This window comes from Malaya genurostris, chromosome 2 (genome assembly GCF_030247185.1).
Source record: "Malaya genurostris strain Urasoe2022 chromosome 2, Malgen_1.1, whole genome shotgun sequence".
Taxonomy (NCBI): domain Eukaryota; kingdom Metazoa; phylum Arthropoda; class Insecta; order Diptera; family Culicidae; genus Malaya; species Malaya genurostris.
The window spans coordinates 200,980,846-201,220,356 of record NC_080571.1 but is presented as its reverse complement, the minus strand read 5'-3'; the positions used below and the strand labels follow the sequence as shown (position 1 = coordinate 201,220,356).

Sequence of the window (239,511 nt, the reverse complement as noted above, 5' to 3'; positions counted from 1 at the left end):
CGTTCGCTTCGCTCGAGACATCTTTATCAAAATTGTACTGTTTCTTCACATTTGAGGTGAACACAGAATAACTTTGATCATGGAGTGCTGAATGAACGTGATCAGCCCCTTCTATCATCAACCCAACCGAACTAAACGGTGCTTTTCAGGATATCCAAAACTCTCAAAGAATGTTTTTCAAAATTCGCCCAAACTCAAATAAGTTTATAAAGTTTACTTCAGATAGAATTGGAACAAAGACAGTTGCCTGTATTTGAGTTATTTATTATTGAATTCAAGATATTTTTCATACAAATGTAGCGTTTTCTGCATACTTTCAATAAAAAATACGGATAAAATTATTCGTCACGGTTTCGAAAGATTTCTCGAATTTTTCCTGTAACACGGCTCATTAGGCGGCGCACACCTTTTTCGTCCATCGTTTTAGCTATCTTATTCCACCAGGTCGTCATCTGATTGATGTCTTTGACAACCTTTTCCTTGAGTCTCCTCGAAAACGAAAACTTTCGTTTTTTGCCACAGCTGCAAATGCCCTGCCAAATCATAAATTTTCTTGCAAATTTGTCGGCAAAAACAAATTTAAATTTGACTGGAACATCCCCCCGAGCCGTTGCCAAGTAATATTTTTGACCTGGGATTTACCCGAAGTCAGCCTTGACATAGGTTTCATCGTCCATCAGAAGACACCCGTCGAACTTGGTCAGAACCTGGTCATATAGTTTCCGAGCACGAATTTTGACCACATTATTCTGTTTTATGGTCCGATTTGGCTGTTTGCTAGCTCGATACGACTTGATTCCTTCCCGGAGTCGAATTCTCCTCACGGTACAGCACCGAATTTTCTGGCCAAATCACGGTCCGACAGATTAGGACTCCTCTTAATCGTCTTCAAAATCTTACCACGCAGTATCCGGTCGACAGTTCTACTCCGACGATTGGCTTGAGGCCTCCGAATCGTCGTCAATGTTTCTTTATACCGTTTGATAACGCGCCATACGGTATTTCTGGGCAATTTCAGCTGTTTAGCTAACCTAGATACAGATGGATTTTCCAAATAACTGTGCACATTTTTTCCCTTCTTTCGGCTTCCATGTTGATTGTTCACAAAGCACAGTCGTTTTGAGTATGTCAAAAATCATACGTGAAGCTGACAAAATTCCCGACACTTGGCGCCAAAAACTTCCAAATCCACCAGGAGCGCCACAATATGAGCAAAAGTTTTTTCCAATTCTAAATGATGCAAGCTGTCCCGGGCCTAAAAAAGAGAACACGATTTTTTGGTTCAAATTTATTTTATCTATCAACGTCATCACCAACGTAATAACCACTTTTGTAGAACGATTTTTCTTTTACCTCAAAATAAGCCTCAGTTTCAGCGATTACCTCTTCACTCGTGCGAAATTTCATACTGACGAGCATTTTTTTCAAGTCGGCGAGCAGCCAGTAGTCGCTGGGAACCAATTCTGGCGAATATGGTAAAAGTGGGAGCAATTCGAAGTTCAATTCAGGTGGTTTTGCCATTGTTTTGACTGTTGTGACACGATCTTAGATGAAACAACATTTTTTCTTTGCCATATGCGGTCGTTTCTTTGAAAAGCTTCCTTCAAACGCTCCAATAACGCTATATAATACTCACTGAAAATGGTATTTCCTTTCTCAAGTAAGCCGATAAATATTACACCACGCACATCCCAAAATGCAGAGGCCATAACCTTTCTGTGGACGCCGCTTTGTTGCCCGCGAGGAATCACCCAGCGTTGATACCTGACACTCCGAATATACGTCTTACCTCTGAGTTGGCTGCTTGTACAATGAGCGCGATTCTTAAGTGGCTGTTGCCAGGCATCCTCGGGTCGATTCCTATCATCGTTATATCAACCTTGTGAGCAGTGTTGCCACGTTCACTGTGTCGCTCAAGCAACCCTGCATCACACTGCGATATTCCTTTACCGCACATCTCCCTTCTCCCCTAAAAAAAAATATGTACCTATTCTCCCCGGAGTAACTTTTCGTAAGATATTTCCAATCCAGTTTTTTTTTTTTCCCACCTTTATATTCCACTGGGTCACAGGTAACAATGTCAGTTAAATTGCTGAACTAAAGGAACCTAGAATCTAATTATCATACGGATGTGTTGGCATAACTATTCTAAGTGGTAGGTGGCTAACAGTAGTGAAACTCCATGTGCTTTTTTCCCAGTGTGTTGCTGAAAAAAAATCGTAAATGTTTTTTTTTGCAAGCAAGCGAATATTAGGCTGCGTTCCTTCCGTTCCTCGAGCAGCGTTGTCAGGTATACCGATTTATCTGTATCAATACAGGTTCTTAGTGCCTTATAGGGTAATACAAATATTTTCTCTTAAAATACGGATTATTCAATTTCATGCAGATTTTCGGCTTTTGAATTGGGTTGAATCAATGCAAGGCGGTGGTCCAACTTTTGTGCACCTAAACAATCTAGTACCAAATAGTTTCGTAGCCAGCACAGATGTTTTATCATTTTTTTGTAAAAATATTACTTGGCATCTCTGTCATCAAGTCACAACGCAAGGAAACACTACTATAGAGCAATCAGAAGATTTTCCTAATTTATTTTCTTGCATCTCTTTATTTCGAATATATATTTAGTATGCAATTATTAATATATATTTTTTCGAATTATTTATTAGTATGCAATATATAGTGTGGTTCAATATTAAAAGATTCCAATAGGTATGAAAGAATTCAATATTCCATATTAAGCGCAGATTTCTATTGCAGATAGTTGAGAATAAGTTGATATGACTACTGTCCCTCGACCGATCGGATGTAATCATTTAAATAGGCAGGAAATTTCTTTTCGCGACTTGCTCGTGCAGTTTTGTCGGGCTCGGCAAAGGAATCCTGATTTGGTTTTTCTTCCCCGTTTGTGTTATTGGGTTCGCGCCAAGAGACTACCTTTTTAGTTTGTGAAACATGTCTCTTGAGAATTTGGCCCTCATCATCGCTGAGTGTAAGGTTACCGTTGCATTCTTGTATGACAGTATACCTTTTTGGGGTGAAGCGAGGTTCCCCTTTTGTTCGATTCGGTCTTTCGACTACCACGAAATCCCCTGATTTTACAGTACATGAACGTGCGGCTCGCCGGCTGTCCTCTCGAAGTTTTCCCAAGATCTTTGCTTGACGATCTTCAGCTTCAAGCTGTTCATCGGAGAATGTTGCTTTGCCGTAACAGGAGAGTGGAAGACCGCGCCGGATTTTACGGCCTAACATTACCTCTTCCGGAGGTACTTTGGTTACGCTATGCGCTGCAGCGTTGTGTGCATTAATTGCTTCGTTTAGTTCCTCATTGTAGTTCGACTTAGTAGAAAGAGCGCTAGCCATTGCTTTATTTACCAGCTTCATATATGATTCCACAAGTCCATTTTGCTGTGGATATAAAGGAGTAGAGTAGATCGGAGTAATTCCTCGTTTGATGCAATAATTTTTGTAGTCCTCGCCATTAAAAGGCGGGCCATTATCTGACTTTATATACTTCGGATAGCCTTCTCTGTCGAACACCTCATTAAGAATCTTTTGTGTATTCTCGAAACTGGTTGATTTGACTGGCCTCGCGATTAGAAATCGTGATCTGTATTCAACGATCAAAAGAATTGAGATTCCTCCCAACTTTTGATATGGGCCATTAAAATCTACCGCTATCATTTCCCATACGTTTTTCGGTGCAAATATACGTTCCATTGGAGGGGGCTTCTCGGGTCTCCCATTGATTGTACAAATTTTACAAGTTTGGACCCAATTTTTGACATCATTGGATACGCCTGGCCACCAAACGCGTTGTCGAATAATGCTCTTCATCTTCGCAGTGGTCGGGTGTCCTTCGTGAGCTACTTCAAGAGCTTTTCGTCGGAGCGCGTCAGGTATGACTACACAACCGGTTTTGATCAGCATTCCATCTTTAGATGATAGGTCATTTTCAACCGCCTTATATCTGCGAAGATCGTTCGACCATTTTCCCGTTTCCAGAGATTCCATCACTTTCAGGAGAGTTTCGTCTTGCATGGTTTTTTGCTTTATTTCATTCTCAGTCAAAAAATCAATCGTGTTCGCTTCCACATGTGCTATTTCCCACGGACTTGTTTCGTCTTCGAATGCTTGATCATCTCCGCAATACAATCTTGATGGCGTGTCGGCTATGTTGTCCTTGCCTCTCACGTACTCAACTGCATAGTTGTATGGGCTTAGGCGAAGTGCCCAACCGTCAGCGCGCGTTAAAGCACGCTTCGACTCCTCGCGAGTTCTATTCAAAATAAAAGCAACACCTTGAGCATCAGTACGCAAAGTGAAACGCCTTCCTAATAAGAAATACGAGAAGTGTTCAACTGCCCATACAGCACTTAATGCCTCGCGCTGGTTTTGGGCGTATTTTCTCTCAGTGGTCGTCAAGGATTTGGAAGCGAAACTAATTATTCTTGGAACACAATCACGTTTTTCTTGGACTAGTACGGCTCCCAAGGCTACTGGGGAAGCATCGGTGTAGAGAATCGTGTTGTCGTTCTCTGAAAAATAACCGAGAGCCAAAGTGCACTTGACGATTTGTTGCTTAACGAGCTCGAAAGCAGTTCTTTGTTTTGGGCCCCATATCCATGTTTTGCTAGCGGTAGCGGACCATAAAGGGTTTGAGATATCTGCAAAATTTCGCAAGTAGGGACTTACGAATGAGGCCAACCCAAGGAAGCTTCTGAGCTCTGAAAGTGTTGTCGGTTCTCGAAATTTACGTATGGCGTTAATTTTCTCTTCGTCGATATGGAAGCCTTCCGAGTCTAGCACGTGACCAAGGAACTTCAATCTTGTTCTGTCGAATTCACATTTCTGTGTATTTAAAGTCAAATTATTTTCCTTTAGGACCCGTAACACTTTTGCTACAGTTTTCCTTAGTTCTTCCAACGTTTCGGCGTAGATCAAAATGTCATCTATGTAGACGATTACGTTATCTATGTGCTTCAGTATTCGCATCATCTCCCGTTGAAAGATTTCGGGGGCACAGTTGACTCCAAACATGAGCCGTGTGAATCGGTACATACCGTCCTCAGTCAAGAACGTGGTAAAATCTCTCGATTCCTTCGATAGCTCGAGGTGGTAGAATGCGTTGCTCAGATCTAATTTGGTAAAAACTTTTGCGCCATTTAGCTTCACCTTCATTTCATCTATTAGGGGGAGACGATAGTATTCCCTATTTATTGCTCTGTTTGCTGCACGCATATTGACGACCAAACGAAAATCGTTCTTGCCCTTAGAAACAGCGGACATTCCACTAATCCAGTTTGGGGCCGATGTAACTTTTTCTATAATTCCGCGGGTTTCCATTTCTTGTAATTTGCGTTTCGCTCCTTCTCTGTAGGCAGCTGGAACGTTGAAGTATGCATTTTTCACTGGGGGAATGGTTTTGTCAATGCTAAATTTGATTAAAATCCCGGGCATCTTTGGAAATTTTTCACAATTGGTTAATTCTTCGCAATTATGAACCATGCCCCCGACTAGTAACAGTTTCAAATCGCTTGCGGTGGATCGACTAAGCAGTGATTTATTTCCCTGAGTTATTACGTGGAATGTTGCAGTAGTGGAGGGTTTTTTTAGAGTTGGTACCGTTATTTCCGCCTTGAATGATCGTTCTATGGAAATAGGGTTCTTCGAACCGTATGCATACACTCCCTTTCCAGGGTTATCAATCATAAGAAGTTTTGCCTTTCCTGAAGAGAATTCATGCTCAAGACGTCTCCAGTCATCTCCACCAACTATGTTGATGTCGGCGCCTGAGTCAATGAGGAAGCGGATGGTGCTTGAAGATCCCAAACTGCAATCAATCAAGACATCTTCTAAGGAGAGGACATTGACAAACTAAAGGAATAAAAACGCATGATGTATCAAGGCCAATCATTTATTTATTTTAGCAATTTATCAACAAAACTGTACCTGCTTTGAGTCTTGACTTGTTTCATCGATTGGTTGATTAACTTCGTGAATTGCTTGCTTACATTGTACGGCGTTGACACGCTTTTGGCGACATGCTGCTGAAAAATGTCCACGTTTATTGCACGTATTACAATTACGACTGATGGCTGGACATAAGCCATTTCTATGAAACAAGAGATTGCATCGAGAACATCTCGACCGACGACCTTTCCCTGCGTCAATAGAACGACGCTTTACATAAAGCTCATTTGAAGGATCGTTTGCTGTTCGCCGCTTGTGATTGTGGTTTTTATCTTCGACATACGGACGATTTCTGACTTCGAAAACTGCATCTGTTGGATGTAATGCGTCAATGGCTGTCTCTGCTTCATATGCCTCGCTTCGGGTAGCAGCTTGTACAATATAGTTTGTTTGATAACCATATGTGCGAGCCGATTTGACGAGCTCTTTGTTTCTGAGTCCTTTTAACAATTGTGCTCTCACGAAACGGTCTTGATCGTCAACGCTGTAGCCACACAGCCTCACCTTACACATTAGGCGGGCATGGAAGGCCACCGCAGATTCGCCCTTTTCCTGTTGCATACATGAGAATGCTTCATGTTCGGCGGCGGTGTCCGTCATTGATCGAAAGTAATCATTTATGTTCGCTACGAGGGTTTGATAGCAATTAACGTCCGTTAGACTGGGACGCAATTTCGCGGCTCTGACGATTTCTTGCAAGTCTGAACCCATTGATAAGAAAAGTAACTGCGTTCTTATAACGGGATCATTTGCGTTACTCAAGGATGCCGCAATTTCGAAGTTTTCGAAGTAGCGATTCCACTCTTCCCACATTTTATTTGCAGCCACACCATTGGGGAATGGCTTGATGTGATCCCATCGAATGCTTGAAGACGTCCCTTGTAGTTGCGCATTGGTAGGTGTGCACCAGCTTTGTTCATTTTCTCGGTTTGATGCTGGCCGATTGTTCGGTTGTAGGAAGTGTATAGCAGTTGCCAAGTCTGCTAATGTTTTTTCCATACGTTCCATCCGTTCATTCGGTATATTTGCTTCTGATACCTCCACGTTATTCGGACGCTGCTGTTTCTCTTTTGTGACTATTACGGGATCATCCACTGGTAACATCGATTCCTCATCCGAGGTCATACTTTCATCACTGGGATCGTCGAAATTGTTGTCACTTTCGCTTGATGCTGAATTGCTGCGATCGTCTGTTTGGCATGGCTGTTCTAAAATGTAATTTCCTTCCTCCTCTGCAGGAGCCAGAACATACTTGCCCTCGCTTGCCATATTTGCTATTGGATTCGTTGTTCTTTATCTGTGAATTATACACCCATTAGAATTTAGAAACGCTCGATTCAAGGCAAGTGTTTTGTTTTCAATTCGTTTATCTTTGATTGCCTATTTTAGACTCAACAGCGGCTGTCCCAGCTCGCTCATTGAACCCAATCAGTTCTTTTTAATTTTTTTTTTTTATCTATATTTTGCAATCGACCCGAGTTTACTCAAAAATCAGTAATTTTGTGAATGTCCCAATCCACTCAGAGCATGTTGCAGTTGTCCCGAACCGCGATGCTTCGATCATTTCATTAAATGCGGATGTTTCATGCTGCAAGTTAGTCATTTTCAACAATTACCGATCGTCCCAAACCGGTTTCTATCGTCAACATGGTCGTCCCGAACCGTGTTTTCTCGTCAACGGCCGGCCGTCCCGAACCGTATTCTATCGACATTTGCCGGTCGTCCCAAACCGTGTTCAGAATCTTTTTTTTTTTTTTTTTTTTTTTTTGCGCTGGGTGATTCCTTGATAATATCATCGAATGGTACAGAAACAAGTTCAATTTTAGTCGCATATAATTATGCGACTCCTGGCAGGATCGCCATTGTGGACGCCGCTTTGTTGCCCGCGAGGAATCACCCAGCGTTGATACCTGACACTCCGAATATACGTCTTACCTCTGAGTTGGCTGCTTGTACAATGAGCGCGATTCTTAAGTGGCTGTTGCCAGGCATCCTCGGGTCGATTCCTATCATCGTTATATCAACCTTGTGAGCAGTGTTGCCACGTTCACTGTGTCGCTCAAGCAACCCTGCATCACACTGCGATATTCCTTTACCGCACACTTTCCAGCGGAATTATTTATTTATTTATTTATACAATGTTGCACCATTATATCAGGAATAATTATAATGTTGCACCATTATATCAAGAAAAAAATGTTTCTGAGAAAACTTACAAAAATAATAATATCCATACACATTTATTACAACAACTCTGTACCTTTCCTCCGATGATTCCAACTACTATTGCAAACGCGATCCAGCAGAAGTTGCACCTGTGTTTGCTTTAGTATTATCGATCTGAACACCGCACCAAGCCGCTCTACACCGCAGTGAGCTATCAGATTCCTATTATAAAATATTTTCCGCATTCGGCAGCTAAAAGTGGTTGAGCTTGGGCTAAGTTTACGGCCAACCGAGAGTTCCTGTGCGCTTTCTGGTTTAATGACAACACAATCGGCGGCTCTGGTGAAGCGGGGTTCCAACCGTTGCTCACTGGCAGAGAGGGTGTCACGTTCCGTCCGTAGGGTACCTGCACGCGACGTGATCAACACAATAACGTTGGCACTCGTTGCGGTGGATATAATTCGCGAAAGTCTGCTCTGAAAGGAACTCTACATTGGGTGCGAGAGTGTCCGATAAAAGGAGTGCAAAAGTTGAAGGTAGTACACTGAGAGGCGAGCTTTTCGTTCGAGCGATCGTTTCCTGATTCTGCGAAGTTGCTCGCGGCAATTTCGCAAAGTTGATCAGATTGCGTGCAATCTTAAAGCGGTTAGACAAATGCAAAAAAAAGATGTTAGATTTTTCAATGAATATCGAAAAATTCCTCCTTATCTTAATAAATGTTACTTGTATCGCTACCATCTACTTATTCATCTGTCGATTTCACATTCAAGTTTCGTACGATCGCATGACACATTATTATTCCCGCCCTCGGTTAAGGTCAGCGTGACAAATAGATGTTCTACAGTAGATTCCTAATAATTCCTTGTGCGGTGGCGTATCGTCATAGGTATAGGTATAGGTATAGGTATAGAAGCACATTGAATGACATATTTGCTCGTCATTGGAGAGTCAACAGCTAATCACTCTACTCGGGTAAGATGGGCAATCGATGAGCACGAAACATCCACCGCACAGCACAGCACACTTCTATTGCTTTCAGCATCGGGTAGAACTCAATACCTAAGGCGACATTAAACACCTTTGAAGTAAGTACGAATACTTCACATCCTCCTTTGATCGTTTGCAATATGCACATCGAATCAGAGAATCAAAAGCTTCGCCAATAGGTGATTAGGAATCATAAATTTTTCTAACCTATCCATATTGAATTCCACGATGCTCGTTACTATCGTGGTTCTCCCCGATGAAGTTCAAAGCAATGTGCTGGTCGCTTGGAATCGTATTTCATTATTATTGCGAGTTTAATAATGATGGAAGTTGAGCTATTTAGCATTGACTTTTAAATCTATAGTACAAAGGTTTCGATGTGAATTAAACGGTTTCGTGTTCAATTTTTTTGTAGCGTGTAGTTTCTGTTGTTATTTGCTGGCAGGCTGACGAGCGCATTGACTGCTGGACTGGACTGTGGAGAGTACGTGCCGAAGTAAAATATGACGAGTCTCGTCAGCGCAGAGGTCATGATTCGAGATGAAGGTTCCTGGTGCGCTGATTCGATCTGTGCTCTTGGAAGGGGGTTTATGAACGGAACTGGCGATTGCTGACTGATATAATAAGTTTCGTAGTCGATTGTTTTTTTGTTTGCCAAACCAATTAATTATTCGTATACCGTTTTATTTTTTGGCGAGAACAAAGCAAACTGAATGATAGATAATGTCCGTGTAGAATCCTCCATTTCTACAAGCAATTTAAAAGTAATTATATGAAAATAGTAACGTTTCAATTCCATGACTCTCGGTTGAGTGAGTCCTTTTTGTCTTTCTCATATAGAAAGGTTATGAAATCACTTGAAAAACCGACTAGTAAAAATTGACCCGTACGGCCAAAGGTCACATACCATTCGACTCAGTTCGTCGCGCTGAGCAATGTCTGTGTGTGTGTATGTATCAAATAATCTCACTAGGTTTTCTCAGAGATGGCTGAACCGATTTTGACAAACTTAGATTCAAATGAAAGGTCTCACGGTCCCATACGGAATTCCTGAATTTCATCCGGATCCGACTTAGAAGTGTGTTCAATATTGTACACCATCACTTCAACCGGCGAAACAAAACACGTTAAAATTTTTCTAAACTGGTCTCAAAACTACACAAATCGATAGCCATTATCAGTCTCCGTCTCCGGAAGTACCGGAAATAGTAATCATATATTCCAAAATGGATTTCACTCACTTTTCTCAGCTATGGTTTGATCGATTTTCACAATCTCTCACTCTCGGCGAAACAAAAACCGTAAAAAAATTCTAAACTGGATTCAAAACCGTTATTCCCAATCTTAGGGTCAAATGAAAGGTCTTATGGTCCTACCAAAAATTACTGCATATTTTCGGATACAACAAAAATATAAATCGTACGGAGGAAAAATCGTATAAAACCTTCAAAATTTTAATAAAAACTAGTAGAATTTGTAAGTCATGTTGGTGGCCGTACGAACCGACTTCGATTATACCGGTTCTCGGGTTCCGGTGCTGGAAGGACATACAATAGTGAACCCATTTCGTTTTCTAATGGATGGCCTAACCGATCAGTGAACTGTTCCATTCTCTATGTTATACTAGTTAATGCACAAACAATCCCTTGGTTTCTTACAAAAATCGAAGAGACACATTTTGAATAGAATACCACAGTATTATATAATAGAAAAGCATCATTACACCACTATGTGGATTAAAACAGGTTTTTATCAATATTTTTTACTATAGTTCATCACCGAGGCTCGGACGACAGTGTGTCATATACCATTCGATTCAGTGCGTCGAGTGCGCAAAATGTGTGTGTTTATGTGTGTATATGTAACTAAAATGTGCACTCGAGTTTTCAAAAACTTAGATTCCAACAAAAAGGTCTCTCGATTCCATAAGTTCCTATTCAATATTACCCGAATTGAACTTCCGGCTCTGGAGTAACGGGGTAAAAGGAACAAAAAATTAAGGAAAAGTACTCGATTTTCTCAAAGACCGATTTTCCTCAATTTAGATTCTAATTAAAGGCCTTATAGTTTCATAGGTTCCTATTATGTTTATGTTTATATTCATTTATTTATACCCGACTTTAACCAAGGTTCCTATCAAATTTCGTTTTCGGAGTAAAATGTGCAAAATTAATTAAAAAAACCTTTTTTCTAATGATGCCTTTCTCATATTACTTCAAAAACATCATTAGAAACTTCTGTCAAAATTTTTTTTCAAACTTGAATAAAATCAAAATCTTTCTTTGGTATAAACTACCATCAGCATTGCAATTTGTAAACAGTTCTGTTAAGTTCATAAATATTGATATATGGCAACCCTGCACGCTATACAAAATTGAACAAAGCATGCTGTCTAACACACAGCTGTGTACCATACCAATTTCTTCTGTATACAATCAACAAACTGGAATCTCTTTTTCTAGGTAACATAATGCCAGTTTTCGGTATGGTCATCAGAGCCATCCGCGATTTTTCCATAATCTCATCTCGGGTGCTGAGACGCGTTCCACGGAGCGGTTTCTTGAATCGACCGAATAGGAAAAAGTCACAGGGAGCCAAATCAGGCGAATTCAGGTGGTTGTTGAATGGTATTCGATTCGTTTTTTACCAAATGTTCACGAATACCGATGGAATTGTGTGACGGTGCGTTATCGTGGTGCAAGATCTACGTGTTGTTTGCCCACAGATCTGGTCGTCTGAGGCCCAAATCATTAACCAAAATATTTTGAACGGATACAAAAGCAATGTCCAACTTCTCTGCCATTTCTCTAATAGTCAATTTGAGGTCTACGGTCATCCATTCTTTGATTATTTTGATGTTCTCGTCGGTTTTCGATGTCGATGGCCTACCGCTTCTTTCATCATCATTCACTCACAGACTCACGGTCACTTCTGAAACGTTTGTGCCACTGATAAACGACTGTTTTATTCAAAGTATCGTTGCCAAAACACTCTTCCAACATTTGCAATGTCGTCGCACCATTGAAGCCGTTCTTAACGCAAAGCAAAATTTAATGCATACTCGTTGTTGCAAATTCAATTCCATTTTAAAAAATGGTACAAAATCGAAATTCTCACCAACTGCAGTCCACTCGGCTGACGACCGCATTGACTCCGGAGTGTAATGATGGATCTTTAAGATAAATGGATAGGGCCGAGATTTTTTAAGTGTCAAAAACGACTTATTTTTACAGGTTATCTAACACGTATTTAATGCATTCTGGGGGGAGTGGTGTCCGCAGAAATAAACTTTTATGGTCCCAAAGGGGTCCGCGATATGAAAAGGTTGGGAATCACAGTTCTAAACTGCAAATGTATGATGAATGTATTGGAACTCTACAAGCTTTTTGCATTTGGTGGAATGGACTTCATGACTTTTTGTGCTGTTTCCGCAGGCCTGTAGTACAAAGTAACACTACAAGTTGTTGTGGATCTTCCAAGGAGTAGCTATGGATTAGCGGTTTGTTGAACAAAGGAGATGTTTTTTTTTTCAAATAATTTAATTAAAAAACTATGTTTTATTTTTTACACATTCTAGCAAAGCCTTGGTATTACATTCCTTCAGTGGAATTTGACCTTCTGTTTCAACAGACTTTGCAGCCGATTTAGAGTGTACAGAACCATTGCATGACTGGTGCTACGATTCTACTGACACTACGAATCCTTCCAGGTCGGGACTCGAACATACGACAACTGGTTTGTAAGACCATTGCTCTATGCATTGAATCGCCATTCACATTCTACTTTGTGTTAAAAAGTAGGAGTAGAAAGTAGAAAGAAATCACTTTATATTAGAAAACAGGTGCTCTTCCGTTTATTACTTCTGTCCGTGATAATAAGCATGCGGAAACTAACCAAAAAAGCCATGAAGTCTCTTCCCCATAATGAGAAAAGCATGTTGAGTTACAGTGCATTTATTTTATATTTGTGGTTTGAAAGATTCATTATATAAAATCAAGTTTGTTTATATCATTACATTAATTTTTTTTAATAAATAAATGCGTGAAGGTAAAAAAAAATTATCAAGTAATCAATAGTCAATGTCCATATAAAATTCAGAATACGGTTGAAAATCTTGCTCAATGGTAGTGAAAATGGAAGATAAGCGAAACAAGGCACTGTGAATCATACTAATCCGCATTACCTGCTTTATTAAACAAACTGCAGATTTAAGACAGGATTCGGAGGTCCGAATTAATTCAATTTCAGCCATAGAACAACAGTTGAGAGAACTTAATTATACAATAAAAATGAGAGACAGAAGCAGGATAAAATTTGGTAATTTGGTAATGGAATACGGTAATAAGGTAAGAAAAAGGATCAATTGTATATATGGTAATATGCCAAACTCTGCAAAGAGGCAATCCAGGTAAATGATGCAATTAAAATTATATACACTATATTATTACGAACTGTCCCGGAGAGCTTCGTCCTTCCCATAATTCATATATGAATTCGAGTTCGATTTCTTGCAATCATAAATTCACTCGAATTTAAACTGTATTCATGCTGTAAAATTATCAACGAATCTAAGCTATTCGTAATTCACTCCAAATTTATTACAGTAACACATGGATCAATAAGTCCCGAGACTAAAGCAGAGATGGCGCTCGTAGTAAACCAGTAACCACGTCTTTCTAGAGTACTAACCTTTGCTTGAAACGGGTCAAAATTTTAAGTCGATCCGACCAGAAACAGCTGAGTTATCGAGGTTGGAGTAAAGTCGTTTTGTAGTTTGTTTAAAAATGGAAAGAACCGAGTTTCGTGTTTTGATAAAACATTGTTTTTAATGGGTAAAAACACCGTGTAAGCGAAACAATGGATTGAAAAATGTTATCCGGACTCTTGTCCATCAAAAGCAACGATTTGTCGGTTGTTCGCCGAGTTTAAACGTGGTCGTACCGAAACAAATGACGCGGAACGCTCGGGTGGACCTGTGGAAGCCGTTACAACGGAAAATGTGAGTGAAGTGACAAAAATTATAACGAAAGATCGAAAAGTGAAGCTCCGTGAGATTGCTGAGATGACACAGATATCATATGGAAGTATATTTACTATCCTTCATGAAAAATTTAGCATGAAAAAGGTTTTTTCCAAGTGCCGCGATTGCTTTCGATGGAACAAAAACAGCAATGAGTCGAAGATCCAAAAAGCAGTTTATCGAAAAAAAACCTGTTTTAATCCACCTAGTGGTGTAATAATGCCTTTCTCATGTACATATAATATTGTGGTATTCCATTCAAAATTTATCTCTTCGATTTTTGAAACAAACCAAGAGATTGTTTGTGCATTAACTAGTATAACATACAGAATAAAACAATGCTTTGATTGCGTGAGTCATCCACATTTCCACAAACCAAAGTCGGTTCGTACGGCCACCAACTAACATGACACACAAACTCTTCTAGTACGCACTCTAAATTACGATTTAAATGTTTGTTGTATCCGAAAATATTTTAAGTGACGGTGTACAATATTGAACACACTTTACCCTTTACCTCCGGAACCGGAAGTCGGATCCGGATGAAATTCAGGAATTCCATATGGGATCGAAAGACCTTTCATTTGAATCTAAGTTTGTGGAAATCGGTCAAACCATCGCTGAGAAAAGTGAGTGAGATCTATTTTGGTATATATGACCACTATTTCCGGTACTTCCGGAACCGGATACCGGGAACCAAGATATCCGGAATCGGTTTGTTTAATTGTCAACTGATAATGACTTTCGATTTGTGTGGTTTTGAGACCAGTTTAGAAAATTTTTTACGTTTTTTGTTTCGCCGGTTTAAGTGACGGTGTACAATATTGAACACACTTTACCTTATAATTTCGGACCGGAAGTCGGATCCGGATGAAATTCAGGAATTCCGTATGGGACCACGAGACCTTTCATTTGAATCCAAGTTTGTCAAAATCGGTTCAGCCATCTCCGAGAAAACCTAGTGAGATTATTTGACACATACACACACATACATACACACACACACAGACATTGCTCAGCTCGATGAACTGAGTCGAATGGTATATGACACTTTTTTCACTAGTCGTTTTTTCAAGTGATTGCATAACCTTTCTATATGAGAAAGGCAAAAAACGTTGGAACCATTGTATTACCCTAAAAGATGATTATGTTGATGAATAAAAAAAAATTTTGCAAAAAAAATTACTTATTGATCCATGTCTTAAATACTGTTGGAAAGACCTGAACAAAAAATAATAATAATTTACTATACCATTGGATTCGCAGCAAATAACTAATGTTCAAATCATCAAACGGTAGTGAAATCTTATTCCACGTTCTCCAATAATATTTATATAAAATAACGTTGTTTTCAAGTCAATCTTTGAAACGAAAACATTTTTGTTGGATATGTTCGAATTATAATGATGTTCTTTAAATAAAAAACAAGCCTGTTTTGTCAGTTGAGTTAACGGGAAGAATTTGCCATCTTTGTGATCCTGAACGGCATTTTGAAGTAATAAAGACTTATATTGTAATTTTCACTGGCGGTTAACAAAGATTGCGATGCGACAAGATAGCGACAAAATGCCGCAAAGATAGCGAAACTGTCATTCGCATCGATTCAACCTCTTCGAGACCACAAACCAAAAATATATATTTTTTTTAAATTTACTGTTAAATGACAATGTTTTTATTGCCAGAATAATTATACAATGATACTTCGTATTAATCGAAGTCTTTGTATTCAAAATCTCGTGCTTAACTCGAAACATTATTAATATTAACTATGTAAATAACTACTATAATAAATAGTAAATCGTCTACTCTAAAAATTCAGTCGTCTTTGATACATACTTGTTGATGCTTTTAGTTTACAAACTATAATTCTTGTCGCTAGAGTATATCACCTTTTAAATCTGTAATTGCTTTTATCTCTCTATTCGGTCTAAAGCTTGACATAAAAATTCAGTAAACTTCAGTACAGACAGCGAAGGGGTTAAAACAACTACCCAACTCCTTGCAACATTTTCAAGTCTACATACTAGAAATCCTCCAATGCTAGTGTTAAATTTTATAAGTATGACGGGAAATAACAAACAAGAAGCCCAACGCAATTTTAAAAGTCTGTAAATTTGTAAATTGTGTATAAAAGTTTCAAAAACCTGACTCAAAGACTACTCAAAGCTATTCAGCGCTTTCATCACAAAAGTGTGAACCATTGATTAATTTTTGGAGCGGTGCAATTACAAAAGATAAACTTTATTGTGTTATTACTGGATCTCGTTAATATCCTCGGAAAATAAGCTTATATTACCGGTCAGCAAATTAAATCACTCTGATGTTAATATATTAGGTAACACTGACGTATGACACAAAATAATTTTGAGCTTTTTATAAACGAAAGTTATGTCTTGCAATGATTATGTTTGTATTCATTTTAGATTATAGGATCAACTTCTTTTAATTCTAATCAACTTCTTTTAATTCGACTGTATTTCTACCGAACGACTAAATCTGTTAAGTTCGCTGTGTTCGAAAGAAATGTTCAACTATATACATACTCTATAATTATGATACAAGAATGTGATTTAAAACAGATTTGCAATTAAATTTATTATACGTTACCTCTGTCAGTAATCACATACACTTATCTGACCAACTCGGACCTACTCCAGTGGAAGACAATTACGAATTCGCGTATGATTTCCCATCCAGAATGAAAACAGTAATTCAACAGAATTGAACAGAAATCTATTATCAAGGTCACAGTCTCTTCACTAAAAGTGTTCCATGTGCTACAACCGGTTGTTTATTGTCTATTAAATCACTCGTTTTCAATCTTGCAAAAATATCAAATATGACCACTTTTATTGTTGATATTAAAAGAGGGATGCTTTTGTCATTTGTTATATTAAAATATCTATTTCACTATACTGGCCAATGGTTACCATATTTAAATCCCAGCGGGCAAAGCGGGACATGGTTGATATCTTTTCAAGATTATGGTGCCATCAATTAAAATGGAATTACGTTTTGAAACACCTCAAACTTTACCATGGGCCTTCTTCAATTTTCTTGCAGAAGTATTGTTTTCGGTACGTCGTTATAATCGTTCGAAATTTTCTATAGAACATAACTTATTACTCTCTTGAGCCTTTGCGCCGAGCTCTTGCTTCTTCGCAGAGGGAAATAGGCATAGACAGAGGCTCATAACTTCCAGAGTTCTGTTCTGACAGGTTTGAAAAATAAACAGATTATTTTTGAAATATTTAATTATAAGAAAATATGATTTTTCAAAAATATTAGATTGTGTTATTGTTTTGCTTCATATCAGTTGTCAAATAATTTAAGTCATTTATTATAATTTAAACTCTGAGAAATAAAGACTGTTAGAGAAACTTGACGTGTACACTCTTTTTAGCGACTAGTGACTACGTATTTCGGTAACTAATGATGATCACAGACAGTAAACAAAATGCGTATCTGCATAAACACTTTTCCAAAAAGTTGCTTACAAAATGCTTCGAGTTCGAAAACAACAGCACATTCAACCGGCGCAGCACACTGATTTACCGTTTGATGAAAAATAACTCGATTTCTTTGTTCTTTATTGTTGATTGATTTACAATTTTGACTCAATACAGCAGTGCCGAAATAGCAGCAGGTTTCGCCTACCAATTCGGTTGAATGTCATAAAATAGCACCAGCTTCGCACTAAGCAAGGCAGGGGAGGGAAGCAGAATAATTTGAAACTCAAATCACTGCAATCAATGGCAACAAAAGTCCTCATCATCAACTCCTCAAGTCAGCAAGGAATGTGCCCAATACAGCAAGTCAGTCAACAGCGGCTGAAATAGTTTTTTTTTCTTCATGATATTATGGTCGACCAAGCGGGAAAAAAACTACAGTCAAGGTCAATCTTCCTATATGGTGGGCTCTTTGGTACGAACGCTGGCGGTGCATGATGGGCATAGTTTGAAGCTGAATTGAATTGGCGAGGTTCTTAGTCGTGATGAAACGAATTTCAAAAATTGATGTGTTGAAGTGTTAATTTTGCAGGTGGTGTTTATTTTGTTAACTGATTTTTGTGAGATTTTCACCCATGGATTAACTAGTGAGAGTCTTTTAAAGTAGATATATGATCCAGTTTACCTACAATCTGTGAAAATAGTCCGCGCAATTCCAAGGTTGATTATCACTAAAGGTTTCCTCAATCGATATATAATGATTATACTTCCGGCAATCTCCGGAAGTATCACACAGTACCTAAAGTAGTACACGGCTGATGCTTAAAGAACAGTTCACTATATTGTCGGACCACGGGTCCATTAATGCAATAACACAGTTGGTAGTCAATGAGATATAAACAGGTGGTGATAAGCACACTCGAGTAAAAGTGTGAGATCAGATAGAAAACTCAATTTGATATAGGGTAAGGGCTCCCTATTTCATCTCATTTGTAAGGACGTTACCTAAAAATCCTGATTTAGCCACTAAAATCACTACGATTTTTTTATATTTCTTATGTGAATTCATTCACATTCCTCGGAAATTAAAATAATATTTAAAAAAATCAGCTAAAACACTTCTGATATGTTCACTACTGTGCTCCTAATTTCATCTCAAAAGTTTTATATTCATCCTATCATTGGTCCTTTATTCATCCCATAAATTAGCAATGACGACAGCAATTAAAACCTAAATATTTCACACTCTCAGGTTCAAAATGTCAGAATAAACAAAAAAAAAAAGAATTGTTACTATTTAGGCATTAGCCCTTCTAAAAACAAAATGCAGAACCAGAGATTTATCTGTATTGTATAGATTTTGGCGTTCGCATACTGATTTGAATCAGATTACAGATTTTATACAGATTTTCTAAATTCAATACAGATTTGTAAAAGTTCATAAAAAGTGAGAAGTAAAAAATTAGACTTTTCTCTCTGTGTTTGTTTCTGTTGATATTTAATTGCTGTATTTCTTTGAAAGTTTACTAATCAACGGACAAATCACATGTTAAAATGGAAATTTTTTATGCAAATATTTGATGATGAACACTGATAAACATTTATATTATAATTTTAAACCAATTTGAACTGATTCATTTTATTAGTGACACCAGATAGAGCAGATGCATATTTTCTATGAAAATATCTGGCATATCTGTGCACAGTAGATGAAGCACACACACACTTAACAATGTTATGGTGACGTACAGCGGCAAGAAACCAGTGCTACTAGATTTACCACAATGGTTACTTCAGTAGTATTAAACAAGCTCTTTCTGGTAATATTCGAAGCCGAAAGAGTTTTATTGAAATATAAATATCAATAATATAACTAATGTCACGGATACCAAAAAATTCTTATTGATGATAATTTGAAGAAGGAAAACAATTTTTTTGTAACATTATGAGAAAACTTGGCAACTTTGCGAAACCAAATGAGATGAAAACAAAGCGCAATCAAGTGAACTAAGTGAAAAACTTTCATCTCATATTCTTGCAAACTTTTATTGCTTGTCGGGTAATTTTTGAAGTTTTTAACCGTTAATTAAACAAGTGGCAAGTGAACATTACTAATGATAAAGTCATCCAGCATTCAATAGTAGTGTAATTGTGCGAAATAGTGATCATGTTTTGAAACGAATCGATTAGTAAATATTCAGAAACATGACGAACTGTAAATCTTGAAACGAAAATGTGTCATAAATTGAAAAGTGAGTTTGTTTTAAATGAAAAAAGCGATCAGCGAAAAATTTAAAACCATTTCCTCCAATGAGAAAGTATGACAATAGCTTGAATAATCATTTTAAAACACGTTGGTACGTAAGATATTATTCATGGATGAGATGGAAATAGAAGCTCAGATGAAATAAGGAGCCGTTACCCTAGTAACGATCGCACTTATCGATTACTCAATTTGCTTCAACCCTTCGTTCAAGAACTAGCTATAACAATTAGGACCAACCCTAAATGTTTGAAAAAAATGGGTTCATTAGTATTTGAGATATCGTGCTCATCGCAAAATAAAAGCCTTTTTTCGGCAGGGTCTATACAATCTACTATCTTCCACACAGAGATGTCTATCTCCTCTGTGTGACGAAGAGCAAGCAAAATTTCTCCCCTCGCACTGACAACTTCAACGAGAGCTCTTCTCTTTCACATTTATACACCACTGTTGTGTAAAGTGTGCACGCATCATGTGTGCGTTTGTTTATTTCCTTTTACCTCTTCCACTGAATCGCACCAAAGTGCTAGAGCATTAGCTAATAAATTCTCTGAGGTGGATGCAGATACTTTCACAGAGGTGTACACGCCGGTGAGCACTCTGCTGTATGGTTTTCGTAGATGAAGCGTGGACACGCAAAATCAGCAAAATGAAACAATTTATCGTACAATTTTCGGTTTTCCTTGCAAATTTTTCATAGCAAGGCCAGATCTACTCTCTATTAATTGAAGTTCACAGAAGTGTTCGCTCACCATCACGCGCCAGTGGTCACTTGGGTGTATTTAGACAAGAGCGCGTGTGAGCGATTCATGCGAAGAGAATGTGTTTCACTCGCGCCAGCTGCTTTAACCACAAGCACACACTCAATTGCTGTCTATTCGACACTGAGAAGAAGTGCGCTTTCCTCTTTGTGCGGTGCTTCGTTTTTTGCATCTTCGGTGTGGCAAAAATCTGACTCTAGCGTGTATTACTCTGGTGAAATGTCATCTCTGCTTCCACATATTAGGTGGACAACTTTGCTTCCGACGTTTTATTTTCAAAATTTAAAGTTTTATTGCGAAAAAGTGCTTACAGATGTGTTATTCAAAGCATTGTCCGTCGCTAGCGACAACTTTCTCCCATCTTTCCGGAAATTTTCAGATCCCGGCTCGAAAAAAGAAGTCATTTTTTGACGCTATCCATGAAGCAATCCATTTTTCCAACTCTTCGAAGGATTGAAAATGTTGATCTGCCAGGCCGTGTGCCATCGAACGGAATAGGTGGAAGTCAGAAGGGGCGACATCTGGGGAATACGGCGAATGGGGCAAGACTTCCCATTTCAGCGTTTCCAGGTACTTTTTGACCACTTTTGCGACGTGAGGCCGAGAATTGTCGTGTTGGAGGATGACTTTGCCATGTCGCTCTTGATACTGTGGCCGCTTTTCTTTTAGCGCACGACTAAGGCGCATCAGTTGCGTTCGGTAGCGATCTCCTGTGATGGTTTCACCCGGTTTTAAGAGCTCGTAGTAAATTGTTATTCATATTTGAAGGTTTTTTCTCTTCCACCATCATGTTTGTCTTTGACATCGAAATCACCATTTTTAAAACATTGAAACCACCCCCGACACGTTCTTTTACTCAGAGCAGCATCACCGTAAGTTTCTGAAAGCATTCGATGGGCTTCAGTTGCTTTTTTTTCGAATTTTAACAGAAAAGTAAAACTTCCCGCAAATGGCGAGAATTGGGCACTTAAACAGACATTTTCGAGCGTGAATAATACGAAAACAAGAACAACGGTCACTGAAACGGCGATGACAATTCGTTAGGCACTGTACACACTCACTTTAAAGGCATTATCACCTATGTATTTGAACCAGCCTCAGCCGGTACAGCCACCTATCGGAAAACTGCGGAAGCAAAGTTGTACACCTGATATAATGATAAAAAATTTTCACAAACATGACAAATCATGCACTATTCGATGCTTTTCAAATCATGGAAAAAAATCACTTTCAAAAATTTGTTTTACGTTTCGTCTTCGACTCATCAATGCGTAGCAGTTTATGTTGAACTGCTAGCGCGACCTGGCGGCTCAACAGAAACCGTAATGTCTAAACTGATGTCTCGGATGAAACAGATTTCGGCTAGCTAGCCGTACAGATTTTGATAATTTCGAGGAGAAAAAGCTGACTTTTTTACCCCCAAAAATGAGTTCATCAGGTGCGCGAAAATTTTCAAAATACGCGAAAAAGTATATTGACAATAAAAAACGAGCTTAATCTACCTAGCAGTGATATGATACCTTTTTTTATCAATCCGCATATGGTTTTTGCATGAATATTCTTCGGTGTTTCAGTTTTTATGACATTATTCTAATGTCCGTCGATTTAAGTGGTAATTTGAGATTTTAATCAGTCATTATTCCGTAATGTTGAAACTGCAAATCGGATCGAACTTGAATCTAAAAGTGTAACAATCGATTAAACATTCCATGATATGTCGAAGTAGTTTCTACTTTAGAGTTTACGGTAATTTAAGGTACTTCCAGAGCTAGTATTCAGGAACCAGCATAATTCAAACCGATTCGTATGATATGACGAATATGACGAATAAATTGCAATATTTTTGAGTCCAACTTTAAAGCTTTTCGGGATTGTCATCTTTATATCGCTTAGAATTTTAAAAATTCATCCTCCTAATATTCCAGAATCGGAAGTCAGAAATGGATAAAATTGGATTTATTTTAATTTGAATTTTTGTTTTTGAAATTCGATTTGGCTTTTTTTGAGAAAACGATTGAGCTTTGAGAAACGATTCGATACTGGAACCGGAATTTGAAATTCGGTGTAGCCGAAGTCGGACAAATTCACCTGAGTAGCTGTATAGTTTACATTTGTTTCAAAATGTTTGAAAATCAATGTAGACATCTTTGAGGAATCGTAGTGCAAATTAATTTTTTTGGTGCCTTCCGAAACGAAAACTGAATACAACCAAAAATGAAATAATTTATTTAGTTATCGACTATCCAAATCTGCAAACCCGATAAACCTGATTAATTTATGTCAAATAGACATTTTTATACTAATCACCCTGTATCTCCGAAACCTGAAGTTGGATCTGACTGAAAAGCAAGATGTCTTATAGAATCTAATGGCTTTTCATTTGAATCTTAGATAATTCTTAGACTTCATTTGAATCTTAAAACGGTTCAGCCATTTACGAGAAAAAAGAGTTACACAATTTTAATTTCGTTTCACATGTCTTCCTGTAGCTCCGGAACCGGAGGTCGAAACCAAACGTAATTCAGGAACCTTGTTTGAGAGCATACGACTTTTCATATAAATCTGAGATTGTAGAAAACGGTTGAGTCATTTCCGAGAAAATTGAGTGAAATTATTTGCATTCTCGACGAACTGATTCGAATGGTATATGACTGTTATGTTCTTCTTTATTGCTGTAAGTAGTTTAAATCAATATAATTATGGAATTGTTATCAACTCGAAAATGCTGCCATCATCTAGTTTATTCGAACAATTATATTGTCAAAAACGAACCGTGCTAAAATCGGTCCGAGACAAAATATCATGCTGTACACAGTCTTTTGGGTACTTAGAAACAAATGTATGTGACAGTATAAAAAATTGTGTTTTATGTTGCTCCCAAGCATTTCTTCACCAGACAGCGCTCAAAACTTCTACTGCTGGAATAGGGGAAAAAGTCGCTTACACATAAATGTCGATATCTCCGTTAAAAATGGACGGATTTTAACAATCTATGGCTTGTTGGATAGGTATTACCGTGCGGAATCTAAGTCTGAAAATATATTCTGTTTTCAAGGTAAATTGTGACAGATACTGTAAAAAAATTTTGACTTCAAACTCCATATAACTCAAAAAGTAAACATCCGATCTCAAAACCATTTAATAGCGTTCAGGGTGACCTGATGAGCTGAATGAGAAACGTAAATGATTCGTTTTAGAGTTTTCAAATACTTTTTCCACTACTTCCGGAATCGGACTCTGGAAGTCACATTTTACCGTATGAAAGCATGATGAAATCCAAAAGCAACCTATGGGACTAGTGACTATGAGATATTTTAATATTTGACACATACTCACACACAAACATACATACATACACACACATACATTGCTCAGTTCCATTAACTGTGTCGAATGGTATAGGACACTTAGCCCACGGAGCCTATTTTCACTTGTCACTTGATTTCACGTTTCGTTTTAGATTCATCAATGAGTAACAGTTTATGTTACACTGCTACCTCTGGCCTGACGGTTCAACTTGAACCGCTAGGCAGACGTAAAGTTAATGCTATTTACAAAACCAGTTTTAATCCACCTAGTGGTGTGATAATGCCTTTCTCATATCTCAGAATGCAATCCGGAATCTGGGAGCCGGTATAATCAAAACTGGCTCGAGAAAAGTGACTGGGATCCATTTCTGAGTCTATGGCAACAAACTTCGGTCGTTCATCAAAAACCCAAGAACAAGGAAAGCCAAATTAATGTTTGCCCGTCCACTGACAATGACTACCGATTGGAATAGTCTTGAGGCCAGTTTAGAAATTATTTTACATTTAATTTCCGGTGCTTCCGGAAACATAAAACGAGAACCAGCAAAGCCGGAATCAGGTTATTTGATTGTCTGTTGACAATGACTACCGATTGGAATAGTTTCGAAGCAAGTTAAGAAATGTTTTACGTGTTTTGTTTCACCGCTTCAAGTAACGGTATCCAATTTTTGAAACACTTTACCATATAATTCCGGAACCGTAAGTCGGGTCCGGATGAAAATTGGCAGTTTTGTATGAAACCATGATACCTTTCATTTGAATCTAAGTTTATTGAAATCGGTCACGCCATCTTTGAGAAAACTTAGGAAGTAATTTGAAATAAGAATATTTTCACTAATCATCCTGTAACTCCTTGTCAGTTTTTCAAGTGATTGCATAGACTTACTATATGAGAAAGAAAATGGGTATACTTGTATAGAATACAATCGTTATCATAATTTTGTGATAATACTAACAAGTGGGTAAGAATTAAACGGATTATCTATATTACCTTTTCTTGCAATTAGTTTAGTGTAATTCTTTATGCTTCCTTAAACGAAAAGAAGGAAAGATGGTGGTCATAATGTAAGATAGTAAAAACAAATAACATTACCTGACCTCTAAGCAAAAAGTAGCTGTCATTTTCAGATTCTTTCTGACCCTGTGTTCGGGATTGGGAATCGAACTCAGCTGGGCTGCATGAAAGGCATCGACTAATCCATCACGCTACACCAGTTCCCTCGATTCGATTTAATAACTTTTTCATTTCTTTTCGCCATAACATCACGTTGTTTGCTTCGTTTGATAGGCGATGGTGTTTTTTCTTACGTACCAGTACGTACCGATGCATACCGGTTTTTCATCGTAATTTTGTAGTTCTGGCACTCATCGCCATATAATTTCGGAACCGGAAGTTGGAAGAGGATGAATTTGCACAGTATCTTTTGAGAGAATGAGAGCTTTAATTTGAATTATGATTTGTGAAAATCGCCTCAACCGTTGGTGAGAAATTGAAGTAAGTTCCGTTTTTGTAACTTTTCTTCACTATAATTGGTGCTTTTGGAAGCAGAAACCGGGCACAAGTAGTCCCAAAGTACATTTAACTAACTAACTATATCTGCCAACTGCTTAAACTTATCAGTCAAGTATTAAAAAACTATAAGTATCAGCCCCATGGGGTTGTGCGAGCCATTGATGTCGAACAAGGCAACCAAAATTTCTAATGATCGACATTTTCAATCAAACAATTCAATCAATCGTCACACTTTTGAATCCGCAACTGCACGAGAGTCTGCTTAGATTGATCTTTATTAGGAACCAACACCGAACACGTGAACCCAGAAAATTGGCTTTGTTTGTCTTGATTTGCATTTGTTTTGTAGCCGACGAAATTTTATCAATATCCCAAATGTAAGTAAATAAATCATTGTGATTGCGATACGAATTTCGATATTTAGGCTTCTGTTAAGTTTAAGCTAGCCAAGCTTGTGTTCATGTTTTGTATGCACGCAATTATTTTCATAGCTTTAAGTTTCTTTACCATTACTACCATTCTGCGATTTCGGTTGAAGCGATAAACTTTTTCTCATTATTAATCGAGTTCATCTTATATAAATTCTAAATTAATCTTAAACACTCAAAATTTTCCCAGTGGTAGTTGTAAATTTCTCAGGCGAAAACGGCATAGCATATAATTTCATCCGAACTCACATGACACAAGATCAAAGCATATCAATTAAAGCTTCAAATCGTTTTATGGCCTTTTTGACTTGCTGTTTAGCAAGTCTTGTATTTACCCTTAAATATCTATTTTGCATTCCTATATAGAGAACAAAGATGTATTCCACATCAAAAATTTACACCTCGTTTCGCCAACACCCATGAAATTGAAAATTTTTCACTTATCGCGCTGTAAAACCGGAACCAGAAGTCGGATCTGAATCGATTTTTCAGGAACTGGTCAAAACCATTTATTTGCATCTCAGGTTGTGAAAATTGATAGAATTTCCGCGAAAATTAAGTGCGCATTTTCTCATAAATTTGCACATATAACCTTGTAATTCCGAAATCGGAAATCGATTCCGAGTGCCACAAGAAATTTAAAGCGGATAAAACGTCGGACGCGTTGAAACAGTTTCACAGAAAAATGTAAGACTTGATTTGCATCATGACAACATATGTACATATATATATATATATATATATATATATATATATATATATATATATATATATATATATATATATATATATATGTATATATATATATATATATATATATATATATATATATATATATATATATATATATTCATGTACTAATCGTATCTAAACTAAATTATCTAGACTTTATCACAGTAGACTTTAGATATAACCGTTAAAAGTTGAGATATTCGATGAACAAGTAGAGGTGCCATTCCAAGCGTTGCAGTTTTTAGCATTTCTCAAATTAGGAAAAATACAACTCGAACGGTAAACTCAATGAATAATTCTGAAAATCTAACATAATACTCTCAACTCAGATAATTGAAAATTTAATTAGAAACGGGAAAATATTAAAAAAAACTAACATCTTAAACGTACTCTCCTCAACCCTCAATGATTTGTACGCCACGAAATAAACACATCAAACAAAGCCGACAAACCGATCCTTGAATTAAATCGTGACGATTGCATGTTCATTGAATGATTACATCTTACGGTTGCTATGACATTCTTCCTCCCCACCTCATCAATATGGTTTCTAATATCTGCAAAAAGCGATTCTTCCGAATAACAAACAAGCAGCTCGAACTCATTCATCGTGTACCACCAGAATTATTCTGCCACCTTCGAAAAGAATGGCGGAAAAATAAACTCCACCGTTAAAACCCTGTTCTGACCGTTGCGGTAGATGGTAATCTTGATTGTTCCAAAACGAAGAAATCATTATTCAACGAGAATGATGTCAGTTTTGTGTATCCACCTCTCTAGAAAAAATTCTGTTTTTGAAAGGTTATGTCTGTTTGCGTTTGTTGAGCATATCGACTTGGTGCCTTTCGCCTAGAAATAGACCAAACCTGAAAGATCGGGACGAAAAAATAGAACGCGTTTCCCGATGGGTGGGTTTGAAGCCAAACTGTTTTAATGAGACAACCGACCGCAACAAAAATTTTATATTTCTCCAAAAACGATATTCCAGACTTGTTTCAAAACAAAAAAAGCAATCGCTTTTATATGATAATAAGTTCAAATTAGCGATGTTCATCATTAATCGTTTGTCCTCTACTAGTTTTATTCCTAACTTGAAGTAGATGATTATCGTCAGCACTCACAAACTTCCGCACGGAACGACCGAAATTAGCTCTGCGCCTAATTTGTATTACTGTTTTTGAATTAGTTGATTTTAACAACAAAATTCCCAAAATAACTATAAAATTAGTTAAAATTGAGAATTTACTTTGCTGAAAAAACTCTTATTTTTAAAGAATGTGTTTAGTTGGTGAATATCCTGGACACAAACCAGCAATATTTCAATCCAACACGAAATTCTCATTGACAACTAATTTTGTCATTAAAATCAGAAAATTTGTTTCTATTTATCTATCACCATCATTACTGAAGGGCAGCACAAAGAAACCAAAACTGAAATGGGTATTATTAACAAGTTTATTAGTCAAAAACTCATGAGAAGTGTCAAAGCAAAACAATCCATTAAAAAGCTAAAAAGGACAGTCTTATTGAAACTGCTTGAAAATTGTTTTGATGTTTTTCGCATGTGTTCGATATATCTTTATTTAAATTTCTAAACCGATATGTAAAAATGTCGTAAACTGTTAGTGGAAATCGTATTTATTCAGAATTTATGCGCACTTGAAGCGATTGTGCGTAATAATGTTTTTACGCGGAACAGTGAAGTGAATTTCGAATGTTTCACTCTAATTGTGATGAAGTTTTTTTGTATCTTCAAACCTTCCGAGCTGCGCCGTCCGGTGTACTATTTGTATTCGGTTTTTGTTTTCCGAGTGCTCAAAGTTTTCAGTGAGAATGAAGAAAACAGTGATTAAGAAGAAAAAATTCAAAACGATGTTTACGTTTCGTTTATGTCTTTTTCTCCAATACAACATCGTATTTATACCTGCCAATATAGAAAAGACAACCGCGTGTGAAATTTTTTCGGCAGTAGTGTGCCATCTAGTGGCTAGTAGTCATTACGGTGTTACCGTTTCGGTGACAGGGCGCCATATAGCTGCAGATTGCAGAAGCCAATTCAACCATTCATATTGGTTGAAAACAACGTTATATTTCTTTAATTCAACTAAAAAATTAGTTGAATGGAAATGAAATGTGCCTTTGCTAAGAAATGACAGCACGTTTAATTTGTGAATTCAACTAAAAAAAATAGTCATTTCAACAAATATTTTATTATTATTAAGGGAATGAGAATAAAAAATCTAAATCAGCAAAAGTAAGATTTTTTTAGTTGTCTCAAAAAATAACTAACTAAAATCAGCAAATCAACTAAATTTTTCGCGAAAATGCTGATTTCGGTCGTTCCGTGCGGGTAATTGAATCAATGTGTTCCCCACACGTGCTTGTAATTCAAGTTTCAAGCTGCAGCAAGACTTGTTCTGCCTCGCGTGTTCAAATATTTAAATATCCGCACATGCTTATTAATGACTTCAACTGCCAGCTATCGTAGGTAGAGTCATCAATTAGCACCTATTAAAATGCGTCAACTTTACAATTCGCGTCCTATTAGTAGCATAGCAAAAATAAGTATAGTTTAACTTGCCTTAGCAATTGAATTTACAACGGCATTAAATGCTTTGGGCGGATAAGTAACAATACGTAACAAACTTTATAGTAACTTTCTCTAGTCATTTAATGATTTTGGTACTCGTCTTACGTTTCGTCTTTGACTTATCAGTGCATTAACAGTTTATGTTGAACTGTTAATGCAATCTTGCGGATACACCGCTAAGCCGACGTGAAGTGAATGCTTTTTGCAAATAATATGTTTAAGCTGCCCAATCGCTTTTCGTATTTTGTCTAGCGTGGGTGGATTACAGCTTGTCTATCATACAAAATCCTCATTATATCTATACTGACGTCTCTGTCGAATCTATGTCTACTAAGCTTCGTTTCTAAATCAAAGACCAGCAAATAGTGGCTGGGTACTGTGAATATGATGGATGCGGTAGCAACTCGATTTTCAATTCATAGAATTTAGACATTGTTACGAACGACTTGGGACGCAATGCATTTGACCAGACTTAATTACTTTAATGGTGTACATACCGTCTGCGCAACATGACCGAACGAATTGTAGATTTCTAGGATACTCGCTCTTGAGCCGTCATTCTCCAATCTACAAAATCTACACTGACCGTTTGTAGCTTTCGAGCAAGAAGGCTGACTCAGGCTCCAACAGGGTGTTGCCGTGTCGGTTGCCGATTGATTCATCCTGTATTCCTTTTTTCGTTTTTCTTGGTGTTTTTTTATTTTATTTCGGTATGCCGCCTTACCTAATCTCGTGATGGGGCTGCCACAATTGTTTATAGCTAACAAGATATCGCGTTTCATCTTCAACCGCCTGCTCCGGGTCAGACGCTGTTTTGAGCCGCCTCTAACATGGGAAAACAGACGCTCCCTGTCAGGGTACGACCATAGCTTCCACCTGGGTTGATTTCCCGATCTTCACTAATTTTACTCGCACCCCAGCCGGCGCTACGGGGAGGATGGGGTAATAGTTCTATATAAGAGGTGAATGTGTTATATACCATTCGACTCAATTCGACGGGATCGGAAAATGTATGTGTGTGAACTTTTCGAAGATATTTTTACCGCTCAATTTTCTCAGATATTTTTTATATTCAAGTGCTTAGTCGAAATTGTGAATATCCTTCCTTTTGATATCTTCACGATGTCGATTTTCGATTTTTCATAATGATGAAATGACCTTTTGAAACCTTTTTGGGAACAATCATCGGTATTTGCACGACTGCGTATAGTATATCAGTCAAAAACAATAGATTTTCTGATAGCAGAGAGCGAAAAATTATCATCAAACCTTTTCATTGCTTACGCAGTATTTATTTTTTATTAGAAAACACTACTTTATCAAGAAAAAATCTTTTTTCGCCATTGTTTCTAATTTTATAAAAGTAGCATCCAGTTCGTGCTCGCATCGCATCCGACACAGTCGAAAATTTTTTACGGTCGCGACGACAGAAACAAAGACAATACAGGGCAGTGAACAATTGAGTGTACGAAATGGGCAAATACGATTTAACAAAGCCTGAAACTTGGCCTACAAGGCCAAATTCAATTTGTATTGATTTCAAGCGCTGCAAAGTTAGACCAGCAGCAACCGAAATTGAAATCTTGTTTAAGGAACGAATGCATCTAAACGTTAATGATGTAAGTGAGATTCAATCCAACAAGGCGTCTAACTGTGTGTACATTATGTTCAAACGTGAAAAAGATGCAATTGCATTTGCTTCGGTTAATAACGGGGCGCACAGTATTGATCATGACAATGTTAAATATAAAATCCCTGTGTACATGGTGGACAATGCCATAGAAATACGCGTGCATGACCTTCCCCCGCAGACGAGCGATGGGTATGTTCGGGAAAGCATGTCGCAGTACGGTGAAGTTCTTTCCATCGAAAGGGAAGTATGGCGGGTTTTTTTCCCGGGTATCCGGAATTGCGTGCGAGTGGTACGTATGCAACTACGTAAAGCAAATCCATCTTACATCGTTTGTGGTCAAGATGGAATACATCCGTGTAAAACGCTGATTACGTATGAAAATCAATTGGTTACATATCAGTTTTGTGAACAACCTGCACACTACGGCAAACCTTGCACTGAAACTGCGAAAACAAACAAAACAAACAAAAACCAGGGCAACCGCTCAACAACGGAAACTAGTGAATGCAGTGCTCCTGTTTCAAAAACACCTTCACCATCTAGCCAACTATCAACTGCAATCAATGTACAAAGCGCATCTACAGCAACTGCAAATGAACCCAAGACTGCGATCAACAATGAAAACAAGGAAACAGAAACCGCTCACAACTCCAACGATGTAGCAATGGATGATATGAGCAACGGACAAAATGACCTTCAATCTTCACTAGAAGGAAATGGAAGCTCCTCTCCCCCTAGAAGAAGGGTGACAACGAGATACAACAATAAAAAAATTATGTTATGTAACAAAAACATGGGTAAATCGGCCACGTAAAGCTATACGCAAATAGGCCTTAATAAAAATTGTTACAAAAAAAAAAAATAAAAGTAGCATCATCGAATGCACACACTAATGCACCTAATGTCATAAAAATTTAACACAGGGCAGGGAAAATCACCGAAAATCGTCGATGGTCTAAAATCACTGCTGATCTTAAGAATACTGATCGCACTGATCTAATCAGGGAAAATTATTAATTTTGTGTCTTTATTGAACACAATGATGGATAATTTCATCGATTCGAGAAACCCGACGCCACATTGACATAACCTATCTACTATTGAATTCCCAAAACCACTAAAATTGATAATTTTCATCGATTTGAACACTTCGACACACTTGAGAATTCCATTTAGAAGCCACATTGAGATATCCTATTCCCAATGATTCAAAACCCAAAACCATTGAGCATTTTTATCAATTATTCACATAATTAGCCGTTGTGACAAATTTACACACCCTTACTCTTACTCTTTCAGTCGTAGACCACGCGGATCTCTGCTGTTTACATGAGGCGTCTCCATTCAACTCGGTTCATGGCTGCTCGCCGCCAGCCTCGGTAGCTGCAAAGAGTCCGCAGGTCGTCCTCAATTTGATCGATCCATCTTGCCCGCTGCGCGCCTCTTCTTTTTATACCGGTCGGATCATTATCGAGAATCATTTTAACCGGGTTGTTCTCCGACATTCTAACAACATGCCCGGCCCACCGTTACCGCCCGACCTTGGCTATTTGGACGAGGGTTGGTCCTCCAAGCAACTGGTGCAGTTCATGGTTCATTCGCCTTCTCCACGTATCGTCTTCCATCCGCACTCCGCCGAAGATGGTACGCAACACCTTCCGTTCAAAAACACCTAGTGCGCGTTGATCCTCCGCAAGCATTGTCCAGGACTCATGCCCGTAGAGGATAACCGGTCTAGTCAGCGTTTTGTAGATAGTTAACTTCGTATGACGGCGAATTTTGCTCGATCGAAGCGTCCTGCGCAGTCCAAAGAAAGTACTATTTCCTGACAATATGCGTTTCTGAATTTCTCTGCTGGTGTCATTATCGGCAGTCACCAGTGAGCCCAAGTACACGAACTCGTCGACCATTTCGATTTCATCACCACCAATCAGAACTCGTAATGGGTGGCTGACTTTATCTTCTCTCGAGCCCCTGCCTTTCATGAACTTTGTCTTTGACACATTGATGTCTAGTCCGATCCGCTTGGCCTCAGATTTTAGTCCGACGTACGTATCTTCCATCTTCTCAAAGTTGCGTGCTATAAGGTCAATATCATCAGCGAAACTAAGTAGCTGGACGGACTTTCTGAAAATCGTGCCACTCGTGTCTATCCTCGCTCTTCTTATCACACCCTCCAAAGCAATGTTGAATAGCAGACATGAAAGGCCATCACCATCTGCGAGTTTCGAAGGGACTCGAGTTTATCCCCGATACTCGAACAACGCACATCACTCGATCCATCGTAGCCTTGACCAATCGTATCAGTTTGTCCGGGAATCCGTAGTCGTGCATGATTTTCCATAGCTGATCTCGATCGATTGTGTCGTAGGTTGATTTGAAATCGATGAATAAGTGATGTGTGGGCACATTGTATTCGCGGCACTTTTGCAACACCTGGCGGATGGCGAACACTTGGTCCGTGGTAGCGCGTTCGCCCATAAATCCTGCCTGATATTGTCCCACGAATTCGTTTACAATCGGTGAAAGTCGACGGCATAAGATTTGGGAGAGTACTTTGTAGGCGGTGTTCAGCAGAGTTATCGCGCGGTAATTGCAGCAATCCAGCTTATCGCCCTTTTCGTAGATGGGACACGATTCCTTCCATCCATTCCTCCGGTAAAATCTCGTCCTCTCAGATCTTGGTAACGTCCCAGTGCAGTGCTTTTACTAGTGTTTTAGTAGCTCGCTTGGTAGTTGGTCAACGCCAGCGGCCTTATTATTTTTCAACCGTTTTTCCTCCTCCTCGACTTCTTGGAGGTCTGGGACTGGCAGTCTATCGTCCTCCTCACGCGTTTCCAAGTTCGTTACCGCTCCGCCACTTTCGTATTCCGCCACATCGCCATTGAGGTGCTCGTCGAAATACTGCCTCATCTCACAGTCGTTCGAGAGAAGATTCCCGTTGGTGTCCTTGCACATATCGGCCTGTGGCACATGGCCTCTGCGCGAACGGTTCGTAGAACTTCCTTGTGTCATTAGCACGGAACAGCTGTTCCATCGCTTCGCGATCTCGGTCTTCCTGTTGGCGCTTTTTTCTATGGAATACCGAGTTTAGCCTGTTCCGCGCCTGTATGTATCGCTCCTCGTTTGCTCTCGTCCGGTGTTGCAGCTTGTTCGCCCAAGCTGCATTCTTCTCGGCCACTAACTGTTCACATTCGTCGTCGAACCAGTCGTTCCTTATGTTCGGAGCCGCCGTACCTAGCGTTGCTGATGCAGTGCTATCTATGGCAGAACGGATGTCTCTCCAGCCATCTTCAAGAGTAGCTGCACCTAGCTGCTCTTCCGTTGGTAGTGCCACAGCCAACTGCTGCGCGTAATCTTGGGCAACTCAAGCATTTCGGAGCCGCGCGATGTTAAACCGCGACGTTCGGTTTCGACGTTTGGTAGCCACCGTCGAAAGTTTTGAGCGCATGCATACAGCAACCAAGTAGTGGTCCAAATCTATATTCGCATTGCGCTAGGTGCGAGCATTGATGATGTCCGAGAAAAATTTTCCGTCGATCAAAACGTGGTCGATTTGGTTTTCGGTCTGTTGGTCAGGTGATCTCCAGGTAGCTTTGTGGATATCCTTGCGGGGAAAGAAGGTGCTTCTGACTACCATTCCTCGGGAGGCCGCAAAGTTGACACATCGTTGGCCGTTGTTATTAGATGCGGCATGCAGGCTGTTCGGCCCGATTACCGGTCGGTACATTGCCTCCCTTCCTACCTGGGCATTCATGTCACCGATGACCATTTTTATGTCTCTTGGTGGGCAGCCTTCATAGGCTTGTTACAGCTGCACGTATAACGCTTCTTTCTCGTCATCGGGTCTCCCTTAATGTGGGCAGTGCACGTTGATGATGCTGTAATTGAAAAAAAGGCCTTTAATTCTCAACTTACACATCCTAGCGTTAATCGACTGCCATCCAATCACTCGCTGACGCATCTTGCCCAGCACTATAAAGCCACTTCCCAGCTCGTTCGTTGTGCCACAGCTTTGGTAGAAGGTAGCCGCTCGATGTCCGCTTTTCCACACCTTCTGTCCCATCCAACAAAGCTCCCGCAGCGCTACGACGTCGAAGCTGCGAGGATTTAGTTCGTCGTGTATTATCCTGCCACAGCCTGCGAAACCTAGCGACTTGCAGTTCCATGTTCCAAGTTCCCAATCGTAGTCCTTATTTCGTCGCGTGGGTCTATGCCGATTGTTCCGGGTCGTATTATCTCCTGTATTATTTGTAATTAATGTTTTATGGGCGGCTTATTAGGCCTACGCCAACTCTCTGTCTCGCCGGAGGATCATCGTGCTTGCTCTGTTTAACGTCCCAACTAGCACTAGGGTAAGAATTTCTCAAGTGGGCCACCTTTGAACCTCAGCATTTTTAATTGCAGTGAAATGTTGTTATTTTGATAGCGGTTTACGTAAAAACATAAAATGTCAAACAATTTTGATCTACAAATTTTTTTGTTGCTGTTATGAACAATTAAACTTTTCATACAAATTTTTTTTTTAAACTTTATAACTTTCGAACAAATTATTCCATTTTAATAAATCCAACACCATTTTGTTTGCATTAAATTACACTATTAATAAGAATTTTTTGGATTTTTTTGAAAGTTTTTTTCAATGTTAAATCAATGTTTATTTATTAAACATTTAAAAAAGTGGCGTTCTCAAGTAATTTAAAAAATGAAAAAAATTCACATAAATGAAAAGAACACTAATAAACAACTTTGCGCTGAAAAAAAAAATGGCCCGCTATTTATATAATAGTTATTAAATATTTTATGACACCGTGTAGTACCACGAACAGTGCGTAGAAGCTACAAGCGCGCGCAGTATTTGACACGCTACGAGTGGTCATTTCATTATAAGTTTGAATATCATTCACTAACACATGTTTTTTCAGTTATCTGACGAGTTTTTATTTTTCAATTTTTAGATTGTCAAACCTTGAGCTACATGAATTTTCTTTGCAAATTACATGACTAGTTTTATCTGGTTTAACAAAATGATACTGACGCGTGTTCCTTATTGTAACTGCTTTTGAAAACCGTAAAGTCAACGCCTTTTCTTCATTTTTGTGCTCTTCTTTAGAACAAAATTCAAAATCGATTTTCGAAAAAAAATTTTTGGCCCAAACAAATAAATCCTTTGGCGTAATTATTTGGTCATCTACTGGTCGTTGCAAACTTGCACGTCGAGCACTTCTTTTAATTGTACCACCGATTCCATCGCAAGCACTTTTACCATGAGAAGTTGCGAAAAAGTTCCATTCAACTTCAACTTTTGAATGCTGCTCTAAATATTGAAGGTTTAGAAAGTTATATTTGTTCTTATACTGCGAAGCAGCTCCATCAGAAAAAAATAACAGTTTTTTAACATTTTTCTCTCTATGAATATTTCGCAAGTACTTCAACATTTTTGTGTTAAACAGATTGAAAGATGCACCGTTGTGCTTACAATATTCCGAAATAATCACAAAACTGTGATGCTTCATATTTCCATCCTTTTTGTAATAAATTACGTACGGGTGAAGCGTCGCTTGTTCATTCGACCAATGAAACGATTGAATAGCGTCTTGAATAACAAAACTGAAGTTTTCTGAAAAATCTAATATAATAACAAATTCTCCGGTTTGAATAGAATGCTTGGTAGTATCAAGATAATCGGCTTGTGTTCTTGCAATGAAATCGTGTTTCAAAAGCAATGGCAATTCCTTTTCAAGATTTTTTAAAAATTCACTTTTTTTTTAACTGAGAGTTTGTATTTCGCATCTAAAATGTGTAAATTTTGTTGTTGAAAGCATAAATTTGTAATCAATAATAAGAAATAGTTGTATATAAAAATTCACCTGTCCACAGTCGTCCAATTTTTAAACTGAATTTCATTAATTGCATAATCCTCGAATAATCTTTCCAATATGTTAACAATCGGAATAACACCAGGGCATTTTTCGCATTGTAATAAATAACATGCCTCTGTTACTTCGTCGCATACCATTTTTTCCAATACATTACGAGTATTGTAGAAAATTGTAGCTCCAGAGTTTTCTAGACACCTATTTACACCGATAAACTTTAGTTTTGCATTTTGATGTATTTGGCAAACACAAACATTGTGTGTTCCACTTTTTCCAACTGGGATACACCAGTGTGGACGAAGTTTAGTAAACGCAGACAAACTGATTATGTGTTCAGGAAATTTGGCATTAAACTTCTGATGTAATTCTTTAATATTGAACAGCAATAATCGTTTTTGAACTTGTTCACGTTTGCTGTCAATTAAAACCGTGACGAAATCCTTTTTACCCGGCATAACTCGACTGCATTTATCCGATTCATAGAACTGCTTTACTGCATCTATAGTATTTTTGGACAAAGCATGTCCTTTTTTGCTACCGGGGCAAGATCCATAACCAAGTGATTCATGAATTTTTTTAGCTCTTGAAGCCAATCTTCGAGAAACGTTAAATAATTCATACATTTGCCGAACACTCCAGCTTTGTGGCACTGTAGTCAAAATTCTAATTTTATCATTTCTTGAATTTGTCTTAGATAAGGCCAGTTTGATTTCGTTCACCAATTGTGCATCGATTATGTTTTTTTCCTCTGAAAAATGAATATAACTCTGAATATAGTAAGAAACAAATTAACGAAATGACACATTAGGTCAAATAAAGTTCACTGTAATAAGTAAGGGAAATAAAGTTGATTGAAATATCAATATTTATATGAATTTTCTGCGAGACTTTAAAATATGTGACATACCAACTCGTCGTCTTTTGAAATTTTAATTTGATTCGAAAGTAGACCAATCATCTGTTTCTCCATCTTCTGAGCTCGAGCTACTATTCGGTTTTATTATTATTATTATTATATCGTTTATTTACCCCCGGTTTTAACCTAATAATGGTCGTTCACCGGGTATGTATCAGATTGGGGTAGGGGTTTGGGGGTGGCTGGGAGATATAAGGTGGGGCATTTCGGGGAAAGGGGGGGGGGGGGAGTTTTTACATAGAGTCAGTAATAATGGTTACAATTCATGATATCGGTTCATATGTCTTAGATTGTGAGGGGATAGAGATAGAGAAAGAGAGAAGATAGGGATAAGCTTAAGACTACGTTAAAGACTATTTTTCTGTGCTGGACTGGGATTGGTGTTACAGCTTCGGGCCGCGGGTAACATCCCCGAGGGCAGCGCCCCCGGCGGATGGCCGCTTAGGTGCTGGGTCTGTGGCGGATTGCTTTCTGGAGGTCGGGACCAGGCTCCTGGTCTCGGTCCTGTATTCGGGTGATGGTTGCAGGTGGAGGTCCGATGGGAGTGGGGTCCAGTGATAGGTGTTCCGGGAGGCCAGCCTCTCGCGGTGGTGGAGTCGTGCCTCGGATAGTAGTGAAACAGTGCTCTGGTGGTCGGTGGTGGTAGAGGTTGAATCTAGGTGGGGTCCGTGTAGTGGTTGAAAGAGAAGGGGGCCTTGGTCGACATTCCGCCCCCCCCCCCCGCGGATGGCCCATGGAGCAGTGTAGTTTCTCGATTGGGTGTGCGGCAGCGGCCGGGTGGTCCGGGCAGTGGATGCTGAGTCTTCGCCGAGATTCTGAAAGAGAAGGAGGAGGAGGAGGGATGGGGTAGTTGAGGGGGATTTAGTTGGGAGGGGAAGATACTAAATTTGGTTTAGGAGGCGGGCGTCTTTAAGGAAAAGGATTAGGGTAGTTTCGGAGACGGGATCGTTGGAGAGAGCGTTGCGGATAGAGGAGCTAATGTTGTATTGGGATCTAAGGTTTTGGTATTCGGGACAGTAGGTGAGGATGTGCTCTACCGAGAGCCTGACTCCACAGTGTTGGCAGGAGGGAGGGCTGCCACGAGCGATGCAATGGGCATGTGTAAGGCGGGTGTGGCCCACCCTAAGGCGGGACAAGGCTCTCTGTTCCGTCCGATCTGGTCGATCAGTCCATCGGATCACCTCCCCCTTGATTTTGGGGAGGTATCCTCCAGAAGATCTCCAGTGACTTACAAGATGTTTCTGGAGTCTCTCCCGGAAGTAGGTGATCAGATCTGCGGCTGGGACCTCCGATATATATCGTGGTGACTGTCTGCCCGGTTTTATTAATATGTTCAAAACTTCGGCTGGCTGATATTTGTTTTTAGAAATAGATCTTCTGCATGAATCACAAACACATTTTCCGATTAAATTTGAAAATAAGGAACTCCAGTTTTCATTTACAACTTTTATATATTCTTATGAATAGACAAATGATTTTTTTTATTAAGTGGGTTACAACATCGTTTAGGATTAGGCATTTTGTAACAAAAAATGCATCAAATAGTTAAAGCGACAGATAAACAACTATTCCTTATACGATACAAGTTCGGTAACTGCTTTCTACTAAAGACTGACGACCATTGATGCCAGATATTTGCAGTGCAAACCAGGAAACAATCTCTTTCTGATCGCCAGGCAACCAGTTTCCGTAGTTTTCCGTATAAAAATATGACTTTCCATAGATATCCGTAGAAATATTCCGATAGAAAATCTCAGAATCGGTAGATCTGACATCGTTGCTGACAACAAGACTCAGTGAAGAACAAAAGGTTAACCAGATATAACGTGTTCGGGCCGCACGAACACGAACACCCTAAACGAACATTTACGAACGCCTTCCGCGTCACATCAATGTTCCTAGCGCCTGCCTTCAACCTTCTACGCACCGTTCGTCGTACTACACGGTGTCATAAAATATTTAATAAATATTATATAAATAGCGGGCCATTTTTTTTTTCAGCGCAAAGTTGTTTATTAGTGTTCTTTTCATTTATGTGAATTTTTTTCATTTTTTAAATAACTTGAGAACGCCACTTTTTTTAAATGTTTAATAAATAAACATTGATTTAACATTGAAAAAAACTTTCAAAAAAATCCAAAAAATTCTTATTAATAGTGTAATTTAATGCAAACAAAATGGTGTTGGATTTATTAAAATTGAATAATTTGTTCGAAAGTTATAAAGTTTAAAAAAAAATTTGTATGAAAAGTTTAATTGTTCATAACAGCAACAAAAAAATTTGTAGATCAAATTTTTTTGACATTTTATGTTTTTACGTAAACCGCTATCAAAATAACAACATTTCACTGCAATTAAAAATGCTGAGGTTCAAAGGTGGCCCACTTGAGAAATTCTTACCCACTAGGACGATCCCGTTGATGTCGCAGTTCACGCAAATTTACGTGGAAGAACATTCAATATCGTGTCGTAAATTTTATGACCTGAAATTCGTTGGAATAAGAAAAACCCTTCTTAATCCACCTAGTAGTGTGATAATGCCTTTCTCTTCTTTCATAACATTCTCATGAAAATATATTTCATACTTTTATTAAATTATTTCGGGTACTAATTTTGACACCAATTGATTCAGATTGATTCGAGTAGTTCACAAAAGCATGCTTCAGTGCTTATGTCACACAGTCAGCATCATTTTTCCAAACTAGTGCTTGACATTTGGGTTGCCTATTTGTAATCAGTGATGCTAATCTAAAAAAAAAGCCTTCTTAGTCCACTTAGTGGAATTTTCATATATCTTGAAAAATCACATGAGTACATGAAATTTTCGAAATCGAAAAAAAATTTTTGATTCCAAAAGGCTTAGAATTGCATGAAACGTCGAGATTTAGTGTCATCTCGAAAAAAAATAAAAAAAATTTTGATAGAAAAACTATCAAAAATTTTCCCAGAAAGTTGATTTTTTCAAAAAAAAATTTTTTGAGATGACACTAAATTTCGATGTTTTATGCAGTTTTAAGAGTTTTGGCATCAAAAAAAATTTTCGATTTTGGAAATTTCATGTACTCCCCCCTATGGTGCTTTTTCAAGATCGAAAATTGTCAAACCTTTACCACCGGGCAGCACCCCTTAAGCATGTCCGATTTAGGTCAAATTTTGCATGAAGGCTTTTTTCGAGGTGCTTAAACTTTTGAGCACTAGAACTTTACGAAAATAGAGTTGATCCCAAAATTTTGGCACCCTTATATATATAAGAGCGGTAAAAATCAACGTGTTTTGTCGGTTACGTCACTTATACCATCATATATCTGGAACCAAAAGTCACAACCATTTGATCTTCGAACTTGATCAATGGCACGACAGTAGCTTTCAAACGAGCCCAAGTTTGTTAAAATCGGATCAGCCATATCTGAGAAAATTGAGCGCGTTCAAATACAACGCTTTTTGTCGGTTACGTCACTTATACATTCATATCTCCGGAACCAAAAGTTACAGCCATTTGATCTTCGAACTTGATCAATGATCCGATAGTAGCTTTCAAACGAGCCCAAGTTTGTTAAAATCGGTTCAGCCATCTCTGAGAAAATTGAGCGCGTTCAAATACAACGCTTTTTGTCGGTTACGTCACTTATACAATCATATCTCCGGAACCAAAAGTCACAGCCATTTGAACTTCGAACTTAATCAATATCCCGACAGTAGCTTTCAAACGAGCCCAAGTTTGTTCAAATCGGTTCAGCCATCTCTGAGAAAATTGAGCGCGTTCAAATATCTTCGAAAAGTGCACACACATACACACATACACACACACATACACACACACACAGACATTTTCCGATCTCGACGAACTGAGTCGAATGGTATATAACACTATGGGTCTCCGAGGCTCCGTTCGAAAGTCGGTTTTTCCAGCAATTCTAATACCTTTCTATAGAGAAAGGCAAAAAGCCTTCTTAGTCCACTTAGTGAAATTTTCATATATCTTGAAAAATCACCATAGGGGGAGTACATGAAATTTTCGAAATCGAAAAAAAATTTTTGATGCCAAAAGGCTTAGAATTGCATGAAACGTCGAGATTTAGTGTCATCTCGAAAAAAATTTTTTTTGAAAAAATCGACTTTTTGGGACTTAGAAAAAATATAAAAAGTCCCAGAAAGTTGATTTTTTCAAAAAAAAATTTTTTTTGAGATGACACTAAATTTCGATGTTTTATGCAGTTTTAAGAGTTTTGGCATCAAAAAAAATTTTCGATTTTGGATATTTCATGTACTCCCCCCTATGGTGCTTTTTCAAGATCGAAAATTGTCAAACCTTTACCACCGGGCAGCACCCCTTAAGCATGTCCGATCTAGGTCAAATTTTGCATGAAGGCTTTTTTCGAGGTGCTTAAACTTTTGAGCACTAGAACTTAACGAAAATAGAGGTGATCCCAAAATTTTGGCACCCTTATATATATATATATATATATATATATATATATATATATATATATATATATATATATATATATATATATATATATATATATATATATATATATATATATATATATATATATATATATATATAAGAGCGGTAAAAATCAACGTGTTTTGTCGGTTACGTCACTTATACAATTATATATCTGGAACCAAAAGTCACAACCATTTGATCTTCGAACTTGATCAATGGCACGACAGTAGCTTTCAAACGAGCCCAAGTTTGTTAAAATCGGATCAGCCATCTCTGAGAAAATTGAGCGCGTTCAAATACAACGCTTTTTGTCGGTTACGTCACTTATACAATCATATCTCCGGAACCAAAAGTCACAACCATTTGATCTTCGAACTTGATCAATGGCCCGACAGTAGCTTTCAAACGAGCCCAAGTTTGTTCGAATCGGTTCAGCCATCTCTGAGAAAATTGAGCGCGTTCAAATATCTTCGAAAAGTGCACACACATACACACATACACACACACATACACACACACACACACACACACACAGACATTTTCCGATCTCGACGAACTGAGTCGAATGGTATATAACACTATGGGTCTCCGAGGCTCCGTTCGAAAGTCGGTTTTTTCCAGCAATTCTAATACCTTTCTATAGAGAAAGGCAAAAAGCCTTCTTAGTCCACTTAGTGAAATTTTCATATATCTTGAAAAATCACCATAGGGGGAGTACATGAAATTTTCGAAATCGAAAAAAAATTTTTGATGCCAAAAGGCTTAGAATTGCATGAAACGTCGAGATTTAGTGTCATCTCGAAAAAAATTTTTTTTGAAAAAATCGACTTTTTGGGACTTAGAAAAAATATAAAAAGTCCCAGAAAGTTGATTTTTTCAAAAAAAAATTTTTTTTGAGATGACACTAAATTTCGATGTTTTATGCAGTTTTAAGAGTTTTGGCATCAAAAAAAATTTTCGATTTTGGATATTTCATGTACTCCCCCCTATGGTGCTTTTTCAAGATCGAAAATTGTCAAACCTTTACCACCGGGCAGCACCCCTTAAGCATGTCCGATCTAGGTCAAATTTTGCATGAAGGCTTTTTTCGAGGTGCTTAAACTTTTGAGCACTAGAACTTAACGAAAATAGAGGTGATCCCAAAATTTTGGCACCCTTATATATATATATATATATATATATATATATATATATATATATATATATATATATATATATATATATATATATATATATATATATATATAAGAGCGGTAAAAATCATCGTGTTTTGTCGGTTACGTCACTTATACAATTATATATCTGGAACCAAAAGTCACAACCATTTGATCTTCGAACTTGATCAATGGCACGACAGTAGCTTTCAAACGAGCCCAAGTTTGTTAAAATCGGATCAGCCATCTCTGAGAAAATTGAGCGCGTTCAAATACAACGCTTTTTGTCGGTTACGTCACTTATACAATCATATCTCCGGAACCAAAAGTCACAACCATTTGATCTTCGAACTTGATCAATGGCCCGACAGTAGCTTTCAAACGAGCCCAAGTTTGTTCGAATCGGTTCAGCCATCTCTGAGAAAATTGAGCGCGTTCAAATATCTTCGAAAAGTGCACACACATACACACATACACACACACATACACACACACACACACACACACACACACACACACACACTCAGACATTTTCCGATCTCGACGAACTGAGTCGAATGGTACATAACACTATGGGTCTCCGAGGCTCCGTTCGAAAGTCGGTTTTTCCAGCAATTCTAATACCTTTCTATAGAGAAAGGCAAAAACGCAAGCGATCTGTTTTGGTAATGATTGCGATTTGACGATTTTCTTATCTAATCTTCTTTCTCAGCCCTGTTTGGACATATGATATCTAATTTCTCTATTAAACGCTAGAGGAATCTTGAGTTAGTGACACAACTACTGTCTTTCAGATTAGGTGTGCAATTTCTCGTAAATTTTCGCATATGGTATAAACTTCCGAACTCATTATACCGTAAAGGTAAAATTTATCCGTGGAAAAAAAAACTTATCTTTGGTAAATAACATTGGTCAATCATTCTCACTTAACAAGAATAAATCCAATCACTGCTAGCTGTTTAGCGACAATTGTTGATTCTGATTGAAATGAGTCAGTATATGCATCACAAGACTTTACTAGCATCGCTACGGCCCAATGGATGCACGATCAGTAGCTAAACGAATCATTCGAACAAAGCAAATGCGGAACGCATCGTGATGATCGTAATAATCACCGCCAAAAACCGTGATTTTCAATTCTGAACTTCTATTGTATAGGAAGACTTTTAGCTTATTTTGTATTGTGGAAACTGTAATTCATTCAAAGCATCGACACCTCCAAGTGAATCTTTAGTTCAAGTCGGATCAGCAAAGCGTTTGTTGATTGCTGTTCTAACTAAGTGACAAATTATTCCCAGTAGGATGCATGTCAGTTCGCAGCAAGTGTGATAAACTAAGTTCCAAAATACATCGTAAATATTATTGGGACGGCTTAATGTAACACGAGTCACACAATTCTAGTGTTGAGTGATTCTGTATTGTGGAATCAGAAAATGGCATCGACGGCGCCTTCAGTACAATGGGAAGCGTTGAAATGTGTGCAAGATTTATTCGCCTGTTTGCGGCAGCTTGTTTTCAAGGAGTGCGTCCTTGAACTCTACCACGATCGCAAGTCCGCTCGGATCGCTTTAGATAGATGACTGCGCACGCGGGCTTCTTTGCTACAGTTCGTCGGCAACGCCGATTCAGTCGATTCGATAGTCAACCGGCATTGAACCAAGTAAAACGGCTCGACGCCGTCCGATAAAAGCGATGGTGTTTTATTGTTTACTGATGACCATTTCGTCATGATGATCGTGAGTAATAATAGAGGGATTTTTTGCTATCGAAACGTGTCAGGTTGGAAATTGATTTTTGTTAGACACGCCAAATTCCTGGATAATTTGCACTTGACTAGATTGACTTCTTTTGTTAGTAGAGTGTTGAAAATAGCAAGTTGAAATTTTATCCAATTTTATCCAACCGTAACATGATGAGAAAATTTTCTGAGTTCAGTCTTAGAAATAGCAATTTTTTATCCGTGACTGAATCCGTTCCCGCAATTTGCCTCAAGGAGTATCACGCGAAGAAGAATGAAAATTTTTAGTCGGTCATTCGTCAAAAGATCACTGGAAGAGATCGATTGACTAAAGATAAATGTTGTACCGGAAACCACCAACCCATTCAACATCCCCGAGTTACGATTGTCAGGGATATTTTTTACGAATCATGCATATTAACATCCAGCATAAATATGCACTGATGTACGAGTTACAAGTCGATAAATTAAAAAGTTTCCCTTCAAAAGTGCCACGAGAAATTAAATCTGTCACGGAATAAAAAATTCATGTGTTTGCCCTTCGTCGTTCGTTTGCCTTTTACTTCTAATTACTATAAAGTAAATACTGGAACAAACAAAAAATTGTTAGCATACAAAATTCAATCAATACATAAATGGACTTAAAGTCCTGAAATTGTTTTCAGCATCCAAGCATATAGTTGAACATACTAATGTATGACGTAAACATATTAAAATAAATGTCAAACTACCAAGCGATTGTGAAAACAATTCATGGAAACATTATTTGAAAGTCAACAAGTACAATCCCGTTATTGTCACCATCACTAGAAACACTCCAATAAAACGGAAACCACACGAGAAGGAATTAATTGCTTTTCAATGGGAACATGTACCGGAAGTCCTTGTAATGTCATTTTCGCGAACATAAATCAAACATGGATGAGGGAGTGCCACCTCAGAGGTCGATGACAACGTCGCCCATTGTGCTACTGCCCTCTTATAGCTAATTGCTCACTCTCGATCGAACGTCGACTCTCGGTAGGAGGAATCGATGAAGTGTCGCTCTAGTCAACCGAAACTGCTTGTGCCTAGAATGGATGTTGGCATTGGTGCTCAATCCTGACCGACGCGGTAGTTTTTCAGTGAATATTCAGGTAAATGGAGCTCTCAGTAGATTGTTGTGATCACGACGAGTTATTGAACTTGTTCGAGGCTAATGACAATCGTTCGTTCCCGGGTGGGCCGGGCTGATAATTGACCGATTGTCCTCCAGCGGCCATGTTTGCTAGGTGCTTTGAAAGTCATTATTAGTATGCAACTCGCTTGCGTAACTGGACGGTCAAAGTTTGGAAATGGTGACAGGTAAATCATCAAATTCAATTACCAATTTTTTTTTTTTCATAAATACGTTTATTTCTTAAGGCAGTTTACATAAGTTTTTCTTCGCCGTAGCATCACTTTTACATAATATTCTTATCCTAATTTAATTCTAACATAGTCACAACGTTTTGCATTTATTAAAACATATTCTCTTATTACTTAAATATCATCTTAGGTAACTCGTCATTAATTATGAAATCTACTCGGAAATATTATTTGAACCAAACGATTAACTTCTATAAATTATAAAATAAGCTGTTATTTTCAGACATTTTGTTAATAATTTCATAAACTGTTTCGAGTTTGTTTGTATCATTATATAATTTTTATTCTAATTTAGCTATTGGTTGAACTCATGGACGCAGCTGGGATCAGAACTAAGTCTTAAAAGGGGCCTTTATTAAATTGAAACTCCAGTTTTCTTTATGAAATGATAAATAAGTTTCATGTATGAAAGGTCACGACAAGCAAGAATGTCTCGAACTGGGATATTGGATAGTCTACCTTGGGTACGCAAAGAATTTATTAGTTGAGATCTGACATCACGATACTCCACGCATGTCCAAACGACATGATCAATATCTCGATAACCTTCGCCACAAGCACAATGATTAGTCTCGAAGAGCCCAATTCGAAGGAGATGTGCATCTAACGTGTAGTGATTGGACATGAGTCTAGACATCACACGAATGAAATCTCTACTCACATCCAGTCCCCTGAACCATGCCTTTGTCGATATTTTCGGAATAATTGAGTGCATCCACCGACCCAGATCATCTTTATCCCAAGAAGCTTGCCAGCTGGCAAGTGTTCTTTGGCGAGACGAGCTGTAGAATTCGTTGAAAGCAATTGGTCTCTCATAAATTTCACCCTCAATAGCACCACGTTTGGCTAAAATATCGGCTCTTTCATTGCCAGGAATGGAGCAGTGAGCCGGGACCCAGACTATAGTGATTAGATAATTATTGTTCAATATGTCGTTCAGGCACTGTTTTATTTTGCCCAGGAAAAACGGTTCAGTCTTGCCAGTCATGTTTGAGCGAATGGCTTCAATTGCACTCAGACTATCTGTGAAGAGGAAATAATGGTTTGGAATTAATGTGACGATTACACTCAAACTATATTGAACTGCTGCTAGCTCTGCTATATAAACAGATGCAGGTTCTTGAAGCCTAAATGAGGCCGAAACATTATTGTTGAACATACCAAACCCTGTCGCTTCTTCAATTCGCGATCCGTCCGTGTAAAACATTTTCTCAGAGTCAATATGCCTGAACTTACTTGAAAATATTTTTGGGATTTCCGTCGAACGTAGATGATCCGGGATTCCACGCACTTCGCGCTGCATGGATGTATCGAAAAATAAAGTTGAGTCAGGGACATTTAGGAGGCTGACACGGATAGGAATATATCTTGAAGGGTTGATTTCCTGTGACATATGGTTAAAATATACTGTCATGAATTTTGTTTGAGATCGAAGCTCGACTAGTCGTTCGAAATTATTAATTACCATGGGATTCAGCACCTCACATCTTATTAGCAGGCGTGATGAAAGCTCCCAAAATCGATCTTTTAATGGAAGAACTCCCGCCAGAACTTCAAGACTCATTGTATGTGTCGAATGCATGCACCCTAAAGCAATTCGCAAACAACGATACTGAATTCGCTCCAGTTTGATAATATGAGAGTTTGCAGCGGAACGAAAGCAAACGCATCCATATTCCATCACTGAAAGTATCGTTGTCTGATACAATTTTATTAGATCTTCCGGATGAGCACCCCACCAAGATCCTGTTATTGTTCGAAGAAAATTTACTCTTTGTTGGCATTTTGTTATCAGAAACCTAATGTGTCCTCCCCACGTGCATTTGGAATCGAACCACACCCCGAGGTATTTAAAAGTTAAAACCTGTTGGATCATTCTTCCCATCATATGGAGCTGAAGCTGCGCGGGATCATGCTTTCTTGAAAAGACGACTAACTCTGTTTTCTCCGCAGAGAATTCGATACCAAGATGAACAGCCCAATCGGACAAGTTATCTAAGGTATCTTGCAATGGTTTATGCAGATCAATAGCTTTGGGTCCAGTAACTGAAACCACGCCATCATCTGACAATTGTCTTAGTGTACATGGGGTTACTAGACAGCTGTCAATGTCATTTACGTAAAAATTATAGAGGAGCGGACTGAGGCATGAGCCTTGCGGGAGACCCATGTAACTATTTCTGAGTGTTGCCAAATCGCCATGTGAAAAATGCATGTGTTTCTCTGACAAAAGGTTGTGCAAATAATTATTTATAAGCGCTGGGAGTCCATTTTGGTGAAGCTTGTCTGAAAGAACATCAATGGAATCAGAACAAATTGGCTCAAATGGCACGTTCCCCTTGATATTTGGAGATTTGTGCCTTTAATGTCTAAAAATACAGATGCCATTTGTTGCTTTTGAGCGAAGGCAATTTGGATGTCAGACGAAAGTAATGCAAGGCAATCATTCGTCCCTTTATTTCTACGGAAGCCAAACTGAGTATCTGACAACAAACCGTTCGTCTCGACCCAAGTGTCGAGACGTCGTAGAATAATTTTTTCGAACAATTTTCTGATGCAGGACAACATCGCAATGGGTCTATATGAGTTGTGATTGGAAGCTGGTTTCCCCGGTTTTTGAATGGCGATAACTTTCACTTGTCTCCAGTCAGGTGGAACAATATTTTGCTCAAGAAACTTGTTGAACAATTCCAACAAACGTCTTTTTGCGAGGTTGGGCAGATTCTTCACCAAGTTGAATTTAATTCTGTCCAACCCTGGAGCGTTATTGTTACAAGACAAGAGTGCTATAGAAAATTCCATCATTGAAAATGGGTTATTAATAAAACCATTATTTGGAGGAGATTCCCGTATAATGCTCTGCGTAGGAACAGAATCTGGGCAAACTTTCCTAGCAAAGTCAAATATCCATCGGTTCGAGTATTCATCACTCTCATTGCCCACGGTACGATTCCTCATTCGTCTGGCCGTGTTCCAAAGAGTGCTCATTGAGGTATCTCTTGACAAACCTTCGACAAAATGTCTCCAATAGCTACATTTTTTGGCTCGAAGTATGCTCTTGTACTTGGTTTCTAAAACCATAAGTTTTTCAAAATTCTGAGGAGTTCCTCCTCCCCGTTTTAGAAACGTCTTGCAAGCATTTTGTTTTGCGAGTTTAGCCTCTGAGCACTCTTTGTCCCACCAGGGGTTGGGAGGCCTTCTGTTAGTCGTTGGCCCAGGAAAGCGTTTAGTTTGGGATTGTTCTGCTGCATCCAGAATCGAACAAATGAGGAAGTCATATTCTTCAAGTGGAGGGAGCTCTTCCATTGAATTCAAAATACTAGAGATACTACTTTGGTATTTAATCCAGTCGATATTTTTTGTCAAATCATATGGAATACTAGCGCAAGTAGCAATGCAATTGCTACTGCTAATTGAGATGATGATTGGTAAATGATCGCTACCGTGTAAATCAGGCAGTATTTTCCAGGTGCAATCTAGTCGAATTGATGTTGAGCAAAGAGATAGATCTAATGCACTTGGGCGTGCCGGAGGTCTTGGGATCCGTGTCATGCTACCCATATTTAATACCGTCATGCTAAAATTGTCACAAATGTTTTGTATTAAAGATGATCTGCTATCATTGTAAACGGAACCCCACATAATACCGTGCGAATTTAAATCCCCCAGAATCAATCGTGGTGCAGGAAGGGCTTCAACCATTTCATTAAGCTGTTGCTGTCCAACTTGTGCTTTTGGAGGAATATAAACCGAAGCTATGCAAATATCTTTGCATTTAATGTTTATTTGGCAAGCAACAACTTCTATACTAGAAGTTGAAGGGATGTTTAATCTATAAAAGGAATAGCATTTCTTAATTCCCAAAAGCACTCCACCATACGGAGAGTCTCTATCGAGACGTATAATGTTAAAATCATTAAAATTTAAAGCTATGTTTGAAGTAAGCCATGTTTCGCATAAAGCAAATACATCACATTTTTGACTATGCAATAATATTTTAAATGAATCAAGTTTTGGCATGATGCTTCGACAATTCCACTGCAGGACAGTGATTGTATCATTTGCGACGGGTGATAAATTATCCATCAAAAGATACAAAACCTGAGACAATTGGCCATTGAGCTGATAACTGCTTCAAAAAGGTTCTAGCTATTGGAAGGAATGCCATTATGAGGGTCTTTAAGGGTTCAGATATATTGAATGCTGAGAAAATCCATTCAACAATTTCCGAAAACTTCAGTAATCCTGTTGGTGGCTGTGAAATGGAGCCCACTGCATTATTATCTTTTTCTGTACTAGATCCTGGATTGGTTTGTGAATTTGACAAACCAGGAGGCACAGTCTTTGGTTTTGACTTTTTTTGTTTAACACGGGGATCTTTTTTTGAAGATGAAATTTTAGGTGTCTTTTTTGGTAATTTGGAGGAAGACTTCTTTCTCTTAACTGACCCTTGGGTAGTGATAAACGAATTACCTTCACTATTTTCGTCAGAGTCAGAGTCCTCTGGTTCCTCTAGATTTGAAAACCCGTTTTCGGTTTCCAAAGGGGGGACATCAATGACCGTTTTAAGCATTTCTGCATATGTGCGCTTAGACCGTGCTTTTAAAGAAAGCTTAATTTTGTCTTTGTGCACTTTAAATGCAGTGCATACTGAAATATCATCATGAGGACTATTCCCACAATAAATACATTTTTCAATTTCCTTGTTGCAATCATTATCTTTATGAGGCCCTTCACACTTAATACATTTTGGTTTATTACTACAGTAAGTAGCTGTGTGGCCGAATTTTTTGCAGTTCGTACAATTCATTACATTTGGAACAAAAAGCCGAACAGGGAGGCGAATTTTATCGACATAGACATGGGACGGCAACGCAGACCCGGCAAATGTCACTCGAAACGAGTCTGATGGGCGATAAACTTTTTTTTCCTCTTCATGAACTACTGAGTACAGTTGTTTGCACTCCAGTATTTTCACACCCTCAAGCATAGAGTTCTTGAAACGACGTTCAATTACCAATTGGAATCCAATAAAATAGTAAACATCGATGTTAATGTAAACTAAAATCACAAAATTATCTCAATTGAATTTGCTCTAAAAGTTTCTCTAATTATTCTCATTAATGAAAACTTGTTTCAATTACCTTAGTGGTCCAGTGATGCTTTCTGTATTAACATATGTTTTACTAAAAACCTGCTTCAATCCACCTAGGGGTGTAATGATGGCTGTCTCTTTAAATTTTCATGAGAAAGTTTTTGCGGCCATTAAATAGCCAGACCTACAAGTTCAAATAGGTTTAGAATCTGCTTTGAAAATTTCGTACTTATATGTGTCGTAAATTTTTAGACATTTTTACCAACATATAATAAGTTCAGCAGAAAAAATATTTTGTTCAAATGTAGATTATAAAGACAAAGATTCTGTTTGAATTACAGCTGGTTGATGTACTTCTCATGTACTATATGGAATTCAGATTAAATGGGAATCAAAATATGCTTTGCGATTGGATTTTTATTTTTGTTATTGTTATCAATATAATCATTTGGAATCATAGCATGTGCGAATATTATTGTCTGTTTTAATTGACAATATTTATATTCAACCGGCTGTTGAAATTTTTTTCAAACATCGCAAAGCATGATTTTCCAATGCATATATTTTCCATTAAACTTCAATCCATTGAAGTTATCTCATTGTTTCTGCCACACTTCCATAGAGTGCCTATGATTTCACTTAATCACAGCACCGTGTTCAACCAATCCAAACACCGGTCACAAACATTTGAGCTTGCACCGGTGTTCTGGTGACTTTAACACGATTAAAACACGTGCTCGGTGTCGGTCTCGGACTCAGTTTTTTAAAACGGCGTAGGTTTTCGCTTTCTTTATAGCGTGGGAGAAATCGGTCAAAGTAAGCTTTGTGTATCGTTCGCAAAGGCAGTGGTGTTTTCTTGTTCCGTATCAATACGTACCGGTGCGTACCGATTTTGCATCGTCATTTTATATGACGTTCTGAATGTTTTAATACCCATTGCCATTCCAAAACCGAAAGTCGGATTTTTCATTTTTTGCGCTGTAATAGTGGAACCGGATGTCGAATTCGGATTTAATTCGGAAACGGAATTTCAAGACCTTTTATTAGCATCTTAGTGTGTGAAAACCATTTACAAAAATTTCCGAGAAAATTGAGTGCACATTTTCTTATAAATTTGCACATATTACCCTGTGGCTGGTAAACGACTGGACAATGCGCAAGTCAGGCCCCAATGTGGTTATTAGCCTCTTGTCCAGTAACTCCTATCCCTACCTCCTCGCGGTGCCGGCTGGGGTACGAGCAACCATAGGAGATCGGGTAACCAACCCCGGTGGGACCTTGGTCGTATGCTGACAGGGAAGGGGGTCCTCTTTAGAGGATGTCGGAGCGTATGTACTCCATGTTAGGAGCGGCTTCAAACAGCGTCTGTTCTGGTATCCAGCGGCTGAGTATGAAATGCTGCAACCCGTCCAGCTAAATCCAAGGTGGCAACCCCACCAACGGGATCGTCCTACTGCAAGTTGGGTCGTTAAACAGAGCAAGCACGATGATTCTCCGGCGAGACAGGGGGTTGGCGTAGGCCTAATAAGCCGCCCGTAAAACATCTATTACGAATAATACAGGAGAGAATACGACCCGGAACAATCGGCATAGACCCACGCGACGAAATAAGGACTACGATTGGAAACTTGGAACATGGAATTGCAAGTCGCTAGGTTTCGCAGGCTGCGACAGGATAATATACGACGAACTAAATCCTCGCAGCTTCGACGTCGTAGCGCTGCAGGAGTTTTGTTGGATGGGACAGAAGGTGTGGAAAAGCGGTCATCGAATGGCTACCTTCAACCAAAGCTGTGGCACAATGAACGAGCTGGGAAGATGCGTCAGCTGGGCAAGATGCGTCAGCGAGTGATTGGGTGGCAGCCGATCAATGCTAGGATGTGTAAGTTGAGAATTAAACGTGCACTACCCACATGTAGGGAGACCCGATGACGAGAAAGAAGCGTTCTACGTGCAGCTGAAACAAGCATATGACGGCTGCCCACGCAGAGACGTAAAAATGGTCATCGGTGACATGAATGCCCAGGTAGGAAGGGAGGCAATGTACCGACCGGTAATCGGGCCGAACAGTCTGCATGCCGCATCGAATAACAACGGCCAACGGTGTGTCAACTTTGCGGCCTCCCGAGGAATGGTAGTCAGAAGCACCTTCTTTCCCCGCAAGGATATCCACAAAGCTACCTGGAGATCACCTGACCAACAGACCGAAAACCAAATCGACCACGTTTTGATCGACGGAAAATTTTTCTCGGGCATCAACAATGTTCGCACCTACCGCAGTGAGATTCGGACCACTACTTGGTTGCTGTATGCATGCGCTCAAAACTTTCGACGGTGGCTACCAAACGTCGAAACCGAACGTCACCGATGCTGGAGTAGCCCAAGATTACGCGCAGCAGTTGGCAGTGGCACTACCAACGGAAGAGCAGCTAGGTGCAGCTACTCTTGAAGATGGCTGGAGAGACATCCGTTCTGCCATAGGTAGCGCTGCATCAGCAATACTAGGTACGGCGGCTCCGAACGTAAGGAACGACTGGTTCGACGACGAATGTGAACAGTTAGTGGCCGAGAAGAATGCAGTTTGGGCGAGCAAGCTGCAACACCGGAGGAGAGCAAACGAGGAGCGATACAGACAGGCGCGGAACAGATTAAACTCGGTATCCCGTAGAAAAAGCGCCAACAGGAAGACCGAGATCGCGAAGCATTGGAACAGCTGTTCCGTGCTAATGACACACGGAAGTTCTACGAGAAGGTTAACCATTCGCGCAGAGGCCATGTGCCAAGCGAGCTACTAAAACACGGTGGTAATGCACCAGTGAAAGCACTGCACTGGGACGTTACCAAGATCTGGGAGGACGAGATTTTACCGGAGGAATGGATGGAAGGAATCGTGTGTCCCATCTACAAAAAGGGCGATATGCTGGATTGCTGCAATTACCGCGCGATAACTCTGCTGAACACCGCCCTCAAGGTACTCTCCCAAATCTTATGCCGTCGACTTTCACCGATTGCAAACGAATTCGTGGGACAATATCAGGCAGGATTTATGGGCGAACGCGCTACCACGGACCAAGTGTTCGCCATCCGCCAGGTGTTGCAAAAGTGCCGCGAATACAATGTGCCCACACATCACTTATTCATCGATTTCAAAACAGCCTACGACACAATCGATCGAGAACAGCTATGGAAAATCATGCACAACTACGGATTCCCGGACAAACTGATACGTTGTGATGTGTGTTGTTCGAGTATCGGGGATAAACTCGAGTCCCTTCGAAACTCCCAGAGGGCTACGGCAAAGTGATGACCTTTCGTGTCTTCTATTCAACATTGCTTTGGAGGGTGTGATAAGAGGAGCGAGGATAGACACGAGTGGTACGTTTTTCAGAAAGTCCGTCCAGCTACTTGGTTTCGCTGATGATATTGACATTATAGCACGCAACTTTGAGAAGATGGAAGATACGTATATCGGGCTAAAAGCTGAGGCCAAGCGGATCGGACTAGACATCAATGTGTCAAAGACAAAGTTCATGAAAGGCAGGGGCTCGAGAGAAGCTAATGTCAGCCACCCATTAAGAGTTCTGATTAGCGGTGATGAAATCCGAATGGTCGACGAGTTCGTGTATTTTAGCTCACTGGTGACTGCCGATAATGACACCATCAGAGAAATTCAGAGACGCATATTGTCAGGAAATAGTGCTTACTTTGGACTGCGCTGGACGCTTCGATCGAGCAAAATTCGCATCGAACGAAGCTAACTATCTACAAAACGCTGATTAGACCGGTTATCCTCTACGGGCACGAGTCTTGGACAATGCTTGCGGAAAATCAACACGATCTTGGTGTTTTTGAACGGAAGGTGTTGCGAACCATCTTCGGCGGAGTGCGGATGGAAGACGGTACGTGGAGAAGGCGAATGAACCATGAACTGCACCAGTTGCTGGGAGGACCAACCCTCGTCCAAACGGCCAAGGTCGGGCGGTTACGGTGGACCGGACATGTTGTTAGAATGTCGGAGAACAACCCGGTTAAAATGATTCTCGATAATGATCCGACGAACGAAATTCCGGAGCTTTGTATAACTATAACATTTTTTATTTGAATATAAGTTTGTAAAAATCGGTTTAGCCATCTCCGAGAAATGTGAATGACTTTTTTTTCACATTTTTAATACGTTATTTCCACATTTTTGATGCATATCACCCTGTAATTCCGGAACCGGAAGTTGGATACAAATGAAAGTGAGGAACTTTGTATGGAATCATGAGACCTTTAATTTGAATCTAAGTTTGTGAAAATCTGTTTAGCAATCTCGGAGAAAAGTGAGTGACATTTTTGCCTTTCTCATATAGAGAGGTTATGAAATCACTTGAAAAACCGACTAGTAGAAATTTACCCGGAGGGCCAAGTGTCATATACCATTCGACTCAGTTCATCGAGCTGAGCAATGTCTTTGTGTGTGTATGTGTGTGTATGTGTCGAATAATCTCACTAGGTTTTCTCGGAAATGGCTGAACCGATTTTGACAAACTTAGATTCAAATGAAAGGTCTCACGGTCCAATACGGAATTCCTGAATTTCATCCGGATCCGACTTCCAGTTTTGGAGTTATAGGGTAAAGTGTGTTACATATTGTACACCGTCACTTAAACCGGCGAAACAAAAAACGTAAAAAAATTTCTAAACTGGTATCAAAACTACACAAATCGATAGTCATTATCAGTAGGCAACTAAACAAACCGATTCCGGCTATCCTGGTTCCCGGTATCCGGTTCCGGAAGTACCGAAAATAGTGTTCATATATACCAAAAGGATCTCACTCACTTTCCTCAGCGATGGTTTGACCGATTTCCACAAACTTGGATTCAAATGAAAGGTTATTTCCAATCTTAGGGTCAAACGAAAGGTCTTATGGTCCTACCAAAAATTACTGCATATTTTCGGATACAACAAACATTTAAATCGTCATTTAGAGTGTGATGTCAAAATTGTATAAAATCTTCAAAATTTGAATAAAAACTAGTAGAGTTTGTACGTTATGTTAGTTTTTGGCCGTACGAACCGACTTTGATTATACCGTTTCTCGGGTTCCGGTGCCGGAAGTGCATATAATAGTGAACCCACTTCGTTTTCTTAAGGATGACGCGATCAAAGCACTATTTCATTCTGTATGTTATACTAGTTAATGCACAAACAATCTTTTGGTTTCTTTCAAAAAAGAATGACTGAGAAGGGATTTTTACACCACTAGGAGTATTAAAATAGGTTTTTTACATTTTCAAGGCATTATTTCAACATTTTTGCTGCATATCACTCTGTAATTCCGAAACCAGAAGTTGGATCCAAATGAAATAGTGGAACTTTGTATGGAATCATGTGACCTTTAATATGGACCTAAGCTTGTGAAAATCGGTTCTGCCATCTCCGAGAAAAGTGAGTGACATTATTTTCACAATTTTGGTGTATATCATTCAGTACTTCCGGAGTCGGAAGTCGGATCCAAATGAAATTCAGGAACTTTATATGGGACCATGAGACCTTTCATTTGAATCTAAGTTTGTGAAAATCGGTTAAGTCATTGCAGAGGAAAGTGAGTGACAATATTTGTCACACACATACACACACACACACACACACACACACACACACACACACACACACACACACACACACACACACACACACACACACACACACACACACACACACACAAAGACATTTGCTCAGTTCGTCGTTCAAAAGTCGGTTTTTGCAGTGATTGTATAGCCTTTCTATATGATAAAAGCAAAAATTAGTTTCGACCGTAGAGAGACATCTAACGAGTTAAATGCCCTCTGGGTCATGTGGGTACGTGCAATATTTTTGGAATACGAATGACATCCAGTTGAAAAAACGTTTTTTCGAGAAAAAGCCGAACAAAGTTTTTATTCGCGACTAACCGTTCATGGGCGCCCAACCTTCTTCTCGGTCGTGTGTATCCTCGGGACTAATTATGTATCATTTTTAAAATATTATTCTGGAAATTTTGGGTTCATGTTAACATCTGCCTTGGCTAAATCGTCTTCAGTTGTCACGTTACGAGAATCGCTGTGCCCTTATCAACCTATCAACTCTGCAAAAAAAAGACGAGTACTTCTTCAACTCTAATAGAAATCAAAGAAGAAGCATTACTGTTTGAGATTTTGAGCACCCAAATTATTTTTCTGGAACAATTTTATTATCTGTGAAAATTGGCCTAGTCATCTCAGGTAAATCTATGTGCGTTCTGTTTTGGAATTTTCGTCCGCTACCTCGGGAACCGAAAACCAGGAACTGGTTAAGCCAAGTTTGTGAAAAGGCAACTAACAAGACTTTGGAATTGAAACAGTTCTGAATCAAGTGGAGAAGATTATTTTCATTTTTGTGGCATCGTTACTTCTAATGACGATTTGAAATTTCCGACACTCATCACCCTGCATTTCCGGGCCTAGAATTCGAATCTCGATTTAGTCAAATGTCATACGGATAATAACAAGTTTCATTTTTTCCAGAACTAGTACAGTAAACTGGCCCATCCCGAAATGAAATCTTGGGTACGGGCCTGGTTGAGAAGTAACCCTTTATTTAGTTCCTTTTTCAGAATAAAGTTATGTTTTTGAACGAGGATTTATCTAGTGATAGTGAAGTAATCTGTTTTTGCGTTTTTCTAAGATTGTAACAGAAATCTTAGCAGAATATCCAATAAAAAATAAATATACAACACTTTTGTATTCCTTCAACTTAAAACTAGGTGCGATTACACTTTCTAGGACAGCAAAGCAATAAAAAAATTTGGTTTATTCGAAACAGAACGTTTTTTTCTGGCCCGAATAGGCGAATGACCTTAAGTTTTAAACCGCTATAATTAAAGCAAAACAAATACTTTACAGTATAAGGTGTACAACAACTAAGGACAAGACATAAAAAAAATACAATTAAAATTAAAGGTTTTTTAGATCGACTGCTTTATTTAAGATAATAAATACAGATTGCTAACGGCAACTATTTACAATTCTTACAAAAATCGTTTCCTATTTAAAACACATCTACATGAAAATGAACAATAATTGCAGACTTGAACAAAGGCAGAATAGAGCAGCAATTAATTTAAAATACAGTTGTACAAAGAATCGGCTTGAAGCGGCTTGTAAGTATATAACGATGTTAAATTGGTGACATCTAATTCAAATTAATTTTTGATTCTTTAATTAGATGTTTCTATCACTAGCAGCTTTTCGGTTAAGCTTAACGATAATCATACTCACAGATTCTTGCTCAAATGAAATCAGGCAGTTAAATAAATGTTACTATCGCAATATGAAGGATTTTTGATTCGACATAATTAATGGTAACATCACTCACGTTTGCTTACACTTAGACTAATAAAATATGATGCACTGGTTGGTTTCAACCAACTTAACCTATCTACTGAACAGGACAACAAAAATGGTTTATTGGTTTGTTTCTGATGAATATCTCATAGTTTTAGTTCTTCACAAACAGAAAATAAATACGCTCATTGGCCATCAAGGCACTTGGGCTAATACTTCATTACATGAACATAGACTCGAATCAACATCCTAGCGAATGGATTGAACAAAAAAAAACTTATGCGTCTAAGAGGGAGTGACAGTTGCTAATCGCTAGTGATCATTCTAGAACTTAATTTGGCTAAACTATGGGCAAACAATTACGGTTAGAATCGAAGCAACCCAAATGAGCAAAACACGGTGTGGGCGGAGAAAGCCTATCGCGTTTGATGGCGCTGCTTAGCCGAAGTTCTCGAAATGATGAATAAAATATGGCAACTTTCTACCTTTGTTTACTTCGTCGCATGCCGACATGACGCTCTTGGTTAGTGGGCGGGGTCCGCAAGAGAACACTCCAATCTTCGATACCTGCGGGGGGAAAAATAATGTGATTAGTATGTTTCGAGATTCGTGTGCGATATACTAGGTCTACCGGTATCAAATGAGCGTTAAGATACAAATGAGTTGATAAGAAACATTTGGTGTGAACGAGCCTTAATGTTTTTTTTTGGATGGCATGATCAAACATATTCAATATACATCATTGATCGAACAACATCATATTTTTATCGTGGTAAAATAACGAATTTTGTACCAGAAAGTGATTATTTGCGGAAAATATGAGTTTTTTCCATTTGGAGAAAACTGCTGCAGAATCACATCGAACGCTTGTTGAGACCCATGGTGATCATGTCCTTTCAAAAGTAAAATACAAAAAAGGTTTGATCGGTTCAAAGATAATGAATTTGATACGAGAAATGTAGACTGTGGAAGACCATCAAAACAGTTTGAAGGCGCCGAATGGCCAACAATGCTCAATGAAGATGATACTTCCAATCAAAAGCGAATAGCAGCCATGTTAAATGTTGCACAACAAACAATTTCTCTCATTCAGTAATAGCCGTTCAACCGAGAAGGTTGTGTATAGAAGCGTACAGTTTAATAACGCTGGTTAGTTTACACGCGTTAAATACGACAACGGTTGAACTACAGGTAGAGACCTGTTGGCAGCAGCCGTTAAAACGTAAAATCGTGCTGCATAAGAGAGCCCTAGTGCTGGGCCAAGCTGGTGAAGGAAACAACAAAGGGCGTTTCCCAAGCTCTACCCAGGCCACAATATACAGCCACAAGTGCTGAGCAGGAGAGTGCAAAGGCACATTGAAGAAGAAGAGTGCAAAGGCACACAGAAGCAGGAGAGTGCAAAAGCACACCGGTGCGAAGGCACTTCGGTGCAGAAGCATATCGGTGCGGAGCACAAGGAAGAAGGAGACAAGACAACTCGGTCTTTCCATTGCCATACAACACGCAGGTATACACCGGTGACCTGCGCTGGTTGCAGCTGGCGAAGACAAAAGTAAATCGGAAATCGAGTGGTGCTGGATGTCAGGTAGCAGTAGCATCACATCCAACAATCAGCATCCAACAAGAACATCTAGAGCAACGAGGATCTACACGGCAGTGCAACGGAGATAGACAACAATTTCAAGGTAGAAGTTTTTTCTTTTCCTTTTGATTGAGTACTGTTGGTTTCATTTTTTATTTTAAAGTTTGATTAAAAATTTTAATGTGATGGATGAATCCATGGACGTAAATCCTAGCATGAATCCTATACCCCCACGAACGAAAAAATATCAGGAGAGCTCTTCTGGGCCTTGGATAGTCATTTTTAGACGTATATCAAAGCCATTAAACATTTACCAAATTTCTAAAGGTTTGACATCACGATACTCTTCAATCAAAGAGATCATAAAAGTAAATAACGATAAAATTCGTGTTGTGGTAAATAATTTGAAACACGCGAATGATATTGTCTCTTCGGAACATTTCATTAAAGAGTATAAAGTTTACATACCCTCCAAAGATGTCGAAATTGACGGTGTTGTTACCGAAGCGAGTCTTTCGGTAGATGATTTACTCAAGCATGGTGTTGGTCGTTTCAAGAACTCTATGCTTGAGGGTGTGAAAATACTGGAGTGCAAACAACTGTACTCAGTAGTTTATGAAGAGGGAAAAAAAGTTTATCGCCCATCAGACTCGTTTCGAGTGACATTTGCCGGATCTGCGTTGCCGTCCCATGTCTATGTCGATAAAATTCGCCTCCCTGTTCGGCTTTTTGTTCCAAATGTAATGAATTGTACGAGCTGCAAAAAATTCGGACACACAGCTACTTACTGTAGCAATAAACCAAAATGTATTAAGTGTGAAGGACCTCATAAAGATAATGATTGCAACAAGGAAATTGAAAAATGTATTTATTGTGGGGAAAGTCCTCATGAGGATATTTCAGTATGCACTGCATTTAAAGTGCACAAAGACAAAATTAAGCTTTCTTTAAAAGCACGGTCTAAGCGCACATATGCAGAAATGCTTAAAACGGTCATTGATGTCCCCACTTTGGAAACCGAAAACGGGTTTTCAAATCTAGAGGATACAGAGGACTCTGACTCTGACGAAAATAGTGAAGGTAATTCGTTTATCACTACCCAAGGGTCAGTTAAGAGAAAGAAGTCTTCCTCCAAATTACCAAAAAAGACACCTAAAATTTCATCTTCAAAAAAAGATCCCCGTGTTAAACAAAAAAAGTCAAAACCAAAGACTGTGCCTCCTGGTTTGTCAAATTCACAAACCAATCCAGGATCTAGCACAGAAAAAGGTAATAATCCTGTGGGCTCCATTTCACAGCCACCAACAGGATTACTGAAGTTTTCGGAAATTGTTGAATGGATTTTCTCAGCATTCAATATATCTGAACCCCTAAAGACCCTCATAATGGCATTCCTTCCAATAGCTAGAAATTTTTTGAAGCAGTTATCAGCTCAATGGCCAATTGTCTCAGGTTTTGTATCTTTTGATGGATAATTTATCACCCGCCGCAAATGATACAATCACTGTCCTGCAGTGGAATTGTCGAAGCATCATGCCAAAACTTGATTCATTTAAAATTTTATTGCATAGTCAAAAATGTGATGTATTTGCTTTATGCGAAACATGGCTTACTTCAAACATAGCTTTAAATTTAAATGATTTTAACATTATACGTCTCGATAGAGACTCTCCGTATGGTGGAGTGCTTTTAGGAATTAAGAAATGTTATTCCTTTTATAGATTAAACATTCCTTCGACTTCTAGTATAGAAGTTGTTGCTTGTCAAATAAACATTAAAGGAAAGGACATTTGCATTGCTTCGGTATATATTCCTCCAAGAGCTCAAGTTGGACAACGACAGCTTAATGAAATTGTCGAAGCCCTTCCTGCTCCACGTTTGATTTTAGGAGATTTCAATTCGCACGGAATGATGTGGGGTTCCGTTTACAATGATAGCAGATCATCTCTAATATATAATATTTGCGACAATTTTAGCATGACGGTACTAAATATGGGTAGCATGACACGGATCCCAAGACCTCCGGCACGTCCAAGTGCATTAGATTTATCTCTTTGTTCGACTTCAATTCGACTATATTGCACCTGGAAAGTATTTCCTGATTTACATGGTAGCGATCATTTACCAATCATCATCTCAATTAGCAGTAACAAAGGCATTGCTAATTCAGTTAATATTCCATATGATTTGACAAAAAATATTGACTGGATTAAATACCAAAGTAATATTTCAAGTGTCTTAACTTCAATGGAAGAGCTCCCCCCACTTGAAGAATATGACTTCCTCGTTTGTTCGATTCTGGAGGCCGCAGAACAAGCCCAAACCAAACGATTTCTTGGTCCATCGTCTAACAGAAGGCCTCCAAACCCTTGGTGGGACAAAGAGTGTTCAGATGCTAAGCACGCGAAACAAAATGCTTTCAAGACGTTTTTAAAACGAGGAGGAGGAACTCCTCAGAATTTTGAAAATTTCTTGACTTTAGAAACCAAGTACAAGAGCATACTTCGGGCCAAGAAATGTAGCTATTGGAGACATTTTGTCGAAGGTTTGTCAAGAGAAACCTCAATGAGCACTCTTTGGAATACGGCCAGACGAATGAGGAATCGTAACGTGGGCAATGAGAGTGATGAATACTCGAACCGATGGATATTTGACTTTGCTAGGAAAGTTTGCCCAGATTCTGTTCCTACGCAAAGCATTATACGGGAATCTCCTCCAAATAATGGTTTTATTAATAACCCATTTTCAATGATAGAATTTTCTATAGCACTCTTGTCTTGTAACAATAACGCCCCTGGGTTGGACAGAATTAAATTCAACTTGGTGAAGAATCTGCCCGACCTCGCAAAAAGACGTTTGTTGGAATTGTTCAACAAGTTTCTTGAGCAAAATATTGTTCCCCCTGACTGGAGACAAGTGAAAGTTATCGCCATTAAAAAGCCGGGGAAACCAGCTTCCAATCACAACTCATATAGACCCATTGCGATGTTGTCCTGCATCAGAAAATTGTTCGAAAAAATTATTCTACGACGTCTCGACACTTGGGTCGAGACGAACGGTTTGTTGTCAGATACTCAGTTTGGCTTCCGTAGAAATAAAGGGACGAATGATTGCCTTGCATTACTTTCGTCTGACATCCAAATTGCCTTCGCTCAAAAGCAACAAATGGCATCTGTATTTTTAGACATTAAAGGAGCATTTGATTCAGTTTCCATTGATGTTCTTTCAGACAAGCTCCACCAACATGGACTTCCAGCGGTTATAAATAATTATTTGCACAACCTTTTGTCAGAGAAGTGCATGTATTTTTCACATGGCGATTTGGCAACATTCAGAATTAGCTACATGGGTCTCCCGCAAGGCTCATGCCTCAGTCCGCTCCTCTATAATTTTTACGTGAATGACATTGACAGCTGTCTAGTAACCCCATGTACACTAAGGCAATTGGCAGATGATGGCGTGGTTTCAATTACTGGGCCCAAAGCTATTGATCTGCATAAACCATTGCAAGATACCTTAGATAACTTGTCCGTTTGGGCTGTTCATCTTGGTATCGAATTCTCTGCGGAGAAAACAGAGTTAGTCGTCTTCTCAAGAAAGCATGATCCCGCGCAGCTTCAGCTCCATATGATGGGAAGAATGATCCAACAGGTTTTAACTTTTAAATACCTCGGGGTGTGGTTCGATTCCAAATGCACGTGGGGAGGACACATTAGGTATCTGATAACGAAATGCCAACAAAGAGTAAATTTTCTTCGAACAATAACAGGATCTTGGTGGGGTTCTCATCCGCAAGATCTAATAAAATTGTATCAAACAACGATACTTTCAGTGATGGAATATGGATGCGTTTGTTTTCGTTCCGCTGCAAACTCTCATTTTATCAAACTTGAGCGAATTCAGTACCGTTGTTTGCGAATTGCCTTAGGCTGCATGCACTCGACACATACAATGAGTCTTGAAGTTCTGGCGGGAGTTCTTCCATTAAAAGATCGATTTTGGGAGCTTTCATCACGCCTGCTAATAAGATGTGAGGTGCTGAATCCCATGGTAATTAATAATTTCGAACGACTAGTCGAGCTTCGATCTCAAACAAAATTTATGACAGTATATTTTAACCATATGTCACAGGAAATCAACCCTTCAAGATATATTCCTATCCGTGTCAGCATCCTAAGTGCCCCTGACTCAACTTTATTTTTCGATACATCCATGCAGCGTGAAGTGCGTGGAATCCCGGATCATCTACGCTCGACGGAAATCCCAAAAATATTTTTAAGTAAGTTCAGGCATATTGACTCTGAGAAAATGTTTTACACGGACGGATTGCGAATTGAAGAAGCGACAGGGTTTGGTATGTTCAACAATAATGTTTCGGCCTCATTTAGGCTTCAAGAACCTGCATCTGTTTATATAGCAGAGCTAGCAGCAGTTCATTATAGTTTGAGTGTAATCGTCACATTATCTCCAAACCATTATTTCCTCTTCACAGATAGTCTGAGTGCAATTGAAGCCATTCGCTCAATCGCTGCTGGCAAAAATGAACCGTTTTTCTTGGGTAAAATAAAACAGTGTCTGAACGACATATTGAATAATAATTATCTAATCACTATAGTCTGGGTCCCGGCTCATTGCTCCATTCCAGGCAATGAAAGAGCCGATAATTTAGCCAAACGTGGTGCTATTGAGGGTGAAATTTATGAGCGACTGATTGCTTTCAACGAATTCTATAGTTCGTCTCGCCAAAGAACACTAGCCAGCTGGCAAGCATCTTGGGATAGAGAGAATCTGGGTCGGTGGATGCACTCAATTATTCCGAAAATATCGACAAAGGCATGGTTCAGGGGACTGGATGTGAGTAGGGATTTCATTCGTGTGATGTCCAGACTCATGTCCAATCACTACACGTTAGATGCACATCTCCTTCGAATTGGGCTCTCCGAGACTAATCATTTCGCTTGCGGAGAAGGTTATCGGGATATTGATCATGTCGTTTGGACATGCGTGGAGTATCGTGATGTCAGATCTCAACTAATAAATTCTTTGCGTACCCAAGGTAAACTATCCAATATCCCAGTTCGAGACATTCTTGCTTGTCGTGACCTTTCATACATGAAACTTATTTATCATTTCATAAAGAAAATTGGAGTTTCAATTTAATAAAGGCCCCTTTTAAGACTTAGTTCTGATCCCAGCTGCGTCCATGAGTTCAACCAATAGCTAAATTAGAATAAAAATTATGTAATGATACAAACAAACTCGAAACAGTTTATGAAATTATCAACAAAATGTCTGAAAATAACAGCTTATTTTATAATTTATAGAAGTTAATCGTTTGGTTCAAATAATATTTCCGAGTAGATTTCATAATTAATGACGAGTTACCTAAGATGATATTTAAGCTATAAGAGAATATGTTTTAATAAATTCAAAACGTTGTGACTATGTTAGAATTAAATTAGGATAAGAATGTTATGTAAAAGTGATGCTACGGCGAAGAAAAACTTATGTAAACTGCCTTAAGAAATAAACGTATTTATGGAAAAAAAAACAATTTCTGACCGTTAAAACGCTATGGAAAAATCAAAAAAGTGTGGAAAATGGGTGCCACATGAATTGAATGAAAGACAGGTTGAAAACCGAAAAAAAAACCATTTGTGAAATTTAACATCAAAGACACGAAAGAAAATCACGATTTGCATCGAATTGTTACTGGCGGTGAAAATGGATTTACTTTTAGAATCCTAAACGGAATGACCTATTCTTAATCCACCTAGTGATGTGATAATGCCTTTCCTTTGGTTTCTTGCCATTTTTTGAGATAATTTCAGACACTAATTCGGGCTCATTTTTGACACCAACTAATTTAGGTTGATTCGGTTAGTTCACAAAAGCATGCTTCAGAGTTTTTGTCACATATTCGGCAATTTACCTCAGACCAAGCGTTTCAGCAATAACCCATTTACACGATATCAGAGATCACTATCTGAAATAATTATGCATATAGAAACATATTTATTTGCTGATTACGTCACTTGTACGATCAATCTCCGAAATTTGAAATGTCTGCTATATGATATCCGAAATTTACCCTCAACCCAATTTTAGTCCCGAACGAGTCTAAAATTATTAACATCGGTTAATTTATATAGAAGAAAATTGAGCGGTAACGAGTTTTTACGTTTACGTTACTTATGCCATTATACCACCGGAACCGTAAGTGACCAATAGTAGTTTGAACTCGAAAAAACAACACATTTTGTCGGTTACATCACTTATATGGTCATATATCCAGAACTTGAAATCACAGCCATTTGATCTTCGAACTTGATCAATGGCCTAATAGTAGCTTTCAAACGAACCTATGTTTGATGAAGTCGGTTTTGCCATCTTCGAGAAAATTGAGCGCAAAAATAACAACGCGTTTTGTCGATTATGTCACTTATACCATTATCTTCGAATTTGATCAATGACCCAAAGTAGGCATCCTCAAGAAAATTGAGGGTGAATAAAGATCGTTGAAAATACACAGACAATGTCCTATCTCGTCGAACTGAGTCAAATGGAGTATAACAATATGGGTCTCCGAGGCTCCGTTCGAAAGTCAGTTTCCCAGAAATTCTATTACTTTTCTATAGAGAAAGGCAAAATCATGGCCTAATCCGGGACAACCATCAACATTCACTGAAAAACCAGATTGATTCGGCGCTATTCGTGACAGACAACAAATGAACAATTTAAGCCATGAATTGATCGAAAAACGACCAGAATGAGTCAGAAGACACGGCAAAATCATTTACAACACACGACAATGCAACTGCATACAATGTAAAACCAGGATATCATCAAAGTACTTAGATGGGAGCGACTACGTCACCCACCATATTCACCAGACTTGATCCAGCACTTTGATTCCTAGTACAAAGTCTAAAATTTAGTGCCTCATTGGTTCCCTTCAAAAGATGAACATTTGGCTTGGTATCCATGAATTACCAAAAAACAATGGTCAATGCATTGATTTTTTTTATTTGCCCATTCAAAATACTTGTTTCATGTTTACAGAAAACGCTTACCTAATACTGGTATACCTAATAACTGGTACTGATATACAAAAGATGGGTGGGTAATGTAACAGACATAACTGGAGGATGTGGATACGAATAAAACTGGTATAAATTCTTTGCAAATATTTTATTCGTTGCAAAAAACGTTTTTCGGAATTTATCCGATAGTTACAACCTTTGAGATTCAGTAACTGGAACTGAATTCTAGAACTAAGTTCTAAGTGCATCTAGCACAGCATTTTCCTCTTACAGTTATCCACAATCTGTACGGCTAGTAAGCCGAGACTGGTTTCGTCTGAGACGTCATTTTAGACATTGCACTCAGGTGTAATAGCGAAAAGTGTTTTGCAAAAAGTATTAACTTTACGTCTGCCTAGTGGTTTATGTTGAGTCGTCAGGTCGCGCTAGCAGTTCAAAATAAACTGCTACGCACTGATGAGTTAAAGATGAAACGTAAAATAAATCAAAATGTGTATATGCACCTAGCATAAATTTAGGGGTAAAATGTTTTTCCTCTTACAATTGGTCACGAAATCAGTTCTAGAATTCTGGAACTGAACTAAATTTCAGAATTAAGTTCTAGAACTGAGTTCTGAAATTGAATTCCGAACTTGAATAAAGAAGCTGAATGTAGTTCCGAATTCTAGTTCCAGAATCCAAGTGCCGTATTTAGTTCCAGCATGCAGCATGTCTGAATTCTGAGCTTGAATTGTTGAAATTCAGGAATTAAATTCAAATTCAGAAGTCCAAAGGTCAGGTTCGGAGTCCATATCTAATAACTAGCTCCATAATCCAGATCTTAAATTTATATTTTTAATTTTTTAATGAATTCGATGCTTCAAAAATTCAAAGTTTCTGATTCGAATTCCGAACGTAAATCAAGATAATAAATTCAGTTCAAAAATCTAGTCATGAAACCTATTCCAAAATTTAGTTCCATGATCCAGAATCAGAATTCAGTTCAGAGTCTTAGTTTTCAATTTGGAACCTGTAATCGAGAAGCATTATAAGAGCATTGTGGTTATTAATTGAATGACTAAAAATGACCGTCTAAAACAATACGCACAAACGTGTCTCCATCATAATTAGTCAATTAAAAACACTCAAGTTTTAGTGCTTATTTTTACTAGCGAACAAAACATGTTGTAAACCAACCCACTGCGCTCAATCACTGAAAATATTCTGTATTTCTATGTGTAGGTTTTACACGATACGCTTTGTGCGCGACAAAAAAAAATGTGTATAAAAGTGTTGCCAACGTTGAGAGAATAAAAGTTTACCGATTGGACAAGCGCGGGAATTTTAAAATGAAAATTCCGGTTCTTTTTTGATCATAAGGTATGATCGAAATTTCAGTGGAATGTAATAACCACAAAATAACCACTCGAAACTGAAGTTTTCAAAATGTTTTCAAAATGTTTGGCGCCAGTAGTTTTCAAAATGTTTGGCGTAAACGAGCATTAAGGTTAATTTCATTGCTAAACTAAGGCGCGCAAAATTTCAATCACATGAAGTGAACGAATCCTTCATGTGGATGAAATTTTGCGCGCCTTAGTTTAGCAATGAAATTAACCTTAATGCTCGTTTACGCCAAACATTTTGAAAACTTCAGTTTCGAGTGGTTATTTTGTGGTTATTACATTCCACTGAAATTTCGATCATACCTTATGATCAAAAAAGAACCGGAATTTTCATTTTAAAATTCCCGCGCTTGTCCAATCGGTAAACTTTTATTCTCTCAACGTTGGCAACACTTTTATACACATTCTGTCAAATTTTGACGCATATCGTACGATTAGTTTTTGTTTGGCGTCTATACAAAGAAGTTGAAAAATTTTCGTGTGGCGATTTTTATAATGGATGAAAATTTAGAACAACGGCTCGCCTTTGAAGCGCCATTCGGCCGATTGTTGTGCGGTTTCGACGTCATATTCATAGATCCACACCTCATCACCAGTTATGATGCATTCAATGAATGTGGGGTCAATATCTGCGTTGGAAATCATCTCTTTGGCCACATCAACACGACGCTGTTTTTGAATGAAATTCAGCTTTTTTGGCACCAGCCTAGAAGCGACGCGTTTCAAACCCAAAACATCAGTTAAAATGTGTTCGGCTGATCCATAAGAGATGCCCAACAACACAGCAATCTCTCTAATCGGCACAGAACGATTTTGCAATACGATTTGCTTCGCCGATTCAATGTTTTCTTCAGTAACAGATGTTGTTGGGCGGCCAGGAATCTCATCATGATCCAAGATTGTACGACCACCTTTGAAGCGTTTATACCACTCGTATGCCTGTGTTTTTCCTAGACACGATTCACCAAAAGGCTTTTCTAACATTTTCAACGTTTCGGTACACTTAAATCCATTTGCAACACCAAATTTGATGCACGCACGTTGTTCTAAATTTTCATCCATTATAAAAATCGCCACACGAAAATTTTTCAACTTCTTTGTATAGACGCCAAACAACAACTAATCGTACGATATGCGTCAAAATTTGACAGAATGTGTATAAAAGTGTTGCCAACGTTGAGAGAATAAAAGTTTACCGATTGGACAAGCGCGGGAATTTTAAAATGAAAATTCCGGTTCTTTTTTTATCATAATGTAAATTGCTTATCATATTTCCGATGGTATGAAGAATGTTGCTGCATTAAATACAAGAAATATTCACGATATATTTCTGCCCATTCTAGTACATTCTAATTTAAATATATTATTCGTAGAAAGAATTATCGAAATTCTGCGACAATCAACATTTTTGCAGTTAACTCGAGATTTAAATATAAAATAGATAGGAATGATACAAAAAATAATTTGCTTCCCAATCCCAACGCGGTAGAAATTAATTGTTAATTCAAGACCCTGTTCTTCAAACATTGGGTAAGTAAAACAACTACAAAGCCTCACATATCATTGCTCAACCGGAGAATTAAAGTGAGATCGACTGGGGTAGAGGAATGAAGTTTTCCACAGGGAGAATTACGACAAAAAATAAGTTTTGGTGTGTTACATGACTGTGGTTATTACATTTGTTAGTATTTGGTTCCATGATTGTTAGAAAAACTCTTAAGTCCTTTCACCCATTAATAACTAAGCGATATGTAGATCTGCATTCTGGTCCTAAATACTGGATTAGAATATTGAGCTAACGTACAAGGTTTCTGGATCAGAATACGGAATCTGAACCTGGATTCTTGAAAGAGATTCACTATCCGAATATGGATTCTGAACTTGAAGCAGAATTGAGTACTTATATTCGGAACATGGACCTGGATTCTAAACCTGGAGTTAGATTGTGAATCTGAACTCCTGACAGAGCTCTTAACCTAGATTCTGGACCTGGATTCTGCGTCAGAATTCTGTTTTCTGAACTTCTGACAGGGTTTTCCGAAACTAAACTTTGAACCACTTTGTGCACTTGAACTGTGAGCCTGAATTGGATTCTGGACCTGAGTTCTCTAGGATTCCTCAATTCTAAACTTGAACCTAAATTATTGACAGAGCTTCTGAAACTAGACCAGGTTTCTGGATCTGAATGCTGAATCTGGACATGGTTTTTGAACCAGAATTCTGAACCTGATTTCATGGTTTCGAATCTAAATCTGGAGCAGGATTCTGGAGCTGGATTCAGGCTTCCAAACAAGAAGGGGAACGCACCAGAATCGTGAACCTGGAACTTGATCCTGATTTTGGATTCTGAACATGAAGAAAAATAACTCTGGAAATGGATTCTGGGTCAAAATTTTGAAGCATGATTAAGGACCTGATTTCTGGATCTGAATTCTAGACCTGCATTCTGACCTTGGATCCTGATTCTGTATTCTGAAACTGATATAGAATTATTTATTTTGATTCGGAATCTGGACCTGGATTCTCTACATGGATTCTAAGCCAAGATCTGAATTCCAGACCAGGAATTCCGTACTATCATTGGAACTCATAAACTGGACCTGAATTGAGTAACTTGACCTAACCTCTGAACTTGAATTTGTGATCCGAGTTCAGAATCTGAATTTTTAACCTAAAATTGGGACTTCGACTTAGATAATTCCAAATCAAAATTATTGACAAAGATTTTTTAGCTGAACCTAAACTCTGCATCTGGATTCTGGAATTTAATTTTCAACCTGGTAATAGACTTTTGTTCTGGGCCAGAATTCTGACCCCGGATCAGCTCCTGACAGAGTTTTTGAACCTAAAACTAGATCCTGAACCTTGACTCTTCACTTGAATTTCAGAACATGGACCTTATAGACCTGAACTCCTGACAGTGTTTTGGACATAAGTTCTGATCCCAGGCCTAGATTCTGGGTCTGAATTCCTGACAGAAATTTATGATCTGAACCTAAATTCTGAACCGAGAAGCAGGATTCTGAGTTTGAATTCCGAACATGAATCTGAATTCTGGATCTGACCTCAGGATTCTGAACAAGATTTTGGACTCGACTTCTGAGAATTATTCTGACCATCTGGATTCAGTGGACCTGATTATTTAACTGTATTCTGCATGAATTCAATTTGAAATATAGACATGATATGAGTTTCAAATGAAACATTGAAACTATTTACACTCATCATTTTCGCAACTTCGATTAGAATGGAATTGTTTTTCGCAATGAAATATTACCCAAATTTGTAATTACCGTATTTTACTCAGGGCATTTCTCGGAAAGATTTTTCAAGTGTCGAAGCCCACTTTTTGCGAATCATTGCCCACCTGTTAGCAATTTTGAGTTTACTACCTACAGAAAATGAGCTAATGCCCTCTAGTGGGTTATAGGAACCAGTTTGAGAGTCACTGATGTAAACGATGCTGGGGAAGTTTTCTGAAAACGTCAGGCAATTTTTTTGAGAACCTCGCTGTTTATTCATGACAATATTATGAGAGAACAGAATCCCTAAATTGAATCCAAACATAAAAATGTTGATAATGCCACAACGTTCTGATTTAATATCGGATGTTCAATATACTTACATAGGAGTGTTTCTTTTGTACAAACTTCAGAAAACTGGACATGTCAGGACGACCAAAGTGATTGACCGCTTTCAGACCGGTAAACATAGACGTTTTCGACAACCGTTGGAAGTGATTTTCACAAATGTACTAAAAAAGGACGAAAGAAAAACAATCGTTCAAGAAATGCTATCAACACTCAGGAAACAAAGCCCTACTCACCAACATAGTCGTTCGCAGATCGAACTTGTGGAAGAATTGTGTAATGAAGATGTGAATCTCCAACACATTGGTGACATCCTTCTTCTCCACATCCCGCAGAACATCGATGAACCATTCGAAGTGTTTGTGGGATGGACAAATCCACAGGAAGTACACCTTCTTACAGGCTACCCCGGAGTACCGATTGGTGCTGGTTCCGAACACCAGATCGTTCAGAATCGAAGCATACGGGGTAACTCCGATGCCCCCACCTACCATGACAGCGACCTCAAACTTGTACCAGTCTTGATTTCCGCCTCCGAATGGACCTTCGATTCGAATTTTTGGTTGATCATCAGGGTTATAGTTACAGGGATCGAAATAGTTCCGTAATTTCCACGTCCACGGCCCTTGCGCCTTAATATGACAACTGAGAAAATTCTCATGCGGGGCTGACGTCAGCGTGAAACTATGCATTTCTTCGGGTTTAATTTCAGTACAGGACAAACGCACCCATTGACCCGAAAGATATTTGAGATTCGGGGGACGGTAAAACTTGATTTTAATCACGTCAGATGGAAGCAGATCCGTTTCAATAACGTCCAACGCCATGTACTTCGTACGCAATGAGACTATTTTATCCAACGTGTAGATTATTCCGGGGCCGATGAAAAACAGCCAAAACCGGGGTGCACCGGTAAGACGGGCCAGCCCGTGAACTAAACACAGTATATACAGCAAAACGTACAATGAATGGGCATTCCAGAAGAACTTGTAGGCTTTTTTGCGGATCGTGGGATGTGCAAAGGCAAAAATGATTGACATAATCACGAACAAAAGAACACCGGTGACACCTGAAAGCATAGATTTTAATTTATTGAAGAATCAAAGACCGATTTTTTTCGAACATACCTGTAACAGTTTGAAACAGCCAATATGTGATGTCCGGTCGATAATCTGACGTAAAGTGCACTTCCTTCGTTAGACACTTCAGGTTTTCAATAGATTGGGTTGACACATGATAGAAATTCACGATATGACCGATGGTGTGAAGCACCGAGAAAAATAGAGCCGTACAAGCTGCGATCTTGTGAAATTGGATGTGGGAATCTAGCGGAATGTACTGCTGAATCGGGAATTCTTTCAGTTTAGTGATCAGATTTCTGAAATAGGATAACAATAAACACAGCTCGTGCAAAATAAGTTAAACAATTTGTTTACCTAGACATAGTGAGGAGGAGCAGTGAATAACAGAACGACAAGGATGCGGCGGAACCACGAGTGATTGCGATTCCTACTCCCATTATATGCCTTAGATCTGTATGCTCGGCCATGAAGGAATAGTCTACGAAAAAGAGGTTCAAGGTCATTTTTAAAATAAAGATTGCATTGGACCAAAAACTTACGAATGAATCTTTCCACGAACAGCACAATCGTGATCACATAAAAGATGAACAGATAGAAAATATTCTGTCGATTCTCCTCAAGGAAGGTAGTATAACTATCCCATCTTTCCTGCATCCAGTTTCGTCGTGCATCCGATGCTGGCTCAATGTGAAACGATGTCATCCGGGCTACATTCGTTGAGGTATCCAAAAAGTTTTGTTTCGCTCCTTTGCAGTCCAATCCAATAGCCACAAAGTCTCCCTTGTATTCTTTCATCATAAGTTTGAAATCTTGATAAGTGAGATGATTTTTGTGCTCTAAGCCAACATCCTGAAGAATGTTCGAAACTAAATAAGCTATTATTCTTATTACATTTTAAGGAGGCCAACTAACCTGAAACATTCCGTCGATTAGTCCCTTCACCTGATCATCCGTTACACTGGTGGTTCTGGCTATCTCTACAAGCGATCGCATCATTTCACTCAACTCGCCCTTATCGATTACTCCATTCCTATCATTGTCACACATGTCGAAAATTATCCTCAGTTTATCATCCGTTTTACCACGAGAGAAAAGCACAACAGTTTCCAAGAATTCCTGTAAAATGAATTATTGCAACGTAACAACTAATCCAGAAATTCAGACGCAAATGTTCAATTTTATACCTGAAACGATATTCGTCCATCCTGATCCTTATCAACAATGTTGAACATCTTCCGGACGAACATGTCATCCTGTTTCATTCCCAGGGCGGCAGCAAACTCCGACTTTGAAAGGCTGGTTCGCATTACCGTCATAACTTCGCCATCAGTCGAAACATCCGATCGTCTCCGCCGCTCACCGGGCCGCAAGCCAAATGTTAATGCGTACGCTTCCCGGAAGAAGTGCTCCAATCGTTTCTGTCGCCGTTCACGAGTTTCCGCCTTAGCCAGCATTAGATCGCGCTGAACTTCCACAAAAGTCATGTCCTTTTTGTGCAAAAGAAGAAAATCTTCCAACTTCTTTACAAACTTTCTCCGGGCAGAATTCGATTCCAGCTCCATTACGAGATCGTGATCGTTTGGTACTCGAAGCAGTATGTAAGGTTTCTTCTTCTTGTAATTTTCCTGTGATTGTTCCACGGTCACTATGTCCACATTTTTCAAACTGAACGTTCTAAGTTTTTCCCCTTTCCGATCCACCGTATGAATGGCAGCTTCGGGACCAAATTTCACCGTCACCAATCGCTTATGATTGGCATGGAGCCATTCCCGTGCCACCATCTTTTCAACCGATGTCTTTCCGACTCCGTTTGATTTGAGAGCTTCCTGTTTAATCTTCAACTTCCTCCGACGGCTATTTTGCAGCTTGATCACACAGTACCCAGCCCCGGCACAGATAATCGGAACGAATCCAAGAAACACACAAGAATAAATGTAGGCCAATTCCGATCCGGAGAAATAGTCATAACCTTCAAGGTGATTGCACGGTTCCAACAGAGATGCATTCAATTGTTCCGGTTGAGGACAAGGATCTCCTTCGTTCCAGTGAAATACATCCTTCTGGATTTCATCAAATTCAATATCCGTACTGTTAACAATGATGTCCCACATCGTGATTTTGCGAAGTTCTGCAATTTCTTCTTTGGAAAATATGCTAAAACGATAGTTGAAATTATTTGATTTGTTTTCAGAAAGAAATATTTTTCGAATCACATACCCATTATCTTCGTTTTCGAACCAAAACCGATCAGCGTCTCGTATTCTAGTAAACTGATCGATGATGACCGCCGTAAACAGCTCTCCTGGTTTTCCATCCGATTCCAGCATGCCTCCTACATACACATCCACGTTATCCAAACGATTATCATATGTTTTGATAAGCAATCTATAACCAAAATCCAAATAATACAAAAATGAAGTAACACAGATGAAGATTGACATACTCTAACAGTTCAGGATTCTTTTCAAACACATCCGGATTGATATCACGCCAAGTTTTCTTCTTTGGTAGTTTATATGCCACTCTAGCTGTATTGTAATCGGGCAGGCCATTATCTCGTCCACGCATTATATTCAAAGCACCCAGATCTCTCCTGGAGAATTCCATGGGCCCAAAAAGTTGATCTCGGACATCGGAACAAAGCAGGGGATCTTCACGTTCGGAAAGTTGTGATGCCATTCCCATAATAAATTCCTCGGTTGGAGTTTCTTCCAGGGCATCCTGAAAGAACCATTTCATTAATATGCATTTGGATAAAAGAGACAGTACTTACATTGGAATTCCACCAAGTTGAACACAGTCTTAGTGCCGGATAGTCCATGTTGGTTCTACGGAATTCACATTTGCCATTGCGCCGGAATATACCGGGCGGTATCAAAGAATGCCCGAATCGGAACGCAGCAGCCTGGAACATGTGACTAACACCCGGATGAGTGTCGGCTTTATACCCTGAATAGGGTGACAGTTCTGCGTCCATAAACGCTGGCAGGTACTCGTATGTTATCACATTTTGTAAACTAGCTATCACGACTCGCCGAGCTCGTTGGAAGATTTCCTCGTCCGTCCAGTCTCTATGCTGTTTGCGAACGCGTTTGGCAACTACGTTGTGCCAACGCAGGAACAAAATAGCGAACGAGAGAACGGCCGGGTTTTGATTTGTTCGTGGATCACCCAGTACTGAAAAGGAAAATAAGCTGCTTTTAACAGTGTACGCATGAAATTGCAGCATCAAAGGCGTTTTTACTCACGGTACAATCGCTCTGGACTAAGCATTCGCATCACATGCGGTACAGGATTGTTGAACAGCGGCACACGCTGCGTATTCTTTACCGGCATCGCCCCGTCTCTATCCGTCATCAAAAGTCCATCATGAAACGTCCTCATCGCGTTCAACCACGCCTCCGATGTGCTGTAGATGAAGCTACCATCGATCCAAGCGGTCATCTGATTAGTCTGTTCTCGGGGGGCGTTCGGACTCTGGCCCGTGTTTCTGTCGTAGGCAGCTCGATGGAACGGAATGTATCGATCCCCGCGACACTCACGATCGTACATTTCATCGCACTTTTCGATCTCTATCCGATGCATTTCTATTGGACAGCCAGACTCTGACGCCATAACAATCTCATTCGTAACGACCTGACCAAAGAAGGCCAGTAGGGCAGTGCGATTATACTTGGAGGGCAGCCCATCCTTGCCACGCATAAACAATCGACTTAGCTTGCGTGGTGAGGGTCGGTTGGAGCCTGCTAGAACGTACACACCGTCCGAGTAGGCGGGTGGAGCTTTCCTAGTTAGGTGATTATCTGCAAAAAAGAATGAATGAAAGAATGAATGAAAATCGATTAAACTACTTGGGGAATAAGGATAGCTAATGAGTTACTTGAGGCATGAATAAAACAGATTGTGAGTGATGAGAATAAATTGCACATGGTACAGTTTCAGCCTTCATTAGCATTCTGCATGGAAACGTTGGTGCTTCACACGGATGTTAATAACACGCGATTAATTACGCATGTCAACAGACATTTTGCACAAAACCAAACGGAAGCCGTTCATTGTCAGTGTGTACTTGTAAACATAATGCAATCCTGAATGAAAAGAGTATACTAATTGCCCATTTTCCGATCGAATATTCAATGTTATTCATGAAAACACAAAATAAAACCTATGATGTAGGGATAATAAACGTATGCAGCTACCAAACAGCATGCAGCGAAGAGAATGAATCTCGTAAAATATGTGCATATAATTGGGAAAGAGGGTCACTCAGTTCGCCTTAATTGACGTCAAGCGTTCGAACGAAATTTCACCAATTGGCAGGTCACAACAGCACAATGCAGAGTGACTTAATGTGAAGGAGTTCGGTATGGCTTGTGTTGTGAACTGGCCGGCCAGCACTTTTTTGTTCGCAAACCAACACGCGCCTACATTGATTCACAAGCTGCCGGTTCGATTAGCTCCATTTGTGAAATAATAACCCGATGACTTAGCAGAAAATTTGATCTGGGCTATTTTTTACAGATCAGTCGGATCGATTCGATATACGCTGGAGGTGGTCACATCACAATGTACATCCTGTTATGATTAAGTACGGTGGCATTAGGTTGCTTTGAAAAGCTTGAAACATGTTGGTTCTTCTGGAGTTATGAATTTTAGTGCCTACGACTCTTTGAACAGATGAATTTGTATGATTCAGATTTGTTCGAAATCGCATTAAAAGAGCAAGACTTTGGTCCGTGTTAACTCTCATCGCGATAAGGGCGTTCGCAGCGTAATGAGTTATAATGGTTTATTTTTTACACCGGACAAAATGCTCCATGAACATTAAATCTTAGATATAACTGTTTGTTGCGCATCGAATTATTTTGCGATTAAATTACATATGCATGTTTGATCCACGTGATTCCCCACTTCGAATCACATTTTCAATCTAAAGTCATTGGGCATTGAATGACCTGGAGGTACCGGATAGACATTTGTCATAAGTCTTTGATGAAACAACAATACGATTTGATAGCCAGCATACCTAAGGATTGCTATTTTCTGTAATTGCAGTTACATTATAAGCTACGAAAGTCAAGAAATCAAGCGGGGCTTCTTCCTTGCGGGATCGACTGAGGTGGATGTTCTACAAAGTGCAGAAATTGAGCAATTGCTTAATGCTATCCGTCAAGTCAGGCTCAGTAACATTTGGAATTCGTTGTTACCAGCAGTACTCTGAGTTACAGACCCGCAACACGACAAGTCAACGTCTGGTACGTGATATCTCAAGTAACAATTCGAATGACTTAGGCTCTGATTACAATGCACAGTGGTCCGGATCCACAATTTAGGGGGACAAAAACATTTGTGGCTTAGCCTTATATTTTAGACCTATGATGTCTTCGGAACAAATGATCAGTGAAAGATAAGCCATATTTTGAAGCATATGGTATTAGGGTGGTTCTAATTATTAGGGTGATGTAAAAATTATTTTCCGTATGTATTGAGATAGAGGACTGCATCCTTCGGCAAAATTGTAGGGCAACTTATATCAAGCTACTTTGCCGAAAACACTATTGTAGTATCTCTAACGGTTTTAGTGTTACAGCTATTTTGATAGATCAACTTAGGGTGTTCCTAAAAAAATCAGATTTTTTGCTCTAGCTTTCTTAATATTCACTTCTCGATTTTGGTGTCTTTGAATATCTTTTAGAGTTTGTTGAAACCAATTTTTTCATGACTAGCGCATTCAGGTAGCGTTTTCTGAACCGAAAATATGAGCAAAACTAGTTCAAAAACAGATCATTTTTAAACTGCTATATCTAACATTGGAGCAAACGAAAAAAAAATCGGTTTCTTTCATTTGATAGAAAATACTTTCGAGCATGTTTATAGAAAAAATGGCGGAGGAGATATTTTTTAAATTTTTTTAAATTGTGTTCAAACATTGGGTTTTTTCATTGAAAAATGCTCTTTCATGTAAGACATTTATTAGCTATACATATTAGAATAAGGTATTGCTGTCTTCTAGCGTGTTAAAATTAAAAATGTTAATTCAACTGCATAATCGGGAAGATGAAGTACACTCACGTTGGTTGTTACTCTATTCGATAATGCTATTACAGGATCAGACGTTAATAGAAATCGTTTGAATACATTCTCTAGATTCACTAAACGATTGAAGTTCTGCGGATGGAACTGCCTATACTTGCGAATTGATTTATTTCGACTCTCTTGCGCTTCCTCACTGTACATTATTTGCTATCTGTTTGGTTTCCTTGCGATTGATAGTTGAGCAAGAAGGCTGGATAATCTGGAGCAACAATTATCCTTCATCTGTTTCCCTTTGCTACCCAGAATAATAATCTTTCAAAAGGAAAACACGGAACTAATAGCAGGAAGCGGACAAAGTAATTGCAGAAATTGCAGAGCTTTCTCCCACAGTACTGAGGAAAGTATTTGTATTAACGAAGCTAGTGTTCTGCCTGAACGATACGAAAGTGTTAAACGACATAACAGGCATACACTCCCAAACTTGGTACATATGCAAGCGCTCAGGAAAAGCTTTGAATTTTTCAAGAACTGAAACGAATGAGAATAATCAAAACAAATATCAATTTATAACTTCGCCTCTACACGCAATGATTCAATCTATGGAACTTTGGCTAAAAGTGAGTTATTGTTTGCACATTGAGAAACCGACATGGCGCGTGTCCCGACAAAATCAGTATGTCAAGGAGCAAGAGACAAACATACTAACGGCATTAAAAGAGCAGCTAGGGTTACGTATTAGCAAAGACATCGTATTTACAAGATATCCAGCTCGCACATTTCCAGAATAAATCATTGGAAACATCCTTTTTTGCGAGCATGGTGCCTTTAGGTGAGTCCGCATCGAATCTCGTACATAGAAGTAGGGAAGAGAAATGTCAAATTCTTGCGCGCCAAAATAGCAGCACTGCGCACCCACACAATTGACATGATATGTTGAATGTGATGCCGTGTGATGGCGTTCCTATACTGAAGATTGATTTCGCTCCAAGCTGACAGGGTCTAGCATTGGTGAACCATTACCTGGAGGAGGCAACTCGAATGATGGTATCTGGGCCCGTAGATTTTTCAAAGGATTTTTTTTTTTTTTTTTTTTTTTTTTTTTAAATAACTATTTATTGGAATATGAGTTAAAATTAAATTATTAAGATTTAAATTGGGTGTTCAGCCACAAGTGGTGACTTTTCAGCCCTGTTATATATATATGATTTGGTTATTACCATGAAGACATCATTTGCTTCCGCAATTCTGAGATTTTTGTGTAGGGAAAATTCTAAACCTACTTGTATTGTGTAATGGGGAAAAGGAACTTATATACTAACTTACTAACTAATACAGAGAGCGAATCGATTCAATTGAAGATTGCATCGATTTTTGTCGGAATTTGCTTATAATATTATGTGACATTACATCTAATGGTTCTATATTTGTGAGTCTGTGTAACTCATTTGTACTAAACCAGGGAGGACGCTTCAGAATCATTTTCAGAATTTTATTCTGAATCCTTTGAAGCGTTTTTTTCCTGGTGGAACAACAGCTTGACCAAATTGGTACCGCATAAAGCATGGCTGGTCTGAAAATTTGTTTATAAATTAACAATTTGTTTTTTAGACAGAGCTTAGAATTTCTGTTTATAAGAGGATATAAACATTTAATATATTTATTACACTTTGCCTGGATTCCTTCAATGTGATCCTTGAAAGTGAGTTTTTTGTCATACGTTAAACCTAAGTATTTAGCTTGATCAGACCATGTCAATTCCAAGCCATTCAATTTGAGAATGTGATTATTGTTTGGTTTTAGAAAAGAAGCTCTTGGCTTGTGAGGAAAGATAATTAATTGCGTTTTTGCTGCATTTGGTTTAATTTTCCATTTTGACAGATAATCACTGAAAATATTTAAACTTCTTTGTAGGCGACTGCAGATCACTCTTAGATTTCTACCTGTGGCTAACAGACTTGTGTCGTCACAGAATAGCGATTTCTGACAACCAACGGGTAGATTTGGAAGATCAGATGTGAAAATATTATACAAGATTGGAGCTACACTCGAACCCTGCGGAACACCGGCTCGTACGGGTAGCAATTCAGATTTACAATTCTGATAGCTAACCTGAAGAGTACGATCAGTTAAATAATTTTGAATCATTTTGATCAAATAAATAGGAAACTGGAAATCAGACATTTTTGCTATTAAACCTTTGTGCCAAACACTGTCGAATGCTTTTTCTATGTCTAGAAGAGCAACTCCAGTGGATAACCCAGAAGATTTATTTGCTTTTATAAAGTTCGTTACTCTGACAAGTTGATGAGTAGTTGAATGTTCATGACGAAATCCAAACTGTTCTGGTAAAAAAATTGAATTCTCATTTATATGAGACATCATTCTCAACAAGATAATTTTTTCAAAAAGTTTACTGATAGAAGAAAGTAAGCTAATTGGTCGATAACTTGATGTTTCTGCTGGATTTTTATCAGGTTTCAGGATAGGAATTACTTTGGCGTTTTTCCATCTTTTTGGGTAGTAAGCTAATGAGAAACACTTGTTGAAAATTTTAACCAGGAGTCTCAAGGCAACATCGGGAAGATTTTTAATAAGAATATTAAAAATTCCATCATTACCAGGAGCCTTCATGTTTTTAAGTTTCCTAATAATTGATTTAATTTCGTCAAAATTCGTCTCAATAATGTCATCGTGTGATAACACTTGGGTTAAAATATTCTCATATTTCAGTGAGACTTCATTTTCAATAGGACTCACAACGTTCAAATTAAAATTGTGTACACTCTCGAACTGCTGAGCAAGTTTTTGAGCTTTTTCGCCATTTGTAAGAAGTATTTGATTTTGCTTCCTTGAGAGCAGGAATTGGTTTCTGAAGTTTCTTAAGAACCTTAGAAAGTTTCCAGAAAGGTTTAGAATATGGTTTAATTTGTTCAACTTCATTAGCGAATATTTCATTTCGCAAAAGAGTAAATCTATGTTTAATTTCTTTTTGTAAATCCTTCACTATGTTTTTCATAGCAGGATCACGAGAACGTTGATATTGTCGTCGACGAACATTCTTCAACCGAATGAGCAGTTGAAGATTGTCGTCGATGATAGGAGAATTTAATTCAGTTGGAGCTTTGGGAACTGAAAGATTTCTAGCTTCGATAATGTAATGATTCATATTATCAATTGCTGTGTCGATGTCCGCAGAATTTTCTAAAATAGTTTCATGATCTACATGATTTTCAATGTGAGATCTGTAATCCAACCAATTAGCTCTATGATAGTTGAATATAGAACTAATTGGATTAATTATAGCTTCGTTGGAAAGTCTGAATGTTACAGTAAGATGATCTGAGTCAAAGTCAGCATGTGTAATCGGTTCACTACAAATGTGACTTTGATCCGTTAGAACCAGATCAATTGTAGACGGGTTTTTCACGGAAGAGAAACAAGTCGGATTACTGGGATGAAGAACTGTGAAGCAACCAGCTGAGAGTTGATTATGAAGTATTTTACCATTATTGTTATTTTGCCTACAATTCCACTGGACATGCTTAGCATTTAAGTCCCCTATTACGAAAAATTTCGGTCGATATCTTGTGAGTTTTTGCAAATCGCCTTTAAAGAAATTTAATTGTTCGCCGGTGCATTGGAATGGCAAATATGCTCCAGCGATGAAATAAATTCCATGAATGGTTTCAACTTCGATTCCCAAGCTTTCAATAACTTTAGTATTGAAAGAAGGTAAAATTCGATGTTTAATTTGCCGTTGGACAAAAATGGCAACTCCACCACCAATTCCAGTAAACCTGTCAAATCGATGAACCACATAATGTGGATTACTTTTCAATTTTACATTTGGTTTAAGAAAAGTTTCTGTCACAATGGCAATATGAATTTCGTGAACTTTGAGAAAATTATAAAATTCATCTTCACTCGATTTCAAAGATCGAGCATTCCAATTTAAAATATTCAAATAATTATTTAACATCACTGTTAAATTTTAAATTCATTATAATATTATTTGCAAATTTCCATCCGATTTGAAATGCTTCAAAAAGTGATGAATCGAATTCATTTGGATGATCATTTGAAAAAGTTGATCTTGTAGGTAGATCATTTTATTTTCAGTTATATCGCCTAAATCGACTTCATTTAAAGAAGCGAATGGCATTGAAGGAATATTTGTAGGTAGACTGCCATTAGAAGAAGATGATTTGGCCGGTCTACCTATTAATAAATTGTTTTCGTTAGAAGAAGAACTGCAAGGCGGTCCTGTGTTTTGATTATTTACATTAGAAGAAATAGGAGATAGATTTCTACCTAATATACCAGCATAACTGACATTAGAAGAAGATGATGACGAGGTCGATCTACCTGTCAATAAATTGTTTTCGTTAGAAGACGAATTGGCAGGTGCCTTAGAAGAATTTTCAGGTATATTCTGTAAATTTAAGGTCGTTGATTTGACTTGTTGTCTAAGCGAACGAGCGTTTAAAATTTTTTCCCTGACAGGACATTTCAAATAATTGGATTTATGATTTCCATTGCAATTTGAACATGAAAATTTATCAGTGGTTTCATTCATTGGACAAACGTCTTTCGAATGCGATTTACCACAATTCAAACACCGTATATCCATATGACAATTTTTGGTTCCATGACCGAAGCCTTGGCAACGACGACATTGCGTTAAGTTAGCAATACGATTATGCCGTTTATAATGTTCCCAATGAATTTTAATGTGGGAAATGAAACGTACTTTTTCTAAAGTTTTCAAATTGTTTACATCACTTCGATTGAAGTGTATTAGGTAAAGTTCATGGGAAATTCCAGAGCGTGGTTTAGAAGTACCATTCGCTCTTTTTTTCATAAGTATTACTTGGGAAGGGGCAAAACCAAGCAATTCTTTTAGTTCATTTTTAATTTCATCAATACTTTGATCATTTGATAATCCTTTCAAGACAGCCTTGAAGGGTCTGTCTGATTTTATATCATATGAATAAAATTTATGAAGTTTTTCGGACAAATATCGAATAAGACGTTCGTAATCTTCCAATCCATCCACCAAGACTCGACATTCTCCTCTTCGTCCGATTTGAAATGAGACTTTTACTTCCGGGAGAAAAGTAGAAAGCTCAGTACGGAATGCTTTGAAGTCGGAAATCATCACCGTCACTGGTGGCATAGATTGATGTTTCTTCCCAGAACGACAAGCGTCCATTTTGGGAATTTTTGAAGAATTTTCTTCTATGTCGCTACAATCGGATTCAGGAAGAATCTCGTAAATATTGTTAGACGGCATAGGATCAACGGAAGGGAAATCCGTCCGTTGTCTTTTATTTTTACATTCAGATTCTATAAGATCGTGAATGTTATTAGAAAAATGTTGAATAACGGATTGTGATTTATTCCGTATTGAATTATTTTTAGCCTTAGGCTTGTTGCCTTTCCGGTTGGACGCAGGCATTTTTGAAATTAATGAAATTTTAAATTAAATTAACTAGGCTAAATTAGTCTTCGATTAGACTCCTAGCTAGCCTTAAAAAAAGGCTGATTAATTTCTTAGTCACTCTAATATCACTCTTTGTATCACTTAGTCACTCTAATATCACTCTTTGTATCACTTAGTCACTTAGTTAGTGATTCAGGTAGCCTTGAAAAAGACTGAAGCCTTGAATCAATGAAACTCTAGGTAGCCAGAAAAAAATTCCAGGAGCCAAGAGCTATACGCGTGCGGTGCGAACGACTGTTCAACACCGACTGATTTTTCAAAGGATATAACACAGTAGCGCAAATCATCGAGTTAAATGGAAATATACTTGAACGGTTTTTTATAATCTTAACGTTGATAAACAGTAATGTTAAGATTTCGGTACCTGGTTTCCAGGAGTTTACTGAACAAACAAGAATTCGTTTTGTGGAGCTGTATGGATGGTATGCTCTGTCGCCAACCGTGCATAAACTTCTGGTGCATGGGACTGCAATTATAAAACATGCTTTGCTTCCTATTGGTATGTATATTAAGGAAGCGCAAGAGAGTTAGTGAATCTAGAGAATGTATTCAAACGATTTCTATTAACGTCTGATCCTGTAATAGCATTATCGAATAGAGTAACAACCAACGTGAGTGTACTTCATCTTCCCGATTATGCAGTTGAATTAACATTTTTAATTTTAACACGCTAGAAGACAGCAATACCTTATTTTAATATGTATAGCTAATAAATGTCTTACATGAAAGAGCATTTTTCAATGAAAAAACCCAATGTTTGAACACAATCTAAAAAATTTAAAAAAATATCTCCTCCGCCTTTTTTTCTATAAACATGCTCGAAAGTATTTTCTATCAAATGAAAGAAACCGATTTTTTTTTCGTTTGCTCCAATGTTAGATATAGCAGTTTAAAAATGATCTGTTTTTGAACTAGTTTTGCTCATAACTTCGGTTCAGAAAACGCTACCTGAATGCGCTAGTCATGAAAAAATTGGTTTCAACAAACTCTAAAAGATATTCAAAGACACCAAAATCGAGAAGTGAATATTAAGAAAGCTAGAGCAAAAAATCTGATTTTTTTAGGAACACCCTAAGTTGATCTATCAAAATAGCTGTAACACTAAAACCGTTAGAGATACTACAATAGTGTTTTCGGCAAAGTAGCTTGATATAATTACCCTACAATTTTGCCGAAGGATGCAGTCCTCTATCTCAATACATACGGAAAATAATTTTTACATCACCCTAATAATTAGAACCACCCTAATACCATATGCTTCAAAATATGGCTTATCTTTCACTGATCATTTGTTCCGAAGACATCATAGGTCTAAAATATAAGGCTAAACCACAAATGTTTTTGTCCCCCTAAATTGTGGATCCGGACCACTGTGCAATGTATAAGAGTTTTGTAAGCGATTCTGCAATCACTACCAGTTTTATGATAACTACAATAAGTGGCTCTTTCGATAAATAATATAAAAGTTTTTAAAACTTCTATAAAACCCTTTACCCAGACTAACAACTGAATTAAAAATAAATCAACTTGTGCTGGAATAGTACCATGCAAACTACAATAAAATAAGAAGACTTTGTTCATAATTTCAAAATTCGTCATTTATTCTTTCAAACCTATTTAGTCCCCTTGGCAATTTCCGGAATATCCTTCAATGCGCGTAGAAATTCAATTGACTTAAAACGGTTTCTCCGGAGCTTTCGTTTGTGTTTGCAGAATAGCCAAAAGTCACACAGAGCTAAATCAGGTGAATAGGTGCGAAACGATATGGTTGAATTTTTGGCGAAAAAATCACGAAGAATCAATGCAGTATGCGACGGTGCATCATCGTGGTGCAAAAACCAAGAGTTGTCGGTTCAAAGCTTCGGCCTCTTTTTACGAAAAGCTTCGCGCAAATAACGCATAACACTAAAATAGCCGATCGGAAGGAATTCGAAGTGCACCCCACCTCAATAATCAAGGAAAACTGCACGGAACCACCCGCGATCCCATTTCAACCAGAATATTAGTTGATTTTCCAGAATTTAGTTGATTTTCGATTAGCAGAAACGATGGTTGAAACAACAAATTTAACTGTTTAATAAAAATGCTGTCAATTAGTGCGGACACATACCTTTCAATTTCAACAAATATTTTAGTTGAAATAACTGGTGTTGTTATTGAAACAAAATTCTGTTAGTTGAAAAATAAATCGGTTTTATTTGTTTTAGACAATGCAAATAGTTGAATCAACTCGAACAATGTTATTGATTTGCGAAAACTTTAGTCAATTTATATGACCTTGGGTGCATCAACCGTGGGAATTGGAATTTTGCGAAAGCAATTCAAACGCGCCATTCAATCGCAGCGCGTTCTGTGTGTTTGAAACCCTTCGCTCCTGTTACTTTCATAAATTAAATTCATGTCAAAAAGCGTTTTATTACTAATGCATGAACATCATCATCGGTACCAAACAGCTGGAAGTAAATCAATGATCGAATTTGAAGCATAAAATTTTTGCGCATACTTGAAAGATTACGAGATGATCATTCATTAACATTTTCTAATTTGTCACCAAATCTTTTTCATCTTAAACAAGGTTAACTTTATCACAACACCGCTGTTAGATAAACACTTGTTACCATAAATTTCTCAAATCGAATGAACACAATTTCACCAAACGCTTTTATCATCGATGTTGTTTTCATAGACATTTTGAAGCGACGCGAACAGATTTCAACTAAAAAAGTTGTTGATTTTGCATTGCAATTATTGTTTTGCTTTCAACTGTCTCCGGCATATGACAGCATTCAAAACAACATATTTTTCAACTACTTGAATATATGCAAATCAAAAACCATATTGTTTGAATAAAAAAGAAATTAGTTAAATCAACTATCGCAAAAATCAAAAACTGCGATATCGCAATTTTAAGATCGAAGGGTTCTCCGTGTGGAAGAAAAAAAAATTTCGACGAATAAGGTTTACGCGCAAAATATTATTCAAAAATCTTACTACTTTATACCTTTTACATTGCTTTAAAATATTCTCTTTAAAACATGATTGTCTGTTCAATTAATTCATAAATCTAGTTTTATGTGTGCGTGCTCATTGGATAACATTTTCACTCAGAGTAAATTAGATGGTTCTAAAGCTCATTTATAATATTCCATACCGTGCCATTTTCAAATTCTATATCGTAGCATTTATTTGCATTAGCATTAGAAACTGCCGGTGCGTTGCTACTCCGTTATTGATAAGAACCAATTAAGTTTGCAAAATGTTCTTCTGAAACAACGTGCTTGAGAATAGCACGTAGTTTCGCATTGTGAAAACTGCATTGATCCCTGCATCCTGATCAATACCGACGCCGGCCACGTCCAATTTCAGATCTACTTGGGATGGAAGGATTGTTAGTTCCATGCATGTTGCTACTAGAAATCGATAAGTCCTCTGCATTTCCACATGCATCACAGGAAGGGGTTGTTTATTAGTAAATTTACGAATCATATTATCAAGTGTTTATTGCTCTGGGTAGCCGGCTACCGAGAATACGTTGTAATTTTATCGCGTAAAACTCCAAACAGCCGGCTGTCGGGAGATTCGATATCAATACATTCATTCAATAAATTCTATTCTGTTTTTTTAAGAGACAGCCGTAATACTAGCAAGATATGCACTCGGCTATCATCAATTGTCATCGACAACGCCTTACGCGATACGAAGTAATGTCGATATCCCTAACCAGAATAATAAAATACTAAATGGATCTTCCCCGCAGTCTAAACTAACAAAGGTTCCCCGAATAATCGATGGAGTTTAGTCTAGCCCGATTTTTGGTAAGGAGAAATATAATAAGATTGTAAATAAGAAAAATGTGATATAACTCTAAGGAACGATCTCGCCAGTATCCTGCTTCTCCTATTCGCATTGCTATAAACAACGCGAGATGACACACCACTACTGAGAAAATAAAATAAACACTCGCGGATGGGTTTACTGCAGACCAATTTTAAATTATTTAGCTTGAATAACACGATTGACTCGTAAATTTTCACACATTCCATATAAATTTGATAACATAAATCTGTTGACACCGACAATGATATGCATATGGCGCATCGGTCGGTTGAAGTCGTTTAATTTTGGGAGATAAATTCACAGTTTCCCTCGCAGGAATATTTCATATTTTCGTGAACCAGCAATGATCAATAAATAACACTTGTAACACTTTTCACTAGTGAACACACACTTGCAACAACTGCAATATTAATCAAAATAACTGTTTCGATCAATTACTTTACTATAAATTGTTTGATACACATTGATGTTAGACTTTTTTGAGGGCAGCAAACAAAAATTAGTTTTCATAAATCATGGAGACTTTCGCGAAAACGGCATTTATTTCAAGGCGATTAATTATAATTCTTATTTTTATCTGTACATTCATGCGAAAAATAAAAGTGTATGAAGCTTTTACATTCAGAAAAAGCCTCAAACTCGTAATTAAAATCTAAGATATTCTTGCTGATTGCATTTATAACCGACATAATACACACATATTGAAGAAAAATAAATTGAAAATATTACTAAAATGAAAAAAATGACAAAAATTAAATTAAAATTGAAATTAAATTAAATTCCATCCGAATGAATTTAATGTTAATACTAAAGCTGGTTTCCAAATTTTCTTAAATTTGGAATCATTTCAAAAAGGTTGACGGTTCAATACATTGGACACTGGTTTCACAAGCCATTGTCGTATGTTCGAGCCTCGTCCTGGAAGGATTCTTAGTGTCAGTAGGACGTAATATTAGCCATGTAATGATTCTGTACACTAAGAATCGGCTGCGAAGTATGTTGAAAAAGAAAGGCCAAATTCCACAAATGGAATGTAATGCCAAGACTTTGCTTTTTAGCAGTACTCTGAATTACATTGAATTACGTGATATCCCTAGTACCAATTCGAATGTTTAGTGGTTCTGATTATAATTTATAAGAGTTTTGTAAACAATTCTACAATCACTACCAGTTTCACGCAGATTAATGCCTCTTTTGACAAGTAATATATTCTTTTCCATTCTTGCTAAAAACATTTACCCATTTTATATGATGTCACTTTTTCTACCAAAGACAAGGACAACCGTTCAGCAACAGAAACTAGCGAACCCAGTACTTCTGCTTCAAAACGCCTTCAGCATCAATCCAACAAGCAACTGCAATCAATGTCCAACAAAACGTATCTACAGCAACTAGCAAACTAGCAACTAGCGAACAACAGCGATAAGAACAACAACACCACCGATGCGGCAATGGATGACAAGACGAGCCACGAACGAAGTGCCCCTCAATCCTCGTTGGAAGAAAATGGAAGCTAGAAAAAGGTTGACAACAAGATCCATTAAAAAAATTAAATTTTTTAAAAAATCGGCTTGTACGCGTGCAGGCCTGAATAAAAATTTTAAAAGATATTATAAAATATCTTATGTCACTTCGATTTAGCTTCTAACATTTGACATCCATATTTTTCCTATTACAGTACCACTCCGAGACATTGAAAATATCCACAGAAGATGATACCATAAAAGTTGAACTGGGAATTAATCAATACACTTGTTTTATTAGCCAAATATAACTTATAATCAAATTATAAAAAGTTTTTAAACAAATTGAATTTACTACATTTTGTTGCGTTCTGGTAGCAAAATGTAGCCAAATAAAGTTTCATAATCAGCAAAGAAAATAGGGTTTGAAAATATTTTATGTTATGTGTATGCGCAACTGAATTGGGTAAAACTTAACATTTAAAAAAAGTTCTACTCTATTTTGTGACAAAATTAACTTTCTATCAATTCGCAAAGTTGTGTACAATTCAAATAAAAACTCTAGTGTCAGGATGCATTACAATAACAAGTTGTCTAAATGTTTATGCAACTAAAAATATTACAACATAATTACATGGACTATAAAATAAAACAGTTATAGAAAATTGTTATTTTGTGTGTGTATTTATGTATGTGACAAATAATGTCACTCAATTTTCTCAGAGATTACTGAACCGATTTTCACTAACTCAGACTCAAATGAAAGGTCTCACGGTCCCATAGACTGCTATTAAATTTCATCCCGATCCGACTTCCGGTTTCGAAATTACAGGGTGATATCCCCCCAAAAAAAGGAAAAAATCACACGTTTTTCAGTGATGGCTGAACCGATTTGCACAAACTTAGATTTAAATGAAAGTTCTTATAGCTTCATGCAATTTTCCTGAATTTCATTTGGATCCAATTTCCAGTTTCGGGATTACAAGGTAATAAGTGCAAATTTATGAAAACGTGTGAACTCAATTTTCTCGGTAATTTCTTAATCGATTTTCACAAACTAAGAAGCATATAAAAGGTCATAAAATTCTTTAAAAAGTCTCCAAAAAGTTGATTCGGATCAGACTTCCGATTCCTGTATTACAGTGCGATTAGTAAAAGTTTACATTTTCATTAGTATTTTTACACAAGCGATGGTGAAATGAGATTCATATTTTTATAAAATTTACTCCTAAATTCATCTATTTGGCAGATCTTGTTAGTTGGTGAATATATAAAACTTCTTCGGGACTACTAGTCCCCGGTTTCCGCTTCCGAAAGCACCGATAATAGTAAAGAAAAACTCCAAAAACGGAACTCACTCCGAATTCTCAGCACCGGGTCAACCGATTTTCAGGAATCATGATTCAAGTTGAAGCTCTTATTGTTTTAAAAGATACTGTGAATTTTCATCCAGATCCGATTTCCGGTTCCGAAATTATTTGCTGGTACTAAAGGTACTAAAAATGAAAACACCTCCGGCTTTGATCCGTTCGCAGCATGATTAGTTCAATTTCTTAAAGCGTGCATGGTTGCCCCATTTAAATCTATATTTTTCAGATGAAAAAAATAGTAAATTATGTAAATTTGTGAATCTCTTATTCAATTGGTATCTACTTGTTGGTGTTATAACAAAATCATGACAACGATGCTTTTATATAAAAGTACACGTATTACCTTTCTCATATAGAAAGTTTATGCAACCACTTGAAAATTGACTTCGGAAAATTGGGCCTCATGGCTTAGTGTTCTATATCATTCGACACAGGTCATCGAGCTGATCAATGTATGTGTCTGTGTGTGAGTATGTGTCCCATATGTTGCTATTGAATTTCATCATGCTTTCTAGAGTAAAGTGTGCTTAAAATTGCACACCGTCGTTTACAACGATGATGCAAAAAAAGGTTCTAGATTTTACTCAAAACTGATTTAATTTGTAGGCTATATTAGTTAGTTACTAAACGAACCGCCTTCGGCTATACTGGTTCCAAGTTCCCGATTCCAGAAGAACCGGAAATAGTGGTCAAAAACTCTAAAACGAGACTCGCTTAATATTCTCAGAGATGATTTTATCGATTCTCACAAACTTAGGCTCAAATAAAATTTCCTATAGTTTCATAGGTCGCTGTTTAAATTCATCCGGGACCGACTTCCGGTTCCAGATCTATAGGGCGGATTATGTTCAATCATTTAGTGCGACGATGCAAAGAAAGTAAAATCCTTATTAACTTGACATAACTGTTTACAAATTGAAAAGGTTGTGTTGGTTTGTACACAAAGAAAGTTTCTTATTTTATTCAAGATAGAAAAAAAATTTTTGATAGAATCTGAAATTTTTGGAAATATTATATAATATATATAATTATGCTCATAACTATTTCAATTTATAGATTATGTTAATTGCTGGCCAAACGAATCGTTTCCAGCTATACCGGTTATCAGTTCCCTGTTCCGGAAGTACCATGAATAGTGATGTGTTATGATGTGAAATGAATCCACCAGCGGTTCAAGGACTTGCCAGTGAATGCGGGTTGACCTACTATAGCCTCGATATGATTCAACCATTCATCCTCTTACTATGGTTGTTTCCGAGGAGTGACAAAAGGTGCTGGGCAGACCTGTAAGCAGAGATACTTACACGCAGTCCGCAGACAAAAGATGCTCTTCCAACCATAATATCCATGCTTGAACCCGCCTGATGATTTGTTTGAGAAGGGCACGTCAGACTTGTGCCAAATCTTCGACTGGCTATCCACAATCCCTCGTCCAGCCATCAAGTCTTCTGATGCTCTGATACTCCCATGTCCATATTTTCAATAATTTTGTGCCGGGAAATGTGGTAAAAAACGGAACTCTCTATTGATTTTCTCTAACTTAGACTCAAATGAATGGTTTTACGGTCTCATAGACTGTTATTGAGTTTTGTTCGGATCCCGGGTTGGTGGTTCAATGCATAGGACGCTGGGCTTACAAGCCAGTTGTCGTATGTTCGAGCCCCGACCTGGAAAAATTCTTAGTGTAAGTAGGATCCATAGTACTAGCCATGCAATGATTCTGTACGCTTAGAATCGGCTGCGAATTCTGTTGAAACAGAAAGGCCAAGTTCCACAAAAGGAATCTAATGCCAAGACTTTGCTTCGGATCCGACTTCCGATTGCGGAACAACAGGTCATTTAGAGCGACAATGCAAAAAAATCGAAGAATTCCTCCAAACTTGACTGAAAACTATTTATAACTTGTAAAGGTTATGCTAGTCTGTGCCCAATCAAACTTCTTTGTACTTATTCATAGAAAAGTGCTTTGGAGAATCCCTTAATAATATTTATGAAAACATGTGTTGTACACGAAAGACTGCATTACACCACTAGGTGGGTTACAGGTTTCTACCTCAACGATTGTGAAAGTTCTTTGTTATGGTTATTTTATATGGTATAAAGTGGTGTACAATAATATACATTGTAAGAAAATTTATCTTTTTTTCTTTTTTTAATTTACGGAAAGCATCTTCTCAGAAAATATTCCTTCGATGATTCAATTGATTTGTATTTTATAGTGCACATTGCGCACTGGGTCAAAATGAGAAAATTGTGAAAAAATGTTATAAATTCCCAGTTCACAGTAGAAAATCGTAAATAATTAAAAAAAACTTATACTTCTGTTGAATCAAAAGTTAACGGAATTGCAATATAAACAAATTACTGCATAAGTTGTATGACGTCGCAGTAAGTGAATGAAACATAAATATAACTTACTAAATAATTATTCTGCTTCGATGTATTACTACCATCTTGAGTAAACTTTCTTAAGAAATAAAACGAATTTATAAAAAAACAATAACTTGGTTAGAGAAGCATTTTTGATTATTCTTTTATTTACATTATTGTAAGGGAAAAGTTGTAACAAATTATTATTTTTTTTGTTATTTGCAACGAAAGAACACCTAGCTTTTGACTGATGATTTTTCTACAGCGCTTTTGGGGTCACGAACGTGACTAGATGTTAGTAACAATCATTTAAAATTTGTGTTGCATACTGATCGCAAATTATATGCCGTAACGAAAATTATTACTTGGGAAGTGACGTAATGCACAAAACGCTCTTTTCTTCTTACCGCTCAATTTTTCGGAAATATAATGGTTTAAATGGCGTAGCCGATTTTTTTTTTAATGGCTCAATGTACGACAATTTTATAGGATTGTTTGAAAGCTACAAATCGCAGTGTTTCCCAATGCGCTTTTTCTGGGATGCGTTAACCGATGGAGCGGTAGACGAATTTTGGTCTAAAATATCACTATTTTGTCACAAGCTCACAATACTAATGCCAAACATTTATAATCGTATAATTGCTTCAATTAGGCTATTTAAATTATAAGAAAAAGGCATTCTCGCACCACTAGATTTTCATTTGACTTGTCAATTTAGATTACCATATTTCTATATTTGCTGATATGATTCTGTAAATTATTTAACTTGTCTGAAATGGTAAAGAACGTGAATTGACTCTTCACTAATCTGCAATAATGTTATCTCTCATTTGAAGCACACTAATTCCAAGCGAAGACCTTCGATATCTTTCCATTAACAAACAAAAGAATGATTAGGAAATTTACAATGCTTTGGCATCGTAAAACTAACGCAAAACACCGTATCAAATGAACATAAAATAAAAATAAAACTTACAATTTACGTTCAATACTAATTCGTTCAATTGAGCCGTCGGAAAATTAACAAAAATTGCAACTCATAAATTGAATAACACGTTCAAGTTTTTTGCCACATTAAATCGGACAATAACAATTAAACTTCACCACATGAGCCACCGATGATGACAAACTGCAGCGGCGATTGGTTGTTCATTTGCCTTGCTACTGTCCAAATAACAACTCAAAACTGTCCGAAGCACGGCAAGTACCTGCTCGGCATACAACAATTGCGGATAAACTGCAGTCGGCTAAAAGCTCAATTGTTGTGAAATTCGATTTAAAAAAAACGACTTGCGGGGAATCCGAAACGTCCACCACAGGCCGAACAGGGAGAGCGGAGAACAGGCTACAAGAAGATTAATTTGTCCAGGCCAGTTGAACCGGTATAATTTCCAATACAAAGAAAACGCCCCTCGGTAATGACATGGTCGAGAGTCCTCAGAGAACAATAATGCGCCGGACCGGCGGAAAGTAAAAGTGTGTTCATGGCAAATATGATGCTCAACGTAGCGCAACGCCAACCGACCAGCTGAGGTCGGACTTAATAAGATATCAATTAAAAATCTCGATGGTCCCGGGGAGGTCAATATGATTTTCTTGCTCCGGGTATTGAAGAAGCCTAAAGAATTGCAAAGTAATCAGCTAATGGTGCCTTCGTTTGGCAAATTAGTTCATTCGAATAATTGATTGCGAAGTTGGAATGAAGAGATATAAACGATAAACGATCTGGAATAATTTAGAGTATAGGTTTTTTTGTGTGTTCTACTGGAAGCTTTTGACTTATTAGTATACCATTAGCATTTGATGAACATTAATTATCTTCGTTGTCTGTTCAATCAATGTGTATAGTTGCTGGTAAAGTGAAGATCGAACTTCAAGCCTGCTTAGCATTGCTTGAAATTGAAATACTGACGTGTCGAAATCGAAATTAGGATGTCGGTCGATTATTCGAGTAATCGATTGTTTACCGAAATAATAACTCTGTTAATCGATTAAAATTTATACGATTAATTTGAAAAATTATATTCGATTATTGAATAATCGACTAATTCGACAAATCCGACATCCCTAGTCGAAACGTAGAATGAGTTAAGCGACAAACACACAAAAAAACGCTAATCCCTAAATCTCGATAAACATTAGATTTTGTCCTAAGTACAAGTGCCAGTGTCTCTTTCCTAAATTTCTCTTTAGATTGTTTCGGAGTAGTCCTGTATTTTTCTATAATTTCATCAGTGCAGATGAAAAGATGATAATTTTAGTTATTATTCTCTGTAAATAGTTCGGGAGAAGCAGTGCTAAAAGTTCCATAATAATCGAAAGAGAATCTGTCATTCGAACTTAGTACCTAATTTAATGTTAATCGATAAATAATCAGTAATTTTAAGTAATGTTTAGTGGTATACAACAATATGAAATCATTGAGATTTGACGATTCTACAATCAATTTGAGATTTCAAATCGGGTTTTAAGCTGAAACGCCAGTTTGTTAAGTACCTTAACAATAAAAATATTTGATTTCTTCTCGAAAATAATAATATTTATCGTCATTTTATTTCTTGGACTGTTTTATATTATTGTGGGCAAAAATAGTAAGACTTGGCTCATAATTTCAAAATTCTTTATTTATTCTTCCAAATTTATTTCATCTCCCTCAAAGTAATCCCCCCGGCCCCAATACACGTGTGCCAATGTTTTTATTTCGAATCCTTGAAACTTTGACTTTGCTGAATAACCAGAAATCACACGGAGCTAAATCAGGCGAAAACGGTGGTTGAGGAATTTTTGGCGAAAAAATCATGAAGCACGTGACCAACCGTGCCTTCACTTTTCTTAGGTCCAAATAATCTTTAAATATGGTTTTTGAATCCTTCCGATATTCCAACGATCCCAGTAAGGTCTCTGACTGTTAATCGTCGATTCTCGAGCACCAATTCCTTGATTTTATTGACGTGTTCATCATCAGTTGATGTTGATGGCAGTCCTGAATAAAAGTTCACAAAGAAATATCTCATTCAGCAGACCATCTGTTCCTGTAGCTGGTTCCTCAAACAACACAATTGTTTCGCTCTGTTTTGGACCGAATTTTGTTTTTTGCTGCTACAGAAAAATGCGATGGAGTAAAATGTCACGAACATCATTTCTAAGATGGAGAAAAGACGTTATACAGACTTTATTTATACTCATTTATCTACAGCATTTGACTCAACCGCATTGGTTTCCATGGTAGACTTCTTTACTGTATAAAGTCCTACCTCGTTGGCCGCACAGTGTCAGTCGGTGGTTGATGACACTAATTCTGATTTGTTTACTATTACCTCTTGTGTGCCACAAAGTCATCATATTGGTCCTCTTCTGTTCCTGCTTTACATCAAAGACGATCATCTATCTTCGAAAAGTCTGAAGCTACCGTACACGGATTTCGACTTCAATCTGTTTTTAAATATTGATAGTCAAAGTGATGAGATTTTTTTTTCAACAATAACTTGATTTTTTTTGCTTCAAAGTGTTCTATAATAACCTGCAATCGCAAAAACAATCCAATAATTTTGAACTATTCGATTTTAGAAACCAAGTTGAATAGAATGTGTTTTTTTTTTCAGGGACTCATTCAAAGCGCTCTTTCTATCCTATTGAAATAAATACTATGCTATTGGGCCCAGATTGTAACTCCGTGTTCTTGAATATTGCATATTGGGAATTCGTGCGCAATTTCTTACCGATGAGTATTTTTTTAGGTCTGCCAATAGCCAGTAGTCGCTGAGAGCCAAATCTTGGGAATATGCAAGGATGTGGGGGCAATTCGCAGTTCAATTCATGTAACAGTTCGGCTGAAAAGTTCGTATCGTATATAGCGATCTTCCAACTTTTCGATACCATTTTTGTAGTACGATTTGTCCTTTGCCTCAAAATAGGCCTCAGTTTCAGCGATTTCCTCTTCATTGCTTCTAAATTTTTTTACCAGCGAGCATTCTCTTGGGGTCTGAGAACAGGAAAAAGTCACTGGGGGCCAAATCTGGAGAATACGGTGGATGAGGGAGAAATTCGAAGCCCAATTCGTTCAATTTCAGCATAGTTTCATCGACTTGTGACACGGTGCATTGTCTTGATGAAACAAAACTTTCTTCTTCTTCAAATGAGGCCGTTTTTTTTACATTTCGTTCTTCAAACGCTCTAATAACGCTATATAATAGTCACTGTTGATGGTTTTTCCCTTTTCAAGGTAGTCGATAAAAATTATACCATGCGAATCCCAAAATACAGACGCCATAACCTTACCGGCCAATTGTTGAGTCTTTCCACGCTTTGGGTTCGGTTTATCGCGTGCAGTCCACTCAGCTGACTGTCGATTGGACTCCGGAGTGAAGTGATGGAGCCATGTTTCGTCCATTGTTATATATCGACGAAAAAAATCGGTTTTATTTCGATATAACAGCTCAAAACACTGCTTAGAATCATCAATTCGTAGTTGTTTTTGATCTATTGTGAGCTCACGCGGCACCCATTTTGCACAAAGCTTTCTCATATCCAAATATTCGTGAATAATATGTCCAACACGTTCCTTTGATATCTTTAGGGTGTCAGCTATCTCGATCAACTTCACTTTACGGTCATTGAAAATCATTTTGTGGATTTTTTTCACGTTTTCATCGGTAACAGCCTCTTTTGGACGTCCACTGCGTTCATCGTCTTCGTTGCTCATATGACCAGTACGAAATTTTGCAAACCACTTACGAATTGTTGCTTCGCCCGGTGCAGAGTCTGGATAACACTCATCAAGCCATTTTTTGGTATCGGCGGCACTTTTTTTCATCAAAAAGTAGTGTTTCATCAACACACGAAATTCCTTTTTTCCATTTTTTTGCACAATAACAAAAGTAGCTTCACTCAAAATGCAATATCTCACAAACTAATAATCAGACAGCTGTCAAATTTATACACGTATCTTTTGAAGGTTGGTACTTACTGAAAATGGTATGGATTTGATTCTAGTGGCGCCCTCTCATAGAAACGATTCGAACTTTTCAGTCGCTCTGTTAGTTTTGCCATTATTTCAATTGACTTGTGACACGGTGCGTTGTCTTGATGAAACAATTTTTTTCTTTGCCGTATGCGGTCGTTTCTTTTCAATTTCAGCCTTCAAAAGCTCCAATAACGCTATATAATATTCACTGTTATACTATGTTCAAACTATGAGTGAAAACGAGTTTCAACTCTGATTTCACGTTTTAAGCGAAATAGCATGTTTTACTTTTGCGTTATTTCATATTCAAAAACGACACATTAAAACATGATATAATTGTTAGTAAAGTACAACCCTGCTAGCTTTTTCCGTCACTTTTCGACAATGTCATATGACAAGCTTCAACAACAGCAGTTTTCCATCAAAGTAATCATAACCATGTAACCACAACAAAACAAAACTGGTACAACAATTTTTGTTTTTTGTATTAAGAAATTACTTTTTTATTGTTCAAAAATATTTATTTCTCTTCAAAAATATTGGCCAACGTTTTGAAGCAATAAACCTTCGAAACGTTGGCGATAAGCGTGAAATGACAACATCTTCCATATCATAGCTAGCTTCTTATTTTCCGGATGTTGTTAACGTACTTTTTTCTTCTCTACCTGCGGCGTAGGCATTTTTGCAGTTTGTTTCTAAACAAACTCAATAACCAGTAACATGTCATGCGTATAACATAATCCTAGTGTGAACAGTGCGGTTTTAACTTCATATCATTATCAATAAAACATGTTATTTCCCGCAGGTGTGAACATAGTATTAATGGTATATCCTTTCTCAAAATAGTTGATAAATATTACACCACGCACATCCCAAAATACCAAAGCCATAACTTTTATAACCGATTGTTGTGCTTTCAGGCATTTTGGACGAGGTTTACTAGTTGCTGTTGCTCAGATGATGATCGTTTTGATTCCGAAGTGAAGTGATGAATCCATGTTTCATCCATTGTCACATATCGACGCAAAATTCCGGTTTGTTACGTTTAAACATGGGCAAATACTGCTCAGAATCCTCAACACGTTCTCGTTTTCGGTATCAATAGCAAACAGCAACACGTTCTTTTGATATCTTTACAATGTCAGCTAACTCATACAACTGCACTTTTTGATCATTCAAACGATTTTGTGGATTTTTTTTATGTTTCCTGGTGTTATTTGGACGTCCCCTGCGTTCTGCATCATCATCTTTACGACTACGTTTGAAATCAGCAAACCAACGTTTTATAGTTGTTTATGTTGGAGTGGAGTCTCCATAACACTTTTCAAGCCATTGCTTTGCTTGAACGATATTTTTCCCCATAAAGACAGGGTAAAATTAAAACACGAATATTTTTTATCCATTGTTCTAAAAATAATAAAAGTTGCGTCACTTTTAACAAAAAAAACTCTAAAACTAATGAATGGAATATCATGACTATATTCTAACAGCTTTCCTTTTAAAGTTTAGTATTAACTGATCAGAACTAATTGGATCAAGTGGCACGTTCCCCTAGTTATATTGAGATTTGTGCCTTAAAATAAAACTAGCACCATCTATGTGTTAAACCCGAGACTTGTCAAAAAACTATGTGTCAATGTCTAGGAGTCCTATTTGACAACGCATTGAAGCTGTGCAACATAGATTTTTCCTTTTACCTTTCGTCGGCTGTCTTAGAGAACTTAGATCTAATTGGACTTGAGTTACCTAGTGATCGACACAATGTTTCGAAAGTAATGTTTGTTCTCGAATTAGTTCTGTGGAACATCGATTGTTCTAGCCTGCTTTAACAACTTGATATAAACATCAGACGCAGAACTCTCTGCAGTAACCTTTTCCTCGTCTCTCAGTATGTTAGAACGAATTTTACGAAGAAAAAACCGAGATCAAGTATGATCAGTATATTTAATCGTTGTCACACATTATTTAATTTTAATCTGTATCGTACTACGCTCAGGTGTTCATCTATTTTTTTTATTTTTCTTAAAAACATGACCTAGGATTTAAATTAATTATAATCTGTATGTTTTTTAGGAGCAGGGCAAAGCCCACTGGAGTTAGTTGCTGTCAAACTTGCTCTCCAACAGGTATCAAACCTTCTCATCTCAACATCAACAGATTGCAATCATCCAAATGACACATTTATCTTATAATTAATTCAATATTACGAATACTAATTATATTAAAACTATATTAATACTGATTAGACTAAAACTAACTAAAACTAATTAGACAACCTTCTGAGGAATAGTTTCTTAATATCCTAACGTGATAGGAGGTAGTTAAATGTACTGAAACAGCGTTTGAACACGCAACACATGCTGGCAAAGGGACCGTTGAATCCGTAATTAGTTTATTTTGTTTTGTGAATGTTGAGTATATTATGCAAGCTTGTATTTTATTATAATTAATCAATACATCATTTGTAGGTTAATTATCTGTTGGTCTAAAAGGTGAGGAGGTTTTAAGCTAGCTGGAGAAAGAAACTGTGTCTAAGTGTAAACGCCGGTGATTCCCAACTCCAGATAATTTCCCCGCTCCAGATAAATAAATAAATAAATAAAACAAAAAAGTTTGCCCACCTTACAAAATATTCTTGTTTCAATAGAAAATTTCAATCGTAAAACCGTTTATCATCATTGCTGTTCAACATCTGCGATTCCAAAATCAACATCGTTGCGTGATCATCATCTTGGATTGATTCTTGCATGGTCGAGTGCACGCAGACGTAATCCAATGTGACAGATCCCATCATCTACTCTCGCCTCCGAATGCTTACCGGAGGCAGTAATAACGCATTTTGGCTCCTTTGCGTGTCACTATCTTGCTAGTAAAGCAGTGACGATCTGGCATTTCTTAATTTGGACAACTGATTCCGAAAAAAGACTGGTGGCTGCCCGTCGGTTCGAATAAAAATAAATCACTCATATCAGAATAAGACAGTGGCCTTTGCGATCCCTTGCATGGAAAGCTACAATTCATTGTTGAATAGAAGTATCACATTTTCTTGCAATGTTCGAAACTTTTCGACAGAATCGTAAATCGTAACAGCTGATATGCTTACCTACAGCGCCCCAATCTGGATGGGCCAAGTTATTGTACCAGCCATCGTAGCGTTGTTTCTCCACGTGACTCATCAACCGTTCTGAAAATGAGATAGAAAGGAACATAGATTTTAGTTAGGATAAGGTATAATTTATATGCGATACGGAATTCATTTTAACATCATGTCTTTTTTTTTGACAGTAACCTTGTATCCAAGAGCTCCAAAATCAAGGTCAATGTGCTTTCATAAGTGAAAGGTTTTGAGTATGTTAAAGTTGTGGCTTAGCAATTTAGATCAAGTGATAAATAAGGCTTGGCTATATTTGGCTGTCATTAATCATGCAAATTGAGTCTTGATTTGGCATAATAATTAAACCATACACGCCTAGAAAAAATCGTGCAAATTTAAGTCTTCTGAGACCGACGTATTGGAGTATAAAAAAATCAGTACCAACATGGAATATCGTACAATAGGCCCTTGCAAATATTGCAACATGTAATGCTCATTGCAGGACTCCGTAATATTCAAATACACAATAAACGATATAATCTCTAAGATGAAAACCCAGTCTGCGAAATTTTGTACAATATACTTGAATTCAATGTTTAAAACTCGTTTAATTTGCAATTTTTAGTAACTTTCGATATGGCCACAAGTTTGTACCGGCTGGTAAACGACTGGACAATGCGCAATTCAGGCCCCAATGTGGTTCTTAGCCTCTTGTCCAGTAACTCCTATCCCTACCTCCCCGCGGTGCCGGCTGGGGTACGAGTAACCATAGGAAAGATCGGGTAACCAACCCCGGTGGAACCTTAGTCGTATGCTGATAGGGAAGGGGGGCTTGCCTACCCGAGCGTCTGTTCCCCATGTTGGGGCGGCTCGAAACAGCGTCTGTTCTCCATGTTAAGAGTGGCTGATTCTCGTCCTTGTGTCAGTGTGGGACTCTAAACAGTGCTGGCACGATGGCCCTCCGGCGAGACAGGAGGTTGGTGCAGGCCTAACAAGCCGCCCGGAAAACACTTGTTACGAATAATCAGGATATAAATACGACTCGGAATAATCGGCAAAGACCTACGCGACGAAATGAGGACTACGATTGGAAGCTTGGCACATGGAACTGCAAATCGCTTGGCTTCCCAGGATACGACCGAATGCTGCATGATGAGCTTCAAATCCGCGGCTTCGATGTCGTAGCACTGCAGGAACTTTGTTGGACGGGACAGAAGGTGTGGAAAAGTGGGCATCGAGCGGCTACCTTCTACCAGAGCTGTGGCACAACCAACGTTCTAGGAACTGGATTTGTAGTGTTGGGCAAGATGCGCCAGCGCGTGGTTGGGTGGCAGCCAATCATTGATAGAACGTGCGTATTGAAGATCAAGGGCCGTTTCTTCAATTACAGCATCATCAACGTGCACTGCCCACATGAGACGAGACCCGATGACGAGAAGGAAGCGTTTTACGCGCAGCTGGAACGAACCTTCGACAGCTGTCCACGGCGGGATGTAAAACTTGTCATCGGCGACTTGAATGCTCAGGTAGGTCGGGAGGCAATGTACAGACCCGTGATCGGGCCGGAGAGCCTGCACGCGGTAACAAACGACAACGGTCAACGATGCGTAAACTTTGCAGCCTCTCGAGGAATTGTAGTTCGAAGCACCTTCTTCCCCCGCAAAGATATCCACAAAGCCACCTGGAGATCACCTGATCAACATACGGAAAATCAAATCGACGACGTTCTCATCGACGGCGATTCTTCTCCGACGTCATCAATGTCCGCACCTACCGCAGTGCCAATATTGATTCTGACTACTACCTTGTCGCGGTTTGTATGCGATCAAAACTTTCGACGGTGCACAATACTCGTCGCACAGGAACGCCGGGGCTCAATCTCGAACAGCTACGTAGCATTCGTACTGCAGAGGAATACGCGCAACAACTGGAACTAGTGCTACTAACGGAAGACCAGCTTGGCGCGGCGACTCTGGAAGACGGCTGGAGGAATATAAGGTCCGCCGTGAGTAGCACAGCTGCAACCGTTCTAGGTACGAGGTTATCAAATCGAGGAAATGACTGGTTTGACGGCGAATGTCAGCAGTTGGTCGAAGATAAGAATGCAGCAAGAGCGAGGATACTGCAACACCGCACTAAAGCGAACGAGGAACGATACAGACAGGCGCGGAACAGACAGAACACGGTTTTCCGGAAGAAAAAGCGCCACCAGGAAGACCAAGATCGCGAAGCGATGGAACAGCTGTACCGCGCAAATGACACACGGAAGTTCTATAAGAAGGTGAACCGCTCACGTAGAGGCTACACGCCACAGGCCGGAATATGCAGAGATACCAGTGGTAACCTTCTCATGAACGAACGTGAGGTGATCGACAGGTGGGATCAGTACTATGACGAGCATCTGAATGGCGAAGCACAAGATACAGAGAACGGTACAGGAATCAATCTGGGTGCACGCTCAGCCGACGACAGATTCCCAGCCCCTGATCTGTCGGAGATAAGTGAGGAGATCGGCAAGCTGAGGAACAACAAAGCCGCGGGCAATGACCAGTTACCAGGTGAGCTGCTCAAACATGGAGGAAAGGCACTGGCTAGAGCGCTGCACTGGATGCTTTCTAGGATTTGGGAGGAGGAGATTCTACCGCAGGAATGGATGGATGGAGTGGTATGTCCCATCTACAAAAAGGGCGATAAGCTCGACTGTTGCAATTACCGCGCAATCACATTGCTAAACGCCGCCTACAAGGTACTCTCCCAAATCCTTTGCCGTCGTCTATCACCAATAGCTAAGGAATTCGTAGGGCCGTACCAAGCGGGATTTACTGGAGCCCGCGCCACTACGGATCACATTTTCGCGATAAGACAAGTACTCCAGAAGTGTCGTGAATACAACGTACCCACGCATCACCTATTCATTGACTTCAAAGCGGCATACGACACAATCGATCGAGAACAGCTATGGCAGATCATGCACGAATACGGTTTCCCGGATAAACTGACGCGATTGGTCAAAGCAACGATGGATAGAGTGATGTGCTACGTCCGAGTATCTGGGACGCTCTCGATTCCTTCGAATCTCGGAGAGGGCTACGTCAAGGTGATGGACTTTCCTGTAACTTGTTCAATATTGCCCTGGAAGGTGTGATTCGAAGAGCGAGGATTGACACGAGTGGCACGATCTTCCGAAAGTCCGTACAACTTTTTGGCTTCGCTGACGATATTGATATTGTGACACGTAACCTTGAGAAGATGATGGAAACCTACATCGGACTGAAAGCTGAAGCTAGGCGTATTGGACTGGCCATAAATGCGTCAAAAACAAAATACATGAGAGGAATAAATATATTGATAGACGGTGACGATATCGAGGTGGTTGACGAGTTCGTGTATTTGAGCTCACTGCCGATAATGACACCAGCAGAGAAATACAGAGACGTATTTTAGGAGGGAATCGTGCGTACTTTGGACTCAGAAAAACCATCCGATCGAGAAAAGTACGCAACCGCACGAAATTGACCATCTACAAAACGCTCATTAGACCGGTTGTTCTCTATGGCCACGAGACCTGGACTATATTGGCAGAGGACCAACGCGCCTCAATGTTTTCGAAAGAAAGGTACTGAAGACCATCTATGGCGGAGTGCAGATGGAAGACGGAACGTGGAGACGGCGTATGAATCACGAATTGCAACAGGTGCTAGGAGAACCACCTATCGTACGGACAGCTAAAATCGGACGTCTACGATGGGCTGGGCATGTCATAAGGATGTCGGACGACAGCCCAGTGAAAATGGTTCTTGAATCTAATCCGACTAGTACAAGAAGAAGAGGAGTGCAGCGAGCAAGCTGGATAGATCAAGTGGAGGGTGATCTCAGAAGCATCCGTGCCTTGAGTGGCTAGCGACGAGCAGCCATGGACCGAGTTATGTGGAGACGTATGCTTGATACAGCAAAGGACACCCCAGGCCTATAGCTGTTAGGTAAGGTAAGTAACATGTTTGTACAGAAATGATTCATTGTTACAGTTTATGTTCCATGCATTCTTGTATATTGGACTCGCATCACCTGTAAAATTCATAATTCTTGGCAGTGTACATTGCATTGATGGAAACAAATCGCGATGGTTGTACTACTACTGAATAATAGATGTTATAAAACCATGCTTTAAAAATATCACCTTTAGATGGTACTGGAGATGATGTGATGTGGCTTATTGTAGCACAACATTTGAACTGGTATATTAATAAAATAAAAAGGAGCTTCATAATTCTCAAATTCATAATTCAAAATTCAAAGAGTAAGTAAGCGTAATAGTAAGTATCTAATACATATTTACGTTTTCACTTTCGAAGTCAACATAGAAATTCATAGAAGTTCATTTTCTTAAAAATTTATTATTTTTCGTCTTCGATTTATCAGTATATTAACAGTTCATGTTAATCAGCTAGCGCCATCTAACTGTTCATCATAAATCGCTACGACAGACGTAAATTTAATGTTATTTACATATACACTTTTTGCACCGAGGTGACATGACAGAAACTTTGTGGCTGAAAATTGGTAAAGAAGAAATTTGCGGTAAATACATTCCAGAGATCTCCAACATGTAAATATTATTCAGCCAGCAAAATTATTCTTTCGAGTTACCCTACGGGAAACACATTCTCTTTCCTTTCGTTTATCCTGTAAAGACGTTTAAGATTTTATATATCTCTGTGCATGTTGTGTACCTTCATGAAATTAAAAACTCATTATTTGTAAACCTTTGGTAACGTTTTGGGGATTCTCTTACGAAAATTAAGCGTGAACAATATTTTTTACTGCCATTATTTCGGAGTGTATGTCAATACTTAGTTAAACTTTTAAAAGATCAAATTTGATTCATCCGTATTAATTAATTTCCGCAGGTAAACTATAAAAATCATTTTACCCTATCAGTGAATGGAGAACAAATGATACTATTTGTCACCGAAAACAGCACCGCAAAACTGTTCACGGTATGAATTACATTATTTCTGATGCTAGTATTTAAAAAAAAAGAGAATGGATCAATTCCATATGAAAGGTCAATTAAGTTTTGTATTCTTTTCGAAAAATTTAAAAACTGACTACAAGCAGTAAATAATTATCTACTCTTGCTGAAAAAAATTGCTTCCAAGTTAATAAGATTCGAAAAACATTTGAAAACAACCGGAAGTTCAGGATTTGCATTAATCGTTAATTTAAATCTGCTAAATCGTGAAAACGGTAGCATTTAGCAAAATTTTGTTTAACATCATTACGATCGAAAATGTTGCGTTCTTTTACAAAATTGTGTCGGAAAATATTGAAAAAAATATTTGAACTATTTTCAAAAATTTAGTCATATATAAAAGACTATAATTTTTTTATTCATTATTTCTTTATCTTAAGCTAAAGTGCAATAAACTTCATAAATTGACAGCTATACCTTTTTTGAGAAAATGGATTTCTAGGTTTTGTTTTTTTTTCCACAGTGCATTCTTTCTCCATATTGCACCAATAGTTACTTAAAACCTAAACCTAAAGTTACCTAACAGCAACCTCAGTCATCAAACACCTCGATATTGTTGCAGTCAATCAATATTCGACATGTGAGAAGTTTTGTTTCTTCCTTAGAGCCTCTTCTTCTCACGTATTTTATCAGTATGTTTCCATCATCACCTCACGTGTCACGATATCAAAGTCGTCAAGGAAACTAAACAGCAGTAGAGACTGTCGGAATTAGAACCTTTTAAATCAATATTAAACTAGAGACATGAGAGTCAATTACCTTGCATTTATTCGTGAAAAAGTTACCACTAGACAATGAATCATAGAATTATAATTCCGGATTATGATTATGAAATTTTATTAGTGGGTTTACCCACGTGTGGGTCGTTTGCCGCACCTTTTGGGTAGGAGCCTTCACTGAAAAAATAATTTCCTTCGTTTTATTACCAGGTTTGAGACCTCTGGTGGTATTTTTATTTTAGACAAAGAAGGACTTTGAGGTGGTTACCTTTAATATCGAAGTATGAATTGCATGCTTCGAGAGTCTTTAAACTGCTTTTTCAATAACATCAGGAAGCGAGTCAGTTGTTTGTTTCTTATAAGGGCCGATAATAAAATTTTAGAGATAGGAAATGGTATTGATCAAACTGCTAGTTTAAAACAATACACACCAAATAATAAATCCACATTTTGAAGATTCGCATTAGTTATCTTTGGTACATCAGATTTGACAAAGCATTATTCATAGTCGTAATGTTGCAACTAAATGGAGAACTAGTACATTTTAAAATCATTTATTTTTATCATTTTATTCACTGTGACCTATTTCTAGTATTTTAATATGCAGATACTACTTTTCAAAAAATAATTTTACACATGTATATTCAAGAATTAGAATCAATTGCACTATCGTCAAGTAGGCCGTATGAAGGCGAATAATATTCTACTTCCACTGCGTGACAGTAATTGACAGCTAATAATACTGGTCGCACTTGTGGGTAGTGAAAAAGTGAACGTGTGTCAATAAATGTCAGAAGCAATTGGCATGTCATTAAATTATCCACTGAAAAGCTTCTGTGCCAAACGCTCGATGTTTTCATCCGTGCTAAAGAACCGGCAAAAATTGGCTGCTCCCAGTTTCATGTCTATTTGTTAGCATATCTAGGATCAAGTAACTTTTGTACAAAACCGTGCTCCGACGTTCTCGAAGGTGAGGAAGGACCCGTATGATTGTAATATTCGTGAAGGTTTCAAAAGTGAATGCCAGGTGCATGCCCTACTCTTTGCACTGCAGATGACAAAGCAACCAATTGACAAGGTCACCCTTTTTAAAATTATAGCAAAATTGCTTGCTCTTTGCCCAGATGCTCCGTTGCGGTTGACAATCAGGAGTCTCACGCTCCATATATTACAAATGTTGGTGGTAAGTAAGTAGGGATGCTGATATTAGAACTATTCACTTTTTTCGTAATTATGAAGTTATACCGAATCGATTTACTCATAATGTTAAAACAATTGATCATTGATCGTGCAGAAAAATCAGCCACTGTTGAACATCCCTATTATGCAATTCAATTGAATTTCAAACAGACGAATGTTTGACCTCAAGTGGTAAATCAATTTAGCGCAAATTTTCCAATCTGAATAAAATGCTTGACCCCCGTTTGGATCGACACTACTGTAGAAGTACTTTATTTTGCTAACAGGTAAATGGGCACGCGTGAGTGCGAATCAACTTAGCCCACAGCCGATTGTGCGCGCAAGTAGAACAAGCATTCAAATCATGACCGTTGGTAGGGTCCTTTCGGAGTTGGGCTTCAAGTCTGGCGGTCTGGCGTTGCCTCAGGGATGATGGTAGTCAGAGCAACTGACTCGTGAGACTGAACAAGATCACGACCGCAGTAGACGGCTATCTGGATCCGAGATTTTTGTAAATTTCAATATATTCAATTCTTAATGTTGGCAGTTAGTGGGCTATAAAATAAGGAATAATAATAAAAAATTGAAATATGTAGTTCACGTGAAACCTGCTCATTGATCGCAATAGATTTTAGTTTAATGGAATGCGTAGACATATTGAGAAATCAGTAAGCGTTCAGCATATTTTGTCGCGGCGGTGTTATTTCAGCGTAGCGTGCTCACGAACAAGATTTCGTTCACATATGATTTGACCTTTTACATGCAACACAGTAGGCGAGCAGAACGTGAGCAATCGAGTATGCCCTCTTTAGTGTGATCTCTAATTAATGGTAAAAAAATTTTTCCAATGCGTTCATTTGACTTGGCTTCTATTAATGATATGTTCAACGAGTAATTGGAGGATATGTTTTTATAGAATGGCGCAAATTTGTGAACATTATATCCAGCATCATTAGTATATACAGGCAGCCCGTGAAACACACTGACTGATTGGTTTCGACTACGTTGTGATACGAATAGTTTTTTGTTCTAGTACTTTAAATTGATCGATCGTTTAGATGAGTTGGAAATCTCATCCAAAAATCTCAAAATGAAAGTCGTATATTCGAACTAATGATTTCGCCACTTTTAGATGTTTCCATCGATTCCGGGAATTCTAAAAAGACTTGCAAATATTCATAAAGACGTTTCCAACCTCAAAGTATACATTACGGATTTTTATCAAATTGATTAGTACATTGTTCAGAGATTGGAATCGTCGCCCTAAGCGCGTGCTCCGGACGCAAGATTTTGTGTCTCCTATCAGGGTTTTCGAAAAGAGACATTTTAGTATATTTCCTAGTGAATTGAAGTGAATTTCGGACATTTGAAAGTTTATAATGTGATTTTTATTAGTACTGTAGATCACACATATAAATCACCCGATTATGTGTTTCGGTCGTGTTTCGAGTTTTTCGTACAGAATGGAAGTTTCTGATTCGTTTAGACCATATACCGTTTTGATTCCTTCGAGATTTAGAATCTGGACAAAAACCATATGAAATACTGTCCGGAATATATTTTTGTCACTTTTATTTTTGTTATATTGATGGTATGGAAAATGTTTTGCAAAAATTGTTTTACTAAAAAATCGTATTTTTTCAGTCACAATTTATAATAAAAAATCTTCTTATTTTTCAATTCAAAAATGTTCGTTTATTCATTTGGTTTGTCAAATCCGAACTGCCGTGCCTTCCGTTTAACTCCTTCCATTAAATGTTGTACAGTGGTCTCATCGACCTTATTCGCTGCTGAACGCCAGTTAAATTTAAGCTGCTGCTAGTTTTCCGTGGATAAGTTTTTTTTTTAGAATCCGTTTGACAAAGGCCCAATACCGTTCGATAGAGCGGAGTTCTGGACTGTTGGGAGGGTTTTGGTTTTTGGGTACCACAACCACGTTATTCGCATCGTACACTCGATTGCCTTTTTCCCATTAGTGGCAGCTCTCAAAGTCCGGCCAGAAAAGCACAGGTCTATTATTATTATTCATTGAAATTGTAATTGTAAACCTTTACAATATGGGTATTTTTGGAAAATATATAATAAAGAGATGCCGCAGAACTATGTTTGGTGTCGTCTCGAATTCCAATATAACATCCTCCGGTTTATCGATATGCCTTAAAGACCCTTAAAACAAAGAATTTTCCGGAACATATTGGATACCAATAAACGATGTTTGAGCTCGATGAGATTCAATGAGGTGACCTCCGGTATATTGTTTTCAAGGAATACCAAGTTCAAGGAATACGGCAAAAACTTTCAAGAAATACTAATAAACCGAAAATCACTGTATTGCATTTCAGAACCACCTCAAACATCGTTTTCCGACACCTACTTTTCAATCTCGTTCCAAAAGTACCCATATTGCAAAGGTTTTCAAGGGATATTAACAAACCGGAAGTTGCCATCTTGGATTTAAGAATCTACTCAAACATCGTTTTCTGACATCTACTCATCAATTCCGTTCCAAAGATACCCATATTGTTAGGGGTTTTAAGCAATCTCAATAAACCGGAAGCCGTCATCTTGGATTTTGAAACGAGCCGAAACATCATTTTCTTGCACTTACTATTCACATCCGTTCCGAAAATAGCCATATGATGGGCGGTTTCCACATTTATTACACAAAACTTTTTTTACGAACCAAATCCCAAATAACGTATTTATTAACTATTTTTACAAACCAAATCCCAAATAACGTAAACCCTTTTCACGAACTACCTCTTGTTACGAATTCTCGTTTAGTTTGTAAATGGAAGTTTCGGTGTATAATATTTGAAAATGAATCGTCGCAATAAATATAAATATAAAAGATATTGAATTACGTTGATAATATATTTAACGTTTTTTAAGCGATGTTTGTTCCGAAAAATTACTTCTCAGGTATGTGAGACCGATTATTGTTTGCGATGTATTTGTAATATTTATTCTTTTTAGCTAGTTTTTTGCATGTAATGTTTAAAAATTTCATTATCGGCCCCGATGTGAAATGAACTTGGAGTCATCTAGGATATTTTTGATTGTGTTGGTAATTTTCACCCGAAATTAAGTGACGGCAGAACAGAAGCAAGTAAATATCGTAACAAAACATGGGTTCGATTTTGAATTGCGTTAGAGGATCAAAAGTAGGCACAACTCCATATTTAGTTTTGGCAATATTTATTAAAAATGTATCCAGCATGAAATCCGTATGGACGTCAAATCAGTAAATTACAGATAATTCTGTATGAATGGCAACTCTGATGGCAAATGAAAAAAATAAATAGATAACAGACCGGATGTTTTTGAAAGGGTAACGTGGCGCTATCATGACATATGCGAGTACTGTCCCAACTGTAGGAACATTCGAAATTACCGATAAAATGATTAAAAAAAACCAATTTGAATGTCCTGTCTGTTAGTCTTCGACACAATCCCGCTTCAACACAGACTCCATTAAGTTGTATTTGTTTATTTTGTTTAGAAGAGCAGGAAAGTGTTCCAGCTCAGATTGTTTTTGCCTTTCTCATATGGAAAGGCTATACAATCACTGTGAAAACCGACTTTTGAACCGGGTTCAAATGAAAGGTCTTACGGTCTTATAGATTGTCATTGAACTTTATCCCGATCCGACTTCCGGTTCCGGAATTACAAGGTGATATGCACCAAAAAATGAAAAAAAGTCACTCGCTTTTCTCAGAAACGGTGTGACCGATTTTCACAAACTTAGATTCAAACGAAAGGTCCCATAGATCGCTATTGAATTTTATCTCGATCTTACTTCCGGTTCCGAAATTACAGGGCAATATGTGTAAATCAATGAGAAAATGCACATTCAATTATCTCGAAAATTTCTTAACCGATTTTTACAAACTAAGATGTAAATGAAAGATATTGAAATTTTTAGAAAAGTGATTGAAAAGTTGATCCCGTTCCGACTTCTGGTTCCGGTATTACAGTGTGCAGCGCCCTTAGCAAATTTTTCTTCGAATTTGCTAGTATTGAAGAAAAAGTAGGAAAATTGTGAAGGAAACTCTCATATCAGCGTAGCTGCAACCTTCAAGTATAAAATTTGTTATTGAAGCGTGCACATTTTTGAGCATTAGTCAGCGCCACGATGTTTAAGAAATTTTGTTATAAAATCATAGACAGTTCCGGGCATTAGTCAGCGCAGCAATGTTGTAAAACAAAAGCTATTGTTATAAAACCATAGACAGTTCCGGGCATTAGTCAGCGCGGCAATGTTGTAAAAACAAAGTTATATTTTTTACGGACACTGCCTCTGGCCTAGCGACAGTGGTTCCGGCTTTCGGTAGAACTTCGGGAGAAAATCGGATGAACTTCCCACTTGGAATCACAAGCTCGGCTTGTACTAAAATCTTCGGGCTTCACCCGAAACAAAATGCCAGGAGCTTAAAAACCCATAGTTGGGAAGAGTTAGAGTTAAGTTTCAAAAAGTGCGCGGTAAATAGCCGTTGGTCTCGGGCGTCAGCCCGTAGACAAATTAGCAGTCAGTTCAGTCTCAGAGTGCGCGGAAAATATCCGCTAGTCACGGGAGTCGACTCGCGGACAAATTAAGTAGTTGGCTAGTTCGGAGTATAATATAGTATCTATAGGAACATGTGTGCATTGTGAGGCTTGAGTATCAAGTGACCTCAAAATCAAGTAAGAAATATTGTTTATAATGGGATATATATTAGATTACGAAAGGCACCTAAAGAATTGAGTGAAAGATTGCTGTAATGAGTGAAGATTTAATAGTTTCATGTGCAGGTTTGATATTCACATGTAAAAGAAAAATAGTTAGACACAACCATTGTTCGTGTTAGGGTAGTGTTGATAATATACGACAACAAAAGTATGTGTTGAAGAATAACTTCTTTTATTAATGTAAACAAGTAAATGTGGAGACATATATCCGACGAGTTCACCTTGAAGTGTTGTGAATAGTTGAAACTCAGAAAAGGTGAATTTCTTGATATTAATCTCAAATACGTGGATGAATCAATACAATGACATAAAAGAGAAACCGAATTGGAGAGTGTTACTCCGTATAGAACTGAAAGAAACATCCTCTTCGTTATTCCTCCCCCGCCACCGCTCGGCCGGGAGCTTGCAAGTGCAATTACTAAAAATTTTCAATTTCATGAGTATGTTTCCACTAGCGGTGGCGATACGAGGTGTACATTTTTATAAAATTTACTGGTAAATTCATCTAGCTGCAGATTCTGTTATTTTATAAATATATAAATCTACATGTAGCTACTAATGTCCGGTTTCCGCTTCCGAACGCACCGGTAATAGTAAAGGAAAGCTTCAAAAACGGAACTCACTCTGATTTCTCAGCAACGGTTAAACCAATTTTCACAAATCATGATTCAAATTGAAGCTCTCAGTTTCTTTAAAAATACTGTGCAATTTCATCTAGATCCAACTTCCGGTTCCGAAATTATAGGAATACTTTGTTCAGTTTTGTATAGCGTGCAGGACTGCCACATTTAAATCTATATTAACTTGACATAACTGTTTACAAATTAAAAGGTGAAGGTAGTTTACACCAAAGAAATTTTTTGGTTTTATTTATGTTTGAAAAAGAAAATCTTGACAGAATCTTCTAGTGATAAAAAACATAAGTAATATGAGAAAGGCATCATTATACAACTAGTTGGATTAAAAAAGGTTTTTCCCACTCTATTAGAGTGTTTAGGCATCCGATGGACTTAGTTATGATGAATTCAATGAAAATAAAAAATGTACGAAACAATAATCTAGAATTACGTGAAACTTCCAGAAACATAAGAGCGGTTAGCTTCTTGTTTATTTATTTGTTTGTTTATTTATATATCTATTTAATTTTTTTTTTCATTATTTATTTATTTATTTACATCATTATTTTTTTCATTATTTATTTATTTATGTCTTTATTAAACAAAGTCCATCGGACTTATGTCTAAATGTCATTATTAAATAGGCATAAAAATCGAAAAATTCTCAGCTGCCCATATTTAATAGTAAACTACCTCATCAACTTACCAACACTAAGCTAAATTTTCACTTTCACATTACATTATATTCAAATATATTTGCACAACTGACATTACCAATGATAATTACATGGTGAATATCATATTGAATGTTTTAGATAATCATATGAAACATAAAACTCTTCCTAAAGTTTTTTTTATTAGATATTCTTAGAGAAAAAAAATTTTGCGCGCTTTATAGCCACCATCATATAATTATACAACATACATTTGGTTTATTTATGAATGGCATGTTGTATTCAATATTATAGCGAGTTGATGATTAAGAGCAGTGTTCGGTTATGTTTACATCATTTGAGTGGACTGCTGCCAGTGAACCTTGTTCAAATTTTTTAAAGACACAACAGTCAGCTGGGGTAGTTTTGGTATCAGTATTTTGGGATGCACGATCTCTATCGACTATCTTGAGAAAGGGAAAAAAACATTAGAGTCACTACATAACATTGTTACATAGTTTGAATGCAAAAAATCGAGGTATAACGCCATCATATGATAAAGATAAAACCACTATTGCACCAAAACAATGTACTGATTCACAAGTCGATCACAACGATGGTTAAATTGAACGAATCACATTTCGAATTGTTTCCTCATCCACCGTGTAGTCCAATTTTAGCCCCCAATACCTACTGACTATTCGTTGATCTCAAAAGAATGCTCACCGGTAAGAAATTCAACCCAAATGAATAAGCAATTGCTGAATATGAATCCTATTATCCGGCGAACGACCGCAACTATTTTGAAGCCGGATATGAACAAACGATATAAAAAAAATCCTATTTTGAGACAAAAAGCGTCATTGAGTTTTTGAGTGTATTTATAGGTTTCAAAAGTTTTTAACGAATGTATATTTTTGCCTTTCTCATATAGAAAGGTTGTGCAATCACTTGAAAAATCGACTAGTGTCATATACCACTCGCCTCAGTTCGTCGAGCTGAGCAATGTTTGCGTGTGTGTATGTGTCAAATAATCTCACTAGGTATTCTCGGAGATGGATGAACTAGGATGAAAGATCTCGTGGTCCCATACGGAATTCCTTAATTTCATTCGGGCCCGACTTCCGGTTCCGGAGTTATGGGGTAAAGTGTGTTTCTGGTATTCTATATCACCACTTATAGCGGCGAAACAAGAACCGCACAAAAATGTTCTAAACTGGTTTCAAAACTACAGAAATCGATAGCCATTATCGGTAAGCTTTTAAACAAACGAAATCCGGCTATCCTGGTTCCCGGTTTTCGATTAACGATGGGAGATAATAATCAAATGCCCAAAAATAGATCTTTCTCACTTTTTCAGAGATCGCCGAACCGATATTCTCAATCTTAGGGTCAAATGAAAGGGCTTATGGTCCTGCCAAAAATTACTGCATATTTTCGGATTCAATAAAAAATGTACACCGTCATTTAGAGTACGATGTCTAAAGCGTATAAAATCTTCAAAATTTGAATAAAAGCTGAATTTGAAGAGTTTGACGAATCGATTATACCAGTTCTTGGGTTCCAGTTCCGGAAGAATCTACAATAGTGGAACTCACTTCTTTGTCTCGTGTTTCATTCTGAAGGTTATACTAGTTAATGCACAAACAATCCCTTGGTTTCTTTCAAGAATCGAAGAGAAACATTTTGAAGAGAAAACCAAAGTATTATATATGAGAATATGATTGATATGTGAAAGGCATCATTACACCACTAAGAGGATTAAAACCGGCTTTTTTTGGGTGGAAATATACTGCTATAGGTAAATTTGGAGGATTTCAGGGAAAAATGACTCTACCGGATTGTCCACACGTGCCGGATGTCAAGACGTTCCGTGACGGTGGCATTGTGTATGAATGTTTCCATAAGAATTGCTTCCAACTTGATTCTTAATTATTCGCAAATCTATTTCATGAGTAAAGATTTTTTTATCGTTTTCGCCCATTATCTTCATTACCATTACTTTTCGAATATTTACTAAGAGACTGAGTTAAGTTAAAACTACTTTTTATGGTTTGTGTATTAAACAGTGTCAAATAGACAAGCTAAAAAAATCGGTTCAAGGTATCATTCGACTAGTTTGTAATTATGTCAGCTTCAATAGCTACATTATTTCTACGCGCAAAGTTGGGACTAAGCAAAATAATAAGCACTACTGCACCTCCAATTCCATTCGATTATTCGTCAATTATTATGTGTTTCTGGTGAACTCGTAACCTCTAGAACAATAAATCAATCCTTGTGGTTATGGGTTTAGAGAGGCTTGTTCCCGAGCAAAATTAAATAAAAAAGTGCACCAAGCACGTACTGGTTATTAATACGATGGTACTTGACAACGTCTATGGTCTCATAACGATCGTCAATGACTAAGCACGATCACTTCTTCGAATGCGATTCTTCCATCGGGTCAGCGGCATAGTTTTCCTACGAACAATATTGTTTGTCACCGGCCTCAGGTAAGCGGAATAAATCATACAAGATGCTAACAGCATACAGAAAAGCTCGAAACAGTTTAGTAGCATGTGAGAATTTTGATTTAAATTTTTATGTGTGCACGATTTACTTCTCGAACCCTAAGACGATTATAACAAATTTATATGATCCATCGAAGCCAGATTTCATTGTGCATTTTCGTATCTTAATTGTGGTCTGTCATAACTATTGAAAAGCGTTGCAGCAGTAGCAACCAGATAGAACTAGTCATTCGCCTGTAGGGAACGCGAACGCAACTTTAATTAACTGTAGATATTGAATGAACTTTAAACGTGAATATGACAAATATGTAGAATTTAAGAATTTTAACGAACGTAATAAGTTACATTGATCTACTAACTCTATGTCTTGCAGTCACACAAGGCTTGGCTGAACCTTTAAAATCTCTGAACTGAACAAAATGCAATGACCGTACCTCACGCTGAGTTAATTAATTAAAACATAAAAATCGCCATCTTCACAGCATGCGTTGGCAAATACGTTCGGGTGGCTAACATTGAAGGAATGGTGTTCAGCTTACAGTTCAGATTCCAATAGTTTGTGACCAGTGATATGAAAAAAAAACTTCTAACTGCAAGTGCACTAGATGTTCTAATAACGTCCATAAGCACTTCATACTCAATATCTCATCTGGTCAAGTATCTTGAAAAAGTAAAAAGGTGTGCACCTGACACATTCATACCTCATATATGTTTAGATAGAAATCATGACGTGATATCTTTGGTTTGAAGATTGTATGCAATGTACTCAAACTGTTGGTGTCCAATCGATAACTAAAACAGTAATTTTCCATGATGCACGGAAAAAAATTATAAAAACATTGAAACAATAAATCATTTTCTGTGCAAATATTTCATCAATCATTACTATGTAAACTTGATTGATCATTCATTCCTTTTTCATCGGTGCTACTGATTATGAGAAATATTTTTTTCAGTGTTCTTCTCACCAAGATCAAACGATTAAAATATGTGCCGATAGATCGTTCGGACCGAATCCTTCTACACTTGCTAGATTAAACGAACAGCACTTCACTTCACTTGCAGTTGCCTGATCGAAAGGAACTTATTGGTATTTTTATACGTTATTCGATCTGACATTACTTTAATGGTCGGATTCGCTTTCGCAAAGATTCATCACTACAGGTTTTTCGCTAACAGATGCCCTTTGAGGACATCAAACGCGTGATCGCAGAGAACAATCGTCTAATGTGTCAAAGTAGTTGAAAAGTTCATTATCTTTTCCGCTCGTGCAGATCGCGTATGTGCTTTTTCCTCCCATCTCCTATCCGCAATTCACTGGCTCGATCGAACGGACTAACGAACCGACAGGCATGTTGCCACGCGCGGTCGGTCAGCATCAAATGCGAAATGACCATGGAATCGATACGATGTGGAATACAATGGGTCGGCCAGTGAAATTGACTATAGACGATTTCGGTTACAGTCAGCTATGATGTTTTCGAAAATCAATTACTTTACGAGGAGGAGCTCTTGTCGTAAGCCAATGAACGCTGTGACAGCTAAACGGACCGTAAGCGGTGCTGATTGATGATGGCAAAATTAGGGGCCGCGGTCAAGGAGCAAATTATGTAATTAATTACCTTCAATAAATTAGCTAAAGCTTAGTTCAATATTAATTCAGGACAAGCAGTTTTTGAACTTAATTTATTTATTAGTAGAAGGTCAGCTCTCCACCAAATTGTCTTGCTTCTACATTCAATTTGGAGAAATTTGTTGAAAGAGAAGCTCAACTTTGGAATAAATTAATTCCTAATTGTTCCTGATTGCCTTGCTATTTTGTATGAATTGTCAAAAATGTTTATTTCAAATAAGTAGATAGATCAGATTTATGCAAATAAGAAGATAGAATTGGGTCTTAATTCAAATAATACTGCTTAGCAGTTATGTAGTCCGCTCTCAAAAATAATACCGATACTTTTTTTTCTCCAGATGCAGAAGATCTGACAGTGATATTTTTGAAATTTAAATGAGTTTAAAATTTCTAAATTTTTCATACACATACACAATCTACTATTTTTGCCTTTCTGATATAAAAAGGATATGCAAACACTGTGAAAACCGACTTTTGAGCCGAGTTTTATATGCCATTCGAATCAGTTCGTCGACATCGCAAAATGTATATGTGTAAGTGACAAAAATATGCTTTTCTCAAAGAAGGCTGAACCGATTTTCACAAACTTAGCTCAAACGGAAGATCATGCTTTTCCACTATTGAATTTTATTCCGACCGGATTCCCGAGCCCGGAACTACATGGTGAAGTGTGTTTAAATTCCAAACCGTCACCAAGAGTGACGATGCAAACAAGAGACTTTTTGGGTGTGTAATGTCATAGACATAACAGGATGTCGTGAATACGAATATAACTGAAACGCTTTCTTCTTACTTTCGGATATCAATTAGTTGATCACTTGTATTAATTATGTTCCTCTTTTTCACTACTAGCATTTGAAACGATGAACCTAAACTAAGCGGGTGCTATGCATTTTATATAGAAAATTAATAGAAAGTTCCTACAACAACTACGAACTCCAACTATTTGAAAAAGGTTTTAAATTCTAAATCTGTATTCTGGAACTAGGTCCCTTGAACATAATTTTAAAACTAAATTCTCCTCTAAAGTCTAAATGAAAGCACGACCTGAGCGTTTCACGCTTTATTTTTGGTTTGTTCTTACTGATGTTGGTGGGAGAATCTCATCTCGACATCCAGTTTCGCCTGAAGCACCTTTTATACTCGTCCAGTAGATAATCGGAACTGATATGTGCTACCTCAAAACCGTCGTCCGGGTGCGAAAAAGGCAAGCTAGCGTGATGAATTTTCCTCATTATTTCCAAATGTTTTAGAAAACTTTGTTTTTCAATTATTTATGGTTTTCTCACGCTGTTGAAATTTTATTAAAAAATTCCTGATCATATTTCCGATAGCTTGTAGAAAAAATTATGTTACTGGGTTAAGTACATCAAGAGATATTCGCGATAAAGTTCTGCCCATTCTTGTACAGAGTAAATTTTGAAAAGGCGCCCCATAGTAAAGTAAGTCGTATTCACGACGAAATTCTTTTCAATATGGCTCAAAACTTACGTTATGTTAGTTACTGGTTACACCAACCGACTTCGTCTATACCGGTTCCCAGTTCCCAGTTCCGGAAGTAATCGAAAATTCTAGAACGAAACTCACATCATTTTCTCTGAGCCGCCTTAACCGATTTCTACATACTTAGGCTCAAACGAAAGGTCTTATGGTACTATAGATTGCTATTGAATTTCTTCCGGATTCGATTTCCGTTTCCAGAGCTACGGGGTGAAGTGTATTGCAAACCGTTGCACAGTGGTCCAAAACTGGAAAAAGATGGTCGAAAGTCTGTACTGACTTTCACTGATTTTTAACAGCTAACGTGTCTTCGAAGAAGTTTTACAAGATTATATTACGCTTCTTTTGAAAGTGGCACCTTATTTTTTGTTAAGGGGGTAGTACCAATTTCGAATAAAAATAATTATTTTTTTCACAAATTTTTTTAATTTTATTTTGAAGAAAAAAACATTTGAAGTATTTTTGCTGAAGATAGAAATAGTGTAAAACAAATATTTTCTGAGATATATTCACTTTATTTTAAAAACAATTTGGATTTATCTACGTAGAATCTACCTCTATTACCTAAGTATCTACCACAAAGTGCGCGTAAACACGCATAAACATGCTTATGCTTGCACGCGCAACTTAAGCAAATTGTTGGGATTTTTATTTTGTTTATTTTTTGCAAGGATGGCTTTTATCGTATCAAAGAACGTTCGCTGGCAACTCTTCACCGATTGAATCAGTGCCATCAAAGAGAGTTGGAAATCATCGCAAACAACAAAAACCCCGGCATGGCTCATTTAACATAGAATCGACACCAGTGCGAGAGCGAATTTCTCTCGATGACATTTCTGAGAATCAAAGGTTAGCACGCTGCTGTGGGGATCCTCTCTGAAGCAACAAACGGTTGCTTATTCTCGTTTCGCGATCCGATTCTATACAGGCAGTTGATAATTGCGATAGAATCATTTTACTATTGCCGCTTATTCTTACTATGTGCATATAACCTTTGTATAAGTTGTGTCTATGAAAATGTATGTGAATGCTCCACACAAGGGTTTGGAAATATTGCAACCTAGTATGAGAATCATCAAGTCGAATCATCGATTCGATTTTCTGCGATAATTGTCAACTTGCGATTCTCTCTTGGTAAATTCCACACAGCGGCGATCATTATCAGACTGCAATTTTTTTTAAGGGCCGAGAAATACTCAGAGTATGAAGTGGAGCGAAGGAATGTAGAAAAATTCTCTCGCGGTTCATGCATTGAGAGACTCGAGTTCTTGTAGCATCTTCTACCGGATTGAAAATGTTGTATACAATATAGATAGCAATATAGCAGCTTCTGTGAAATTTTCGGCAATCACCAACACTGATTTTTTGACAATTAACAATATCACAAAAAATCTAAGTGGAACTCGATTCAATTTTTTTAGGCCTTTTCAAAGTGGGTTTTGAATATTGAAAATCCGAAAAATTATCAAAAGTTCAACACATTTTAAAAAAAATGGATAAATGTTTTCCAATCAAAATATAAAAAAGCATTGCAAAAGTACAAACCTTTACGAAGAGATTTCATTTTTAAACGTGTAAATAAATTGAGTTATCGCGAAGAAACACGTTTTTTAAGATGATATATTGATCGTGCGACGCTCACTTAGATATGTGCGAAGCAGCATACCGGTGAGCAGCTCACTAAAGGAAATCGATTCAATGTATTAGCTCATCATTTAAATTGAACTGAAGGTTTGTTTGCATGATATATGCATGATCGAAATCATTGATGCACAAAGAACAATGCAATGCGAACTAACTTGTTGGCGAGTTATTATTATGTCATATCTGAGAATATCTGCAAAAGTGGCATCCCTGAATGTACCTTAGCCTACTGAGTGAGGGGTAAGATTTCTTATTGACAACGGCTCATTCAATCTGTTAAAGAAGGATAAATACACATTTGGAAAAACGTACAAAAGCTCATGCACACATTTCTTCTCATTTATAACTCGCTCTTCAAGAGCCGAAAATCCGTTCAGCTTGTAGCTTGTTTTCATCTTACCAGCAGGGATGCGAGGTCATTTTTAAAAAAATCTGTGATCAAGCCAAAAACCTGTCTGTGCAAAATCTGTGCACGTTTCCCCGTTTCCATAATAACTAATCGGAATCATTTTGGTAAGCAAAAAAAGATCTCACTATTTCCTAACGCTCTGTAATTTTTGGTGCTAAACTGTGATCAATTTCAAAAATCTGTGATCGATTTCAGAATCTGTGTAAATATGTGACCATTTTCAGAAATTTGTGAAAATCTGTGCCATTTTTTAAATCTGTGCAAAAGGTTGAAAATCTGTGCAACACAGATTAATCTGTGAAGCTGGCATCCCTGCTTACCAGTGCGGTGAACTGGTGAGCTGCAGTTCTTTTAAAAAGAGCTGTGAGCTATCAACTCTTTTTAAAGATTCGATTCACTGGAATAGCTCGGGAACGAATTGCTCATCTCTACGCTCACTGCAAAAGTGAGTTACAGAAATAGCAGACGCGTGACACGCTCCGTTTCTTAATCATGCATGGTTCCAGCACGGCCATAGTGAAAATGAGTCACACGAATAGTACTCAGGATATTCGTATTATAAAATAAATTAGATTAGGAATATAATTTCCTAAAAGTATTGTAAAAGTTTGCTGCATTAAGTTGCATATTTCGCTTCGGTACAAGGTTTCCTAGGTAAAAATAGGTAAAATGATGCGTAACTTCTTCAGAAAAGAATAAACCTATGCATTACCTTCTACAAAATTATGGGATTTTATATTTTCTACAATTATTTCAAACAAAATATGTAAAAAAATAACTTAAAACAAGTTATAATTAGAAAACTAGTTTTAAGGGGGTTGTCATAGATCAATAACTAAAACTAACTTTGGAATGGCCTAAAAAAACGTTCCATCGAGTTCCACTTAGAATTTTTTTTATAGTATTGGGCATATCTTTTCCTATAAAGGTAAAGTTGCATGTTTCGCTTCGGTGTAAGGTTTTATCTTAGGTAAAAAAAAAGGTAAAATGTTGTATAACTTGGCCAGGAAACAACAAACTTATGCACTACCTTCAACAAAAATATTGGATTTTTTTATTTTCTTCAATTATTCCAAACAAAGTATGCATAAAAAAAACTTGAAACAAGTTATGAATAAAGAATTGATTTTAAGGGGGTTGCCACAAAAACGCTTTGTATGTCAGAAACGGTGCGACCTACACTTTTGGTATATTTGGCAAAGTAAATTATTTTTAATAGTTCTAAAAGTTTGTCGAAGAAAAAAAAATTCTATCTCTTCAGAAAAAAAAGTTATGGTTATATTTTTTGTCAAAGTAGGCCATGAACAATTAGGGATAGAATCAAATTACGCGGTATATATTTGTAAATAATTTTTTAAAAGCAACTATATGCATTAAAAAAACGGTTTGGCAGCTACTGATTTATGTCCACGTTTTTATTGATTCGAACCACTGTGGCGTCGGTTAGAGCAACGATGCAAAAAATGGAATAATTCTTCTGAATTTGACTTAGAACTAATTACTAATTGAAAAGGTTATGTTAGTTTGTTCCTAAATAAACTTTGTAAAGGCTGGTTTAACCCCTTAACGCTCAAGGGAAATATGTTTCCCTTCTATAAAAATCGTTATAGATTCTTCAACTACTATTAAGTCGATGATTTTTTTACTGAATGTTAAAGAAAACTTATTTCCAAGGCGACAAATGTGTTTTTGAACTTCTAAAAAGAACTATTAATCTTTATTGCACTAAAAAAGTTTGTGCAAAGTGACGTATAGAAAATAGAACACATAACAAATGTGTTATGTGCAACGTCCACAAGTAGAAAAAATTGTTTCGTAGAATGCCATAACTAACTATTTATTTTACTATTCTGATAATCAAAGCAATTAAAGCAATAAATTAAATTACGATATAATAAACTCAACTCTTCTTTTATTTATTTCTAAGAATCATAGGGTAAAATATTTCCCATGAAATTATAGGAAACTCATGCACCCTGCTATGTTTTTCTGGAGATATTCTCTTAATTTGCACCCACAATAGCTAAAATATTGTCTTGCACTGATATATTTTGTCCCGCACATCTTATGGTCGTGAAGGGGTTAAAGGATTTTTATGTTTTTATCTTTTCAGCAAAACTGTTTTTGGCAGATCGCGCGCAGGGTTGCAAACGGTACTGGAGAATGACACGAAACAGCAGACATTCAAACTGCGCAAATGACAGCAGTCGCCGATTGTACTTCGCCACGACTGCAGGAGATGAAAAATGTCATAGGTCTCATGACATTTTTTCTCGTGAATGTCGCCGTATGCTCTCGTCGATAGCTGTTCTAATCTTTTCAATCTGAGAATGGCTAGCCACAATAAACAAATTCTCCTTTCAAATTCAACAACTTTCGAGAGGCAGTCGCCAACAAGGCTTAACTTTAAAATTCGTTTTATGTCGATTCTCATGAGGTGTAGGGGGACATGCACAAGAAAGTCTTGCTTCCCAATGCAGATGTTTTTTTTTTTGTGTATCCTTACGTGTTTTGTTTCTCTGCACTCCCGTTGGAAGGAAGCGGTTCAGTGAGAAAAGCAAAGTAAATGCTTTGACTTCCAGAATTTGGATGCACTTTTTCGATCAAACAATTGAAGCCCGTTTAGCATGAACAAGAATTGTAGAAGTAATAGGAGCGCAAAACTTATTATCTCTGCTGTAAGATTTTTTGCCTTTGCGTCATATTAGAAAGGCAAAAGCTGCGCTCCTGATACTTCGTGTATAAAATTTATGTAAATAATAGTAATATTTTTGAAAAATCTGCATGAACAAGCTTTGTGATTGATTTTTTTCAAAACTGAAATTGAACCGATAATAAAAACACCACCGTTCGCATTAAATTTATCGCCACAGATCAATCACAGCGGATATAACAGTCCCGTTATGAAAATGTCATGACATTTTGAGCTCGTGACATTCTCGAAACCCGTGACCAAAAATGAACAAAGCAGCTACTTATCCAGTATGTACCTACACTACCACAAAGCGAACGCTGTGGCTTTGACTGATGTGAGAGAGTGCGACAAAATTAACTGCTCTCAATATTGCTGTCGTGTGTCGTGGCTCGCATGATTGCGCCAAGCTCTCGTGTCATTGCGAGTTGGCTACTGTTGAACGTAGCAGCTGCGCATATCGTTGGCAGTGACTGTCTTATGCTTGGCAACAGTATAAAAAAATGTCAAATTTTCGCACCCCTGATCGCGCGTGAATCGAGTCTTGTGTCATTGTGAAACTTTTTTAGTTTGGTCTATACTTTAATTATGATTCGACTCACAACGTCTAACATTTGATGAATGGGCGCTGGTATACTTCTAGGAAGATTCACTTTTTTATCGAAAAATTGTGTTCAGTGACTGAGCTCATTTCTGGTTAAATAGATACATCGACAAGCAAAATTGCCGCATCTGGAGTGAAGATCAGTCAGAAATATGGCAAGAGCTACCACTGCAACCCAATAAAGTCACTATTTGGTGTGGATTGTGAGCTAGTGCATCATCGGGTCGTATTTCTTCGATGAGCGAAACGTTACTGTGAATGGCAAGCGGAACCGTGATTGACGATTTTTGGAAGAATTGGACATGCCTGACATGTGGTTTCAACAAGACGGTGCCACATCCGCCACGGCACGCGAAACAATTTCTTGTGTCTTGTTAAGCCTCAGACAGGGACTATTTCTTGTGGGCCTTGTTAAAGCTCATGTCTACAAGGATAAACTGGCAACGATTGACGCACTAGATGCCAATATTGTAGCATTTATCCACGGAAAGACCGATATCAGCATTTTGGCGAAAAAATTAGTTGATTTTCTGATTTTAGTTAGTTATTTTTTGAGACAACTAAAAAAATCTTACTTTTGCTTATTTAGATTTTTTAATTCTAATTTCCTTGATAATAATAAAACATTTATTGAAATGGCTATTTTTTTAGTTGAATTCACCAATTGTCATTTCTTAGCTAAGGCACACTTCATATCCATTCAACTAATTTTTTAGTTGAATTAGAGAAACAAAACGTTGTTTTCAACCAACATAAATGGTTGAATTGGTTTCTGCAATTTGCAGCTATATGGCGCTCTGTCGCCGAAATAACGCTAACACCGTAATGACTACTAGCCACTAGAAGGCACACTACAACCGAAAAAAATTTCAGTCGCGGTTGTCTTTTCTATATTGGCAGGTATAAATACGATGTTGTATTGGAAAAAAGACACGAGCGAAACATAAACTTCTTTTTGAACATTTTTCTTCTAAATAGCTGTTTTCTTCATTCGACTTCGCGAAATCGACTCTCTCACTGAAAACTTTGAGCACTCGGAAAATAAAAACCGCATACAAGTAGTACATCGAACGGCGTGGCCCGGAAGGTTGGAAGATACAAAAAACATCATTTGACATGTACAATTAGAGTGCAACATGCGTAAAACATCTAAACAATTTGCAAGCAGTTTCAACAAGACTGTCCATTTTAGCTTTTTAATGGATTGTTTTGTTTTGACACTTCTCATGAATTTTGTGGCTAATAAACTGGTGATGGATAAATAGAAACAAATTTTTTGATTTTAAAAACAAAATTAGTTGTCAATGAGAATTTCGTGTTGGATTGAAATATTGCTGGTTTGTGTTCAGAATATTCGCCAACTAAACACATTCTCTAAAAATAAGAGTTTTTTTCAGCAAATAAATTCTCAATTTTAACTAATTTTATAGTTATTTTGGAAATTTTGTTGTTAAAATCAACTAATTCAAAAACAGTAATACGAATTAGGCGCAGAGCTAATTTCGGTCGTTCCGTGTCCGTGTAATACCGGCCGATATGCTGGAGAGTGTGTGCCAAAATTGGACCTCTAAAGCGGAACCGCAGGTTACATTTGCATGAAATCACCTTCAAACATTAAATTATATTAATCGTTCTATGGGCTCCAATCAAGATTTCGTAAATTTTCTAAATATATTAGGGAATAAGCCATTGTACGGACCTTGTGTCGGTTTTCCTTTTTCTACAAATGTCGGATTGTTCTGCCGTTTTTAAGGTTTTATTCCTCGATAAACTTCTTTCGAAAATAACACATGCACTGATTTTTTAAATTCATAGGTTCCTCTCCAGCCGATAGATTACTTATGTAAAAAATTTTAGGCTCGTTCTAGGCTAAAATTGGACTGTGGGTCGATTTCGATGATTTCATTTAACTGACACCTCAAGTTTCGGAGATATAATCGTACGAGTGATCACATTCAAATGCATTATTACTGATACGCTTGGTTTGAGGAATGTTTCCAAATATGTGACATGAGCGCTAAAGCATGCTTTTGTGAACTACTCGAATCAATCTGAATAAATTGGTGTCAAAAATAATCCCAAATCAGTGTCAGAAATGGAAAGGCAATAAATATTTTACTAAGATTGTTGTAATGAATGAGAAAGGCATTATCACACAACAAGGTGGATTAAGAATAGGTTTTTTTATTTCGTTGTTTATTCATCTAAATAAAATTACTTTTGTATCTCCTACACAAAACAAAATTAGGAATTTTACATGACATAAACCTTCAAACGATATAATTCATGAATACTGGATTTTTCAAATGACGCAATATTCCACACGCACAAAATTTTACACGCTCCGACTGTAACCGCAGTATGGATTTATATGTATCAATTATTCAACAAGCATATACCTTATGATCAAAAAAGAACCGGAATTTTCATTTTAAAATTCCCGCGCTTGTCCAATCGGTAAACTTTTATTCTCTCAACGTTGGCAACACTTTTATACACATTCCGTCAAATTTTAACGCATATCGTACGATTAGTTTTTGTTTGGCGTCTATACAAAGAAGTTGAAAAATTTTCGTGTGGCGATTTTTATAATGGATGAAAATTTAGAACAACGTGCGTGCATCAAATTTTGTATTGCAAATGGATTTAAGTGTTCCGAAACGTTGAAAATGTTAGAAAAGGCCTTTGGTGAATCGTGTCTAGGAAAAACACAGGCATACGAGTGGTATAAACGCTTCAAAGGTGGTCGTACAAGCTTGGATCATGATGAGATCCCTGGCCTCCCAACAACATCTGTTACTGAAGAAAACATTGAATCGGCGAAGCAAATCGTGTTGCAAAATCGTTCTGTACCGATTAGAGAGATTGCTGTGTTGTTGGGCATCTCTTATGAATCAGCCGAACACATTTTAACTGATGTTTTGAGTTTGAAACGCGTCGCTTCTCGGCTGGTGCCAAAAAAACTGAATTTCATTCAAAAACTGCGTCGTGTTGATGTGGCCAAAGAGATGATTTCCAACGCAGGTGTGGATCTATGAATATGACGTCGAAACCACACAACAATCGACCGAATGGCGCTTCGAAGGCACGCACGTTGTTCTAAATTTTCATCCATTATAAAAATCGCCACACGAAAATTTTTCAACTTCTTTGTATAGACAAAAACTAATCGTACGATATGCATCGAAATTTGACAGAATGTGCATAAAAGTGTTGCCAACGTTGAGAGAATAAAAGTTTACTGATTGGACAAGCGCGGGAATTTTAAAATGAAAATTCTGGTTCTTTTTTGATCATAAGGTATGTACTTCTGTGGTAAAGTCGATTAATCGTTGAGTTTGTGATTTAATGTTTCTCGGTTCAAGTCCCGCTGTTTCTATCCATCTTTTGTTTTTTATTTCATTCGAATTCAAGCCATGTAATTTTCAAATCACACAATTTTACATGTTCTTGAATATACATTTGTGTGAAATACGACGCTCCAGTTATGTGCATCTTATAAGATGTAAAATCACAAGATTTTTTCGAACTGTGTAGATGAGAAAAAAAATCAGTGAAAACCTCCTACACTGATTAAAAAAGTATAGTCTTTTTAATCTTCTTATAGAGGATTATAAGAATGCAAGTGAACTGCCAGTTGAAAATCTTTTTATGAATTCAAAGCTTAAAACAAGTAAGACTAGAATATACTCAACCCACTGCTGAACGATCGAGATGGTGGTGAAAATATCACAAAACCAGTATCGTTTTGTGCTAACAGACCAGAACACAGTCAATCAATCTCCAAAGAGGCAGCTTCTAGCATGACCATAATCGTGAAACCGCATAATAATGTTCTCCGACACATTCCGAGACACAACAGACCACACCATCGTCGTCGGTCATTCGCGCCTCATTTGATTTGCCAAATGAGGAAAATCACATTCAGCGCAAAAAAAATAAACATTTCCCATTCATCGTTTATGATACATGCGCCGAAAGTCTGGGGTGGGGGCGTGTACTTCATAATGAACCGCGACAGGCCGAATCTTCAGGTATGATACTAGGAACAATCATCTATGCTATTCGATGCAAAAAACATGGTGAGATTACAAAAAACGTACACCTCGATTGAACGACGTGTGAGAATAGACGACGCATTAGCAGGCGAGAATCACGACTGCCAGACTGCTGATGTCGACGATAACAATGATGACGATCGTGTTGATTATTGGAGGCGTGGATTATTTTAACGCTTTATTTACACTTCTCGCAGAAGCTTGCGGTTCCGCTTCCAAAAGGAGTAGAGAGGAATTCGAACAAGCTCTTTGCAAGATATTTAATGTAAAACATCATTCTAGCCGGTCACGAACCCGATTTAACGGCTATGCAGATTTAACTTTTTTTCTGAATCCCAGATGAGTACCTAGGTACAAAGTGTACTTAGCTTTGAAGCAGGTTAAAGTGTTCGCATGTGAACATTTCAAGTGACTGACTGGGCAGAACCGATTGCGAATATCGATTCTCGTGGTGCGAGTCAAAATTCGATTCACGGAAAAAGATGGTTTGCATATTTAAACGATTTCTTCGTGAGTATGTTTCTAACAATAGAAACATGAACCGTTTTTCATCTGAGTATAGTAAGCATTTGAATAGGGGAGACCGGGGCGAAAATGGCCACTCGCAATAATTCGAATACTAGATGCCACATCCTGTAGGCTAAGTCCTCTAAGCGTGGGGTCGAGCATTAGCTAAAATCGGCTCCGTTAAGGTTCAGTAGTCGGTGAACGCGAAAGTGTCGATTTTTTCGTCAAAAGTAAATTTTTCTAGTTCCAGAAATTTTGGGTTGTAGAAGGGGCTGGGGTCCACTAGGAGATTGATAGTACCTATTAGCTCTCTCCGGACTGTACCAGCCTAGATGCCGTGTGGAATCCGGCGGAAAAAAATGAACCACGAATAGATCCACTGGGTTCCTGCTTCCATGTCGTAAAAGGCGACAATTGCAGGAGTTTTTTTTTTCTTTTCAGTTATCAGATATTTTCAATGTTTCACTTCTGATTACTCTATTTTACTAAATTAACTCTTCATTCAACCTATCAATTTCCATCTGTACCTGTACGAGGGCGATATTTCGAACGCTTTTTCGGGATTTTTGTAAAGGGAAATTATTCGAAAATTAGAATAATTTGACATAATTTTGAAGATTGGTGCTTTCAAACGTGATAGTGAGTTTTTTCAAACAGTTTCATCCGAAGGCTTGTATTTATTAAGGCCCTTGAAAGTGACCCCTTCAATATAGAATACCAAAATTGTGGGCAAGATTCCGCTCGAACCAGTTATTTAGAACACAAGAATTAAAAAAAAAAATATTTCTGACGTAGTTTTTCTGACGTAGTTTCAAAAATCGAAGATATAAAAAAAAAGAAAACCGCTACGTGGGTATCTTCAGTTATATCTGTAAATGTGTTAGTAAATAAATAAATCTGTTGATTTTTTTTTTAAGATATTTTATTCACGCCAATTTGCATACAAGCATTACGTGGCCGATTTAGCTAAGTTTTTAGATACATTTTTTTTGTATTGGATCTCGTTGTCACCCTTTTTCTAGGGGGAGAGGAGCTTCCATTTTCCTCCTGCGAGGATTGAGGGCAGTTTGTTCGTGGTTCATCTCGTCATCCATTGCCGTGGTATTGTTGTTGAATTCGTTGCTAGTTGCTGTAGATGCGCCTTGTACATTGTTTGCAGTTGCTGGTTGGTTAGATGGTAAGCTGTTAAATGCAGCTGGTGTACTTTATTCTATAGGGGATACGTTGGATGGTTTCGTTGAAGGGGATGCTTCACTGTTGTTGGTGACTGTCACAGGTGTACTGGGGTTGCTTGGGGTTGGTGTGAAGTAGAGATGGGCAATTCGTTCGCTAACGGTTCAAAAGAACTAGTTCTTTTGAAAGAATGAATGATCAATAGTTCTTTTTTTGAGAACGGTAGTTCTTCAGTTCAAAGTCGTGGACCTTTCTTAAATCTACGAAACCTCAGTCCCACTAGCGTACCTGGGACGCGGCAAAGTTATTTTTGGTACCTTTTTTTTTGCTCTCTGAAGACCTTTGCGGATTTCCGGATTTTTGTTTGTTTTTTTGCTCACTAATCCAACGATGGGGGCGGCAAACTCTTATTTTGCCCCAGCGCCAAATTTCCTCGGTACGCCACTGCTCAGTTCTAATTGAAATCTCGGTTAGTCATTTAACAAGCAAATTAACTATAAAAAGAACGAACGAACGGCTCTCGAGAACTAGTTCTTTTAGTAGAACTCTGCATCACTGTGCGGTTCTTTGAAATGAACTGTTTTGCCCATCTCTAGTGTGAAGGAAGCACCGTTGTCCTTTGGTATAGTTGTCTCCTTGTCCAGTTTATCACATGGCTTACCGTAGTGAACAGCTTTTTGGCAATATTGGCATGTGGCCATCTGATTGTCATAGGTAACAAGTGATTTGCACGGGATTCTTGTATCTTGACCGAAAGTCACATACGAATGTATAGGCCTCTTCAAGTGCATGCGTAGCAAACGTACGCCATTTAGAATACCGGGGAAAAAATTCTTCCACTTTTCTTTTTCGATAGAGAGAATCTCTCCGTATTGGGACATAGTTGCGCGAATATAGGGATCGATGACGCTTGAGGGAAGATTATGCACACCCACTTCTATAGCACTATCTTCCATATATACTGGAATGTTGTACTTGATATTTTCATGCTCCACATAGTGCACATTATTATTGTCTTTAGCGAATTGAATTGCATCCAACTCTTTATAGAACTGGATATAAACAACATTATTGGTCTTATTGCGTTGAAGTAAATGCACACGTTTAAAAGTAAAGTAAATGCTCCTTAAGCAAACCTTCAAGTTCTCGTATCAAAGGTCGAATTTTGCACTGTCTGAAGTCAACAATAATTGTTTTCTTTCGTACCGGCGGTAGCTTTTGTTCGTTTGGTTCACTCATTTCGAAATCGTTCTATTGTTCACTACACAATACTGTACTTGGTTTCTTCTGTCCCGAACGTAAGCGGTTTTGGTTTATCGACTGACTTGGATGAGATGTGAAACCGAACTGAAATCTGTTGAATTGATCTTTTTCAGTCATGCCCACGAACTGAATAACATGGTTTCGAGAAAAAACGCGTTTAAAGTTTAGAATCACAACAGAACTTTATATTGTAGACTCAAATTTAATCTGCAAAACATGAATTCTCAGAAAATGTATGGAACATAAATAACACAAGATTATTACTGTTCTCAAAACTACTTATTTACAAAAACTGTAAGCGGTCGTTTTTCTTAGATGCACTTAGATGCTCTTATATTGTTTATTACAGATGGGCTGCGTGGCATAACACTATACTCGTCCCCCTGTAACGACAACTTATTTTTACCTGATACCCAATGGGCCGTATGAATGAAACGTAGCATGCTTGAATTTCGGTAGTAAATGCTACGTGTGGATCACGGTCCTTTCGAAACATGCTACAAACTGTAGTATTTACTACAAGTTTTCGGTAGGTAGCTCTAGAGGTTGCTACTCGTGTGTTTGCTGATAAAGTGAAGTACAGAAATTAAAAAAGTGGCATTTTTACAGATGTAAGTACGTTTCATGCTTTGTGCATGCTTATGCCAGCTTTTCCGGCTCTGTGTCGATACGGTATGCACTAAATGCTTAAATTCGGAAGTAGCATTAACTACATGTTCGAACTTGTTTTTTATTCATACAAAACCGCGTTATACTCTGTGGACTTTGTTTTTGAGAAGATACTACAAACAACCGACTTTACTTCATTTTATTCATACGGCCCAATATGTCGCTAGTCATTAGTCAAAACTGCGCTTTGTGAATCTCGCAAATGATTTGATGTTAGTAACAATCATATAATTTGTGAAATGTTACTGGAAATGTGGCAAAAGGAAATCATTTTCATTTCGGATTGGTACTAACGATAAAAAGTAGACGTACTTTATGAATCCTAATTGCAAAAAATCGTGGCTTAGTTCAGATGAGACATCGACATTGACAGCAAAACCAAACCGAGACGCAGGAAGACAATGCTTTGCATTTGTTAGATCACCATCTGTGTTATCTATTACAAGTTGCTAAAGTCGAGTGAAACGATTAGTACTCAACGTTACAAAGAACAAATGATTAATTTAAACGGAGAAATTCAGTTACATACAGACATAGAAAAATTTGGGACCGACATAACCGGGCGTCAAAATTGACTTATTTTTACAGCTGATCTAACACATATTCAATGCATTCTGATATATTCTTAAGTACTAAAACATATAAAAATACACGCCTGCTTGAAGGGCGAAGTATGTTTGATACGTATTTGTAATATTCAGTCATTTCAAGAATTATGTTTTCATGAATTATCTTATATGTATATTCGCGTCATCTGTAGATTTCAAATTTTTGTTGTTGAATTTTGATAGTTTTTCGACGTTTTTAGTATAATTTGAATTATACGGAATAAAAACTTAGTTACGAATTTGGTGTGTATATTTATTATCTTTTAGGAAATAAGAATTTTTTTAAAAAATGGCCGTCATAGTGCTGAGACCATTGCGACGAAACGCTACAATTCGTGGAATTTGTAGCTTCGGCTACAGCAATCAGAAATCAAAAATGATTCTTTGAATGTGTTTATATAACATATATATAGTTAAACCTCGAAAATCACAAAAATTTGAAAAAAAATCGTATATCTGCAAATAAACGATTTTAAACTTTTTTCGTGAATATTGAGTCCTAAATGGCAGCTATTATAAAGGCTGTAGCTGGATAAACATTTGAAATCGGGTTCAAAGGGAATTTATATCGTTATACCATATTTGAAAGAGCTTGGACTGGAGACAGCTTTCCCAAAATGTCCAACGCTTTATCTGCCTGATTTTCACTTAATTGTGCTTTTTGACCGCTTCACCACAAAATTTAAAAAAAATCGTCTATATTGTAGTCATATTTTAAGGATAAGTATAGTCAGAGGAAATTATTTGTTTTAAATTTTTAAGACGTATATTTTGTATTGAATGACTAAAAATGTTGAAACATATATTTTCAAGCTTCCGATTATGGTAGCACTGTGGATTTTTTGTTATAAATAAATAATTTTTGAGCGCTATAAGTTGCATGTCTGATACACGATCTGTGAATTTTGCAAAATAAAGGAGTCGTTCAGCATTTCTGGCTGCATATACCAATTTGCAATGATGAACTCCTTCCTGCTTCATGGATTTGAACTGTGTCGAAATGATGCAAACACAAATTTAATAAGTTTGCATTTTGCAATTCAAATTAAATTAAAGTTTCGATCAGCTGTTTCTAAGCGTATTATCGTTTTTCTAACCACCAAGCGTTTCCGGTCAAATGATTGATAACTGGGTTGCACTAGAGTAGTATTTCGGGAACACCTGTCTCATATATAAAACCGCATTTCCAATAACCTAATGAAATTCGCAACTAAACACCTACATTTTATTACTCAAAAACTGCCAGTTCAATGACCGGACAATTTTGGATACACTGAATTACATTTTGCCTCTCTGCAGCCAGAACAAGTTTAGGCGACCGTAAATGCGGAAACACAATAACCATTTATAATAATTTTATAGCTCGTGGATTATTCAATTAGGGTGCTCAGTCTGACACATTCAATACATTTGAATCGTAGGTCATGCGTTTTCGTCCATTTAGTTAGTTTTTTATTCATTTATTCCTAATTGAGTTCATCAAATACCGCAGAAAAGTATATATCTTTGTTTCCAGGTGAGCAACTCCAGAAATTAACAGCAAAAAAGGTTGAAACATCAGGATCCTCCTGCTGCGATTTAGATGTAACTTTGCGTTCGTCTCCAGTATGTCAAACCGTTAAATTGGTACGGATAGACAGATAGACAGATAAATAGACCGATAGATATTCAGACACGCAAGAACAGTTTAAAAAATGAAAAACGTCTACGGCTACGTCTGAAAGAAAAGTCACTTTGAGCAAATTTATTGCTTTTGATCTGGATAAACACATTCTAAATTTCAACTTTTTTCCGCTTAATGTTTTGCGAAATGAAAAACTGAACAAAAGTTTTGTTTGTAATTTTTTTCGATTAGTTTTCTGAATCTAGACAAAGCTTTCAACTTTGGGTTTTCCAGCGCACAATCAATTACAATTAGTTTTTTTTGACACCATATTTTTATAATAAATACCGCTGACACACATTGATGAGGCTGCAGACATGTTTTTTACGTACAAAATGAATATACAGTGAAACGAAACAACTCAAAGCTAAGTTTGATTTTCCGAGCGCCGATGATCGAGGAAATTAGATTTTTTATCGTGACGTCACAAATGAACAAGAATTCATCCTTGACAGTTCAGCGGTACTGTTTACAAACAAGCTTAAACAAAAATCGAAGAACACATCTCGAACAATCATCTTTACACTTTGCAACTAGTGACTTTCATTTAATAAATCTCAAAAACAAACCGTATCCAATCGTGAACAAATGTTTTAAAACTCTATTTAGACTATATGCATCGTAAATGTTCTCATTCAATTTGTCAACAGACAAACAAAAAATCTATGTTTACAAACGGTACTGCAGAACTGTCAAAATGTGTTCATTTGATTGAGGTTAGCAGTGATGGTAAAAAACATAATAGAAATCCAATTTTTTGGCGATTTGTAGCGTATCCCTAGTAACTGATTTATGACAGCTTTAAACAATGCTACTCTAAATTATTTCACCAAACTTGTTATGTGTGTGAGTTCATCGAATGACAGTTTTACTCATAACAAATATCATGGTTTTGAAGTACATTCATGACACATTTGTTCTGGTAATGAATCACTAAATTTTGATTATGAATTATGCAGTCTTATGCAAAACCCACATTAACATCAAAGCGATTAGTTATAGTTAGTTAGTTATATTAGCTGTTTTACCCGCATATTCGCGATAAGAATAAAAACGCATATACTTTTTACATTGAGAGAAAGCCTTGTATCATAAATTAAATCTAAGATGGTAGTTCGTGCTCGCATCTCACCCGACGCAGTCGCAAATCATTTACGGTCGAAACAACAGAAACAAAGACAATACAGTACAGTGAACAAAAGAGTGTACGGAATGGTCAAATACGAGTTAACAAAGCCTGAATCTTGGCCTACAAGACCAAATTCAATTTGTATAGATTTCAAGCGTTGCAAAATTAGACCAGCAGCAAATGAAATTGAAATCTTACTTAAAGAACGAATGCATCTAGACGCTAATAATGTAAGTGAGATTCAATTTAACAAAGCGTCTAACTGTGTGTACATTATGTTTAAACGTGAAAGAGATGCAATTGCATTCGCTTCGGTTAACAATGAGGTGCACAGCGTTGAGTGTGATAAGATTAAATACAAAATCCCTGTGCACATGGTGGACAATGCCATAGAAGTACGCGTGCATGACCTCCCCCCGCAGGTCACCGATCAGTACGTTCGGGAGAATATGTCGCAGTACGGTGAAATCCTTTCCATCGAAAGGGAAGTATGGCGGAATTTTCCCCCGGTATCCGGAATGACGTGCGAGTAGTACGTATGCATCTACGTAAGGCAATTCCATCTTACATCATTTGTGGTCAAGGTGGGACACATCCGTATAAAACGCTGATTACCTATGAAAATCAGCTGGTTACATACCAGTTTTGTGAACAACCTGCACACTACGGTAAACCTTGCACCGAAACTGCGAAAAGGGCATCATCAACCAAAGACAAGGTCAACCGTTCAACAATGGAAACTAGTGAGCGCAGTACTCCTGTTTCACCATCAAACCAACCAGCAACTGCAACCAATGTACAACAAGACGCATCTACAGCAACTAGCAACGAGTTCAAGACTACGAACATCAAGGGAAACGAAAAGAAGATGGAAATCAACAACAAAACCACCAATGCGGCAATGGATGACAAGACGAGTCACGAACAAAGTGCCCCTCAACCCTCGTAGGAGGGAAATAGAAGCTCCTCTTCTCCTAGAAAAAGAGTGACAAGGAGATCCACTTCAAAAAATATATTATTTAAAAAATCGGCTAATTCGGAAACGTAAAGCTTGTACGCAAATAGGCCTGAATAAAAATACCTTTTAAATAAAAAAAAAATCTAAGATATTCTTAGTATGAATCATCTTCGAAAAACGGAATGCTATCAACGTGACAGTTTGGATGGATGGATTATGGAATCACAGAATTTTCATAAATTAAATAATATTTATGATCGAGCTGATTTTAAAACTTTGTAGAATTTTAACTCATTTCCATTTCACACAGATGTGATTTTTCGTTTTACTTTATAAATCTTATGAGAAAGGGTCTACACTTATGATGGAATATGATCTCAATTTGGTTTTTAATAGGATTTTATGGAATTTTAAGATTTTATGCTAGATATATGAAGTAATAGTGAAGAATACTACAAGCATTTATTAAAATTGAATATGTCTATATACAGTGAGAGACATGATTGTTTGTTCACTTTCTCATACCCAAAATAAGACTCTTCCTAAGCAATTAAGGTTTTATGCTAGTAAGATTTTCTTTAATACTAAGGCTTTCAATCTGATGGAAAAACCTTTTTAATCCTCCTAGTGGTGTAATGATGTAATATGAGAAAGGATATTACTTATGTTTTCACTTTCAACATCACTAGAAGATTCACTAGACTTTTTTTGTTCAAACTTGAATAAAATCAAAAACTTTTTTTGGTATAAAATGTCATTATCTTTTCAATTTGTAAACAGTTTTGTCAAGTTAATATAGATTTAAATGTGGCAACCCTGCACGCAGAACAAAATTGAACAAAGCACGCGGTGTGCTAGACGGGAGCGTTTTCTTCTTTCTCCGTACCAGCACGCTCCGATCCGTACCGATTTTGGATCATTTTGTATGACAGTTTGAAAGTTTTGAGAAATCGAAGTGAGATCCGTTTTTGAGCTTTTCTTCACTATTTCCGGAAGTCGGATCGAGATAAAATTCAATAGAAATCTATGAGATTAAAATTAATGAACATTTTTTTCATTTTTTTGGTGCATATTACCCTATAATTCTGGAACCGGTAGTCGTATCGGGATAAAATTCAATAGCGATCTATGGGATCTGTAAGACCTTTCATTTGAATCTGAGTTTGTGAAAATCGATTCAGCTATCTCTGAGAAAATCGAGTGACATTATTTGTCACATACACACATACATACATACATACACACACAGACATTTGCTCAGTTCGTCGAGCTAAGTCAAATTGTATGTGACATTCGGCCCTCCGGGCCACGGTTCAAAAGTCGGTTTTCCTAGTGATTGTAAAGCCTTTCTTTATCAGAAAAACTAAAAGTAATTTTAAGTGTTGCAGTTTTAGTAATTTCTGAAAATTACTCAAAATAATGTGCTTTTGTATTATGTAAATGATGTACTTTTGTATTAGGAAGAGTTTCCGAAAAAGAATATAGCAAATCAATGTGATATATGGTATTTTGATTGGTTGGTTATCGATTATATTGAGAATAGATTTCATTCCTCAAGCTAACTCAAAATTCACGAAAATCGATATGAGACTGATATGCGAGTATGGGCAGTATATGTGAGTTGGATATTTATCGTTGAGTATTACCACATGTGCATTTGAAACATGAATAATGATGCTTTTGAATCCAATTCAGAATATAGTTACTTCAGCCTCAAGTCAAACTGGTTACTCTATCCGTGCAAAATAATTCACTTGTCAAACTTTAAACGAGTGCAAAGTTTCATGGAAATCAGAGTATGTTAAGTCTGATGACTAGCTTCCCATTTGTGGATGTTGTTCATATAAATTAAAACATGCATTTTTAAAACGAAATTTGACAATTGGTAAGCAAAAACACCTGAATAATATTTCGAACAACTCCGCAGATGAATGATAGTGCTCAAAACAATCTTGATAAACAGAGTTATTGTTGCTCAAAAATCAATCAACCGGATTAAAAAATTTTTGATGATATTAAAAATGTTTATTATTGTATCAGCCTTAAACAAAAAAAAATATATCCCACGCGAACAACTCCAGTTGGTTGAAGCTCCAACCATTCCACCCATACTAAATGGTTTTCGTTCATTTCACAAATTGGAAATCATTCAGTCCATGCTTAGGCACAACATTGAAGGTCGTCAATTTTTTTTTAGATATTTTTAGGCTCGTGTATCAATTCGAAATCTTCTCTTCCGTTATACCTTCGACCGTAGACCATAGAAGTTCATGATCGAATTCAACATTCTGTTTTCTGCGTTGGTAGTGTCTATAATCCGTGAACTGACGGCTAGCGACAAAACCAATCCAACCGTCCAATTACGAATAGTAACATTCATTTTTATATCGCTTGTAATTTATTTGTTTTTGTGTGCTAAATTGCCCACTTGCACACAGCTTTTGAGCCATCAAGGGTATGAAGTACCGTCTCTTGCCTCTTCATATTTCGACCATTCGGTCACTGAAGTGTCTATTGTTCGTAATAAAATCATTCGAATAAATTAATAAAGTGGCGGTTTTGTGGCCGCCGTCATCCGCTAACAGGCCCCGGAACGGTGGAAGATTAGGACGTTTCTCTAGATGACTGGAGCTATTCTCAACCGACGAATTTGGAGGTCTTCTGGCTGCACTCGAACTATAATTTTTTTGTTAGGTACTGTATAGCTTGAGACATCCTGAAACGCTTTATTAGAGAGAAAATGAGTCGGAGGAATCCTCAATGAGCTGCTTGTGAACTTCCCATTAAGCGACGATAGATAGATCGACGCAGACTTCTAATGCCTTTTACGTTCAGCCCGTGAGGTTTGAATCCGGTTTGGGTCATAATTAGCGATCGCTAGTTTCGCAGCACGTGTTGAATTTGTATGCTCTCGCAAGCAATTAGCCGCCATCGTCGGTCGAGTAGATCCGCGCCGCTGCTAGCCGGAATGGAAGAGGACAAATTTAAACCTACACCATCCAGCAACCCCAGTGTGATCGCGGTTTTGCAATATGATTGTACCGCAATTATATAATCGGAACACTTGACAGCATTTACTCGGCTGCATTGTGGCCGGGATTTTAATAATCACTCATGATTTACGTGTTCATGCAGGTCAGATGGAATAATTCAGCTTAGCTGGAATCAAACACCACTGAACACATACACAAATTCAAATTTAATCATTTTTAATATTATTTAGACTATTCAATTTAACAGCTGATTTTAAAGTGTCGATTTTAGAAATATTTGCTCCAGTTTCAAATAATTTGAAAAATCTTGTAACAAATACGTCAGAAAATGAATGATAAAAAACATTGAATCCTTCTTTCATACATCCTAACTTATTTTTATTTCCATGAAAAAAAATCTAATGTTGCCAACAATTTGCGAGAAAAAAAATTGATCTAGCTAAGAGCACTTCCACTGCTGGTTAGTGACATTCAAGTTGGCGATATCAAAATACTGGTTGACCTGGACCATCGACATCGTTGATGGAAGGTAAACTTGACTTCGACTCCCCGAGTTATGCAGGAGCTTACATAAATAAAACAAAATGAGACCAGTTTTTGCGGGGATTGTGCGGTTACCGTAAAATTGATTGCAATTTTGGCGAACTTCGTCACTGACTTCGTGGTGTCAACAGCATAACGAACATACTCTCAACGCATTTAGGCCATTGAAGCCATGTCATAAATTAACGGATCAGGTGTTGTTGTAAGTGAAGTGTAATTATTTTTGTTGTTGTGCAGACGAACGCTGTGAACTGCATGGTGCTACATTGTCGAGATTCTTATCACATTTTTGAGTAGAAAATATGACCAAATAGTCTAAATGTTTCCAATCATTCTAATTCGAAAGGACGGAAACAACTAATAACAATAAACTAATAAAAAACGGAACAAAATGTTTTCAATGAACACAACCAAATACATTCCTTCCTTCACCTTCAATCCAATCAATGTCATTGACAAAGTTTATGGATCGATGGCTCTGTGATTTAAACGTAAATAAAGAAAATAATTCAGTAAGACGATATACCAGAAAAAAATAAATTACAATGTAGCAAAATGCAAATAAAAATTTGAAATATTTTCGACGACAATATATTAGTGATATATTGAAATGTTCGGTAAAATAATAATTTCTGAATAGAAGTTTATTTCCATAATTATTATGAACTGATCTCCGCTGAATCATTTTCTAACAAAATTAGAATACTTCAATACAAAACTACTTGTAGCCGCAGAATTCGTTGATCAGTTCCGACGCCGGTCGCATGATGTTACTAAAGTCCACATGCACTACTGCGTACTTCACAAGATTGATTTAAAAGAGCTTTTTTGTTGCTATTAAAATATTTTTTTCACGTTTACGGCCAACGTTTCGAAGGCGTATTCCTTCATCTTCGGGGCAAAACGACTGCAAACATTAGTAGTTTTGCATTAAAAACGAAGGACTGAACCTGCGAAACGTTGGTTAACGTGATACAAGTATTTTGAAAGCTACAAATGATCAAAATAGCCATTTCTTAATTCATTCAAAAAAGGTAATCGTACCCGTTCTCAGTAAAATCACTTCACACGTGTTAACAGAGAAGGAAAGCTGATAGTATAATGTTCAATAATGGTAAGTGCCTGGATGCATCCTAAAACTTATTGATTTGACGAATAAATGTAGCCAAAATATCCCTACTGAATGTTCCGTGGGTTCAAAAATCTTGATTCACAGATATTTTCTTAGGAAAAACTTATTTCACATGGGCTAAACTTAGTACACTCAAAACTTGTTTTATGCCGGGGATCCGCACTGCATAAAACAATCGCACCAAAATCCGCAAAACTTTGAAAATTTTAACCAAAAACCGTATAACTTCAAAAAATCTCATGAAGAGAACTGCTAAGCTTTGAAAAGTCGCAAAAACCGCATAACGTTGAAAATTCGCATAAGAAAACAGCAAAACTAAGAAACAAAACATTATTAGGTCGGATGTCCTAGAAGGTCGGATGTCCGTGATAATGCTAGATCTCGACGTTTCGTGCATTTCTAGGATCAAATAAAAAAAACGCACAATTTCAAAAATTTGCATGAATAAATCGCACAAAAATAAGACATGAGCGCATAAAAGCAAATCGTTAAGCGCTAACGCGAAGCGAACAAAGCTATCGCTTTTTATCTTTTTTTATAAATATAAAAAATAGGTATAGAATTCACTCAAACTTTAGAGATGGCTCACTCTAGATCTCAGAGATGGCTGGACCGATTTTGATCGAAATAGTCGCAAATGAAAGGTCTCCCTATCACCCTGAACGCTATTGAATGGTTTTGAGATCGGATGTTTACTTTTAGAGTTAAACGAAGTTTTATGTTAGAATTTCCAGTTTTTTTACAATATCTGTCATAATTGAAGATGAAAACAGAATATGTTCTTAGACTTAGATTCCGCACGGTAATAGCTATCCAAAAAAATAGATTGTTAAAATCCGTTCATTTATAACGGAGATATCGATATTTTTATGTAAGCGATTTTTCGCCTTATTCCAGTAGTAGAAATTTTGAGCGCTGTATGATAAAGATTGGGCGCAACGTGAAACACGACTTTTTATACTGTTGCATACAATTATTTCTATGTACCACTAAGGCAGTGTACAGCATCCTTCTACATGACATTTTGCCTCGGACCGATTCTAGCACGGTTCGTTTTTGGCAACATAATCGTTCGAATATGGCATATGTAAACCAGATGATGGCAGAATTTTCGAGTTGAAAGTAATTCCATAGTTATATTGATTTAAACTACTTACACTTACTTGGGTTATGCTAGTTCCTGAATACCGGCTCTGGAAGTACCATAAATAATGACGAAAAACTCTAAAGTGGAACTTACTTCGACATCTCATGGAATGTTCAATCGATTGTCATACGTTAAAATTGAAATTCGATACGATTTGCAGTTTCGACATTACAGGGTAATGAGTGATTAAAATCTCAATTTGCCGTTTAAAACGACGATAATTAAAATAATGTCATAAGAACTAAAACACCTAAGAATATCCATGCAAAAAACAAATGCGGATTGATAAAAAAAAAGGTATCATCTCACTGCTAGGTGGATTAATCGCGTTTTTTTATTGAATTGGCTTTCATGCTTCGATCTGCTTTGATCTATGCAAAACGATTGACGCATGAATAAAATGAAGAAGCTAAAAAAAATATGATGAGAAAAAAATTTAACATTCTTTGGAAAAAAATCTGGAGATAAATAGAGCAACCAGATATATGTACGTCACTAAAAGAATAAGAAAACTGAAGGTAAATTCCTGTTTTTGTAGTACTTCCGGAACCGCGAACTGGAAATCGGTATAACGGAGCTTGGTTCGTCGGGTCTAAAAATTTACATAAAACCTTCCGTTCGAACTAGAGATGGTCGGGTTTCAGGTATTTGTACCCGAGACCCGACCTGAACCCGACGGGTATTTGTCGGGTTCAGGTACAGAAAATAATGTTGGGATTCGGGTTCGGGTTAGACAAACCATTTTCGTATGCTCGTCCCTCACAAAGCTACAAAATTTGATATAATATAATTATTTCTGTTCCACCGTTGAGCTATTCCAGAAATTAATAGCAGAAAATGTGGCGAAAAAAATTCCTCAAATCGTTGTAACTAGAAAGCATTTATAAAAATATGTAGCCCAACCCTCTCGTTTATGGCCATTCAAACAATGACATGGAAATTATAATCAATGGATCGCATCTGAGTTTTAATGTTGCAATGAAATCCCTGGGCGATAGTGATGCCATTTTATTTTTCATTCATAACTTTGTTCACATCTTGAAACAATATAAAATTATACGAAAAGTGTTTTTATAGTTTACTCAGTAATCAAAAGTAATTTTCTACTGTGTCATGTTCCCACATGAGTTGCTAAATTATTTCCATGAAACAAAACTACCCACTAACGAGCGATTAACCGGTAGAGTTCGATTAAACATTTACAGTTGATTGCTCTGCTCTTTAGATTGCCATAATTCGTAGGTTTTGTCTACGAACACTTCAGTGTTAAACAAAAAGCTTCCCACAAGAAACCGAAAAAAAAACTTCGAGCTCTCGATTGGAACTCTCGAGTTTCTACTTACGCTGGTGGTGGCGGCAGTCTTCATACTGTTGCCGACGTCGTCGTCGCCATTCCGATTGTTTCAGACCTCAGGTGATTCACGAATGATTCTCTTTCAAATACCCTCCAAGGACGTTCGATCGTGGCAGCGTGTGCGCGTAACCAATTGACGAAGGATAGCTCGAACGGTAGTGAATAGTAGCTAATTGGAGCGTTAAGTCTTGTGTGCTACTTTTTTCAGGTAAGTTTAGTTTATTGAATATACTTACTAATTCTAATAATTTGACTTCATATGTTTGCCTTTTACGAAGCATCAATCTTGGCCTAACATTTCGGGATAAAAAGTTATTTTTCTAAGCTAATCGTTATATGTTTCAGCAATATCGACATATTGTTTTGAATGTCAGTAAATTAATAGCTCTCATTGTGATTTCTTCATTTAGAATATAAAATTTTGTAGAGAAATAGCAAGTCTTCTCATACACAGCAAAAAAAAAATTATTAAATTTTCAGGTTACAGGTAATTCATCAAATGTATCAAAAATACAAGAAACGTGGGTTCAATACACATTCAAAATGTGTCATTTTTGACACTGCCAAATGTCGATCTCACAATATGTAAATTTACACAATTTTTTCTAAGTATTTAAGCAATGCATGACGTATATGGTCAAAATTTGGCTGCACACCGATATCTTCAACGGGCGATAAATACTTTTTAGCAACATGTAAACAACGTTTCGACAATCAGTACGAGATAATGAAATGACATCTAAATTTTACCAACAAAAGAACAAAACATAAAATGCCATTCATCGGAAGAAACCGAAAACCGTTTCCACGTGGTTCGAAACCTAACCTAAATAGTTTCGTGGAAAGTGTTTGTTTGAGTAAACTGCCCTGGGTCAAAATGATTTAAATCATGAAAATGTTTATGGGTTTTACTCATAAAATCATCAGTAATAGGCATGATCTCACGAGAAGTAATGTTTCATGATTTTCATGATTTCTTAATCATGGTACCGGCAATAGATTTTTATCCATGTACAAATCGATATAGTACTGAGGGATTGTATCTTGAACGAACTTAACAGATGTATTATTATGTCGTTTTCGTTTGAAAAATCTGAAACTGACCCAGGGCAGTTGACTCGAACAAACACTTTTCACGAAACTATTTAGGTTAGGTTTGGCACCACGTGGAAACGGTTTTCGGTTTCTTCCGATGAATGGAATTTTATGTTTTGTTCTTTTGTTGGTAGAACTTAGATGTCATTTCATTTTCTCGTACTGATTGTCGAAACTGCGTTGGCGTGTTGCTCAAAAGTATTTATCGCGCGTTGAAGATGTCGGTGTGCAACCAAATTTTGACCATATACGTCATGCATTGCTTTTCATGTTCAATCAAGAAAACAAAATGTCCCAAAAGTCACCGTGAGCTTGAAAAAGGTTTAAGGCGATTATTCTCTGACATTTCAAACATGTAAAAAGAGGTTTAATGTTCATTGAGCGATTATTTTTTAACAAAAATGCAATTCATTTCCTTTTTTATATACAACAGAAGTTGACTAATTTTCAAACTGTAATGATAGTAAAATCAATAAGAAAATTGTAACAAATGCGGCTCTCCAACATTGTATAAAAAATTAAAATATAAGCTTCATATTTAAACAAACTCAAAAACAACTGGAATTGATAGAAAAATCATAGTTAACAGTAAATTTTACTTTAAACCCGCTGTATCTTGGGAACATTAAAGTATAACAAAATTTCGATTGACCCGTTTTATATTTTAAATCTTGCGTATTTTCATAAAATTATATCGAAAATTAAAAAAAATTCTAAAATCCAAATCTTTTTAATATTCTATAATTTTTTTTTTCATCATGTCCTAGAGTGCAAAAAAAATGTTAAAAATCAGTTTCAGTGTATTTAAATAATCATGAAAATCAAAAATATTTATTTTGAAATAATCTTTATGTATCGATTTCGAACTAAATTTAAAAAGATTACCTTAGACCTAAGATATTAAATTAATAAAACTAACAGTTTTTGAAATATACGTTTTAAGAAACTTCTATGGAACTTTTGCTCAGACATTTCTCAAAACAGGCAGAAATTGTATAAAAAATTAATTGAAAGAAATTGAAAAAAATAGAAAAAAATGCGTGTCAAATTTGAGGCAAACCAAATCAAAATATACAAAAATTGAATTGTAGAACAAATCGTAATTAAGTTTTTTCTCGATTCATTAACGATTTATTAAATTATAGTTTATTTGTCGTAAAGTTGCCAAAACTAAGTTCAGTTTTTGCAATGACTGAGTGTAAACATATATGTATTGAAGAAGCCAAATGAATGAGAAACCCGCGTCATGTTTTTGATCCTTATGTTTTTATCCGGTTTTTTTAATTCAAAAATACCTAAACGGGTTTTTCAAACTAAGTAGTACTTATCTGACTTTTGACACGTAACCTTGAGAAGATGATGGAAACATACATCGAACTGAAAGCTGAAGCTATGCGTATAGGACTGGCAATAAATGCGTCAAAAACAAAATACATGAGAGAAAGAGGTTCTAGAGAAAAAAAATAACTGGAAATCACAGTGATCGTCATTTCTAGCACAGTCAATCGTATATTTATAGCATTTCACTCAAACTTATTCTGCAATTTTACCGACGTATGTGAATTGGAATAAATACAAACACTTTGAAAATTGGCATTCGTTTCATTAGTTGTTTGTCTTGTCACTGATACAAAGCCCTAGATAGATTCTCAGCGTCTGTAAGTCCTCGAATACTGAGTACTTAGTATTCAAATATTTGATGTTTTGCAAATCCTTATAAATTATTTTTGCTGTAACTTCTTCAGTTTCAAAGAGACGAAAAGCAAAGATATTTCTTTTGTGGAATTTGACCATTCTGTTTCATCTTAGCATGGCTACTTAGTGGCAATAGTATCGTAGTATCGATATTATTGCCACTAAGAATCCTTCAAGGTCGGGGCATGAACATACGACAACTGGATTGTAAGATCAGCGTCCTATACATTAACCGCCTACCTGAATTTTAACGAGATACTAAGCAAATAAACGACATATTTTAATTTCAATATTGTCAAAACAAAAATATTACAAACCAAAAGACTTTTTTTATATTATGAATTTTGAACTGTCATTCGGGGTACATATTTTGTCTTTTTCTTGGACACAATTTTGATAAAATTAACAGTTTTTTACTTACAATGATTTGAAGAAAGTGCATGCAAAAATATATACGCCATTTTTAAAATTTGAGTATTGAGTTCAATCAGCCTCTCCATCCGCGCAAAACAAATGCTTTTCTATACGCGGAAACGTTGTACCTGTTTCTGTTTATGGTCTCATTTATGATTGCCTTCAGTAATGAAACAGATGAAACGCACTTTCACTAGCCATTTTCAAAATCGTTAACCGTTGCAGCTTTTAGTCGTACAAATGTTGCAAACATCATTAAAACGACGAATGACATGAAAATCCGCAGCTCGTACGATTGTTGGAGGTTGATTAATATTAGAGAATCACGTACACACGACCGGAGTGTAAGAAACACGACTCTACTGTCAAGCAATCAAATGAAAAAGTCATCTAACATCGACAGTAGTCAAAGCGCAACTCATGCCATCAATCATGTCCGGTTGTGCAAAGTAAAATAAAACAGTCCTATTTCTGCTATGCGACTCGACACAACCGGAACTTTTCAATTTGTTAGTGACTTATATCCTGTGATATTTAATGTACCTTTAGCGTATTATCAACATACCTAGAGAATCTTAAAATATACGTGAAAATTGCAATTTCCACTTATTTGTTTAAAACATATTCAAAACATTTATTTTATTCGCAATTTAAATATAAATATTGCTCATTAGATTCCACTGTGCAAAAGATCCCATCGCACATGAATACGTCTAATTCATTGAACTGGCCGGCGAGCAGGTGTTTACTTGAGTATCTGTGATCACATTGGTTGTAGATCGTTAATTCACCTAACACACGTCCCTGGAACATCCATGGTGCATGTCGCAAACGCAAGGAGCACTTTGTGGAATCGTCGATTGCTCTTAGGTAGCCTCCCACCTCACGTAGGTTAAACATAAATCAATCACAATCGCTGCACACCATATTGGTCTTGGGATTTTTGATGTGCTACTATCTGCTGCTGTTTGATGTTTTAAAACTACCGTTAACCTACTGTAAGTCACATAATAAAAAATATAATTAACAGCATAGGACAGAATAGATCTCGCAAGATGTTAAGCTGCACCTATTTTCACAACCTAGTGCCAAATGAACAACCACCGGATCGTTAAACATCAGTTGTGTGCTATGCTATTAAGAATGAAGCGAAACGATTTTCGCATTATTTATGATTCCACATGGCTTAAATTGCCATCCTCTGAGATATTCTTGCTTAAATCATTTGAAACTCATAAAAATTACCAAATCGTGAGTTGATTTGAAAGCAATCAACACAAGATGAGCGGCTGTGTTTAGGCTTTTACAGACACGTATTTTTTGATTGCTATCTCAAACATGATCCTTTGTTATTCACTCCACTCATAGTCAATAAGACAGAGCGGTTCATTCTTAATAAGAATTGATAGCAAGGTCCTGTTCCACTTAAATTTAAAAAATATCATCCCTGGGTTTGCAGTTCGTTAGCTTATCAGAACTAAATTTGATTTATTTACTGTGCTGTTGAAAATAAACAGACTCTCATCGAATGTCTCGTTACAGTTTCTTCTTGTACTGTATCAAGATCAACGACTACAATCATGTTAAAATCTTCTCATGGTGAGAGTCATTGTTAGGAACCAGACAACAAACTGCTTCTCATCTGAGTTGGTGCTGAACAGTAGTTCGCACCGCACAAGAAAAGCTCTATGTTCCTAGAAATTTGTCTCATTACCTACAATTACTTCGTTTTTCAGTGTCTCTTTGAAAACTACCTGAGAAACTAACAGTCTTTCAAAAGACTAATAATTAATCAACCTTTTTAAGGCTATACATCCGAAAAATTATTTTCCAAACTAAACAATCTTTTTTAAAACTGTCACTATATTCGTCTTTTTGCCATCTGAAATCAGTCTAAATCTACCTAAAAGTCACGGCTTTTCGGTCACGAAAGCAAATTGATCTCCGATGTCAACTTCTCTTTTTGAGCAGTCTAGATAACCGTCGTCGGTAGCGGTTCTCAACTGGCTAAGAATAGCACTACGGCCCACCTGTCCCGGTGGTATAAGTCCAGCAGACAGATAAGTCGTGTGGCATCCGGCGAAATTATTTCAACCCAGAATTGATCCACTGGTTCCCTGTTCCATGTCGTAAAAGACCACTGAAACGGGAGCTCGCAAGTCAAGGTGTATTTCCGAGTCGATTACTAAATTACTGCAGGAGCCTAAAAAAGGCAGTTGAACTGATAAATTGAAGGTATAGATAAGAAATATATCTATTTTTCTGCATATTAACGTAAAACCAGTTTTCGCCAAGCGATGACTTTATATTTTTCATATTATATGAATTCTAGTGGAGCTAAAGCCGTCAAGAGTAAATTCATTTCTATTTATTTGTTCTCATACAATACTTAGTTGTTTATAGTGTTAATTCATCACGCTTCCAAGCGAAGTGCGATATCCTACATAATCTTTATTATCTCTCTTGGACACTGACTACTACGGGTCGTTTGTTGGTTCTGCAAAGCAAAAAGCTTGTTGGCAATGTCATTCACTCTGAATTTCAAAAGCGGGATGATATAAATATTGCATCTTCATCCTACGAAACAGGATCTCATAAGATGTATGATGATGCAGTTGGGATTCGACCAGCCCTTGAAAATTCGGATGCTGGAAATTGTCGGTCATCAACTATCTCGAACGAGTTGGCTAGAGCTGGTACTACGAATAAAAGATCGAGCTGTATCACTATTAACTAGTTGAATAAAGCACATGATTTGTTCTTAGGCTGCATTCAAACATACCAGCTACTGGCGCAGCTTGCGAACTTGCGCTCAGACAAAAACATTTTTCCAGATTTGAATCTGAAAATGTCAAATTGTTTATTGCATTTTCCAAGAATAATTGCAGGATTCTTGCCAGAGCTCTGACTGGACATTGCAAATTCAACTATCACATGACTACTATTCAGCGTACTGAGTATTATTTTTGTGATTGGTTTTATACAGGGTCCGGCACTCGAAGTGTAACCAACTTCAGACCGCACGCGCAGCTGACGCACGGGCATCAGCTCTCTAGAAATTTGCTAAATGACAGTTCGGAGTTGTATTGTTTACAAGCGCAAGAAAGCATTTTGCCAAAAGTGAACGCGAAAAAAATCAGTGATGGATTTAAAACGTAATAGTGTGATTGCTTTATATTTAGATGGAAAATCACAACCAGCGATTGTTCGTGAGCTCAAACACCTTAAAGTGAATAAAGTTTTTGTTTATCGCACCATAACTCGTTACAATAATACTGGTAGCATCGCAAAACGTCATGGAGGTGGTCATCAAAAGACTGCAACGTCACGTGAGATGGTTCAAAAAGTGAAGAAGCGACTTGAACGAAATCCTCGACGAAGTGCCAATCAAATGGCAAAATAACTGAAAATATCCGACCGTAGCATCCGCCGCATACTGAAAAATGATCTGAAGGTCAAGCCTTACAAGATCCAAAAGGCGCGTGATCTCACACCGAAGCAGCAACAAGTTAGACTTGAGAGAGCGAAGGAGTTGCTTCGTTTGGCCGAAAGCGGTCAATTTCCGAAAACTGTATTTTCTGACGAGAAATTTTTTCCAATTGAGCAATTCGTAAACTCTCAAAACGATAGGGTTTACTTGACCGACCGTTCATACGAGAATTTGAGGCATCGATTGGCCACCAGGAGGCAGCACCCGCAACAGATAATGGTTTGGGCCGCTGTAACCGCAGATGGGCGCTCTCCAATCGTTTTCATCGAGCCTGGCGTCAAGGTAAATGCGACATATTATCGGGAAAGTATTCTGGAGGTTGCTTTGAAGCCGTGGGCATACAAACATTTCGGTGGCAGACCATGAACGTTTCAGCAGGACTCGGCACCGTCTCACAAAGCTCGAGTGAACCAAGAATGGCTGAAAAACAACGTTCCGAACTTCATCACGTCCAAACAATGGCTCTCGAATTCACCAGATGCGAATCCAATGGATTATTCTCTTTGGGCCATTTTGGAGAGCAAAGTCCGAACTAAAAGATACACCAGTCTCGAGGCGCTGAAAAAAGTTATTGTCCGCGAGTGGGCCAAAATACCTACAAGTCACATTCGGGCAGCTTGCGATTCGTTTTTTGACCGTCTCAAGGCCACAGTCAAGGCAAAAGGTGGTCATATCGAGCAAAAGTGAATTGATTCTGAATTTTGTATCATTTTTACACATTTTGTACTTTGAATTAAGTAAAAGTAATTTTCCAAACTGAATTTAAGGCCTTTTTAATTGGTTACACTTCGAGTGCCGGACCCTGTAACTGTCCCGCATTGACGCAACTACGTATCCGGGCTTTTGGTTCTCCATACATGGTTGAATATGTGTATGGGGAGCTAAAATTGAAGGATATTCTATCTTTTATCACACAATGTTGTATAGAGCTATAGTCAGTCAGGGTTCATCGTTCTGTCAAAAAACTACTGAATATCAGCAAATATTACGTAAACTCTATGAAACATTTACTGACACGGTCTCCAAACTCTGAAACGTCATTTCTTTTGACAAACTCAGTAAAAGTTTTACCAAGTTTGAATAAAATAACTTTAAAAAATGAAGAATTTTATTTACCATCAATATAAATTCAGTAGAAATACAGATTTGCCAAATAACATAGTTTTCGGAAGTAAAGGTGTGAACGTTTCGATATTTATAGAGAAACAGTTAAGGGTCAAATTGATTACTCTGCAAAAAATGATAATACTGATTCCATGCGGTAAGTTTTCTTTGGGCGGATATATTCAAAAAGCTATTACCAGCTTTTCATTTCAGCACTCTAATAAATTGATTGATGTTCCCGTATTCTACTGAAAATGGAAGCTTGACGATGATAACCGTGAGATTGATTGATTGGATGAATCCTTTAACAGATTTCCAATAAAACTTACCAAAAAACTCAGTAATACAGTTTATATATTTGAAGTTTATATATTTAAAGTTTATATAAGGATCGATCGAGTTTATCGAAAATAAGCTATCCACAAATTTTTTCCACCTAGCACGATGTCGTCGTTACCAGGGCTTTGACCAAGGATCGAAATATTGTCGTATGTTTGAATTTAATCGAGATGATTTGCATTCAAAAGATGTCTGTCCAATGAAGGTAACGACTGATAAATTTTCATGCACTATTCCAATTATTAGTAATATTCCTTCCATTCTACTGACTATTCAATGCAATAAACCAGCATTCCTTTTTTTCTGAATTTACTAACAATATAATCATGAATCTAAAAGTTAATAATGATTCAAATGTATTAAATTGGAATGTTCGATTTTCAAAATCGAACGAAGATGAAGTTTTCAACTTACTTTAGGTTCACAAAATTCACATTGATATTGTGATTTGACCAAGAGAGAGGATAGAAAGGAAGAATCCTACCGGATCCAGAATTTTCAAGAGGTCACGGTTATTAAAAGATTAAAATTTGGGTTTTATTCTCCATAATAAAAAATTTTTTAAATAAAAACACATGGATTGTGAATTACTTATTATTATATTTAAAAATCTCTTCATCTGATGATATATCCATGCCCCAAAACTATCCAAATATTTAGTTTCATTTGAGGATATTGACATTTCGCGAGCCTTTTTCAGAGGTTGGCAACCTTATTGAGAGAGAAACTCTCACTACATACACATCACATGCTTTTCACACATACTTTTTTTCGTTGAATTTCGGCAAAACAATTACCGAGAATTGCACCGCCGAGTACTCGGTAATCCTCTGGGCAAAAGATAAAATGGCGGAGTCTCGGCAAACTCAAATTTGAGAAACGTCAATTATTATCGAAATTGTAAGCGAAAAGTATAACATTTACTGAATGTTCGGCAGAAGCAACGAAGTGAAAGTTTTGAATTACTGAGCCTTCAGCCTTGAAAGTATACAAAGAATTCGTTTTTTTTTGTCCTGCTAACGAGACCAGTGCAAATATTCGAAGTTGTTTTGAAAATTGTTTCTTGGTTCGGTTTTCCACTAAACTGCATAGCAATTAAATTTAATTAATTGATTATAATATTCTTGGAAAAATGTTGTAAAAATTACGAAAAACTTTGCACAATTTTGACGTACTCACGTCCAATGCAATGATAAAGATCATAAGAAAAACTGAAATAAAAGACTTCATTCATTAAATTTTTTATCCAACAAAAGCACTACATGGAAACTAAACCAAATGCAGATATTCATCCAAAATGAAACACTAATTAGAACATGTTCACCGAAGCGTTTTGCGAACAAAAACTGAGAGTGCCAAATTTGGGTTTCCTATTCCACCCAACCGTGACAGCTCGCTCGAATGATCCTGTGCACGCGACTAACCTCGGCTAATCTTTGCAATTAAGCATTTTGCCACTAGAGGATGATTTGGAAATTATTTTTACCGAAACAGAAGACGGCCGGAAAACTCCGTTTTGAATATCGTAAGTTTGAGGATAAGGAAGAAAAGTTTTCAAATAAAAAACAAATCGAAAAATTTGATGAACAAAATTATCTTTCCATTCATACGATGTCGTCCAAAGTTGAGGTCAGATACATACAAATAATACATAAAATTTTTCAGGAGACTTGTGCGTGTGTCCTGGGTACGTTTTACCCCATATACTTTTGGTGTGCTCGAGCCCGACAGGCCTGCAATGTTATGAGCCTTTGTACATGAGGACATGAGAATATAGTCGAGTTATGACATTTTTTAATTGCATTAACGAAAAATAATTCACTTGCCAAATGTGCATTTATTTTTATTTTTTTTTATTATGAAGATAAAACACAATTTTGAAACATCAAATTTCCGGCTACCTAAAAAGGTCCGGGCCAAGGGAGGTTCCCCCCCTTTTCCTCAAAGAGTAACAAGGCATGCAGATTAGAACCGCTTTTGACAGATCAATTGGAATCATAACAATGTTTCCGCTGTATACTATTAAATTTTCCGAACTGTTGGGCTGATTCTGACTCGATAAACTGTTGGAGACACGGCATGAAATCACCGGAATCTGTGATATTGTTTAAGTATGTAAAGAGGCGCATCGTATGAACGAATTTGACCGAAAAAAATCGATGATTTTTTGATAATTTAACACATTTTTTAACATTTTGAAACGATCGTGACAATCTGCAGAGTAAATTAAAAGCAAATAGCATGTCTGTTTCGGAAATGTAATTTAAACATTTTCGACTAGTCTTTTTAACTATTTGTGTTGTTTTCTGATCGGATTGATCAAAATAAAAATAAATAGTTTGATAAAAGAATGTGGAACAATGCTACTAAAAGGCATATATACATGTATATAAGGTATTTGATTGTTGTACATAGATCAAGCTGATATATGATTGTTAACATTCATTTATCCATGCGTAAACATGATTAAGAAAATTAGAATCATTTTATTTTTCATACTCAATAATGTCAAAACGGTTACCGAAAGCAATAACATTGTCCTGCTCCGAGAAAATGGAGTACGCAAAAAATGAAACTAAAAAATTGAAATGTAAAACTTACCGCCATCATTCCTCTGAGCCAACAGCAGGGAGATCACGAAACACAATACCAGCAGGCCCACGAAGGGCCGATGGAAGACGCTCATTTTTCGATTTTATTAATCCAGACGACGATTTCTTTCACCAAACTTATCCTGTAGGTATCATTTAGATCAAATTGATATCACTCCGATGAACACTTTAAAATATCACACGTTCCACGAGTTGCTGTTGAGAGACGGCAATAAAAAAATTAAAAACACAAAAACACTTTATTTTTTCTGCCTTTTGATTCGATTTGGAACCTTTTGCCTTCTTTTTTGGCTGCGATACCGACGATCGAATTCCTTTCACTTTTTTGTATCGCGCAATTAAGCTAACCTGACCACTACCGTTTCAGTTCCCATCGGCTTGAGACTTGAGCGCTAAAACCGAAACGCTGACGGTGAGTATTTCGATCACTTGGAACTGGCCGATCGGTCAGTATTACTGACCGTCCAAAAAATCTTCGAGCTGTGATGAAACTAGCCGCTAGACTACTTCAAACGCGAATTGCGAAAATGCCACTCAAATGTAGTCTGGGGGCTATTGATTTATTACGTGTCACCAATGAGTAAAACCGACTCAGTCAGGGAATATATCAAAGGAAGAAAATAAGGTGCTCATCGATACAAAGTAATCTGTTGAGCCCTTTTCAAAGATCGAATGTTATTTGATACGTGTCTATACAAACACGAGCAGTGGCTATTGTTTCGTTTATATAAAGTCTTCTGTTCAATTCATTCCTACACTTTATATAGTTTAATCAAATTAACAAGGCATTCGATTCTTGAAAAATAAGTACAACGACATAAAATTGGGATGCTGTGATGAAATTCTTAAAATAATTGAATTTTGAGAGTCAGCTAGAATTATACTTGTTCTAGCCGGCAGCAACCGATCTGCTAGAATAACGGGATTGACGTAATCGAATTGATTCCGTGTTGCCGTTTATCAGTGCCATGGAGATTCGAAATGCTGATTTATTCAATTCGTGAATATCTGAAAAGAAGAAAGAAAATAGATAATTTTCGACTCAAAGCATGGAAAATTGAATTTATCTATAATAAAATAAGCGATTTTAATATTTGAGTTAAGATTTCATGGTATTTGAGTAAAACCTGTAACTGTTTATATTATAATTCATGAATTTATAAAAATGTTTACAAATATTTCGTTATTTTTATAACTTTTCATTGTAATACATCCTGACATTAGAATTTTCATTGAACTTAGATGAATCTTTAGGCATTGATAAAATCCATTTTTGTCATACAATAGAGCGAAAATTTTTTGAAAATGGTTTATTTTACCAAATTTTTCCCTTTTTACACAATTTTAATTCATAGCTACTTCTCGGTATTATATTCGTTGCGTTTAGGTAGTAAAATGTTTCCAATATTATAAACTTTTGTAATCAGCAAAATAAAATGGAAGAAGCATAGCGCTTTGGAAATATTTATTGTTTTGTATACGCGCGTCACTGAAATATTGACACGATTGTGCATAGATTTTCTATAGTTTTTATTATTATATCGTTTTAGAGTTTCTACAATAATCGCTCGGGTAGTACTTAGTTATAGCCAATTGGCTATCCACTTAGTGGTGTAATGATGCCTTTCTCATATCAATCGTACTATCATATATAATACTGTGGTATTCTTCAAAATTTTTTTTCCTCGATTCTTAAAAGAATAACCGAAATAGATTTGTTTGACATGAAATTCAGGAATAACGCATGGGACCACAGGACCTTTCATTTGAACCTAAGTTTGTGAAAATCTATGGCGCCATCTATGAGAAAAGTTAGAACACATATTTTCTTATTTTTGCACATTTTACCCCATAACTCCCGAACCGGAAGTCGGATCCAAATAATATTCAGGAATTTTGTATGGGACCACAAGACCTTTCATTTGAATCTAAGTTTGTGAAAATCGGTTCAGCCACCTCCGAGAAAAGTTAGTGCAAAAAAACGTTACATACACACATACGCACACACAGACATTTTGCGTACTCGACGAACTGAGTCGAATGGTATATGACACTCGGCCCTCCGGGCCTCGGTTCAAAAGTCGGTTTTCACAGTGATTGCATAACCTTTGTATATGAGAAAGGCAAAACGCGTGTTTTGACATGATTGGGACCACTGTGCATTGTAACGATAAGTTGTTTTTGACGAGCTGTCAGAAAACGCGGTAAATATTTATTTCTCAGGGCTCATGCAAAATTTTGTTACTTTAGGATGTCAGCTATCTTCATTTTTCGATTTGTCATAACAATTGAATAAGCTTTTGAGCCGATTTACGGAATAACGGAAGACCAAAGGTTGGTGCATTGTCGGTGTTTTCACGAACACGTTTAAATTCAATATACCAAATAATAATTGTTGATTGTCTTGATGCAAAGTCCGGATAATGCTCATCAAGCCAATCCTGTGCTTGCACCGGAATTTTTTGTTTTCATTAAAAACAGTGTTTCATAAACTCACGAAACGAAACTAACACACTAATGAACCGAAACTCATGAACTTTTGACTGACAGCATCTGAAGGATTTCTCGATTGGAATCTAGAAGGGACATTTGATTGATGACGTCATCTTTCTGTCAGATTGTAGACAATTCAATGATGCTCAGTTCGTGCTCGCATTGCATCCGACACAGTCGAAAATTTCTTACGGTCGCGACGACAGAAACAAAGACAATACAGTGCAGTGAACAATAGAGTGTACGAAATGGGTAAATACGATTTAACAAAGCCTGACCTTGTAGGCCGGTCAAATTCAATTTGTATTGATTTCAAGCGCTGCAAAGATAGACCACCAGTAACCGAAATTGAAATCTTGCTTAGGGAACGAATGCATCTAAACGTTAATGATGTAAGTGAGATTCAATTCAACAAGGCGTCTAACTGTGTGTACATTATGTTCAATCGTGAAAGAGATGTAATTTCGTTTGCTTCGGTTAATAACGGGGTGCACAGTGTTGATCATGACAATGTTAAATATAAAATCCCTGTGTACTTGGTGGACAATGCCATAGAAGTACACTCTAAAAAAATTTGAATTTTACAGGTGACTTAATTTCTCATACAATGTAATTCATAAAGACCTAATTTGTTAAATGACGGAAAATTTTATTTGCAAAGACTTAATGATAGATGAGCTTGAATTTTACTGGTTTCGATTGTAACTTGCATTCTGGTAGCAGGTGCGACTGTATGAATTTAAATTCACCTTTTACTGACCAAGCAGATGTATGCTTCTGTGGTTAACAGACGTACTTGCGATCCAATGATTCTTGGTTCAAGTCGCGGGGGTTGCTATCAGTATTTTTTTTTTATTTCAACGAATTTCATGTCATGGAGTTTTAGACACAATATTAAATGTTCTTCCACGTAAATTTGCGTGAACTGCGACGCTCCATTTATGTGCATCTTATAAGATGTAAAATCACAGGGATTTTTTTAAGTGTGTATGCATGCATGACCTTCCCCCGCAGACCAGCGATGGGTATGTTCGGGAAAGTATGTCGCAGTACGGTGAAGTTCTTTCCATCGAAAGGGAAGTATGGCGGAATGTTTTCCCGGGTATCCTGAATGGCGCGGAGTGGTACGTATGCAACTACGTAAAGCAATTCCATCTTACATCATTTGTGATCAAGACGGGATAAATCCGTGTAAAACGTTGATTACGTATAAAAATCAATTGGTTACATGTCAGTTTTGTGAACAACCTGCACACTACGGCAAACCTTGCACTGAAACTGCGAAAACAAACAAAACAAACAAAAACAAGGACAACCGCTCAACAACGGAAACTAGTGAATGCAGTGCTCCTGTTTCAAAAACACCTTCACCATCTAACCAACTATCAACTGCAATCAATATACAAAGCGCATCTACGGCAACTGCAAATGAACCCAAGACTGCGATCAACAATGAAAACAAGGAAACGGAAACCACTCACAACTCCAACGATGTAGCAATGGATGATACGAGCAACGGACAAAATGACCTCCAATCTTCGCCAGAAGGAAATGGAAGCTTCTCTCCCCCTAGAAGAAGGGTGACAACGAGATCCAACAATAAAAAAATAATATTATGTAACATAAACATGGGTAATTCGGCCACGTAAAGCTATACGCAAATTGGCCTGAATAAAAATTGTTTAAAAACAAAAATTCAATGATGCTATCATATTTAGATTTTAATTTGGTCTCATTTTGATGTTTGACTTTCCTCGGGATCTCCTGTCTATAGTTCAATGTATATACTTCAGGGTATTCAAGAAAAGTACACTGAAACCATTTGTTAAAATAAGCTCGTATAGTCCTCGTAACCCTCTATTAATATACTTGGTAGAAGTCGTAGTCTTTTTTTTCAGAGTGTCTTGCTCACATGCATTTTCTTTTCGACGCATTTCTAATCAGTCTCATGAAAACAAAGCCTTGGTATTAAATTCCTGTAGTGGAATTCGACCTTCTGTTTCAACAGACTTCGCAACCGATTCAGTGTGTACAGAACCATTGCATGGCTGATGCTACGATCCTACTGACACTACGAATCCTTCCAGGTCGGGACTCGAACATACAACAACTGGTTTTTAAGACTAGTGTCCTATGCATTGAACCGCCAACCCGAGCTACTAATCAGTCTCATACACCTTGCTAAATTCGATGTAACAGATCGGCTGAAAAGTTCGTATCGTTTCTATGAGAGGGCGCCACTAGAATTAAATCCATACCATTTTCAGTTAGTGCCAACCTTCAAAAGATACGTGTATAAATTTGACAGCTGTCTGATTATTAGTTTGTGAGATATTGCATTTTGAGTGAAGCTACTTTTGTTATTGTGAAAAAAATGGAAAACCTATTTTAATCCACCTAGTGGTGTAATGATGCCTTTCTCATATTACTCATTACACCATAAATATAATCGTGAAATTCGCAAAAACAACTGTTTATTGAATAGAAATAGGATCATTTGTTCGGATCTAATCTTACAAACTCTATAAAACCTGTTTACTCTGTAGTTCCGGAACCGAAAGTAGTATCCACAACAAATTAAGGAATTCCGTATGAAACCGTAAGACTTTTCTTTTGAACCATTGTGAAAATCGATTTGGCCATCTCCAAAAAAAGTAAGTGAGATCCTTTTTGCAGTTTCTGATAACTGTTTCCAATTCTTCTGAAACCGGATTCAGATAAACGGAATAGCCGAAGTTGGTTCGTTTACTACCAACAAATATGACCTACAAATTGGAACAGTTTTGAACGTAGTTAAACCTATACTTACTATCCCATGCTCTATTTCGATTAAACCAATTAAACGAAATCTAACAAACGAAACGAACATGCGTTTCTGTTACTTCTGCATATGTAAGTCAAGCTAAACAGCATAAAACATGTAATAGGATTATTATTTTTATTATTACTATTATTATTATTATTATTATTATTATTATTATTATTATTATTATTATTATTATTATTATTATTATTATTATTATTATTATTATTATTATTATTATTATTATTATTATTATTATTATTATTATTATTATTATTATTATTATTATTATTATTATTATTATTATTATTATTATTATTATTATTGACATCACTACACAACATGTACGAAATAGAACAAAGCACGCCTTGTTCGTTTTGTGTTTTCTTCTTCTTTCGGTGTTGTACATATTGTCACTCTATATGGCGATTTGAAAACACTCATCGCCCTGTAACTGCGGAACCGGAAGTCGGATCCGGATGAAATTTCACATTAGCTTTAAAGACAGTATGAACTTTAATTCAAATCAAGATTTGTGAAAATCGGTTCAAGCATCGCAGAGAAATCGAAGTGAATTTAGTTTAAGGAGTTTTTCTTCTCCACTTTCGGTGCTCTCGGAACAGGAAAAGGGGGGACCAGTAGTGCCGAATTAAGTTTTCATGCCCACAAACTAACAAGCTCTACAAACTAGAAGAATTTATCAGACAGTTTTATGGGATTTGTACCTGTTTTTAACTATCGTTCGTGGAAAAATACTAATAAAATTGGTAATTTTCCACTTATCACACTTTAGTTCCGAAACCGGAAGTCGGATCCCGATAAAATGTTCCACAAATTTTTAGGATATTATAAGACCTTTCATTTGAATCTTAGTTTGCAAAAATCGGTGGAGTTGTTCCAGAGATAATTGAGTGTAAACTTTTTCTCAAATTTTCACATATTACCATATAACTCCGGAACCGGAAGTCACATTCAGATGAAATTCAATAGCAAGCTATGGGACCATAATACCTTTCATTTGAATCTTAGTTTGTGAAAATCGGTTCAGCCATCTCTGAAAAAAGTAAGTGCATAGTTTTTTCACTTTTTTGGTACATATCATCCTATATCTCCGGAACCGGAAGTCGGATCGGAATGAAATTCAATAGCAGGCTATGGGACTATGAGACCTTTCATTTGAATCTTTGTTTGTGAAAATCGGTTCAGCCATCTCTGAGAAAAGTGAGTGCATATTTTTGTTACATACACACACACACATACACACACACACACACACACACACACACACACACACACACACACACACACACACACACACACACACACACACACACACACACACACACACACACACACACACACACACACACACACACACACACACACACACACACACACACACACAGACATTTGCTCAGTTCGTCGAGTTGAGTCGAATGGTATATAACATTCGGCCCTCCGGGTCTCGGTTAAAAAGTCGATTTTCACAGTGATTGCATAGCCTTTCTATATGAGAAAGGCAAAAAGGACTTTCGTGTGTTGATGAAACACTACTTTTTGATGAAAAAAAGTGCCGCCGATACCAAAAAATGGCTTGATGAGTGTTATCCAGACTTCGTACTGGTCATATAAGCACCGAAGACGATGAACGCAGTGGACGTCCAAAAGAGGCTGTTACCGATGAGAACGTGAAAAAAATCCACAAAATGATTTTCAATGACCGTAAAGTGAAGTAGATCGAGATAGCTGACACCCTAAAGATATCAAAGGAACGTGTTGGACATATTATTCACGAATATTTGGATAGGAGAAAGCTTTGTGCAAAATGGGTGCCGCGTGAGCTCACAATCGATCAAAAACAACAACGAAAAACCATGCTGAAATTGAACGAATTGGGCTTCGAATTGCTCCCTCATCCATCGTATTCTCCAGATTTGACCCCCAGTGACTTTTTCCTGTTCTCGGACCTCAAGAGAATGCTCGCTGGTAAAAAATTTAGAAGCAATGAAGAGGTAATCGCTGAAACTGAGGCCTATTTTGAGACAAAGGACAAATCGTACTACAAAAATGGTATCGAAAAGTTGGAAGATCGCTATAATCGCTGTATCGCCTCTGATGGCAATTATGTTGAATAATAAAAACGAATTTTGGCAAAAAAATGTGTGTTTCTATTAAACGATACGAACTTTTCAGCCGAACTGTTATGTTTCCAATACCATATCAAAGTTGCGTATTACAATATCAACGTCATCAGCGAAGGCGAAAGGCTTTACAGATTTTAGGAAGATCGTACCAATCGAATCAAGCCTCACTCTTTTAAGAACCCTGTCCCAAGCAATATTGAACAGGAGCCATGAGAGTCCTTCACTTTATTGTAGTTTTCTCCGAGATTCGAAGGAACTCTAGAGTATCAACAATACTCCTTCCTCTCATCCCTCGATCAATCGTTGCTTTGACCAATCACATCTAAGCAAAGATGGAAATCAGTATTCGTACATTGTCGAATAGTATTGTGTCAATAATTTGGTGATATACGGTGACACTTTTGGAGTACTTGTCCGATCGCGAATTAATGATAGGTAGTGGCACGAACTTGGTGTGGTTCAACAATTCCTTAGTTATTGGTGATTGGTTACGACGAAGGAGTTAGGAGAGTACTTTGTTGGCTGTGTTCAGAAATATTTTTTTTTATTTAAAAGATATTTTTTATTCAGGCCTATTTGCGTACACGCTATACGTGGCCGATTGAGCCGATTTTTTTAAAAAAATTTTTTTTGAGTTTTATCTCGTTGTCACCATTTTTCTAGGGTGAGAGGAGCTTCCATTTCCCTCCTGCGAGGATTGAGGGGCACTTCGTTCGTGGTTCGTCTCGTCATCCATTGCCGCATCGATGGTATTGTTGTCGATTTCCGTCTTCTTTTCGTTGCTAGTGGCTGTAGATGCACCTTGTTGTACATTGGTTGCAGTTGCTGGTTGGTTGGTGGGTAAGTTGTTAACTGCAGCTGGTGTAGTTTGTTCTATAGGAGATACTGATGGTTTCGTTGAGTGTCTCCTTGTCCAGTTTATCACATGGCTTACTGTAGTGAACAGCTTTTGGCAATATTGACATGTGGCCATCTGATTGTCATAGATTTGCACGGAATTCTAGTATCTTGACTGAAAGTCACATAAGAATGTATAGGCCTCCTCAAGCGCATGCGTAACAAACGTACGCCATTTAGAATACCGGAGAAAAAGTTCTTCCACTGTTCTTTTTTGATAGAGAGAATCTCTCCGTATTGGAACATAGTTTTTCGAATATATGAATCGGTGATGCATGAGGGAAGATCATGCACACGCACTTCTATAGCACAATCTTCCATATATACTGGAATGTTGTTCTTATTGTTCTCGTGCTCCACATAGTGCACATTGTTATTGCTTTTTGCGAATTGAATTGCATCCAACTCTTTATAAAACTGTATGGAAACAACATGATTTGTCTTATTGCATGGAAGTAAATGCACACGTTTAATGTCAAGATGCATTTGCTCCTTAAGCAAACCTTCAAGTTCTCGTATCGAAGGTCGAATTTTGCACTGCCTGAAGTCAACAACAATTGTATTCTTTCGTGTCGGCGGTAGCTTTTGTTCGTTTTGTTCACTCATTTTGAGATCGTTCTATTGTTCACTACACAATACTGTACTTGGATTCTTCCGTCCCGAGCGTAAGCGGTTTTGTGTTTATTCGACTGACTTGGATGAGATGTGAAACCGAACTGTGTTTAGAAATATTATTGGGCGGCAGTTGCAACAGTTCAGCTTATCGCCATGTAAATAGAACATAACTCTCGATTCACGATCTCTGTGTTAGAATATCCAGCCATCTTCCAGCCTCGAACAATATCTATTCCGTCCAACAATATTACTGCTGTATTACGACATCGAAGTTGCGAGCTTAGAGCTCATCATGCAGTATTGGATAGCATTAGATCCGATGACGTTTTTCTTAGGCGTATTTCTGGCTTGATTTGTAATAAACCAGCATCATCCCCTGTTTCACCGGTGAGTCTATTGTCTATTCTATTGTACAGAATAGAATTTTGCATTTAAATTTTCTGCTATGACATGTAACACAATTCATAAAAAACACTTGGAACTTTCAGTGAAAAGCAAAGCCTTGAGGCTTCGTAGAACAAATAATTAAAATTGAATATTTATTACTAAGTACTTTTTTAAGTACTATGGTATTCAAGTGATTTTCAAATACACGATTCTTGGTAACGATAAATGAATGGCATACGATGCATGTAATCAACATGGAAATTATGACATTATATTTGACATTAGAATAACCTACAACTCTATTTTATGAATTCAGAAATCGATTATCACACTGCACAATGGATATAACAAATAAAATTTAATAGTATGGTAATATATACATAAACACAAAAGAAAACTTTCATAAAATATATTTTTTTGTATTCATTTTTCTATTTTTGTTTCAGAATCTTGAAATGAAAGATCTCATATTGATCAATTTTTTCTTCACGAATGATTTATTCTGCAGTACTGAACGTCTCCAAGGTATATTTTTCATTTTCGAGTAATTATAATTTATGTATACTTGAATTAGTCACAAATATTTTCACGAAGCATTACGCCTTTACACAATGTATTTCTCACCAAGTTGAATGTAACATTCAAAATAATTGGTACGGAATTTAAAAGTTCTTCACTAACAGTACAAACCAAGAATATGGACGGGTTTTATTTTGAATATTGTACAGCCAAAAACTAACACACAAAGTTTTTTTTCTGAAAGGCTTGAAAATATAACAAAACATTCAGCTATAAGAAAATACAAAGACAAAATAAATTATTTTTAAAAGGTGTTAAACCCTACCCGTCTCTTCAGCAGCGAGGCTTTTATTTCATACGATTTAATATGAGTACACATGAATATGTTTAGAAAGTTGATTGAAAACCGCAAGCTGTTGTATCGTTTCGCGGTTTTAATTTGCCTAAGCTATTATCGATTCTACGGATTCACACAGATTCGTATGCTGTTAGTAAACGCAAAACGAATGCGCCTGTTCTATTATTAAGATGTAGAACTTGACCCTCTGTTACAATTGAATTCACATCTGAATATTATTGTTCAGGATAATTGCATGGTTAGTGGTACGATTCGGTTGATCTTAAGAATCTTTCAAAGTTGGTAATTGAACAAATGACAACTACTGAAGAAGACCTGCTCTTTAAGCTGTACGCCATCGAACTACACATCTAGAGAAAATCTTGTAAATTTACGTCTTTTGAAACCATCATATTCGAGTATCAAAAATAACTAATTTTTACTGGATATGTTTGACATTAATTTAAATTATACTTGTAAATATCAGTCATTTTACGAATTACGTACTTATGAATTCAGTCATGTATGGATTTGAGTCACCGATACTGCACTAAATATGCTACACGCTTAGAAAAATTTACATCTTTATAGATGCACATAAAAGGAGCAATATACATCTTTATAGATGCACATAATTCAGCTGAAGCTTACATCGATACAGACCCACCATTTATTTTTACATGTTAGAAGATGTAATATTCTTTCATCACTGAAGAAATTACGGCATGCTTGATTTTACGTCAAGCGTAAGTTTTATTTTTTCTAAGCGTGTACATTTCGCAGCAATGTAACCGTAGACACTATCTTCGAATTGCTCAAAGAATAAAAAACGTAGCGAAAATAATATCAAAACGTTGAAAATTACATGCAATTTTTTACAACTATGTATCATCCAACGAACCAAACGAAAGTTTTTTTTAGTTGAATCCGCAGAAGAATACTTAATTGAATACATTACCATTTTAGGTCAACAGTTGAAATAAAATATTTCCTACAATCAAAGCCATGGGGAGACACAAACTCAACAAAACAGCCAGAGATTCGGTTAATTCCGAAATGGGAACGGAGCGTCATACCAAAAATTGAGTTTACTGAAATTGCCATCGTCGGATCAGCTTACGATCGCGGAGATAAAATAAATCACACCAATCTGGTAGCCTAAAATGACGTAGCTAACGGATAATTCACAGTTGGTGGTGTTGTTCGTAAAGATAATTTCGTCATACCATCGCAGTGATCCAGACTGTCCATGATTACCATCAGTAGAAGAGAAAAACAAGAGCTGAAATCCGGTTTGTTAACCAGTAAATCACGAGCGAAGAGCATAACCGAATTGCTCAGTCAATGTCAGTTTGTATATACTCCCATTTGATATATAAGAAAAATGTCGAAGATATGCAATAGTTTGTTGGGTTATATTAACTGTTGAAAAAGTAAAATGGTGACAGACATCTGATCGTGTTTGTATTGTTTTGAGAAATCCAGATTTATGTTCGTATAGCTCAAAGTGACAAATTCTTAATTAACAGCCTTGATGATATATCTCACACTAAGACTTATTTTTCAGTGATCGTAATATAAACAACATATAAATCGCTTCTACCGGAAACAGCGCAAACATAAGACTATTAATGCTGTGAAATATTTGTCCCCTTTGTCAAAAGTTGCCTATTTTTGAAATAATAACCATTAATCGTACCACAGAAATCTCATAATTTAGGATGCTGTAAAAGAAACTCTCCCACAGTATATTCAATTGTAAAAAAAACTTTTATGGCAATCATTTGCGCTAATAACCTGTATATCGACTATTTAGATAGAGTAATATTTCAAGTCGTTTCGACAAAAGAAGTCTACGCCGTTCGCCACTGATAATCCGACGTGAGAGAATATATTTCAAGATCCTAAAGCTGCCAAGTCGAATTGTCTGTATTCGGTGATCACACAGATACACTTCCACAGCAAAAAAAAAACAACACAAAATTACTTCCCTAACCTGGTGGGTACGCGCTAAGTACCACTGCACGGAAGAATACAATTTTGAATGGAACGTTGTAGTCAAACCCCTGATTATTTGCTATTCTTTGCCGTGGCACAATAAACAGCCAGATCCGCGAAAGGTTTTTTTTTCGACCGGCGATCGAGTAGCTCTTCGCTGATCAGACTACCGCAAACCGCAGAGTCTAGTTCACATGAAAAAAAATGTTTACCGAAACTTCCTACATCGCTCCAATTCTGCTACGGTAAATTGTAAATTGGTAAAGGTATTGAAAGTGAAGTCCGAGTCGGATAAAGGTGTGAAAAGTATGATAGTTCGAACAGCTAATTTATCTTCGTTAATTTCTCAAAATGGTGCCTCTTGACTCGGGAAGGTAACGTCAAAAATATTAAAAAAAAGGTTATTGCCTCGGGGGCCAGCATGGTTCGTGGAACTCGCTGAAATGAGCACAATCGCTGCAATTTAGCATAAAAGCACAATTATTCGACTGTCCAAGTCACGAACGACATGATTAGCGTATGATGGAGGATTAAGACGGCTTCAGAAGGCTACTCCTTCAAATAGGCTTAAATATGAAAAGAATGTCTATCACAACAGTATGGCACATATCTCGTTCTAATTTGTCGGTGATATTACTTCTAAATGTCGTATATTGTATCCGGTATTGTTACAAATCGTTTCTTTTTAATAAAAATTTCAAAACCCGCGTGACTATTACGTGGCCTATTGCACAATCGAAAAAAAATGTTTTTTTTTACAGTTATCATCGTTGTTATCATTTTTCTTGGGGGAGAGACACTCTCATTGCTATCCAGCGAATTAAGGGGGCAACGGTCTACTATTCACGTCCTCGTCCATCGATCTTGTATCACTGTTGTTGGTGCATTTCTCCGGTTTTATTGCTGTTATTTGTTCTGGTGTTGAGTTTGTTTATATCTGAAGTAGATGAATTTTGTTTTCCATTTGTTGTAAATGATAGTTTCGTTGATGTAAGTGTATCATAGTTTCTTGATGTCTGTTTCAAGAGCACCTTCTTTTTCGTACTACAACGGAAAGATCATGCACATGTACTTCTATGACTGGATCCTTCATGCACACTGGAATGTTATCCCGATCAGATGGTAATAACAAAATTATAACAACTGGAGTAATTTATTTTAGAAATATTTTGTAAAAAATTTTGAAATATAACAAAAATCATAACAAAAAGACTCTAGCGGGAACAAAATCGTAACAGATTTTGGAACGTTTATATCACAATTATTATTGAATTTGATATAACTACAGAGATCTGAAAGTAGAAATTTATAACAATAGTTGTAAAAAATTAGATAGCAAATTTAACACAGAAAAACTATATCACAGCTAACTTTTAGCATCGTTCCAATCCCAAATTGTGAAGATTTTATTTACGGAATGAATAATTTATTTGGTGATCTGATTTCTGATTTTAGTTTTTGAAATTTTGATCATTATGTTTTGATATAAAGCAATGGAAAAACTCATTTTTTCAATTAATGAACTTTATCATGAGTCTTGCAAATGAAAATAAAACATCATAACTGATTTTGTTAGTATATTGTTATCATTAGTTTTAACTTTCAACTGTTTCCATTTGTTAAATATCTCAAAATAACACAAATTGTTATACATATCGACTGTTGATATACTTGTGTTATGATTTTGTTATGTGAATCTGATCGGGATACTTATGTTTTCATACTGTGTTTCACAAATTGACAAATTAGCTGTAACAAATGCGCCAGTTTAAATTTGAAATGTATTTGTTCGTTAGCAAGGTTTCCATTTCTTGTATCGAAAGTCAAAAGATAGCCCGTTTGGAGTCAACAACGATGGTATTTCTACGTATTGGAAGCAGTTCAATTCTGAAGGCCGCAAAACAAGCACAAACAAAACGATTTCTTGGTCCATCGTCTAACAGACGCACTCCAAGCCCTTGATGGGACAAAAAGTGCTCAGATGCTAAACACGCGAAACAAAATGCTTTCAAGATGTTTTTAAAACGAGGAGGAGGAACTCCTCTGAATTTCGAAAAATTTAAATTTTTGAAACCAAGTACAAGAGCATACTTCGGGCCAAGAAATGTAGCTATTGGAGTCATTTTGTCGAAGGTTTGTCAAGAGAAATCTTAGTGAGCACTCTTTGGAATACGGCCGGCCGAATGAGGAATCGTAACGTAGTAAATGAGAGTGAGGAATACTCGAACCGATGGATATTTGACTTTGCGAGGAAAGTTTGTCCAGATTCTGTTCCAACGCATATCATTATTAGGGAGTCTTTTCCAAATAATGGTTCCATTGATAGCCCCTTTTCCATGATGGAATTTTCCATAGCATTCATGTCTTGTAACAATAAAGCTCCTGGGTTGGACAGAATTAAATTCAACTTGGTGAAGAATCTGCCCTACTTTGCAAAAAGACGTTTGTTGGAATTGTCCAACGAGTTTCTTGAGCAAAATATTGTTCCACCTGACTGGATGCAAGTGAAAGTTATCGCCATTCAAAAGCCGGGGAAACCAGCTTCCAATCACAACTCATATAGACCCATTGCAATGTTGTCCTGCATCAGAAAATTGTTCGAAAAAATTATTCTTCGACGTCTCGACAATTGGGTCGAGACGAACGGAATGTTTTCAGATACTCAGTTTGGCTTCCGTAGAAATAAAGGGACGAATGCTTACCTTGCATTACTTTCGTCTGACATTCAAATTGCCTTCGCTCATAAGCAACAAATGGCATCTGTATTTTTAGACATTAAAGGAGCATTTGATTCAGTTTCCATTTATGTTCTTTCGGACAAGCTCCATCAACATGGACTCCCAGCGATTAGAAACAATTATTTGCACAACCTTTCGTCAGAGAAATGCATGTATTTTTCACATGGCGATTTGGCAACATTCAGAATTAGCTACATGGGTCTCCCGTAAGGCTCATGCCTCAGTCCGCTCTTCTATAATTTTTACGTGAATGACATTGACAGCTGTCTAGTAACCCCCTGCACACTAAGACAATTGACAGATGATGGCGTGGTTTCAGTTACTGGACCCAAAGCTATTGATCTGCAAAAACCATTGCAAGATACCTTAGATAACTTAGCCGAAGAGTAAAATTGTATCAGACCACGATACTATCAGTGATGAATATGGATGCGTTTGCTTTCGTTCCGCTGCAAACTCTCATATTATCAAACTGGAGGGAATTCAGTATCGTTGTTTGCGAATTGCTTTAGGATGCATGGTTTCGGCACATACTTGAAGTCTTGAAGTTCTGGCGGAAGTTTTTGCACTGAAAGAACGTTTTTGGGAGCTTTCTTCGCGACTATTAATAAGATGTGAGGTACTGAATCCCCTGGTTATTAATAACTTTGAAAGGCTAGTTGAGCTTCAATCTCAAAAACAAGATTCATGACAGTATATTTCAACAATATGTCACACGAAATCGATTCTTCAAGAATATTCCTATCCGTGACACCCTCCTAAATGTCCCTGACTCAACTTTATTTTTCAACACACCCATGCAGCGCGAAGTGCGTGGAATCCCGGAACATTTACGCTCGATGGAAATCCCAAAAAATATTTACAAGTAAGTTACACAGACGGATCACGAATTGAAGAGGCTACTGGGTGTGGTATATTCAACAGTTTGAGTGTAATCGTCACAATATCTCCAACACATTTATTTCTCTTCACAGACAGTCTGAGTGCAATTGAAGCCAATCGCTCAAACGCTGCTGGCAAAAATGAAGCGTTTTCATTGGGCAAAATAAAACAGTGTTTGAACGACATATTAAATAATAATTATCAAATCACAATAGTTTGGGTCCCGGCTCATTGCTCCATTCCAGGCAATGAAATAGCCGATAGGTTAGCCAAACGTGGTGCTATTGAGGGTGAAATTTATGAGAGACTGATTGCTTTCAACGAATTATATAGCGCGTCTTGAAAAGAACACTTGCCAGCTGGCAAGCTTCTTGGGATAAAGATGATCTGGGTTGGTGGATGCACGCAATTATTCCTAAAATATCGACAAAGGCATGGTTCAGGGGACTGGATGTGACTAGGGACTTCATTCGTGTGATGTCCAGACTCGTTTGATGCACATCTTCTTCGAATTGGACTTTCCGAGACTAATCATTGTGCTTGTGGCGAAGGTTATCGCGATATTGATCATGTCGTTTGGACATGCGTGGAGTATCGTGATGTCAGATCTCAACCAATAAATTCCTTGCGTACGCAAGGTAGACTATCCAATGTCCCAGTTCGCGACATTCTTGCTTTCATGAAACTTCTTAATCATTTCATTAAGTCCATTGGAGTTCCAATTTAGATTTTATTTTATGTTACACTGTTTTCTCTTCCATGAATTCAATCAATAGCCAGCTATCTTATATTAAATAAAAGTGATGAACTGATACAAAAAAAACTTGAAATAGTTAAGATCATTTACAAAATAAATGTATTTTATTTAATGTTATTTATAATAGCAAATCGCTTGATACAAACAATGTTTAGATTAACTAATGAATACCAAAATACTAATATGATATTCGAAATGTATTAGGTTTAAAGTACTATGTATTGTGGATGCCATAGCGAAGAAAAACTCATGTATATTGCCTATGAAATAAACGTATTTATGGAGAAAAAACGCGAAGGCGACGTTGTCATGTAATTTACGATAAGGACATCACGACTGAATCTATATTTTGTGGAACGATAGTCAAAACTGTCGTTAATTGTTAAATGAATAACTTTTTGTTAACTTGTTAACTAGTTCCTATAATTGTTTTCTGGCAGGCTTTATTTTATATCTACACTTGTGCCAACGTTTTTGTCAAATTCTCGAAACAGTTGTTAAAGTCTGTTTCCGGAGTAGCATTCAATGCGAGTAGCGATTCAAGTTTGATATCTTCAATTGACTCAAAACGGTTTCCCCGGAGCGGTCGTTTAAGTTTGCTAAATATTCAGAAGTCACAAGGTGCTAAATCAGGCCAGTATGGTGGTTGCTGAACGATATTGGTTTAATGTTTGGCGAAAAAATCATGCAGAATCAATGAGACTAAACACGCTTTCACTTTTCTTATGCCAAAATGATCTTTCAAAAAGGGTTTTACTGATTCTTCCGATATTTCAACGGTCCCAGTAAGATCTCTGACCATTAATCGTCGATTCTTGTGCACCAATTCCTTGGTTTTATTGACGTTTTCATCATCAGTTGATGTTGATAGGAAGGTCATCAACATTGTTCGTGGTTCGTCATCAACGCGTTCTCGACCCTCTTTGAACAACTTGTACCAATCAAAAACACTTGCTCGAGACGTACAATTATCTTCGAAGGCCTTTTGCAACATTCTGCGCGTTTCGGCACCAGAAATTTAATTCCGCACATAAAATTTAATTGAACTTCTTTGCTCAATAATATCACTCATTCTAAAAATTCGATTGTACTTTTATTACTTCAGAAAGACAAACTTATACTAAAAACTAATGAATATTTTGACGTGACATTTGGCACAAATTTAAATGACAGTCATACGAACCTAGAAAAAAAAAGTTCGACGAATGAGTTTTCCGCGCGAAATATAATTCAAAAGTCTCACTACTTTTTGCCCACAGTAGTATATCAAACAATAAGTATAATTATGTCAGATATTTACCCAAATTTCCTACTCCGCAGCACTTATAGAAGAGAATGGTGAGTCGTCGTACTTCCGGAAAGTAGGTAAACCATCAATATTCCCTCTCCTAAACAAAGGATAAGATCTTTTATCCTTCCTTTTTTACGATGGAAATGGGGCCGGCTGATAATGGAAGCTATGTTTAGTTTGAGTTGTAACGGTATGAATTCCCAACACTATTTCTTAAGCAACTCTTATTTATCGAAGACGAAGACAAAACATAAAGCATACACAGTACACTTAACTGTCAATCATTGAAAAAATTTGAAAATATCACTGAGCAATCCGCCATGATCGTTGTAACAACGCAACGGAAACGATGAAAAGAAGAGCCCAATTCTCAATAATAGTAAAAAAAATGCAAGCTCACAGATCTTGGGAGTTCATAAACTCACAAATTAACATTGGATATACCGGTCCCCGGAATAGCTCCAAAACAGAAGTCACTCACTTTTCTCCAACCGATTTACTCAAACTTAGATGAATTTTGTTTGGATCGAACTTACGGTTCCGGAATTTTAAGGTGAAGTGCGTTTAAAATTTAAAATTTAATTTTTTTTCACCAAACTTTTTCCATGCACTCGGATAGACGAATGTGCAATCCGTCTGGACCCAAAGCAAAGCAAAGTCTTGGCATTACATTCCTTTGGTGGAATTTGGCCTTCTGTTTCAACAGACTTCGCAGCCGATTCTTAGTGTACAGAATCATTGCACGGCTAGTACTATGGATCCTACTGACACTAAGAATCCTTCCAAGTCGGGGCTCGAACATACGACAACTGGCTTGTAAGACCAGCGTCCTATGCATTGAACCGCCAACCCGTCTGGACCCGCACCTTCGGAATAAAATTGAATTATTCCATCAATAACAAAATGAGATGTAACAACTAATATTGGTGTTAAATAGATATTATACTATTTCTATGTTCAAGTATAAAATTGGTTAACACTTTGGTCTATGATTGTTATTCACATTTAACCATATTAAGTACAGGGTGAATATACCAGCTAGGATAGCTATCCAACTAAATTCAGCATAACTCAGCCACTCGGCGATAAATCGATCTTTTCATGGCAATCACAAGATTTTGAAATACGTTATTTATTAACTGTTCACTGCCCCACCCGAATCCGGTTTGACCTCTGATAAGTTCTGTCCTGTCTTACTGTACGTTTATATGCTGACCTTTACCGCTCTCTGCGAACGGCGTCTGATCAAGATTTATACGTTTCATTGGGAAGGATATTTTACCTCAGCACTGTTCAATTAATTGATTAAGGTCAGTACAATTGCATAACAAAAATGAACACGCTCTCATAAACATGCACGAAGGGTCAAATCTCTAATATTAATCCAGGTATAATCAGCTGTCCGTGACGAAACTGCCTAAATTTATAAGAATAAAAACAATGCTCAAATAAGCGTGTGCTGTGCCATTAATTGAACGAGATCGGTGACATGGTGACTAATCAAAGTAAAATGCATCACTACGTGGAATCGAGCGTTTGAAGTTTTTCGCCTTGATGATTCTGATTCAATCCGAACAAGCCTTTACGTCATGGAACGAACACCTCCGACTCAGACTCAGTCTCAGACAGAATGGCATTCCAATAGAAATGTGGTTTTGTTTCGCCGTTCCAGTTTAAAGTGGTTAATGCTCAAAGCGAACACGAAACACTTGACATGAAGTGCTACAGATCCAGACAGCCAGCCATCAGTCATCGTCATGCGTCAATCCGAATAGTTTTAGATTTTAAAACTTAGATATCCGATCCACTTCCGCATCGCACCGAAACTTTAAGTGACGTGAAGAGACTTGAATTTGGACGGTGATTCTTAAAAACTCAATCGATTCAAAACCGAAATAGACTTAATTGATTACTGTGTTAAATTTATTCTAGTGGGTCGAATCATTATTCAATTTTGACAGTTTACGGCACGTGAATACGCTAAAGGGATGTTTCGATCTATATTTAATATTTTACTACATTCTGAGGCAGAATTTTTTTTCTGTTCCAGATTTAGTCATCAGTTCTACCATTAACTATTTGAACTGTCAACTGCTCATTTTAAAAAGTTGCGAAGAGTTATGATTCAAATAATAAGGATCTAATTGTCACGAGCTCGAGTCTTAAAGACAATGATTGTCCTTGAAGGGCATCTAGTGTCAGTGAGATGGATAGCACTAGCTTCTACATAACAAAAGCAAGCAGCGAAGGTTGTTCGAATTGCCCTCGGCATCTTAGAGCTTAATCAGTGTGCCTTCGAGATTTGATTATTAAATAAAAACAAGGTTTTTAAATAGAATGTCAAACTCCGCAACGAATTGTCACACCCATAATGATCTCGAGAAACTTCCAAATTTTCACCTTTCTAATAGTAAGCTTCCTATAGGTTTCAACCAACTTGGGAGAATTTAGGTTCTCGTAAGTGGAGGTTGACGTAAGGACAAGCCAGGGTTGCGCCAAAACAATGCCACATTTCGTCATTATTGACCACTTTTACTACCGATTTGAAAGGTCATCCACGTTTTTTGACTCTTCTTGTGTACTGATAAAAAGCTAAGTCAATAACACTTACTTAAAGCAAAGTTCTGACGTTACATACCTTTTGTGTAATTTGGCCTTTCTGTTTCAACAGACTTCGCAGCCGATTCTTAGCGTACAGAGTCATTGCATGGCTGGTACTACGATCCTATTGACACTATGAATCCTTCCAGGTCGGGACTCGAACATACGACAACTGATCACTTACTTAACAGACTGTATTTTGAGAAAATTCATTACTTTCTGTTGAACTTTAAAGATATATTCTGTTATCAGTTTCAAACAGGAACTTATTGAGTTGAAGTAAAATGTTGGTATTGATAAATAAAAATATTGCAAAAGAATTTAATATGGGTTGTTTAATTTTCAGCTAATTTTCCAATTCTTGCAAAAAGCTATCAATTTTTTGTCAGTATTACTTTTTGTCAGTATTATTTTTTGAGTGTCCACTTACTTCTTATTGGACTCCATTTCTGTGCAATCGATAATTTTTGAGTTACAACGACTCAAATTGCAACAGCACAATTCAACTTAAACTTGATTTCTTTTAATTCCATTTCTAAATATTTCGAAAACATCTACATCTAGGACTAAAATCGCAAAGAGCACTTTTTTTTTATTTGAATGCGTAAAATCTTATTCTAGTATTTATTAGGCCAGTTTTAGCTTGAGCTTGAGCGACCACCCCTGGGACGGGTAAATCATCCTTCAAAGTACATCTTCTGGTAATCCCAGATTTCCGTTTTTACTGAAAAAGCGACCTCCAATATAGAAGCCGCATCGGCTGTTCCTGAATACTTGGTGGATTTGCGTACATTTATAATCACTTCCGAAATGGTCATTGCTGCAGCAAAGAAACTGAATAACTCGTACTCGGCTGGTCCTAATGGAATACCATCTATCGTTTATACTCGCTGTGCAACTGCTCTAATCGAACCATTATGTTATGTTTGCAACAAATCATTCGAGTATGGTATATTCCCAACGATATGGAAGCAGTCGTTCATGTTTCCAATCTACAAAAATGGTGATCGGAAAGACGTGAGGAATTATCGTGGCATTACGAGCCTATCTACTGCCTCCAAGCTATTTGAAATAGTTGTCAGCTCTGTTGTTCTCTCTCGTACAAAAAGTTTTATATAAACCGATCAACATGGATTTATGCCAGGACGATCCGTTAGAACAAATTATGTTAGTAAACTGATGCGACGTAACATTCACAACGAACTTGTTTGAAGCACCAAACAAGTTCTTAGAATGGTTGAGTTCCTATTTGTGTGGTAGAGTTCTACGGGTACAGTTGGGAACCTCAGTTTCATCCTCGTTTACGAATAAATCAGTTCCACAAGGCAGCAATATAATGTCAAGTAATAACATTCCACCGAATACTTCATCCATTAATCTTCGACTACAAAATCGATGGACAAACACTTACAAGAGTTGACCGTATTATCGACCTTGGGCTTGTATTGGATGCAAAACTTACATTTAATCAGTATCGTTCTGTTTCAATATCTAAGGCAACGAAACAACTTGGATTCATAGCTAAAATCGGCAGAGATTTCAAGGATCCACATTGTTTGAAAGCGTTATACTGTTCCTTAGTGCGACCATTGCTGGAAAATGCCAGTTTGGAATGGAGTACATATCAACTCGTTTGGAACTTGCGGATTGAGCGTGTTCAAAAAAGATTTATTCGGCTTGCGCTAAGAGATCTCCCCTGACGAAACCCCTTGGATCTACACGGAACCACCCGCGATCCCATTTCAACCAGAATATTAGTTGATTTTCTGAATTCGATTGGTTAAAATTTGGTACAACTAATCGATTGTTGTTTTAACTAAACTGTCATTTTTGTTTTTCGATTAGCAGAAACGATGGTTGAAACAACTAATTCAACTGTTTGAGAAAAAAAGCTGTCAATTAGTGAGGACACATACCTTTCAATTTCAACAAATATTTTAGTTGAAATAACTGGTGTTGTTATTGAAACAAAATTCTGTTAGTTGAAAAAAAAATCGGTTTTATTTGTTTGTTTGTTTTGAGATCAGTAAAGATCTACATTCTAAAAAAATACTTCTGATTCGATCGGAAATGATTGATGTAGAAAAACGTTCTTAATCAGCCAAAGTGCCCGGAGGGGCGAGTAAATTAGCGAAATTATTAAATTTACCTAAAATGATGCCTTCAAACGGTTGAACTAAAGCTATGCACTGATAATTTTAATCAATTTATATGAGCTTGGGGTCAACGGCTGGGAATTGGAATTTTGCGACGGCAATTCAAACGCGCCATTCAATCGCAGCGCGTTCTGTGCGTTTGAAACCCTTCGCTCCTGTTACTTTTATAAATTAAATTCATGTCAAAAAGCGTTTTATTGCTAATGCATGAACATCATCATCGGTATCAAACAGCTGGAAGTAAAACAGTCTGCTGGAAGTAAATCAATGATCGAATTTGAAGCATAAAATTTTTGCGCATACCTGAAAGATTACGAGATGTTCATTCATTAACGTTTTCTAATTTGTCACCAAATCTTTTTCATCTTAAACAAGGTTAACTTGTTATGGAATCATAAATTTCTCAAATCGAATGAACACAATTTCACCAAACGCTTTAACCATCGATGTTGTTTTCATTGACATTTTGACGCGAACAGATTTCAACTAAAAAAGTTGTTGATTTCGCATTGCGATTATTGTTTTGCTTTCAACTATCTCCGGCATTTGACAGCATTCAAAACAACATATTTTTCAACTACTTGAATATATGCAAATCAAAAACCATTTTGGTTGAATCAAAAAGAAATTAGTTAAATCAACTATCGCAAAAATCAAAAACTGCGATATCGCAATTTTATGATCGAAGGGTTCTCCGTGTACCACCGTACCCTGACCGATGTCGTCTGTTAGATCTTGAAACTCTGGAACGACGAAGGAAGATTCAATAAGCTGCGTTTGTAGCGAAGATTATCAACGGCGAAATCGACTCTCCAAAGATCCTGTCTCTCATCGATTTCCGAATTTCACAACGAACTCTACGATCAACAGGCTTGCTTCAACGAAGATTTCATAGGACATCGTTTGGAGCCAACGAACCTATTGCAGCGTGTGTTCAAATTTTCTCCCTAGTAGAAAATTAATTCGATTTATTCGAATTAAAACGTGGATTGTTTAAGAAATGGATAGAGGTATTAGTGCAACACTTGTTGTTACTAGAAGCCATATAGTAGTAGTAGCGCACTCCACTAGTGTTACTGACTTCTCGAGTGAACGTTTCAACAATATCCGATACCGAAGTCCCGGGAAGTCCTGACTCACACTTCTTATTCGTGAAAACTGAAAGAAAATTTAAAGTGCTATCGCGTAACGAATAAAAACATTTTTTCCCTAATTTTTCCAAATAAAATTACAAGTTTCAAAGTGAACGAGTGAATATAATTTAGACTAAATAGTTGATTCCTTGTAGTGACATATTCTATTTTTTTTATAAAATCATTATAAAAGATTTCACGCGCGACTTGAATGTTTGTTATTTCCACTTCTTTATTTTAATTATTTATTAAAATATTATATGATTATTTTGGTTGATCTGAGCAGCCGATCACCGAGAAAAATTATTAATTTATCAAACAAACAAGTTTTTTTATACTATTTATTCAATATACCGATATATGTTATATCTGTTATTAACTTTGTAATATTGACGGATTTGCAAAATAGTTGATTTTTATTATAATCTTGAAAGACAAGCAATAACATGGAAGAAGAAAAAATACCAAATAAAACTTTTCTCCGAAACTAGACGCATATTGATAAGTTGAATAAAGAGATAATTTAGTGAAATAAAGTAAGAAGTGAGACGTTGGAAATATCTGATAACTGAAAGGAAGAAAGAAGCCCCAATAATTGTCGTCTTTTACGATATGGAAGAAGAAACCCAGTGGATTTATTCTTGGCTCATTTTTCCGTCGGATTCCACACTGCATCTAGGCTGGTACTGCCTGGACGAAAATAATAGATACTATCAATCTTCTAGTGGACCCCAGCCCCTTCTAGTATTTAGTAGGGCGTTTCCATAAAAACTGACTTGCTCTCTTAGCCACCCACTGAATGAAGAACAATCGAAACATTATCAACCTTAAAATTATATCAAATTATACAATTTATTTGCAATTAATCTCGTTAAAAAGTTAGCACCTTATTGGGGCATGCCGTACACTTGAGTATCTTTTGTTCAATTTCCGTCTGATCTGATCCAGCACCTCAGATTGTGCCCATCAAGCTTCCTTAATTTACTTCATTATTCGGCCTTCTCTCATTATTTATCAGATGGATAGAGGGTGGAGGGTGCATATTTTACAGCGGTTCAGAAAAAAATAATTTGCTATAAATTGATTAGAATCGAGCCACTCATCGTACACAGGTGTTCAGATTCATTTAGGGAAGCCTTTATTAATTCGGTGAGGGATTATGGTTGATTTTCATTCTACTTTGCTCGATTTCTATTTTTTCTATGGCACGTATGATCTCACACTTTTTCATGCCATCCGTGCTCATTCGCACGTTAATTGAATTAATGATTCCGAATTGGTAACAAGGCCGGCTTTAAATGGCCCAAGTGTGATGGTCAAATTTGATCCTTTTACGAGCGAAACTTTTGAATAAGTTTACTCACCTGTGAAAAAAAAAATATCGTAAAAAAGGAATCTTATGCTATTCTCAACGTAGGTTTGGAGTTGTTTACAGGTGAGGTAATGATGTAATGTAATTCTTTTAAGTTGTATGGAAAAGGGTTTTAATTCGATTGATATTTCATCATTCACATAAAAGCGTTGAAACAACCAAGGAAACCACTGTTAATTGTGCTATGCTGTTTATTTGTTGTTCGATTTGTTCTATTTGGAAAACAAATGAGCCTCCAAAGGAGTTGATATTCACACCACATAATTCGCATATATGCTGCTGAAGTACATAAAAAAACGTTCGGTGCCACTTCTATACGAATCAAGGCCGGAACAAAATATTCCATCAATCCAGTTAAAGAAAACGTCTTGGAAATGTATCAAAATCAACGGAGCGTTACCCAAAACAGAAAACGAAAACGATATATTGAAGCATTATGTGCGGTCCTTGAATCACTTATTGGATTGCTTCTGTTAATATGGTACATCCTTTTAGACACCATGTATGAAGCTGGCGTAGCTGGAAACGGATTCAATAGCACGTGAAACTATTTCAGTTGTACGAAACAAAGAAACTTCTATACTTATCACACAAAATCGTCCAAAAAAAGGGAAAAAAGTGTGCACACATAAATAGACTGGTCTTATTAATCTCAAAGATCAGCGATAAAATCTCAAGTTCAGCGATTCGCACATGTACACAAAGAGTGTAGCTTAACATCACCAACTAACAGTCACAACTAATTGTATACATTTATCAAACCATTATTCTCTTCTCAATAGTAACGATATTCCAGAGCTTCATTTTTGCTAATCGATGAGAGAAGCAAACCATTTTTTCCATTGCAGATTTATCAATCAATATTTATTTTATAAATTTAATTTTACTTTTAATTTCAAATTTTTATCAAAAACCAAGATTTTGATTCTTTCCGGAACTAGGATAAATTTGATAAATATTAGGAGGCTAATCAGTGTCTTACCGAGGAAATTTGGCGCCTGGGGTAAAATAAGAGATTTACCGCCCCCAACGTTGGTTAGTGAGCAAAAAAAAAATACTTCATCTGAACTCCGGAAAGATGACTTGGTCGATCAAAAAAAAAGTCCCAAGGATTAGTTTGCCGCCCCCCAAAAACATTGCACCCGGGGCGAGTGCTTCCTTCACCCCCCTAGATACGCCACTGAGGCTAATGCTCCTTCAGATTACGTTGTGGAATAGTGGTTTCGTGAGTTTCATGAAATGGTGCTGGATGACCGTAAAATGAATATGCGCGAGCTAGCAGATGCAACAAGGAGCGCACATGTCATAGTTTGGGAAAGATTTTGAAAATTGAGATTATCCTGCTACTGGGTGCCAAAACATACCTAATTTTTAATTTTGTTATCGTTTTGTAACTGTTCGTGAAACCTAGACCCATTATCGTACATCAAATAACAGAACTGAAATTGGCACGAGTTCTCAAGCGGCCAAAAGAGGCTCCATGACGTCGGTGTTCTGGGACTGCCATGCTATACTTTTGGTGGACCACCTCGAAAAAGGAAAAAAACACATGCATTATTGGAACGATAAAACGTTCAAATAGTTTTTTCAAATAAAGAAAAGTTTTCTCCGAGACTATGCGCCATTACATAAGAACATCGCTATCATATAATCAACGATTTGGAGATCAAATTAAGATGGATCCTCATTCACCCGATTTGGCTTTCTCAAACTGTTATCTTCCCTCAAACTTCAAGTCGACACCGCATACCTTCTAAAATTCACATAAAAAATCGCATAACTTTGAAAAATCGCATAGAAAACCTCATAACTTCGAAAACTCGCATAAAAAACCGCTAACTTTGAAAATTTACATAAAAAAGTCACATTAAAATAATCCGCATAAAAAGTCGAAACATAAGAGACTTTTGTGGCGTTTTTTTTATGCGAGGGACCGCATAACAATCGCTTTAAAATCAACACAATTTTGAAAAATCGCGGTTAGAATTTGGGCATTTTTTGTAAATCGGAATTTCAATTTTCAAAAATGATGGTTTTTAGCGTAGGATCACTTAAGAATATTTTTAATATTTTTATTCGAAAATTTGACTGTTTTAATAAAAATCACTAGTAATTTTCTTTTTTTCGCCTATAGCCATTTGAAAAAGGGTACTTAAGCTCTCTTGATAAGACAATCAACATCAATTTTGGAAAACTTATTCATTACCACTTCGTTACTCCGGAACGGGAAGTCGATTTAGGACAAAATTTAATAACAATAACAATGGCTCTATATAAAAGGAAAAAGTCACAGTCCCAAAACACATTACTATTTACTTAAACTGCTGATTATTTGCTATGCGAGTTCGGAAATTGTTATTAAAAGATATGTACTATCAATCTAAAAATTTACGCTCTCGCTTCCAAAATACCGAAGTTTTAAAAGGCGCACCGAGAACTAGATACATAGGCAATAATCAGTAAGATTGTTTATTTTAGCAGAGGACCCCTCCCGGCACCATATCTTGGGTACGAGCCTGGTGGCGAAATAAAGAGTTGGTAACGATTAAGCCAGATAAGAGCTAAAATTCTGGGGAGATGACACACAAAGCCAAACTGAGTTTCTAGAGTTGTAATTTAACAACTATTTCCCTAAAGTAAATATAGATATAGGGATACTTTGTACACTATTTGTTTTCCTTTATGCAGAACATCAGCCCAATACAATGTATTATTTAAAATTATGGTCAAACTAAATTCGTATTTCTTTCCGGCAATACTAAGAGTTCATTTAAATGTGAATGGAAGGTACGAAATAGAAAAATAATACCATGTGAAATGCTAAACATGAATAAAAATAGATCTTAGCTGATCTCAATACGATTGCTTGAAAGTATGGACTATTCAAGATCGACTGAAGCCAACCTAAAAGCATTTCATGTATGCCCAACTTAACATTGCCAAGATCAGTAATTACTCACGTTGTCTCACCAGACGGACAGAGCAATGAATTCTTACTCTACTGGTTGTTTTTGAGTGCTCGATCGCTCTGTTTGACATTGATGTTTTATATGTCGCTGAGTTTTTCGCTCGTCTATTAATTGTGTTAGTGTAGTTGGGCCTTGGACGATGCAAAGAAGGTAATACTTCACATAACATATGCCCATGCTACAGGGTGGACTATTTAAAGTGGAAGCATTAGGGAAACCCAAAAACTTTTGACAGAATTGTCAGATTGACATACCGCGTTGGAAGCGTTATTCCAAGTATTTTACCATGGTAGCCAGACCAGTACACTGCAAAAGAACGCTCTGATTTGTTCAGCTTTACATTCATAATAACTTTTAAATTGTCAAATGTCAGACGAGGCACGTTAAATGGATGCGTTAATAAGTAAAATTGTCGATTCCATGTCACTGGAAACCCTCAAATAATCGAGGAACAGCCTCTATACGACTATAAAGTTACAGTTTAGTGTGGTGTTTATGCAAATATAACGATTGATCCCTATTTTCTCATAGACGATGATAAAGCAACGAAAACTGTTAATGGCTATCGTTATCGAGCCAGTTGTCGTATGTTCGAGCCGTATTCTTAGTGTCAGTAGGATCCATAGTACTAGCCATGCAATGATTCTATACACTAAGAATCGGCTGCGAAGTCTGTTGAAACAGAAAGGCCAAATTCCACAAAAGGAATGTAATGCCAGGACTTTGCTTTGCTAGATGGAAGTTCAATTTGAACTGATTTAAACACTGATGAGCCGAAGGCGAAACGTGAATTTTATTCATATGAATATATTTAAAAGTTTCGATGTTTTCATTCAAAATTCATGCAATTTTTTTTACTCAACTATAAGACGTGATCCCGTGATTACTCAACCATGTTTCATACCGCCATGATCCCTAGAACATGTTTCATGAACAGCAAAAAATCATTAAATTTTCTGGTGACGTGAATCCACATGTGACTCAATTCATAAGAACGTAATACGTAAAATGACTGCATTTCCAAGCAGATGTGTAAACTTACATGCTCCAGCACTTCAAATATTACAAAATGCGTATTCAATGTTTTAGAGCAGCTGTAAAATGAATTCATATTCAATGCATATTCAATGTTTTAGAGCAGCTGTAAAATGAATAATTTTTGACACTCGAATATGTCGAGCACACAAGACGTGAGTTTTTCTCGGTACACTTGACGCAAATTCAAGCATGCCGTAATTTTTCGGATTATGACAGAGTATTACATCTTTATATATGTAAAAATAAATATTGTTTTTGTTTCGTTGTCAACTTTTTCTAAATTAGCTGTGAAGTTAGTGATATCATTCATTATTACTTGTTATGAGATGAAAATTTAATTAAATTGCGACGCTGCTTTTAAGTGTATCTATAGAGATGTAAATTTATTTTAAAAAACCTAATTGTGTAGAATTCGTTCATGCTGGAGTTTGCACTGAATAAATAGCTCGATGAACATTGGTCCCGATGCATTTCTCGAACATCTAGAATCTCAGCGGACTTTGTATCAAAATTAAATTTGTGTTTCTAGTATTATAATTGCCAGTGTGTAATTGTGTCTTGTTTTCCGCTGAAACTAGTTGCGTCCACAACCAAATCCACTACAAATCGAAGCTTTTTGGTGTAAGGGAGTGTCGTGGGCAAAAAAAAACATTAAACCAAGGTCTTCCCTAATTTTGTAGTAGATATAGAAAGTCTACACAGACTTCCAAAATATCGAGTTTTTGTCTACGTGGTTTCTTTACGGTCCTAATTAAATATTAATATTAATTATCTTCGAAAAGGGGGGGGGCTGAGAATATTGTTCAAGAATTCGTGGTAAAATTTCTCCAAAATCATGACTCATCCAAGAAAAACAGTACTAAAACTACAATCAGCAATCAGCGAAGAATCAAACAACCTGTCAACAGGATTGCTGAACATTTTACATACAACCACATCACGGTTGTGACATGTGGCATGGCATTTGTATGCCTTCATTTGCCTGGCCAATTGAACGTTCGTAAGCAACTTCCAATGCTGATCGTTTGTCGTTCGGAACGAATCGATGCTCATTCCAATTAAGCAGATACATAGTCGAATACGCGAACAGCATTAGTCACCGAATTCAATTATATTGCATTTTTTTTCTATAACGTGTCGGATCCAACTCAATCCGTGCAGCCACATTAGAAAAACACTTGAACCTCAGCAAGGCCAAAAATTTGCTATGATTACTGATGGAATGCAAACATTCGCCATATCGAGAAACGAAAACTGTTAAGTAAGGATGTGCCTAATATGAAAGGCCTCTTGTGGCTAACCAAAATAACAAAACTACAACTTTTTAGATTGTTTATTGTTGCTTCTATGTGTTACCTTGTGGCAACGCGTCTATCGACTCTATGGCTGATGAAATGATCACGTTTACTTTTCGGTTGATGGCCGGATAGACGCCATCGTCTCGCCAAAAACGACTTTCGCCAAAAAAAAAAGTGATTTCAAATACTTTTCAACGGGTTTTAGTTCGCAACCAACGAACAAACAACAACTGGACGTTCAATTAATGCCTATGCTGCGTGGGTTTTAACACGCTCAACTCCGCTCACTGTCCGCGCTTCCACGCGTCGTACCTTTTGATGACAGTCGTTTGATGTGTAGGAGAGCGTCGTGTGTTGCAAAATGATTACCGAAGTGAGTGAAAACTGTTTCAAAGCTACCGTTAATAGTGGTGAATTCGAAGGTGATTATCAAACTAATCAAAGAGCAATTTGGAAGTTTCTCATTTTTTTTCCCAGTAATTCGTCGTATCAGCCAGTCGGGACAGTCAGCGTTTCACTATCGTGTTGCTTTTTGATTATGCTTTTTATACGTTTTGGCCTCTCACCGTCCGCCAAAACGTAGTAATACTATTTATTTCTTCATCATACTTGTATGTACGGTATGTTCTTGTATTTTCTGAGTAAACCACTTCGCCAATTATTTCAAGTTTTGGTACAAATGTGACAGTTCAGTAGTTTAATTCTACATAAGCCTAAATAACCCTACTCGCGTCCATTGTTGCTTTTTGACAGTTAGATTCAGGCACATCATAAAATCTAGCAAAAAAAATAAAAGTTCCTAACTCTTGATAAATTACTTCTGTTTAATTAATTTTTTGCCTTTCCTTTTAGAATTCAACAAACTTCAACTTATTTGAAAATTACTTTTGGGTTGTGAACCAAGTTTGAATATCAATTGGGTGTCGCTTCCGGGTCCAGAGAAATAACTGTATGAATGACGTAACCGAAAAAAGGAAGTTTTTTCCCTCCGCTCAATTGATGGCTGTTCCGATTTCAACATTCCCAGGCTAGTTAGAAAGCTACTATTGGATCATTGATCCACACAGATAAAAATATTTTTTGAATTTACATCTATTTTCATGCACATATTTGAAACAGGCAAGTTAACATAAAGCTACTTTACAATTCTGTACGTTTCAATATACTTTAATCGCAAAACTAAGCGTTAATTGAAAAATATAGTTTTACTCATTGAAAAATCAATGCAATCCAAGTCAGTTTTGCATCGATTCAACCCATGCCTATTCCATGTTACTGTTGATTTCCCAGTCGTATAAATTCCATATTCGATGATATTATGGTATAAATGACACAGCGCATTTTATCTATCCTAATAAAAAAAATTAAGAAGAGTAGGGATTAAAGGATGACAAAATACACTATTTTTGCGAATTTTTTTAGAGCTATCGTTCAAAAACATAAATTTAAATGTTTTGCATAATACAAAGCATCATTTGAATAGCATTTTGCAATTTTTTCGTGGAAAAATATTTTTGTATTTTTGAAGCATCTTCTTGAAAATCAGGAATTGCGGTGTCCACTGTATCTCAGCGCAGCCTCATCAGAAGTCACCTAATCAAAGCAGCTAGACTCCAACGTTTTTACTTGATTTTATTAATGATTTTATGAATTTCGCCATTTTGTAGCTGTAAAACCTCCCCAATGTAACAAAAAACGTTGGGGTCTGGTATTTACCATGAAAAAAGTGTGTGCTAAATCTGATGATGATTATGGGTACAGACAATTTATTTGGAGGATACAACCCCTAGGGTCTAGAGATGGGCATTTCGTTCGCGAACGGTTCAAAAGAACTAGTTCTTTTGATAGAATGAATGACCATTGAGAACGGTAGTTCTTCTATTCAAAATCGGGAACCTTTTGTTGTTTCTTTTTTTTTGCTCGCTCAACAATCTTTGTCGAGAACGGTAGAAAACAGTTCAACAGTTCAATCAGAAAACTACGAAACCTCAGTTCTAGTTGGAATCTCGGTTAGTCATTCAACAAGCAATTTAACTATGAAAAGAACGAACGAACGAACGGCTCTCGAGAACTAGTTCTTTTAATAGATCTCTGCTTCACTGAACGGTTCTTTGAAATGAACTGTTTTGCCCATTTCTAGTAGGGTCTATCACTTTCGAAAAATCGAAGCAGAACTCTTTGGCATATGCGTTGATCCCTTGCCTCTTCGCAGTATGAGATTAAAAACCTTTTTTAATCCACCTAGTGGTGCCTTTCTCATATTACTTATATTTTCAAAAATATCACCAGAAGATTTTGTGAAGAAATTTTTTTTTTCAATCCGACACAAATGACGCGGAACGCTCGGGTAGACCTGTGGAAGCCGTTACACCGGAAAATGTGAGTGAAGTGACAAAAATTATAATGAAAGATCGTAAAGTGAAGCTCCGTGAGATTGCTGAGATGACACAGATATCATATGGAAGTGTATTTACTATCCTTCATGAAAAATTGAGCATGAAAAAGATTTTTTCCAAGTGGGTGCCGCGATTGCTTTCGATGTAACAAAAACAGCAACGAGTCACCCTGCCACAAGTCGATGAAAACAATGGCGAAATTGAACGAATTAGGCTTTGATCTGCTTCCCCACCCCCCATACTCGCCAGATTTAGCCCCCAGTGATTACTGGCTCTTTGCTGATCTTAAAAAAATGCTCCAGGGAAAAAGATTTGGCTCAAATGATTTCAACATTCCCAGGCTAGTTAGAAAGCTACTATTGGATCATTGATCCACACAGATAAAAATATTTAAAATCGCTGAAACTGAAGCTTGTTTTGAAGCGAAAGATAATTTTTTTTAGAAACATGGTATTGAAAAATTGGAAAAACGTTGGAACCATTGTATCACCCTAAAAGGTGATTATGTTGATGAATAAAAAAAATTTTGCAAAAAAAATGTTGTTTCCATTGTTAGTCTCGGGACTTATTGATCCATGCGTTACTAATATAGCCTACGAATTGAATCAGTTTTAAGCCAAATCTAGAAGAATTTTACCCTTCGTCGCTCTAAATGACGGTGTGAAATTCAATAGCAACCTACAGGACTACGAGATTTTTTTTATGAGTGACATTATTTGACACATACTCACACACAGCCACATACATTGCTCAGCTCGATGAACCTTGTCGAATTATTTAGAACATATTGTGTAAACTTTTTTTATGAGAAAGTCAATAAGTGTACTTTTATTGAAAAGCATCGTTATCATGATCTTTTAATAACACTAACAAGTAGGTACAAATTGAATAGAAGGATTAGAAATTTACATATTTTCTCCTGATAAATATAAATTTTAATGTGGCAACCCTGCACGCTATACGAAATTGAACAAAGCACGCTGTGAATGAAGCAAATCCGCACGTACTGTCGCGTACCATTTTTGCATCGTCATTTTTTTTCGATTATAGAGGTTTTAACATTGTTGTCATTCACAGAAAAGTTTTCTGACCCTATGTGCGCAGGGTTGGGAATCGAACCCAGCGTGAAAGGCATCGACTTGCCCATCACGCTATACCCGTTCCCCCGCATCATCATTTTGAATTTGAATGTTTTGACACTGATCGCCCTATAATTTCGGAACCGGAAGTCGGATCAGGATGAAATTGCACAGTATATTTAAAGACAATGGGAGCTTTAACTTGAATCATGAGTCGTGAAAAACGGCTTAACCGTTGCTGAGAAATCGACGGGAGTTCCGTTTTTGGAGATTTTCTTCACTATTATCGATGCTTTCGGAAGCGGAAACCGGGGACTAGTAGTTTCAAAGTAGTTTTATAAATTCACTAACTAATAAGATCCATCAACTAGAACCAGAATTCAGCAGTAAGTTTTATAAAAATCTGCATCTCGTTTCGCCATCTCTAGTGAAAAAATACTCATGAAATTGAAAATTTTCACTAATCGCACTGTAATACCGGAAGTCGGGTCTGGATCAACTTTTCGGATACTTTTAAAAGAATTTCAAGACCTTTTATTTATTTATAGTGAAAATTGGTCAAGAAATTTCCGAGAAAATTGATTGCATATTTTTTCATGAATTTTCACATATTTCCTTGTGATTCCGGAACCGGAAGTCGGATCCAAATAAAACTCAGGAAAATAGTATAAGGCCATAAAACCTTTTATTTGAATCTAAGTTTGTGAAAATCGGTTTAGCCATCTTTGAGAAACGTGTGTGACTAATTTTTTCCTTTTTTTTTTGGTGCATATCACCCTGTAATTCCGGAACCGGAAGTCGGATCCATATGAAACTCAGGAACTTTGTGTGGGACCTCAAGACCTTTCACTTTAATCCAAGTTTGTGAAAATCGGTTCAGCCATCTCTGAGAAAATTGAATGACATTATTTTTCACACACACACATACATACACACTCAGACATTTTGTGATCTCGACGAACTAAGTCGAATGGTATATGACACTCGGCCCTCCGGGCCTCGGTTCAAAAGTCGGTTTTCACAGTGATTGCATAACCTTTCTATATGAGAAAGGCAAAAAGATATAGCCCCATAACTTCCAGAGTTTTATTGCGATAGGCTTGGAAATTTCACAGAGTATTTTTAAAAAGTTTTACTATAAGAAAATACAAAAAAAAAATTTATATTTCTAAAGTGTTAGATCCTATTCGCCCCTTAAGGTGAAATGTAGCGGAGTGCGTGCGTCGCACTTTTGATCAATTATTCAAAAACTAGAGAGGATTTAAAAAAAAACGAAAACACTCAAGTTTTTTCAATAAAATTTATCACTACTAAGTATTCTTAGAATTTTAAAATTTTGCTTTGTCGAGCCGTTATTGGTTTTGAAATGTATAAACTGTTCCACGAGGATGAATTTAGAACTGAACAATTGTGTTTGAAGCAACATTTCACAAAAATCAGAAAAGATAATTAAAAGTTATAAAACTTTAGCCGAACCTTCATAACCTTCCCATCATTTTCTGTACTGCTTAGCGCGCAAGCTATTTCGAATGATGCACTCAGAAAAATTCTCACGTGAAAACGTATGTGATTTTTATCCATAGAACTTTTCTTGTAATACTTATGTAAAGTAAAGATAGCACAGAATGAACTCATGAACTCTTAGTCCACATTTGTATTACGTAATATCTACGTCACTTTTTTCGTAGATTCTATAGAATACTTTTGTGAAATTTATACAAATTTCATTTAAATTGTGCTGTAAAATTTATTTCATCTGAACTTACTTTTTACCAGAATTTTACTTAATAGTCACATTATTTTCATGTAATTGTTACTATAAAGTTTTATATTGAATCTTAATATGGTATATTGGTATTAAAAACTAATAGATTACATAGTCTGTAGGATATAACATTGCGATAAATTTTGTTCGCACGCAGATATTCTAAAAATTTTACTTTTAAATTCGTTTTTTTTTTGTTTCGATTATAGAGGTTTTAACCTTAAGGTCATTCGCCTCTTCGGGCCAGAAAAATTTTCTGACCCTATGTGCGGAGTTGGGAATCGAACCCAGGTGGGCTGCGTGAGAGGGCATCGACTTACCCATCACGCTATACCCGTCCCCCAAATTCGTTTCTGTTCAATCACTTGCGAAAAATATCAAAAATACAAAATGCATTGTTCTAAATCCTTTCTCCGGAGCAGCTAAACTGAAGCAAACATTGTTCCCTTTAAGGAATGCATTCAGCTGGAACTAGTAGTTCAAGATGTGATTGAAGAACTGGAACACAATCTAGAGGTTTTGCCTTTTGAACTCCGCTGTAGAAAAAAACAAAATTGAATTGTGTTTCAGTTTCGTATTTTTGGAGCACAGAATTCGCGTAATGCCAATTGGTCATGCAAATAAGTTGATGAGGATTGGGTTCGCAGAGCCATTTGGTAAACTCACTAAATGGTACATACGTTTATAAATTATACTTCTGCTTGGTACTAATATTAGATCTGAAAGTATAACAAAAATTAGCTAGACTTCATAACTGTCGATAAAATCAATGAGCAATTATTTACCCTAAAATCACTGTGATAAATACCGTAGAAGGGTCAAAAAGGATTTGGTCTATGTTGTTTGTTCTAAGTTTTTCAACTGACGCCATATTGCGAGCACAAAATGTACATGACAAAATGAATTCAAGCAAGAGCGTGACACATGAAATATATGTGACAACAACGCTGGTTGTTGAAATAACAACGAGTTGATAGAATAAAATGGGTATTAGAAAAAATCGTTCATTTTCTAAGGTAACTGAGTTTATAATGTTTGTAATGTCAATCTCAGTTTAGTTCAATGCATTGATGTTGCTTTGTTGTGTAATATCATATAATAAATATTACATCAGATTTTAAATTAAAAATTTCACCTAGACAGACTGAATGAAATGAATACAAGCCATCTATTATCGTTCATTTAGAACATTGCAACATATAACTTTCATATAGCCTGGTGCCATAATCACGATTCAAAAATATATACGTTTGTGGAAAACGTATTTATTCGGCATTTTCGTTGTCCAGTAAATGTCCAGTAAGTTCTTATTTCAACAGTATTTTAATCGATAGCGAATTTAGACCGCGCTCTCTCATGAGGTGAATTACTATTTGGTAGTGGTAAAGATGCTAAAAATATTTGAATATACCCATCCCACCTTAACTAAAGTATCCAACATTTTCAATTTGAGAAAAATTCCAAAAGTACAGGGTTCGGCACTCGAAGTGTAACCAATTAAAAAGGCCATAAATTCAGTTTGGAAAATTACTTTTACTTAATTCAAAGTACAAAATGTGTAAAAATAATACAAAATTCAGAATCAATTCACTTTTGCTCGATATGACCACCTTTTGCCTTGACTATGGCCTTGAGACGGTCAAAAAACGAATCGCAAGCTGCCCGAATGTGACTTGCAGGTGTATTTTGGCCCACTCGCGGACAATAACTTTTTTCAGCGCCTCGAGACTGGTGTATCTTTTAGTTCGGACTTTGCTCTCCAAAATGGCCCAAAGAGAATAATCCATTGGATTCGCATCTGGTGAATTCGAGAGCCATTGTGTGGACGTGATGAAGTTCGGAACGTTGTTTTTCAGCCATTCTTGGTTCACTCGAGCTTTGTGAGACGGTGCCGAGTCCTGCTGAAACGTCCATGGTCTGCCACCGAAATGTTTGTCTGCCCACGGCTTCAAAGCAACCTCCAGAATACTTTCCCGATAATATGTCGCATTTACCTTGACGCCAGGCTCGAAGGTCTGAAGTTGGTTACACTTCGAGTGCCGGACCCTGTATCCAAAGAACTGGTGATATTCTCAAGTACAACCAGCATAATCAATATTCTCGTACATATCACACTTTTGATTTCAGACTTTCTTTGTATCATCCACAGAGATGCCAGATCTGCAGATTTGTCTGTAAATCTGCAGATTTCGTGTATAGTGCTGAAGACACTTTTTGTTGTGCAGACAAAGGCACAAATCTCCAAATATCAAGGGGAACGTACCATTTGAGCCAATTTGTTCTGATTCCTGATCAACCATTGATTGTTAAATGTACTGACGATACTGACAACACTTTTTCTACCACCCTTCAGTAATATTTATTTCAACAACTTCTACTTGCTAATGTCAATTTCAACCAATCACGAGCTGGTCCAAAACTGGCTCTCGAAGTGGATTAACAATTGTCAGGTCCTGACCTAGGTTTTAGAAGTCTAAACAAAAGTCTCCCAGTCAACCAGAACTTTGTTGATTGTTTTCTAGATCTGATGGTTACTATATAAGTTATTTAATTTTTTTTCGGTCAAAATTTCTGTGTTGTGTCTATATCTCATGTAATCAACAAAGGAATCAGAAAATGTATAGTTATTTTTTATCTAATTATTTGACATGGCCCGACATACCAAAGATTAACGGGATACTAGACTTGCCATTAAAAATTTGTGTACTATAAATCAAAATATTAAAAATTATTACTATTACTATATCTATTACTAGATCTCGTTGTCTCGGCAAATTAAGGATAGGTAATGGCTTATTATTCTCGCCCTCGTCCATTAATTCATCATCACAGTTGGAAATATCGTTACGGGCTTACTGGTAGATTCCCTTGCTTCATTAAATGGTAATGAGATAGTTTCTCCCCGAAGAAAAAAATTATCAAATGTTCCAGCAATAAAAAAACAATTGCTTAGTCAAGTGATTCGTTTTGGTCTCCCCTAGGAATATCGACAACAGCAAAATGGATCGCCGCTTCCCGTTATTTAGCACCCGTATTTAGCATCCAAGTCCCGGGTTGGCGGTTCAATGCATAGGGTCTTACAAACCAGTTGTCGTATGTTCGAGCCTCAACCTGGAAGGATTCGTAATGTCAGTAGAATCGTAGCACCAGCTATGCAATGGTTCTGTACACTCTGAATCGGCTGCGAAGTCTGTTGAAACAGAAGGTCAAATTCCGCTACAGGAATGTAATACCAAGGCTTATTTAGCATCCAAACCACTTAAAAGTTGAAATAGCGCTTAAATCTCACTTTATGAAAATAAAATACCCTCCCAAACAGGATGTGGTCTGAGGGTTCTAGCATGAACACAACAGGTTGTGTTTGAACATCCTAAGACATCGAGCTCACGCGCATCAATCAACAGCTATTGCGAATCTGTTAAGCATCGGTAAACTGAGACTAGCCCACATTAGTCCAGACAAACACGTCATGAAACGAACTGGAATGCAATGCTGAGATGAGAAGTAAATTCACTTTCAAAACAACATTCACGTATGAAACAGAGATCACACAAGCATCACCACACTGACCGACTGTGTTGGCGCATACGAATACTATGAAACCGGCAACGGCCAAGCGGGTCGGGAGCTACCTTTTTACACAACTGAATTGGGTAGTTAAAGTTGTTCAAGACGGAATTGTTTAACATTGATTCGAAGATTTACGGCAGGAGATTTAAATAAATGGGCAATCCTAATAGTAGATGATGACGAAAAGTACTTCGTTTCATTTACTGATATTTCAGTAAAACAAGTTTAAGTAATTCAGAAATTTACAAGACGAACAAGATAAATGCATTTTCCGATAGGCGTTCACGCCTTCGTCGTAAAACAACTTCGATTTCAAAGTAAACCATGTACAGATAGGTCTTTCGCAGAGTGGAAGACGTTATGAGAAAATATTATATTTAAGTTTTAGGTGCTTTCAGATGTTTTCTCACAAGATTCTCGTTCCGCAAACCAAGTTTCACTTTGCTATATCGTCACAATTTTTACGTTACGGCGAAATTGATCTGAAATAATACTATCTGTAATAAAGTTCTAGCCAATGCAAAACGATCGAATGAAAATAAAAGTTTGGCAAATAATATTTCACTTTCACTTGACCGAAGAGGAATTTTAATTTATTTATTTATATTTCAGTATCAAGAAGAGATACAAAATGACAGACAAATATTGTTCAGAATTTTTACATAGAGAAAAACTTTTTAAACTTGTTGGAATCTTTTAATTCATGAAACCCTTCTCTCATGTCAATAACACTAAAAAATAAAGCAAAGCTATGGCACCACTTCCCGAGGCGGAGCTTGAAAAATGTGGTTCAAAAATAGCGAAATCGTTTAATTTGGCTAGATCTAACATGTGCTCGAAAGTATAACCTTTAGAGAAACTTACGACTGCAATTTGCATCGCATGGTAATGAGGATAAGTTGATAAAATCCACGACCTTTGGACTAAATGTCCGTACTTATTCAGACTTTGCACGCTGGCTTTTCTATCTGTCTGGCTCATCTATCTGTCCCGCAATCGTTCACACACATTTAGTAATACAATTTACCTGAAGAAATGGCGCCGACACTGTCGAATTCGCAACCAAGATCAATCGTTATTGATTTCAAGTAGTGTCGTATTTGACTTTCCGATCAAGAAATGGAAAATTTGTTTAAGGAGCAAATGAACACCGTTTGTATGGAAGTTCGATAGATTCAATTGAGCAAAAGTAATAGTGCGATCTAAATCCAATTCTTTGAGTGAAAGACAATTGAATTTGAAGTCGACAACAATAAAAAGCACTGAACTGAGAACAAAAAGACGATCGAAAAGAGTAATTTAACTAACAAAACGCACTAATAGTTAGGAAAAATACCGCCGTTGTTGATTCCTATTCGACTTTCTGTATAATAAGCTAATGTTTTATTTGCGGGCGGGTAAGGTCTAACACTTTTGAAAAATCTTTTTTTTTTCTTTATATGTTTTTATAGTGAAACATTTCAAAAATATTTTGTTGAAAATTCAAGCATATTGGAACAAAACTGTGGAAGTTATTGGTCTTTATCTTTTCTTATCTCACACTGCGAAGAGGCAAAAGCTCGACGCACAGACTTCTGAGTTCAGCTTCGATAGGCTTAACAATTCGACAAAGCATTTTTGAAATGTTTTATTATGGCAAAATACAAAGAAAATATATGACTTTTCGAAAGTGTTAGATCCTAAGCGTCCCCAAGAACAATAAATTGTGTCCTTCGATTGTATAAACAGTATACGAGTTTTTTTCAAAAGCAGGTAAGTAAAACGAGTTTTTTTCAAAAGCAGGTTTTTAAAATCCGTGTCCATCGTCATTCGAAAACTACTTCACCATTTTTTCAAATTTTGCAACCTTTTTCTACATGAAAAATACCAGACCTCAACGTTTTCCGTTTCGTTTTTTTTTTTTTGTTACTTTGGGGAGGATTTACAAAATGGCGGATTTTCTCGTGAAAAGTCGTAGTTTTGACTTTAAGCAGCCACCAAAAATTAAAAATGTTTTGAAAAATATGTACTTAAACTATGCCGCTTTAATTTGTTAACTTCTGATGAGTCTGCGCTGAGCTACAGTTAACACCGCAAATCATGATTCCCTAGATGCGTCCTCAAAAATACTCCTTCACGGCCTAATTTTACAAGATTTTTACATCCGTTAAACAAAAAAAAACAAAACAAAACCCTAATACGATATACTAGTGGATGTGAAAGATCATATTGAGGGCTGAGGCCAGTAGGTCTTGTAAAACCACGTGGCTCGCTGTGTGTATTACATTTCTTTCCATGCTCTCTCGCAAATGTGAAAAATGACTCTCGATGTGGCCGGGTGGCCAAGAAAGTTTTGATATTTGCAGTTACAAGTTTGACTACATCACATAAAATCCAAGAAAGCTGCCGCTTGTTTGGCAGCCTTTTTGAGCCGATTTTATTTCTCTCTCATGTTTCGTTAAGTTACCAGGGAACTGAAATGGCGCCGACATAGAAATCAATTTACCTCCACAAAAATAACTTACACTTCATTTTCATCGCGACAACATATATGTTTTTATGCAGTAATCGCATCTAAATTAAATTATCTAGACACTGTTAGGGTAGATTTTTGATCCATGCTTTTGAAGGCGAGATATTCAATGAACAAGTTGAAAGTTACCGTTTTCAGCTATGCAATTCTTCCATCAGAAAAAGACTTTCCCGACCGCTAAAGTCAAACAATCATTCTGAAATTTTTACAGAATATTCTAAACTAATTTTCTAAAAGATTGTCAGTTGGATTTCTTCATATTCTGAGAAAATCAAATTTGAAGCGTGAAAATGGCCTTCTAAATCATCCTAAAACACACTGGCCTCAGCCCTTAAAGGGTTTGTTATTATATATGTATCAATACGAAGATTCCTTCCAACGAATGAAGAGTTTGAAAGAATAATTCTCTCTGTATTTTAAATGCTGCACACTCTGTATTCCGAATGGTGCAAATTCATCAGTGATTCATTTGTCACGGCAAATCTTATGAGAAAAAATAACAAGACATTTCTGGTTAAAATCCTTTCTATACTATTCTTAAGCAACCCGAGTCTTGCTCCTGAGACAGAAATTGGAAGCAACAAAAAAATTCATTCTTTTTCATTTACAATGTGCGTCAGTTACAAAAAGAGCACAATAAGAAGACTGTAAATCTTTACGGTGATGTTTCCATATCCGAGAGTACATCTTCAAAATGTACATACACATAAATACAGCCATTCTCCGATTTCGTCGAGCTAATTCGAATGGTATATAACATTAGGAGTATCCGGAGCACCCATCAAAGTCGGTTTCTCAAGCAGTTCTGTTACCTTTCTGTAGAAGTGAAGCGTTTTTAGTATTTTGTTAAAAAGTGAAACGATCGTTTTTTTGTTTAAAACGAAATACTAATTTCGAATGAAAAAATTAAAAGAACCCTTTCTTGCAATTGATACCACGCCAATGGAAATGTTCGTAATAGTAGTCGGGAGGGGCCAAGTCTGGTGTATTCGGCGTGTTGAGTGGCAGTATAATGAAAAATGAAGAACTGGAAAGTAAATTTTCATTCAATTGCCTGCTTTAAATATGTGCAAATTAATGTAAAGTTACAAAATATTTTTATTTGTGCACACCACATCTTTTTTAATCCTCCAAACACAAAGCATTGCCTTCTTGCCGAGTCGATCTGGTTTTGCAGTTGATTGTCCCGGATTAACCATTTTTTCCGTTTAGGATTCTTAAAATAAATCCAACTTTCTGTAGAAGTGAAGCGTTTTTAGTTTTTTGTTAAAAAGTGAAAAGATCGCTTTTTTGTTTAAAAGCGAAATACTAATTTTGAATGAAAAAATTAAAAGAACCCTTTCTTGAAATTTGTTGATATCACGCCAATGGAAATGTTCGTAGTAGTAGTCGGGAGGGGCCAAGTCTGGTGTATACGGCGGGTTGGGTAGCAGCTCCCAGCCAAATGCTTTGAACGTAACCTGAACCGGTTCTGCTTTGTGTGCAGGGGCATTGTCGTGTAGCAAAATTACTTTGCCGTGTCTTTTGGCCCCAGTCGTTTTTCGATCGATCCATGGTTCAAATTGATTATTTGTTATCTGTAGCGATTAGCATTAACAGTTTCGCCCGGTTTTAGAAGCTACACCGAAATCAATTGTATTATGAAATAAACATCAGTTGAATCGAAAATCTGATTTACAACCATTAACGATGTAAAATTTAGTTGAAATATATTGAATTTTCGATGAATAAAACAAAACACTTAGTTTTGTTTTCAAAGTATAATGAATAATGAAGAACTGTTAAGTAACTTTTCATTCAATTGCCTGCTCTAAATATGTCCATGAAAATAACCGTAAATTTACAAAATATTTTTATCTATGTACACCACACCATTTTGATTCCTCCAAACACAGAGCATTGCCTTCTTGCCGAGTTGATCTGGTTTGGCAGTTGATTGTCCCGGATTAATCCATGATTTTTTTCCGTTTAGGATTCTTAAAATAAATCCATTTTTCATCGCCAGTAACAATTCTGATTTTTTTTTACTTTTTTATGGACATTTCGGTACTACCATATGATTAGGGCATATCGTGCGATATGCCCTTTTGAATGTTACGAAAAATAATGCTCATTACTCAAGTTTTGAACATGAAATTCAAGCATATTGCGCACAGATTCGTAGATCTACGAGATTATATCGATAATTTTGTAAATGAAGGTTGTAGAACCGAGCAATGAGCATTATATTTTGTAACATTCGTAAGGGCCCATCGTGCGATATACCCTAATCACATGCTACCACCAATTATTTTTTTCTCTCTCATTCATTTTATGTGGCTCCCATTTTCCACAGCTTTCAACTTCTCCCATAGGTTCCAGATAACCGGATTTTTTTTTGTTGGGCAACATTTAACATTGCTTTCATTCACGCTATTGACTAGAAGTCTTTATCCAATATTGCTTGCAATTCGATGTCTTAAAACTGCTTTGATGTTCTTCATTTCTCAATCAAACTCATTATCTCTGTACCATTTAAACCATCTTTTTAATGTTACTTTCGATGGGGTATGATCACCATATGCCTCAACAAACATTCGATGCGAATCATCACTTTCTGGTACAAAATTTGACATTTTTAAAACGATGAATTAATGTCTTGATTGAAACATAAATTAAGCCTTATTCACACCAAATGCTTATTTTCAACATTTTTATATTTTAACGCTCACTTCATGCTAACATTCCATACAAGAATAATCTTTTCGACTTCAAAATGTTAATAAGGTAAATTTCTCTCCATCCATGTGTTGGAAACAAATTAACGATGGAGATCAAGCAATTCAAATGAATCTAAACCCGAACGTCAACATAACAAAGCGATAAAATGCGGAAGAATTTACCGATGCGCGAGTCACCCATTCCGCGCTACACTAAGGTGATGGTGTCGGAGTTTTCAATGGCAACGGAATAGTAATTACTACCTTACTGAAAAGCTCCTGTGCGCCAACGAGAAACCACTATTAAAAATTCACATACAAAAAAAGCCCAAACCTTCCTTATTTCGTACAAAAAGCAATGAGAGCGCCTGTGCAGGCAAAGCAAGAAACGCTCTACCGGCACAAATTGCCTACAATCTAAAGCGACCGCAGCCAGCCGGCGAATTGCACAGTTTCTAGTCTCTCACTCGTTGAAGTCTCTGCACAAAACGTCTCCGACTCACTCTCGCACACTGCTTGTTTTTTTTCGGAGACTTGGCTTTCTATCGCTTCATAAACAGAAAATTTCCCCATCGCCTACTGCCATCATTGTTGATGGTGCCTGCAGCTGGTTAGTGACGAATCTTAGCGCGGCTGGTTGGTAGATCCGCGAGCTCTGCGCACGACCACGAACACAACTCCGGCTCACGATGCCTACTAACTGTTGGCAATGAGGATGACTCTAACTTCGTACATACTTAGTAGATTGTTTCAACATCATCGTCATCGTCATTCGTCATGACCGTCATTGAAATGTGGGTCTCTTTATGCCTTTAACTGAGATTGAGATTTTCTTTTTTTTCCACAAAACGACGACTACAGTGAAGATGCGAATGAACATGGTCGGAAAAGTGGGAGGAAATCTGTTATAGCAATACCTAATTACGGCACAAACACTTACATTGAACTTCAGCAAATTACATAAGCTGCCCAGCAGAAGAACAGGTCCACGAAGATCCAAAGATTGGCGAATGTGTTTATTTGCACATCGCGGTGCTGCAGACCGCAATGCCCTCTCGAGGAAGAGTTGGACGATTGGTATTGTGCTGGTGCTGGAACAAAATCTTAGTGGCTACTACCAAGACGACGATTAGCTACCCGATGGCTCTTGATTAATTTGATTATCATATACGTATAGAAAATCGGTGAAGTACCAACACACTGCTCGCTTGTGAGTGCAAACAATTTGCTTAATTATGCTCGCGCGTTTCCATTTACTGACATATTATGGGTTAATGAGTAAGCAGGTGACCATGTCTTTGAAATTAATTGCGCACAGCAAAAATAGCTCCAGCTTTACGTGTCACTTGGTAGGAAACTAGTTGCATCAACCTTGTATGAAACTGAAGGATGGCTTTACTGTCAGCTATTGTGACACTTTCAACATCTGAAACTATTGCCTATTTTCCATTTTGATGATCACCGAAAAATAGCTTTTGTTCACTGCCAATGCACTTGCCGTTTTTTTTACAAGCTTCGTCACTGTTAATTTGCCCATTAAACAAGTTTCGTTCCAAGTATCGGCCCTTTATAAAGTCGATCAACTACTCGCCAAACCCAAATATAACACAAAAATCACACATGCTCTCACTCATGAACTTAAGAGGCGTGTTGCGATTTCTTTTCGTTCACTGCGCTAATAAATAATACTACGCAAAGGCAAACCGAAATTGGGCCGCAAAATCTACTTCACTCCCGTAACTCCGGCATGCCGTAGGACAAAACGAGACAAAAGCAATGCGACACCTCACACTGCACTACACTTTCCCACCACTAAAAGCCGCGTTCCACTAGGAAATACTCAGACAGCAACAGTAACAACAACAACAAAAACACGCGTTTAAACCACACACACCTCAAGGAATAATCAGGTAACTGGAAAACCGCAACCGAACTCGCGAACACCTGGACGAAGACTATCGCTGCGAGGCGACTCACCTGGTAGGTTTGTTGAAGCTCGAGCGGGCAATACTCTCCGCGGCCAGATCCGGTACCGTGGCTCTCGCAGAAACAGCTGAGCGCTGGCTGCCAAAGAAGAATGCGTGCAAGACACCGCCAAGTCTGCCGACCGCGTCTGTACCTACACTGAGCCGCCGATGTCGCTATAGATTTGGAGAATAAATATCGCAGAAAAGCAGGGTAAGATGGGATCACAGATAAAAAAAATATTTTCACTAAATCAGCCAATCGGGATCAGACAACAATTTGTATATGTTGGTGTGAATGTGTGTATGGAAGTGAATATGAGTGTAAAATTTTTATATCAAATAACTTTTCTACTCATTTTGTAACACTTTTAAAGAGTGAGCTGGAAATTATTGCAACATATTCCAACTTGTTTGACTTTTTTCATACATGGTCTAAACTATACAAATTTTATCCAGTATAGTTTACATCAGTTATGCAATTGCCTGTGAGATTCCGGTAGAAAAGGGACAAAATTTCTCGATCCATTCGAGATAGGATTTTGATAATCAACTTGCAAAATCCTGGATCAAGAATATTCATCGTTTGGCCATTCCAAGGATACTCTAAATGTTTCAGGAACGGTAAACAAGCCAAGAGATCTGAATTGGTAACGTACAGTCTGTTACATAAGAGCGTGATCACGATTAATCGCGATCGGTAAATGGTGTGATATTTTTTTAAACACAGAGGGCAGTAGTGTCCTTGATGCGAAAATGAATCAGCTGACTATTGTTTACAATTTTAGTATTTTTCCAAAATGAGTACCGCGTACACTATGCGCTTCGAAGCAGTTTTTTTTTTGTACTCGCACTGAGTTTGGTCCTTACTGGTTCCTGTTTCATGCTTACACGTATGTCTGTGGTGACAATTGGTCGATGGAATGCGTTGATGGCAGAATGAGAGGATGAGAAATGACATATAAATTCAAGTAATATAATATCATAGCATATCTCAACATATCATTTTATTCATTCTATTATTTATTAAATATTTCATTGTACTAAGTTCTATTGTTTTTTAATTATTATTTCCATTATTATATTTATTGTTATTATTAATTTGTCATCAATAATAGTAACATATATTATTTTTATAGATGTGGATATTATTATTGCTATTAGAAGAAAAATATTTTACTTCCTGCAATATTGCGAAGATAGAAGAGCATTACTGACACTCTACATTAACTGTTATTTTATATATTGTTTTATAATATATTATATTATATTCGTTGACATTGTATTATATTATATTAAATTAAATTATATTATATTATATTATGTTATATGATATTATTTTATGTTATATTAATTTCAGTACACTATGTTTCATAGTATTTATCAATATAAAACATTTTGCACGGGGGCGTAAAGGGGAGGGAGCATCAGGGCATCGGACGAATTGATGACTGGACGAGGGATTGTGGATAGCCAGCCCAAGTCACTTGAAGGAAACTTGTTTCTTTCTGAAGGTTTGAAATGAGTCTGACGCGTCCTTCTCAAACAAACCATCAGGCGGGTTCAAGCATGTATAGCGATATGCTTCATCCATGCACTGGATATTATGGTTGGAAGAGCATCTTTTATTCCCGCGGAATACGAGTAAGTGACTCTACTTACATATCCGCCCAACCCTTTTTGTTCGCTTTTCGGTAACAGCTATAGTAAGAAGGTGAATGGATGAGTCATATCGGGGCTACTGTAAGTCTACCCGCATCCACTGGCAAGTCCTTGAACTGATGGTGGCTTCACTACACATCACATCATCACATCAAGTGGGTGAATCGTTTTAAAGAGGTGAAAAATGTCGACGACTTTCCAAATCGCGACTCTGTCGGAAAAAGACGAGAAAGTGATTTGTGACCTGTTTTTGAAGAATCCGACATTTATTTAACGGTGCTTCAAAATTGATCAAAAAGGTTTAAATATATCGTACGGAACTGTTCGCAGACATTTGGTCGCAAATAATATGAAATTTAGAAGTACTTTGCAAAAACCGATGATGAGTGAAATTCATGTGCAAAAACGTCTTGAATGGGCAAAGGAGCCAAATGGTTGCGTGACCCTGGATTGGCCCTCTCAGTCGCTCGATGCCAATCCAATTGAGAACGTTTGGGCTCAAATGAAGGTGAAGCTTGGGAAAAACCGGCCACACAATTTGAAACAGCTTGTTCGCCGAATTTACAAAGGCTATAGCAGGATAAGCATGTGAAATCTGCCCCCAAAGGGAATTCATATTGTTATACCACATTCGAAAGGTCATAAACTGGAAACAATTTTCTAAAAGTTTCAACCCTCTAACTGCCATATTGACGGAGCTAGGGTGGTTCTATTGATTTTTATTTTATTTGATTTTTGAAGAAACTGCTTCTCCGAAAAATTTGAAAAAAATCAGGCATATTTAAGGCATTATGGGGATGCTTTACAATTTTTTTCAAAATTTTTGAAGATGTATTTCTTTTATTAAAAAATACTAGAAAATTTTGAAACATATTTTTTCCCTCTTCCAATTTTTGCACCACCCTGGATTTTTTAGTGATAAATAAAGAATTTTTGGACATGTTAAAATGGTATGTTTTCATATTTTTTAAAAATGTGGACGACCAAAATATTTAATTTTTTCTAAAAAATCAATAACAGTCGACCATGCGTTCCCATCAAATTCTGAGAGAAGGAAACGCATGGTGCTTTATCTTAGCAGTTTCTAGTAGTAGTCGACCATGCGTTCCCATAACGTTCTCTTAAAACGGAAACGCATGATGCTTTGTTCTAGTAGTTTATGATGCAACTCAAGCGCAGGGCTTAGAAATCAAAGTAACGAAAAGAAGGAAATGAGTATCAACCTTTGCATAATACATACACGATCATACTTCGGGTACAACCTAGAAAGCTACAAAGCGAGAACTTACTGGTATGTGGTTTATATATGAATGATAGTAATATATGAACGTTGCGAGTATCACACATATGCAGTTCGGTTACGGCAGTCAAGAACTAGAGCGAGTGACTGTATATAATTCGATGATTCGATAGTGTTTCATGAAATGGTCAAATCGTTTTGCACTGTTGGGTCTCGTACAACGCGGTTTTCTTTTTGCCAGCTCTGTACATTTCACTAAATACATAGCGAGTTGAAACAGCAGTGAATTTAATTTTTTCTTTTTTATGTTGGTGTCAAACAAAAGTGGCCACTGATGAAGGTTGGAATCGATTTCTTAGAATTGTTTTTCCATAAATACGTTTATTTCTTAAGGCAATTTACATAAGTTGTTCTTCGCCGTAGCATCACTTTTACATAGAATTCTTATCCTAATATAACACTAATATAGTCACATCAATTTGAGTTTAATAAAGCATATTCCTCTTATTTTTTAAATATCATATTATTTAAACCAAACGATGAACTGCTATAAATTTTAAAATAATCTGAATTTTTTATACATTTTGTGGTTGATTTCATAACCCACTTGGAGTTTTTTTTTATCAGCACATCATTTTTAATAAAATTTTGCTATTGGATGAACTAATGGACGCAGTAGGAGTCAGAACTAAGACTCAAAAGGGTCAATTATTAAATTGAAACTTCAATTGTCTTTATGAAATGATTAAGAAGTTTCATGTAAGAAAGGTCACGAAAAAATTTCTGAAAATTATTGACTGTATTTTTCATTTAAATAGGAAATGGGATAAAAATGTTATAAAAATACATTGCTGTTTCAATGCACACATTTTCTCTCTGATTCTTTTCGTTTATTCTATAGAATTATCATCGTCACTTGGTAGCTGTTCTGATTTAAGCATTTCTGACAATATTTTCGCCGGTCTCACAATTCTGGATAAAAACCGAGCACAAGGAAAGGTAGTGAATAATGGCGGCCTCGTGTGAACAGCAACCAACAGTTCTATTGCCAATAACGCATTCACAGCAACGGCGCTGGATTCCCAAATATCCAGTCGAATTTGTAATGTACTCGATATAGTACTTGTAAGCTTTTAAAAATGAGACTTATTACCGGCCCGAATAGCTTTTGTGTGATCTGAGTGTCTCAATTGGGTCATCTCGTGATAAAGCTTTAAATCCAAAATTACTTGGCAGAACATCCTTTTCAAAAGCTTCTGTTCCAGAGCTACTATATTCCGATACTTGTTGCACTCGTTCCAATCCAAGGATTGATAATATTATCTTATTAGAACTTCCCGTTCGCAATTTGAACAAAAATACGAATAAATCTTTCTCATTTACACCAGCATATCACGAAGCTCAATGATATTTGACCATATTAAACCTGTAAAAATCTGGAAGCGTTCCTCTGAGAGTGAAAATCACTTACTGAGTTAATTATGTATTCTCAGATATTTTCTGGAAAATATGGAGCTTTCTACACAATATACCCAAAAATTAAAGAGATCGATTCAGCGAATCAAGTTTTTTAATAGACATGGTCGATAAATGCTTGATTTGAAATTATGCAAAGGTTATAACTCAAAAATGAAAAATAACGCATCACTATCTTTTTATATCTGTTGTTGTTTCAAATTTTAGAATAAATAAAAAAATATACAGCGCTCTCAGTCTACAAACCATGAAAATCATCATAAAGATATTCGATTGAAGTTTTCAAACACAAAACTCCAACTTTATCTTTATTATACATTTTTCCAGAAAACTGTACACATCCCTCGATAACATATCTTTATGATAACTTTTGACACTGTAATGAAATTTTCATTCTTTCTTTCATTATTCTTTCTTTACATCCATCAGCAACACGTAAAAAACTGACACTCGCTCTAGTTCTTGACTGCCATAACCGAATTTCATATGTGTGATACTCGCGACGTTTATGTATTACTATCATTCATATATAAACCACATACCAGTAAGTTCTCGCTTTGTAGCTTTCTAGGTTGTACCCGAAGTATGATCGTGTATGTATTATGCAAAGGTTGATACTCATTTCCTTCTTTCCGTTACTTTGATTTCTAAGGCTTGCGCTTGAGTTGCATCATAAACTACTAGTACAAAGCACCATGCGTTTCCCTTTTAAGAGAACTTTATGGGAACGCATGGTCGACTACTACTAGAAACTGCTAAGATAAAGCACCATGCGTTTCCTTCTCTCAGAATTCGATGGGGACGCATGGTCGACTGTTAATAATTTTTTAGAAAAAATCAAATATTTTGGTCGTCCACATTTTTAAAAAATATGGAAACATACCACTTTAACATGTCCAAAAATTCTTTATTTATCACTAAAAAATCCAGGGCGGTGCAAAAATTGGAAGAGGGAAAAAATATGTTTCAAAATCTAGAATAATGAAGTGCGGTGTAAAATCGTGTGTTAATATTGACGATCGCTTCCTTTGGAAATGCGAATTCTGTGAAAAATCGTACCATTCAGCCTGCATCGGCGTGCAGCGGCATCAAGAAAATTTTATTCTGGCATTTATGGTACCAGTGTGTGCCGACTGTCAACATTTAATAAAGACAGGAGCTGAAACTCTAAAACTACTTCATCTACAGGAGCAACTTCTAAAGCACACAAAAAATCAAACGGAAACGTATCACCGGACCACTGCAGACATGAAAACCCATTACCTGGAAATATTCGACAGTGTCGAGCGCTTGCTCATCGACGTGAAGCAGTCATTGTCCAGTATCAGCAGAAACGACCACAACATTTGCGGTAAAGTAGGTCAGCGCATGCAGTCATTCGAGGCCTCGTTACACAGTGCCATAAAAAACGTTAGCGATTTTAGTAAAGTAAATGACCAGCACATCAAGGAAATGAGCGAACGGCTTCATCGCCTCGAAGAAAAATTCTTACTACCTACCAAATCTGAAGTCCCTGCAATAATACCTAACACTATTCTGGAAGAATTGAGAGATGAAGTCAAAGCAATATCGACTTCAATCTCCAGTATCGGAACCAAAGACCAAAATACCAAACCTAAGTCTCTAGCTGAAGAACTCAAAGAGAAGGAAATTCAAACATGCGACAGTGGCTGGCGCTTCATTGGAAGTAAAAAAATCTGGAAACGAGACTGGAGTGAGTATGACAAGAAACAGCGCACTCGACGGCTGCAAGAAAAACAAGCTGAAAAAGCAAACCTCAGACGAAAACATCGGAAGCGGAAACAACAAAATAATACAAATTACAGTATACGCAGTAAAAACAACAACTACACCAACAACAGCAAACACGACAACAACAACAACAACAACAACAACAGCAACAACAACAGCAGCAGCAACAACAACAACAACAACGACAATAATGTGCACTACAACAGCAACTTGAACACTAATAGTAACAATACCTGCCACAACAATAACAATAATATGTCATTACAATATACCTTACCCTTGGACAAAGACCTACTAGCAGCTGCACGGGTTCAATTCTCCGGGAATCCAGGTGCAGATATTGCCTCAAAATTCATAAATTTTCAAAAAGGTGAAACCATCAACCCTTACAAAGGAACAAGAAGTATTCAAAACAACACTACTCCGGTCTTAGGAAGTAATGACATCGAAGCTGCACCATCCACTAACTTTGTGAACACATCTTCAATATCACAGAACGTAAATACATCTACAGTATCACAGGACATGAGTACAGACAGCCAATTCGAAATTGATCCAATGCGTCCTCCAATTGTACGTCTTACTTCACAATCTGCAAATGGCGACGAACGCTTCTTGAAAGCAAGACTTCGTGACCCGAAAATAATGCACGTCGTCCGTCTGTATTTGTCATACATGAAAAATCAACAATCTACAGTATGCATCGAGGGTATGACACCAACTAGTATAAAAATGCTATTAGCATCAGAAGGCCTTCCAACAACACCTGACCACCTTCTACGAATCTTCATCGAAGTGCATCAGGAATATGGAATGAAACCTAAGGAAGCGCAGGCCGACCTGGACTCTTATGGGAAATTTTTGACAAGTGAACACATCCGCCGACTCCAACTAATCCGGGAAGCCGAACACAATTTTACAAGGCCGAATTTTCGGAAATAACGACGCCCTCTGACGAAGGAATAGAAACAGGAATTAGTAATGTAAGTATTTCAGAATTCTCAAAAACTTTTTCGCTTCATAGACAAAATGTGACTGAAATTTTGGTCTATTGCCAAAATTTCAACCGCATGAAAAGCCCAGCCAAAATGAAAGAAATTCATCAAAATTTAATAACCTCCTCTTTCGACGTAATCCTTGGAACTGAAAGCAGCTGGGATGAAAGTGTTAGAAGCTACATATTTTTGGCGACTTCAATCAACGTAATGCGGACTTTATTTCTGACATTGAAAATGAATCAATCTTACTCCCAGTCGTTGGAGAAAACGAAACATTGCACTACTTTTTCGACAAAATTTCTAATTTTGGCCTACATCAAGTAAACTCCGTAAAAAATCAACAAAATGCATATTTAGACCTTCTTTTCACAAACTTTTGTGTGAATGCATCAAACCTGCCATTATGGAAAAATGAAGCATTTCACACCGCAATTGAATATTCATTATTTACACACAATGCATCCCTTCCCTACGACTTGGAATATGTCCTCATATGCCGGAATACAATAAAATTGACTTTGAAGAAGTCAAGTGTAGACTAAGTATAATAAATTGGCGGAACATACTGAGTACAGAAGGAAATGTCGACGTCGAAGTAAACAAATTCTATCACATTATAAACAAAATATTATCCGAAACTTTGCCCATGAAAAGAAGAAGAAAAAATCATAACAGCAAATTACCTGTATGGTTCAATTCACAACTAAAACATTTGAAAAATAGGAAACAAAAAGCACACAAAACTTACAAACAAGAAAAAAGTGACGCTCATATTCAAAATTACTTAAATCTATGCAATCAACTCAAAATAGCCATTAACACAGCACACGAAGAATACAACCGCAAAATTGAAAACGAAATAAAGACTTGCCCTAAGAACTTTTTTAACTACACAAAAACTAAACTAAAAAGCAACAATTTTCCATCTCAAATGCACCTCGACGAACATGTAGGGAAAAATAGTACAGAAATCTGCAATCAATTTGCAAATTTTTTCCAAGAAGTATATACATCTTATTCAGAAACTGACCGTGACCGTGAATACTTCTCTTTCATACCTGCATTTTCTAGCTCCATCTCTGTAAACTATCTATCAGAACATGACATTTCGACAGCACTGAAAAACTTAGACGCCTCAAAAGGGCCTGGACCTGACAGTATACCACCAATATTTTTAAAAAATCTTGCTGAAGAATTTACACTACCACTACAACTACTTTTTAACTTATCACTTAATAAATGTACTTTTCCTAAAGCATGGAAATCTTCCTTTCTTGTACCAATATTTAAATCTGGTGCAAAATCTAACATTCGGAACTACCGTGGAATAGCCATTATCTCATGCATTCCAAAATTATTTGAAAAAATTGTAAACGAAAAACTTTTTCATCACCTTAAAAATGTAATAACAAACAAACAACATGGCTTTTTTAAAGGCCGCTCAACTACAACAAATCTTTTAGAATTTATGACATTCACTCTGAATGCAATGGACGCCGGCAACTACGTAGAAACTCTTTACACCGACTTTAGCAAAGCCTTCGACCGTATTGACATACCTTTACTTCTACACAAACTACAAAAATATGGCATAAAACATACTCTTCTTGAATGGCTCAAATCATACTTAACGAATCGTGTACAGGTAGTCCGCTTCCAAAACATTCTGTCTGAACCAATTAATGTAACATCTGGCGTACCTCAGGGTTCTCACTTAGGGCCTCTCCTTTTCATTTTACATATAAACGACATTTCCTTCATACTCAAAAATCTGAAAGTGCTTATATATGCAGACGACATGAAACTCTTCATGGAAATAAAAAATATCAACGACGCTGTAATATTCCAGAACGAAATCAATCTATTCTACATTTGGTGCTGCAAAAGTCTACTCCAACTTAATGTAAAAAAATGTAACTCAATAACTTTCAGTAGGAAAAATGAAACTATACCCACAAACATACATCTAGGAAATCAACTTGTAGAAAAATGTAAAATTGTAAGAGATTTAGGCGTAATCTTAGACTCCAACCTCACTTTTGTGGAACACTACAATACCATAATCAATAAAGCAAATAGCATGCTGGGCTTTATTAAACGCTTCAGTCATAACTTTCAGGACCCATACACAATAAAATTATTATACTGTACATATGTCAGACCTATTTTGGAATATTGCAGCCTAGTATGGAATCCATATAATATTATTCACGAAGAACGCATCGAATCTATTCAAAAACACTTTCTTTTATATGCACTTCGTAAATTAAACTGGACAGCATTTCCTCTACCATCATATGAAGCACGCTGCATGCTCATCATTATACAAACACTTAAAGAACGCCGCGACCTTGCAATGCTTTATTTTATCAGCGACATTATTTCTCAACGCATTCAATCACCTTCTTTATTATCGCAACTAAATTTTTATACACCTAGCCGTCAATTACGAACCAGGAAATTATTTTTAGAAAGAAACACTAGAACAAATTATGCAAAATACAGTCCAGTCAATCGAATAATGCGCCATTACAATCAATACTGCGAACATCTTGACCTTACTATGCCAAAAAATCGAATCAAATCTCAGCTTTGTCGTAGAAATAATGCGTAGTATGTAAGTGAACATTGTAAACAATTTATATGTAGTCTACATTTGCTTGACGAAATAAATAAATAAAAATTTTCTAGTATTTTTTAATAAAAGAAATACATCTTCAAAAATTTTGAAAAAAAATTGTAAAGCATCCCCATAATGCCTTAAACATGCCTGATTTTTTTCAAATTTTTCGGAGAAGCAGTTTCTTCAAAAATCAAATAAAATAAAAATCAATAGAACCACCCTAGTTCCGTCAATATGGCAGTTAAAGGGTTGAAACTTTGAGAAAATAGTTTACAGTCTATGACCTTTCGAATGTGGTATAACAATATGAATTCCCTTTGGGGGCAGATTTTACATGCTTATCCTGCTATAGCCTTTGGAGGTAGTTTTCAGAAGAATGCGCTCAAAATGTCGCTGAAAGTAGGCCTCGCATGTGCACGGATCACCTCGCGATCGTGAAACAACCAAAATATTAGTTGTTTTTCTGAATTTGATTGGTTAAAATTTGGTACAACTAATCGATCGATATTTTTTCTAAACTGCCATTTTCGTTTTTCGATCAACAGAAACGATGGTTGAAGTAACAAAATTTTTGGTTGAAAAAAAGATGCTGTCAGTTAATCAAGCCACACACCTTTCAATTTCAATAAAGATTTTAGTTACAACAACCGACCTTGGTTTTGATTTAACAGTTATGTGAGGTGGAAAACAAATCGGTTTTAGTTGTTTTAGATATTACGACTAGTTATTTAAACTTAAGTAAAATTATTGATTTTGAATGACAATAAAATATTTTTTTATTGATATACGTTCTGATTTTTTAAATGAAAATTCGGTATGTCAAGATATATAAAAAATATGTAATATTTAATGTAAATAATAAACTGTCTTTTAGTAGTGCTGGTGTCAACGAAACTTCCTAATTGTGACCACTATATTACTTACGAACAAAAAGTCGAACCGATTTTAATTTTTTGAGCCATTGCAACTTCTAGTTTCAACAGATTATATGAATGAAAATTAAACATTTTCAATTTAATCACTCGGTTCATACAATTTTTGTACATGACTTGAAGATAACATGATGCTCATTCATTAACATGCCTTTCACGATGGAGAATCAAGTTGATTTTAAGACAAAATTTAAACGCATACAATTCACTGGGTTCTAGTTTTGGTTAAACACGTTTTGTTAATTGCAATATTTCTAACGGCACTACTTTATATCAATCGTTTCTTCTTGTAACACCTGAGCAGTAAAGATGTAGATATTTAATCATCACATTAATATTCTGACAACTAGTGTTATGATAAACATTAATTTACTATCATTCAAGAGTTACTCTTCACAAGTTTTACAAACGTATAAGCGAATTTCGTTTGCATGAAAATGTTTAAGAAACGCGTTTGAATTTCAACTAAAGTAATGGTTGATTTTTTATTGCGATTTTTGTTTTGCTTTGTGCTGTTTTTGACATTAGACAACATTAAAAACAACATATTTTTTAACTACTTGAATATGTGCAAATCAAATAGCAAATTGGTTGAATCAACTAATTACTAGTTAAAACCAATGTTGCTCGAATATCAAAAATACAACGAATGTCTATGATCATCGCTAGCTTTCCTTCGCCTTTGTTCGATAATCGATCTGGTATTCGGACTTGTCCGTATATTCGGGCGCGAACGAAGCCGACGCTGCTTCGTTACTTGCACGAATATCTATTCCTTGCAGTTGTTATTCGCATTGGACATACCCCCGAATGACTTAACGCGAATATCGAACGAATATTCATACAGCGATCATCGCCAAACCTAGTTTGCGATGATCGTTCGTGCTGTCTTTGAAACATGCAAATTAAGATGTTTCCCCCGCACTATTACCATAGTCTTATGTGTATGTGATGAACCATATTCCAGCATTCTCCCATTACTGCTATCGAACGAAATATGATGAATTTATTAGATGAAGAATGCTTCGCGAAGAATGGAAACCAACGATCTTCGCCGTGACGCTATTCGAACCAATTCGAAGAATAAAATAAATGAATAAATGACAAACGAACGTATAAAACGAACATGCACGATGTATACCAGCAGCGAAGAATGGATTAGTATATTTGGGTTCTCTACGATTATTGCTTATTCCTTTTGCACCCTTCTCTCTTTCGAGCAGTGAATAGTTCAACGTTGTTCGAGACTGGCATATTCGAAGGCAGTATAATCACAGCAAGGATGCGTGAATGAATTAGTTACACGAAGAATATTTGCAACATTGGTTAAAACAACTGTAAAAATCAAAAATTGAGAGATCGTAATTTTTTGATTGGAGGGGTTTCCGTGTGTCAAGCCATTAGTAATACTGAAGGGGATTGGACTTGCTATTGATGTATTTGCATGCAAGATTTTGATCTAATAAAACAATATTCAAAAGTATTTCCATGTTGAGTCTTTTCATTTTCTTACGACAGTGACCACGCTCTTATGTAACAGACTGTACAAGACAAAGGACTTCCCAAATCGAAACAAATGTCAGCACAGTGTTGCCAAAAAGTGCGCCCAGCAACTCTGCTCCAAGCTAACGAAATACGGACCTTGCGTCATTGATAATGAGAAAATGAGAAATGTTTCTTGGTTTAGTACAAATCGATTGTTTCAAACGGAAGAAGCTGCGATATTCCCGATTGTCTGATCAAAAGCACTTTTAGCAAATGGAATGAAGTATTCATGACCAAAGGCACCATAATTCATAAGATTTACAAAACTGTGTGTTTCCAAAAGTGACTTTTGTCGTTTTTGAGGACATTTTCAAACTGTTTCTTTCAGTCATTTCTGATAAAATTAAATACTGATGAAAAATGACAATTAGTTCGTTACGTTACTTGTCCTGGGTTGACGGGTCAATGCATAGGGCACTGGTCTTATAAACCAGTTGTCGTATATTCGAGCCCCGACCTGGAAGGATTCGTAGTGTCAGTAGAATCGTAGCACCAGCCATGCAATGCTTCTTTACACATTGAATCGGCTGCGAAGTCTGTTGAAACAGAAGGTCAAATTCCACTACAGGAATGTAATACCAAGGCTTTGCTTCGTTACGTTACTTATACGATTATCACCCCCCTGTATTTCGATCGAATTGTTGTTTGTTGTTTGTTGTTTGTTGTTTGTTGTTTGTTGTTTGTTGTTTGTTGTTTGTTGTTTGTTGTTTGTTGTTTGTTGTTTGTTGTTTGTTGTTTGTTGTTTGTTGTTTGTTGTTTGTTGTTTGTTGTTTGTTGTTTGTTGTTTGTTGTTTGTTGTTTGTTGTTTGTTGTTTGTTGTTTGTTGTTTGTTGTTTGTTGTTTGTTGTTTGTTGTTTGTTGTTTGTTGTTTGTTGTTTGTTGTTTGTTGTTTGTTGTTTGTTGTTTGTTGTTTGTTGTTTGTTGTTTGTTGTTTGTTGTTTGTTGTTTGTTGTTTGTTGTTTGTTGTTTGTTGTTTGTTGTTTGTTGTTTGTTGTTTGTTGTTTGTTGTTTGTTGTTTGTTGTTTGTTGTTTGTTGTTTGTTGTTTGTTGTTTGTTGTTTGTTGTTTGTTGTTTGTTGTTTGTTGTTTGTTGTTTGTTGTTTGTTGTTTGTTGTTTGTTGTTTGTTGTTTGTTGTTTGTTGTTTGTTGTTTGTTGTTTGTTGTTTGTTGTTTGTTGTTTGTTGTTTGTTGTTTGTTGTTTGTTGTTTGTTGTTTGTTGTTTGTTGTTTGTTGTTTGTTGTTTGTTGTTTGTTGTTTGTTGTTTGTTGTTTGTTGTTTGTTGTTTGTTGTTTGTTGTTTGTTGTTTGTTGTTTGTTGTTTGTTGTTTGTTGTTTGTTGTTTGTTGTTTGTTGTTTGTTGTTTGTTGTTTGTTGTTTGTTGTTTGTTGTTTGTTGTTTGTTGTTTGTTGTTTGTTGTTTGTTGTTTGTTGTTTGTTGTTTGTTGTTTGTTGTTTGTTGTTTGTTGTTTGTTGTTTGTTGTTTGTTGTTTGTTGTTTGTTGTTTGTTGTTTGTTGTTTGTTGTTTGTTGTTTGTTGTTTGTTGTTTGTTGTTTGTTGTTTGTTGTTTGTTGTTTGTTGTTTGTTGTTTGTTGTTTGTTGTTTGTTGTTTGTTGTTTGTTGTTTGTTGTTTGTTGTTTGTTGTTTGTTGTTTGTTGTTTGTTGTTTGTTGTTTGTTGTTTGTTGTTTGTTGTTTGTTGTTTGTTGTTTGTTGTTTGTTGTTTGTTGTTTGTTGTTTGTTGTTTGTTGTTTGTTGTTTGTTGTTTGTTGTTTGTTGTTTGTTGTTTGTTGTTTGTTGTTTGTTGTTTGTTGTTTGTTGTTTGTTGTTTGTTGTTTGTTGTTTGTTGTTTGTTGTTTGTTGTTTGTTGTTTGTTGTTTGTTGTTTGTTGTTTGTTGTTTGTTGTTTGTTGTTTGTTGTTTGTTGTTTGTTGTTTGTTGTTTGTTGTTTGTTGTTTGTTGTTTGTTGTTTGTTGTTTGTTGTTTGTTGTTTGTTGTTTGTTGTTTGTTGTTTGTTGTTTGTTGTTTGTTGTTTGTTGTTTGTTGTTTGTTGTTTGTTGTTTGTTGTTTGTTGTTACTAACCAAGCTCAAAATTCTTATCCCAACAATTTTTTCAACGTATCCAACAAAGCTCCATTTATCCTAAACGATAATAAGGTACCTATATAATTAATATAATTACTCAAGCAATTAAACCTGTCGAAAGTAAAACTCAACAAAAACTCTAATTAATACAAATTTTTTATGCTTTATCTACATTACTACTCAATTACTTCGAGCCTACGGAGAAGTTTGATGCGTGATTAAGTTAGCTCCGGGGCTTGTCAACCCACTGCAGAATTATCGCGATCAGACCCAGGGCATGTCAGCATCCAAGCACATTTAATGATGCCAATTTTTCAAATTCACCTGCGCCAGTCAGTATAGTTCCACTTCAATCAATTATGATGTATTCTGCAGCTTTTAAGACTTCATTAAGCCCATTTACACTAATGGGCTATAATAATTCAAAAGGAGCGGCAAGTACAACAAGTAAGACACAGACATTTTTTGAACAGTGTTTCGGTTTTTGAAAGGTACGATATAGTCGGTAGTCCTAAACTGTATAACCATCCAAGTCTGTGACGACATAACAGAACTCGTTCAATAGAGACAAATTAGTTGCATCTAGTTCAATGCAAACCGATCATTAGTCCTGTAAGAGCGTTGCATCTACTTTTTATTAACATCGGACAGAGGTGCGTCAGGTACAGATGAAATTTGCAGTTTTATTAGATAAGCTACTATCGTTTTCCTTTCATTCTGTGACCAGATGACAAATTTATTGACCACATTGCTCCGTATAGCCGTATGCATCTACAGGTAGGCGATATCGAAGTTGACCGGTAATGACTGGTTTCCTTGCACCTTGAGGAACAAGCACGCTGACACTGGGTATGTAAATTACGCACGTAATTTGCATAACAATTCGTTGATAATCTCACGTTGCTTCTAGTATCTTCCAATGATTTATCTAACACTTTTAACATCATCAACATCTGATTGCTCTGGTCTATGACTTGGCACGATTCGAGCAAGAAGGAGCTTCCCACTTTAGAATCAATCACATCGTGACCTTTTCTGTAAATTGAATAAAGATTACTTGTATTCCAACTCAATTCTTTAAGTATCAAAAGTTTGATATTAGTAATAAACTATATATTGGACATGCATAAATCCGAACATAACACGAACTTTGCAATGCAAAATCGTTTAAAAACATCTTTTCAGCAACAAGTGAACAAAAAAACTTTAAAATACAAAAACCGGATAATAACTTAGAGACGTTGGAATACTGAGTAAAAAGTGCCATCGTCAAATTCGTAATTCAAATGATTAACACTTCCCGCTCTAAAGATATAATCATATAAACTACGTAGCGGACAAATAGCGTTTTTTTTCTATCCATTTCGCACATTTTTTCAGATTTAGCCAAAGTTCAAAAGTATTATAACTGATACGTTCGGTTATTTAGGGGTTTTGGAATTGCATGGGTACCGGTTTTGTGCTAAGTGCACATAACAATTTTCAATTTCTACATTCCGCCTTCGGCTCATCAGTGCATCAGCAGTTTATGTTGAACTGCTAACGCCACCTAACCGTACAAATCGATACACTCGGTTTCTAGAAGCAAGCTATCATGAATTTCCCGAATCAATCTTTAAAAATTTGATTCAAAATCCAACCAAATTCGGGTCAAAACTTATCTTTATAGAAAAATATGTTTCAATAGCAATAGAAATGCATTATTACACCACCAGGTGGATTAAGAAGATGTTTCGAGTTCTTCTCGTTTTGAAATATCTGAAGTTGAGCGGCAATTTTCAAAACAATATAATGACAATAAAATGAATTTCAAATATTCATTTGAATGTTAAAAATGAAAAACAATTATCGTTCTTCGAAATCGAGGGTCAAATCGAAAACCAATTCAACTTATATGGTTCATTGATTTGACAGATTTACTGGAATGAGCGGTGAAGTTGCCAGTGTCGCCCAACATCAAATCAAACATCGAATATCGACTTCTGATAGAAGTTACTATAGCTATTGAAAGCTCGGAACACTGAAATAGAAACCATTCATGATTTTTTTTTTGCTACAGCGTATTCATCATTCCAATGCACTGGCGAAAATAAAACTCGCGAGGTATCGATCCAAATTCTTAGTATTAGGGCATCTAAATGCAAAGCATATTTCATAGAACAACTGGTAAAGTATAAGGAATTGTCATCAACTTCAAAATCAACTCTTTGCTGGTTACTAACGGGTGCAACTAAAATTTTGGATTTTTTCCAAGGCCTGTATGCTCAACAACAAACGAGCTCAGAAAGAAATAAGAGTGTGTATGTGCTAGCTCTCTCTCTCCTTTTTATGGTCGTATTTTCTGTTTTGTTTATGCTTGCTCAGTTTGGCTCAAAATGCCGTCGAAACAAGAAGTATTTCGCGAGCGCTGCACAAAAATCTAGGCAAAAACTTTACGGTACAACATTTGAAAAGCGAAAATGTTGCGACTTCGACTGTTTACCATATCCTAAGATCCCCAACAACTGCTCTCAAGCAAAAAAGTGGAAGACCAGCAAAAATTATGGACGCAAAAAGACTTCGTTCTCTTTCTCGTGCCTTCAACAACAATGTTTTGCTGAGCCAACGGGATGCCGCAAAAAAGTTCAACTGCTCTCACCAGTACATCTGCAAAACATTGAAAACACTCGGAATAAAGTGCCGAAAGAAGACACGAGCCCCAAAATATACTGACGCACAGATTTCAACGCTGAATTCCCAATGCCGCTGGTTGATTAACAATTATTCCGGAAAAAGTTTTGTTTTGGACGACGAAAGTTACTTCCCTCTTTCGAAGACGCAGATTCCCGGAAACGATCGATACTATTCAACGGATAGTTCTATTGCACCTCCGAAAATAAAATAGCTTAAACATAAGTTTGAACAGAAAGTGTATCTGTACATTGCCATTTCTAAGCCATGGTTCAAGCCCTCTAGTTTGGCAATCAATCAAGATGTGTACCAGAACGAATGTTTGAAGAAAATTTTGATCCCTTTTTTTCCGAACCATCATGCTCATGGACAATACGTGTTTTGGGCGGATAAAGCGTCATCGCATTACGCCAAAAGAACACAATCGTTCTGAATACCCCTTCGATCCCATTTGTACCCAAAAACCACAACCCAACAAATCTGCCTCAGTGTCGTCCAATCGAAGATTTCTTCGGGGTTTTGAGCTCCTTGGTATACAAAAATAACTGAAGAGCCACGAATTGCAAACAGTTGATTGGTAGAATCAAGAAGTGCATTCTCAAAGTTGACATGAAGGCCGTATAACGCTTCTGTTCCGACATCAAACGGAAGCTTCGCCGAACATCCGACTACAGACCGTATTCAAATGTTCACTAATTTTTTTTCAACAATGAACAATGTATCTTTAATTTCAATAAATCAGATCTGCTTCAAGTATGTTTATCTTTTTTGACAGCTTGAGAAAGAAATTCCAAAATTTTAGTTACCACCCGTTATTCAGTTTTGTTTCCGAATAACCCAAGTTGTTTCTTTGTTGTTATAACCCCATCCACAATCGACATGGTCCTATCTGATCAAAGTCACATTTAAAATGAAATGATTTCTCAAACTTTAAATTCGATCATTTTCCAATAACATTCAGAATTTAAAATAAAGCAATAGTTAATCCAATTGGTTTTTTATTCAACTACCATTACACAATTGAAGCTAGAAATCTATCAGTACTAAAAGCTCAAACTAAGTTCAATTCTGCTAACATCGACGTCAATCTTCAGCTGATCATTCGTTTGGAAAATGTCATCGATGACAATATTGACGTTCTCGCGTTCCGGTTATAAAATACATAGTTGAGGATTCACAAATATCAAAATGAACATAGATTCACTCCTGCATGCCATAGTCATATCCGAGCTAAAAAAAGTCAATGCGGACCTCAAGTGTGCACTCTTAGAAAAAATGAAATTTACGCTTGAAATAAATTCAAGCATGCCATAATTTCTTCGGTGATGACACAATATTACATCAACCAACATGTGAAAATAAATTTAGTGACTGTATCGATGTAAGGTTCAGTTAAATTAACTGTAAATTTAATGATATTACTTATCTTTACATGCTTTGAATTGTGAATGTAAGTAAATCACGACGCTCCTTTTATGTGCATCTATTAAGATGTAATTTTTTCTAAGTGTGCGGAGAATGTTTATGTATGTATTTCTGATTTTTTTTTGTTTCGATTATAGAGGTTTAAACCTTAAGGTCGTTCGCCTCTTCGGGTCATAAAAACTTTCCCTATATGCGGGGTTGGGAATCGAACTCACAACCCAGGCAGGCTGCGTGAAAGGCATCGACTTACCCATCACGCTTTACCCGTCCCTAACTTATCCAGCGAACAGATCCTTATTCATATTTTTTATTTGTAAAGTTTGTGAGTTTTTTACGATCACTAGGTTTTCTACGTAGAATACTTACACGACACCAAAAATTGTATAACTTGCCTTGCCTGCTGGAAACTTTCTGAAAAAACTGAAAAAAATCCTAGAAACCCATTACAACTGTTAAAGAAAACAGGGAATTTAAACACTTACTAGATATTTAAATACTGACTAGATACTAAATACTAGATTACGTCATTAATAGGTATATGGGAAAACGCAATAGAAATTCCAATTCTTAAACCCCATTAAAACGCAGCATCGTTGAGTTCACTTTCTCTATTGGTAAACTTTTTGTAAAAAAATGCTTAGTAAGAATGATGTCTCATATCAATGAAAACCTAACTTTTCTACCAGAGCAATTTGGTTTTTGTCTTGAGGGTTCAACTACTCATAAACTGTTAGAGTAACTAGTTTCTCCAGTTTTACTGGAGCTTCACTTCTAGGCATTAAGAAGCATTGGAGAGTGTTGTGCCCAAAGGTTTGATAACGAAAATGTCTGATTTCCAGTTTTTAATTTATTTGATCAAGAGGATTCAAAATTATTTAACTAATCGTACTCTTCGGGTTAACTATCAGAATTGTAAATCTGATCCTACGAGCAATTATTCCTTAAAGCCAGGGCCGGTGAATGAGGTGAGCACGGTGGGTAATATTACCTAGTAACGTGGGTAATTACCCACCAGAAATTTCTAGCGGAAACAATAGTAATGTTATCAATAATAATAGTAGGATAATTATTTGTACTCAGAATAACAAATAAAACCATTGAAAAACGTTATGTAGTATTCACATCACAACACAATTTTGGGTGCTACATTCACGAAAACCTTCTGTTTTACTGTTGGTGATAATGACAAGTTTTGTTTTTGTTTGTATAATTTAAACCACAAGGGAATACAGTTACCACCTACACTTAGGGAAATCGTGTGAGAAGTGGTAAAATTGTTGTAGTTGGAATATGCCTGTAACAGGCAGGAGAGCTTTGTTATCATTCCGGAATTAATGGATCATTTTGAAACATCGCAGCGAATAGTGAAGCAGGAGGCGGTATTGAGCTCCTTATACCCAACGTGTTTGAAATTTACATAGGATTTTGAAATATTTTGTTTGAACCTGTATATCCGTTACCTGTGCAAAATTCGAAAAAGTAGCTTTATTGGCAGTGGGGTACCGAGAAAATTTGGTGCCCGGGGCAAAATAAGAGTTTTGCCGCCCCCATCGTTGGATTAGTGAGCAAAACACAAAAATCCGGAAATCCGCAAAGATCTTCGGAGAGTATTCCGGAATAAAAAGGTCCCAAAGATGCCTTTGCCGCCCCTTTCAAATGTTGCGCCCGGGACAAATGCCCTCTTCGTCCCCCCTAGGTACGCTACTGTTTATTGTTCTGCAAATTAGAGAGGTTATATTTGCATTCTGTAAGTAAAAATGTGATATTTCGTTGGATTTGAAAGCACAACAAATAAAAAAGACTTGTGACGCACTAGCCGGAATCGTAAGAAACAATTAATCTGCGGGAGCCATTTTCACTTGATTTAGTTCACTTCGCCTATGATTTTCTTCACAAAAAATGGAACTTTAAATTCGAGGGGCTGGGGTCCACTAGGAGATTGATAGAACATATTATCTTTTTCCGGACTATACCAGCCTAGATGCCGTGTGAATTCCGGCGGAAAAAAAACTTAACCAAGAATAGATCTTGCTTCCATGTCGTTCCGTTACAAAATTATATCCGATTCCGCGCAACCAAAAATCCCTCGTCATCTGAAATGAAAACTAATTTGTTTCGTGCCCTCTCCACTCCACTCCTTCCTGAGGTATCTATTACATTTTAGATGAAAAACCATGGGCAACCAAACCTTGTTGTCGGGCGTAAAGTTAATTAAAATGGATTGCAGTTTGTTAATCACTCTCATTCTTGTTTACGGCCGTATGCGACACGTTCGAAAGTATATCAAATTCGTATTCCCGTTTACGTTCGAATCAATCACTTTTTTAAACATCGTACATGCATAAAAACAACGCCCATCCAGCTTTAAACTATCAGTTCTGTTACAGATTTGAGTTGTAATTGAAAATCTTTGATATCATTTGTTATTTGACTTGTTTTTGTCACTGATTTTGTATCATCATGCTTACTTACGTCCGTATCGACCATACGACGAACACATGCTTTCGAACGAATGCGAACAAGCCATTCTTGTTTTCACTCGAACGTGTACGTACGCGACTCCTGTGCAAAAGAAGTATCGGCAGCGCAGGTAGTTTTTTTTAGGAAGATTCCAAGCATCAAGGAAGTGACGAATGCTACATAAGAAAAAAATATCGTACTCAGGACCAATTTCATTCCAGTCGGTAAATGAAATTTTCAAATTAAACTTCATGCAAAGTAAAAAAAGCTTTTAAAATAGCAGTCCGAACAGTAGTATTGGCGAAAAATATGTTGCTTTTTTCTTGCAATTTTGTCATGTTTTCGATAGTCTCCATATTTATTACATTGGTAGAATCATGCATGTAATATAAAATAAAGCATGTTTACCCATGGCGTATTTTCCATAAAGTACCCAATAGATGTAAAATTTGGTGCGTTAAAACTTGGAACCGAGCATATATTCGAAGGCTCGCCAGAGAAAAAGAGCATTTTACTATACTGCTATGCTTTCTAAATGTTCTATGCAAAACACAAATTTATGATTTGATTACAAATCACCTTTAGATTCAAAAATAAATTTGTTGGAAATCGGTTAAACTTTTTTCAATGTGTTCGAACGGTTGATTCGCAACATTAAACTGACAAATCGAAACCACGGCATTTCGTCTATTCGTCCGTAAACGAGAATGGGACTTTTCGTTCGTACGAATGATATACGAATACACGTATCGTTTGAAGTTAAAAGGCATACATTCTAGTGTTTCGTATATGGTTAATCACAAGAATTGAACTGATTCCATCAAGGCTTAGCATTTATTGGAAGAAGTATACTGATATTTGAATATTTTGTGGCAAACGAGTCGCGTTCGAATTCATTCGAGTGAAAACGAGAATGGCTTATTCGTATTCGTTCGAAAGTATCCGTTCGTCGTATGGTCGATACGGACGTAAACAAGAATGAGGGTGAATGTCAGTGTTGCGGTGGAAAATTAACGTAGAATTATGATCAGCTTTATGCTTCATTCGTTGGCTGGAAAAACATCTATTTTCATAGTCATTCAATTTATGATAACCTTAAGTATAAAGCCATTATTTCTAGTAGATGGATGGTTGAAATTTTTATGCATTTTTCGTTGTACATATGCATCCAAAGGGATAAAATTGTGCAAGTTTATGAGACGTTGTTGAAATCCAACCCTCACTTACTCATTCATTCAAATCACACGTTGAAAGATTCTTCTAAAAACCATCCTCCAAAAGAAAAATATTATCGCCATGGATATTGGAACAATCAATTCAAATTTATTGAAATATTACTTTATTCAGATTCGTTAGATATAATCATATAAGGAATGAGTGGGGTACTTTGGTATATCTGCCCTAATAGCATTTAATTAATATGGCGCATGAACTTCAGTTTCTTAAATGCCTACATTGGTTTGTACGAACTAACTCAATATCACTCACTGCAAATCCTTCATCACATGCATGCATGTTTGTAGTTTGGCTATTCCACTGTAACTACTGCTACTACAATTAATGCTGCTACTACTCTAGTAGTACACTGTTCGACTCTTGATTATCTTTGGTTTCCAGTAGTCGGTTATGTTGCTCTCTGAGTGCACCGACATCCTCCGATTTCGAAGCGATAGGATTCTCCGTGGTTTTACTACGATCATCCGATAGGACCACGTCCGCTAGAGACAGTTTCTTTGGTAGAGGTTGCGAGTGAGGCACAATGCCGTAAGGTCGCAAGTGATAGAGCAAGTAATCTAACACGTACATCTGGTTCGGTGAGACGTAGTGGAAGGAAACAGCGTTGTCGGAGCAGCAGTCTAATCCCTAAAAATAATGTGCAGTTAATGTTGTTGTCGGTCAAAAGTTTCATTTGCCTACCTCGTCAGTTTTATAATATATGTACTTCCAGTACCAGAAATCTTTATCTACATGATTAGGAATGAGATGATGTTCGGGGACAAAGGGAAAAAATCGCCCTCTTCCTAGAGAATCCCGGGAATCACCTGCCAGAACCTTTACCACTTCCATACATTTTCCTTTGAAATAAATCGGATTTAGGCGTTTAATATTTTGAATCATCATACTGCTATTAGTTACCCATTTCAACATCCTCAGCGCCATCGTTATCCTGCCGACAGTTTTTGTTTGGAATCGCTTCTTCGACAAAACGCTTAACGGCGACTTTGCTTAGAACGTAGCCAGCACCGCCAGACATGTAGCCCTGCTTCACGAATGGCTTGAACTTACATCCGAAATATATTGGGAAACTCGGCGAGAAAGGGTACAGCATGTACCTGAGATTTTCTACAACGACGTACCTAAACCAATGACAAAAAACTTCTACTTTATAAATGTTTCGCTTTAACTGTTTAATAGCATTAATGTGCGTATAGAATAGATTTACAGATATATTTAAAAAAAACGAGCGATCATTTATCGCAATTAACAAGTAGTGCCATGAACTTTTACAACAAGAAGTTATTTATGGCCGAGGTTTTAATACGTTTTGCAAACTTACGTGTCATCATCAGCCTTAATGAACCAGTCGGCATCATCCAAGTGATGTTGGTAAATGTATTTGAATGCTTCTTTCGTTTTAGCCCATAAATTGTTTCGCCCTTCCTTAACTGGCAATGCGATTGAGTCTAAAAGGGGATCTGCGAAAAAGTCAATAATTTAATTACTGTCATTTCAGAACTCAAGTGTTTTTCACACTTACCCGCTTTCGAGCTCATGAATAGCAACTTGTTGCAGCGAGAGCCCCACGTTCGCTTAACATGCAAGGCTTTTTTCTTGTGATTGCTAGGATTGGTCATAATCCAGCAGAGAACACGCACCTCTCGCTGCAGCTGATGTGCCAGTGAAGAGTTTTCGTGCGCGTGAGCCTCTTCGTGTTCTCCGTGGAAACCCACATCCTGCTCAGGACCCGCAGCATCCTTTAGCTCGTGGCCTGTGTGTGGATCGCTGACTACCGCTGGAGCTTCCCTCGACGAATGATAGTACTCTGGAAGCCACGGTGTTCGACTAGTACTGGAGGTGATGAAAGTAGCAAACATAAAACCTAACACTGTTCCCAAGATGAGTGTAACCAATGTTCGCGGATGAGCATGGTTACGGGTACCTGGAAGAAATAACATAAATTATTAAGTTACGATTGGTCGTCGCTTTAAACCTTTTGCTTGTTTCAGTTGGTACATCCGTTGGTAACGAGCAAAAGGTACGGCAAAAGTTTGTTTTTGCACAATTCCAATCATTTTGCATTCATTGTTTTCTGAATTTGCACAACTGGTGAGGTTGATGTCACCTTAAGGTGTACATTGTTAGCACCATCATCGTGAGGGTATATTTCAAATTACATATTAATGACTGTACCGTATGCGTGAAAATGTTTGCACCATCGTACAAATCATCGTGATTTGTCTCGCGCGCAAATGTCGTAAAAAGACTTTTCAATCACCGTGGGAATATATCGGTGACCCGCAAAAAGGGTCTTAGACCAAGAAAAGAAAGGACAACTATCCACGCCATGTTGTCCGTGGTCAGCTTAGGTTCCGAGGGTTAATTTCCTGAAGCGAAAAAATACGGTAATTCTATTCACCGACGAGAGCAGGTTTACCATCGATCTCGTGTTTAATTCCAGAACCGATCATTATATTTGTACTCTGCCGGTAAAGTGGTAACCGACTAGCATAGAAATGTTTATATGATCAAACATCCTTCTAGCATTATGGCGTTTGATTTTCCTTCCGGAAAGCGATAAGGTAAACACAGAGGTCTAAGGAAAGATGAGGTAATTCGCACCCCCTAAGGAAAGGTTTACATATATTAATTAAAGAAAACAAAACTTGAAAGCTTCATGCATGACTATCTTCAGTCGTCATCATTTTTCATAATTACGAATAAATATTTGCAGTAAGCATTTAAAAATACATGATATATATCATTTTTATACACGCACAAAAATTATCCTTTGTAATATGTGTGGGACAAAATACCCGATCGTTGAAAACACGAGGCAGGATGATTATTAAATTGAATTTCAAATACAGGGTTGCGCAAATGAACCTGACACATTTTTTCTCCGGTTACATTGGAACCAAACAAGAGAGGAAGACACCGAACACGGCATCGAAAAGTAGAAGAATGAAGGCTTTCCATCCTAGAGCACTGGAGTGTCTTTCACAGCATTTTTATTTATAGCTCGTTTTTGCAGAATCATTCGTACGTTACTATTCGTGAGTTTTAAAAACATTTTGAATTTTAGCCGAAAATGTCTATGCTTTCGCGTAATGCTGTACAGTTATGGGTGAAAAAAATTGTAAATACAGGTTCTGTGACCGAAATAAAACCTCTGGGCCACGTCCGGACTGTCCGGACACCAGAGAATGTTGAACGAGTCCGATCCGCTCTTGTGAAGAGTCCGCGCATTCGGATAAGGAACATTTCTTGTCGTTCTTTCCATCGAACGGTCAAAGATCCGTTTCATCCATTTAATACCATCATCACCTAGCAGTTGAAACCGTCGGAATAATGATACCGATACAGCTGAGCTGAAATAGATCGCCCGTAGTTGCACTTCGTGATTGACCGAATGAATGAAAATGTACAATGAACCAAGAAAATGAAGCTCGGGAGAAGCAAATCATTTTCACTGTACAAGCCCACTCACTCCTAACATTTCATTAAATGATCAATAACGACGTTGGCCACGACCAAAGGCTGTGCTACTGAGGAAAAGGAAGGAATGTTAGTCCGATACTCGTTGTTTCTAGCAGTGGCGTCTCGTCCTTATGTGCACTACACAACCGGTGAAATTGAAGGAAATAACCGCATCCCATTCTACCACGTTTGGCTCTGTGAGAACTTGTACGCACACCTTCAGGAGAGGCTTCAGTGTCTTATGCTTATGGCAGTTGAAAACAAATTGTTATCTCCAAAGATTCCAGGATCACAGATTAATTAGAAACAGATTTTAAAAATGACAGATTTTCACAGATTTCTGAAATCAACCAGAGACTTACAATGAACACCTAAAAGCCATCAAATTGCTATGAATCGATATTTCATTGTATGTATCGATATTTCATTGTATTGAAAAACACAAGCGAATATTAATTCCTCGATCTTTGGTTTTCACTTACAACGAACTGTAACATCTGATATAATCAGTGCACAATCCGTAAACTTTGCCACGAGACGCCAATGGTATCTAGAGACCGCGGGTACCACTGTATCTCCACGAGCATCATGGGCAGTGGCGTATCAAGGGGGGGTTAGTAGGAAGAGAAAGAGATCCGGATATGTTTTAGTAAACAATATGAACTCAACAAAAGCTGTTTTTCGATTCTCAGGAGAAATGTAATAAGGAACTAACTAAGGAATCTAAGGATCTAAGGAACGATCATACCAGTATTTTTTTTTTCTCATATTCACATTGTTGCTAACAACGCGAGATCAAACATGACTACTGGAAAAATAAAATAAAATAAACACTCGCGGATAGGTTTGCTGCAGTCCAATTTTAGATTTTTAGCTTGAATTGTTGATTTGTAGCTTGAATTTGTAGATTTTCACACATTTCATAGACATCTGATAACATCGACAATGATATGCAGACGGCGTTTCGATCGGTTAATATCGTTGAATGTTGGGGCGGAAAATTTTCTGGTTCCACCGCTTGAGCATCGATTCGATTTTAGTTTTGCGAATCAACATTATTAAATAAGTAGCACACTGGCTAATTCATAACACATGTATGGCCAATCACTTTATCGCAGAGATGACGCGGTAGGCTGTGAAGATGGCTTGGATAAAAACCCAGTTTCAAGGTCTGAGGACAGAGAGCCACGTGTTGAGTTTTAAATCGACCACGTGGCTCGCTCAATTCCCTTTGTGCATCGTATTTCTCTTGTACTCTTTCGTATATGAGCAAACTGTACTAGGTTGCCAGCATACATTTTATTATTTTGATGAGAAGTTTTATCACATTAATCTATCGTATGGGTTGGACATTACATGGATTCCAATGAACAATGAAAAAATATTCAACTTTCACAAAGATTGAATGTCTGTGTGTTTGGCAGCCTTGTCGAGCCTATTTTATTTCTCTCTCCTTTTTCAGAATGCTATCAGGAAACCAAAGCGAAAAAAATGGTGGATGCATTGAAACTGACTTTGTTTCACAGAAAAATACAAGACTTTATTTTTATCGCGATAACATATATGTTTTTATGTACTAATCGCATCTAAACTAAATTATCTAGACTTTGTCACGGTAAGTTTATGATACAAGCCTTCAAAGCCGAGATATTCGATAAACAAGAAGAGGTATGCATTTCCGAGCGTTCTAATTTTCAGCAGTTCTTCAGTCAGAAAAAAATACAACACGACCGCTAAACTCAATGAATCATTCTGAAAATTTCACAGAATATTCTCTTCTAAATTTCGAAGACATTCACCCTCATTCTTGTTTACGTCCGTATCCGCAATACGACGAACGGGTACTTTCGAACGAATACGAATAAGCCATTCTTGTTTTCACTCGAATGAATTCGAACGCGACTCGTTTGCCACAAAATATTCAAATATCAGTAAACTTCTTAAAATAAATGCTAGAAACGCTAGAATGTATGCAATTTTAGTTTCAAACGAAACGTGTATTCGAACATCATTCGTACGAACGAAATGTCCCATTCCCGTTTACGGACGAATAGACGAAATGTCGTGGTTTCGATTCGTCAGTTTAATGTTGCGAATCAACCGTTCGAACACATTGAAAAAAGTTTAAACGATCTCTAACAAAATTATTTTCGAATCTAAAGGTGATTTGTAATCAAATCATAAATTTAAATGCATGATTGTACCAATGAAATAAATATATAGGCTATCGAAAACATGACAAAATTGCAAGAAAAATGCAACATATTTTTCGCAGATACTACTGATCGGACTGCTATTTCAAATGCTTTTTTTTACTTTGCACGAAGTTTAATTTGAAAATTTCATTTACCGACTGGAATAAAATTGGTCCTGAGTACGATATTAATTTATTATGTAGCATTCGTCACTTCCTTGATGCTTGGAATCTTCCTTAAAAAACTACCTGCGCCACCGATCCTTCTTTTGCACAGGAATCGCGTACGTACACGTTCGAGTGAAAACAAGAATGGCTTGTTCGCATTCGTTCGAAAGCATGTGTTCGTCGTATGGTCGATACGGACGTAAGCAAACATGGTGATACAAAATCAGTGAAAAAAACAAGTCAAATAACAAATGACATCAAAGATTTTTATTTACAACTCAAATCTGTACCAGAACTGATAATTTAAAGTTGGATGGGCGTTGTTATTGTGCATGTACGATGTTTAAAAGTGTGATTGATTCGAACGTAAACGGGAATACGAATTTGCTATACTTTCGAACGTATCGCATACGGCCGTAAACAAGAATGAGGGTGATTGTCAGGTGGGTTTTACTATATTCTGCACCGTTTCCAAGCAAATTTAATTTGAAGCGGGAATATAGCAAAAAACCTACCACTTTACGGTACTATCCTCAGCCCTTAATTGAAGTTTTTTTTTTCAATTTCCGTGACCGTGTTTAGCCCAGGTCTCCCCTATAATATGATAACCTCCCCGAAATTTTAAATAACTATTTATTGGAATATGAGTTTAAATTTAATTATTAGGATTTAAATTGGGTGTTCTGCCCCAAGTGGTGACTTTTCAGCCCTATTATATATATATGATTTGGTTGTTACCATGAGGACATCACATGCTTCCGCAATTCTGAGATTTTTGTGTAGGTAAAATTTTAAATCTACTTGTATTGTGTAATGGGGAAAAGGAACTCAAATACTAACTTACTAACTAATACAGAGAGCGAATCGATTCAATTGAAGATTACATCGATTTTTGTCGAAATTTGCTTATAATATTATGTGACATTACATCTAATGGTTCTATATTTGTGAGTCTGTGTAAATCATTTGTATTAAACCTAGGAGGACGCTTCAAAATCATTTTCAGAATTTTAATCTGAATCCTTTGAAGCGTTTTCTTCCTGGTAGAACAACAACTTGACCAAATTGGTACTGCAGAAAGCATGGTTGGTCTGAAAATTTGTTTATAAATTAACAATTTGTTTTTTAGACACAGCTTAGAATTTCTGTTTATAAGAGGATATAAACATTTAATATATTTATTACACTTTGCCTGGATTCCTTCAATGTGATCCTTGAAAGTGAGTTTTTTGTCATACGTTAAACCTAAGTATTTAGCTTGATCAGACCATGTCAATTCAAAGCTATTCAATTTGAGAATGTGATTATTGTTTGGTTTAAGAAAAGAAGCTCTTGGCTTATGAGGAAAGATAACTAATTGCGTTTTTGCTGCATTTGGTTTAATTTTCCATTTTGACAGATAATCACTGAAAATATTTAAACTTCTTTGTAGGCGACTGCAGATCACTCTTAGATGTCTACCTGTGTCGTCACAGAATAGCGATTTCTGACAACCAACGGGTAGATTTGAAAGATCAGAAGTGAAAATATTATACAAGATTGGAGCTACGCTCGAACCCTGCGGAACACCTGCTCGTACGCGTAGCAATTCAGATTCACAATTCTGATAGCTAACCTGAAGAGTACGATCAGTTAAATAATTTTGAATCATATTGATCAAATATATAGGAAACTGGAAATCAGACATTTTTGCTATTAAACCTTTGTGCCAAACACTGTCGAATGCTTTTTCTATGTCTAGAAGAGCAACTCCAGTGGATAACCCAGAAGATTTATTTGCTTTTATCATGTTCGTTATTCTGACAAGTTGATGAGTAGTTGAATGTTCATGACGAAATCCAAACTGCTCTGGTAAAAAAATTGAATTCTCATTTCAAAAAGCACTTGTCTCATTTCAAAAAACACTTGTTGAAAATTTTAGGGTCTAGCCGTTCCTATTTGAAATACCCAATCACTTTTCCCGGTATTTCCGGAATAGGCCTCAGTGTAGTTTTCTACCCGAATGTTTAACGTTGCTTTGCAATGCATTGATAACCGTTTTAGCAGACGAATTAAACAATAAACCGTTTTATATGATCATATGTTCTCAAATGTTGGTCCTTTAACAAACTTTTTTTCTGGAACAGTTCAAGATGAAAATATTTTTGTGGTTCACGCCAAGCTTTGGAATACCACCTAAACAATAATACACAAATTGAATAAAGTTTCTTCACAACTTTGCTAGCTTAAGGAAACCTTATGATTGACATTAAAATTTTGAGAACAGCAAATGACCGAGTATTTTGTTCGTTATTCTTTAATAGACTTAGACATACACTGTAAGTTCATGAAAAGCAAACCAAATACAAGTACATAGCATCTCACTTCAACAAACAATTGAGCTGCTCTGATTTCGATAGAAAGTTGTTTTATCGAATGTCAATATTATCTAATTCAACCAATAATGCAATGTTGGTCTCAAAACACTTACCCATTTCTGTTAGTTTCATAACTTCACACGAATTGTTGCCGGTTCCCAGTTGTGATGCTTGTGTGATCCCTTACCGTTGATTTACCGTTGAACACGTACTATTATAGTGAACTGAATAATACGACACAGTTCAAACCTTGTTTCCATTTGTGGACAACACAAATCTCACACAGAAATGAAAAATTATCATTAAAATTAACTTAATTATATTCTTTACACGAAATCTCTCCGAAATCACTTTTTATTCACGAGATTCTAAGACACTCAATGGAATTAAAATCACTGGTTTCAGTTTAATGGCACCGCTTTTAATCGTTCACGTGTGCAAGGTGTTAGAGCGTTTCCCTTCCAATCAGAGTACACCGAACATAGCTTATCTCCCGCTTTCGTTGGCAGCATGTACAGCGAACTGACAGAACTTTGGTTGGGTCGTTTTTCCACAATCGCTCTCATCAAAAATTACTTTTCGCGATTCTTTGTTCGGCTTTTGTTTGACAATCAGCATCACTCGTTGTTGTCGTCGTCAGCAATGATGATACGTTCCGGCTCGTTTGGCACAGGTTATCCGGGGCTACAAATTCGGGACTGTGCTAATCCACACTAGCCGTTGGTGCAATGTGTAGGTGGTATACATCGTTCACAGTTTGTTATTGTTATTCTAAATGCATTGAATCATTTCACTGGAGCCTTTCACAGAATTGCTAATCAGAAACCTTCGGAAACGGGAGAGTCAAGAGTATGGCGTTGTTGGTAACAATTCGTTGCAGCTTTCATAGAGTAAATGAGTATTGACGTGAGCAGTAGACGAGGTTACCTAGAAAGAATCTTTAGTTACTATTTGGTCTCTAATAATCGGTCTTTATCGCAATCTTTAAACATGTAAACACTTGCATTGATTTCACCGTACAATCTCGTATAATGTCATATGACAAACGTAAGAAAATAAACATTTATTTATCAAGATGTAGTTCTTCTCAATTAATTACAGCCGATCATCTTATCAAATTTCTAGTCTAGTAACATGAACACGAATTCATTTGCAAGATCCAGGGTTGTTACGAAAAAAATCAAAATCAAAACGCGCGAATTCGCATTTTTTTGCTTCAACATCTTCTTGTTCCTTCTTCATAAGAACAATTTTAAGGTAGATAACATCAGGATGATCTGATTAATTTCAGTTTCAATTATAATAGCGCCTTCTCCTGTTGTCAAATTTTACTCTGAATGTCTTTCTTTTCCTCCTCATCTTTTATTCTTTTATCTGGATCAGGGAAAAGCCCACTGGAGTTAGTTTCTGTCGAGCTTGTTCTTCAGCAGGCCTAAAGCCTCCTCATCTTTTGCATCAATAGAATAAAATCATCCAAATGATACACTTCCTTAAATCTAGTGTTTTGATAGTAACTAAATCTAATGAGACAGTAACATAAAAAACGATTTTTTGATAACATTACGTATTAAATGAAAGTCGAAAGAATTAAAACATTCGTTAAATATGCGGCACATGCTAGCAATGGACTCGTTATATTCATAATTAGTTCTAACATAGGGATTCCGAAGAAAAACATAGGATCGAAGATTACGACGTCGAATGTCAATTTGTAACAATTGCAATTGCTCGGAGCAATCGATTTGCGACTGAAGTAGGTCTGCCACAAAACCAGCTTTTCAAAAATCGCGACGAACAAATTATAAATCGAGACCAATCAGTTTGCAGCGGTCAAGGTAACTCGGTAAATTTAAAGGAAGAGTTTAGGGACGTCTCCATGGAAAACGTCGGAGAGCGAATCGGACAATTTTTTTTAGTAACGCGGAAAATAAATCCTAATAGCTTAGAGGCTTAGGAGATAGTAAGCTCTACGTGCTCTTTAAAATTTAACTTGGATTCAAGAAGAACACCCTTAACAGACGATGCGCGTTCGAGAACAGTTTGTGAAATATTATAGTCGAGCTTGAATACAGACTTTTTGCTACTAAAGAGATGACGGAGCATTTAAAACCATTTTGGAGTATGAAATAAGGAGTGTATCAAAAATAAGCTATCCACATACATTTGTGTTTTACGCATGTATTTGTGCTGGTTTTTTATGCTCAGATCACAGCATGCTGTGCGTTTGGCTGTCAGCTTTCGTTTGTTTACTTGTTTGTGCGGTTGAAATTTTGCTTTTTCAAAATGTCGCGTATTGAAGAAGAAATGAAAATTAAGGTTCTAGACACATGGCTAAGTGAGAAGGGTATTACTATGCGAGTGAGAAGGGTATTGGCGAAGCGGTTTGGAATTTATCATGCCAGTGTTAAAACCATCATTAATAAGTTTGGGGAACACTATTCTTTGGATGAGCTACCAGGAAGAGCCAGAAAACACGGTTCTTCCAACTCGAAACTGGACCAGAAAGTGGTATCTCTAATCATGGAGAACAAATCAATGTCAATACGTAATTTGGTCAAAAAAGTATTCAACGTATCAAGAGGCGAAATCACCTGAAGACCTACAAGAAGCAGAAAATCTCGAAACAAAGTGTAGAACAGAAGAAACGAGCAGCAACAAGGGCCCGGAAATTGTATTCGCGTCTTTTGCAGTGTCCGGATGCATGCGTTTTGATGGACTATGAGACTTGTGTAAAGCAGGGCTCAAAACCCCTTCCAGGTCCACAATGCTTTACTGTCGTCGTTGAGGAGGATGTGAGCGATGCGGACAGGGCGATTCAAGTAGAGAAATTCGTTCGAAAGGACCCATCGAACGTTACTGGCTAATCGTGAAGAGGGTCTTCAAGAAGACTGGTAAGGCAGCTGGGAACATGCAGGAGTTCAAAAAACTTTGGACTCAAGCGTCCAAAAAATGCGATGCAACACTTGTCCGGAACTGGATGAAGAGCGTTCGATCAAAAGTTCGAAAATTCGTGAAGGAATAACTTAAACTTCATCCGGTTTTCATTATACTCAAGTTTACCCTCGTACAATAAAGGATAAATTTATCGTTTGAATAAAATATCGTTTTTATCATAAAATGAAAGAAAAAGATTGTGGACAGCTTATTTTCGATACACTCCTTATGAAAGTCATCGACGAACGATAGTTTCATACACTTGATCGAAAAATTTAGATCGTTGAGATACAATGAAATTATAAACGGTTCAAGATGACTTCCTTGAGGAACTCCAGAGGTAACAGCAAATGGTGAGGTTGTACAGGCTCCTATTTTCTCTATCATTTCATTTCCAATTCGATATGATCGAAGCCAATTCAAAAATGATCCGTTTAATTCCAGTCTACTTAACTTGGAGTTCGTTATGTGATGATTGATTTTGTCGAACGCAGCAGCAAAATCTTTGAATCTACTTGTAGACTTGCTTGTATAGAACGTATGATGAAGGAAAAGTAGGTTACTAAATTTGAGGAAGTTGAAAGCTTTGGCATGGATCCATGCGGAGTCTTAGATATGTAGTCCAGAACTGTAATTTCAAACAGAATGGATGGATGGAATCCCAGAACTTCTTCTTGGTTTCTTTTCTTGTCCAACTTCGCTTCGTAAGCCTGTCGTCCACATTTTGCTTTAAGAATGCGATTTTTATCATACACAAAATTTGTGAATGGTAAATGAAATGCTATTCTTCGATAATATGTATCGAAGAATAGCATTTCATTTACCATTCCATTACGTTCTTTGCATTATTCAATGTGTTTTCACCGAGACGATATCTTCCATCAGACATCAATATCCTTGAGTGCGAAAATCTTCTTTCAATTTCCGCATTGGAATGGTAGAACGCAATCATATATATCGAGAAGTTTTTGTAATTCCGGGTAACAACTCTGTTGAAATAGCAATTTGTATCGAAGAGCATAAAATAGAAATTTTGTCTACTGAAGAAAACATTTCCTATAACCGCATTCTAGTAAATTTTGGTTTTATCAAGGTGAAAATTCACCAATTCGGCCAGTTCGACCAATTGCTGAAACGTTCGCCCCTCTTTAATTTTTTAGGGTTTCATAAAACTCCTAAGCTTTAAAAATTTGCTTTTTCGAACAAATGATTCACAAATGTGAAATGATATTTTTTGAAATTCGCGCGAAATCCGCGCCATAGCTTCAAAATTTTCGCAGAAACCGCGCAAAATCGGCGAAATTCGCGAAAACCGCAAAATCTGCGCGACCGTAACAACCCTAAAGATCAAACTTAGTCTTAATGGAGTATCCCACTTGCATGTGTTGCTGAAAAATATTGATCTAGGACATGCCCAATGTGTTTGATCAGGTAACCTACTTATAGAACCCTCCATTAAAACATTGATTTCGTGTTAATAATAGAGATCAACATTGTCAAATGGAATATTAATAACGCTAATTCTGCGATGACATTAGAAAATAGTTTTTTTCTTGACTGATAACATAAGAGATACGTTTGAGTAATAAACTGTTTTGGACATGTTTATAAAGGATGATTTTTGCTGGTATCTTTTTGGCATAATCGTGAATGGTGCCTTGTGTCATTGTCAAACTTGTTCAGTTTGATCTTCAATTTTATCACGAATCGTCGTTTGGTCTACAATTTAATCATGAATGGACGCTGGAAAAGTTGGAGAAAGATCCACTTTTTTATCGAAAAATTGTGTTCATCGACGAAGCTCATTTCTGGTTGAATGGATCCACCAACAAGCAAAATTTCCGCATCTGGAATAAAAAACCAGCCAGAAGCATTGCAAGAGCTTCCAATGTATCTCAAAAAATTCACTGTTTGGGGTGAATTATGAACCGGTGGCATTATTCGTGAAATACCGGCCGATATGTTGGAGAGAGTGTGCTAAAATTGAATACACTGAAGTCTTTTTTATGCGAGTTTACGCACCGCATAAAAAAAACACATTACTCTAAAAATTCGCATAAAAAACCGCATAACTCTGAAACTTTGCATAAAAAAACCGCATAACTCTGAAAATTCGAATAGAAAACCGCATTATAAAAGACCTTAGTGTTTTGCGCATGGGCAATCTGAAGCGAAGCCGCGACCAACATTTGCATGAAATCATTTTCAAACAATAAATTAATTTATTAAATAAATATTCTTTAAATTTTTTGTTTATTTTTGTTTGAAAATCAAATCCTGTATCTTTTAAAAAATCACTCTTTACTTAAACAAGTTTAGCAAGTTTAAGTAAAACAATAATTTCAGAAAAAAATCATCGGACAATTCAATAGACTTCAAAACTGTTTTGGAAATCCAAAGTAAAATGAAATACCTGTGATGTTACAATACCTTTTTCATATCGTTTATATTCTCGTAAGTGTTACTGTAGGGTTCTTCGAAAAAAATTTCATTGCAGAAATATTTTTAGGGCGCCAACTAACATAATCTACAAATTTGAATAGCTTTGAGCCAGTTTAGCAGTCTTTGTGCTCATAAGACCTTTCATTTGAACCTAAGCTCGTGGAAGTCTGTCAGCCATCTCTGAGACATTGAGCTTTTGGAGTTTTTGACCCCTATTCTCGGTGCTTTCGGAACCTAAAACTAGGAGCCATAATAACTTTTGAATTAAAAAAAGGCGGGTGGGTAATGTCAGAGACATAACTGGATGTCGTGAATACGAAAACAACTGACATGTTCCTTAACACTTCCGAATATCAATTAGTTGATCAATTGTATGAATTATGCAAGCATTCCCCTTTTCCACATTTTTCGCAAAAACAAAGAATGCTTCACTTGATCTAGATTACTGTGTATTTCACACAGCGAAAAGTGCACAAATCTAGCCAAACTGTTCTAGATTTGCACTAATGCCCCGTTTACACTTCTGCTGGCTGCCAGCATGCTGGTGTCAGTGTACTGCCCTCTTAGGACAAAAACGTTCAACGGTGGTCCTTCGTTGGTCTAATACTTTGGATCATTGGACCACAGTTGAACGTTTTTTTCCTAAGAGGACAGTACACTGACACCAGCATGCTGGCAGCCAGCAGAAGTGTAAACGAGGCATAAACTGAGGATATTTCCCTTCGATTTGCGAACAACAAATCCTAAAAAACTTTTAGAGCCATTAGAACGGCTGATTTTGTGTAATGCTCTCCACCGTTGCTTTTTCACCAATGCAAACAAATGACTGGCAGCTGTGACGTAATCGGTCTTGTCGGAGGCGAAACTACCCGTATACGCATGGCTGCCAGACGGCTGACTAAACGCTGCCAGCTGGAAAAATATGGCTGGCAGACATTCTGGTGACCGACTGGCTCATCGCTGCCAGATATGCAACTCAAACGATACAATCGTATCCACCAGGATTTTTTCACATTGAAATCTTTGACATTTTCAGCGAAGGTGAGAAGATGGAAACGCTCGGCTAACTTAGATACAGACGACTTTGTTTTGTCAAATTGGATTTGACAACCGTTACTGAATCAATTTTGGTAGCCTTCTCGTGGCCATGGCTGCCCAGGTAGGCAAAACGCTATGCGGGTAGCTTTGCAACAGCGATGCCAGACAGTAGTAGTGTCATTTCCGTAGATTGGCATTTTTCTCGGAAGCTCTCGCGATAAAAAGCTTTTTTTTTGCTCGTCAGACAAAACTAGTTTCCGTAATTCTCCGTTGATAAATTCAAATTTCCGTAGAAAAAATCCAATTTCCGTAGATTTTGTCTACGGATCCGTAGATCCGTAGAAAATGGTCGAATCCGTAGATCTACGGAGATTTCCGTAGATCTGACATCGCTACTTTGCAAACGACACAAAATA

At 37.0% G+C, this 239,511-nt stretch overlaps 2 protein-coding genes across 4 annotated transcripts in view; both read right to left on the bottom strand.

The window, feature by feature from the left end:
* Positions 1 to 58,418: 58,418 nt before the first annotated feature.
* Positions 58,419 to 202,388, bottom strand: LOC131427046 (dual oxidase). Of its 3 annotated transcripts, none has more exons than XM_058589929.1 (15): positions 202,336 to 202,388; positions 155,982 to 156,187; positions 102,133 to 102,213; positions 76,736 to 77,290; positions 76,261 to 76,664; positions 75,931 to 76,208; positions 75,705 to 75,872; positions 74,672 to 75,641; positions 74,400 to 74,603; positions 74,027 to 74,336; positions 73,842 to 73,965; positions 73,533 to 73,783; positions 72,642 to 73,474; positions 72,441 to 72,569; positions 58,419 to 59,375 (listed from the first exon to the last, which is right to left on the bottom strand). In XM_058589929.1, the coding sequence occupies exons 2-15, from the start codon at positions 156,064 to 156,066 to the stop codon at positions 59,247 to 59,249; spliced, it is 4,521 nt and encodes a 1,506-aa protein (XP_058445912.1). In that variant the 5' UTR covers positions 156,067 to 156,187; positions 202,336 to 202,388; the 3' UTR covers positions 58,419 to 59,246. The 3 variants fall into 3 exon arrangements, with proteins under 3 accessions (XP_058445912.1, XP_058445911.1, XP_058445913.1); XM_058589928.1 differs by lacking the exon at positions 202,336 to 202,388 and adding an exon at positions 202,146 to 202,290; XM_058589930.1 differs by lacking the exon at positions 202,336 to 202,388 and adding an exon at positions 202,174 to 202,229.
* Positions 202,389 to 224,580: 22,192 nt separating this feature from the next.
* The window catches only part of LOC131427044 (glycoprotein-N-acetylgalactosamine 3-beta-galactosyltransferase 1), a 21,266-nt gene continuing 6,335 nt past the window's right edge, over positions 224,581 to 239,511 (bottom strand). The window contains exons 2-7 of the mRNA XM_058589926.1: positions 232,795 to 233,608; positions 226,023 to 226,424; positions 225,822 to 225,960; positions 225,401 to 225,621; positions 225,182 to 225,339; positions 224,581 to 225,127 (exon numbers count right to left, since the gene is read on the bottom strand). Coding sequence (XP_058445909.1) covers positions 224,834 to 225,127; positions 225,182 to 225,339; positions 225,401 to 225,621; positions 225,822 to 225,960; positions 226,023 to 226,424; positions 232,795 to 232,813 — 1,233 coding nt within the window. The 5' untranslated portion in view covers positions 232,814 to 233,608 and the 3' untranslated portion in view covers positions 224,581 to 224,833. The remainder of the gene's footprint in view (positions 225,128 to 225,181; positions 225,340 to 225,400; positions 225,622 to 225,821; positions 225,961 to 226,022; positions 226,425 to 232,794; positions 233,609 to 239,511) is intronic.

Excerpts from the sequence above, each read along its gene's own strand:
- LOC131427046 (XM_058589929.1), bottom strand. The coding sequence starts at position 156,066 with ATGAGCGTCTTCCATCGGCCCTTCGTGGGCCTGCTGGTATTGTGTTTC. Across the intron at positions 76,665-76,735 it reads TAGTCCAGAGCGATTGTACC|TACTGGGTGATCCACGAACA; the intron begins GTGAGTAAAAAC and ends TTTCCTTTTCAG. Across the intron at positions 75,642-75,704 it reads TTCGAAAACGAAGATAATGG|CATATTTTCCAAAGAAGAAA; the intron begins GTATGTGATTCG and ends CTATCGTTTTAG.